Source organism: Hyperolius riggenbachi, chromosome 7 (genome assembly GCF_040937935.1).
Source record: "Hyperolius riggenbachi isolate aHypRig1 chromosome 7, aHypRig1.pri, whole genome shotgun sequence".
NCBI lineage: Eukaryota > Metazoa > Chordata > Amphibia > Anura > Hyperoliidae > Hyperolius > Hyperolius riggenbachi.
In genome coordinates, this window is record NC_090652.1 from 312,158,383 (window position 1) to 312,446,740 (window position 288,358).

Consider the following 288,358-nt stretch of genomic DNA (forward strand, 5'->3'; position numbering starts at 1 on the left):
AGGGGGGACTCCATATTATGCAGGAGAACAGAGGCGCCAAAAGGATAAATTCTTGGTAAATAGAGGAGGTAGTGGTGGACTTACCTCCTCCAAGTAGACCCACAACGACTGTAGTAAAGACAGTCAATATATTTTATTTATGAACTCCAAATATGTAACGCGTTTTGCAGGTTTGATCCCGCTTCATCAAGCAATAACAACGGAGCAATAGCATATGGGGTCAGTAGAAGAGCCAGGCACCTCTGTCACAGCACCCTACTGGCGTAACAATAGGCCCTGCAGCCCCTGCTCCCTTGGCCCGCTCGGGGCCGTTTTGTGGGGGCTGGAGGGGTGGCAGCATGAGGGGAAAGCCTTGGCCACAGTCAGCGGGGAGAGGGGAAGTCCCCCCCCCCCTCCCTCACCTCGGGGCTCTCCCCTCTGCGCTCCCCTCCAGCTTAAGTTACAGTGTGGGCAGCGGGCAGCGGCGGGCAGGTACATACCTTCCGTGCGTTCCACCGCATACTCCTCGCTCTAGCGTCTGACGTCACTCCTGGATCAGCTTTCTCTGACGTCACTCCCGCTCATCCAGGAGGAAGCAGGGACCAGGAGAACACACAGGTGAAGAGAGCCCGGAAAGCCGACTCCTCCATGGGCGCCGCGCACTGACAGCCTGCAGTACCGTTACAGGACACCAGGTGTCATCAGCAGTGATGACGGGATGATGACTTGACGTCTGACGCAGGCAGCCCAGGAGGAGTCAAGGAAGGTGATCGAACTGGTAATCTTCTTTCTTCTTCCATTTGACTGCACCGCGCGTCACCAGCTCCCTATCAGTTATGTCCTTCTGCCTCCACCCCCTTCTTCTACTTGCCAGTCTGCGCCCAGGGCGGTCGCCCTGCCCGCACTGCCCAAGAAACGGCCCTGCGAGATATTCTACTTAGAACACAATTATTTGAGTATGAAAGGCGGAAAGGGGAGATATGTGTGCAGCATCTTGAGAACGGCCCCCCCTGCTACAGATACGGGTCAAGACCTGTGACCTGAAATTACTCCGAAATAGTGTGTAGCGAACGTGACACCTGTGTGAGAAGCGTCCGCTGCCAGCTGGCGTCCCCTGGCTGAACAGGCAGTGCAGCTAAATCTCTTCCTTTCTTTCCGCACTCTTCCTTTGTTGACTCGAAGCTGATTTGGGCTTCAATATTTGGCAATAAATTATGTTGCATAACAAGGCCAGGAGAATGCCATCAGCCCAGCAGCTGTCGCCCTGTCCCCCGCCCTGTCACCCGGGTACATCGTAAATCGCAGCAAGTTTTATGGCCGATGGAGTCAGCTGGATGGTAAAATAGCCACATCAGCTTTCTCTGCCATTTTTATTGCCAATGACAGTTTCCTTGTGGGGTTGAAAATAGACGCATCTCTCTGGCTGGTGGAAAGCGTCCAGCTTGTGATCAGAACCAGGGCTGGCTGAGGGTCAGGAGGAGGGGGCTGCCTACTGCTAGTCACCATCACTAGATGCATACTGGCTGGCAGTGAGCAGGCAGCAGTCAGTTGCTGAGGAGGAAACGAGGATCTATGCATTGTTGTTGAATTTTTTTTTTCTTTATTTTGCAAGACAACAACATTGGCTGCAGAACTTTTTAGGCCACGTTCAGAGTGGTGCATTCCGGTGTGGCACAAAGGCCACTTTGTACCGGGGCTTACCGGACTGCATTGCACCACCTATAGTTCACAGTGCAGCACGGGGCTTTAGTATAACGGCGTCAAGCATGGTAAAGCACTGGATGCAGTGTGTTACCGATAAAAAACCCGTTATAGCCCATTCGCGTTTACTGTGAAGCATACTTTTCATTGACTGTATGCTTCACTGCGGGTAACGTGCAGTGTCACATGGAACTCAACGGTCGCTGTGAATGTGGCCTCTGGCATAATTCATTTAAAGTAAAGTTTAATTAAATACATATAGGAGAAACTGGGGGAGAAAAAGCGCATCTTATAGTCTGAAAAATATGGTATGTACCCCATGTATTGCTCTTACTCTGTACAGCACCACAGAATATTTTGGTGCGTTATTATTAATCACTAATAATAATAATAATAATAAAGTTGCACGTGATTCTCCTGAGTTTTCTCCTAGGAGATCATTTTTCTTCTCCTCTTTAAAATAACTTTTCAGCTCTTTGCAAGAGTAACAACTGAATAAGTACCAAAAAGTAGGTAAAAAAAGCACTGCCAAAATTATTCAGAGTATTTTCTTGGTTGCTGGTGGTTTAAAGGGAACCAGAGAGGAAGCACCCTTGTGTATTTTACCATGTATATCAGTAAGAACATTAGAGAAAACACTTACCATGCTCTCTGTTTCCTCCTCACTGCTAAAAGTGTCTGTTATCAGCTGTGATAAGAATCCCAGACTGAGCATTCAGTCTGGCTTTGCAGGGAATAATTATAGCTGAGTCATTATAGCAGAGCCACAAGGCGGCAGGCTTGGGCTTGAAAAGACACCAGAGAAGACAGACTCAGCTATAATCTTTCCGTAGCAAAGCTAGACTGAGTGCTCAGTCGGGGATTCTTATCAGAGGTGATAACAGGCAGATTAAACAGAGAACAATGAAACAAAGAGCAGATTAGGTGTTTACTGTCATGTTCCCACTGATTTATAAGGTAAAATACATGAAGGTGCTTCATCTCTGGTTCTCTTTAAAAGGCATTTTATTGATAAGGTGTAAAATATCGCCTAGGAGAAAACTCAGGAGAAAAAGTAAATTGCATATGGATCCATGTCTCTCATCGACCATCTCGGGTCCTCACTACTTCGGTGAGCTGCACAGGACTGGGGGAGGGGGGGGGGCTAAGCTGCACCTTGCAGGGCGGGGGTATCAGGCTCTATGCCCAGAGCCAGCCTCTAGTGTGATGGGCTGTGCAGGACTGGGGGGGAGGGGCTAAGCTGCACCTTGCAGGGTATGGGTATCAGGCTCTATGCCCAGGGCCAGCCTCTGGTGTGATGGGCTGTGCAGGACTGGGAGGGAGGGGCTAAGCTTCCCCTTGCAGGGTATGGGTATCAGGCTCTATGCCCAGGGCCAGCCTCTAGTGTGATGGGCTGTGCAGGACTGGGAGGGAGGGGCTAAGCTTCCCCTTGCAGGGTATGGGTATCAGGCTCTATGCCCAGGGACAGCCTCTAGTGTGATGGGCTGTGCAGGACTGGGGGGGGGGGGGGGGAGGGGCTAAGCTGCCCCTTGCAGGGTATGGGTATCAGGCTCTATGCCCAGGGCCAGCCTCTGGTGTGATGGGCTGTGCAGGACTGGGAGGGAGGGGCTAAGCTGCACCTTGCAGGGTGGGGGTATTAGGCTCTATGCCCAGGGCCAGCCTCTGGTGTGATGGGCTGTGCAGGACTGGGGGGAGGGGCTAAACTGCCCCTTGCAGGACGAGATTTCAACCTCTATGGCAGGGTCAGCCTCTAGTGTGATGGGCTGTGCAGGACTGGGGGGAGGAGCTAAGCTGCACCTTGCAGGGTGGGGGTATCAGGCTCTATGCCCAGGGCCAGCCTCTAGTGTGATGGGCTGTGCAGGACTGGGAGGGAGGGGCTAAACTGACCCTTGCAGGGCGAGATTTCAGGCTCACTGCTCAGGGCCAGCCTCTGGTGTGATGGGCTCTGCAGGACTGGGAGGGAGGGGCTAAGCTGCACCTTGCAGGGTGGGGGTATCAGGCTCTATGCCCAGGGCCAGCCTCTAGTGTGATGGGCTGTGTAGGACTGGGAGGGAGGGGCTAAGCCAAAGCTGTCCCTGCTTGCAGCGTGGTATTTCAGGCTCATTCTCCCGGGCACACCGTGGCCTTTTGCAAGGAAGATGTGGAAGTGTGATCTGCTGTATATAGTGCCGTCTTCATAGCTCAGCAACAGGGGCGTAGCAATAGGGGTTGCAGAGGTTGCGACCGCATCGGGGCCCTTGGACCAGAGGGGCCCCGAAGGGCCCTCCCTCAACTACAGTATTAGCTCTCTATTGGTCCTGTGCTCATAATAATTACTTCTATAGATACTTTGAACAGTGGTAATCAGTAACAAACTGTTCCCCATCCCCTTCTTGCACCTCTGACACTGTAGTTGCCATTGGCAGGTTTTGGTGCCGCCGTATCAATTGTTATGTATAGAGTGCTTGGGGGAGCCCTATTGTAAAACTTGCATCAGGGCCCACAGCTCCTTAGCTACGCCACTGCTCAGCAATAATATGCAGGGAGCCTCTGACATCACGGGAGTAACAAATGAGAGGTAACCGCCCCATCTGATGACTTTATCTGCACAGGCTCTGCACCATATTCTACAGGCGACAGAGAAGTGTGGAGCCGGCCATTACTGACCCCCTTTCTAAGAGAACGATGATTTCCTGGCTGCCTTACCCGCCCTCTGATATCCTGTTTCTGCATCCTGAACAGCGCTGCTTGGGAATTTTCGCCAAAGTCATTTTAGCATTGATAATGCCATTTTCATTCATGAGAATACATTCGGGAAAGTACTTTTTATTTTTCGCAATATGGTCAAAGGAAAAAAAATTTTGTTATGCGAAAATTTGCAACAAAATTAAAAAAATCATTTGAATATTTTGTAAAAAAATTTTAAAAAGCAAAAAAAAAAATCACCTTTTAATGCAGAAATTTGCAAAAACATGAAAAATCACAAACCTATTAAAAAAGGATTTGTAAAGGTATTTTCGCTCAAAAGTCGAAATTTACCGTACATTATTTTTGCGAAAATGAATGCGAAAGGAATATCAGCATTTTTGCTTATCACTGATCCTAAACTTCTGATCTGCATTGTTGCTCTGGGGCATTTATAAAAGATATTAACCTCCTTGGCGGTAAACCTGACATGTCGGGCGTGCCGCTCACTCACCTCAGGAGTCCCCCAGTATAAAATGAATAGATTGCATGCTTGCAAAATGTTTAGCTAGCACTAGGCTAGCTAGTATAGGTGGCCAGAACCCCCTGATTGCTTCTGATCCCCCTGATCCAGCCGCTTATACATTACTCAGCCTGGCTCCAGCGATCGCTGCAGCCTTGCCGCACAGCTACGGTCTTCTCTATGGGAAGGATTGTGACTGCGCATGACGTCAGTGATGTCATGGACGCTCCTCCCCATAGAGAGACTGCAAAACGTCCTTAGCGGCGTAATGCTCAGGAGGTTAAAGTGTAACTGTCGGGCATAAAATCAAAAATCAATTCTTTATTTTTATCTGGTAAACAAGTAATAAGGATGCTAACCAGGCAATCCAAAAGTTAAAATCTCTATTACTTTTCTTGTTGATAAATGATCATTCCCCAGTTTACCTAACTCTTATTTGGTACACACAAAATTTGGTACACAAAAAGGAAGTTGCAGGGCATGCTGGGTTGTTCTTTTTTTTTTTTTTTTGCTTCTGTACATTAGTTAAGTCTGAAGGGACATAAAGAAGCAAAAAAAGACAACCTAGCATGCCCTGCAACTTCCTTTGTGCGGCAACGTACCAAATAAGAGTCAGGTAAACTGGGGAATGATCATTTATCAACAAGAAAAGTAATAGTGATTTTAACTTTTGGATTGCCTGGTTAGCATCCTTATTACTTGTTTACCAGATAAAAATGAAGAATTGATTTATGATTTTATGCCCGACAGTTACGCTTTAAAGAGAAACTGAAGCGAATATGAAAACAAAAAACAGATAGGGGAGGCTCTGGGTCCTATAGCCTTAGAGAGCCTTCCTGTTCCTCTCCTCCTCCTTCCTCATCCTCTCATTCCCTCACAGGCTCCTCCTCCATTTAAATCACCCACCGCGGGAGGCTTCTGAAGTCTTTAAGAGCCCCAAATAGCCGAACTTACGAGATCCCTTACGGAGGATCCAGAAGGCGGAGGATGGCAGCGAGGGAGCGATCAGGCCGAAGGGGGCTGGAGGAAGCCCCAGGTATGTATACATTTTTTCTATCATGTCATCTTAGGTACACTTTCAAATAAAATACAACATGCACTCATTTTTTTGTACAACCCGTGAGATTCCTCACTGGGATTCACTGGCTGCATTCAATCACAGACAAATGCACATATCGGCCTGGTGCACACCAAAACCCGCTAGCAGATCCGCAAAATGCTAGCAGATTTTGGCCTCTTGCACACTGCAAGCAATTCAGATTCAGATTCCGCTTTTTAATCTGTTTTTACTTCCGATTCAGATTCAGATTTGCAGTTTGCTCCTTGCACACTGCAAATCTGAATCTGAATCGGAGGTAAAAACTGATTAAAAAGCGGAATCTGAATCGGAATCGCGTGCAGTGTGCAAGAGAAAAAAAATTAGAAAATGTGTTCATTCACATGAAGCCAGCAGATGCCAACCACACAAAAAAGATAATTCCTTACATATAAGGGGAAGTTCCCTGAGCTGTGGCAAAGCCATTGTCATCCGGGGTTCCTAAGCTGAGGGCGGGTGTGAATGTGTCCTACACAATGATGAGCTCATCCACAATGGGACACACATCTGAATGGGAAGAAAAGCGAAACAATCAACTTACCTCAGGCTGCTCATTGGGCTGGAGGCCCTGAGCCTTTCTTGATGGAGCTCCTGGAGGGGTCGGGGGCTGGAAGGGTTATTCAGTTTATTGAGTGCCATTGAGTCAACCACCATTTCTTCTTTTGTGTTGACTTTTGTATGCAGAGACAAGGGGATTCTTCTGATGGTCCCACCTGCTGTGAGCTGCATCCAGTGAATTGTAGGACAACCTCAGGCAGGTTCACCATCTAGCTTCTGGCCCATCCAGATGAGTCCCCCATTGTTGATGTGTTCATGGTGTAGGATGCGTCTGTCTCCACTGGTAGTGTAGGAGCTTCAGAATACAATGGACACCCAGAATATGGTTCTGAGACTTACCCTTAAGTCCATCTGCAGCCTCTACATTTGTGTCATGTCATTTCCTTAAAGTAAAACTGTAAAAGAAAAAAAAAACTGCCCCTGGGGGTTACTTACCCCTGGAGGGGGAGGCCTCTGGATCCTAATGAGACTTCCCCCCGTCTTCTTCACCCTCAAGGATCCAGCTCTGGAAGCCCAAGAAAAATCGACAACTGACAAGCTGTAGTGCAGTAATGGGTGCAATATTTACATACTGCACCCCTGTGCAGGCTCAGTAGCGGCTTTCCAATGGGCTCCTAGGGAAATAGATGAGTCCCATGGAAGGTAAGTATTTACATGGCCGCTGTTCGGAGGGAGCCAGCGATGGAATCCCCCAAGCTACAGAGGATGGGGAAGCCTGATTGTGACCATGAGGCTCCCCCCTCTCAAGGTAAGTATCCCTCCAGAGGCTGTTTATTTTTTCATACAGATTCTCTTATCTAACTTATCATGAACAAAACGAAGATTGTGATATATCCACCTTCTCTCTCTGCTCCCCCCTCCCATAGTGACCATCAGGGCCGGATTTAGGCCAAGGCCACCTAGGCCATGGCCTAGGGCAACACAGGAGGAAGGGCACCAAAGCAGCAAACTTGCAAATGCTGTAGTGCAAGGAGATCAGGCGAGCGCCTGACCACGGTACTCTGCTGTCAGCCGCCGGTGCCGCAGCCACCTTGCTCTCTGTGCACAATTGCATTGTGGCCGGCGGCTATAGACTTGGGCAGCATTGGAGACAGAGGGGAAGAGGAAGCTTCTGCACTGGAGAGGAGAAATGAGTGACACTGATGGCTGCTGCGGTGTGTGAAGGCGAGCTGGCTACCTATACTGAAAGGGGGGAAGGTGGGGAAAAAGGAGGGATTAAGGGAGTCATCTCTCTACCTATACTGGAGGGAAAGCGGGGAAGAGTCATCTTGCTACCTATACTGGAGGGAAAGGGGGGAGGAGTCATCTTGCTACCTATACTGGGGGGGAGGGGGCAGTTGTCATCAGGCTACCTATACTAGAGGGAAGAAGGGAGGCTTCTTCACCGCAATAACCGCAACTCCTAAAGCTTGCTGTCTGAGGGTAAGTCTGGATTCTGCTCTCTCATTTAGACCACATGTAGTTGCGTGTGGTCCGGTGTAAGTCATGGAGAGAATCTGAAGACATAACAGCAAAACTTGTTTAGGTCATGCCTTTAATGACTAACTGTACAACATTTTTTGCAAGCTTTCGAAACTTTAAGTTTCTTCTTCAAGCATGTTTTAGATCTGGTTTAGAACAATACCACACATGAACACCTTAACTACCTCCTGCTACTTCCATCTCAAAAATATCTGCAGAATTCGTCACGTCTTTTCAAAGGAGGCTACTAAAATGCTGGTACATGCTCTAATCATATCCCGTCTCGACTACTGTAACATTCTACTCTGCAGTCTCCTACCAACAACCTCTCCAGACCTTACTCAACTCTGCTGCCTGTCTCATCCACCTCTCCTCCCACTCCTCTAAGGTAGAGTGACCAGATTTTTGTGGGTCCAACCTGGGACGGGGAGGGGGGCGGGGGGGGGGTCGAAAAGTGGGGAGGACTGAGGAGCGCGCAGTGGTGAAGACGGGGGGGGGGGGAGGTGCTGCGCCGCGGCGGAAAATGGGTTTGGCCATGACATTGTATGGGCGGAGCTAACGTAATGATGTAACAGCGAGGCATAAGAAAGCAGTGTTTACGCCATGATGTGGACAAACGAGACTTTGCATCATGGGTGTGCAGAAACTGTGTGATGGTAATAGTATACCGTAACCACAAAGCAGCAAACATAGCCATCTATGACCATTAAATAATAAATGCAGTAACAGTTACCCCGGACACCAGAAAATAAACGCAATAGGCAACATGTCAGCACAAAATAACCGCAATGCGGGCAACATATCAGTATTAAATAAATACAATGCGGGCAAACATGTCAGTATAAAATAAATGCAATGCGGGCAAACATGTCAGTACAAAATAAACACAATGCGGGCAAACATGTCAGTACAAAATAAACGCAATGCGGGCAAACATTTCACCAGACAATAAACGCAATGTGGGCAAACATTTCACCAGACAAACGCAATGCGGGCAAATATTTCACCAGAAAATAAACGCAATGTGGGCAAACATTTCACCAGACAATAAACGCAATGCGGGCAAACATTTCACCAGACAATAAACGCAATGCGGGCAAACATGTCACCAGACAATAAACACAATGCGGGCAAACATTTCACCAGACAATAAACGCAATGTGGGCAAACATTTCACCAGACAAACGCAATGCGGGCAAACATTTCACCAGAAAATAAACGCAATGTGGGCAAACATTTCACCAGACAATAAACGCAATGCGGGCAAACATTTCACCAGACAATAAACGCAATGCGGGCAAACATGTCACCAGACAATAAACACAATGCGGGCAAACATGTCAGTACAATATAAACGCAATGCGGGCAACATGTCAGTACAACATAAACGCAATGCGGGCAACATGTCAGTACAAAATAAACGCAATGCGGGCAACATGTCAGTACAAAATAAACGCAATGCGGGCAACATGTCAGTACAAAATAAACACAATGCGGGCAAACATTTCACCAGACAAGAAACGCACTGTGGGCAAACATTTCACCAGACAAGAAATGCACTGCGGGCAAACATTTCACCAGAAAAGAAACGCACTGCGGGCAAACATTTCACCAGAAAAGAAACGCACTGCGGGCAAACATTTCACCAGACAAGAAACGCAATGCGGGCAAACATTTCACCAGACAAGAAACGCAATGCGGACAAACATTTCACCAGAAAAGAAACGCAATGCGGGCAAACATTTCACCAGAAAAGAAACGCACTGCGGGCAAACATTTCACCAGAAAAGAATCGCAATGCGGGTAAACATTTCACCAGACAAGAAACGCAATGCGGGCAAACATTTCACCAGAAAAGAAACGCACTGCGGGCAAACATTTAACCAGACAAGAAACGTAATGCAGGCAAACATTTCACCAGACAAGAAACGCACTGCGGGCAAACATTTCACCAGAAAAGAAACGCACTGCGGGCAAACATTTCACCAGAAAAGAAACGCACTGCGGGCAAACATTTCACCAGACAAGAAACGCAATGCGGGCAAACATTTCACCAGACAAGAAACGCAATGCGGACAAACATTTCACCAGAAAAGAAACGCAATGCGGGTAAACATTTCACCAGACAAGAAACGCAATGCGGGCAAACATTTCACCAGAAAAGAAACACAATGCGGGCAAACATTTCACCAGAAAAGAAACGCACTGCAGGCAAACATTTCACCAGAAAAGAAACGTAATGCAGGCAAACATTTCACCAGAAAAGAAACACAATGCGGGCAAACATTTCACCAGAAAAGAAACGCAATGCGGGCAAACATTTCACCAGAAAAGAAACACAATGCGGGCAAACATTTCACCAGAAAAGAAACGCACTGCGGGCAAACATTTCACCAGACAAGAAACGCACTGCGGGCAAACATTTCACCAGAAAAGAAACGCACTGCGGGCAAAGATTTCACCAGACAAGAAACGCAATGCGGGCAAACATTTCACCAGAAAAGAAACGCACTGCGGGCAAACATTTCACCAGAAAAGAAAAGCACTGCGGGCAAACATTTCACCAGAAAAGAAACGCACTGCGGGCAAACATTTCACCAGAAAAGAAACGCACTGCGGGCAAAGATTTCACCAGACAAGAAACGCAATGCGGGCAAACATTTCACCAGACAAGAAACGCAATGCGGGCAAACATTTCACCAGAAAAGAAACGTAATGTGGGCAAACATTTCACCAGACAAGAAACGCAATGCGGGCAAAGTTCACCTGGAAAACAAGCATTTACTCACCTGGCAGAAGTCTCCTCTGGCGCGCTGCTCCGTCCCAGGACCGTCTTGTTCCTCCTGCTCTGGTCTCCCGCGCTGACAGGGCTACGGCAAGATGGCGCCCGAAGCTCTGTACTGGAGACACAAATAGTCTCCAGCACAGGGCTTCGGCAGCCATCTTGCTGTAGCCCTGCTCGCCTGCCGGTGTCGGAACAGACACCGGAAGACGAGGCTGGAGCGGGGCTGCGGGCAATGAACTGGCACGGCGTCTATAGACGCCGCTGCCAGTTCATGAGATAGAGTGGCCAGAGTCCCGAGGCCGGGACGTCCCGCTGCTGAAAGCGGGACGTTTCCCGGGACCTCATTAAAGAGAATCTGTATTGTTAAAATCGCACAAAAGTAAACATACCAGTGCGTTAGGGGACATCTCCTATTCCCCTCTGTCACAATTTCGCCGCTCCCCGCCGCATTAAAAGTGGTTAAAAACAGTTTTAAAAAGTTTGTTTGTAAACAAACAAAATGGCCACCAAAACAGGAAGTAGATTGATGTACAGTATGTCCACACATAGAAAATACATCCATACACAAGCAGGCTGTATACAGCCATCCTTTTGAATCTCAAGAGATCATTTGTGTGTTTCTTTCCCCCTGCAGCTATCTTCCACTGAAGTGTCAGGCTATTTCTTCCTGCAGAGTGCAGACAGCTGTGCCTGTATGTAATTCCTCAGTATGTGAAAGCCCAGCCAGCTCAGAGGAGGATTTATCCAGCTTGTAAAAGATAATAGAACAGAGAGAAGCTGCACTAATCTAAATATCACACAGGCAGTGTGCAGAGAGGGGCCTGGATGGGGTAGTTCATAGCAGAACCACAACACTGAAGAACTTGGCAGCCTTCCAGACACAGGCCTGACAAGTCTGACAAGAGAGAGATAAGTTGATTTATTACAGAGATGGTGATAGTAGAACGTGCTGCAGTAAGCCAGAACACATTAGAATAGCTTTTGGAACTTGTAGGATGATAAAAAACAGGATGCAATTTTTGTTACGGAGTCTCTTTAAGCCTGGGACAGCGGACCCCGAATCCGGGACGCGTCCCGGGCAATCCGGGACGTCTGGTCACTCTATCTAAGGCAGCCTCTCTCTACTAATCTCTCCATTGGCTACCTGTTACCCAAAGGATCCAGTCTAAAAGTCCTTCCTTACATTTCCTCATTAATCTTCAGATAATATCCCACCCGAAACCTCGCTCTTTACAGGAGATCCTCTTGTCCTCTAGCGTAGTCCCCTCCTCTCACTCTCGCATCCAGGACTTCTCACAAGCAACACCTCTCCTTTGGAACTCTCTCCCCCAGCTAGCCATTCCCCGAGCCTGGAAATCTTCAAACATACTCTGAAAACACACCTGCTCAGACAAGCTTATAATTTGCTATACAGTAGGTAGCATTAGAGGTTCTCTTCTCTAACCCCTGTGTCTCTACCACATAATGGCACACAGCTCCCAACTGTCCCTCTTTTGGAGGGACAGTCCCTCTTTGGGAGCCCGATCCCTCCATCCCTCTTTCTGTCTCATTTGTCCCTCTTTCAGGACTCATGTACAAATCTATATAAATATATAGTATGTATTTTTCTACTGAAGAATGTGTTTGATTGACTCTGCTCTTACTGCTTCCTGTGATGTCACAGGAAGCAGGAAGAGCAGAGGAGATCCCGGTACGCAGCGGAGAGGCAGTGATAAGACTTACTGCCCGCTCCCACCGCTGCCCATTTTACTCTGCGGAGGGGAGGGGACACTGGGGGGCATATTAGGAGGGAGGGAGAAGTGTAATGGCGGCGGGCGGCGGCCACCTATGCCGCATACCAGGCTGGTGCCTCGATCTCTCTCTGCCCGCCCACGGCCACCCTCACCCTCCTCCCCACTCACTGGCACCCTCACAGCGCCTCCCCGTTGGGAGTAATTAATAATTGAAATTTTTTTGTGGGGTGGGCGTGACTAGGGGGTCGGGTGTGTGGCCAGGGGCGTGGCTTAAATGTCCCGTTTTTAAAAATCAAAATGTTGGGAGGTATGGGTGAGTAACGTTTCATTTGCACTCTGCTTGGGACTCTGCATAGGGAAAGAGGGAGGGAGGGAGGCACTCGACGAGCTTACAGTGCCTTATGGTAAATCCAGCCCTGTATATTCAGTATGTTCCCTATTATCTGTTTTGTACGATGTACAGTGCTACGGAAAATGCTGGAACTATAGAAATTATAAATAAAAATAACAATATTGTTAACTGATCTGAAAAACCATCCATCTGTTGTTCCGAGGGTGTCACGTGTTCCGAGGGTGTTACGTGTTCCGAGGGTGTCACGTGTTCCGAGGGTGTCACGTGGATCTTCAGGGCTTCATGTGAGCTGAGCTGGACTCTTTACGTTTCTCGCCACACGTGACTGATTGCCGTGTCCTGCGGGATCCTCACGCGCTGGTTAAACGCTCGTTTGAGCGAACCAACCTTTTTTCTTCTCTTCTTTACTGCATCTAGTGTCACATGCACAAAACGCCACTTTATTTATTTCACGAAAATGTTTTATCTGAACACTAACGGGAAACCAGCACGATTTCACACGGCCGGTGCGTCGCTTGCTATAATGAGCACCGTGACAAACATCTCGGCACAGGCCTTTCACTCTTCCCTGAGGGGACAATACAATACAACGAGGACATAAGCCTAATTGCCATCCTGATCCAGCTAATCATACATTCTTACACAGGATGGATCTGCCACGAGGGGGGAACCATCGACTGAACTCGCCCTTAGGACCCATCTCTGAGGCCTACGGCACCAATCCTCACAGCCCAGCGCCGATCTGACTTCTAGGAACGTAATGAGGGCTGTGGAGGGGGGCACCAATCACTGAACTCGCCCTATGGACCCATCTCTGAGCTCTGCGGTACCGATTCTCACAGCCCAGTGCCGATCTGACTTCCAGGAACATAATGAGGGCTGTGGAGGGGGACACTAATGACTGAACTCGCCCTGTGGACCCATCTCTGAGCCCTACGGCACCAATCCTCACAGCCTAGCGCCGATCTGACTTCTAGGAACGTAATGAGGGCTGTGGAGGGGGGAACCAACGACTGAACTTGTCCTATGGACCCATCTCTAAACCCTGCGGTACCAATTCTCACAGCCCAGCACCGATCTGACTATAGAAACAAAGCATATGGGCGAGCACCATCCACATTACCATAAAATATAGGTAAATCAATAAGCGAGGAGTGTGCAGAAAGGAACAATATACCCACAGCACTACAAAGACAAGAAGTTCCCTGAAAACCGCACCACTCAACTCCTGAGTACAAATTATAACATCTTTATTAAGTACAAAAACACATAAAAACAATTAAGATCACAATCGTGGGGCACTCCAAACATTGCACATAATAACAATACAAGTCTCAATAAACATCCATGATATCCTGCAGTAAATAATGATACAAATAAATATCTCCTATAATCACACAAATAAGGAAAAAATGAGGAGATGAATACCCCGGATGCTATTGTCCAGCACTAAAGCTGATAAAGTGCAAAGTGCATGGGGTAAATAGGGAATCAACGTGTCCTATGTACATAATTAGGATGGAGGATACATCTGAGGCCATCCATTAAGAAAGTGTGCCAGTGAAAAAAATGGTGAAGGTGAAGAAAGTGACAGTTCCAAACCGAAGGAGAGAAAGGGTGATAGTGATTCAGAAGGCTGACAGCCTTCTGAATCACTATCACCCTTTCTCTCCTTCGGTTTGGAACTGTCACTTTCTTCACCTTCACCATTTTTTTCACTGGCACACTTTCTTAATGGATGGCCTCAGATGTATCCTCCATCCTAATTATGTACATAGGACACGTTGGTTCCCTATTTACCCCATGCACTTTGCACTTTATCAGCTTTAGTGCTGGACAATAGCATCCGGGGTATTCATCTCCTCATTTTTTCCTTATTGGTGTGATTATAGGAGATATTTATTTGTATCATTATTTACTGCAGGATATCATGGATGTTTATTGAGACTTGTATTGTTATTATGTGCAATGTTTGGAGTGCCCCACGATTGTGATCTTAATTGTTTTTATGTGTTTTTGTACTTAATAAAGATGTTATAATTTGTACTCAGGAGTTGAGTGGTGCGGTTTTTCAGGGAACTTCTTGTCTTTGTAGCACCGATCTGACTTCTAGGAACGTAATGAGGGCTGTGGAGGGGGGCACCTATGACTGAACTCACCCTGTGGACCCATCTCTGAGCCCTGCGGTACCGATTCTCGCAGCCCAGTGCCGATCTGACTTCCAGGAACATAATCAGGGCTGTGGAGGGGGGCACCAATGACTGAACTCGCCCTGTGGACCCATCTCTGAGCCCTGCGGTACCGATTCTCGCAGCCCAGTGCCGATCTGACTTCTAGGAACATAATCAGGGCTGTGGAGGGGGGCACCAATGACTGAACTCGCCCTATGGACCCATCTCTGAGCCCTGCGGTACCGATTCACAGCCCAGCGCCGATCTGACTTCTAGGAACATAATGAGGGCTGTGGAGGGGGGAGACCAATGACTGAACTCGCCCTGTGGACCCATCTCTGAGCCCTGCGGTACCAATTCTCATAGCCGCCGATCTGACTTCTAGGAACGTAATGAGGGCTGTGGAGGGCTGCACCAATGACTGAACTCGCCCTATGGACCCATCTCTGAGCCCTGCGGTACCGATTCTCGCAGCCCAGCACCGATCTGACTTCCAGGAACATAATCAGGGCTGTGGAAGAGGCGTGTGAGCTGTAGACAATATGAATTTTCTCACCGCAACGTGTATGATTATGAGGAGGACGGCGGACTTGGGGATGTGTTGATTGTTCCAGTATCAGCAGGGGGTCTGTCTCTTAGTGAAAGCAGGCTTTGTATTCTAGTATTTGGCATCTATCGGCTGCACAATTGCCGTTGGAGAATTCTGTCTATGCACAATGCTGTATTCAACGTCTTTCATTGAAGAAGATCAATTTATCCCCCGACGAACAAGATGCAGCAGCGTTCAGCTGTTCCTGCTTCCTGTGTTATATAAAAAGCACAGAATGGTGCATTATATAATAGCATTGCTTGCGTTATTATATCAGTTATGGCAGTTATGTTTAAAGGGAACCTGAAGTGAGAAGGATATGGAGGCTGCCATAAATATTTCCTTTTAAAGTGGACCTGAACTCTTGCACAGGACAGAAGAAAAACAAAGAGAAATGCACCCTGTATGTATTTAGTCTGTTTAATTCCCCCTCATTTGTGTCTAATATCACAAATTGTAATTTGATCTCTCCCTTGTGTCAGCTGACTGCCGCGGCAGAGATGGCAGATAAGCTCATAGGAAAGCACAGGATGTAAACAATATGTCTGCTTCCATGAATCAGGAAGTAGAAACAGAGCAGATTTATTTTAGGATTTGTATCGGCTGTAACAAATAAATGTTTTTTGTTTAACGGTTATTATGCTGTTGTGTATCTTTTAGTGCAGAGAGGAAATTCTAAATTCAGGTCCACTTTAAACAATACCAGTTGCCTGGCAGCCCTGCTGGTTTCTTTGGCTGCAGTAGTGTCTTAATCACACACCAGAAACAAGCATGCAGCTCATACAGTCACACTTCAGTCAGGGCATCTGATCTGCTGCATGCTTGTTCAGGGGCCATGGTTAAAGGGAGTCTGAAGCGAGAGTTAGGGCCCATTCACACTTAGAAGCGCAAAACGCCAGCGTTTTGTGGGAGTGATTTTTCCGCGATTTCACGCGGAAAAAATCACTGGACAGTACAGCGATTTCTCCACGATCGTGTTTAGCGCTTCTATAGCACTGAAACGTGAACGCCAGGAAATCGTAGCTCGTTCACATTTTGCGATTTTGGGCGATTTGCGGCGATTAGCGCAAATCGCCCAAGTAAGAACGGGCCCATAGCATTTTATTAGCGTTTGAGTGTTTTGCCGAAATCGCCGGCAAAACGCTCCTGTGTGTATGGGTCCATAGAATAAAAAACAGATACTCGCTTAAGAAGAAGAGAGGCTCTGGGTCCTGTAAGCCTATTTTCATTCTAGCTTCAGACTTGCTTTAAAGGACACCTGAAGAGAGAGGGCTATGGGGGCTGCCATATTGATTTCCTTGTAAGCAATACCAGTTGCCTGGCAGCCCTGCTGATCTTCTGGCATATATAGTGTCAGGGTCAAAACCAGAGGCATAGCTAAGGTTTTCAGCGCCCGGGGGCAAAGACTATTAATGCACCCCCTAAGGTGAAGGCTGCGCCGCACCAAAAGGGGACGGGGCCAAATAAATGTGGGCGTGGTTATGGGTGGAGTCAAATGTGCATGGAAGTTAGCAGGCTCACGCTCACCCACCCTCCCTCCCTCAGTATGTACCTTCCAGCATGTTCCAATACAAATTCAGCAATCATGAGCAAACATGAGGCCCCCAACATGACCAACTCAGCAATCATGAGGCCCCCAACAAGACAAATTCAGCAATCATGAGGCCCCCAACAAGACAAATTCAGCAATCATGAGGCCCCCAACAAATCATGAGGCCCCCAATAAGACAAATTCATTAACCATGAGGCCCCCCAACAAGACAAATTCAGCGATCTTGAGGCCCCCAACAAATCATGAGGCCGCCAACAAGACAAATTCAGTAACCATGAGGCCTCCAACAAGACAAATTCAGCAGTCATGAGGCACATAAATAGACAGCATTTCACATAAATTGGCAGATGCCCCCTTAATATGGTAGACACCTCTCACCTGGCAGCAGTTCCCCAAAATACACTCAATGTGACAGCAGTGCTTCCCCAAAAATAGGTAGCCCCAGGTCTATAGGTGTCCCCAGAACAGGTAGCCAGTGGTAGAGATGTCCACAGAACAGGTAGCCAGGGGTATATGTGCCCAGTATATGTAGGCAGGGGTATGTGTCCCCAGTATATGTAGACAGAGGTATATGTGCCCAGTTTATGTAGCCAGGGGTATATGTGCCCAGTATATGTACCCAGGGGTATATGTGCCCAGTATATGTAGCCAGAGGTATATGTGCCCAGTATATGTAGCCAGGGGTATATGTCCCCAGTATATGTAGCCAGGGGTATATGTGCCCAGTATATGTAGGGGTATAATATGTGCCCAGTATATGTAGGGGTATAATATGTGCCCAGTATATATAGTCAGGGGTATATGTGCCCAGTATATGTAGCCAGGGGTATATGTGCCCAGTATATGTAGCCAGGGGGTATATGTGCCCAGTATATGTAGCCAGGGGTATATGTGCCCAGTATATGTAGCCAGGGGTATATGTGCCCAGTATATGTAGCCAGAGGTATATGTGCCCAGTATATGTAGCCAGGGTTATATGTGCCCAGTATATGTAGCCAGGGGTATATGTGCCCAGTATATGTAGCCAGGGGTATATGTGCCCAGTATATGTAGCCAGGGGTATATGTTCCCAGTATATGTAGCCAGGGGTATATGTGCCCAGTATATGTAGCCAGGGGTATATGTCCCCAGTATATGTACATATACTGTGCCCAGTGTATGTAGGCAGGGGTATGTGTCCCCAATATATGTAGCCAGAGGTATATGTGCCCAGTATATGTAGCCAGGGGTATATGTGCCCAGTATATGTAGCCAGGGGTATATGTGCCCAGTATATGTAGCCAGGGGTATATGTGCCCAGTATATGTAGCCAGGGGTATATGTCCCCAGTATATGTAGGCAGGGGTATGTGTCCCCAGTATATGTAGCCAGGGGTATATGTGCCCAGTATATGTAGGCAGGGGTATGTGTCCCCAGTATATGTAGCCAGAGGTATATGTGCCCAGTATATGTAGGCAGGGGTATATGTGCCCAGTATATGTAGTCAGGGGTATATGTGCCCAGTATATGTAGGCAGGGGTATATATGCCCAGTATATGTAGGCAGGTATATATGTTCTCAGTATATATAGCCAGGGGTATATGTCTCCAGTATATGTAGTCAGGGGTATATGTGCCCAGTATATGTAGCCAGGTGTATATGTGCCCAGTATATGTAGCCAGGGGTATATGTGCCCAGTATATATAGCCAGGGGTATATGTGCCCAGTATATGTAGCCAGATAGAGATGTCGCGAACATCAAATTCGGGGTTCGAGAACAGTGAACTTCCGCAAATGTTCGAGAACTTGTGAACCTGGCAAACCGCCATAGACTTCAATGGGCAGGCAAAACCCTTTAAAACCTACATGGACTGTTTCTGGCCTCAAAAGTGATGGAAAAGTTGTTACAAGGGGTCTAACACCTGGACTGTGGCATGCCGGAGGGGGGTCCATGCCAAAAGGCCCACCATGAATTATGGAGTTGACGCAAAGTCGGGTTTTAATCCCTAAAGGGCAGGAATCGTATTACATTCCTACAAATAATGCACTGGAGTGGTACTGTGCCTAAAACTTAATCTGACTACAATAGCAATAGTGTGCACACAGCTCTGGGTGTCAGTGGGCTGTGGAGTGTCTCAAACAGAGAGAGATATGCAATAGTTCTATCAGAATACAGTGGAAAAAAGCACTGGAGTGGTTCTGTGTCTGCAACTTAATGAGACAACAGCAGTAGTGTGCACACAGCTCTGGGTGTCAGTGGGCTGTAGAGTGTCACACGCAAAATAAAAAACAGGAGACTGATGTACTAGCCCTCAAAAGGGCTATTTGGGGTGCTTTCAGCAAGTAGTCATTGAGGAACTCAGGCCTAACTAATGCTTTCCCTACCTATCTGCAGCAAGCCTGACCCTGCTCTCACTAACAGCAGCCAGCAGAGTATGAATCCAATATGGCCACCGCAACTGCTTTTTAATACCCCCTATTAAAAGGGTCCAGGTAGGGGTGCTAGCTGATTGGCTGCTAAGTGTCTGCTGACTGTGAGGTAAGGCGACAAAGTTTGGCTCCATGATGATGTATAGGGGGCGGGTCAAACACGCCAATGGTTCGCATTTCGCTGAGAATGTGAACAGTGGAAATTCGCCGGGAACTGTCCGCTGGAGAACAGTTCAGGCCAGCTCTAGTACCAGGCTTCAATTTGGCTGTTTTGAAAAGTGCTTTTTTTGTTTCTATCCCTCCCATGCAAACCACATTTATAATGAACAGTGTTGCATGCAAATTTCGCCGTAAGGCATTTTCGCATTGAAAATTCCATTTATGTTTTTTAGATTTTTCTGCGAAAATACACAAAAATTTTCACATTTCCGCTTTCGAGATTTTACATATAAATACGCTAAAATGTTCACATTTTCGCCTAATGTTTACCGGTTATTTGAAAATCCCCTTTTCTGGTGAAATGTTGCCCAAATTGCGTTTGTTGTCTGCTGAAATGTTGCCCAAATTGCGTTTATTTTAAGCTGAAATGTTGTCCAAATTGCGTTTGTTGTCTGTTGAAATGCTGCCCACATTGCGTTTGTTTTGTACTGAAATGTTGCCCAAATTGCGTTTGTTTTCTGCTGAAATGTTGCCCACATTGCGTTCCCCCCCCCCCCCCCCCCGATCCCTCCCACGCCCATTTTTCGGCGCGGCGCCTCCACCTCGTGGTTAAACTTGAACCCCTACCTAACTAATTAACTTCTTGATGTGATCACTATGGCGATGGTTTGGGGACCCAACGCTGGGCAGATAAATGGCTATGCTGTTGCCTAGCAAAGTCTGTACAGCATTGGGGTCCTAGCGACAACATCCGGTCTCCGGTGCCCAACTAGAGATGAAATATGGCAGATGTGGTATCACTCTAATCTGAATGAGCCAAATGATGTATTCTGGGATGTTTTACAACTGTGGCACTTGTCATGTAAGAGTTAGAAAGGGTGAAACATATAAAAAGTTTAACTTCTAAAAAAATATTACCTAAAGAATGCCTAGATTGTCCTAAAAATAAAAAATATATATATTACTTTGGTGGCATCCTACCCAATAAAGTCCCAGGTTTACAGGTGTACTGCCGCTCTGAACAGGCGCGTAGCAAGGCACGTGGGCGGGATCACTGGCGGTTGTACAGGCGAATGATTCGCAGGTGAGTGTGCGCATGTGCCTGCCATTTTCGGGGACGTGTCTGAGGATAACTGTTCTGCTCCCACTATCTCCATCAGCCGGAATTACTAGAAAAAAAAAAGTTATTTTTGTGTCATTAGTGACACAGCTGAAATGCCAAAATATTCAGGAATGGTAAAAACCCAGCAATGCGAAGTGGTTCTGTCTTTTTTACTTAAAGTACTTTACTTTCTGTTTTTCAAAATATGTCTTCGGGCCCATTCACACTTGAGCGTTTTGCTGGCGATTTCGGCAAAACGCTAAAACACTAGCGCTTTTCAAAGCGCTAGGGTAATAAAAGTCTATGGACCCGATCTCATTTGGGCGATTTGCACTAATCAACGCAAATCGCCCAAAAACGCTAAACGCAAACGCGTTGCCTGCACCATTTTCAGCCGATTTCTCGGCGATCGTGTTTTAGTGCTATAAAAGCGCAAAACGCGATTGCTAAAAAATCGTCAGGTGGAAATTGTTTATTTTTTGGCGTTACTCGCCAAAAAACACCAGAGCAAAACGCTAGGAAAATCGCTAGCGTTTTGCGATCAGCAAGTGTGAATGGGCCCTTCAGGTACACTTTAGCATACCTCCCAACTTTTTGAGATGAGAAAGAGGGACACTTAAGCCACGCCCCTACGACACCCCTGATCACGCCCCCATCAAACCCCTAGTCACGCATACCATAAAGATTTCATAAGAAAAATATGTTGTTTTAACAAACACAACACATTTATATCGCGCTTTTCTCCTGGCGGACTCAAAGCGCCAGAGCTGCAGCCACTAGGACGCGCTCTATAGGCAGTAGCAGTGTTAGGGAGACTTGCCTAAGGTCTCCTAGTGAATAGGTGCTGGCTTACTGAACAGGCAGAGCCAAGATTCTAACCCAGGTCTCCTGTGTCAGAGGCAGAGCCCTTAACCATTACACTATCCAGCCACTCTGGATAGTGGTAGTTTTATAATTCAAACCACGCTGGTCCTTTCTATCCTGGTTCATTTTCCTTCATATTAACATTTGAAAATTAGTAATATATCAATTTAAAGGATGGGAATAAAACTAAGAGTCAATCAAACACATTTTTTGTAGAGAAATATATATATTTACATAGAAAGAGGGACAATGTCCTGAAAGAGGCACAAATGAGGAGGAAAGGAAAGAGGGACAGGGCTCCCAAAGAGGGACTGTCATTCCAAAAGAGGGACAGTTGGGAGCTTTGAAAACTTAGTAATGCAAAGTGGTTAAAGGCAAAGTCATTTGAGTCCCTCGTCGCAGCTCCATTGGCGGGTCAGCGCTTCTGCGCATGCGCGGGCGTGTGCGAAAGCCTATGTCACGTACATGCACAGGGCCGCCGGTCCTCACAGGTGATCACCCGGACACTGGGAGGACCAAAGCTGTGACCAGGGACCCAAATCACTTTGGAACCTGTCGACTTGCCGTGTGCCGGATAAACCTGGATATACCTAATCATCTTCCAGTGGGAAGCAAATATCCTCTGACTATTTTCCACGTCCCCCTGCTGTAGTAATTGTCCCCCTCCACCTGTTGGAAGTTAGGTCATCAGTGAAATTTGCCATCACTTTCTGCTGCACGTATTGTTCTCGAGCCACCTATAGATCATCGACTGCAGTGCTGTTTGGACCCTGAGATCTCCACGCATTATAAACCCTTTAAGTCTGCCATGACAGTCTCTGTCTTTTTTTTTACTTCAAGTACTCTTTAAGTACTCTAACTTTACTTTTTTCTCAAAATTTGCCTTCAGGCACACTTTAAATTTGCATGTAAATTGGAATTATTTCCATTTCACTGTCCATATAATATCCCACCACCAGTGATCCATCTGCAGCATTATCCTGCCACTTCCAGCCGTGGCCGCTGGGGGCCGCTGCAGTCCCACACTGGAACGCGGCTTAGCTGAGGCTGGTGACGTCACCCTGCTCGGGCCGTTCACGCGAGATGCGGTGAGTGGGGAGAGGAGAGGGGGGTGGAGCGGAGTGTCAGCGGGGGGGCGGGGCAGTACGAGGCCGGAGCCGCAGACACACGCAGGGCGCTGCACCCCCCGGGGTTCCCGGAGCACGGATACCGCCGGACAGAGCTCCGCCTAGAGGGGGAACCGAGAGCTGAGCGTGCAGGAGGGTGACCCCAGTGCCGAGGACTGCCTATAGAGGGGCGAAGTGTCGGAGCCGAGAATTCCTCTAAGTGTGGCTCCGACCCCATCCGGGGCTCCAGCATCTAACCCCAGCATCAGCTGGCTGTCACCTATACATGTGCCATCCCCTATACATCTCTTACAGAGCTGCCAGAAGCTGGACTATATAACCACCTGCTGTCACCATTATCTGTATTATATACATCCATTATCACCATCGTCCAGCGTATACACCGACACCTCCGAGGTCGCCTATAGAACCGCCAACAACCATTGTATAGAATCGCCATCGACCAGTGTACATGCCGACACCTCCGAGGTCGCCTATAGATCCTCCATCGACCAGCATATACACCGACACCTCGGAGATCGCTTATACAACCGCCATCATTCAACATATACGCCAACACCTTCGAGGTCGCTTATAGAGCCATCATACTCTGCAATTCTAAAGGCTGAAGTTATGTAATCCAATCGCCTGGAGTGTACGGATCTTCTGTCTATGCTGTCATAATCTATACGTTTGCTGTCGCCTATAGAGCTGCCATCAGAAAGACGTTACACATCTTGGCAACATACATCTGCTGCCATCCTCTGGAGATTACACATCTGCTGGTATCTATACTGCTGCAACCGTCTTCAACACACACATCTGCTGTCGCTGCTGCCATCTGGAATTATAAATCTGCAGTCGCCTATAGATCGTCCGTCAGATCTGTTGTCACCTTCGGAACTGCTGTAATGTTGGAGCATATACATCTGTCACCTATGTAGCTGGCCTTATCTGGACTCTAGAGATGTTAGAATAAGGACAATGTACATTCTTGGTTACCTTCAAAGGATATAATCTGCTGTTGTTTATAGAGTTGGACGTTATTTCGACTATACACATCTGTCTTCTCAACTGAAAGCATTCGCCATCACCTGTGGAACCTTTCTCGTCTGGATCGTAAAGATCCACAGTCACCTGCACCAGAAATCATTTGTCACCTATAGACCCATCTTCAGATGTTCTGTGGACCTCCATGGTTGACTATAGCGCAATCCTAACCCAAACTGCATGTCTTGTGTTACTGGTACAACCACCCCCAACTGGACATTGTGCATCAAACCCCCAATTTCTCAACATCTACAGGGACCCCTAGAACCACTGAACTCCAAACTGTATAGGCCGGTCAACTATACAACCGTAGTTAACCAGGCTGTTTACATAAAAGTCTGCTGCTTAACTCGAACTGGCACCTATTGATCCGCCCTGATCGGTGGTAGTACAGAGCAGATGCATTCTGATCTGCAGCATAGACGTTTGTTTTCGCCTATAGACTTCTCCTTACCTGAGGTTTATAGATTTTCCTTCCGAAAGTCATTCTTTCCTGGAACATAATTTTTTCCCCCTGGAATGTATTCATAATTTTTTGCCTGTGGAAGCTTTTTCTTTGATCTATAGAAGACGCTATTTTTGATACATGTAGATCTTCTGTTGCTTATGGAATCTTCTGGAACATAGTTGGACTCTTAATACCTCCACACTGAACCTGGAACTTATATCGAAACCTATAGATCATCAATCTATTTTTATTGCTGCTTTTAGAACCTACAGATACGGCTGTGAATATATGAACGTTGTTTCTTCGTAAACCCTTCGCCTATAGATCCACCACTGTACTCCTGGTAATTGTCACCTGGTATTGCTATCGCCTATAGATCCATCAGTGTCTTGTGGTAACCTCACACCACCTATACATCCACCTCATCATTGTCTTCTGGTAACCTATAGATCCGCCTGTGTATTCCAAGCCATTGTCTTGTGGGAAGACCATCAAACTATAGTGCCACCTGTTTGGACATATAGATCGATCTACTTCTACCTTACAGGAATGTAAATATCCATTGGGAACTATAGATCACCTGTTTTTTTTGGGAACTTGTCGATTTGCTGTGTGCCGGATAAACCTGGATATACCTAATCATCTTCCAGTGGGAAGCAAATATCCTCGGACGATTTTCCACGTCCTGCTGTAGGATTTGTCCCCCTCTACCTGTTGGAACCTATATGGTTGTCGGTGAAATTTGCCATCACTTTCTGCTGCACTTATTGTTCTCGAGCCACCTATAGATCACCGACTGCAGTGCTGCTTGGACCCTGAGCTCTCCACTCATTATCAACCCCATTTTGTCCATATCTCAATCCTCTCCATTGGTGTATATTATTTCCAACCCTATAGCCATCTCTCAGAGGCAGACAGAGCCCCACTCCCTATATCTATACATCCGTTGCCCTCTATAGATCCTGTTGCTGTGTCCATCATCTCCACCTCCTATATACATGCATTTTATCCAGTGTCACACTGCTCTGCAGTAACCCTTGCCATCCTCTGCTGTCACCTATAGATTGCACCAGCCGCACATAGATCCATCTTGCATTGCTTTGTATCAGCCTGTTGGCTTCCATCACCTCCTCCCCACCCCACCGCTGCTCCCTCCAGCTGGCTGTTGTGTTGTTTGGCATCCACTGTCCGTCTCCCAGTCCACCCCCCCTTCTTTCATTATTACCTATTCTGCCCTTTACCCTCGGGGTACCAACACACGGCTGCAGAATGACGTTCAATCTACTGGGACTGCCGCCCCCTCCGGTGAGACCCCGGTGGAGCTGAGGAAGCCTTTACAGTTCACCTGGAAGACCCCCAATTCGTTCCTGAAGACTGCAAGACCGCCTCTTATATGAAGGTACAGTTGCCCATTTTCAGTTTATTAAGGCGCCTGCCAGTTGAGGTCATTCTATACCACCACTCCCCCCACCTCTACTTCTGAAGCCTCCTGGGGGTTGGAGGGGGTTCTGAGGCCATTGGCTGGCATTTCAAGGGGCACCCTCAGGGCGGCATTACAAGTGCCTGTGCAGTGCTGTTGCCTGCCAGCAAACCTAATCAGCCATTCCCAAGCTGTCATCTCTGCCCGCCTCCGAGAGAGCCCGCTGGGAACCGCAGCGTTTGGGTGCATGCCCCCTCCCCCCGCAGAAGGCATCTGGTTAACCCTGCGATGGCTCAGGGCAGTGGCATTTTGCCGATGGGCAGGAATCTGACCCTGTCTTGAGGCTTTGTTAGTCTCCCCAGTGGTGTTGGGGGTGCTTTCCTTTGCCCTTTGGTTCTGCAGATCACCCACCCCTCCGGGCGCCGTGCCTGGCCCTAGCTTTGTGTTGTTTGACTGCAGACGGCACAGAGCGATGCTGACAGGCATATTTTATGGGCGTACAGATATAGATATAGCATGACGTCACTTCTTCTATGTGTGTCCCTGCAGCAGAAGTCAGCCGCTCGTCTTCCCAGCAGCGTCTTGCTGCCCATGTTCGGGGGGGGGGGGGACAGTAGCCTCGCAGGAATCGGAGGGTGTAAAATGCATGGGGGGCACACCATAGCAACCAGAGACAGCATATCCACCTTTCTGTTAGTTGCTCCAGGTCCCCGGTGCACCACTCACCTGCTTGTCATGATTTGTGCCTTATTGGTATAATATCATTTGGAAACCTTAAAGGACACCCAAAGCGAAAATAAACTAATGAAATAATGGTATCTATCTTCCTTCTCCTAAAAATGACTTTTTAAGGTATTCCACAGTTTTATTTTATGTTTAAATCTACTTTTTAAGTTGTAACTGTTTTATGTTTTTGCTCAATGACACATTCATTGAAGTATGCCAGAGCTAAAATCTATGAACTGCTGACCCTTTTTATCTCTTTCCTGCTCTCAGAAGCCATTTTCTGCTAGGAAAGTGTTTTATAGTTAGAATTTCTTATCAGTGAGGGTCACACTATAGTCACTTCCTGTCAGGACTGAGTCAGCCACTTACATACCTGATATTTAACTCTTTCAGGCAGAGAAAGAAAAAAAGAAACAGCATAGTTATTGGTGTGCTTGGCACTGTACATACCCATGTCTATCAATAATGTCACACCTCGCTTTGGGTATCCTTTAAACCTTTAGAAACCTTGAAATATTTTAAAATACATGAAAACACATAAAAAGTAAATTTCTCCCAGAGTAAAATGTGCCATAAATTACTTTTCTCCTATGTTTCTGTCACAGTAGGTGGTAGAAATCTGACAGAACTGATAGGTTTTGGACTACACCAGGTATGGGCAAACTTGGCCCTCCAGCTGTTGAGGAACTACAAGTCCCATAATGCATTGCAGGAATCTGACAGCCACAGTCATGACTCAAAGGCAAATGCATTGTGGGATTTGTAGTTCCTTAACAGCTGGAGGGCCAAGTTTGCCCATGCCTGGACTAGACCATCGCCTCATGGGGGATTCTCAGGGTTTTTCTTATTTTTTTAAAAGCACTTAGTGAATGACAGTTGCTCAGTCCAACTGCCAGAATAGTGTGCAAACTGGTGTTGGGGGTTGCATCTTTGTACAGAACCTTTCCAGAGAGTGCTTTTGTAAAGAATAAATGTAATGCTGAGAATCCCCCATGAAGAGATGGACTAGTCCAAAACCTGTTGGTTCTGTCAGATTTCTACTAACTACCGGAAGTGACAGGAACATAGGAGAAAATTAATTTATGGCTCATTTTACTCCAAAAGAAACATACTTCTTATTTGTGTTTACATGTATTTTAAATTTAAAAGACTACTTTATATCTGTCAAAACTTTTTGTTGTGCTACCAGCAGGGCTGGTAATAATCCAGTTAGCTGATCTTGTAAGCCACACCCACAATAAGTCTGAGCCCGCCTCCTTGTAGAGTTAGCCTGTACAAATAAGAATATTTGTGTGCTGGGGGAGCCAGTATGATTTATTTTTTATTTTATTATAGAAGCAAACATCCAGGGTCGTCTTCAGCCACGGAACCGGCATGCAGGAAAGGAGTCCAGAGGTTTTAGGCTGTAGTGACGGTATCGATATGCGAGGAAGTTTATTAGGTTGTGTACACACATCCAATTTCGATTGAACAATCTGTTCACAGTATTCAAAATCTGTTGGCCCACGTGCTACATGGAAGAGGTAATATTGGCCAATCGACATTGGATGTGTGTACACAACCTAATACACTTCCTCGCATATCTCACGGAGGTGGTAAAATTTGTCAATCAAAATTGCCTGGTATGCACAATGCAATTTTCCATCAGATTGATGGTCGAATCTATTATTTCCAACAGGTCCGATCGTTTTTCTGATCGATTTTCCAATCAATTCTATTCAAAATCGTTTGAAGTCAGAGTAGACCTGCCGAAAAATAATCAATTTGACCATCAATCTGACAGAAAATTTCACCGTGTGTACAAGGGCGTAACAATAGACCCTGCAAGGGATGCAGCTGCAGTGGGGCCCATAAGCCACAGGGGGCCCCGTCCTGAGAGACTGACAACTAAGGGCAAGGAGAGAAAACACATTTCTGCTCTCTCCACCATTGTTCTAATGACTGCATCTGCTCAGCTGCTGATAGGGAATCATACAAAGTTTTGCAGACAAAGATTTGTAGATTTCTTTTGGCAGGAGGGGGTCCCATTTAAAGTTTTGCAGGGGGACCCAGTGATTTCCAGTTATGCCCCTGCGTGTGTACCAGGCTGCATACACATCTAATTGCTAATAGCCAATATATGGCTAATTGTAGCACATTGTGTAGTGTAAGAGCGTTACCTATGCTATCGGTTCATAGTATTCAAAATCTGGCCTTCATACTACATGGAGGTGGTGAAATTGATCAGTGAAAATTGTGTGTGTGTGTGTGCACGCCTAAGCGTTGTACACATGTAAAATGAGCGTGTTGCCTGGCATGGATCAGCACCCGATCCCTGGACGACAGTGTAGCGCCAAGCCTATACAGATGTGTCACTAGTGTGTAGGCTAGCGACACGTTCTCTTGCTATATTGGGAGGTGGGGAGCGGACAGTGGCACGGGAGGGACGTCACGCGGGGTAAGTGAGGAGAGCAATGCCCACGGCCGAATCGATCCGCTGGCTCAGAGGGATCTGGGGCTACTGTATACACACTGGTTTCCTGGCATAGGCGGTGGTTATCGGCCGCCTTGGCCGATTTACATCTAGAGTGTGTACAGGGCTTTAGTGATGGGCACATTATCCTCACAACTTGCAGGTTGGGGGCACGCTGGAGCTGTGCAAAAACGCAAACGCTTTGCCGCAATTAGGTTTCTCTGCATTTGCTATTAGCAGTTTTTGTGCATCTTGCCTGGATACTGGGTGTCTAGAGACGGTCAATGAGATGAAAATCATTTCGAGTTGATGCAGGTTTATGCAAAATCTGCATGCAAATCTATGCAGCGTTTGTCGCGGTTTGACACGCGGTCTGGTTACTGACCGGTAGACTGATGCGGTCCGTACTTTGTGTCAGGCGGTCAGATGTACAGGCGTAGGTTCCACCACCAGTCCCACAAAGCCATGACCTCTCAGCGGCCCCGACGTCGGCCCAATACGCGAATCGGTTGGTTCTGGCGCAGAGTTCTTCTATTGCTGGATCCGTTACTGGGCGCTTAACAGCCAGTCCTAATCGCCTTCTGCGCTAGAGAAGTGAACGCCCAGATCGCACAAAGACCAACGTAGCCCCACCCTTTGCGTTTCAGCGGTGCAGGATTTTGGCATGGATTTATAGCGCTTCTACCAATACTTATCTTATCTGTAGTGAGCAGGCAGCAAGAGAGAGCTGAGGAGGAGATGAGAATCTGTGAATTGTTTAAAGTGAACCTGAGGTGAGAGTGATATGGAGGCTGGCAGAACTCTGGCTATTAACCCCTTTGTCACTGTATTGGCCTGAGGAAGTGGGCTTGGAACTATGAAACGCGTTGCTCACGCTAGTCAATTTTGACATATGTAACTTGTCGTTACCAAGGTAATCCACCTCCCCCTTTTCTCAATTTTTGTGTTTTTAACAAGGGCTGTGGATTCGGTACAAAAATCATCTGACTCCTCAGTTTTTTGTTAAACCACCAACTATGACTCCAGGTACCCTAAATTGCCCAGACTCCGATTCCGACTCCACAGCCCTGTTTTTAGTATTAGTAGTACTATATACTCCTGGGCGCCTCTTTCTCCTATTGTGCTGTTTACTCCCCCCAACTTTCCAGTTTGGAGGGGTACTTCCAAGCCCCACAGAGTGCTACCACTGTGGAGGGGAGGGGGGGGGGAAGTGTCTTTTTCTCGAGAGTGACCGTATCCAGACCAGCGGACACCCCGAGTGGAGACGGGTGAACATCTCCACCGGCTTTAAAGAGAAACCGTGACCAAGAATTGAACTTCCTCCCAATCAGTAGCTGATACCCCCTTTCCCATGAGAAATCTTTTCCTTTTCACAAACTGATCATCAGGGGGCGCTGTATGGCTGATATTGTGCTGAAACCCCTCCACAATGCAGCCTTGTTGCATTGTGGGAAATAACAGCTGTTTACAACTGCCAAAAAAGCAAGCAGCATCTCCTTCCATTGACATCGCCTGCCAGCAGTAAAAATGTCACCATGTGATAAATGTCAGAATGTAAATCAGGGAGAGGAAAGATTTTACAATGGGCAAACACTGACTAAATCATTTATACATAAATATTGTAAAAATGAAGCACTTTATTACGTTATTTTCACTGGAGTTCCTCTTTAAGTGGTCGGCTGCCCTTCATGCAACCCACCTTTGTGAGCAGTCCTGTATCATACTTGTTTTTCATCTGATTATTACTTGTTGCACTATTTTGGCTCCCGTTGTCTTTGTTCTTGTTTAACGTGCCAGGACACCGTTTACTTTTATAGAGGCTGCCATATTTATTTCCTTTTCAACAATACCAGTTGCCTGGCAGCCCTGCTGATCTCTTTTTCTGCAGCTGTGTCTGAATCGCACACCTGAAACAAGCATGCAGCTAATCCAGTCTGACTTCAGTCAGAGCATCTGATATGCTGCATGCTTGTTCTGGGGCTATGGCTAATTGTATTAGAGGCAGAGGATCAGCAGGGCTGCCAGGCAACTTGCACTGTTTACAAGGAAATACATATGGCAGCCTCCATATCACTCTCACCTCGGGTTCCCTTTAAGGTGGCCACACACACTGCTATAAAATCCAATTTATTGCAATTCAATAAAAACGATCAGTTGTACAGAAAAATTGAAAGCTTTATTTATTTATTTTGTTATTCAAAATTATTGTATTTCTCTTTTTTTCATTAGAAGTGGTGGATTTTTCCGAGTCGTTTTTTTTTTTTTAATTGAATGGTGTAGGGTAGATTGTCAGTTTCTTGTCTCAACCCGCATTTTCTTTTTATTTTTCCATCATTGAGGAAAAATTGAACAGGCATTCATACATTTGTACATTGGTCAGATTTTTCAAATGTTAAATTCCAACAGAAAAAAAATTGTCATTATTGAATTAAAATGTATGACGTGTAAGCGCTTAGTGGTTGTGATTTTGCAATGCGATTTTATTTAAAGCCATGCGCATTTTTGCTCAAAGCTGCTTGTACTGTTTTTTCAGAGCAATTCAGCTTAAAGGACAACTGAAGTAAGAAGAATGTGGTGGCTGCCATATTTATTTCCTTCCCCTCCCCCCCCCCCCCCCCCCCACACACACACACCTTAAAGGACAATTGTAACGAGAGGGATAAGGAGGCTGCCATATTTATTTACTTTTCAGCAATACCAGTTGCCTGGCAGCCCTGCTGATCCTCTGCCTCTAATACTTTTAGTCATAGCCCCTGAACAAGCATGCAGCAGATCAGGTGTTTCTGACATTGTCAGATCTGACAAGATTAGCTGCATGCTTGTTTCTGGTGTGACTCTACTGCAGCCAAATAGATCAGCAGGGCTGCTATGCAACTGGTATTGTTTAACAGGAAATAAATATGGCAGCCTCCATATCCCTCTCACATCAGGTGTACTTTCAGCTGAATTGCTCTGAAAAATGGTACAAGCAACAAGATTTTGATTTTTCTAAAAATTGCCACACTGCTGTGGGAACACTCTCTCATAGGGGACACTGCACTAGCGATTTGGCGATCGCCATAGTGACAGGACCGCTTTTGGCAGCCTCTGGGTCTCCATTGGTTGTAGAACCACAAGTCCCAGCTTGGCCGGCTATTCCTGGACTGCCTGAAGCTGTGCGGTGCAGACAAGGCTGGCAGGATTAGGCTTTATGCAGCAGCTTGTCAGTCGGATGAGTCACCCGCTCCTGGCTGCTATTACATCATCTGTAGCCGGGGAATCCTCTGTCTGCTGAATACGCAGCACTGCCGTGTCTCCCAGGCCACAGAGCAGCCAATCAGAGCTCTGCTGTGTCTCCCAGGCCACAGAGCAGCCAATCAGAGCACTGCCGTGTCTCCCAGGCCACAGAGCAGCCAATCAGAGCTCTGCTGTGTCTCCCAGGCCACAGAGCAGCCAATCAGAGCACTGCCGTGTCTCCCAGGCCACAGAACAGCAAATCAGAACATTGCCATGTCTCCCAGGCCACAGCGCAGCCAATCAGAGCACTGCCGTGTCTCCCAACCACAGAACAGCCAATCAGAGCACTGCCGTGTCTCCCAGGCCACAGAGCAGCCAATCAGAGCATTGCCATGTCTCCCAGGCCACTGCCCAGCCAATCAGAGCACTGCCGTGTCTCCCAGGCCACTGCCCGGCCAATCAGAGCACTGCTGTGTCTCCCAGGCCACAGCCCAGCCAATCAGAGCTCTGCTGTGTCTCCCAGGCCACAGAGCAGCCAATCAGAGCACTGCCGTGTCTCCCAGGCCACAGAGCAGCCAATCGGAGCACTGCCGTGTCTCCCAGGCCACAGCCCAGCCAATCAGAGCTCTGCTGTGTCTCCCAGGCCACAGAACAGCCAATCAGAGCACTGCCGTGTCTCCCAGGCCACAGAACAGCCAATCAGAGCATTGCCATGTCTCCCAGGCCACTGCCCAGCCAATCAGAGCACTGCCGTGTCTCCCAGGCCACTGCCCAGCCAATCAGAGCACTGCTGTGTCTCCCAGGCCACAGAACAGCCAATCAGAGCATTGCCATGTCTCCCAGGCCACAGAACAGCCAATCAGAGCATTGCCATGTCTCCCAGGCCACTGCCCAGCCAATCAGAGCACTGCTGTCTCCCAGGCCACTGCCCAGCCAATCAGAGCACTGCTGTGTCTCCCAGGCCACAGAGCAGCCAATCAGAGCTCTGCTGTGTCTCCCAGGCCACAGAGCAGCCAATCAGAGCTCTGCTGTGTCTCCCAGGCCACAGAGCAGCCAATCAGAGCTCTGCTGTGTCTCCCAGGCCACAGAGCAGCCAATCAGAGCTCTGCTGTGTCTCCCAGGCCACAGAGCAGCCAATCAGAGCACTGCTGTGTCTCCCAGGCCACAGAGCAGTCAATCAGAGCTCTGCTGTGTCTCCCAGGCCACAGAGCAGCCAATCAGAGCACTGCCGTGTCTCCCAGGCCACAGAACAGCCAATCAGAGCACTGCCGTGTCTCCCAGGCCACTGCCCAGCCAATCAGAGCACTGCCGTGTCTCCCAGGCCACAGAGCAGCCAATCAGAGCACTGCCATGTCTCCCAGGCCACAGAGCAGCCAATCAGAGCACTGCCATGTCTCCCAGGCCACAGAGCAGCCAATCAGAGCACTGCCGTGTCTCCCAGGCCACAGAGCAGCCAATCAGAGCACTGCCATGTCTCCCAGGCCACAGAGCAGCCAATCAGAGCACTGCCATGTCTCCCAGGCCACAGAGCAGCCAATCAGAGCTCTGCCGTGTCTCCCAGGCCACAGCACAGCCAATCAGAGCTCTGCCGTGTCTCCCAGGCCACAGCACAGCCAATCAGAGCTCTGCCGTGTCTCCCAGGCCTCAGCCCATCCAATCAGAGCTCTGCCGTGTCTCCCAGGCCACAGTGCAGCCAATCAGAGCACTGCCGTGTCTCCCAGGCCTCAGCCCATCCAATCAGAGCTCTGCCGTGTCTCCCAGGCCTCAGCTCATCCAATCAGAGCACTGCCGTGTCTCCCAGGCCACAGCCCAGCCAATCAGAGCACTGCCGTGTCTCCCAGGCCACAGCCCAGCCAATCAGAGCACTGCCGTGTTTCCCAGGCCACAGAGCAGCCAATCAGAGCACTGCCGTGTCTCCCAGGCCACAGAGCAGCCAATCAGAGCACTGCCGTGTCTCCCAGGCCACAGTGCAACCAATCAGAGCTCTGCCGTGTCTCCCAGGCCACAGCCCAGCCAATCAGAGCACTGCTGTGTCTCCCAAGCCACAGCGCAGCCAATCAGAGCACTGCTGTCTCCCAGGCAACAGCACAGCCAATCAGCACTGCTGCCTGCTCATGACAGGAGAGAGATGATGAGTGCAGGCATGCGTCTGTAGGAGGGACGTGGGTCATGTGACTGCATTATAGGGTGAATGAGATGCTCTTCTGACTTCAGTGCAGTTTAATTCATGCAAATCATTTGCTGCCCGTAAGCTTAATTACCTGGATACTATTTTACGGGTCCTGACCCCAAGCTGCATACAATTTGCATGCAAGCTTGGGTTATCAGCATTTCATTGCCTACTGTTGTGTAAAGTACACTTGTATCTAGATTAGCCGCGTTTGTTTCCTCCCCCCCCCCCCCCCCCCCGCTATAATGATTCCTGAGCAAAGCCAGACTGAATGCTCAGTCTGGGATTTTATCAGGGCTGATAACAGGCAGGTTGAGCAGTGAGGATGTAACAGAGAGCATGGTAGGCGTTTTCTCTAATGTTCCCACTGATATATATGGTAAAATGCATGAGGGTGCTTCATCTCTGGTTCCCTTTAAGTCCCAAGAAGGGAAGAAAATGCTTACAATAATTTTGATAGTACTTTTTCACCAACTTTTTTGTATTGTACTTTTTTTTTAGTTGAAAAGTACTGGAAAGTTATTTTAAAATCAAAGATGAAAACTTATCTCCTAGGAGAAAACTCATGTGAAAAAAGGGAATTGCATATGGGCCACAGAGTGTCCTATCTTCTAGCTTCGGAAACACAAGCAAACATTCCGCAGTGATGCACCTGCGATCGATGTCAGAATGTAAATCAGGGAGAGGAAGGCTTTTACAATGGGCAAACACTGACTAAATCCTTTATAAATTAATAGTGTAAAGAAAAAAAAATAAGAAATTTTATTCATTGTTATTTTCACTACAGTTCCTTTTTAAGTGAGACCACCACATAGAGAACTGGAACCGGACAGGTTTTATTTTTAGCACAACCAATCGGTGGGCGTTTCCTGCGATCCTGATTGGTGGTTCTGGGCAGATTCGGTTTATTTTGCCCGGGTCTCTATACATTAGCCCCTGCGTGTTTCTGTGCTGAATGGCCCCTCCCTCCCCCCGCTGGGTATAAATGTCTGTGCCCCTGTTGGGGGGGGGGGGGGGACGCGGAGAGGCCGGAGATGACGCTGCATTGTCCGGATCGCGGTCTGCTGATGGCGGAGCTTCGTATAACGTGTTATCTGCATAATTCCCCTGAGCGTACAAAGAGCCCCTTTATGTGGCCGGCGGTGGGGGGCCGCGACAGATGTCCCCCCTCTCTTCACATGGAACTGCTCCTCGTCTCGTCTGGCTATATTACGGATTAACCGCGGCTGGGCGAAAACAGCCAGACTGAAGCCTCGCGCAGCGCCGACAGTCCGACTGCCTGAGGTCTCTGATGTGATCATGTATAAAGCTGGCCATACACTATACAATTTTCCTTTCGATTGTATGATTCCAAACGATTGTAATCCTGGTCGATAATATGAAAGATGCTACAATTGACCAACCAAACTCCAACGTTGTGTTCAGTGTTTTGATTATAATGCTTAAATTGACTTTTCAGATGTTTGTCTGATCAAACGTTTGACTGGGTGAAAAAAAATTCTACAGTGTATGCCTACCTCTACTGGGGCATGTGTTGGATAACCAGATCCCCTCGCCATACCAGTTAGGCTATGTCCACATTATAAATCGCAAGAGCTGAGCGACTTATTGAGAATTGTCAGCGCTTTTCCCTGCGCTTTGCGTTTATAAAAGCGCAGGGAAAGCGCTTTTATAAGCAATTCTAAGCAATTCGTTTTTTCACTTTTTGACGTCAGTCAGGAGCTGAACTCTTTCACACGGAAAAGAATAAATACAATGTATTTATTCATAGAACAGCTCAGCAAATCGCTATACAAAGCACTTTTTCAAGCGCTTTGCGATTTCCCTATAGCTTCCATTGAGGCAAATTGCCCAGAAAATGGTACAGGCAGCGCTTTGGGGAGCGGATCGCAATGGAACCGCTCAGATGTGAACAGTCTCATAAGGAATCATTACACAATCGCTTTTAGGGTGATTTCTAAAATCGCCAGCGCTTAAAAAAAATATGCAAACTCTCATAGTGTAAACAAGCCCTAACTGCTCAGTGTCAGGCGTCACTCCTCCTTCACAGTGCAGGCAAATACTCCACTTCAGTGAGGTACCACCACCACACCCCAAGCAGTGGCCACTCACCGTTATAGTAGACCCTCAGTTAGATGGGTCCTCAGCGCTTGCGGGGTCATCTGGCCGCCCCCTGCCATATGGAGAATGTCCTGTCCTCACCACTGACTGTTATTGTTGCTAGTTCCTTTCACCTCAAAAGACGTATACCAGAGCTCCCATAGCGTAAAATTGTATATAAAATGTATTATTAAAAAGATTTTGCACTTACAAACATATCCAGGGTATATTCGCATAGAGTTTTTGTTGGCTCCACCCCAACTGTTGGCCGCCGGGTTGGCTATAGAGCGCTGTTCTTTCGCCTGCCCCTTGCGTCCACGTATGTCCCCAAGGATAGTGATGGCGGCCGCGTTTTCTTGACCGGTTTCGTCGCACCAGGCGACTCCTCAGAAGCTTCTCGGCATGGGTGATGCTGGGAGTTCTGCAGCAGGGGATTTGGCTGGGTCTCTACCTAACATGGTGAGGCAACCCCGGCATCAGTGGGTGGGGAAAGGGGGGCTGGCGCCATCTTGTGTGCTTTAGCTCCGCCCCATTGCACGCACGCCTGTGTAATTACGTGGCACAGCGTGGTACCGAAGGAGATCCACATATGCTGATGCTGTACTGGATTAGATCTGCCAACGGCGCCCCTTAGCAGACAGCCCAAATGCTCCCATGTAAAATATAAATTAGGTTTAGGGATAGCCCTGTCTAGGAGATCTCATGGAGAAGCATGTGATCAGTTTGATCAGCTGATAGATTTGTAAGGCCCTGATTTGCTGCTCATGATCATGTGTTAAACCAGGAAGTCATCACAGCAAATCAGGACCTTACAAATCTATCAGCTGACCAAACTGATCACATGCTTCTCCATGAGCTCTCCTAGGTTGGGCCATCTCTAGTTAGGTTGTGCAGTGGGGGAGGAAGGGGCTGGTGGTGATCAGAGTGTTGGGACGTAGTCACACAGGGCTGACTCTGCGCTGGATTTTATCCAGCAGCAGCGCCCCCGAGTGGCAGCTATGTTTTCTTATGTCAGACATTGGGCCTATACTAGAAGACTAAGCAGGTCATCTGGGCGCTACGCCAGATGATGGTGCTCGGTGATTCATCGGCAGCAAGGTGAGCGGTCATTTGGCTACCCCTGTTTCCAACTGACCTGGCGGTGTACTAATACGTACGCACTAGAGCATAGGTTCTCAACGTCTGGTATGCGTACCCCAGGGGGCACTTCTACTTATTGATGGTTCCAGGGGGTACTTGGGCCTAATATACTTAACCAAGAATTACACATTTAGAGTTTTAGAAAATTATAAATCTTATTTAAACACCAAATTAGTGTTTTAGCTCATTAAAAGCAATAGTACAAGCTTGGAAATTGTGTAGAACCAATTATCGTGTACTACAATTATATATTATTTGTCAAGGGGTACTTGTGATAATGTTTACTGTGCCTGGGGGGTACTTGGTGAGTACTGGGCTTTGAGGGCCAGTTTCCACTATCGCGAATCCGCATGCGGGCAACGCATGCGGATTCGCACAGTCAGTACAAGTGGATGGGACTGTTTCCACTTGTGCGTTTCCCCGCACGTTTTTCTGTGCAGAAAAAATTTGCAGGGTAGGGGCCTCAGAATTCGCCTGCGTGTGGAATGCAGGCGAATCGCACGCAATGTATTTAATAGGGAAATCGCATGCGTTTTCCCCATGCGTTTTTTGCCGCGATTTCGCATGCGATTTCGCATAGGTACCCATGTTAATTCACACAGGCAGTGACATGGTTAAAATCGCATACAGCCTTACCTATGCGAAATCGCGGCAAAAAACGCATGCGGAATCGCACCCGCATGCGATTTGCCTGCGGTGATTCGCCAGCGATTTCGTAACGCTATAGTGGAAACGGGCCCTTAAAGGGGTACATACCAATACAATGTTGAGAAACTGCTCTAGAACATGCCGGTGACGTGGGATTGGAAAGGGTTAATCATTTGCATCTCGTTGAGCCTGTCAAGTCAGATGTGTAGGTGTTGCTGAGGCGGAGTACCGCCTTAGTGCTGCGGTTAGCGGGGGATAAGTGGCAGGTCGGAGTGGCGAGGCTTCTGAGGTGGATAATTACCCGGAGAGGAGTGGAGAGCTCTGATAATCCCTCATAGGATGAAGAGGAAGGTGGCCGGATTGTTCCGGGTCTGGCGATAATGGCGGGTTCTATACGTTCGGCCGCAGCGACCACCTCAGCCATAGTTATAATTTGTGTAAATGTATAAAGCGCGGATCTCCTCCCCGGCCTTCCCCTCCGTCCCGGTAATTATGTAAGTGGACTTGTGCTAAGCCCCGGCCTCCACTGCAAATCGCCAAACGCAGTCACCGGCGCCGAGAGAGTTTGTAGATTGTTGATTCTCAGCATTTCACCGGCGATTTTGTTTCCTTGTTTGCGATTTTTGTGGCAGTCCTTTCCACACGCAATCGCGGAAAACCATGCCGCAGGCACAACTTTTGACTGACCGCCAAAGTTTGATCACCGCCATAGGATTGCATTACGGATCAGCTAATTTTGCTGAGATAGTTAGGGTGCCGCCATTGGCCATCACAAGAATTATGGGTATGGCGCCATTCGGTCGCTAATATGGCTGCCGGCAATAGCCGGTGAACGAATTACCGGCGCCCCCCCAAGATGCAACAGCTCAGCGGGTGAATAGTATTTAAAGGGCATCTGAAGTGAGAAGAATATGGAAGCTACCATATTTATTTCCTTTTAAACAATGCCAGTTGCCTGGCAGCCCTGGTGCTCTATTCGGCTGCAGTAGTGTCTGAATAACACCAGAAACAAGCATGCAGCTAATCCTGTCAGATCTGACCATGTCAGGAGCACCTGATCTGCTGCATGCTTGTTCAGGGGCTATGGTTAAAAGTATTTGAGGGATCAGCAGGGCAGCCAGGTAACTGGTATTGCTTTAAAGGAAATGAATATGGCAGCCTACACATAATACCGAAGTACACAATTTGAAGATGGCCAAACACAGGTCGGTTACGATCCGATATGCCAATCCGATCCCTCTCGATTGGATAGTGATTGATACCATAAATGGCATGCTCTATACTGATAGATTTCAGCAGAAATCAATCAAGCGTCGCTCGAACCGCGAGTGTTTTACCACTCAAGGCGCTGCTACGATACTGGCCATCGATTTCCCCCACCGCTGCTGCTCCGCCTCTGTCGCACCAAGAGTTTCCAATATGTCCAATCAGACTTTCGATGGAGTCGCTGTACAAAACTAATCCAAAGTCAATTGATTGGATATGTTGGAGCAATAGATTACTGATAGATTCAATTGTGTTTAAGTGGACCTGAACGATTGCACAGGACAGAAGGGAAAAAAGGAGAAAGGTACCCTGTGTGTATTTAGAGAGTTTAGCCTGTCTAATTCCCTCCCATCTGTGACTGATCACAAGCGTAATTTGATCTCTCAGCTGGCTGTCTCTGCAGAGCAGCTAATTTTTAAACACAGGATGTTAACCCTATGTCTGCTCCCATGAAAGCAGGAAGTAGGCTAGGGCTGCACGGTTTTTCGGTTTTAAACCAAAACCGCGGTTCGTGGCAAGACGATCTACTGATCGTCAGTACCATCGGTTTTTCGGTCCGCTGTTTAATACTTTGCTTCTGGCCCCGCTGTGCCCGGATTGGCCAGAAGCAGTGAATATGTATGAGTGTTAATGAGCGGGGGGCGGATCCACTCCAGCAAGCGGCTGGGCACACACAGCATTACCAATTACTGGCTAGCGATGGAATGACGGCAGCGGTAGGCGGAGCTGTATGCTCTGTACAGCTCCGCCTACCGCTGCCATCATTCCATCCCTAGCCAGTGATTAGTAATGCTGTATGTGCCCGGCCGCTCTCTCGAGTGGATCCGCCCCCCGCTCATTAACACTCATACATATTCACTGCTTCTGGCCAATCCACGCACAGCGGGGCCAGAAGCAAAGTATTACAGACATCGAACCGGGCAGTGCGGACCCAGCCCCCAGCACTTGAAAAAAAAATTTCTTGAGAGAAAAATCGCAATTTCGATTTTTCCCTAAAATCATGCAGCCCTAAAGTAGGCACACTGCAGATTTATTATTGCAGCATATTTGTATTGGTTATAATAACAAAGAAATGTTTTTCTTTAAAGGACAACTGAAGTGAGAAGGATATGAAGGCTGCCATATTTATTTCCTTTTAAGCTATACCAGTTACCTGGCAGCCCTGCTAATCCTCTGCCTCTAATACTATCAGCCATAGCCCCTGAACAAGTATGCAGCAGATCAGGTGTGTCTGACATTATTGTCAGATCTGACAAGATTATCTGCATGCTTGTTTCTGGTGTTATTCAGACATTACTGGAGCCAAATAGACCAGCAGGGCTGCCAGGCAACTGGTATTGTTTGAAAGGAAATAAATATGGCAGCCTCCATTTACCCCTCACTGCTCAGGTTATTATGCTACTGGGTATCTTTTAGAGCAGAGAGGAAGTTCTGAGTTCAGGTCCGCTATAATGAATCGACCAGGCATTAGGTGCGTGCGTGCAATCAGGAGCTGCTGTACACGCACTAAGTTTCTCTGCAGAGGTGATCTTTTTAAATTTGTCAGTAAAATGCCTTTTAACCTGCTGAGCGGTCTGGACGAGCTCAGCTCGTCCAACACCGCCAGAGGCTGCCGCTCAGGCCCTGCTGGGCCGATTTTGATGAAATAAAGTGCAGCACACGCAGCCGGCACTTTGCCAGCTGCGTGTGCTGCCTGATCGCCGCCGCTCTGCGGCGATCCGCCGCGAGCAGCGGCGAAAGAGGGTCCCCCCAGCCGCCTGAGCCCAGCGTAGCCGGAACAAAAAGTTCCGGCCAGCGCTAAGGGCTGGATCGGAGGCGGCTGACGTCAGGACGTCGGCTGACGTCGATGACGTCACTCCGCTCGTCGCTATGGCGACGATGTAAGCAAAACAAGGAAGGCCGCTCATTGCGGCCTTCCTTGTTTATTCTGGGCGCCGGAGGCGATCGGAAGATCGCCTCCGGAGCGCCCTCTAGTGGGCTTTCATGCAGCCAACTTTCAGTTGGCTGCATGAAATAGTTTTTTTTTTATTAAAAAAAAAACCCTCCCGCAGCCTGCCTGGCGATCTTAATAGAACGCCAGGCAGGTTAAAGGACACCCGAAGTGACATGTGACATGAGATAGACATGTGTATGTACCGTGCCTAGCACACAAATAACTATACTGTGTTCCTTTTTTTCTTTCTCTGCCTGAAAGAGTTAAATATCAGGTATGCAAGTGACTGACTCAGTCCTGACTCAGACAGGAAGTGACTACAGTGTGACCCTCACTGATAAGAAATTCCAGCTATAAAACACTTTCCTAGCAGAAAATGGCTTCTAAAAAGCAGGAAAGAGATAAAAAGGGTCAATAATTCATAGATTTTAGCTCTGGCATACTTCAATGAATTTGTCATTGAGCACAACCAATAAAACAGTTAAAACTTAAAAAGTAGATTTAAACATAAAATAAAACTGTGGAATATCTTAAGTCATTTTTTTGGAGAAGGCAGATAGAAACAATAGTTTGTTTCTTTAGTTTATTTTCGCCTCGGGTGTCCTTCAAGCCACTTGAAAGCAAGAAAATACTTAAAATAATTTCGATAGTTCTTTTTCATCTTTTTTTTTTTGGGGGGGGGGGGGGGTGGAGTACTTTCTCAATTGCAAAGTTCTGAAAAGTTATTTAAAAGAAAAAACAAAAAACGAAGACTCCTCTCGTAGGAGAAAACACAGGAGAAAAAGGTTCATTGCTTATTGGCCATAATGTGGATGGCGGAGGAGCTGCTGTCACTGATCCTCTCTGTTGGTTTATGTTATCTCTGCTAATATAAATCTGGCCTGATGGGCTACAGAGCACCTGTGTGTCAGCTGATAAGAGATGTAACGGGATGCTGGCCATATCCTTGTCACGTGATCTACTGCTATATTACTGCCTGCTGTGCATATAGCTCTGATATAGTCAGTTCAGTGTATCTCTATTCCCATCAGTCTCTGCACCAGAGGAGCTTACACTCTAATGTCCTCACCACAGTCACACACTATTATTATTATTATACATTTATATAGCTCTGACATATACCACAGCGCTGCACAGAGATCACTGATCCATTCCTATCAGTCTCTGCACCAGAGGAGCTTACACTCTAATGCCCTCACCACAGTCACACACTATTATTATACATTTATATAGCTCTGACATATACCACAGCGCTGTACAGAGATCACTGATCCATTCCCATCAGCCTCTGCGCCAGAGGAGCTTACACTCTAATGTCCTCACCACAGTCACACACTATTATTATTATACATTGATATAGCTCTGACATATTCCCCAGTGCTGTACAGAGATCACTGATCCATTCCTATCAGTCTCTGCACCAGAGGAGCTCACACTCTAATGTCCTCACCACAGTCACACACTATTATTATTATACATTTATATAGCTCTGACATATACCACAGCGCTGTACAGAGATCACTGATCCATTCCCATCAGTCTCTGCACCAGAGCAGACGTGTGGTGGGGAGCTCCTGTTGAGATCCAGAGAGCAGCATAACCGGCTTATACCTAGCCCAGTTCTGTGCTTGTTTTTGGGCTTGGAGACACCTGAGGTCCCTGCTTAGGCCTTGGCCTGCAGGGGCCCTCTCTACACTAGCCAGCTGCTTCCAGCAATGGAGCAGCGGGCTCATGCCCCCCCTGACCTGTCTTACCTAGGGGCAGGGGGGAATATCCGAGAAGCAGCTTCCAGAGATGTGGTGGCAGATGTGGTGGCCTGGAATAAGGCAATGAGTTATCATTCACACCTGTATGATCAACTGGAGTTGCAACTAAAAGAACGGATACACCGCTTTGGAGTGAGATGGAGACCTGAATTCCTCCAAACCGACCCAGTAACTGCGGAGCTACAAAGAAAAATAGATGAGCAGAGGAAAGTGGTGTCAGAACTGGAGGAGAAAGGTGGACCCTTCCGTGAATCCTACTGTAATGCTGCTCGGTTCCGTCAGCAAGCAGCAAAGCCAGCTATGGGAAGAGCAACACCTACACCTGGAGCCGATGTGAGAGCTGAGACATCCCAAACCGTAAGTCCCGCGGAAAGGGTGGAGGGTAATCCCAGTGAGACCCCGTGTGGGCAGGTAGAGGAGATGGAGGTGACCCTGGAAGGTGTGGAGGGTACTGGTGAGCCAGCTGTGCTCAGAGCCCCCCAGCAGAGTGTGGCTGTGGCCGGAGAGGGGGGCTGTGCTGATGTGCAAACCCAGAGCAGCCCTGTGTGTACAGAGAAAGCTATAGAGAAGGAGGAGATACAGTCTAACGTGCCTACACCTAATGCGGCTGCCGGTGGAGTTGATGGTGTGACGAGCAATGTGCCTAATGTGGCCCCTGCATCCCCTGTGAGTCAGGAGCCTGCTGACACTGATCCTATGGAGGAGGATATGCAGCCTGAGGATACTAAGAATGCTGGTGTGGTGGAGAGCGATGTGCCTGTGTCTGCTGATGTGGCCCCTGCATCCCCTGTGAGCCAGGAGCCTGCTGGAGACGATGTGGTGGGAGAGGGCATGCAGCCTGAATTGCCTGTCCCTAGTAGTGCTGGTGTGCTGAGGAGTGATGTGTCTGCTGAACCTGCTGATGTGCCCCCTGTGAGTCAGGAACCTGCTGATGCTGGCCTGCTGGAGGAAAAGACAGAGACAAACTTACGTACATCGCTGCCAAGAGCAGCAAAAAGGAGGAAAAGTAAACTTAAACTCACTATGAGGAAGAAGCATGCTGCTCGCAGCCAGCCCTGCACTGCACAGCTGTCTACTGCAGAGGGTGCAGGGTTGGGATTGGCGGGAAAGCAAAGAGGAAGTGATGTCAGCACTACTGGAGCTCTGTACTCTGAGGCATCCCCGGCATCCCTGCGTGTGGGAGCCAGCAGAGCTGATAGGAAAGTGCTGAGTCAGACTGGTGAGAAGCTGCAGGCTGGTGATGGAGCTTCTGTGAGTAAAGCTGTCACCAGCCATGAGAAAGGGGATGCTTCATTAACCCCTTCTGAGGTGTCTGCACCTCCAGGGGGGAACTCTGCCACATCCATTGAAGATAATGGTGGCTGTGAGCAAATTTTGTCTGTTAATGCTAATTTGTCTACTGGTGTGGATTGTAATGTTGTTGTGCAGAAACATGTGCCAGAGGTTATTGTGTCCTCACTCCCAGCTGCACAAACTAGTGAGACATCTGCTGAAGAAAAGCAGCTAGCTGCCAATATTGAGGATGAAACCAGGTCTATTGATGTGTCTTCAATTCCGGGTCCTGTCGTGCCTGCTGGGGATCTGGGGTCAGGGCCAGCTGAGTCCACTGTCCACATTAAAGTAAAAACTGTGGACACCATTTTTGGTGACATTAAAACTGTGGTGGTGGATGGGTTGGCACTGGCCCCGGGTCTTGCATGCACGGCAGGCAATGGAGATTCTGTTTCAGTATCTGCTGGTCTTGAAAAGGAGGTTTTAGGGGTGGCAGATGTCCCTTCTGGGGGTTCTAACTCATCTGCCAAAAAGGTATTGCCCCAACAGGTTGAAGAAAACAGGGAAATAGAACGTTTTGAGAAAGAACTTTTGGGGCCGAGGGTGATAGGTGATTTTGTAGCAGGAAATAAGCGGTATGTCATAGAACCTGATGTATTGTATATATTAGGGGAAAAAAATTGTAAAGTACTTGATTTTTTTCAAATAGAGGAAGAGTCTAATTTAAGTAAGATTGAGTCCATAGGCTTAGGTGATTCCAGCCTAGGTATTCAATCAGATTTCAGAGCAGGTGGTATGCGTTTCCTGATTAGAAACGAAGTACTTTTTTGTTATGATGATAAAGGCAGTGAAATCCTCATGGAGGTCATTGCTGGAGTGGGCGAGTGTCATCCTTCTGTAAAAAAAACACCAATTTCTTCTAGTTCTGGTTTAGCCTCTGTCACCAGGAGTGGGGAAACTGTAGCACCTACTGTGCTACCCAAGCCGCAGGCTAAACCCTTTTCGTATGCCCAAAAGGCAGCAAGCGGTCGGTCAGGTGGTAGTGTTGCTGGAGGTAAGAGAGTGCCCGCTCCCTTGGTACAGGGGGAGGATGCACCTGTGTCGGGGGGGAGGAGGAACGTGGTCCGTTTGAAATGGATTGGTGAATCCCGGATCCCGGGAAAGCAGGACTTCGTTCGCCTTCTCCTTGGCACAGGTGTAAAGGCCCAGGACATTTATGCGATCATTGCTCCTGGTGACCCCCCTGAGTACTACGACGTTAGCTTTCTGACTTCAGGGGGGCAAGAGTTTTTTATGGAAGAGAAGGATAGAAGGAGAGCAGAGTGGAAAAACTTTGTTGCATCGTATGTGTCTCGGCAACCCCTGGAGAGGAGGGCTACCGTCGTAGTATACAATGAATCCATCCCAGTACAAGACGTTATCCTCTGGCTCTCTCACTATGTAGATGTGGTGTCCCGTCCCCAGAGGATCCTGGATGACCTGGGTATCTGGTGGGGCGGATATGAAATCTCGATAAAAATGAGATACGAAAATGGAGTGTATTCTCATGTTCCCAGATCCGCCCTTATCGGAAGAGATAAAATTTCAGTTTTCTACCCAGGTCAGCCCAGGGTCTGCAACCGTTGTGGGGGGAGGGGACACTACAGCTATGGCTGTAAGCAGCCCCGGTGTGGTCTTTGCCAGGAGTTTGGGCATGACGCAAAGGATTGTAAAAATATCAAGTGTAATCTGTGCCATAGTTTTGGCCATCCCTATAGTGTGTGCCCAAACTCCTGGGAAAACTTGCCTGCCACGGTGAAGGAGGCCTTGCTGGCAAAGATGGAAGAGGAGGGAGTACAGTCGTATGCCCTTAACCTTCCTATTGTGCAAACCTCTCAGCCTGTTTCCCCTGCCATCCCTCCTGATGTGTCGAATCCTGTGTCTGAACCTAGTGTCAACCCAACTACTGTGCTCCCCTCTGAAACAGCGCCCGCTGAGGAGGCCTCTGAGGAACTGTGGCATGTAGTGAAGAGGGCCAGGGGAAGAGGTCGTACTGGGAATGTGACTGGGGGAGCGGGTACTCCCTCCCAAAAATCGCCTGAGTCTGGAGGTCCTAAAAGGAAAGCCGCTAATACCCCTTATCCTGGGTCGCGCAAGGGCCCAAGGGAAAAAGGGACCAAGGAAGCTATAGTTACCAGAGATGGTAAGGGGCCACTGGCCCAGTCAATTTCAAAACCTGGGCAAAGTCCCAAACCTTCTTCTCCCTCTCCAACTGTTTCCCCTACTACTCCTCCCTCACCTTCCCCTCCTGTTATCCCTCCTCCTTCTGCCCTCCCTCCTGTCCCTCCTGATGAACCTCCCGTCCCTGTCCCTTTGTCTAATCCCCCCTCCCCAATGTTACTTTCTGAGACATCTGTGGTCCCTCCCTCAATAGAGAGAGAGCCGATGATGTCGGTTGAGTGGGATGATCTACCTCCAGATGAACTGATTTATCTGGAAAATAGGCTTCGTTATGTGAAGAAACATAAACCTAAAACACTTAAGGAGAGGCGATTACAGAAGCAGTATGAGACCACTGTTAAAAGACAGGACATCCATTTGTCCAACAGGTTTAGTACTCTGCAAAACGAGCAGGAAGATCCATCCTCTGAGGAGGTCATGGACACAGCAGACTCTGGGCAGAAGAATGCATCCTAATGTTGTCTCTGTCTTGTGTTCTTTTATTTCTTTTTGTCCTTTGTGAAGTAAGTTGGAGGGATTCTATTTTTAACACTCAAATGGCTGTTCTCCCACCACTAAAGCTGGCGACCATTAATGTTGCCAGCATAAAATCAGTAAGAGCTCGTGAGTTAGCCTTATTTTTTCTCAGCCGTTTTGATGCTGACATTTTGTTTTTGCAAGAGACTAGGCTCACCTCTTTGGCTGATATCCACCTGGCCAAGAGGGACTGGAGATCTGGTCCGAGTTATTGGTCTCTTGCGGCTGAGCCTTACAGTGGTGTGGCAGTACTTTTTAGAACTGGTTCAGTAACTTGCCGGCGAGTGTTTGAGATAGAAATGGGGAGATGTCTGGTCCTAGACGTCGTTGTGAAGGGGCAGGACCTCAGGCTAATTAACATCTATGGCCCCCAGTCCAAATGGGAGAGGAAATGCCTTTTTACAGCGATCAGGCCTTTCCTTTTTACAACCCGGCATGTAGTATTTGGTGGTGATTTTAACACCATTGTCAGGTCAATGGACAGGAGAGGTGCCAATACTCGGCTGGGTTGCGATAGTATTTCATTAAATAGAATAGTTAGTGAGGCTGGTTTGGTGGATGTTCACGTTCGACATTCACCAAACCTCACTGGGTTCACTTTTTCTAGAGGTACTAGTCAGAGTAGAATAGACAGGTTTTTTGTTACAGAGAGTCTTGCTACCTCGTCCCCTAGGGTACAGGCGGTAGAATTCTCTGATCACTGTATTCTGTCGGTGGACTTGAATGTTTCGGATGCTCCTCCCAGGGGTAGGGGTATCTGGAGACTTAATTCGACTCTATTGCTGGAGGAGAGTATAAGACAATCTGTTGAGGAATTTTTTCAGGCGCAGGTTACCATCCTGGACTGCTTTGGCAACAGGTCAGAGTGGTGGGAGGTAGTCAAAAAGCGGGTTGTTGGACTCTTCAAGGACCTAGCCAAGAAAAAACACGTTGGTAAATATGTTGCTTACCAACGACTGAGAAGAAGACTTGAAGTCCTTGTTTCGGAAGGCGGAGATCAGGGGGAGATCTCTGAGGTCAAGACTCAACTCAAGCAGCAGCAGTATGACCGGCTGTCCTCTCTGTGTCTGGAAAGGGATTATGGCAAATACCACTCGCCTGATCCCTACCAGAACTGCAGACAAGGTGCAGCGCTTAAAACGGTCATTGGTCTCAGAGATGGTTCAGGATTTGTAGCAAAGTCCAGGCTGGGAATCCTGTCCATTGCTAGAGGTTTTTATGCTGATTTGCTTGGGAGAAAGTCACTTGATCAAGCAAGGATAAAAGATTTTCTGGTCTCTACACCAGGTCTCGATGATGTTGATGTTTCTGGCATAAATTTGACAGAGGTAATCACTACCGAGGAAGTAGTAAGAGCTATTGATAGCCTTACACCTAAAAAGACCCCTGGTCCAGATGGCTTGACGGCTGAATTTTACAAGACTTTCAAGTCATTTCTGGCACCTCAATTGGCAGATGTTTTTAATCATTGCCTTGCTGAGGGTGTGTTACCATCGTCCATGAGGCAATCGGCTGTGATCCTTCTGTCAAAAGGTAAAGATCCCGAGATGATTGAGAATTGGCGTCCCATCAGCCTTCTCAACGTCGACAGGAAGATTTTGGCAAAAATTTTGTTCTGGCGTCTGACTCAGGCAACATGTATGCTTTCTCGCCATCAGCACTGCTCAGTTCCGGGTAAAGGCACTTTCTCAGCGTTGTTAGCTGTCCGGGAAGTCTTGGAGCGGTGCAGGGCTGAGGGTTGGGGAAAGTACTTGCTGGCATTGGACCAGTCCAAGGCTTTTGATCGGGTCAACCATGAGTACCTGTGGCAGTTACTTTGCGTTTATGGTCTACAGGGTGGTTTTGTTGATTGGCTCCGTACATTGTACAAAGGGGCAGAGAGTTTCATGCTTGTCAATGGTTGGGTTGGCAAACCTTTTGAAGTAAGTTCTGGTGTCCGTCAGGGTTGCCCTTTGAGCTCCCTCCTGTACGTGTTTGCGATCGATCCCTTCGTGAGGAGGTTAGAGAACAGCATGCTCAGTGGAGTTCCTGCGGGCATCCCTGGTGTCTCATCCTTCAAGGTAGTGGCCTATGCCGATGATGTAACTGTGATAGTCTCTGGGACAGAGGAGGCAAAGGTGGTTGTCTCGGAGATTGCCAGGTACTCAGAAGCATCAGGATCACAGGTCAATCAGGACAAGTGTGAAATTTTCTGGATGGGAAAAGATGGAGAGAGCTTTGTACTTCCTGGCTCCTTTCCTGTACCCCAACCGAAAATTAAGATCCTTGGCATCGAATTCAGTCCTGGTGATTACGGCCATCAAAATTGGGTTTGTAGACTAAATGATGTCGGCGCTAAGGTGGCTCGCTGGAAAGGTTGGCATTTGACCTTCAGAGAAAGGGTTGATCTGATCAAGAGCCATCTGGTACCAATACTGTTATATGTTAGCTATGTTGCAATTTTGCCTCAATCCCTGTATTCGAGGATATGTGACCTGTTTTTCCAGATGCTCTGGAAAAACAGGTTAAACATTGTGCGCAGAAACGTTACCTACAAAGTCAGGCAGGAGGGTGGCTTAGGTATGGTCAACCCGATTGTTTTCTTTTCTCTGCTTTTTATCAAACATAATCTTGGTAACATGCTTTCAGAGAACCCGCCTGACTGGGTAGGCATTTTTCGTGACTGGTTTGGGACTTCTCTCACGAGTTGGGAAAGTAGTGGTCCAGTGAAGAGTTTGGCATCGCGTCGTGACTATCTTCCGGCCTACGTTGCCCCGTGTCTGAGAAAGCTAAGACAGTGGGGATTGACTGTGGAGGATATCAAATCGGTCGGGAGGCGTGCTCTCACGGTCCGGGTGGTAGACTCATACTTTCATGACTCACTGTACTTGAGAGATTGCCCAAGCACGCATCTGGAGGAGGGTTTGCGGCTCATTAATTCGCCGCGGATTCCCAACAAATTGTGGGACATCGCTTGGCTCTCCTTTCAAGGCAAGCTTTACGTTAAGGGTAACGTGAAATGTCTAAAGGTGGAAGCACGTGGATGTCCTCGTGAGGAGTGTGGTGGTGCTGAGGAGTCCATGGACCACTTTTTACTTCACTGCCCCTTTAATGTGGAAGTATGTAAACAGGTGGGTGGGAGCCTAGGTATTCCTTTCCTGGCGCATCTGAGTTATGCTGAGTGGGCATACGGAGCATTCAAACGTCGCCAGGGTTTTGATTTGTGCACTTTGTATTTAGTTAGTTTAGCTGTCAGACATCACACATGGTTAGCACGGTGTCAGCTTTGCATTAGGCAGAAATTCCTCCCTGTTCAGGTGGTGGTGAACAGTATTCTGGGTGAGGTTTCTAGGATTCGGTGCTTGGAGAGGCGTAATATGGGCAGAGGTGCCTGGGTTCTTGCCTGGCAGAACATCAGGCCTCCTTAGCCTATTGACGTCTCTTCTGGGTGAGCTTTCTATTTCTCATCACAGACTACTTAGATTTTGAATCTTTTTCTACATTTTTTGTAAATGACTGGCCGCAGACATACTGGAGGTGTTTTCCTTGCAGCTTATTCTTATTGTATTGGAGATGAGGGTTTTTTTTTTTTTTTTTTTTTTTGTCTTGTGCAGGTTTTTGATTATTTATCGTCGTATGTGTACACTTGCCCTTTTCCTGAATATGTGGTAGTTTGATTGTTAGTGTTGGTGCATTTATTTTGTATGATTGTTGTTAGGTGATGTCAGGTATTGTGTGCTGTTGGTTATTGTTTTTTGTGGCATACGTTCAGGTGTTGGGTCTGTGTTGTTTAGTCATGTCTCGTTGTTTGAATCGGTGGTATGTTTGAGCATTCTTCTGCTCAGGTCTTCATAACAGATTAATATTGTATTATAATGTTATGTTGATTTTGTTGTTTTTGGACATAGAAGTCCTGCTTTTGTTTGTGCATATATATGCAGAATTGATTGTTCTTGTTTCTTTGATCTTGTTTTTTGTTACAGTTGGTATGATTAATTGATCAAATTATTTTATTTATTTATTTGTATTATAATTGTAAATAATATTTTTCTAATAAAAATCTACACTCTAATGTCCTCACCACAGTCACATACTATTATTATTATACATTTATATAGCTCTGACATATACCACAGCGCTGCACAGAGATCACTGATCCATTCCTATCAGTCTCTGCGCCAGAGGAGCTTACACTCTAATGCCCTCACCACAGTCACACACTATTATTATACATTTATATAGCTCTGACATATACCACAGCGCTGTACAGAGATCACTGATCCATTCCCATCAGTCTCTGCGCCAGAGGAGCTTACACTCTAATGTCCTCACCACAGTCACACACTATTATTATTATTATACATTTATATAGCTCTGACATATTCCACAGTGCTGTACAGATCGCTGATCCATTCCCATCAGTCTCTGCGCCAGAGGAGCTTACACTCTAATGTCCTCACCACAGTCGCACACTATTATTATTATTATACATTTATATAGCTCTGACATATTCCACAGCGCTGTACAGAGATCACTGATCCATTCCCATCAATCTCTGCACCAGGGAAGCTTACACTCTAATGTCCTCACCACAGTCGCACACTATTATTATTATTATACATTTATATAGCTCTGACATATTCCACAGCGCTGTACAGAGATCACTGATCCATTCCCATCAGTCTCTGCGCCAGAGGAGCTTACACTCTAATGTCCTCACCACAGTCGCACACTATTATTATTATTATACATTTATATAGCTCTGACATATTCCACAGCGCTGTACAGAGATCACTGATCCATTCCCATCAATCTCTGCACCAGGGAAGCTTACACTCTAATGTCCTCACCACAGTCGCACACTATTATGTACTAGCTAATGACCCGGCGTTGCCCGGGTATGTATTTGGCTGGTGTTGGCTCCACCCACTTTTTCTAACCCTAACACACAAATGACCAAGTTTGTGAGCTTTGACATCAATAATTTGTATATTTCCATAGAAATTAATCAAATCAGATTTGGCTGTTTGTGGCTCCACCCCTCTCCAGCATTTGAACCCCAGTCACCCAATGACCAACTGTGGCAGGTTTGATGCATCTGCTATTAAGTGTAAAAATGGCAGCAATTTTAATATTCCCCTTTAAAATCAACAGGTGAATTTTGATTGGCTATTATAAGCTCCACCCACTGCCCTGAATATTAATCTTAGTCACCCAGTGACCACCTGGGCAAAGTTTGAGAAGCCTGCCATAGACAGTGTAAGAAGGGCTGCAGTTTATATTTTCGCAGGGAAATCTGTTGTTGATTCCACTCAGTTTTTGTAACCTTAACACAGCCACTCAATGACCAAGTTAGTGAGCTTTCGGGTTCCTGGCATCAAAATTGTGTGAATGGAAGCAGTTTATTCAGCAAGGAAATCTGATTGGCTGTTTGTGGCTCCGCCCCTTTTGGTGAATTTGGACCCCAGTCACCCAATGACTGATTGGTGCAAGTTTGAAGCCTCGGCCATAAACAGTGTAAGAATGGCAGCAGTTTCACTATTCCCCTTGAAAATCAATAGGTGAATTTTGATTGGCTGTTGTAGGCTCCACCCACTTTTCTGAATCTTAATCTCATTCACCCAGTGACCAAGTGTGCCAAGTTTGAAAACCCTACTATTAACAGTGTCAGAATGTCTGCAGTTTACAGTTTCCCATTTAAAATGAATGGCTGAAATTTGATTGCCTGTTTTTGCTCCGCCCACTTTTCCTGGATTTGTAACCTCGGTCACCAAGTGACCAACTGTGCCAAGTGTGGGGACTCTGGCTTGATTACTGTGAGAATGGCAGCCTTTTACATTTTTTCTATTGACATGAATGGGTGGAATCTGATTGGCTGTTTGTAGCTCCGCCCAGGTGTGCAGTGGGGCCCAAGACCCCCAGAACCTATCATCCCAGGTAGTAAGGGATCTGTGTACCAAGTTTCATCCAAATCGGTCAAGGCAGTTTCGAGTGATCGCGGCACATACACACATACACACGTATATACATCCGGTTTTATATAAATAGAGATATTCATTATATGATGGCATTTTTGCAGTAGTGGAAGCATTCTTCTTCTACTTTTGCATGTAAATGTTGGTTGTGTAGTTTTTGTATTGAGAGATTTCGGCGTGCTTTGCGCACAGCTCTGTATAATAACAGTCGTTGATATTTATGCGTTTTCCCCCGGCGCTCCCCTCCTCTCTCTCCGCCGTCAGATATCTCACTCTGTGATTTGGCCGGGAGCAGAGCGTAGCCGGTGAACGGGCAGACGGCGTCTCCTCAGATATTAGCGGGCTCGTTAAGCAGCGTGTCACCGCCGGCCTCATCTTCTGGCGTTGAGATTAGAGAGAGGCGGCACGTTGGAAGCGGTTTCTGGTGTCCTGTCACCTTTGATCAGCGCGATCTCATGGAGATGGCTGATTACGCCGCTATCGCTCCCCGCTCTCATCGCTTTTGTTTAGTGTAATGTGGGCTGTTTACGGGAAACATTTCTGTGGCGTATTGTGCTATGCAAATTGGTGCTTTAAATAGAAGCTGCTCTTGTTGGTGCATCTTCAGCATTACTGGGGACTCTCATACTCCGCTTTACAGAAGGGCCTATTAATGGCGGACTTTATATAAAAATAACGACTTCACAGAAGTAAGCCAGTCCTAGCTCCACCCCTTCCTTCATCCAACCCCCAAATACCTTACAGAAGTAAGCCAGCCTAGCTCCACCCCTTCCTTCATCCAACCCCCAAATACCTTACAGAAGTCAGTCAGCTCCACCCCTTCCTTCCTCCAAACCTCAAATACTGACTTCACAGAAGTAGGCCAGTCCTAGCTCCACCCCATCCTTCCTCCAAACCCAACATTCTGACTTCACAGAAGTAAGCCAGTCCAACTCCACCCTTTCCTTCATCCAACCCCCAAATACTGCGGATTTCCATTGGATGATTTCCCTGCAGCATGTTGTCAGATCTTTTTCCTGTCCAATCATCTTAATGTTTGGCATTTTAAGAAGCTGTTACGCAGGCATAGCTGTGGCCACTCTGGTGTCCGTCAGGTCATTGCTCAGAGACTCTGCATTTTTCATGGTGAAATTTGCCTTTCTTAAAGAGAACCCGAGGTGTGTTTAAAGAATGTTATCTGCATACAGAGGCTGGATCTGCCTATACAGCCCAGCCTCTGTTGCTATCCCAAACCCCCCTAAGGTCCCCCTGCACTCTGCAATCCCTCATAAATCACAGCCACGCTGCTGACAAACAGCTTGTCAGAGCTGGCTGTGCTTATCTCTATAGTGTCAGTCTGCTGCTCTCCCCGCCTCCTGCAGAACTCCAGTCCCCGCCTGCATCACTTCCCTCCCTGCTGATTGGAGGGAAGGGATGGGGGCAGGGACCGGAGCTATGCAGGAGGCGGAGGAGCAGCTGAGACTGACACTACAGATGTAAACACAGCCTCACAGCACGGCTGTGATTTATGAGGGATTGCAGAGTGCAGGGGGGTTTGGGATAGCAACAGAGGCTGGGCTGTATAGGCAGATCCATCCTCTGTATGCAGATAACATTCTTCAAACCCACCTCGGGTTCTCTTTAATCCTCAGCTGTTAGGGAGATGGGAGTGCCTGCATAACACATAGTATAGGCAGAGCCAGGATCCCTGTGAGTGTGTAGGATCACGCCACCTTGTGGAATCAGTGTGTCACTGCAGCCGGAAACTTGAGAGGTGTACAGATGTCAGTGGGCCGCTACCTTTCATTCCTACATTGTGCAGAGCTGTGAATCCACGAGATGGAGACCAGATTTCTGCATGTTTTCTTATACTGATAATGCAGAGCAATATGTGCTGGTATTATTTAACAGGAAATAAATATGGCAGCCTCCCTATCTCTCTCACTTCATGGGTGCTATCATAGGGAAAAATACAGTAATATATACTGTATATAGCATAGGAGAGCATTGTATATGAATCTCATACAGTGCAGTACATTCTCGTTAAAGCAAACTCCAAGGGCCCAGGAAAAGTAGTTGACTACATCACAAGTTTATTATTATTATTTAGTGTTTATATAGCGCCAACATCTTCCGCAGCGCTGTACAGAGTATATTGTCTTGTCACTAACTGACCCTCAGAGGAACTCACAATCTAGTCTCTACTATAGTCCAATGTCTATGTATGTGTCATGTAGTGTATCGTAGTCTAGAGACAATTTTAGGGGATGCCAATTAACTTATCTGTATGTTTTTGAAGTGTGAGAGGAAACCGGAGTGCCTGGAGAAAACCTGCAGACACGGGGAAAAAATACAAACTCCTTGCAAATGTTGACCTGGCTGGGATCTGGAACTGGGGACCCAGCGCTGCAAGGCGAGAACGCTAACCACTACGCCACCTATGCCTCTGTATAAATTTACTAGAGCTGTGGAGTCGGCACAAAAATCTTCCGACTCCGACTCCTCAGTTTATGAAACCACGACTCCGACTCCAACTCCGGGTACCAAACTGGCTCCGACTCCTCAACTTCGACTCCACAGCCCTGAAATATACATTGCATATTTATACAGATGCATTTGCTGAAGACTGAGTTTACTATATCCAGAGGTTTACTATATCAGAGTTTATTATACTGAGATTCTACTGTATGTGGGAAGAACCAACATATTGTGCGATTTTAAAACCTTAAACTTCAGAGAGCTGCGACTTGCAATGGGGCCCATAGAATTTTAGTAAATGTGAATTTTCCTGTGTTTTTCCCGCATGGCAGTCAAGGAAATAATGTTGGCAGTCATCACATTTCTCTTAAAGGACACCCGAGGCGAAAATAATCTAATGTAATAAACTATTGTATCTATCCTCCTCCTCCTAAAAATGACTTTTTAAGATATTCCACAGTTTTATTTTATGTTTATATCTACTTTTTAAGTTTTAACTGTTTTATTATTTTTGCTCAATGACACATTCATTGAAGTATGCCAGAGCTAAAATCTATGAACTGCTGACCTTTTTTTTTATCTCTTTCCTGCTCTTAGAAGCCATTTTCTGCTAGGAAAGTGTTTTATAGTTGTTATTTCTCATCAGTGAGGGTCACTCTGTAGTCACTTGCTATCTGAGTCAGGACTGAGTCAGTAACTCTTTCAGGCAGAGAAAGAAAAAAAGGAACACAGCCTAGTTATTTGTGTGCTAGGCACTGTACATACACATGTCTATCTCATCATGTCACATGTCACCTCGGGTATCCTTTAATTCGAGTTGCTCATCAGTCAGCCATGAAGTGTCCCTATACGTATGCGTCCCTCCTTTATACTGTAGAATCTCGTTATAGTAAACTCTGATATAGTAAACATTCAGGTGATAAACGAAGCGTCCGGTTCCTGGCTAATCTCCATTATAAGTATATAGGATTAACGCCTGGTAGAGTAAATCCGGATATAATGGAAATTCTGTTATAGTAAACCTGTTTTGTGGCCCCTGTGATATTCTGTGTCTGGCTATAGTGGAAAATGGGCAGAAACGCGCGTCCTAAGTCAGTCAGTGACCCCTGGGCTGTGGTTGGTGGGTGGGCTGGCAGTCACCTGTAGCCTGCTCGCTATCTGCACTTTACTCTGGGCCTGCATACCCTCAAAAGCACCAGCTGGTGAGACCTATGCTTCTGTGTAAGCTGCTGGATGATAACTAAAGAACTGCCTGTCATCTGTGACTTGCTTGTGCATGGCTGCAACGCTACAACATCATCCAGGCTGCACAGAAATGTGGACAGGGGAGCACGCCATTAGTACTGTACCTGCATTAACTGGTGAGACCTATGCTTTCTGTGTAAGCTGCTATCTGATTAATGAGGGAACTGCCTGTCATCTGTGACTTGCTTGTGCATGGCTGCAATGCTACATTATCATCCAGGCTGCACAGGAATGTGGACAGAGGAGCACACTATATCAGTATAATTTCTGCATTATCTGGTGAGACCTATGCTTCGTATGTAAGCTGTTGCCTGATTACTGAGGCGATTGCTTGTCATCTGGGACTTGCTTGTGCATGGCTGCAACGCTACAGCATCATCTAGGCTGCACACAAATGTGGATAGAGAAGCACACTATATCAGTATAATACCTGCATTATCTGGTGAGACCTATGCTTCCTGTGTAAGCTGCTGCCTGATTACTGAGGGAATTTCCTGTCATCTGGGACTTGCTTGTGCATGGCTGCAACACTACATTATCATCCAGGCTGCACAGAAATGCCCTATGCTTCCTGTGCAACCTGTTGCATGATTATTGCATGCAAATTCCTGCATATTGAGTACTGTGTATTGTGATCTAGCTTAGTTGCTGTCTGTGCTCCCTTGCTGAAGCATTGAAAAGAAAAAATGGCTTCCAATTATTGACTGAATTAGATCCGTTATTATAGCATGCTTTATGGGCTGAGTATGACCGTTTCTGATACAGTAGTGTACTTTGCCCGGTCCCTTGGAGTTTACTGTAAAGGGATTCTCCTGTAGCTGTGAGGGTCTGTGTGGCCTTCTGGCTGTATCCTGATGTGTGATGGCTCGTTGCGATCGTCCCACCCCCCCCTTCGCCGGCGGCGAATCGCACTCCTCTCCTTCCCGGGAAGTATGTCAGCTTCGGGTTCATTAATGTTTTATTAAACCGCCCACTGTTTTCATCTCCAGCCCACGCCAGGCTGCGGAGCCGTGTTCCCAAAGAGGGCCGCGTTCTGCTCGAGTCGCTGAGCTGGAAACACCGCGCCGACGTCCTTCCAATTCTGCATTCTCTGACTTCCACCGTCCGTCCGCCTCTCTGGAGACTGTGCGCGGGAGGAGACGACGCGACTAAAGGGCTTCGAACGCACGCTCCATTAAAATCTTTGGAAAATGAACGTTGAACGACCGACAAATGTTGAAATGTCGTTACAAAACTAGCGCTGAACAACCCCGACAGACCACGATTACCATCCAATAGGCCGATCCATCCAGATAGATCTGTTTGCACGATAATCGGCGGTAGTCGGTAGAAAACACAGGTATCGGACAATGATGATTCCATTGAACACCTCAGTGCTACTTAACTCTGTATCTTCAGTTTAGAACTTTTGCTAACAATCCCATGTAGACCGCTACGCCATCATTGACTTCAAATGTGTCATATCGTCGTCAGACGTGAAACCTTCGTCAGGGAACGTTCATTTTTCGTACAACGGTTATTGAGCATGTGTGCGTACCACAAGGGCAGTTTTCCACTAGTGGCCTCCTATACAAGACAAATGTATCATGTAGCCGGAGCTGTTCGCGGTTTTTATTGCTGTCTGCGTCACTACTGTGGCTTTGTGATGTAATGCGTGTGGGCGTGTTACACAGAAATAGAGGAATTTTTTTATTTTTGCACACAGCAGGTGGCTGGAGAGAGTCATTGTTTGCTTGGTGTTGGGGCAGCCCGGTGGCGTAGTGATTAGCGCTCTCACCTTGCAGCACCGGGTTCCCAGTTCTAATCCCTGCCAGGGCACTATCTGCACGGAGTTTGTATGTACTCCCCGTCTCTGTGTGGGTTTCCTCCAGGCAATCCAGTTTCCTCCCACATCCCAAAAACATACAGATAAGTTAATTAGCTTCCTCCTAAATTGGCCCTAGATTATAAATACATGCACTGCACCAGGCATGGGCAAACTTTGCCCTCCAGCAGTTAAGGAACTACAAGCAGTGTTCTCCCCAGGCTCTTTTAGCCGGGTGCTCCACCCGGCTAGTTTTGGTGAGCACCCGGCTGTCATCTGCTCTCCTCCTCTTATGCTGTAAGCAGAGTTGCACAGAGAAGCGCCGGCCCTGCATTCTCTCATCTCCCCCCACCCGGCTACTTTTTCATGCCAACCGGCTGGAAAAGAATTCTGGGGAGAACACTGTACAAGTCCCACAATGCATTGCAGGAGTCTGACAGCCACAGTCATGACATAAAGGCAAATGCATTGTGGGACTTGTAGTTCCGTAACAGCTGGGGGGCCGAGTTTGCCCATGCCTGCACTATACGATACATGCCTGGGCATAGGACTATAGTAGGGATTAGATTGTGAGCTCCTCTGAGGGACAGTTAGTGACAAGACAATATATACTCTGTACAGAGCTGCGGAAGATGTCGGTGGTATATAAATACTAAATAATAATAATAGGGGATAGGGAATGATCAGTGAGATGCACATAATTTCTCCTTGCATCCAGATTTCATGTAAATGTTATGCAGTCTGAACTTGGACAAAAACAAAAAACAGACAGGAAGTTATTCTGATTGGTCCGATTTCAAGCTGCATATAATTTGCATGAAATTTAAATGCAAAGGGAAATGATTTGCATCTCATTGATCATGCCTTAAAGAGGAACTCCAGTGAAAATAATGTAATAAAAAAAGTGCTTTATTTTTACAATAATTATGTATAAATTATTTAGTCAGTGTTTGCTCATTGTAAAATCTTTCCTCTCCCCGATTTACATTCTGACATTTATCACATGGTGACATTTTACTGCTGGCAGGTGATGTCAGTGGAAGTAGCTGCTTCTTGCTTTTTTTGCAGTTAGAAACAGCTGTAAACAGCTATTTCCCACAATGCAATGAGATTCACAGACAGGAAACTGCCAGGACCATGGTCCTCACAGTTTCCTATGGGAGGAGTTTCACCACAATATCAGCCATACAGCGCCCCCTGATGATGCATTTGTGAAAAGGAAAAGACTTCTAATGGGAAAGGGGGTATCAGCTACTGATTGGGATGAAGTTCAATTCTTGGTTACGGCTTCTCTTTAAGGTGATGATTTGTAGCTGGTGTGGAGGGGTGGAGAGAATGTCTATGGCTCTTTCTGGTTCAGCCACACCCCTCTGACATCATCTCCCACCGCTCCCCGTGACTAGGAAGTGACTTGTGCTGATCAACCACTTTAAAGGACAACTGTGGTGAGAGGGATATGGAGGCTGCCATATTTATTTCCTTTTAAATAATACTGGTTGCCTGACAGCCCTGCTGGTCTCTTTGGCTGCAGTAGTGTCTGAATAACACCAGAAACAAGCCTGCAGCTAATCTTGTCAGATCTGACAATGTCAGAATCCCCTAATCTGCTGCATGCTTGTTCAGGGGCTATGGCTAATAGTATTAGAGGCAGAGGATCAGCAAAAGACAGCCAGGCAAATGGTACTGCTTAAAAGGAAATAAATATGGCAGTCTCCACATCACCCTAGCTTCAGTTGTACTTTAAATATATGTAAAGGATTTTTATATCTCTGACATATTCCACAGCGCTGTACAGAGGTCACTGATCCATTCCCATCAGTCTCTGCACCAGAGGAGCTTACACTCTAATGTCCTCACCACAGTCACACACTATTATTATTATTATCCATTTATATAGCTCTGACATATACCACAGCGCTGTACAGAGATCACTGATCCATTCCCATCAGTCTCTGCACCAGTGGAGCTTACACTCTAATGTCCTCACCACAGTCACACACTATTATTATACATTTATATATCCCTGACATATACCACAGCGCTGTACAGAGATCACTGATCCATTCCCATCAGTCTCTGCACCAGAGGAACTTACACTCTAATGTCCTCACCACAGTCACACACTATTATTATTATACAGTTATATAGCTCTGACATATACCACAGCGCTGTACAGAGATCACTGATTCATTCCTATCAGTCTCTGCAGCAGAGGAGCTTACACTCTAATGTCCTCACCACAGTCACACTATTATTATTATTATACATTTATATAGCTCTGACATATCCCGCCAGTCTCTGCGGCAGAGGAGCTTGCACTCGCGGCCGGCAGGCTATTGTAGCCTCAGGTATGGAGTAGACTGGCGTTCTGCAGACATGTTTGCTCTTTGAAGTGTTGCAGGAAGTTGTATTGCGGGCGGTGTTGACACTAGTGCTGATAAGCGTGCTGCACCCTTCCCCTCCTTCAGGGAAACATCCCATCTCCTTGTCACTGAGGAAGTACTTCAGGCTGATTACCTCCCCGTGAGAAGCCCACGGAAATGACTGGATAAGAGGGGGGGGGACACAGCTGCGCGGCGGCGCTCAGATCTCATGTCTGTGGCGTTTAGGCGAAGGGCCAGTCCTGGCCGGGCAGTGGACGTCCATGCCAGCGGCTCTGCTTCGCATGATGCCTGCTGTGGACTCTGAGGTAAGTGTGGAAGCCTCTTGCATAATCGCAGGCAGAACACTTGTCACTTTCACTCCGCCAGTCTCTCTGAATTTCTGTGCTCAGCAGTTTTGGGCGGAGGAGAGAATTCTCATCGAGGGCGGCTTGGGGTAAAGATCGCGGCTTTATCCAGCCGGATGACCTGCGTAGAATGCACACCGGATCTGCACCTGCTTGTGGATGTCTGGCTCATGCTGTGTGGTTGACTTTCACCGCTGTGCCCCCTCCCCCCCCCCCCCCCCGGACCACGCTAAAGTAATAACTCACGTTTAGGTGGAGCTTTTTACTTGGCAGCCCTTAGTTTAAAGGGAACCTTAACTGAGAGGGATATGGATGTTTCCTTTTAAACAATACCAGTTGCCTGGCTGTCCTGCTGATCTCTTTGGCTGCGGAAGTGGCTGAATCACACACCTGAAACAAGCATGCAGCTAATCCAGTCTGACTTCAGTCACGTGGTCTGCATGCTTGTTCAGGGGCTGTGGCTAAAAGTATTAGAGGCAGAGGATCAGCAGGATAGCCAGGCAACTGGTATTATTTAAATGGATAAATCCATATCCTTCTCAGTTTAGGTTCCCTTTAAGAAAAGACTCTGGTCTGACTCCTGCGTACCCAAATGCAGACACCAGTTTTTGGGGCAGGTCAGTTCATGATTTTTGATTTGGTAGAGGGGTTCATTTTGAGCATCAGAAGGGGGTTAGCGGTAACGTAGGAATTTAAGCTGAGGCGTCAGGGAGGGTTTTACGTTAAAATACCCCTGAATCTGGGAAATACAATGAAACAAAACCCACAGTATGCGAGATTACCTTCCCCTGAGTGTCCAGCACGGCAGCGGAGTGGTCAGCACTCTTGCAGCGCTGAGTCCCTGGTTCGAATCCCAGCCAGGGCACTATCTGCACAGGGTTTGTATGTTCTCCCTGTGTCTGCGTGGGTTTCCTCTGGGTACTCTGGTTTCCTTGCACATCCCAAAAACATACAGATAAGTTAATTGGATTCCTTCTAATTTGGACCTAGACTAGGATACATACACTACATGATACATACATAGACATATGACTGTGGTAGGATTAGCGTGTGAGCTCCTCTGAGGACAGTCAGTGACATGACTATGGCCTCAATTCACTAAGATTATCTCCTGTCTTGAACAACTCTTCTAGAGTTGTTACCATGGTGACGAGGCATGTAGTATTCAGGAAACATTTTACCTCAGGCAAGGCTAAAGTTAACTCTTCTGTCTTTAAATTAACTCTCCAATTCTTAAAATACCTCCAGAGTTAAAGACAGGCTGTTCATTAACTGCATGTGAAAATAACTACAGAGGAGGTAAATTAACTACAGAGGAGGTAAATTAACTACAGGAGAGGTAACTTAAGGAATTAAGAGGTAAGATAACTCTCTCACGTGTGGAGGTAAGTTTTCTCTTGCCTTATTATCTCTAGCATGATCTTAGTGAATTGAGGCCAATGTACTCTGTAATGTGCTGCAGAAGATGTCAGTGCTATATAAATACATAATAATAATATGGTAGGACATTAGGCTATGGCTATGGCAGGTATTAGATTGTGAGCTCCTCTGAGGACAGTAAGTGACATGGCAATGCACTCTGTAATGTGCTGCAGGAGATGTCAGTGCTATATAAATACATAATAATAATATGGTAGGACATTACACTATGACTATGGTAGGATTAGATTGTGAGCTTCTCTGAGGACAGTCAGTGACATGACTATGTACTCTGTACAGTGCTGCAGAAGATGTCAGTGCTATATAAATACATAATAATAATATGGTAGGACATTAGACTATGAATATGGTAGGATTAGATTGTGAGCTCCTCTGAGGAGAGTCAGTGACATGACTATGTACTCTGTAATGTGCTGCAGAAGATGTCAGTGCTATATAAATACATAATAATAATATGGGAGGACATTAGACTATGACTATGGTAGGATTAGATTGTGATCTCCTGAGGACAGTCAGTGACATGACTATGTACTCTGTAATGTGCTGCAGGAGATGTCAGGGCTATATACATACATAATAATAATATGGTAGGACATTAGACTATGACTATGGTAGGATTAGATTGTGAGCTCCTCTGAGGAGAGTCAGTGACATGACTATGTACTCTGTAATGTGCTGCAGGAGATGTCAGGGCTATATACATACATAATAATAATATGGTAGGACATTACACTATGACTATGGTAGGATTAGATTGTGAGCTCCTCTGAGGACAGTCAGTGACATGACTATGTACTCTGTACAGTGCTGCAGAAGATGTCAGTGCTATATAAATACATAATAATAATATGGTAGGACATTAGACTATGAATATGGTAGGATTAGATTGTGAGCTCCTCTGAGGACAGTCAGTGACATGACTATGTACTCTGTAATGTGCTGCAGGAGATGTCAGGGCTATATACATACATAATAATGATATGGTAGGACATTAGGCTATGGCTATGGCAGGGTTAGCGTGTGAGCTCCTCTGAGGACAGTCAGTGGCATGACTATGTACTCTGTAAAGTGCTGCATAATAATGCTGCTTGGTATACTCAGGGCCCCTCATGCCTAGTCCTCTAAGTATTCAATTGGACCCCTCTCTTCCAGTAGACCCGTTGCCTGGCAGCCCTGCTGCTCTATTTGGCTGCAGTAGTGTCTGAATCACACCAAGAACAAGCATGCAGCTATTCTTGACAGATCTGTCAATGTCAGAGCACCTGATCTGCTGCATGCTTGTTCAGGGGCTATGGCTGAAAGTATTAGAGGGAGATAAGGACAGCCAGGAACTGGTATTGCTTAAAAGGAAATAAATATGGGAGCCTCTTTATACCTCTCACTTCAGTTGTTCTGAAAAACACAAAGCGAGACCAAGAGCCCAATATACTGTAGTACCTTAGTAGCGGGTGGCTTAGCCAGGATATTGTCCCGACTGTGTACCCTCCAAACTATTGCCTGATGAAGCTGGATAGTGACCCGGGAAACACGTTGCAAATCTTGGAGCTTTTAATAAAAGTTACTTTGTATGTGAGTAACGTTCCATTGTCCGTTCTTTTCTACGAGGGACGCGAGTTCACTAACTCCCCCCTTTCATACGGTTTTTAATCGCTTTTACTCTTGTTGGCGCCTCTGTTACAGTGGAGGAAATAATTATTTGACCCCTCACTGATTTTGTAAGTTTGTCCAATGACAAAGAAATGAAAAGTCTCAGAACACTATCATTTCAATGGTAGGTTTATTTTAACAGTGGCAGATAGCACATCAAAAGGAAAATCGAAAAAATAACCTTAAATAAAAGATGGCAACAGATTTGCATTTCATTGAGTGAAATAAGTTTTTGAACCCTCTAACAATAAAAGACTTAATACTTAGTGGAAAACCCCTTGTTTGCAAGCACAGAGGTCAAACGTTTCTTGTAATTGATGACCAAGTTTGCACACATTTTAGGAGGAATGTTGGTCCACTCCTCTTTGCAGATCATCTCTAAATCCCTAAGGTTTCGAGGCTGTCTCTGTGCAACTCTGAGCTTGAGCTCCCTCCATAGGTTTTCTATTGGATTAAGGTCCGGAGACTGACTAGGCCACTCCATGACCTTAAAGAGGAACTGTAACGACAAAACGGCCCCTGGGGGGTACTCACCTCGGGTGGGGGAAGCCTCAGGATCCTAATGAGGCTTCCCACGCTGTCCTGCGTCCCTCGGGGGTCTCGCTGTAGCCCTCCGTACAGCGGTGACGCAATATTTACCTTCCTGGCTCCTGCGCAGGCGCTGTGGCGACTTTCGGCACGGAAATAGACGGAAATACCCGATCGCCGTCGGGTCTGCTCTACTGCGCAGGCGCAAGTTTCCGGCGCCTGCGCAGTAGAGCGGACCCGACGGAGATCGGGTATTTCCGTCTATTTCCGTGCCGAAAGTCGCCACAGCGCCCCCGCTGGAGCCAGCAAAGGTAAATATTGAACTGACAGTCGGCACAGTCGCCGGCTGTTCGGAGGGCTGCGGCGAGACCCCCGTGGGACAGAGGACGGCGTGGGAAGCCTCATTAGGATCCCGAGGCTTCCCCCACCCGAGGTGAGTACCCCCCAGGGGATGTTTTTCATGTTACAGAGTCTCTTTAATGTGCGTCTTTTTGAGCCACTCCTTTGTTGCCTTTGCTGTATGTTTTGGGTCATTGTCGTGCTGGAACACCCATCCACAACCCATTTTCAGTTTCCTGGCAGAGGGAAGGAGGTTGTCGTTCAGGATTTCACGATACATGGCTCCGTCCATTTTCCCGTTAATGCGAATAAGTTGTCCTGTGCCATTAGCAGAAAAACACCCCCAAAGCAAAATGTTTCCACCCCCATGCTTGACGGTGGGGATGGTGTTTTGGGGGTCATAGGCAGCATTTTTCTTCCTCCAAACACAGCGAGTTGAGTTAATGCCAAAGAGCTCTATTTTGGTCTCATCAGACCACAGCACCTTCTCCCAGTCACTCACAGAATCATTCAGGTGTTCATTGGCAAACTTCAGACGGGCCTGCACATGTGCCTTCTTGAGCAGGGGGACCTTGCGAGCCCTGCAGGATTTTAATCCATTGCGGTGTAATGTGTTTCCAATGGTTTTCTTGGTGACTGTGGTCCCTGCTAATTTGAGGTCATTCACTAACTCCTCCCGTGTAGTTCTAGGATGCTTTTTCACCTTTCTCCGAACCATTGACAGCCCACGAGGTGAGATCTTGCGTGGAGCCCCAGAGCGAGGTCGATTGATGGTCAGTTTGTGCTCCTTCCATTTTCGAACAATCGCACCAACAGTTGTCACTTTCTCTCCCAGCTTCTTGCTAATGGTTTTGTAGCCCATTCCAGCCTTGTGCAGGTCTACAATTTTGTCTCTGACATCCTTGGACAGCTCTTTGGTCTTTCCCATGTTGGAGAGTTTGGAGTCTGCTTGATTGATTGATTCTGTGGACAGGTGTCTTTTATACAGGTGACTAGTTAAGACAGGTGTCCTTAATGAGGGTGACTAATTGAGTAGAAGTGTCTAACCACTCTGTGGGAGCCAGAACTCTTAATGGTTGGTAGGGGTTCAAAAACTTATTTCACTCAATGAAATGCAAATCAGTTGCTATCTTTTATTTAAGGTTATTTTTTCGATTTTCCTTTTGATGTGCTATCTGCCACTGTTAAAATAAACCTACCATTGAAATGATACTGTTCTGAGACTTTTCATTTCTTTGTCATTGGACAAACTTACAAAATCAGTGAGGGGTCAAATAATTATTTCCTCCACTGTATAATGCCTGAAACTGAAACCTGTTATTGGGGTTTCTCAGTCTAGGGAGGAACTGTACTGAAACGAACGAATTGAATAGAATTGCTTATTGCTTACAATAAATATTTATACATTATTTAGTCCGTGTTTGCCCATTGTAAAATCTTTCCTCTCCCTGATTTACATTCTGACATTTATCACTGGTGGTGACATGTTTAGTCCTGCCAGGTGATCTGTACGGAATGTTTGTTACTGAGAGTTCTGTGTACAGAAGGAGATACTTCTTTGCTTGGCAATTGGAAAAAGCCGTTATTTCCCACAATGCAACGAGGTTCACAGAGAGCAAACTGTCAGGACCATGGTCATGACATCACACTGTGGGAGGGGTTTAAAGACAATATCGGCCATACAGACACACTCACTCACTCACTCACTCACTCACTCACTCACTCACTCACACACTCACACACACACACACACTGTACACACACACAGTACACACACACACGCGCGCGCACGCACACACGCACACACACACCTCCCCACACCTCCCCAGGATGATCTATTTGAGAAAAGTTCAAGAGTTCTCGTGAGAAAGGGAGTATCGTTTTTTTCCAGCCGGGTGGCATGGGAAAGTAGTCGGGTGGGGGGAGATGAGAGAATGCAGGGCCAGTGCTTCTCTGCACCACTCTGCTTACAGCACAGGAGGCGGTGAACTGATGACAGCTGGGTGCTCAATCCTGGGTAAAAGCTCCTCTTAAACTGGGGTGAAATTGGCATCATAAGTACTGCAGTGGGCTGTCTCTGCACAAAGGGTTGCCCCTCCCACCTCCTTAAATCACATGGGAAAGAGGGAAGGGCCTGTTTGGAGGACTGTGTGCTCATAAGGTGTCCATACATTCATCGATCTGCCACTAGATCAATCATCAGATTGACTATCGAATCTGATCAGAGAGCGATCTTTTGCCCTCCCACACACTGGAGACAGATTACATATGAGCATGTTCTCTCGTTCTTTCTGCAGTGTATAATGATTGGGTGACTGTGTAATAATGGCCGCTCTCTCTGTTTTTCCCGCAGACTTTGCGTAGACAGTAATGAGCGCACGTTTCCGATTGCCTGCCGGCAAAACCTACAATGTTCGTGCGTCGGAGCAGGCCCGAGACAGACACAGCACAGAGGTCGTGTGCAATATCCTGCTGCTGGACAACACTTTACAAGCCTTCCATGTCAGCGTAAGTAAGCGTGTGCCCAGAGGTGTGCAATATCCTGCTGCTGGACAGCACTGTGCAAGCCTTCCATGTCAGCGTAAGTAAGCGCGTGTGTGCGCAGAGGTGTGCAATATCCTGCTTCTGGACAACACTTTACAAGCCTTCCATGTCAGTGTAAGTAAGCGCGTGTGCGCACAGATGTGCAATATCCTGCTGATGGATAACACTGTGCAAGCCTTCCATGTCAGTGTAAGTAAGCGTGTGTGCGCAGAGGTGTGCAATATCCTGCTGCTGGATAACGCTGTGCAAGCCTTCCATGTCAGTGTAAGTAAGCGTGTGTGCGCAGAGGTGTGCAATATCCTGCTGCTGGACAGCACTGTGCAAGCCTTCCATGTCAGTGTAAGTAAGCGTCTGTGCGCAGAGGTGTGCAATATCCTGCTGATGGACAGCACTGTGCAAGCCTTCCATGTCAGCGTAAGTAAGCGCGTGTGCGCAGAGGTGTGCAATATCTTGCTGCTGGACAACACTGTGCAAGCCTTCCATGTTAGTGTGAGTAAGCGTGTGCGCAGAGGTGTGCAATATCCTGCTGCATGACAACAGTGTGCAAGCCTTCCATGTCAGCGTAAGTAGGCGTGTGTGCGCAGAGGTGTGCAATATCCTGCTGCTGGACAGCACTGTGCAAGCCTTCCATGTCAGCGTAAGTAAGCGTGTGTGCGCAGAGGTGTGCAATATCCTGCTGCTGGACAGCACTGTGCAAGCCTTCCATGTCAGCGTAAGTAAGCGTGTGTGCGCAGAGGTGTGCAATATCCTGCTGCTGGACAACGCTGTGCAAGCCTTCCATGTCAGCGTAAGTAAGCGTGTGTGCGCAGAGGTGTGCAATATCCTGCTGCTGGACAGCACTGTGCAAGCCTTCCATGTCAGCATAAGTAAGCGTGTGTGCGCAGAGGTGTGCAATATCCTGCTGCTGGACAACAGTGTGCAAGCCTTCCATGTCAGCGTAAGTAAGCGTGTGTGCGCAGAGGTGTGTAATATCCTGCTGCTGGATAACGCTGTGCAAGCCTTCCATGTCAGCGTAAGTAAGCGTGTGTGCGCAGAGGTGTGCAATATCCTGCTGCTGGACAGCACTGTGCAAGCCTTCCATGTCAGCATAAGTAAGCGCATGTGCGCAGAGGTGTGCAATATCCTGCTGATGGACAACAGTGTGCAAGCCTTCTATGTCAGCATTAGTAGGCGTGTGGGCAGAGGTGTGCAATATCCTGCTGATGGACAACACTGTGCAAGCCTTCCATGTCAGCGTATGTGAGCCCGTGTGTGCAGAGGTGTGCAATATCCTGCTGCATGACAACCGTGTGCAAGCCTTCCATGTTAGTGTGAGTAAGCGCGTGTGTGCAGAGGTGTGCAATATCCTGCTGCTGGATAACGCTGTGCAAGCCTTCCAAGTCAGCGCAAGTAAGCGTGTGCGCGCAGAGGTGTGCAATATCCTGCTGCTGGACAACAGTGTGCAAGCCTTCCATGTCAGCGTAAGTAAGCGCGTGTGCGAAGAGGTGTACAATATCCTGCTGCTGGACAACAGTGTGCAAGCCTTCCATGTCAGCATAAGTAAGCGCGTGTGCGCAGAGGTGTGCAATATCCTGCTGCATGACAACAGTGTGCAAGCCTTCCATGTCAGCGTAAGTAAGCGTGTGTGCCCAGAGGTGTGCAATATCCTGCTGCTGGACAGCACTGTGCAAGCCTTCCATGTCAGCGTAAGTAAGCGCGTGTGTGCGCAGAGGTGTGCAATATCCTGCTGCATGACAACACTTTACAAGCCTTCCATGTCAGTGTAAGTAAGCGCGTGTGCGCAGAGGTGTGCAATATCCTGCTGATGGATAACACTGTGCAAGCCTTCCATGTCAGTGTAAGTAAGCGTGTGTGCGCAGAGGTGTGCAATATCCTGCTGCTGGACAGCACTGTGCAAGCCTTCCATGTCAGTGTAAGTAAGCGTCTGTGCGCAGAGGTGTGCAATATCCTGCTGATGGACAGCACTGTGCAAGCCTTCCATGTCAGCGTAAGTAAGCGCGTGTGCGCAGAGGTGTGCAATATCTTGCTGCTGGACAACACTGTGCAAGCCTTCCATGTTAGTGTGAGTAAGCGTGTGCGCAGAGGTGTGCAATATCCTGCTGCATGACAACAGTGTGCAAGCCTTCCATGTCAGCGTAAGTAGGCGTGTGTGCGCAGAGGTGTGCAATATCCTGCTGATGGACAACAGTGTGCAAGCCTTCCATGTCAGCGTAAGTAAGCGTGTGTGCGCAGAGGTGTGCAATATCCTGCTGCTGGACAGCACTGTGCAAGCCTTCCATGTCAGCGTAAGTAAGCGTGTGTGCGCAGAGGTGTGCAATATCCTGCTGCTGGACAACGCTGTGCAAGCCTTCCATGTCAGTCTAAGTAAGCGTGTGTGCGCAGAGGTGTGCAATATCCTGATGCTGGATAACGCTGTGCAAGCCTTCCATGTCAGCGTAAGTAAGCGTGTGTGCGCAGAGGTGTGCAATATCCTGCTGCTGGACAGCACTGTGCAAGCCTTCCATGTCAGCATAAGTAAGCGTGTGTGCGCAGAGGTGTGCAATATCCTGCTGCATGACAACAGTGTGCAAGCCTTCCATGTCAGCGTAAGTAGGCGTGTGTGCGCAGAGGTGTGCAATATCCTGCTGATGGACAACAGTGTGCAAGCCTTCCATGTCAGCGTAAGTAAGCGTGTGTGCGCAGAGGTGTGCAATATCCTGCTGCTGGACAGCACTGTGCAAGCCTTCCATGTCAGCGTAAGTAAGCGTGTGTGCGCAGAGGTGTGCAATATCCTGCTGCTGGACAACGCTGTGCAAGCCTTCCATGTCAGTCTAAGTAAGCGTGTGTGCGCAGAGGTGTGCAATATCCTGATGCTGGATAACGCTGTGCAAGCCTTCCATGTCAGCGTAAGTAAGCGTGTGTGCGCAGAGGTGTGCAATATCCTGCTGCTGGACAGCACTGTGCAAGCCTTCCATGTCAGCATAAGTAAGCGTGTGTGCGCAGAGGTGTGCAATATCCTGCTGATGGACAACAGTGTGCAAGCCTTCTATGTCAGCGTAAGTAAGCGCGTGTGTGCGCAGAGGTGTGCAATATCCTGCTGCTGGACAGCACTGTGCAAGCCTTCCATGTCAGCGTAAGTAAGCGTGTGTGCGCAGAGGTGTGCAATATCCTGCTGCTGGACAACAGTGTGCAAGCCTTCCATGTCAGTCTAAGTAAGCGTGTGTGCGCAGAGGTGTGCAATATCCTGATGCTGGATAACGCTGTGCAAGCCTTCCATGTCAGCATAAGTAAGCGTGTGTGCGCAGAGGTGTGCAATATCCTGCTGCTGGACAACAGTGTGCAAGCCTTCCATGTCAGCGTAAGTAAGCGTGTGTGCGCAGAGGTGTGCAATATCCTGCTGCTGGACAGCACTGTGCAAGCCTTCCATGTCAGCATAAGTAAGCGCGTGTGCGCAGAGGTGTGCAATATCCTGCTGATGGACAACAGTGTGCAAGCCTTCTATGTCAGCATAAGTAGGCGTGTGGGCAGAGGTGTGCAATATCCTGCTGATGGACAACACTGTGCAAGCCTTCCATGTCAGCGTATGTGAGCCCGTGTGTGCAGAGGTGTGCAATATCCTGCTGCATGACAACCGTGTGCAAGCCTTCCATGTTAGTGTGAGTAAGCGCGTGTGTGCAGAGGTGTGCAATATCCTGCTGCTGGATAACGCTGTGCAAGCCTTCCAAGTCAGCGCAAGTAAGCGTGTGCGCGCAGAGGTGTGCAATATCCTGCTGCTGGACAACAGTGTGCAAGCCTTCCATGTCAGCGTAAGTAAGCGCGTGTGCGCAGAGGTGTACAATATCCTGCTGCTGGACAACAGTGTGCAAGCCTTCCATGTCAGTGTAAGTAAGCGCGTGTGCGCAGAGGTGTGCAATATCCTGCTGCTGGACAGCACTGTGCAAGCCTTCCATGTCAGCATAAGTAAGCGCGTGTGCGCAGAGGTGTGCAATATCCTGCTGCATGACAACAGTGTGCAAGCCTTCCATGTCAGCGTAAGTAAGCGTGTGTGCGCAGAGGTGTGCAATATCCTGCTGCATGACAACAATGTGCAAGCCTTCCATGTCAGTGTAAGTAAGCGTGTGTGCGCAGAGGTGTGCAACATCCTGCTGCTGGACAACAGTGTGCAAGCCTTCCATGTCAGTGTAAGTAAGAGCGTGTGCCCAGAGGTGTGCAATATCCTGCTGCTGGACAGCACTGTGCAAGCCTTCCATGTCAGCGTAAGTAAGCGCGTGTGCGCAGAGGTGTGCAATATCCTGCTGCTGGACAACGCTGTGCAAGCCTTCCATGTCAGCGTAAGTAAGCGCGTGTGCGCAGAGGTGTGCAATATCCTGCTGCTGGACAACGCTGTGCAAGCCTTCCATGTCAGCGTAAGTAAGCGCGTGTGCGCAGAGGTGTGCAATATCCTGCTGCTGGACAACGCTGTGCAAGCCTTCCATGTCAGTCTAAGTAAGCGTGTGTGCGCAGAGGTGTGCAATATCCTGCTGCTGGACAGCACTGTGCAAGCCTTCCAAGTCAGCGCAAGTAAGCGCGTGTGTGCAGAGGTGTGCAACATCCTGCTGCTGGACAACAGTGTGCAAGCCTTCCATGTCAGTGTAAGTAAGCGCGTGTGCCCAGAGGTGTGCAATATCCTGCTGCTGGACAACAGTGTGCAAGCCTTCCATGTCAGTGTAAGTAAGCGCGTGTGCGCAGAGGTGTGCAATATCCTGCTGCTGGACAGCACTGTGCAAGCCTTCCATGTCAGCATAAGTAAGCGCGTGTGCGCAGAGGTGTGCAATATCCTGCTGCATGACAACAGTGTGCAAGCCTTCCATGTCAGCGTAAGTAAGCGTGTGTGCGCAGAGGTGTGCAATATCCTGCTGCATGACAACAATGTGCAAGCCTTCCATGTCAGTGTAAGTAAGCGTGTGTGCGCAGAGGTGTGCAACATCCTGCTGCTGGACAACAGTGTGCAAGCCTTCCATGTCAGTGTAAGTAAGAGCGTGTGCCCAGAGGTGTGCAATATCCTGCTGCTGGACAGCACTGTGCAAGCCTTCCATGTCAGCGTAAGTAAGCGCGTGTGCGCAGAGGTGTGCAATATCCTGCTGCTGGACAACGCTGTGCAAGCCTTCCATGTCAGCGTAAGTAAGCGCGTGTGCGCAGAGGTGTGCAATATCCTGCTGCTGGACAACGCTGTGCAAGCCTTCCATGTCAGTCTAAGTAAGCGCGTGTGCGCAGAGGTGTGCAATATCCTGCTGCTGGACAACAGTGTGCAAGCCTTCCATGTCAGTGTAAGTAAGCGCGCGTGCCCAGAGGTGTGCAATATCCTGCTGCTGGACAGCACTGTGCAAGCCTTCCATGTCAGCGTAAGTAAGCGCGTGTGCGCAGAGGTGTGCAATATCCTGCTGCTGGACAACGCTGTGCAAGCCTTCCATGTCAGTCTAAGTAAGCGTGTGTGCGCAGAGGTGTGCAATATTCTGCTGCTGGATAACGCTGTGCAAGCCTTCCATGTCAATCTAAGTAAGTGCGTGTGCCCAGAGGTGTGCAATATCCTGCTGCTGGACAGCACTGTGCAAGCCTTGCATGTCAGCGTAAGTAAGCGCGTGTGCGCAGAGGTGTGCAATATCCTGCTGCTGGACAACGCTGTGCAAGCCTTCCATGTCAGTCTAAGTAAGCGTGTGTGCGCAGAGGTGTGCAATATCCTGCTGCAGGACAACGCTGTGCAAGCCTTCCATGTCAGTCTAAGTAAGCGTGTGTGCGCAGAGGTGTGCAATATCCTGCTGCTGGATAACGCTGTGCAAGCCTTCCACGTCAGCGTAAGTAAGCGCGTGTGCGCAGAGGTGATCGTGCATTCATGTGTGTGCAATATCCTGCTGCTGGATAACGCTGTGCATGCCTTTCATGTCGGCGTAAGAAAGCACGTGTGCTCATTCATCTGAATATAATAAAATATCTTATTTTTTTATTTATTTATAAAGGATTTACTCAGTGTTTGCCCATTGTAAAATCTTTCCTCTCCCTGATTTACATTCTGACATTTATCACATGGTGACATTTTTACTGCTGGCAGGTGCATCACTGCGGAGTGTGTTTGTTGTGTGTTCCGAAGCCAGTAGATATAACACCTTGTGTCCCAGAATGGGGGAAAACTCCACATAGCTGGGAGGAAAATTCCACATAGCTAATCAGCCTAGGCTGTGACATCACCAGGGGAGTGGAAAACTACACCCCAATATACACAATATACAGATATAGGAAGTGTTTTTGATCCTGAAACCAGGAATTTAGAATGTATTACATTCTACTCTGTCATTGGAGGCCCTGTTTAAAAGCCCCCCTGTCCATCGTCTCATATTATATTCAGTATCTCTCCCTCTTTTCTTGAACTCCTTGTTAGCATCAGAATGCGCTTCAAGCATTACCACAAGACGTTAAAGTACACCTGATGCGAGAGGGATATGGAGGCTGCCATATTTATTTCCTGTTAAACAATACCGGTTTCCTGGCAGCCCCATTGGTCTATTTGGCTGCAGTAGTGTCTGAATAACACCAGAAACAAGCATGCAGCTAATCCAGTCAGATCTGACAATAGCATCAGAAACACCTGATCTGCTGCATGCTTGTTCAGGGTCTAGGGCTAAAAGTATTAGAGGCAGAGGATCAGCAGGACTGCCAGGCAACTGGTATTGCTTAAAAGGAAATAAATATGGCAGCCTCCATGTCCCATGCTTCAGTTTTCCTGTAAGTGTATCTCGGCACAGAGCTTGTGATGAGACGAAGTAGTCAGGATCTGAGGATGGCACATTTCCGTGTCTGCACGCAGCTGTTAGTTACGCAACTCAGCGTTCTCTGGAGAGCCGCGCGTGTTCTTGGCTGACAGAACTGTCCCCGCGCAGCTCCTGTGGTGTGAGAACTGTGACAGGCCGAAGGATCCTCATTACAGATGTACTCCTGGCTGTGATGGAGATGGATGGGAGATCTGCTGGAGGAGAGGGATGTCTCCTGACCGAAACAGACGCCTGTCTTCTGCTACTCACCTCAAATGTGTGTCTCCGGGGGCAACCACCAAACTGTCCCCACCCCGAGAGGTGCCTGCAGGGGTCCCCTACCCTATGCAGCACTGACACCTGCTGCAGCACTGTACAGAGTACATAGTCATGTCACTGACTGTCCTCAGAGGAGCTCACAATCTAATCCTACCATAGTCATAGTCTAATGTCCTACCATATTATTATTATGTATTTATATAGCACTGACATCTGCTGCAGCACATTACAGAGTACATAGTCATGTCACTGACTGTCCTCAGAGGAGCTCACAATCTAATCCTACCATAGTGATAGTGTAATGTCCTACCATACTATTATTATTATGTATTTATATAGCACTGACATCTTCTGCAGCGCATTACAGAGTACATAGTCATGTCACTAACTGTCCTCAGAGGAGCTCACAATCTAATCCTACCATAGTGATAGTGTAATGTCCTACCATACTATTATTATTATTATGTATTTATATAGCACTGACATCTTCTGCAGCACATTACAGAGTGCATAGTCATGTCGCTGACTGTCCTCAGAGGAGCTCACAATCTAATCCTACCATAGTCATAGTCTAATGCCCTACCATATTATTATTATGTATTTATATAGCACTGACATCTCCTGCAGCACATTACAGAGTACATAGTCATGTCACTGACTGTCCTCAGAGGAGCTCACCATCTAACCTCTACCATAGTCATAGTCTAATGTCCTACCATATTATTATTATGTATTTATATAGCACTGACATCTCCTGCAGCACTGTAGAGAGTACATAGTCATGTCACTGACTGTCCTCAGAGGAGCTCACACTCTAATCCTACCATAGTCATAGTCTAATGCCCTAACATATTATTATTATGTATTTATATAGCACTGACATCTTCTGCAGCACATTACAGAGTGCATAGTCATGTCACTGACTGTCCTCAGAGGAGCTTAATTTTATGGAAAGCCAAATAACTTATCTGTATGTGTTTTGGGATGTGGGAGGCAATCTGAGTGCCTGGAGGAAAACCCCAGAGGAGATATAGGGAGAGAGAGCATGCAGACACTATGCAGATAGTACCCTGACTGAGACGTTAACCGGGGACCCAGCGCCTCAAGAAACTTGTGCCATCCACTATGCTATAGAATCCCCCCCCCCCCTTCCCTGCATTCTTGGAGAACAGGTATATTTTCACTTGCTTTGGAACTCTCAGTAAACAAACATTCAGCAGAGATCACCTGAAAGGACTAAAGATGTCACTACCTGTGATAAATGTCAGAATGTAAATCTGAGGGTAGAGGAAAGATTTTACAATGGGCAAACACTGACTCAGTAATTTATACATGAATATTGAAAATCTACATTTTTATTCCTTTTGTTATTTTCAGTACGGTTGTTAAACTGCTCTGATATTGGTGGCTGGAGAGTGGCGCCCCCTGTCTGGCCTCTGAGGACCTTCAGCTCGCTGTGTGTGCTAACGGCAGCCCTGTTGTGTTTTGTGTCTTTGCAGAAACATGAGCACGGCCAGACGCTGCTAGATTTAGTCTTCAAGTTCCTCGACCTCACAGAACGGGACTATTTTGGGCTCCAGTTGGCTGACGATTCATCAGAGAACCCTGTAAGTTCCTGTCCGCCTTTTGCCCTACAAAAACATTTCCTATAGCGGTGCAAGCGGGAAGGGCCATTTCCAGACTTTTTATTACCCCAGGCAGGAAGTCATGTGTCGCCCACACACTTTAGAATATAATCCGTGTGCCATATAAGGTATGTGCAGTATAGGAGACGCATAATACAGGGAGTCCCTGAGATACAAACACCCGCTGATACTGTTGCATCTCATTGCACAGCCCCTTCCTGCTGCCCCCAGCTTAGTGTGTAAATGCAGAGTATAGTGCAGCAGGAGCTGTGCTCTCACCTCTCCGCTGGAGTCCAGTGCTGTGCCTGTGCGACCATCCTTTCTGTCCCCATCCCCTTCCTGCACTACCCCAGCTCAGTGTGTAAATGCAGAGTATAGCGCAGCAGAAGCTGTGCTCTCACCTCTCCACTGCAGTCCAGTGCTGTGCCTGTGTGATCAGTCTGTCCCCATCCTTTCCTGCACTACCCCCCAGCTTAGTGTATAAATGCATATTATGCAGTGCTCTCACCTCTCCGCTGGAGTCCAGTGCTGTGCTTCTTCCTGTCTGCTCACCATTCACCTTAGTGTCCAGCATCTCCAACCGCATGAAACGTGATTACACATGACATGAGGAGAGTGAGGTGCCAGCACTAGAGGTTGCAGGAGACAGACAAGACAAGATGGTCGCACAGGCACAACACTGGACTCCGGCAGGGAGGTGAGAGCAGAGCTTTTGCTGTGCTACACTCTGCCTTTACACACTGCGCGAAGGGAGGCTGGGAGGGGATGGGGACAGAGGTATGCACAGCGGGACAGGAGTCACAAGGGGGTAGAGGTGGCACAGGGGAATTGAAGCGGGCACAAGGAGACAGGCGGAGGCACAAAAGGGGGACAGAAGGAGGCGCAGAGGTGTCACTGCGGACTGAAGGAGGATTAAAGGGACAGAAGAGGCACAAAAGGGAACAGAAGGTGGCCCAAACACCTGTGGGGGTGTGGCTTTGTTCAGGAGGTATGGCTTCATTTGGGGGCAGATGGCCCTCAGGACCAGTGGTACTCCATGTAATGGCCTGGAATGCCTTTGCTTAAAAACAGCCCTGCATGTGGGGGATTCTGGTCACTTCTATGTAAAGCAAAACCTGTATAAAAATGCACTAAGGCCTGGAACCCACTGAAATCAGCAAACGCAAAACGCAACCGCTAGCGTTTTGTCTGAGCGGTTTGCAAGCGGATTCATGCGCGTTTTTGGTCGTGTTTTGCAACATTGTATTTTTTTGCCCAGCGGGTGCGTAGCGTTTTGCGTTTTGCGTTTTTATCCTGATTGGTCCTGTGAATTATTTTTCATTTTGTTACAGTGTGCTGAACCGCAAAACGCTAGCAAAACCGCTCAGTTTAAGTTTTGCTGAACGTTTCCGCTAGCGTTTCAATACTTTACATTGAAGCGCTAACGCTCCCAAAATGCTGCAAACGCTCCTGTGGAAGTTGCCCCATCCATTAACATTAGCCCAGCGTTTTGGCAAACTGCTAGCGTATCGCAGTGCTGCCAAAACGCTGCCAAAAGCGCTCCTGTGGGTTCCAGCCCTCATACATGAATTGATGTAATGAGTTATTGACTTGTCTGCTTGTGGTCTGTAGGTTGGTGTCAGGCCTGGTGGATTCACTCTGTCAGCTGCTCTCATGCACCGGCTAGGTGCCTGTTAAAGTGGCCACACATGATACAATAAAATGATCCGATTTTACGGCAATTCGATAAAAACGATTGGATCTCCTGAAAAAATCTAAAGCTTTTTTTTTTTTTTTTTTCGACTGAAAAATCCGATCTGATTTCCCATTTTGATCGATCCGGAATGCCAGATATTTTTCTTCAATCTTTCTAAAGATTGTATGGTGTGTGTTAGATTGTCAATTTATCAATATACACACCCTATCAATTTTGTCGGAGTTTCCAATCATTTTTATCATGATTAGGGAAAAATTGAACACAGGTGTGTGGTACATTGGTCATATTTTTGAAATGTTACAATCAGTCAGAAAAATTGATTGCAATTCTTAAATTTAACAGATATTTAAAAAATTGTATGGTGTGTGGCCACCTTAAGTGTTCAACACTAGCAGTGATCGGACAGCCCCCGTATTGAGTACAGGTAGTCCCCGACTTACGAACGCCTGACTTACCAACGACCCACTGATACGAACAGCATGGATTCTGTGTTTCCATGGCAACAAGTCATACATTTTTTTTCAAATTGGACTTGTATTTTTAGAGAAAATCAATTTTAAAAAAATGCTAAGAAAAAATGGCTTTTAAACTGCAGTGCAGAGGGCAAAGGTGACACAGAGGGTGACACTGGAGGCGCAGGGGGGCACAGAGGATGTACAGGGGACAGATATAGCAGTGTTCCGACTTAAGAACAGAATCAGGTTAAAGAGAACCCGAGGTGGGTTTGAAGAATATGATCTGCATACAGAGGCTGGATCTGCCTATACAGCCCAGCCTCTGTTGCTATCCCAAACCCCCCTAAGGTCCCCCTGCACTCTGCAATCCCTCATAAATCACAGCCACGCTGCTGACAAACAGCTTGTCAGAGCTGGCTGTGTTTATCTCTATAGTGTCAGTCTGCTGCTCTCCCCGCCTCCTGCAGAACTCCAGTCCCCGCCTGCATCCCTTCCCTCCCTGCTGATTGGAGGGAAGGGACGGGGGCAGGGACCGGAGCTATGCAGGAGGCGGGGGAGCAGCTGAGACTGACACTACAGATGTAAACACAGCCTCACAGCACGGCTGTGATTTATGAGGGATTGCAGAGTGCAGGGGGACCTTAGTGGGGTTTGGGATAGCAACAAAGGCTGGGCTGTGTAGGCAGATCCAGCCTCTGTATGCAGATAACATTCTTTAAACACACCTCGGGTTCTCTTTAAAGGAGAATTGTAGTGAGAGGTATATGGAGGCTGCCATATTTATTTCCTTTTAAGCAATACCAGTTGCCTGGCTATTCAGCTAATCCTCTGCCTCTAATACTTTCAGCCATAGGCCCTGAACAAGCATGCAGCAGATCAGGTGTTTCTGACAAATTTAGACAGACATGACAAGATTAGCTGCATGCTTGTTTCTGGTGTGATTCAGACACTTCTTTAGGCAAATAGACCATCAGGACTGCCAGGCAACTGGTATTGCTTAAAAGGAAATAAATATGGCAGCCTCCATATCCCTCTCACTACAGTTCTCCTTTAAGAACGAACCTACAGTCCCTATCTCGTTCGTTAACCGCAGACTACCTGTATATAGCTTACCGTGCCGGTACTTTGGTGCAGCGTTCTGTGCCTTTTTGCCGCCGGCTAAGAACGCCGCGTGTCAAATGCCACCACAGATTGTGATCGGTTTCAGGCTGAAATCGATTCACAATCTGTTTGCAGTAAAGGCAGCCATACGATCCCTCTCTGATCAGATTCGATCAGAGAGGGATCTATCTGTTGGTCGAATCTGATGGCAAATCGACCAGTGTATGGCTACCTTAAGGCTTACATGGAATTTGTAGGCAGTTTAGAATCGGACAAATCAAACTCACTTCCTACTGGCAAGGGTTGGCCCAATTCCAAGCTGCATATAATTAGCATTATATTTGCATGCAGGCCAGAATCCTCTCCTGACCTGCCCGCTTATTGTTTTACCAATATTACCATGACTAGATCTGGTGAAGAGCTGGCCAATGGGGACAGCTTGCTGAGGAGGAAGGGGCGGGCACAATTTGTGACTCCACCCACACACAAAATAGGCAGTTAGGAACACCTAAAAAGTAGGCCAATGTTCTCAGATATGAACCTGTGTAACTTTCTCCTACGTTTGCCTTGAAATGTAACGTCTCGTTTTCTCCGTTCCACGCACAGAGGTGGCTGGATCCAAACAAACCGGTCAGGAAGCAGCTGAAACGTGAGTGGCGCTGTGAACGTTGTGCTTGTATCTGTATCAGGCAGCAGTTGAAGTTTTAGCTGACACTTTGTTTTTCCTCAGGGGGGTCTCCCCACGGCCTGAATTTCAGGGTGAAGTTTTTTGTTTCGGACCCCAGCAAGCTGCAGGAGGAATACACCAGGTATGATATCTTCCCGCAGTCGCTTATTTGCCAATTGGATTAAAAAAATAGGTGAACCTATACAATAACAGACTACCCAGCAAGCTCATGGTGAACCAGAATTCCTAGGTGTGTATAGAGGGCTACAAAAGCCCACTTACTAAAATGTTACGCAACACAAAAGTTTGCCTTTCTAAAACAGAAGTTATTTGTGATTATTCAGTTTGGAGTGAGCATATGAGGTCTCCCACAATGCAACACTGCTGAATATGCAAATCATCCTTTGTTGTCCCTGTAAGCAGGCCACACCTCCAGATCCGCCGGAATGCAATGATGTGTCAGCTCTGTACATTTAACAAGCCGACACATCATTGCACTCCAGTGGATCTGGAGGTGTGGCTAGCTTACAGGGACAACAAAGGATGATTTGCAAATTCAGCGGTGATGCTGTGATTGTAAGACATACGGGGTGGAGTTTTTGAGTTGGGCAGGAGCAGAGTGAAGCAGAGAAGCAGCAGCACAACAGGAAGTAGCTGGGAAGACATATGAGGGTGGAGCTTGTGTGTTTAGCAGAGCAGGAAGTGATAACACAACAGGAAGTGGCTGGCAAGACTTCTGAGGGTGGAGTTAGGGTGTTTAGCAGAGCAGGAAGTGGTAACACAACAGGGAGTGGTTGGTAAGACATTTGAGGGTGGAGTTTTGTAGTTAGGCAGGAGCAAGGTGGAGTCGGGTAAGAGCAGCACAACAGGAAGTAATGGTGTACCTGGGGAATTTGACACCCGGTGCTGATTCTTTACAGACCCCCCCCCCCCCCCCCCCCCCCCCCCCAAAAAAAAAAAATCCTGTTCGGGGGGATTTTAGAGGAAAAGGAGTCATCCGGATATGGGCGGAGATGACTGTTATGAGCCTCTGTACTCTGTAAAGTGCTGCAGAAGATGTCAGTGTTATATAAATGCACAACAATAATATGATAGGAGATTAGACTATTACTGTGGTAGGATTAAGCTGGCCACTAACGGTCCAATTTCTAGCGAAAAATCGTGCGAGCGATCAGAAATTCTGATCGGATTGGTTGTAAATAATCTCCATTGGTGGACACAATCGATTATGAACGAGTGAAAAAAATGTCGCCCGAATTAATTTTCGTCGAACGAAAATTTGGATTTTCTTGGTGGTCGTGATAGATAGGAAGCAATGATTGGTTAGTTGATGGTGTAGTGAACGATTTTTCGTCCGATCAGAATTTCTGATCGCTCTATCGATTTTTCGCTAGAAATTGGACCATTAGTGGCCAGCTTTAGATTCTTGAGCTCCTCTGAGCACAGTCAGGAAAGGGGGACATACTGTACGAAAGACGTGAATGCATAGGAGGGGGTGATAAAGAGGTAGAGGTACAAGACAGAAAGCCTGGTGGGAGAGGAGAAATGGCAGGAAGACCTCTCACCAGGACTGCAGACAGCACCAGTGCTGTTTGGCAGGGACATGCTGTTAAAAGAAGCCACTAAAATCTGAAAAGAGGAAAGGGTAATGGGGAAGACAACAGGGTGGGAGGGGGAGCTGGGAAAAGAGATAAGATTACCTGCAATCAAACTAATCTAATTTGCCTAGAGCTTGTGTCTCTGCTCACTACAGAAGTCGGCAGTCAGCACCTGTATCACTGGCTTCTGCAACAGCAGACTGCCCAGCGTTATTGATTAATTACTCTGATCAGGATAAATAATCAATAGTCTAGGGCACTCTGGTATTACAGTGCACATGGCTACTAATAATAGACAATTTCTGAAGCACTAAACACATCCTGCCACCTCTCCTTGCTAATGTCCCAGCTGCAGCACATCAATCATTCTCTCTACTCACCCTGCTGCTCTGCTCATTCACTCACTGCAGACTGTGTGTAGTGAGCGAGGAGACACATTGCCCACAGGACAGGAAGTAGGAGGGTGCTAAATCTAGTGCAGGAAGTAGTACAGTCCCCTGCACTGCCTGCTGCTATTTTCCTGAATGTTGCACAAACTATGAGAAAAGGTCCCAGATGGAAGAACACAGTGACTGAGCACCACAGCGGCACCCCTAGCCGCGTACGTTAAAAAGGGGCGCTGGGGAAAAAGGGCGCCGGGTTTTTAACGATAAGCATGGATAACGTTTAAAAAAATATTGTACTGTTTTTCGTTTAAAATTAATGTTTTTTAAAGTTATAAATCATTAAATAATGTGCATTAAATCGGCAATTGTAAAAACGTTAATCTTTCGTTTAAATAGTGAAACGTATAATAACGTTTTAAAAAAAAATTACTAAGTAACCCTCCCTGTACCTACCCCTAACCCCTAGACCCCCCTGTTAGTGCCTAAACCTAAGACCCCCCTGTTGGTGCCTAAACCTAAGACCCCCCTGTTGGTGCCTAAACCTAAGACCCCCTGTTGGTGCCTAAACCTAAGACCCCCCTGTTGGTGCCTAAACCTAAGACCCCCCTGTTGGTGCCTAAACCTAAGACCCCCCTTTTGGTGCCTAAACCTAAGACCCCCTGTTGGTGCCTAAACCTAAGACCCCCCTGTTGGTGCCTAAACCTAAGACCCCCCTGTTGGTTTTTTCGTTTAAAAATAATGTTAAAAAAATGTACTGTTTTTCGTTTAAAAATAATGTTTGAAAAAAAATATTGTACTGTTTTTCGTTTAAAAATAAAATTTAAAAATGTATAAATCATTAAATAATGTGTAATCATGAGAAACAGTAATAAAACATTAAGTCTCCGGGCGCCGCTTTTAAAACGTTATTTTTCTCCGGCGCCCTTTTTTCCTATCGGGCGCCCATTAAACGATATTTATTATAGGAGTGAATGGCGGCGCCCGATTTGTCCACTAGCCTCAGGCGCCCGAATTTACTGTTTCCCCCCTAGCCGTGGCTGCACCCGGTGCTGTGAGCACCTGCAGCCCTATGGTAGGTACGCCACTGACAGGAAGTAGATGGTAAGAAATACTAGTGTTGAGTTTTTGAGTCAGGCAGGATCAGAGAGCAGCAGCATAACCTGAAGTAGCTGGTATACAGAAGGGGGCCACACGCTCCATGTAAACAATCAAAGCCACGGAACTATCCAGTTTCAGATGCTGGACTTTGAGCAGATGTTCACAGTATAGCTCATCATGGCCGTGCCACTTCAAATTTGAAGGTAATGGCTTCCCTGCCCATCTGCCTGTGTCATACACATACCTTCACTCTGAGGGCTCCTGCAGGGTTAACAGCAGAGTTGTCCACATTGTTCAGCATCTTCAGCCGCTGTTTCCTGGTTACCAGATGAATGTGGTGTTATCCTCACCAAGGTCTCCGTCCGCCTCATGGGAGAACCGCCCACCCTGCTCCATCGCTGTATACTGAATATACCGGGAGGAGATCCCGCATCTGTCCAGCTCTTAAAGCACAACTGTAATGAAAGGGACATGGAGGCTGCCATATTTATTTCCTTTTAAGCAATACCAGTTTCCTGGCAGTCCTGCTTATCCTCTGCCTCTAATACTTTCACCTATAGCCCCTGAACAAGCATGCAGCAGATCAGGTATTTCTAACATTATTGTCAGATCTGACTGGACTAGCTGCATGCTTGTTTCTGGTGTGATTCAGACACTACTGAAGCCAAATAAATCAGCAGGACAGCCAGGCAACTGGTATTGTTTAATAGAAAATAAATATGGCAGCCTCCATATCCCTCTTGTTACAGTTTTCCCTTAAGGTGGCCATACATCAGGCAATTTTTGTCTGATTGAACATCTGATTGGTAATTTTATTAAAATTGGATGAAAATCAAGCACGCCGGATCGGCAATTCGATTGATTTTGGGATGAAAACGGTCAGATGTATTGATCGAGCAAGCTGAAATATCTCGGTCCAACATGGTCGATCAGGTACGCGGCAGTGACGGCATTCGTCATAGCGACGACCAATCTACGTGACAGACCCCTGGCTGCTGTTCCCCCAAGCGGCTGACGTGACTCCGGGCATCATCCGCTGTCGCCCTCATGTGGCAGCAGGTGTGTGTGACATGTTACAATCACCACAGTAACACAGAGATGAGGCCAGGAGTAGCGCCAGTCTGACCGGTGATAATTTACACTTCATGGGGTGGCGTTGCTAGGCCGATTCATGCTGAAATCTATCAGGCATTGTTCTGCTGTGTATGGGCAGGAAACAGAACTCTCTCCGAATAGGTTTGATTAGGGAAAGATCTCTCCCTTATGCCTGGAACCCATTTAGGCCCAGTGTACACCAAAAACCGCTAGCAGATCCGCAAAACGCTAGAGGTTTTTGAAGCAGATTTTCAGAGTGATTCTAGGCATGTTTAGGCCCCATTCACACTTGAAAGTGCAAAATGCCAGCGATTTTTGCCTGAATTTTGCGGGAGTGATTTTTCCACGATTACACGTGGAAAAATCACTGGACACGGCAGCGATTTTCCCGCGATCGCGTCTAGCGCTTCTATAGCACTGAAACGCGATCGCCGGGAAATCGCCTGAAAATGGTGCAGGCGACGCGTTTGTGTTTCGCGATTTTGACGATTTGCGGCGATTAGCGCAAATCGCCTAAGTAAGAACAGGCCCTTAGGGTTTTATTACCCTAGCGCTTTCAAAAGCTCTAGTGTTTGAGCATTTTGCCGAAATCACCGGCAAAACGCTCTAGTGTGAATGGGCCCCTAGAGAGATTTTCTAAACATGCTTAGCGGTTTTGGGAGTGTTTTTGTGTAGCAGATTTCATATATTGTTACAGTAAAGCTGTTACTGAACAGCTACTGTAACAAAAACACCCGCAAAACTGCTCTGATCTGGCGTTTTTCAGAGCGGTTTGCGTTTTTCCTATACTTTACATTGAGGAAGAAACGCTTCTGCAAACCGCAAAAATACTGCAGGACCCACGTTTGCGGTTTGCTAAAAACCTCAAACCGCTGATGTGCACCATCCCATAGAGTTACATTAGCCAAGCGTTTTCACTGGCGGCAGCGGTTTGGAAAACGCTACCAAAAGCGCTTGGCGTGCACCAGCCCTAAGAATGTGTGCAGCGATTCTTTTTTTTTTTTTTTTTTGTGTTGTCAATAAGCTTTATTATACTTACAGGGTGTCTGGCTTCCGTCTGTAGCCCCGCCCCCTAAAGGCAGAGGTCATAGGTGCTTCTCTAGGACCAATCAGAGAAGCCCCTGTGACCTCTTCCTTTAGGGGGTGGGGTTAAGGACGGAAGCCAGAAATACAGACACCTGGTAACTATAAATATATTTAAATTGTCAATCGTTCGACCCCCCCCCCCCCCCCCAAAGTGATTGTGCAGCGCTACTATAGACGGCATTGAGCGCAAATGCAGCATGTCCTGCGATTGGCCCTAATCACAATCGCACTAGTGGGTTCCTCGCCACTCACTTTCATTGGCAAAGCGTTTCTGGGGATTGTCGGCGGTGCAAAAACACCCCAGTGGGTGCCAGCCCTTAAGGCAGCCATACACTGGTTGATTGTCACCAGATCGACCAACAGATTCGCCCCTCTCTGATCTCAGAGGGATCTGTTGCCTGCCCATACACTGCACACAGATTTAGATTTTTGATTCACAATCTGTGGAGTTGCCGCTGCCCGCCGTTTCCAGCAATACGTTACCTCTCCGCTGGCGCGAGTCCCCACGCTGTTCCTTCTGCCCCCACTGGGCATCTTCTTTTTACTTCCTGTCATGTCCTGTGACCAGCGGAAGTTCAAACAGCAGAGGGCGCTCTACTGATTGAACTTCCCTCGACAGGACAGGAAGTGAAGAGAAGATGGCCAGCCGGAGAAGAGACAGCGGGGACTCGCGCCGGCGGAGAGGTAATGTATTGCTGCCGCTATGCTGCGTCGGTCGTCGGCCAATCGAACGCTGCTACCGACGTGCTACCGACCCGCCTGCGTGTGAGAGAAATTTTCTCCCGGGACAGATCAATGGGATCGATCTATTTCGGATGGAAATCTGTTGGTCAATCAGCACTTGCGTTATCGATTTAACAGCAGATTCGATCACAGTGATCAAAACTGCTGTATATTGGCGGGAATTCGACGCAGTGTATCGGCACCTTTAGACGATTTTCCCAAACATCACGAGATGTATTGCACCTTTTATTGCAGAGATCTTCCCTCTCCTACTCCAGATACAGAGTATCGTCTCGTGCAAATGATCAGCCCGATTCTGCCTCGGAGGGATAAGAAATATTTGTTGTTCTATTTTAAGCATTCCAGGAAGTCGGTTCCAGGAACTGTATTTGTAATTCACACCTGATTAAAAAAATGTGATGCGTTGCAAGTGCTGCCAGCAACAAATAACTTTCACTAGACGCGGTCAGTGGGATGAGGAGGGGTCTGTCTTGCATGCAAATGTAATACAAATTGTATGCAACTTGAACTTGTAGCAGTCAAAACGATCAGGAAGTGAATTTGATTGGGCCGATTCCGATCTTGCAAACAAGTTGCATTACGTTTGTATGCAAGTCAGAAAACTGTTGTCTCTCTGCTCGTCCAGTCTTTGGTCGGAACTTACTGAAGCTTTGAACCAACATTTCCGCGCTGAATTCATGAGAAAAGATCAGCTATGAGGTGGCAGATGTATTTTGACTTGGGTCATTTCAGATCGTAGTGAAGACTGCTAATCTCTGTAGTTGGAAGGATTTATTTTTCCGTTACTGGAAACACATTTATCAGAATCTTGTGCGTTTTGGCGAATGCAGGAAAATGCGCAATGGCAATTGATTTAATGCGACTGCAGAGAGCTGCAAATTCTGAAATCACATCAGCAACTGTGTTCCCAGCCCCATAGCAACCTATTGGCTTCAGTCATTGGTGCTTTTTGCCCTGGAACCAGCATTGCAGCTAGAGATAGCATTATTTCTGATTTGCATGCTTGTTCCAGGGCAATGGCCGATAGTGAAGACAGAGGATCAGAATGATAGGGAAGGAGATAGCTGTGGCCATGTTTATCTCTGCATAGGCCTTTTTCCTAAGTGGCATCACCTTAGGGCTTGCTGGGAGTTGTAGTACCTCTGCATTTGACTAATCATCCATCTCTCCATTGCTGTATAGCTGTTACTCACTGTCCTTCCTCCATCCCTCTCCCTCAGGTACCTGTACTTCCTGCAGATCAAACACGACATCCTCACCGGCAGGTAAGCACAATGTATGGATTATTTAATCCTGTGTGATCGCTGAAACCCCGCCTCCTCGCTTTGCTTGGTAAAATCCCGCCTCCTCGCTTTGCTTGGTCAAATCCCGCCTCCTCGCACTGCTCGCCGAAATCCCGCCTCCTCGCACTGCTCGCCGAAATCCCGCCTCCTCGCACTGCTCGCCGAAATCCCGCCTCCTCGCACTGCTCGCCGAAATCCCGCCTCCTCGCACTGCTCGCCGAAATCCCGCCTCCTCGCACTGCTCGCCGAAATCCCGCCTCCTCGCACTGCTCGCCGAAATCCCGCCTCCTCACACTGCTCGCCGAAATCCCGCCTCCTCACACTGCTCGCCGAAATCCCACCTCCTCACACTGCTCGCTGAAATCCCACCTCCTCGCTCAGCTCCCCTAAATCCCGCCTCCTCGCACTGCTCGCCGAAATCCCGCCTCCTCACATTGCTCACCGAAATCCCGCCTCCTCGCTCAGCTCGCCTAAGTCCCGCCTCCTCGCTCAGCTCGCCTAAGTCCCGCCTCCTCGCTCAGCTCGCCTAAGTCCCGCCTCCTCGCTCAGCTCGCCTAAGTCCCGCCTCCTCGCTCAGCTCGCCTAAGTCCCGCCTCTTCGCTCAGCTCGCCTAAGTCCCGCCTCTTCGCTCAGCTCGCCTAAGTCCCGCCTCTTCGCTCAGCTCGCCTAAGTCCCGCCTCTTCGCTCAGCTCGCCTAAGTCCCGCCTCTTCGCTCAGCTCGCCTAAGTCCCGCCTCTTCGCTCAGCTCGCCTAAGTCCCGCCTCTTCGCTCAGCTCGCCTAAGTCCCGCCTCTTCGCTCAGCTCGCCTAAGTCCCGCCTCTTCGCTCAGCTCGCCTAAGTCCCGCCTCTTCGCTCAGCTCGCCTAAGTCCCGCCTCTTCGCTCAGCTCGCCTAAGTCCCGCCTCTTCGCTCAGCTCGCCTAAGTCCCGCCTCTTCGCTCAGCTCGCCTAAGTCCCGCCTCCTCGCTCAGCTCGCCTAAGTCCCGCCTCCTCGCTCAGCTCGCCTAAGTCCCGCCTCCTCGCTCAGCTCGCCTAAGTCCCGCCTCCTCGCTCAGCTCGCCTAAGTCCCGCCTCCTCGCTCAGCTCGCCTAAGTCCCGCCTCCTCGCTCAGCTCGCCTAAGTCCCGCCTCCTCGCTCAGCTCGCCTAAGTCCCGCCTCCTCGCTCAGCTCGCCTAAGTCCCGCCTCCTCGCTCAGCTCGCCTAAGTCCCGCCTCCTCGCTCAGCTCGCAGCTAATGACCCTTTGAACTTCCCTGCAGTAAAACCTTATCCGAAGCTGATTTTCATGGTTTCTTTGATGTATAAGTGCTTCAGAAAACAGGACTGTAGCCGACCCAGATGGGTGAGAGAGCTCAGAGATGCTCTTTTGCATAAATTACAACTGAAGTCTTCCTGTACTGGAAACGATATGAGACTATTTTCTTTGCTACTAATGTTCTAATTCTTAGCTGTACTACACATACAATTCATTATATCATACGTTTATTTTAGTTTTAATTAGTCATTTTACGATAGATTCTCATAATAGCATAATTCTCAATCATTTCAAGCGTATTTGCACCTCAGTGAATATCCTACTGACTAATGTGGACTTTGGCACATGTAGATTTGGGCAAGACATTTAATGAACACAATACAAACATAGCTGGCACTGGGATGTGAAATAGCGTCAGTCTAAGGGTTAAACCGATTATGTCGCATTTGTAAAAATCGCCCTCTTTGTCATACTTTTCCTTTCAGATTGCCCTGTCCGTACAACACTGCCGCCCTGCTGGCCTCGTATGCCGTTCAGTGTAAGTCTCATTTCTCTCTCTTATGTTTGAGACGCTGTGCTGTCTTTTTATGCTACGTAACATTTAAATGGCTGTATTTTTGCCTTTTCAGCGGAGCTGGGAGATTACAGCCATTCGGACCACCTGCCCGGGTACCTCTCTGATTACTCCTTCCTCCCCAGCCAGCCCCTGGACTTCGAGAAGGAGATCGCCAAACTGCATCAGCAGCACAGGTGGGCTGCTGGGACCGGGGGTGGTGGGGGGAGGCGTCGCTGGGACCAGGGGCCATACATGTAAAAAAAGGAGCCTGGAAAAATGGTTTGCTAAAACCCTAAGACCTGCCCCCATGGTGGTGCCTAACCCTAAAACCTGCCCCCTGGTGGTGCCTAACCCTAAGACCCCCTCCGGCGGTGCTTAACCCTAAATCCCCCTGGTGGTGCTTACTCCTAAGAAACACCCCCCCCCCCCCCCCCCCCAGTGGTGCCTAACCCTAAATGGGTGAAAAATTGCCACTAGTAGTCGTTTGCTAAAACCCTAAGACCTGCCCCCATGGTGGTGCCTAACCCTAAAACCTGCCCCCCTAGTGGTGCCTAACCCTAAAACCTGCCCCCCTAGTGGTGCCTAACCCTAAAACCTGCCCCCCTAGTGGTGCCTAACCCTAAAACCTGCCCCCCTAGTGGTGCCTAACCCTAAAACCTGCCCTCTGGTGGTGCCTAACCCTAAGACCCCCTCCGGCGGTGCTTAACCGTAAATCCCCCTGGTGGTGTCTACTCCTAAGAACCCCCCCACGGTGGTGCCTAACCCTAAATCCCCCTGGTGGTGCCTAACCCTAAGAACCCCCTAGTGTTGCCTACCCCTAAGAGCTTGTCAGATCTGTTACATGGCTGCGCTCCCCTTCCGTCACTAGTGGCTCGGGGGCGCTGCGCAGATGCGGTACGGCCATGCTTGTGCGTGAGGAGGAGCGTGGTCATAAGAGGGGGTCCTGGTCAGCGGTGGTGGTCTGGAGGAGGACATGGGAAGTCACAGGAAAACGGGCACACTACCTGTAGAGTTCCGAGGTGGCTGTAGTTGGAACATTCCTCAAGCAGGGCACTGGTGAGAACACCTCAGGTTGTCTGTAAACTGTATAGAATATATTGCTGCCATAAGGTAATACATCTGTATGTAGGTAACTTGATTGGTGGTCAGTTTTGCCAACAATATTCTCTTTGTGTGTTTTGCAGGGGCCTGACTCCAGCAGAGGCGGAGTTCAGCTATCTGAGCACGGCTCGCACGTTAGACCTGTATGGGGTGGAGCTTCACTACGCTCGGGTGAGTAGCTGCGTCTGTCACGTCAGTCCTGCAGATATAGTGCAATAATCCACACGGCCAATAGGCCTGAAAGATAAATCGAATTTAAACCGAAATCGCTATCACCAAGATCACAATTTTGGAATCGTCAAAGCAGCAATTTCTATGATGACGTCATTTTCGTATGGGGGAAGTTTGAAGAAGCGGTTCAAACTTACCCCAAGTTTGGGCTAATGTGGCCCGCAGCATCGGCAGTGTTGGACATACCTTACACACGAGTCCAACGCTGTCTTTTGCCATCTGCTGGCTCTTATGCATGGCATACTTCCTGGTTCCTGTATGTCACATGACATACAGGAAGTATGCTGTGCATTAGAGCCTGCAGGAGGTGAAGTGGATAGACTGACATTGCTGGACTCATGCTGGAAGGGATGTCCAACACTGCTGCAGCTTGGGGGCACAGAGGGGCACAAAGGGGGCAAGAGAGAGACCCAGAGAAGGCACAGAGGGGACACAAAGGGGGCACAGACACGGTGCACAAAAAGATGGTGACCGAGGCACACCGAACGATGCTTGATTTGAAGGAAATTGTGAATCAAATTGAAATCGCGATTTCGGACAGAAAAATTGCTCACTTCAATTTTTTCCTAAAATCGTTCAGGCCTAGCGGCCAATCAGATAGCGGTGTCACAAAAAAAAACACATCTCTGATAAAAGACCTAGATGAGGGAATGTGGCTTCATGTTTATCAACAAATAGCTGAGGAGAACCCTGAGCATTGAAGCACACCTGAACTGGACAAAAAATGGGGATTTTAACTTACCTGGGTCTTCTTCCAGCCCCGCCCCTGTAGGCTGTCCGGTCCTTCCCCGTCTTCTTCTCCCGACTCCTTTGGACTGGCAGCTATAGGCTGCTGTGCGTGCGTGGGCTAGTCCACGTTCCTCCTCAAATGCGCTTCCGGAGTATTCTGGGCATGCGCAATCCATTATTTTGAGAACCGTGCAAGGGCGTAATGCTCCCAGCAACGGGAGCGCAATCAACAGGAGCATTGCTAGCCCCAAAGATCAGTGGCATGTGCCCCAAATCTATTCTGGGGTGCCTCGGATATCGCCCAGGCAGAGTCAGCTATGGTGTCTCAATGGTGGACATGCTGGGAGCTTTGGTGCATCAATTAGGGGTATGTTGTGGTACCTCTATGTGGGCATAGTGGGTGCTGTGGTGCCATGCTGGGCACTGTGTTGCCTTTATGGGGGCATGCAGGGAGCTGTGGTTCTTCTATGAGGGCATGCTGAGAGTTGTGGTACCTCAATGGGAGGCCTGTGGAAGCATGGGAGGGGGTCCATTAGAAGATAAGGGAATGCTATGGGGGGAATAGCCAGACAACCTGGTGGCAGGTCAGCCCATCCAGCAGAAAGCCAGGCCAGCCAGCACAGAAGCCAGGTGACTCTGCCTAGTTATGTTTAAAGAGAAACTCCAACCAAAAATTGAACTTCATCCCAATCAGTAGCTGATACCCCCTTTTACATGAGAAATCTATTCCTCTTCACAAACAGACCATCAGGGGGCGCTGTATGACTGATCTTGTGGTGAAACCCCTCCCACAAGAAACCCCTCCCACAAGAAAAGTCAGAACTTTTGGCAGTTTCCTGTCTGTGAACCTTGCTGCATTGTGGGAAATAGCTGTAAGTAGGGGTAGTTCCCGACTTACGAACGCCTGACTTACGAATGACCCGCCGATATGAACGGCATGGATTCTCTGTTTCCATGGGAACAAGTCAAGAAATTTTTTTTCAAATTAGACTTGTAGTTTTTGAGAAAATCGATTTAAAAAAAAATCAAAGAAAAAAATGGCTTTTAAACTTGTATAAGCAGGTGCAGAGGGCAGAGGTGACACAGAGGGGGGCACTGGAGGCACAGGGGGGCACAGAGGAGGTACAGGGGACAGAGATGGCACAATGTTCTGACTTAATAACACATTCAGGTTAAGAACGAACCTACAGTCCCTATCTCGTTCGGTAACCGGGAACTACCTGTATTTTAGATTTTACAAATAGTGGTCCTTTAAAGCGGTATCGTCACCATAAAAATCAAATTTCAACAGCAACAGGTCTGAGTGTATTAAGTGATAAAGATGCTAAGCCTGCATTCAAAACTTTCAAAACTTTTTTTCTGCTGTTATGATTTGGAGTTATCACATACTTAAGGAGCGCTGGCCCTTTAGTAGTCGTGCCAAATAATTGCATGCTGGGGGTTCTCTTTATCTATAATCTATTCCTCCTCTCCCCTTTATTTCCCTGCCAGCTGCTTAACTGAAACCTAATCCCCTAATCACTTGTGTTTACAAGCAAGGCTGAGGTGACTCAGTGATTGGAGGAGACAAGAAAAAAAGTAAAGGGCAGAAATGACATCACGAGTTAGCCTTAAAGAGAACCCGAGGTGGGATTTAATTATGTTAGTGGGGCACAGAGGCTGGTTGTGCACACTATCACCAGCCTCAGTTGCCCCATGGTGTGCCTCCAGGACCCCCTTGCGTGCTGCTATACCCCCCGCAGTGCTAGCGACACGCAGCGTGTCACCAGCACAATGTTTACCTATGTCCTGTCTGTTAGCGCCGCTCCCCCGCCTCCTCCGTATCGGCGCTACCCGCCCGTGTCCCTTCCCTCCCGCTGATTGGAGGGAAGTGACGCGGGTGGGTAGCGCCGATACAGAGGAGGCGGGGAAGCGGCGCTAACAGACAGGCAGAGGTAAACATTGTGCTGGTGACACGCTGTGTGTCGCTAGCACTGCGGAGGGTATAGCGGCGCGCAGGGGGGTCCTGGAGGCACACCATGGGGCAACAGAGGCTGGTGTTACTGTCCACAACCAGCCTCTGTGCCCCACTAACATCATTAAATCCCACCTCGGGTTCTCTTTAACTGTGGTCAAAAGACATGGTTCCCACCAGGAACAGAATTCTCGTCATTTACTATATAACATTCACTGAATTCAAAACGTGGACAGTATAATACATGTGTTATGTAAGTAGATCAACTATTTATCTACTTATAAAGGTGTTTTTTTCCCTGGCATAGTATGGCTGATCCTCCTGCTTTAACCACGTTGTGAGAAGGGGACTGCCCGTGTTTATATTGTGTACTTTTTTGTATTATTGTTTTGAGTGCGCTCTTTATAGTTACAAGTCAGCGGATATACGTTCTCCTGAAGGGCCCGTCTCCTCAGATATTGTGCCCATATTGTCACCCAGGTTTCCCGTATCGGAGTCTGACCTTTCCCTTGTAATGTTTCCTGTTGATAGAAGTGCTTCCTTCCTGCAGCACGCTTCAGTGTCGCTCATTATCCGCCCGCTGCGTCCGCGGCTGATGAGTGCTGAATGAGTGGCGTGTGGCTCGCGGCCAAAAAACTCGCCTCCAGGCAGAGACGATAGCTAGAGCTTGTTCTACTTCTGGAGAGTAAGAATACACATCGGGCTGTTTATGGTTCTGTAATTCTGTCTTTGATTTCTCCAGCTATCTCGTTATTAATTTTTTTTTTTTTTTTTTTTTTTTGTACTTTAGAGTGGATCCGAGATAAACATTTACTCATTGCATAATTGTGCTCCTTTCATATAGTTTATAGGGCATTCCTCAAGCCAAATACTTTTTTTGTTTTAATACTCTAATTTCCTATAAACTAAACACGCCTCGCCCACAGCTTTTTTCACAGTGCCTTGGCACTGCAGCAAGGGCTTATGGGAGCTCAGTCTGGGCAGGAGGAGGAGGTTACTCGCCATTAATTTCAGAGGCAGAGGGGAGGAGGAGAGGGGACTGAATTTGCCACATTACACACAGGCAAGCTGATAGGATCTCCATCCTTCAGCCTGTGACAAACAGAACATGGCTGCAGTCATTGTATCACAGGAATAAATAATCATAAACTGTTGAAGCTGTTTGCAGCTAGATTTGCTGTGTAAACTATCTAAACTTTAGATAACATATAAAGACAAGTTACTTGTTAGTTAGTTTTTCATCTTGGATCCGCTTTAAGGTTTTATTTTGCATTCCGTAAATTTGCCCAGAGTCATGTGGATCTATTTAGTGCAATTCTCAAACCACGCGCTCGCACTCGACTTTTCCTCTGTTCGCCAATGTGACCTGTCTCTTACACTTTACTGCACACTTCAAAACTTTTCACGTAGTTAAGGGACAACTGTAATCAGAAGGATATGGAGGCTGCCATATTTATTTTCTTTTAAAGTGGACCTGAACTCTTGCACAGGACAGGAGGTGGAGGACGTAGAGAAATACACCCTGTATGTATTTAGAGAGTGTAGCCTGTCTAATTCCCCCTCATCTGTGACTAATCACAAGTGTAATTTCATCTCTCAGCGGTGTCAGCTCAGAAATCTCAGCAGTGCTGCTAATTGGTAAACAAAGGGTGTTAACCCTATGTCTGCTTCCAAAGCAAGCAGGAAGTAGACACACTGCACATTTATTGCAGGATTTGTATCGGCTGTAACAAGGAAATGTTTTTTTCTTTAAAGGTTATTATGCTGCTGCTTGTCTTTTAGAGAAGAGAGGAAGTTCTTAGTTCAGGTCCGCTTTAATGTTTGCTTTACTTTTAGTAAATTGCGCAGAGTGCAATTCCGAAAATTTGCATTTGCAGGCAAATTTTTGCATTCATTTTTTTCATACTGCAGCTAATGAAAGTCAATTCACATGCGGTGTGTGAATTTAAGCTGCAAGATGTAATCCTACTTCTGCTACAATACGAGATTGCAATTTGTCAGATTTTGGCAGAATTTTGATTCTTCTTTGACTTTCATTAGGTGTGCAGTAAATGTATTTTCACTCATTCACAATCCATGTATGAATTTTTAAACCGATTTTTGAACCCATCTTTTGCAGGTCATAAGATTTCTCGACTTTCGTTGAGCGCAGTTTATTGGCTGCGTTTTCCTCGGCTGTATGGAGATCCCACTTATAGCTGCGAATCTCGCTGATTCTGTCATTCATGTGAAGTGCCGCTCACTGTCGCTGCCAACGCTCGTCATCTATATTTAATGCCGCCTGGCACTCATCGGGGCGACAAACGCTTCCGCTCGCAATCTCTCCGTGTTCCGAATACGTGCGAGTGAATTCAGCCAGGCGAGAGCTCCCTCCTCTGTGAGCCCCGAGCTGATCCAAGGACCGCGAGAGCAAATCCGAGGTGCGACAGGAAGACAAGAACCCAAATCGTCCAAGCTCCTCTCTGAAGGGGCCCATACACCTGTCAATCTGCCACCAGATCGACCACCTCTGATCAAATCTATTGCCTCCCCACACATTGCAGACAGATTCCCAATAGATTTCAGTGTGAAATGTATTTGGAAACTGTCCTAGCTCCACCGCCAACCCTACAACCAACTCTCCCCATCCCCCATTTTGCTGCTGGCAACCCCACTTGGATAAGTCAGACCCCGATATGATCCCATCTCTGGATTGGTGCTTCCCTCGCATGTGATGACATCATTGCGTGCTGCACATTGCGGGATTGCCAGGTTGCTGACACTTCCTGAGGGCTCTGCACCACTGCAGAGGTTAGGCACATGGTGTCAGGAAGGGGAGGGTCCAGGAGAGTGGGCAGGGCCAAGGATGCACTGCAGGACAGTTCTGCACCGCCCCTCTAAGCACAGGAGGAGGAGCCATAGAAAATGTACTTTTCACTGTGTAAAATTGTGTGTTTTGTCCATAATGTTAAATGCAATATAATATATATAGGTATTGATTATTATTATTATTTCTAAAACTTACACAAAAACGTAATTTTTCTTTTAAATCTTTTGAAAAGGAAACTTAAAGAGGAACTCCAGTGAAAATAATGTAATTAAAAAAGTGCTTCATTTTTACAGTAATTATGTATAAATGATTTAGTCAGTGTTTTTCCATTGGTAAAATCTTTCCTCTCCCTGATTTACATTCTGACATTTATCACATGGTGACATTTTTACTACTGGCAGGTGATGTCAGTGGAAAGAGATGCTGCTTGCTTTTTTGGCAGTTGGACCCAGCTGTAAACAACTGTTATTTCCCACAATGCAATGAGGTTCACAGACAGGAAACTGTCAGGACCATGCCTGACATCACACTGTGGGAGGGGTTTCACCACAATATCAGCCATACAGCGCCCCCTGATGATCGGTTTGTGAAAAGGAAAAGATTTCTCATAAGAAAGGGGGTATCAGCTACAGATTGGGATGAAGTTCAATTATTGATCACAGTTTCTCTTTAAGCCTGGGGGGGGGGGACTGTTTTACTTACCTGGGGCTTTTACCGGCCTCCTGTAGTCGACCTATGCCGGCGCTGATAGTAAGCGAGCCTCTGGTCCCCCGCGTAACTTAGTTTCGTTTTCGGCGACTGGTTCTGTTACTGGCTACTGTGGGTCTGGCTGTACACGTCCTCGTTCGCGCACCTGTAGCCGGGAGCCTCCTGCGCAGTACGAGAAAATCTTGACTGCGTCTGCTCAGGACATTCCTGGCCGCGTGTGCGACCAGACCCGCGCAGGCGCAGTGGCCGGCGACAGAGCCAGAAAATGAAACTAAGCTGCGGCGGGGGACAAAAGGCTCGGCGGAGGGACTAGAGGCACAGCTGGACTGCGAGGGGCCAATAGCAGCCCCAGGTAAGTAAAACTTTTTTTTTTTTTCCCCCAGGCTTAAAGGACATCCGATGCAAAAATAAACTAATGAAATAAACAATTGTATCTATCTTTCTTCTCCTAAAAATAACTTTTTAAGATATTCCACAGTTTTATTTTATGTTTAAATCTACTTTTTTAAGTTTTAACTGTTTTATTGTTTTTGCTCAATGACACATTCACTGAATTATGCCAGAGCTAAAATCTATGAACTATTGTCCCTTTTTTATCTCTTTCCTGCTCTCGGACGCCATTTTCTGCTAGGAAAGTGTTTTATAGTTGGAATTTCTTATCAGTGAGAGTCACACTGTAGTCACTTCCTGTCTGAGGCAGGACTGAGTCAGCCACTTACATACCTGATGTTTAAGGGCTGGTTCAGACGGACGCTTGCGCGAGCGTTCGGGCTGCCCCTGGAAGCAACATGTAGCTTCCAGGGAGCGGCCAACCGCGACGGCTAATGTTTCCCTACAGGAAAAAAAAACCGCGACCGCATCGCGGCGCGACCGAAGGCTACTGAAAGCCTGACCGCGCAGCCGCCCCAACGCCCCTAGACGCGACGCTACGCAGACGTCCGTCTGAACCAGCCCTAACTCTTTCAGGCAGAGAGAGAAAAAAAGGAACACAACATAGTTATTTGTGTGCTAGGGAATGTACATACCCATGTCTGTCATCATGTCACATGTCACTTCCGGTATCCTTTAAGTTTCCTTTTTAAGCTTTTAGATTGTAAGCTTGCAAGGGCATTGCTCTCTCACCCTTTTGTGTCTTGGACTTTTCTATACATTTTGTTCACCATGTTACATTTGTCACTGTAAATACTATGTCCAACAATTCTGTATTATGTACATTGTCTATATTTAGTGTTGTATTGTCTGTATTATTTTGTACCCCATGTTTGTTTCTTACTCTGTACTTTTGCCGTGGAATACGCTGGCGCTTTATGAATCAATGATAATAAATCTGCTGTAGAGTGCACGATGGTTGCTACGTGTGTGGCTGATCTGCCGTCTCTGTGTTGCAGGATCAGAGTAACAATGAGATTCTGGTCGGAGTGATGTCTGGAGGGATTGTCATCTATAAACACAGGGTACGAATCAACACCTTCCCATGGTAAGCTGACTTCCTGTTCCTTCAGGCCAGGACTTGTATAAAGAGATTATTACCACCTCACTGTGGCCATGTGTATAAGGATGGGCAGATCCTGCAGAGCACCTATATAGCTTTGCTATCTGTGGCTGCTAATGCGTTACAGGATATCCAAGGCTATTAAAGTGAATGGGAACCACATTTAAAAAAACGAGACAGATACTTACCCAAGGAGAGGGAAGGTTCTGGGTCCTATAGAGCCTTCGCACTCCTCTCCCGGGCCCCTCGTTCCGGTGCTAGCTCGTCCGGTAGCAGTATGTGACTAATTTAGTCAAATACTGCTTTACCCGGCCGAAGGAGGCTTCAGAAGTCTTCAGGGAGCCCGAGTGCTCCTGAAGAAGGGCGGCCCTGTACTGCGCCTGCGCAAGCACGCTCTCACTCACGCCTGTGCAGTATGGAGTCACACGTCTTTGGGAGGACACGGCTCCTGAAGACTTCCAAATACCCTTTCAGTGGGGGAATAAACCAGGGGGGGGGAGCCAGCACAGGATAGAGGGCAACGAGAGAGGAGACGGAAGGCTCTATATGACCCAGAGCCTTTCCTCTCCTTAGGTAAGTATTTGCTTCATTTTTTTTAAAATGCGGTTCCCATTCACTTTAAAGATTAGCTTTACTTACCTGGGGCCTCTTCCAGCCACTAGAGGTCATGTGTGTCCCTCGCCACAGCTCTGGTCTCCTCTCTGGCCCCACTCGCTGCATCTGAAGTATCGCCAACCCTTGGCGGGTCGTCTTCTTCTGCACATGTGCCCACGTCATCGGGAGCACACCCACACGTGCAGAAGACGCAGACCTGCCAGGGGTTGGGGGTACTTCAGAGGCTGCCAGCAGGACCAGGAGGAGACCGGAGCTGCAACGAGGGACACACATGACCTCTAGTGGCTGGAAGGCCCCAGGTACTTTTTAATCTCCTCAGATATTCTTTAAAGAGGCATGCACGCATTATTGCTGAAATATCGGTTGGATTAATGTTTTTTTTTTGGGGGGGGGGGGGGGTTTGTACCTGGTGTATTTATTACTCCAAGAAGCTCATATATCACTCGGAAGTTTTTGCATAAAAGCAAAGTTGCAATCTCATCTGGTTTCTTGAATCTTATCTGCACGATATATCCATTTTTTTTACATATGAAGATTCCTTTGTGTGTGGAGGAAGTCCAATCATATCCTCTTGAAAACAAATCTTCCATTTTTATAGATTGTCATTTTGTTATTTTCACTAATTCCCGCCTTCCCAAAAGCCTTTTTCGTAATTTTTTTTAATGCCTTAGTCTGCGGTTTTCCCTGTTTTGGTCTGTATTGGGGCTTTATTGGGGGTTGTGTATTTTGGATTTCTCCATCGGTAGAGCATCACAGCGGGCTCCCGAGGACGAGTCGCGGCGTTCTTCGGATTATCAGCAGGCGGACGTGACTGAAGGTCGCTGAACCGGGAGATCTCGGCTGGAAAATAGGTCAGGTTGTAGACTCCGCCACATCTGTGCCCCCCGGATACGCAGCGACAAGTCAAGCGTGCAAACCGCCTGCGTCCCCCCCCCCCCCACCCCCTCCTCCGATATCACACTTCAGGGGGGAGGGGCAATTATATCTTATCTCCTCTCCTGTCTCTTGATTTTTGTGTTGATGAGATGGCAGATGTATAGCTCGTTTATATGGCTGTATTAACACGTTTGTATCGTGTTTTCTGAAAATTTCATTGTCATGTTTGCATGAACTTACAATGCAACCAAATGCTTGGAAGTCCATGTTGTTTTGGGTACTGTGAAAAGGAGATGAATCTTTATTTAGGTGTTTTTTTAAAGACAACTGAAGTGAGAGGTATATAGAGGCTGCCATATATTTTTTCCTGTTAAACAATACCAGTTTCTTGACTGTCCTGCTGCTCCTCCGACTGTAATACTTTTAGCCATAGCCCCTGAACAAGCATGCAGCAGATCAGGTGTTCCTGTCATTATTGTCAGATCTGACAAGATTAGCTGCATGCTTGTTCCTAGTGTGATTCAGACACTACTGCAGCCAAATAGATCAGCAGGACTGCCAGGCAACTGGTATTGTTTAAAATGAAATAAATATGGCAGCCCCATATCGCTCTCACTTCAGTTGTCCTTTAAATCTGTTTTTATTGTGGCCTTTTTGTTATACAGTAACAGCAGCAGTCCCCAACAAGGGAAAAGACAGTTCTGAATAGGATGTACATTATACTGTCTGGGTTTTTATTGCGATCTTTGTACCAGTTTTAGAGAAATGCCCTCACTCAGTCGGTTGTAAAGAAAAATGTTAAGCATTTTTCTTTTAATATTGTTTTGTGAAATCTTGATTAAAGGATGGTTATTGAAGGGCGCTGCCACTAGTCAGTTTGTATAAATCAGTAGTTACCTACTTCCTCCTGCTGCCTCCCCTCAGGGTCTGGGATGTCCCCTTATCCCTTTCCAAATCACTAAAACAAAAATCATATAGAGAGTGGCAGAGCAGGGACAAGGTCCTCCAGCACCCAAGGCTGAGACACCAAAGTGCGCCCCTCCATCCCTCCCACCCCAGCCGTCACACACTGATAGCTATTAGACTAAGAGGCTCCTCCTCCATCCCTGCCACCCCAGCCGTCACACACTGATTGCTATTAGACTAAGAGGCTCCTCCTCCATCCCTGCCACCCCAGCCGTCACACACTGATTGCTATTAGACTAAGAGGCTCCTCCTCCATCCCTCCCACCCCAGCCGTCACACACTGATTGCTGTTAGACTAAGAGGCGCCACAGGGCCCACAACCTCCCCAACACCTTAATCTCTAGTTATCTGGCTTGCAGTCACTGCCATGTATCCACTTTTCTTATTTCTTTCTGCTTCAAACACAATTAGGAATGACAGCTGAATGAATTGTGCGCCCCCTTCTACACTGCGCCCTGAGGCTGGAGCCTCTCCAGCCTATGCCTCGGCCCGGCCCTGGAGAGTGGCGCTGGACTTAATTAGATTTTTATTAATAAAATCAAGGTATCAATATTTTATAGACAAATATATGCAGAGTGAAGTTAAAATTAAATTAAAAAATAAAATAAAGTGCGGTAGAATAAGGTAAAAAATGCAATTCAATTCTAGAGAGGTCAAGGGTCAACCTCAGTTTTCATAATATATCAGCTATATGACCAAATCTCCAAAAACCTCCACTATAAAATTATTACCACTAGAGGTCTCACACCACATCAGTACACTCACACGGTCACCATCCAGTACATTCGCACCACATCAGTACACTCACACCACATCAGTACACTCACACCACATCAGTACACTCGCACCACATCAGTACACTCACACCACATCAGTACACTCGCACCACATCAGTACACTCGCACCACATCAGTACACTCGCACCACATCAGTACACTCACACCACATCAGTACACTCACACCACATCAGTACACTCGCACCACATCAGTACACTCACACCACATCAGTACACTCGCACCACATCAGTACACTCGCACCACATCAGTACACTCACACCACATCAGTACACTCACACCACATCAGTACACTCACACCACATCAGTACACTCACACCACATCAGTACACTCACACCACATCAGTACACTCACACCACATCAGTACACCACACCACATCAGTACACTCACACCACATCAGTACACTCACACCACATCAGTACACTCACACCACATCAGTACACTCACACCACATCAGTACACTCGCACCACATCAGTACACTCGCACCACATCAGTACACTCACACCACATCAGTACACTCACACCACATCAGTACACTCACACCACATCAGTACACTCACACCACATCAGTACACTCGCACCACATCAGTACACTCACACCACATCAGTACACTCACACGGTCACCATCCAGTACACTCACACCACATCAGTACACTCACACCACATCAGTACACTCACACCACATCAGTACACTCACACCACATCAGTACACTCGCACCACATCAGTACACTCGCACCACATCAGTACACTCGCACCACATCAGTACACTCGCACCACATCAGTACACTCGCACCACATCAGTACACTCACACCACATCAGTACACTCACACCACATCAGTACACTCGCACCACATCAGTACACTCGCACCACATCAGTACACTCGCACCACATCAGTACACTCGCACCACATCAGTACACTCACACCACATCAGTACACTCACACCACATCAGTACACTCACACCACATCAGTACACTCACACCACATCAGTACACTCACACCACATCAGTACACTCACACCACATCAGTACACTCACACCACATCAGTACACTCACACCACATCAGTACACTCACACCACATCAGTACACTCACACGGTCACCATCCAGTACACTCACACCACATCAGTACACTCACACCACATCAGTACACTCACACGGTCACCATCCAGTACACTCACACCACATCAGTACACTCACACCACATCAGTACACTCGCACCACATCAGTACACTCGCACCACATCAGTACACTCGCACCACATCAGTACACTCGCACCACATCAGTACACTCGCACCACATCAGTACACTCACACCACATCAGTACACTCACACCACATCAGTACACTCACACCACATCAGTACACTCACACCACATCAGTACACTCACACCACATCAGTACACTCACACCACATCAGTACACTCACACCACATCAGTACACTCGCACCACATCAGTACACTCGCACCACATCAGTACACTCACACCACATCAGTACACTCACACGGTCACCATCCAGTACACTCACACCACATCAGTACACTCACACCACATCAGTACACTCACACCACATCAGTACACTCACACCACATCGGTACACTCACACGGTCACCATCCAGTACACTCACACCACATCAGTACACTCACACCACATCAGTACACTCACACCACATCAGTACACTCACACCACATCAGTACACTCACACCACATCAGTACACTCACACCACATCGGTACACTCACACGGTCACCATCCAGTACACTCACACCACATCAGTACACTCACACCACATCAGTACACTCGCACCACATCAGTACACTCGCACCACATCAGTACACTCACACCACATCAGTACACTCACACCACATCAGTACACTCACACCACATCAGTACACTCACACCACATCAGTACACTCACACCACATCAGTACACTCGCACCACATCAGTACACTCGCACCACATCAGTACACTCGCACCACATCAGTACACTCGCACCACATCAGTACACTCGCACCACATCAGTACACTCGCACCACATCAGTACACTCGCACCACATCAGTACACTCGCACCACATCAGTACACTCGCACCACATCAGTACACTCACACCACATCAGTACACTCACACCACATCGGTACACTCACACGGTCACCATCCAGTACACTCACACCACATCAGTACACTCACACCACATCAGTACACTCACACCACATCAGTACACTCACACCACATCAGTACACTCGCACCACATCAGTACACTCGCACCACATCAGTACACTCGCACCACATCAGTACACTCGCACCACATCAGTACACTCGCACCACATCAGTACACTCGCACCACATTAGTACACTCACACCACATTAGTACACTCACACCACATCAGTACACTCACACCACATCAGTACACTCACACCACATCAGTACACTCGCACCACATCAGTACACTCGCACCACATCAGTACACTCGCACCACATCAGTACACTCGCACCACATCAGTACACTCGCACCACATCAGTACACTCGCACCACATCAGTACACTCGCACCACATCAGTACACTCGCACCACATCAGTACACTCGCACCACATCAGTACACTCGCACCACATCAGTACACTCCCACGGTCACCATCCAGTACACTCACACCACATCAGTACACTCACACCACATCAGTACACTCACACCACATCAGTACACTCACACCACATCAGTACACTCGCACCACATCAGTACACTCGCACCACATCAGTACACTCGCACCACATCAGTACACTCGCACCACATCAGTACACTCGCACCACATTAGTACACTCGCACCACATCAGTACACTCGCACCACATCAGTACACTCACACCACATCAGTACACTCACACCACATCAGTACACTCACACCACATCAGTACACTCACACCACATCAGTACACTCACACGGTCACCATCCAGTACACTCACACCACATCAGTACACTCACACCACATCAGTACACTCGCACCACATCAGTACACTCGCACCACATCAGTACACTCGCACCACATCAGTACACTCGCACCACATCGGTACACTCGCACCACATCGGTACACTCGCACCACATCGGTACACTCGCACCACATCGGTACACTCGCACCACATCGGTACACTCGCACCACATCGGTACACTCGCACCACATCGGTACACTCGCACCACATCGGTACACTCGCACCACATCGGTACACTCGCACCACATCGGTACACTCGCACCACATCGGTACACTCGCACCACATCAGTACACTCACACCACATCAGTACACTCACACCACATCAGTACACTCACACCACATCAGTACACTCGCACCACATCAGTACACTCACACGGTCACCATCCAGTACACTCACACCACATCAGTACACTCACACCACATCAGTACACTCACACCACATCAGTACACTCACACCACATCAGTACACTCACACCACATCGGTACACTCACACGGTCACCATCCAGTACACTCACACCACATCAGTACACTCACACCACATCAGTACACTCGCACCACATCAGTACACTCGCACCACATCAGTACACTCGCACCACATCAGTACACTCGCACCACATCAGTACACTCGCACCACATCAGTACACTCGCACCACATCGGTACACTCGCACCACATCGGTACACTCGCACCACATCGGTACACTCGCACCACATCGGTACACTCGCACCACATCGGTACACTCGCACCACATCGGTACACTCGCACCACATCGGTACACTCGCACCACATCGGTACACTCGCACCACATCGGTACACTCGCACCACATCGGTACACTCGCACCACATCAGTACACTCGCACCACATCAGTACACTCGCACCACATCAGTACACTCACACCACATCAGTACACTCACACCACATCAGTACACTCGCACCACATCAGTACACTCACACGGTCACCATCCAGTACACTCACACCACATCAGTACACTCACACCACATCAGTACACTCACACCACATCAGTACACTCACACCACATCAGTACACTCACACCACATCAGTACACTCACACCACATCGGTACACTCACACGGTCACCATCCAGTACACTCACACCACATCAGTACACTCACACCACATCAGTACACTCACACCACATCAGTACACTCACACCACATCAGTACACTCACACCACATCAGTACACTCACACCACATCAGTACACTCGCACCACATCAGTACACTCGCACCACATCAGTACACTCGCACCACATCAGTACACTCGCACCACATCAGTACACTCGCACCACATCAGTACACTCGCACCACATCAGTACACTCGCACCACATCAGTACACTCGCACCACATCAGTACACTCCCACCACATCAGTACACTCACACCACATCAGTACACTCACACCACATCGGTACACTCACACGGTCACCATCCAGTACACTCACACCACATCAGTACACTCACACCACATCAGTACACTCACACCACATCAGTACACTCACACCACATCAGTACACTCACACCACATCAGTACACTCGCACCACATCAGTACACTCGCACCACATCAGTACACTCGCACCACATCAGTACACTCGCACCACATCAGTACACTCGCACCACATCAGTACACTCACACCACATCAGTACACTCGCACCACATCAGTACACTCGCACCACATCAGTACACTCACACCACATCAGTACACTCACACCACATCAGTACACTCACACCACATCAGTACACTCACACGGTCACCATCCAGTACACTCACACCACATCAGTACACTCACACCACATCAGTACACTCACACCACATCAGTACACTCACACCACATCGGTACACTCACACGGTCACCATCCAGTACACTCACACCACATCAGTACACTCACACCACATCAGTACACTCACACCACATCAGTACACTCACACCACATCAGTACACTCACACCACATCGGTACACTCACACGGTCACCATCCAGTACACTCACACCACATCAGTACACTCACACCACATCAGTACACTCACACCACATCAGTACACTCACACCACATCAGTACACTCACACCACATCAGTACACTCACACCACATCAGTACACTCGCACCACATCAGTACACTCACACGGTCACCATCCAGTACACTCACACCACATCAGTACACTCACACCACATCAGTACACTCACACCACATCAGTACACTCACACCACATCGGTACACTCACACGGTCACCATCCAGTACACTCACACCACATCAGTACACTCACACCACATCAGTACACTCACACCACATCAGTACACTCACACCACATCGGTACACTCACACGGTCACCATCCAGTACACTCACACCACATCAGTACACTCACACCACATCAGTACACTCACACCACATCAGTACACTCACACCACATCAGTACACTCGCACCACATCAGTACACTCGCACCACATCAGTACACTCGCACCACATCAGTACACTCGCACCACATCAGTACACTCGCACCACATCAGTACACTCGCACCACATCAGTACACTCGCACCACATCAGTACACTCGCACCACATCAGTACACTCGCACCACATCAGTACACTCGCACCACATCAGTACACTCGCACCACATCAGTACACTCACACCACATCAGTACACTCACACGGTCACCATCCAGTACACTCACACCACATCAGTACACTCACACCACATCAGTACACTCGCACCACATCAGTACACTCACTCACACCACATCAGTACACTCGCACCACATCAGTACACTCGCACCACATCAGTACACTCGCACCACATCAGTACACTCGCACCACATCAGTACACTCGCACCACATCAGTACACTCGCACCACATCAGTACACTCGCACCACATCAGTACACTCGCACCACATCAGTACACTCGCACCACATCAGTACACTCGCACCACATCAGTACACTCACACGGTCACCATCCAGTACACTCACACCACATCAGTACACTCACACCACATCAGTACACTCACACCACATCAGTACACTCACACCACATCGGTACACTCACACGGTCACCATCCAGTACACTCACACCACATCAGTACACTCACACCACATCAGTACACTCACACCACATCAGTACACTCACACCACATCAGTACACTCACACCACATCGGTACACTCACACGGTCACCATCCAGTACACTCACACCACATCAGTACACTCACACCACATCAGTACACTCACACCACATCAGTACACTCACACCACATCAGTACACTCACACCACATCAGTACACTCGCACCACATCAGTACACTCGCACCACATCAGTACACTCGCACCACATCAGTACACTCGCACCACATCAGTACACTCGCACCACATCAGTACACTCGCACCACATCAGTACACTCGCACCACATCAGTACACTCACACGGTCACCATCCAGTACACTCACACCACATCAGTACACTCACTCACACCACATCAGTACACTCGCACCACATCAGTACACTCGCACCACATCAGTACACTCGCACCACATCAGTACACTCGCACCACATCAGTACACTCGCACCACATCAGTACACTCGCACCACATCAGTACACTCGCACCACATCAGTACACTCGCACCACATCAGTACACTCGCACCACATCAGTACACTCGCACCACATCAGTACACTCGCACGGTCACCATCCAGTACACTCACACCACATCAGTACACTCGCACCACATCAGTACACTCGCACCACATCAGTACACTCGCACCACATCAGTACACTCGCACCACATCAGTACACTCACACCACATCAGTACACTCACACCACATCGGTACACTCACACGGTCACCATCCAGTACACTCACACCACATCAGTACACTCACACCACATCAGTACACTCACACCACATCAGTACACTCACACCACATCAGTACACTCACACCACATCAGTACACTCACACCACATCAGTACACTCGCACCACATCAGTACACTCGCACCACATCAGTACACTCGCACCACATCAGTACACTCGCACCACATCAGTACACTCGCACCGCATCAGTACACTCGCACCGCATCAGTACACTCGCACCGCATCAGTACACTCGCACCGCATCAGTACACTCGCACCGCATCAGTACACTCGCACCGCATCAGTACACTCGCACCACATCAGTACACTCGCACCACATCAGTACACTCACACGGTCACCATCCAGTACACTCACACCACATCAGTACACTCACACCACATCAGTACACTCACACCACATCAGTACACTCACACCACATCAGTACACTCACACGGTCACCATCCAGTACACTCACACCACATCAGTACACTCACACCACATCAGTACACTCACACCACATCAGTACACTCACACCACATCAGTACACTCACACCACATCAGTACACTCACACCACATCAGTACACTCACACCACATCAGTACACTCACACCACATCAGTACACTCACACGGTCACCATCCAGTACACTCACACCACATCAGTACACTCACACCACATCAGTACACTCACACCACATCAGTACACTCACACCACATCAGTACACTCACACCACATCAGTACACTCACACGGTCACCATCCAGTACACTCACACCACATCAGTACACTCACACCACATCAGTACACTCACACCACATCAGTACACTCACACCACATCAGTACACTCACACCACATCAGTACACTCGCACCACATCAGTACACTCGCACCACATCAGTACACTCACACAGTCACCATCCAGTACACTCACACCACATCAGTACACTCACACCACATCAGTACACTCGCACCACATCAGTACACTCGCACCACATCAGTACACTCGCACCACATCAGTACACTCGCACCACATCAGTACACTCGCACCACATCAGTACACTCACACCACATCAGTACACTCACACCACATCAGTACACTCGCACCACATCAGTACACTCGCACCACATCAGTACACTCACACAGTCACCATCCAGTACACTCACACCACATCAGTACACTCACACCACATCAGTACACTCGCACCACATCAGTACACTCGCACCACATCAGTACACTCGCACCACATCAGTACACTCGCACCACATCAGTACACTCACTCACACCACATCAGTACACTCACTCACACCACATCAGTACACTCACACCACATCAGTACACTCACACCACATCAGTACACTCACACCACATCAGTACACTCACTCACACCACATCAGTACACTCACTCACACCACATCAGTACACTCACACCACATCAGTACACTCACACCACATCAGTACACACACACCACATCAGTACACTCACTCACACCACATCAGTACACTCACACCACATCAGTACACACACACCACATCAGTACACTCACACCACATCAGTACACTCACACCACATCAGTACACTCACACCACATCAGTACACTCACACCACATCAGTACACTCACACCACATCAGTACACTCGCACCACATCAGTACACTCGCACCACATCAGTACACTCACACCACATCAGTACACTCACACAGTCACCATCCAGTACACTCACACCACATCAGTACACTCACACCACATCAGTACACTCGCACCACATCAGTACACTCGCACCACATCAGTACACTCGCACCACATCAGTACACTCGCACCACATCAGTACACTCACTCACACCACATCAGTACACTCACACCACATCAGTACACACACACCACATCAGTACACTCACACCACATTAGTACACTCACTCACACCACATCAGTACACTCACTCACACCACATCAGTACACTCACACCACATCAGTACACTCACACCACATCAGTACACTCACACCACATCAGTACACTCACTCACACCACATCAGTACACTCACTCACACCACATCAGTACACTCACACCACATCAGTACACTCACACCACATCAGTACACTCACACCACATCAGTACACTCACACCACATCAGTACACTCACACCACATCAGTACACTCACACCACATCAGTACACTCGCACCACATCAGTACACTCGCACCACATCAGTACACTCGCACCACATCAGTACACTCGCACCACATCAGTACACTCGCACCACATCAGTACACTCGCACCACATCAGTACACTCGCACCACATCGGTACACTCACACGGTCACCATCCAGTACACTCACACCACATCAGTACACTCACACCACATCAGTACACTCACACCACATCAGTACACTCGCACCACATCAGTACACTCGCACCACATCAGTACACTCGCACCACATCAGTACACTCGCACCACATCAGTACACTCACACCACATCAGTACACTCACACCACATCAGTACACTCACACCACATCAGTACACTCGCACCACATCAGTACACTCGCACCACATCAGTACACTCGCACCACATCAGTACACTCACTCACACCACATCAGTACACTCACTCACACCACATCAGTACACTCACACCACATCAGTACACTCACACCACATCAGTACACTCACACCACATCAGTACACTCACACCACATCAGTACACTCACTCACACCACATCAGTACACTCACTCACACCACATCAGTACACTCACACCACATCAGTACACTCACACCACATCAGTACACACACACCACATCAGTACACTCACTCACACCACATCAGTACACTCACACCACATCAGTACACACACACCACATCAGTACACTCACACCACATTAGTACACTCACTCACACCACATCAGTACACTCACTCACACCACATCAGTACACTCACACCACATCAGTACACTCACACCACATCAGTACACTCACACCACATCAGTACACTCACTCACACCACATCAGTACACTCACACCACATCAGTACACTCACACCACATCAGTACACTCACACCACATCAGTACACTCACACCACATCAGTACACTCACACCACATCAGTACACTCACACCACATCAGTACACTCGCACCACATCAGTACACTCGCACCACATCAGTACACTCGCACCACATCAGTACACTCACACCACATCGGTACACTCAACTCGCACCACATCAGTACACTCGCACCACATCAGTACACTCACACCACATCGGTACACTCACACGGTCACCATCCAGTACACTCACACCACATCAGTACACTCACACCACATCAGTACACTCGCACCACATCAGTACACTCGCACCACATCAGTACACTCGCACCACATCAGTACACTCGCACCACATCAGTACACTCGCACCACATCAGTACACTCGCACCACATCAGTACACTCGCACCACATCAGTACACTCGCACCACATCAGTACACTCGCACCACATCAGTACACTCGCACCACATCAGTACACTCGCACCACATCAGTACACTCACACGGTCACCATCCAGTACACTCACACCACATCAGTACACTCACACCACATCAGTACACTCACACCACATCAGTACACTCGCACCACATCAGTACACTCGCACCACATCAGTACACTCGCACCACATCAGTACACTCGCACCACATCAGTACACTCGCACCACATCAGTACACTCGCACCACATCAGTACACTCGCACCACATCAGTACACTCGCACCACATCAGTACACTCGCACCACATCAGTACACTCGCACCACATCGGTACACTCACACGGTCACCATCCAGTACACTCACACCACATCAGTACACTCACACCACATCAGTACACTCACACCACATCAGTACACTCGCACCACATCAGTACACTCGCACCACATCAGTACACTCGCACCACATCAGTACACTCGCACCACATCAGTACACTCGCACCACATCAGTACACTCACACCACATCAGTACACTCACACCACATCAGTACACTCACACCACATCAGTACACTCACACCACATCAGTACACTCGCACCACATCAGTACACTCGCACCACATCAGTACACTCGCACCACATCAGTACACTCGCACCACATCAGTACACTCACACCACATCGGTACACTCAACTCGCACCACATCAGTACACTCGCACCACATCAGTACACTCACACCACATCGGTACACTCACACGGTCACCATCCAGTACACTCACACCACATCAGTACACTCACACCACATCAGTACACTCGCACCACATCAGTACACTCGCACCACATCAGTACACTCGCACCACATCAGTACACTCGCACCACATCAGTACACTCGCACCACATCAGTACACTCGCACCACATCAGTACACTCGCACCACATCAGTACACTCGCACCACATCAGTACACTCGCACCACATCAGTACACTCGCACCACATCAGTACACTCGCACCACATCAGTACACTCGCACCACATCAGTACACTCGCACCACATCAGTACACTCACACGGTCACCATCCAGTACACTCACACCACATCAGTACACTCACACCACATCAGTACACTCACACCACATCAGTACACTCGCACCACATCAGTACACTCGCACCACATCAGTACACTCGCACCACATCAGTACACTCGCACCACATCAGTACACTCGCACCACATCAGTACACTCGCACCACATCAGTACACTCGCACCACATCAGTACACTCGCACCACATCAGTACACTCGCACCACATCAGTACACTCGCACCACATCAGTACACTCACACCACATCAGTACACTCACACGGTCACCATCCAGTACACTCACACCACATCAGTACACTCGCACCACATCAGTACACTCGCACCACATCGGTACACTCGCACCACATCGGTACACTCGCACCACATCGGTACACTCGCACCACATCGGTACACTCACACCACATCGGTACACTCACACCACATCAGTACACTCACACCACATCAGTACACTCGCACCACATCAGTACACTCGCACCACATCAGTACACTCACACGGTCACCATCCAGTACACTCACACCACATCAGTACACTCACACCACATCAGTACACTCACACCACATCAGTACACTCACACCACATCAGTACACTCACACCACATCGGTACACTCACACGGTCACCATCCAGTACACTCACACCACATCAGTACACTCACACCACATCAGTACACTCGCACCACATCAGTACACTCGCACCACATCAGTACACTCGCACCACATCAGTACACTCGCACCACATCAGTACACTCGCACCACATCAGTACACTCGCACCACATCAGTACACTCGCACCACATCAGTACACTCGCACCACATCAGTACACTCGCACCACATCAGTACACTCGCACCACATCAGTACACTCGCACCACATCAGTACACTCGCACCACATCGGTACACTCACACGGTCACCATCCAGTACACTCACACCACATCAGTACACTCGCACCACATCAGTACACTCGCACCACATCAGTACACTCGCACCACATCAGTACACTCGCACCACATCAGTACACTCGCACCACATCAGTACACTCACACCACATCGGTACACTCACACGGTCACCATCCAGTACACTCACACCACATCAGTACACTCACACCACATCAGTACACTCACACCACATCAGTACACTCACACCACATCAGTACACTCACACCACATCAGTACACTCGCACCACATCAGTACACTCGCACCACATCAGTACACTCGCACCACATCAGTACACTCGCACCACATCAGTACACTCGCACCACATCAGTACACTCACACCACATCAGTACACTCGCACCACATCAGTACACTCGCACCACATCAGTACACTCGCACCACATCAGTACACTCGCACCACATCAGTACACTCGCACCACATCAGTACACTCACACGGTCACCATCCAGTACACTCACACCACATCAGTACACTCACACCACATCAGTACACTCACACCACATCAGTACACTCACACCACATCGGTACACTCACACGGTCACCATCCAGTACACTCACACCACATCAGTACACTCACACCACATCAGTACACTCACACCACATCAGTACACTCACACCACATCAGTACACTCACACCACATCGGTACACTCACACGGTCACCATCCAGTACACTCACACCACATCAGTACACTCACACCACATCAGTACACTCACACCACATCAGTACACTCACACCACATCAGTACACTCACACCACATCAGTACACTCGCACCACATCAGTACACTCACACCACATCAGTACACTCACACGGTCACCATCCAGTACACTCACACCACATCAGTACACTCACACCACATCAGTACACTCACACCACATCAGTACACTCACACCACATCGGTACACTCACACGGTCACCATCCAGTACACTCACACCACATCAGTACACTCACACCACATCAGTACACTCACACCACATCAGTACACTCACACCACATCGGTACACTCACACGGTCACCATCCAGTACACTCACACCACATCAGTACACTCACACCACATCAGTACACTCACACCACATCAGTACACTCACACCACATCAGTACACTCACACCACATCGGTACACTCACACGGTCACCATCCAGTACACTCACACCACATCAGTACACTCACACCACATCAGTACACTCACACCACATCAGTACACTCACACCACATCAGTACACTCACACCACATCAGTACACTCGCACCACATCAGTACACTCACACCACATCAGTACACTCACACGGTCACCATCCAGTACACTCACACCACATCAGTACACTCACACCACATCAGTACACTCACACCACATCAGTACACTCACACCACATCGGTACACTCACACGGTCACCATCCAGTACACTCACACCACATCAGTACACTCACACCACATCAGTACACTCACACCACATCAGTACACTCACACCACATCAGTACACTCACACCACATCAGTACACTCGCACCACATCAGTACACTCGCACCACATCAGTACACTCACACAGTCACCATCCAGTACACTCACACCACATCAGTACACTCACACCACATCAGTACACTCGCACCACATCAGTACACTCGCACCACATCAGTACACTCGCACCACATCAGTACACTCGCACCACATCAGTACACTCACACCACATCAGTACACTCACACCACATCAGTACACTCACACCACATCAGTACACTCGCACCACATCAGTACACTCGCACCACATCAGTACACTCACACAGTCACCATCCAGTACACTCACACCACATCAGTACACTCACACCACATCAGTACACTCGCACCACATCAGTACACTCGCACCACATCAGTACACTCGCACCACATCAGTACACTCACTCACACCACATCAGTACACTCACTCACACCACATCAGTACACTCACACCACATCAGTACACTCACACCACATCAGTACACTCACACCACATCAGTACACTCACACCACATCAGTACACTCACTCACACCACATCAGTACACTCACTCACACCACATCAGTACACTCACACCACATCAGTACACTCACACCACATCAGTACACACACACCACATCAGTACACTCACTCACACCACATCAGTACACTCACACCACATCAGTACACACACACCACATCAGTACACTCACACCACATCAGTACACTCACACCACATCAGTACACTCACACCACATCAGTACACTCACACCACATCAGTACACTCGCACCACATCAGTACACTCGCACCACATCAGTACACTCACACCACATCAGTACACTCACACAGTCACCATCCAGTACACTCACACCACATCAGTACACTCACACCACATCAGTACACTCGCACCACATCAGTACACTCGCACCACATCAGTACACTCGCACCACATCAGTACACTCGCACCACATCAGTACACTCACTCACACCACATCAGTACACTCACACCACATCAGTACACACACACCACATCAGTACACTCACACCACATTAGTACACTCACTCACACCACATCAGTACACTCACTCACACCACATCAGTACACTCACACCACATCAGTACACTCACACCACATCAGTACACTCACACCACATCAGTACACTCACTCACACCACATCAGTACACTCACTCACACCACATCAGTACACTCACACCACATCAGTACACTCACACCACATCAGTACACTCACACCACATCAGTACACTCGCACCACATCAGTACACTCGCACCACATCAGTACACTCGCACCACATCAGTACACTCGCACCACATCAGTACACTCGCACCACATCAGTACACTCGCACCACATCAGTACACTCGCACCACATCGGTACACTCACACGGTCACCATCCAGTACACTCACACCACATCAGTACACTCACACCACATCAGTACACTCACACCACATCAGTACACTCGCACCACATCAGTACACTCGCACCACATCAGTACACTCGCACCACATCAGTACACTCGCACCACATCAGTACACTCACACCACATCAGTACACTCACACCACATCAGTACACTCACACCACATCAGTACACTCGCACCACATCAGTACACTCGCACCACATCAGTACACTCGCACCACATCAGTACACTCACTCACACCACATCAGTACACTCACTCACACCACATCAGTACACTCACACCACATCAGTACACTCACACCACATCAGTACACTCACACCACATCAGTACACTCACTCACACCACATCAGTACACTCACTCACACCACATCAGTACACTCACACCACATCAGTACACTCACACCACATCAGTACACACACACCACATCAGTACACTCACTCACACCACATCAGTACACTCACACCACATCAGTACACACACACCACATCAGTACACTCACACCACATTAGTACACTCACTCACACCACATCAGTACACTCACTCACACCACATCAGTACACTCACACCACATCAGTACACTCACACCACATCAGTACACTCACACCACATCAGTACACTCACTCACACCACATCAGTACACTCACACCACATCAGTACACTCACACCACATCAGTACACTCACACCACATCAGTACACTCACACCACATCAGTACACTCACACCACATCAGTACACTCGCACCACATCAGTACACTCGCACCACATCAGTACACTCGCACCACATCAGTACACTCGCACCACATCAGTACACTCACACCACATCGGTACACTCAACTCGCACCACATCAGTACACTCGCACCACATCAGTACACTCACACCACATCGGTACACTCACACGGTCACCATCCAGTACACTCACACCACATCAGTACACTCGCACCACATCAGTACACTCGCACCACATCAGTACACTCGCACCACATCAGTACACTCGCACCACATCAGTACACTCGCACCACATCAGTACACTCGCACCACATCAGTACACTCGCACCACATCAGTACACTCGCACCACATCAGTACACTCGCACCACATCAGTACACTCGCACCACATCAGTACACTCACACGGTCACCATCCAGTACACTCACACCACATCAGTACACTCACACCACATCAGTACACTCACACCACATCAGTACACTCGCACCACATCAGTACACTCACACCACATCAGTACACTCGCACCACATCAGTACACTCGCACCACATCAGTACACTCGCACCACATCAGTACACTCGCACCACATCAGTACACTCGCACCACATCAGTACACTCGCACCACATCAGTACACTCGCACCACATCAGTACACTCGCACCACATCAGTACACTCACACCACATCAGTACACTCACACGGTCACCATCCAGTACACTCACACCACATCAGTACACTCGCACCACATCAGTACACTCGCACCACATCAGTACACTCGCACCACATCAGTACACTCGCACCACATCAGTACACTCGCACCACATCAGTACACTCGCACCACATCAGTACACTCACACCACATCAGTACACTCACACCACATCAGTACACTCACACCACATCAGTACACTCGCACCACATCAGTACACTCGCACCACATCAGTACACTCGCACCACATCAGTACACTCACTCACACCACATCAGTACACTCACTCACACCACATCAGTACACTCACACCACATCAGTACACTCACACCACATCAGTACACTCACACCACATCAGTACACTCACTCACACCACATCAGTACACTCACTCACACCACATCAGTACACTCACACCACATCAGTACACTCACACCACATCAGTACACACACACCACATCAGTACACTCACTCACACCACATCAGTACACTCACACCACATCAGTACACACACACCACATCAGTACACTCACACCACATTAGTACACTCACTCACACCACATCAGTACACTCACTCACACCACATCAGTACACTCACACCACATCAGTACACTCACACCACATCAGTACACTCACACCACATCAGTACACTCACTCACACCACATCAGTACACTCACACCACATCAGTACACTCACACCACATCAGTACACTCACACCACATCAGTACACTCACACCACATCAGTACACTCACACCACATCAGTACACTCACACCACATCAGTACACTCGCACCACATCAGTACACTCGCACCACATCAGTACACTCGCACCACATCAGTACACTCGCACCACATCAGTACACTCGCACCACATCAGTACACTCACACCACATCGGTACACTCAACTCGCACCACATCAGTACACTCGCACCACATCAGTACACTCACACCACATCGGTACACTCACACGGTCACCATCCAGTACACTCACACCACATCAGTACACTCGCACCACATCAGTACACTCGCACCACATCAGTACACTCGCACCACATCAGTACACTCGCACCACATCAGTACACTCGCACCACATCAGTACACTCGCACCACATCAGTACACTCGCACCACATCAGTACACTCGCACCACATCAGTACACTCGCACCACATCAGTACACTCGCACCACATCAGTACACTCGCACCACATCAGTACACTCACACGGTCACCATCCAGTACACTCACACCACATCAGTACACTCACACCACATCAGTACACTCACACCACATCAGTACACTCGCACCACATCAGTACACTCGCACCACATCAGTACACTCGCACCACATCAGTACACTCGCACCACATCAGTACACTCGCACCACATCAGTACACTCGCACCACATCAGTACACTCGCACCACATCAGTACACTCGCACCACATCAGTACACTCGCACCACATCAGTACACTCGCACCACATCAGTACACTCGCACCACATCAGTACACTCACACCACATCAGTACACTCACACGGTCACCATCCAGTACACTCACACCACATCAGTACACTCGCACCACATCAGTACACTCGCACCACATCAGTACACTCGCACCACATCGGTACACTCGCACCACATCGGTACACTCGCACCACATCGGTACACTCACACCACATCGGTACACTCACACCACATCAGTACACTCACACCACATCAGTACACTCGCACCACATCAGTACACTCGCACCACATCAGTACACTCACACGGTCACCATCCAGTACACTCACACCACATCAGTACACTCACACCACATCAGTACACTCACACCACATCAGTACACTCACACCACATCAGTACACTCACACCACATCGGTACACTCACACGGTCACCATCCAGTACACTCACACCACATCAGTACACTCACACCACATCAGTACACTCACACCACATCAGTACACTCGCACCACATCAGTACACTCGCACCACATCAGTACACTCGCACCACATCAGTACACTCGCACCACATCAGTACACTCGCACCACATCAGTACACTCGCACCACATCAGTACACTCGCACCACATCAGTACACTCGCACCACATCAGTACACTCGCACCACATCAGTACACTCGCACCACATCGGTACACTCACACGGTCACCATCCAGTACACTCACACCACATCAGTACACTCGCACCACATCAGTACACTCGCACCACATCAGTACACTCGCACCACATCAGTACACTCGCACCACATCAGTACACTCGCACCACATCAGTACACTCACACCACATCGGTACACTCACACGGTCACCATCCAGTACACTCACACCACATCAGTACACTCACACCACATCAGTACACTCACACCACATCAGTACACTCACACCACATCAGTACACTCACACCACATCAGTACACTCGCACCACATCAGTACACTCGCACCACATCAGTACACTCGCACCACATCAGTACACTCGCACCACATCAGTACACTCGCACCACATCAGTACACTCGCACCACATCAGTACACTCACACGGTCACCATCCAGTACACTCACACCACATCAGTACACTCACACCACATCAGTACACTCACACCACATCAGTACACTCACACCACATCGGTACACTCACACGGTCACCATCCAGTACACTCACACCACATCAGTACACTCACACCACATCAGTACACTCACACCACATCAGTACACTCACACCACATCAGTACACTCACACCACATCGGTACACTCACACGGTCACCATCCAGTACACTCACACCACATCAGTACACTCACACCACATCAGTACACTCACACCACATCAGTACACTCACACCACATCAGTACACTCACACCACATCAGTACACTCGCACCACATCAGTACACTCACACCACATCAGTACACTCACACGGTCACCATCCAGTACACTCACACCACATCAGTACACTCACACCACATCAGTACACTCACACCACATCAGTACACTCACACCACATCGGTACACTCACACGGTCACCATCCAGTACACTCACACCACATCAGTACACTCACACCACATCAGTACACTCACACCACATCAGTACACTCACACCACATCAGTACACTCACACCACATCGGTACACTCACACGGTCACCATCCAGTACACTCACACCACATCAGTACACTCACACCACATCAGTACACTCACACCACATCAGTACACTCACACCACATCAGTACACTCACACCACATCGGTACACTCACACGGTCACCATCCAGTACACTCACACCACATCAGTACACTCACACCACATCAGTACACTCACACCACATCAGTACACTCACACCACATCAGTACACTCACACCACATCAGTACACTCGCACCACATCAGTACACTCACACCACATCAGTACACTCACACGGTCACCATCCAGTACACTCACACCACATCAGTACACTCACACCACATCAGTACACTCACACCACATCAGTACACTCACACCACATCGGTACACTCACACGGTCACCATCCAGTACACTCACACCACATCAGTACACTCACACCACATCAGTACACTCACACCACATCAGTACACTCACACCACATCAGTACACTCACACCACATCGGTACACTCACACGGTCACCATCCAGTACACTCACACCACATCAGTACACTCACACCACATCAGTACACTCACACCACATCAGTACACTCACACCACATCAGTACACTCGCACCACATCAGTACACTCGCACCACATCAGTACACTCGCACCACATCAGTACACTCGCACCACATCAGTACACTCGCACCACATCAGTACACTCGCACCACATCAGTACACTCGCACCACATCAGTACACTCGCACCACATCAGTACACTCGCACCACATCAGTACACTCGCACCACATCAGTACACTCACACCACATCAGTACACTCACACCACATCAGTACACTCACACCACATCAGTACACTCGCACCACATCAGTACACTCACACGGTCACCATCCAGTACACTCACACCACATCAGTACACTCACACCACATCAGTACACTCGCACCACATCAGTACACTCACTCACACCACATCAGTACACTCGCACCACATCAGTACACTCGCACCACATCAGTACACTCGCACCACATCAGTACACTCGCACCACATCAGTACACTCGCACCACATCAGTACACTCGCACCACATCAGTACACTCGCACCACATCAGTACACTCGCACCACATCAGTACACTCGCACCACATCAGTACACTCGCACCACATCAGTACACTCGCACCACATCAGTACACTCACACGGTCACCATCCAGTACACTCACACCACATCAGTACACTCACACCACATCAGTACACTCACACCACATCGGTACACTCACACGGTCACCATCCAGTACACTCACACCACATCAGTACACTCACACCACATCAGTACACTCACACCACATCAGTACACTCACACCACATCAGTACACTCACACCACATCAGTACACTCGCACCACATCAGTACACTCACACCACATCAGTACACTCACACGGTCACCATCCAGTACACTCACACCACATCAGTACACTCACACCACATCAGTACACTCACACCACATCAGTACACTCACACCACATCGGTACACTCACACGGTCACCATCCAGTACACTCACACCACATCAGTACACTCACACCACATCAGTACACTCACACCACATCAGTACACTCACACCACATCAGTACACTCACACCACATCGGTACACTCACACGGTCACCATCCAGTACACTCACACCACATCAGTACACTCACACCACATCAGTACACTCACACCACATCAGTACACTCACACCACATCAGTACACTCGCACCACATCAGTACACTCGCACCACATCAGTACACTCGCACCACATCAGTACACTCGCACCACATCAGTACACTCGCACCACATCAGTACACTCGCACCACATCAGTACACTCGCACCACATCAGTACACTCGCACCACATCAGTACACTCGCACCACATCAGTACACTCGCACCACATCAGTACACTCGCACCACATCAGTACACTCACACCACATCAGTACACTCACACCACATCAGTACACTCGCACCACATCAGTACACTCACACGGTCACCATCCAGTACACTCACACCACATCAGTACACTCACACCACATCAGTACACTCGCACCACATCAGTACACTCACTCACACCACATCAGTACACTCGCACCACATCAGTACACTCGCACCACATCAGTACACTCGCACCACATCAGTACACTCGCACCACATCAGTACACTCGCACCACATCAGTACACTCGCACCACATCAGTACACTCACACGGTCACCATCCAGTACACTCACACCACATCAGTACACTCACACCACATCAGTACACTCACACCACATCGGTACACTCACACCACATCGGTACACTCACACGGTCACCATCCAGTACACTCACACCACATCAGTACACTCACACCACATCAGTACACTCACACCACATCAGTACACTCACACCACATCAGTACACTCACACCACATCGGTACACTCACACGGTCACCATCCAGTACACTCACACCACATCAGTACACTCACACCACATCAGTACACTCGCACCACATCAGTACACTCGCACCACATCAGTACACTCGCACCACATCAGTACACTCGCACCACATCAGTACACTCGCACCACATCAGTACACTCGCACCACATCAGTACACTCGCACCACATCAGTACACTCGCACCACATCAGTACACTCGCACCACATCAGTACACTCGCACCACATCAGTACACTCACACGGTCACCATCCAGTACACTCACACCACATCAGTACACTCACACCACATCAGTACACTCACACCACATCAGTACACACACACCACATCAGTACACTCACACCACATCAGTACACTCGCACCACATCAGTACACTCACACCACATCAGTACACTCGCACCACATCAGTACACTCGCACCACATCAGTACACTCGCACCACATCAGTACACTCACACCACATCAGTACACTCACACGGTCACCATCCAGTACACTCACACCACATCAGTACACTCACACCACATCAGTACACTCACACCACATCAGTACACACACACCACATCAGTACACTCACACCACATCAGTACACTCGCACCACATCAGTACACTCGCACCACATCAGTACACTCACACCACATCAGTACACTAACTCACACCACATCAGTACACTCGCACCACATCAGTACACTCGCACCACATCAGTACACTCGCACCACATCAGTACACTCGCACCACATCAGTACACTCGCACCACATCAGTACACTCGCACCACATCAGTACACTCGCACCACATCAGTACACTCGCACCACATCAGTACACTCGCACCACATCAGTACACTCACACGGTCACCATCCAGTACACTCACACCACATCAGTACACTCGCACCACATCAGTACACTCGCACCACATCAGTACACTCACACCACATCAGTACACTCACACCACATCGGTACACTCACACGGTCACCATCCAGTACACTCACACCACATCAGTACACTCACACCACATCAGTACACTCACACCACATCAGTACACTCACACCACATCAGTACACTCACACCACATCAGTACACTCACACCACATCAGTACACTCGCACCACATCAGTACACTCGCACCACATCAGTACACTCGCACCACATCAGTACACTCGCACCACATCAGTACACTCGCACCACATCAGTACACTCACACCACATCAGTACACTCACACGGTCACCATCCAGTACACTCACACCACATCAGTACACTCACACCACATCAGTACACTCACACCACATCAGTACACTCACACCACATCAGTACACACACACCACATCAGTACACTCACACCACATCAGTACACTCGCACCACATCAGTGCACTCACACCACATCAGTACACTCGCACCACATCAGTACACTCACACCACATCAGTACACTCACTCACACCACATCAGTACACTCGCACCACATCAGTACACTCGCACCACATCAGTACACTCGCACCACATCAGTACACTCGCACCACATCAGTACACTCGCACCACATCAGTACACTCGCACCACATCAGTACACTCGCACCACATCAGTACACTCGCACCACATCAGTACACTCGCACCACATCAGTACACTCGCACCGCATCAGTACACTCGCACCGCATCAGTACACTCGCACCGCATCAGTACACTCGCACCGCATCAGTACACTCGCACCGCATCAGTACACTCGCACCGCATCAGTACACTCGCACCGCATCAGTACACTCGCACCACATCAGTACACTCGCACCACATCAGTACACTCGCACCACATCAGTACACTCGCACCACATCAGTACACTCGCACGGTCACCATCCAGTACACTCACACCACATCAGTACACTCACACCACATCAGTACACTCACACCACATCAGTACACTCACACCACATCAGTACACTCACACCACATCAGTACACTCACACCACATCAGTACACTCACACCACATCAGTACACTCACACCACATCAGTACACTCACACGGTCACCATCCAGTACACTCACACCACATCAGTACACTCACACCACATCAGTACACTCACACCACATCAGTACACTCACACCACATCAGTACACTCACACCACATCAGTACACTCACACGGTCACCATCCAGTACACTCACACCACATCAGTACACTCACACCACATCAGTACACTCACACCACATCAGTACACTCACACCACATCAGTACACTCACACCACATCAGTACACTCACACGGTCACCATCCAGTACACTCACACCACATCAGTACACTCACACCACATCAGTACACTCACACCACATCAGTACACTCACACCACATCAGTACACTCACACCACATCAGTACACTCACACCACATCAGTACACTCACACCACATCAGTACACTCGCACCACATCAGTACACTCACACCACATCAGTACACTCACACAGTCACCATCCAGTACACTCACACCACATCAGTACACTCACACCACATCAGTACACTCGCACCACATCAGTACACTCGCACCACATCAGTACACTCACACCACATCAGTACACTCACACCACATCAGTACACTCACACCACATCAGTACACTCACACCACATCAGTACACTCGCACCACATCAGTACACTCACACCACATCGGTACACTCACACGGTCACCATCCAGTACACTCACACCACATCAGTACACTCACACCACATCAGTACACTCACACCACATCAGTACACTCACACCACATCAGTACACTCACACCACATCGGTACACTCACACGGTCACCATCCAGTACACTCACACCACATCAGTACACTCACACCACATCAGTACACTCACACCACATCAGTACACTCACACCACATCAGTACACTCACACCACATCGGTACACTCACACGGTCACCATCCAGTACACTCACACCACATCAGTACACTCACACCACATCAGTACACTCACACCACATCAGTACACTCACACCACATCAGTACACTCACACCACATCAGTACACTCGCACCACATCAGTACACTCACACCACATCAGTACACTCACACGGTCACCATCCAGTACACTCACACCACATCAGTACACTCACACCACATCAGTACACTCACACCACATCAGTACACTCACACCACATCGGTACACTCACACGGTCACCATCCAGTACACTCACACCACATCAGTACACTCACACCACATCAGTACACTCACACCACATCAGTACACTCACACCACATCGGTACACTCACACGGTCACCATCCAGTACACTCACACCACATCAGTACACTCACACCACATCAGTACACTCACACCACATCAGTACACTCACACCACATCAGTACACTCGCACCACATCAGTACACTCGCACCACATCAGTACACTCGCACCACATCAGTACACTCGCACCACATCAGTACACTCGCACCACATCAGTACACTCGCACCACATCAGTACACTCGCACCACATCAGTACACTCGCACCACATCAGTACACTCGCACCACATCAGTACACTCACACCACATCAGTACACTCACACCACATCAGTACACTCGCACCACATCAGTACACTCACACGGTCACCATCCAGTACACTCACACCACATCAGTACACTCACACCACATCAGTACACTCGCACCACATCAGTACACTCACTCACACCACATCAGTACACTCGCACCACATCAGTACACTCGCACCACATCAGTACACTCGCACCACATCAGTACACTCGCACCACATCAGTACACTCGCACCACATCAGTACACTCGCACCACATCAGTACACTCGCACCACATCAGTACACTCGCACCACATCAGTACACTCGCACCACATCAGTACACTCGCACCACATCAGTACACTCGCACCACATCAGTACACTCACACGGTCACCATCCAGTACACTCACACCACATCAGTACACTCACACCACATCAGTACACTCACACCACATCGGTACACTCACACCACATCGGTACACTCACACGGTCACCATCCAGTACACTCACACCACATCAGTACACTCACACCACATCAGTACACTCACACCACATCAGTACACTCACACCACATCAGTACACTCACACCACATCGGTACACTCACACGGTCACCATCCAGTACACTCACACCACATCAGTACACTCACACCACATCAGTACACTCACACCACATCAGTACACTCGCACCACATCAGTACACTCGCACCACATCAGTACACTCGCACCACATCAGTACACTCGCACCACATCAGTACACTCGCACCACATCAGTACACTCGCACCACATCAGTACACTCGCACCACATCAGTACACTCGCACCACATCAGTACACTCGCACCACATCAGTACACTCGCACGGTCACCATCCAGTACACTCACACCACATCAGTACACTCACACCACATCAGTACACTCACACCACATCAGTACACACACACCACATCAGTACACTCACACCACATCAGTACACTCGCACCACATCAGTACACTCACACTACATCAGTACACTCACACCACATCAGTACACTCGCACCACATCAGTACACTCGCACCACATCAGTACACTCGCACCACATCAGTACACTCACACCACATCAGTACACTCACACGGTCACCATCCAGTACACTCACACCACATCAGTACACTCACACCACATCAGTACACTCACACCACATCAGTACACACACACCACATCAGTACACTCACACCACATCAGTACACTCGCACCACATCAGTACACTCGCACCACATCAGTACACTCACACCACATCAGTACACTAACTCACACCACATCAGTACACTCGCACCACATCAGTACACTCGCACCACATCAGTACACTCGCACCACATCAGTACACTCGCACCACATCAGTACACTCGCACCACATCAGTACACTCGCACCACATCAGTACACTCGCACCACATCAGTACACTCGCACCACATCAGTACACTCGCACCACATCAGTACACTCGCACCACATCAGTACACTCGCACCACATCAGTACACTCACACGGTCACCATCCAGTACACTCACACCACATCAGTACACTCGCACCACATCAGTACACTCGCACCACATCAGTACACTCACACCACATCAGTACACTCACACCACATCGGTACACTCACACGGTCACCATCCAGTACACTCACACCACATCAGTACACTCACACCACATCAGTACACTCACACCACATCAGTACACTCACACCACATCAGTACACTCACACCACATCAGTACACTCACACCACATCAGTACACTCACACCACATCAGTACACTCGCACCACATCAGTACACTCGCACCACATCAGTACACTCGCACCACATCAGTACACTCGCACCACATCAGTACACTCGCACCACATCAGTACACTCGCACCACATCAGTACACTCGCACCACATCAGTACACTCACACCACATCAGTACACTCACACGGTCACCATCCAGTACACTCACACCACATCAGTACACTCACACCACATCAGTACACTCACACCACATCAGTACACTCACACCACATCAGTACACACACACCACATCAGTACACTCACACCACATCAGTACACTCGCACCACATCAGTACACTCACACCACATCAGTACACTCGCACCACATCAGTACACTCACACCACATCAGTACACTCACTCACACCACATCAGTACACTCGCACCACATCAGTACACTCGCACCACATCAGTACACTCGCACCACATCAGTACACTCGCACCACATCAGTACACTCGCACCACATCAGTACACTCGCACCACATCAGTACACTCGCACCACATCAGTACACTCGCACCACATCAGTACACTCGCACCACATCAGTACACTCGCACCGCATCAGTACACTCGCACCGCATCAGTACACTCGCACCGCATCAGTACACTCGCACCGCATCAGTACACTCGCACCGCATCAGTACACTCGCACCGCATCAGTACACTCGCACCGCATCAGTACACTCGCACCACATCAGTACACTCGCACCACATCAGTACACTCGCACCACATCAGTACACTCGCACGGTCACCATCCAGTACACTCACACCACATCAGTACACTCACACCACATCAGTACACTCACACCACATCAGTACACTCACACCACATCAGTACACTCACACCACATCAGTACACTCACACCACATCAGTACACTCACACCACATCAGTACACTCACACCACATCAGTACACTCACACGGTCACCATCCAGTACACTCACACCACATCAGTACACTCACACCACATCAGTACACTCACACCACATCAGTACACTCACACCACATCAGTACACTCACACCACATCAGTACACTCACACCACATCAGTACACTCACACGGTCACCATCCAGTACACTCACACCACATCAGTACACTCACACCACATCAGTACACTCACACCACATCAGTACACTCACACCACATCAGTACACTCACACCACATCAGTACACTCACACCACATCAGTACACTCACACGGTCACCATCCAGTACACTCACACCACATCAGTACACTCACACCACATCAGTACACTCACACCACATCAGTACACTCACACCACATCAGTACACTCACACCACATCAGTACACTCACACCACATCAGTACACTCGCACCACATCAGTACACTCACACCACATCAGTACACTCACACAGTCACCATCCAGTACACTCACACCACATCAGTACACTCACACCACATCAGTACACTCGCACCACATCAGTACACTCGCACCACATCAGTACACTCACACCACATCAGTACACTCACACCACATCAGTACACTCACACCACATCAGTACACTCACACCACATCAGTACACTCGCACCACATCAGTACACTCGCACCACATCAGTACACTCACACCACATCAGTACACTCACACAGTCACCATCCAGTACACTCACACCACATCAGTACACTCACACCACATCAGTACACTCACACCACATCAGTACACTCACACCACATCAGTACACACACACCACATCAGTACACACACACCACATCAGTACACTCACTCACACCACATCAGTACACTCACACCACATCAGTACACTCACACCACATCAGTACACTCACACCACATCAGTACACTCACACCACATCAGTACACTCGCACCACATCGGTACACTCGCACCACATCGGTACACTCGCACCACATCGGTACACTCGCACCACATCGGTACACTCGCACCACATCAGTACACTCACACCACATCAGTACACTCACACCACATCAGTACACTCACACCACATCAGTACACTCACACCACATCAGTACACTCACACCACATCAGTACACTCACACCACATCAGTACACACACACCACATCAGTACACTCACTCACACCACATCAGTACACTCACTCACACCACATCAGTACACTCGCACCACATCAGTACACTCGCACCACATCAGTACACTCACACCACATCAGTACACTCGCACCACATCGGTACACTCGCACCACATCGGTACACTCGCACCACATCGGTACACTCGCACCACATCGGTACACTCGCACCACATCGGTACACTCGCACCACATCAGTACACTCGCACCACATCAGTACACTCGCACCACATCAGTACACTCGCACCACATCGGTACACTCGCACCACATCGGTACACTCGCACCACATCGGTACACTCGCACCACATCGGTACACTCGCACCACATCGGTACACTCGCACCACATCGGTACACTCGCACCACATCGGTACACTCGCACCACATCGGTACACTCACACCACATCAGTACACTCACACCACATCAGTACACTCACACCACATCAGTACACACACACCACATCAGTACACACACACCACATCAGTACACTCACTCACACCACATCAGTACACTCACTCACACCACATCAGTACACTCACACCACATCAGTACACTCACACCACATCAGTACACTCGCACCACATCGGTACACTCGCACCACATCGGTACACTCGCACCACATCGGTACACTCGCACCACATCGGTACACTCGCACCACATCAGTACACTCACACCACATCAGTACACTCACACCACATCAGTACACTCACACCACATCAGTACACTCACACCACATCAGTACACTCACACCACATCAGTACACACACACCACATCAGTACACACACACCACATCAGTACACTCACTCACACCACATCAGTACACTCACTCACACCACATCAGTACACTCACACCACATCAGTACACTCACACCACATCAGTACACTCACACCACATCAGTACACTCACACCACATCAGTACACTCACACCACATCAGTACACTCACACCACATCAGTACACTCACACCACATCAGTACACTCACACCACATCAGTACACTCACTCACACCACATCAGTACACTCACTCACACCACATCAGTACACTCACTCACACCACATCAGTACACTCACACCACATCAGTACACTCACACCACATCAGTACACTCACACCACATCAGTACACTCGCACCACATCGGTACACTCGCACCACATCGGTACACTCGCACCACATCGGTACACTCGCACCACATCGGTACACTCGCACCACATCAGTACACTCGCACCACATCAGTACACTCACACCACATCAGTACACTCACACCACATCAGTACACTCACACCACATCAGTACACTCACACCACATCAGTACACTCACACCACATCAGTACACTCACACCACATCAGTACACACACACCACATCAGTACACTCACTCACACCACATCAGTACACTCACTCACACCACATCGGTACACTCGCACCACATCGGTACACTCGCACCACATCGGTACACTCGCACCACATCGGTACACTCGCACCACATCGGTACACTCGCACCACATCGGTACACTCGCACCACATCGGTACACTCGCACCACATCAGTACACTCGCACCACATCAGTACACTCGCACCACATCAGTACACTCACACCACATCAGTACACTCACACCACATCAGTACACTCACACCACATCAGTACACACACACCACATCAGTACACACACACCACATCAGTACACTCACTCACACCACATCAGTACACTCACTCACACCACATCAGTACACTCACACCACATCAGTACACTCACACCACATCAGTACACTCGCACCACATCGGTACACTCGCACCACATCGGTACACTCGCACCACATCGGTACACTCGCACCACATCGGTACACTCGCACCACATCAGTACACTCGCACCACATCAGTACACTCACACCACATCAGTACACTCACACCACATCAGTACACTCACACCACATCAGTACACTCACACCACATCAGTACACACACACCACATCAGTACACACACACCACATCAGTACACTCACTCACACCACATCAGTACACTCACTCACACCACATCAGTACACTCACACCACATCAGTACACTCACACCACATCAGTACACTCACACCACATCAGTACACTCACACCACATCAGTACACTCACACCACATCAGTACACTCACACCACATCAGTACACTCACACCACATCAGTACACTCACACCACATCAGTACACTCACACCACATCAGTACACTCACTCACACCACATCAGTACACTCACTCACACCACATCAGTACACTCACACCACATCAGTACACTCACACCACATCAGTACACTCACACCACATCAGTACACTCACACCACATCAGTACACTCGCACCACATCGGTACACTCGCACCACATCGGTACACTCGCACCACATCGGTACACTCGCACCACATCAGTACACTCGCACCACATCAGTACACTCGCACCACATCAGTACACTCGCACCACATCAGTACACTCACACCACATCAGTACACTCGCACCACATCGGTACACTCGCACCACATCGGTACACTCGCACCACATCGGTACACTCGCACCACATCGGTACACTCGCACCACATCGGTACACTCGCACCACATCGGTACACTCGCACCACATCAGTACACTCGCACCACATCAGTACACTCACACCACATCAGTACACTCACACCACATCAGTACACTCACACCACATCAGTACACTCACACCACATCAGTACACTCACACCACATCAGTACACTCACACCACATCAGTACACACACACCACATCAGTACACACACACCACATCAGTACACTCACTCACACCACATCAGTACACTCACTCACACCACATCAGTACACTCACACCACATCAGTACACTCACACCACATCAGTACACTCACACCACATCAGTACACTCACACCACATCAGTACACTCGCACCACATCGGTACACTCGCACCACATCGGTACACTCGCACCACATCAGTACACTCGCACCACATCAGTACACTCACACCACATCAGTACACTCACACCACATCAGTACACTCACACCACATCAGTACACTCACACCACATCAGTACACTCACACCACATCAGTACACACACACCACATCAGTACACTCACTCACACCACATCAGTACACTCACTCACACCACATCGGTACACTCACACCACATCAGTACACTCACACCACATCAGTACACTCACACCACATCAGTACACTCACTCACACCACATCAGTACACTCACACCACATCAGTACACTCACACCACATCAGTACACTCACACCACATCAGTACACTCACACCACATCAGTACACTCACACCACATCGGTACACTCACACCACATCGGTACACTCACACCACATCAGTACACTCGCACCACATCGGTACACTCACACCACATCAGTACACTCACACCACATCAGTACACTCACACCACATCAGTACACTCACACCACATCAGTACACTCACTCACACCACATCAGTACACTCACACCACATCAGTACACTCACACCACATCAGTACACTCACACCACATCAGTACACTCACACCACATCAGTACACTCACACCACATCGGTACACTCACACCACATCGGTACACTCACACCACATCAGTACACTCGCACCACATCGGTACACTCACACCACATCAGTACACTCACACCACATCAGTACACTCACACCACATCAGTACACTCACACCACATCAGTACACTCACACCACATCAGTACACTCACACCACATCAGTACACTCACACCACATCAGTACACTCACACCACATCAGTACACTCACACCACATCAGTACACTCACACCACATCAGTACACACACACCACATCAGTACACACACACCACATCAGTACACTCACTCACACCACATCAGTACACTCACTCACACCACATCAGTACACTCACTCACACCACATCAGTACACTCACACCACATCAGTACACTCACACCACATCAGTACACTCGCACCACATCGGTACACTCGCACCACATCGGTACACTCGCACCACATCAGTACACTCGCACCACATCAGTACACTCACACCACATCAGTACACTCACACCACATCAGTACACTCACACCACATCAGTACACTCACACCACATCAGTACACTCACACCACATCAGTACACTCACACCACATCAGTACACTCACACCACATCAGTACACACACACCACATCAGTACACACACACCACATCAGTACACTCACTCACACCACATCAGTACACTCACTCACACCACATCAGTACACTCACTCACACCACATCAGTACACTCACACCACATCAGTACACTCACACCACATCAGTACACTCACACCACATCAGTACACTCGCACCACATCGGTACACTCGCACCACATCGGTACACTCGCACCACATCGGTACACTCGCACCACATCAGTACACTCACACCACATCAGTACACTCACACCACATCAGTACACTCACACCACATCAGTACACTCACACCACATCAGTACACTCACACCACATCAGTACACTCACACCACATCAGTACACACACACCACATCAGTACACTCACTCACACCACATCAGTACACTCACTCACACCACATCAGTACACTCACACCACATCAGTACACTCACACCACATCAGTACACTCACACCACATCAGTACACTCACTCACACCACATCAGTACACTCACACCACATCAGTACACTCACACCACATCAGTACACTCACACCACATCAGTACACTCACACCACATCAGTACACTCACTCACACCACATCAGTACACTCACACCACATCAGTACACTCACACCACATCAGTACACTCACACCACATCAGTACACTCACACCACATCGGTACACTCACACCACATCGGTACACTCACACCACATCAGTACACTCGCACCACATCGGTACACTCACACCACATCGGTACACTCGCACCACATCAGTACACTCACACCACATCGGTACACTCGCACCACATCAGTACACTCACACCACATCAGTACACTCACACGGTCACCATCCACTGCACTCACATTGGAGCCACCTGATTCCCCTATGCGTGCTAATCTATCTAAAACGGTCCCATTCACTGTCATTAATTGCCAAATCCAAGCAAATATTCTGAGAGAAAAATGTGACACAAAACGTGCAAGTGGAAACCTAGACCAAATTTCCTATTTTTTGGAATCAATCAGGAGTGGTGGATTTCTCTGATTGATTTCTATGACAATTGACCGCTACAGGTCAGATTGTTTTTTTTTTTGTTTTTTTTATGTATAGACCCAATCATTTTTTTGTGATCTTTTTCAATCTTTTTTTTTGTTTTTGTTTTCATAATTAGGAGAAATTGAACACTCTTGTGTTATAAATTGGTCAGATTTTTCAAATGTTATGCCTAGAACACACCATACAATTTTCTGTTAGATTTTTCTGTTAGATTTTTCTGTTATGCTGGTTACACATTTATGGCCTCAATTCACTAAGCTTATCTCCTGTCTTTAATAACTCTTCTAGAGTGGTCACCATGGTGATAAGGCATGTAGTATTCAGGAAACATTTTACCTCAGGCAAACCTAAAGTTACCTCTTCTGTCTTTAAGTTAACTCTCCAATCCTTAAAATAACTCCAGAGTTCATTAAAGAGAGTCTGAAGCGAGAATAGATCTCGCTTCAGACCTCATAGCTAGCAGGGGCATGCGTGCCCCTGCTAAAACGCCGCTATAGCGCGGCTTAACGGGGGTCCCTGTCCCCCCAAACCCCCTCCGTGCAGCGGGGGAGCGCTTCCTGGTTGGGGCAGGGCTAACCGCCGCAGCCCTGCCCCATGCGCGTCTGTCAGACGCGTATCTCCGCCTCTCCCCCGCCCCTCTCAGTCTTCCTTCACTGAGAGGGGCGGGGGAGAGGCGGCGATGCGCGTCTGATAGACACGCTGGGAGGCAGGGCTGCAGCCGTTAGCCCTGCCTCCAGGAAGAGAGACAGCCAGCGACCATTTTCCGACCATCTTTTGTGGGGGGTGGGTTGGGGGTGAAGGGACCCCCGTTAAGCCGCGGGATAGCGGCGTTTTAATATATAAGACCTGGAGCGAGATTTAGTCTCGCTTCACTGTCTCTTTAACTGCGTTTGAAAATAACTACAGAGGAGGTAAATTAACTACAGAGGAGGCAAATTAACTACAGAGGAGGTAACTTAAGGAATGAAGAGATAAGATAACTCTCTTACTGTGTGGTGGTACGTTTTCTCTTGCCTTATTATCTCCAGCGTGATCTTAGTGAATTGAGGCCTATGAGATTTTCTGGCCGTTTTACTGTCGGATTGATTATTTCTAACATGTCCGATTTGCTTTCAGATCGATTTCCGAGCATTTCCAGATCGATTTCCGTTCACTTCAATAGGAAATCGATTGGAAAATACTCGGAAATCGATCTGAAAGCAGATCAAACCTGTTAGAAATAATCGATCTGACAGTAAATTGGCCAGAAAATTGGGCGGGAGATTGGACATGTCGGAAATTATCAATCGAGCCGTGTATTCCCAGCATTACAGAAAATCTTACCGAAAATTGTATGGTGTGTAGCTACCATTACAGTCACTTAGAAAAAGTAGATCGTAATTTTTGATATAAATAAACATGTAAAATGTTGTTTTATAATTTGTACAGCATCAGTGTCTACCAGGGCTGTGGGTGGCCATAGGTTGGGGTAAGGGTGGTTGGCAGGTGTTTGCCCGCGCTCCACCTTAAAGGACAAGCAAAGTGAGGAAATAATTCTATCTATACTCACCTGGGGCTTCCTCCAGCCCCTACAAGTCACGTGTGTCGCTCGCCGCAGCTCCAGTCTCCTCTCGGGCCCTGCTGGAAGCTACTAAAGATCGCTGACCCCCAGGTTGGATTGGTGTCTTCTGTGCAGGCGTGCACTCATGTCACCAGCCACCAATCACGCTGGCCCGCATGCGCAGAAGACGCCAATCCCATCGGGGGTCAGCGATCTCCAGTATCTTCCAGTGGGATATGAGAAGATTGGAGCGGTGTTGAGGGACACACCTGACTTGTAGAGGTGATGTAGTGTGACAGCAGTGTATGTCTGGAGTCAGTCTGCTGGGTGATGTAGTGTGACAGCAGTGTGTGTCTGGAGTCAGTCTGCTGGGTGATGTAGTGTGACAGCAGTGTGTGTCTTGGACCTCAGAGTCTCCTGGGTGATGTAGTGTGACAGCAGTGTGTGTCTGGAGTCAGAGTCTGCTGGGTGATGTAGTGTGACAGCAGTGTATGTCTGGAGTCAGTCTGCTGAGTGATGTAGTGTGACAGCAGTGTGTGTCTGGAGTCAGTCTGCTGGTTGATGTAGTGTGACAGCAGTGTGTGTCTGGAGTCAGAGTCTGCTGGGTGATGTAGTGTGACAGCAGTGTGTGTCTGGAGTCAGTCTGCTGGGTGATGTAGTGTGACAGCAGTGTGTGTCTGGAGTCAGTCTGCTGGGTGATGTAGTGTGACAGCAGTGTGTGTCTTGGACCTCAGAGTCTCCTGGGTGATGTAGTGTGACAGCATTGTGTGTCTGGAGTCAGTCTGCTGGGTGATGTAGTGTGACAGCAGTGTATGTCTGGAGTCAGTCTGCTGAGTGATGTAGTGTGACAGCAGTGTGTGTCTGGAGTCAGTCTGCTGGGTGATGTAGTGTGACAGCAGTGTGTGTCTGGAGTCAGTCTGCTGGGTGATGTAGTGTGACAGCAGTGTGTGTCTGGAGTCAGTCTGCTGGGTGATGTAGTGTGACAGCAGTGTGTGTCTGGAGTCAGTCTGCTGAGTGATGTAGTGTGACAGCAGTGTGTGTCTGGAGTCAGAGTCTGCTGGGTGATGTAGTGTGACAGCAGTGTGTGTCTGGAGTCAGTCTGCTGAGTGATGTAGTGTGACAGCAGTGTGTGTCTGGAGTCAGAGTCTGCTGGGTGATGTAGTGTGACAGCAGTGTGTGTCTGGAGTCAGTCTGCTGAGTGATGTAGTGTGACAGCAGTGTGTGTCTGGAGTCAGAGTCTGCTGGGTGATGTAGTGTGACAGCAGTGTGTGTCTGGAGTCAGTCTGCTGGGTGATGTAGTGTGACAGCAGTGTGTGTCTGGAGTCAGAGTCTGCTGGGTGATGTAGTGTGACAGCAGTGTGTGTCTGGAGTCAGAGTCTGCTGGGTGATGTAGTGTGACAGCAGTGTGTGTCTGTAGTCAGTCTGCTGGGTGATGTAGTGTGACAGCAGTGTGTGTCTGGAGTCAGAGTCTGCTGGGTGATGTAGTGTGACAGCAGTGTGTGTCTGGAGTCAGAGTCTGCTGGGTGATGTAGTGTGACAGCAGTGTGTGTCTGGAGTCAGTCTGCTGGGTGATGTAGTGTGACAGCAGTGTGTGTCTGGAGTCAGAGTCTGCTGGGTGATGTAGTGTGACAGCAGTGTGTGTCTGGAGTCAGTCTGCTGAGTGATGTAGTGTGACAGCAGTGTGTGTCTGGAGTCAGTCTGCTGGGTGATGTAGTGTGACAGCAGTGTGTGTCTGGAGTCAGTCTGCTGGGTGATGTAGTGTGACAGCAGTGTATGTCTGGAGTCAGAGTCTGCTGGTTGATGTAGTGTGACAGCAGTGTGTGTCTGGAGTCAGAGTCTGCTGGGTGATGTAGTGTGACAGCAGTGTGTGTCTGGAGTCAGTCTGCTGTGTGATGTAGTGTGACAGCAGTGTGTGTCTGGAGTCAGAGTCTGCTGGGTGATGTAGTGTGACAGCAGTGTGTGTCTGGAGTCAGTCTGCTGGGTGATGTAGTGTGACAGCAGTGTGTGTCTGGAGTCAGAGTCTTCTGGGTGATGTAGTGTGACAGCAGTGTGTGTCTGGAGTCAGAGTCTTCTGGGTGATGTAGTGTGACAGCAGTGTGTGTCTGGAGTCAGTCTGCTGTGTGATGTAGTGTGACAGCAGTGTGTGTCTGGAGTCAGTGTCTGCTGGGTGATGTAGTGTGACAGCAGTGTATGTCTGGAGTCAGAGTCTGCTAGGTGATATAGTGTGACAGCAGTGTGTGTCTGGAGTCAGTCTGCTGGGTGATGTAGTGTGACAGCAGTGTATGTCTGGAGTCAGAGTCTGCTGGGTGATGTAGTGTGACAGCAGTGTGTGTCTGGAGTCAGTCTGCTGGGTGATGTAGTGTGACAGCAGTGTGTGTCTGGAGTCAGAGTCTGCTGGGTGATGTAGTGTGACAGCAGTGTGTGTCTGGAGTCAGAGTCTGCTGGGTGATGTAGTGTGACAGCAGTGTGTGTCTGGAGTCAGTCTGCTGGGTGATGTAGTGTGACAGCAGTGTGTGTCTGGAGTCAGTCTGCTAGGTGATGTAGTGTGACAGCAGTGTGTGTCTGGAGTCAGTCTGCTGAGTGATGTAGTGTGACAGCAGTGTGTGTCTGGAGTCAGTCTGCTGGGTGATGTAGTGTGACAGCAGTGTGTGTCTGGAGTCAGTCTGCTGGGTGATGTAGTGTGACAGCAGTGTGTGTCTGGAGTCAGTCTGCTGGGTGATGTAGTGTGACAGCAGTGTGTGTCTGGAGTCAGTCTGCTAGGTGATGTAGTGTGACAGCAGTGTGTGTCTGGAGTCAGTCTGCTGAGTGATGTAGTGTGACAGCAGTGTGTGTCTGGAGTCAGTCTGCTGGGTGATGTAGTGTGACAGCAGTGTGTGTCTGGAGTCAGTCTGCTGAGTGATGTAGTGTGACAGCAGTGTGTGTCTGGAGTCAGTCTGCTGGTTGATGTAGTGTGACAGCAGTGTGTGTCTGGAGTCAGAGTCTGCTGGGTGATGTAGTGTGACAGCAGTGTGTGTCTGGAGTCAGAGTCTGCTGGGTGATGTAGTGTGACAGCAGTGTGTGTCTGGAGTCAGAGTCTTCTGGGTGATGTAGTGTGACAGCAGTGTGTGTCTGGAGTCAGTCTGCTGTGTGATGTAGTGTGACAGCAGTGTGTGTCTGGAGTCAGAGTCTGCTGGGTGATGTAGTGTGACAGCAGTGTGTGTCTGGAGTCAGTCTGCTGGGTGATGTAGTGTGACAGCAGTGTGTGTCTGGAGTCAGAGTCTTCTGGGTGATGTAGTGTGATAGCAGTGTGTGTCTGGAGTCAGAGTCTGCTGGGTGATGTAGTGTGACAGCAGTGTGTGTCTGGAGTCAGTCTGCTGGGTGATGTAGTGTGACAGCAGTGTGTGTCTGGAGTCAGAGTCTGCTGGGTGATGTAGTGTGACAGCAGTGTGTGTCTGGAGTCAGTCTGCTGGGTGATGTAGTGTGACAGCAGTGTATGTCTGGAGTCAGTCTGCTGGGTGATGTAGTGTGACAGCAGTGTGTGTCTGGAGTCAGTCTGCTGAGTGATGTAGTGTGACAGCAGTGTGTGTCTGGAGTCAGAGTCTGCTGGGTGATGTAGTGTGACAGCAGTGTGTGTCTGGAGTCAGTCTGATGGGTGATGTAGTGTGACAGCAGTGTGTGTCTGGAGTCAGTCTGCTGGGTGATGTAGTGTGACAGCAGTGTATGTCTGGAGTCAGTCTGCTGGGTAATGTAGTGTGACAGCAGTGTGTGTCTGGAGTCAGAGTCTGCTGGGTGATGTAGTGTGACAGCAGTGTGTGTCTGGAGTCAGAGTCTGCTGGGTGATGTAGTGTGACAGCAGTGTGTGTCTGGAGTCAGTCTGCTGGGTGATGTAGTGTGACTGCAGTGTGTGTCTGGAGTCAGTCTGCTGTGTGATGTAGTGTGACAGCAGTGTGTGTCTGGAGTCAGTCTGCTGGGTGATGTAGTGTGACAGCAGTGTGTGTCGGGAGTCAGTCTGCTGGGTGATGTAGTGTGACAGCAGTGTGTGTCTGGAGTCAGTCTGCTGGGTGATGTAGTGTGACAGCAGTGTGTGTCTGGAGTCAGAGTCTGCTGAGTGATGTAGTGTGACAGCAGTGTGTGTCTGGAGTCAGAGTCTGCTGGGTGATGTAGTGTGACAGCAGTGTGTGTCTGGAGTCAGAGTCTGCTGGGTGATGTAGTGTGACAGCAGTGTGTGTCTGGAGTCAGTCTGCTGGGTGAGGTAGTGTGACAGCAGTGTGTGTCTGGAGTCAGTCTGCTGGGTGATGTAGTGTGACAGCAGTGTATGTCTGGAGTCAGTGTCTGCTGGGTGATGTAGTGTGACAGCAGTGTATGTCTGGAGTCAGAGTCTGCTGGGTGATATAGTGTGACAGCAGTGTGTGTCTGGAGTCAGTCTGCTGGGTGATGTAGTGTGACAGCAGTGTGTGTCTGGAGTCAGTCTGCTGGGTGATGTAGTGTGACAGCAGTGTATGTCTGGAGTCTGAGTCTTCTGGGTGATGTAGTGTGACAGCAGTGTATGTCTGGAGTCAGAGTCTTCTGGGTGATGTAGTGTGACAGCAGTATATGTCTGGAGTCAGAGTCTGCTGAGTGATGTAGTGTGACAGCAGTGTGTGTCTGGAGTCAGAGTCTGCTGGGTGATGTAGTGTGACAGCAGTGTGTGTCTGGAGTCAGAGTCTGCTGGGTGATGTAGTGTGACAGCAGTGTGTCTGGAGTCAGAGTCTGCTGGGTGATGTAGTGTGACAGCAGTGTGTGTCTAGAGTCAGAGTCTGCTGAGTGATGTAGTGTGACAGCAGTGTGTGTCTAGAGTCAGAGTCTGCTGGGTGATGTAGTGTGACAGCAGTGTGTGTCTGGAGTCAGAGTCTGCTGGGTGATGTAGTGTGACAGCAGTGTGTGTCTGGAGTCAGAGTCTGCTGGGTGATGTAGTGTGACAGCAGTGTGTGTCTGGAGTCAGAGTCTGCTGGGTGATATAGTGTGACAGCAGTGTGTGTCTTGGACCTCAGAGTCTCCTGGGTGATGTAGTGTGACAGCAGTGTGTGTCTGGAGTCAGAGTCTGCTGGGTGATGTAGTGTGACAGCAGTGTGTGTCTGGAGTCAGTCTGCTGGGTGATATAGTGTGACAGCAGTGTGTGTCTGGAGTCAGTCTGCTGGGTGATGTAGTGTGACAGCAGTGTGTGTCTGGAGTCAGAGTCTGCTGGGTGATGTAGTGTGACAGCAGTGTGTGTCTGGAGTCAGTCTGCTGGGTGATGTAGTGTGACAGCAGTGTGTGTCTGGAGTCAGTCTGCTGGGTGATGTAGTGTGACAGCAGTGTGTGTCTGGAGTCAGTCTGCTGGGTGATGTAGTGTGACAGCAGTGTGTGTCTGGAGTCAGTCTGCTGAGTGATGTAGTGTGACAGCAGTGTGTGTCTGGAGTCAGAGTCTGCTGGGTGATGTAGTGTGACAGCAGTGTGTGTCTGGAGTCAGTCTGCTGGGTGATGTAGTGTGACAGCAGTGTGTGTCTGGAGTCAGAGTCTGCTGGGTGATGTAGTGTGACAGCAGTGTGTGTCTGGAGTCAGTGTGCTGAGTGATGTAGTGTGACAGCAGTGTGTGTCTGGAGTCAGAGTCTGCTGGGTGATGTAGTGTGACAGCAGTGTATGTCTGGAGTCAGTCTGCTGAGTGATGTAGTGTGACAGCAGTGTGTGTCTGGAGTCAGAGTCTGCTGGGTGATGTAGTGTGACAGCAGTGTGTGTCTGGAGTCAGAGTCTGCTGGGTGATGTAGTGTGACAGCAGTGTGTGTCTGGAGTCAGAGTCTGCTGGGTGATGTAGTGTGACAGCAGTGTGTGTCTGGAGTCAGTCTGCTGGGTGATGTAGTGTGACTGCAGTGTGTGTCTGGAGTCAGTCTGCTGTGTGATGTAGTGTGACAGCAGTGTGTGTCTGGAGTCAGTGTGCTGGGTGATGTAGTGTGACAGCAGTGTGTGTCTGGAGTCAGAGTCTGCTGGGTGATGTAGTGTGACAGCAGTGTATGTCTGGAGTCAGTCTGCTGCGTGATGTAGTGTGACAGCAGTGTGTGTCTGGAGTCAGAGTCTGCTGGGTGATGTAGTGTGACAGCAGTGTATGTCTGGAGTCAGAGTCTGCTGGGTGATGTAGTGTGACAGCAGTGTGTGTCTGGAGTCAGAGTCTTCTGGGTGATGTAGTGTGACAGCAGTGTGTGTCTGGAGTCAGTCTGCTGGGTGATGTAGTGTGACAGCAGTGTGTGTCTGGAGTCAGAGTCTTCTGGGTGATGTAGTGTGACAGCAGTGTGTGTCTGGAGTCAGTCTGCTGGGTGATGTAGTGTGACAGCAGTGTGTGTCTGGAGTCAGAGTCTTCTGGGTGATGTAGTGTGACAGCAGTGTGTGTCTGGAGTCAGTCTGCTGGGTGATGTAGTGTGACAGCAGTGTGTGTCTGGAGTCAGTGTGCTGAGTGATGTAGTGTGACAGCAGTGTGTGTCTGGAGTCAGAGTCTGCTGGGTGATGTAGTGTGACAGCAGTGTATGTCTGGAGTCAGTCTGCTGAGTGATGTAGTGTGACAGCAGTGTGTGTCTGGAGTCAGAGTCTGCTGGGTGATGTAGTGTGACAGCAGTGTGTGTCTGGAGTCAGAGTCTGCTGGGTGATGTAGTGTGACAGCAGTGTGTGTCTGGAGTCAGAGTCTGCTGGGTGATGTAGTGTGACAGCAGTGTGTGTCTGGAGTCAGTCTGCTGGGTGATGTAGTGTGACTGCAGTGTGTGTCTGGAGTCAGTCTGCTGTGTGATGTAGTGTGACAGCAGTGTGTGTCTGGAGTCAGTGTGCTGGGTGATGTAGTGTGACAGCAGTGTGTGTCTGGAGTCAGAGTCTGCTGGGTGATGTAGTGTGACAGCAGTGTATGTCTGGAGTCAGTCTGCTGCGTGATGTAGTGTGACAGCAGTGTGTGTCTGGAGTCAGAGTCTGCTGGGTGATGTAGTGTGACAGCAGTGTATGTCTGGAGTCAGAGTCTGCTGGGTGATGTAGTGTGACAGCAGTGTGTGTCTGGAGTCAGAGTCTTCTGGGTGATGTAGTGTGACAGCAGTGTGTGTCTGGAGTCAGTCTGCTGGGTGATGTAGTGTGACAGCAGTGTGTGTCTGGAGTCAGAGTCTTCTGGGTGATGTAGTGTGACAGCAGTGTGTGTCTGGAGTCAGTCTGCTGGGTGATGTAGTGTGACAGCAGTGTGTGTCTGGAGTCAGAGTCTTCTGGGTGATGTAGTGTGACAGCAGTGTGTGTCTGGAGTCAGTCTGCTGGGTGATGTAGTGTGACAGCAGTGTGTGTCTGGAGTCAGTCTGCTGGGTGATGTAGTGTGACAGCAGTGTGTGTCTGGAGTCAGTCTGCTGGGTGATGTAGTGTGACAGCAGTGTGTGTCTGGAGTCAGAGTCTGCTGGGTGATGTAGTGTGACAGCAGTGTGTGTCTGGAGTCAGTCTGCTGGGTGATGTAGTGTGACAGCAGTGTGTGTCTGGAGTCAGTCTGCTGGGTGATGTAGTGTGACAGCAGTGTGTGTCTGGAGTCAGTCTGCTAGGTGATGTAGTGTGACAGCAGTGTGTGTCTGGAGTCAGAGTCTGCTGAGTGATGTAGTGTGACAGCAGTGTATGTCTGGAGTCAGAGTCTGCTGAGTGATGTAGTGTGACAGCAGTGTGTGTCTGGAGTCAGTCTTCTGGGTGATGTAGTGTGACAGCAGTGTGTGTCTGGAGTCAGTCTGCTGGGTGATGTAGTGTGACAGCAGTGTGTGTCTGGAGTCAGTCTGCTGGGTGATGTAGTGTGACAGCAGTGTGTGTCTGGAGTCAGTCTGCTGGGTGATGTAGTGTGACAGCAGTGTATGTCTGGAGTCAGTCTGCTGAGTGATGTAGTGTGACAGCAGTGTGTGTCTGGAGTCAGAGTCTTCTGGGTGATGTAGTGTGACAGCAGTGTGTGTCTGGAGTCAGTCTGCTGGGTGATGTAGTGTGACAGCAGTGTGTGTCTGGAGTCAGTCTGCTGGGTGATGTAGTGTGACAGCAGTGTGTGTCTGGAGTCAGTGTCTGCTGGGTGATGTAGTGTGACAGCAGTGTATGTCTGGAGTCAGAGTCTGCTGGGTGATATAGTGTGACAGCAGTGTGTGTCTGGAGTCAGTCTGCTGGGTGATGTAGTGTGACAGCAGTGTATGTCTGGAGTCAGAGTCTGCTGGGTGATGTAGTGTGACAGCAGTGTGTGTCTGGAGTCAGTCTGCTGGGTGATGTAGTGTGACAGCAGTGTATGTCTGGAGTCAGAGTCTTCTGGGTGATGTAGTGTGACAGCAGTGTGTGTCTGGAGTCAGTCTTCTGGGTGATGTAGTGTGACAGCAGTGTGTGTCTGGAGTCAGAGTCTGCTGGGTGATGTAGTGTGACAGCAATGTGTGTCTGGAGTCAGAGTCTGCTGGGTGATGTAGTGTGACAGCAGTGTGTCTGGAGTGAGAGTCTGCTGGGTGATGTAGTGTGACAGCAGTGTGTGTCTAGAGTCAGAGTCTGCTGAGTGATGTAGTGTGACAGCAGTGTGTGTCTAGAGTCAGAGTCTGCTGGGTGATGTAGTGTGACAGCAGTGTGTGTCTGGAGTCAGAGTCTGCTGGGTGATGTAGTGTGACAGCAGTGTGTGTCTGGAGTCAGAGTCTGCTGGGTGATGTAGTGTGACAGGCAGTGTAGAGTGACTCACGCAGCAGTTATGTGTCTCTCGGAATGGCTGTGACAGATTCAGCACAGACTGACACCCGATCCTCTGCAGATTCCCTTCAGCCAGACATTTCCGGCGCTGCTCTGCTGTAAACAGGACTGTTTGTCTCTTTCCAGGTTGAAGATTGTCAAAATTTCCTTCAAGTGCAAACAATTCTTCATTCAGCTGAGGAAAGAACCGGTGAGTGTCGGAATTGATGTGTTTGCTTTTGCTGGGAGCATGGAAAGGGTTAAGCGTCAGTGTTTTCCATACGGAGAACTGCCTTGGCAGAGCTCCTGCAGTCTATTTACCGTTGCTGAAAGCAATAATTGGGACACTTTGACCAACCTAAACAAACCGAGAACACAGAGAAGTGAATTTCTCCAGCAAATCTATGTGGAATAAAGACTTTTTATTGTGTGCTGTGCAAGAGGTCAAGTCCGCTTTAAAGGACAACTGTAATGAGAGGTATATGGAGGCTGCCTTATTTACAGTGGGATGCGAAACTTTGGGCAACCTTGTTAATCTTTATGATTTTCCTGTATAAATCGTTGGTTGTTACGATACAAAATGTCAGTTAAATATATCATATAGGAGACACACACAGTGATATTTGAGAAGTGAAATAAAGTTTATTGGATTTACCGAAAGTGTTCAATAATTGTTTAAACAAAATTAGGCAGGTGCATACATTTGGGCGATTAAAACAAAGAGTGCAGAGTCGGCACCGCTGTAAGCTGTACTTTAATCCACAGGTGGACATACATCACATTGTATACTTTTATCGCATACATTTGGGCACCACAAAAAAGAAATCAATATTTAGTAGATCCTCCTTTTGCAGAAATTACAGACTCTAAACGCTTCCTGTAGGTTCCAATGAGAGTCTGGATTCTGGTTGAAGGTATTTTGGACCATTCCTCTTTACAAAACATCTCTAGTTCATTCAGGTTTGATGGCTTCCGAGCATGGACAGCTCTCTTTATCTCACACCACAGATTTTCAATTATATTCAGGTCTGGGGACTGAGATGGCCATTCCAGAACGTTGTACTTGTTCCTCTGCATGAATGTCTTAGTGGATTCTGAGCAGTGTTTAGGGTCGTTGTCTTGCTGAAAGATCCAGCCCCGGCGCAGCTTCAGCTTTGTCACTGATTCCTGGACATTGATCTCCAGAATCTGCTGATAGTGAGTGGAATCCATGCGTCCCTCAACTTTGACAAGATTCCCAGTCCCTGCACTGGCCACACAGCCCCACAGCATGAAGGAACTACCACCATATATTACTGTAGGTAGCAGGTGTTTTTCTTGGAATGCTGTGTTGTTTTCCCTCCATGCATAGCACCCCTTGTTATGCCCAAATAACTCAATTTTAGTTTCATTAGTCCACAGCAACTTATTCCAAAATGAAGCTGGCTTGTCTAAATATGCTTTAGCATACCTCAAGCGGCTCTGTTTGTGCTGTGGGTGGAGAAAAGGCTTCCTCTGGATCACTCTCGCATACAGCATCTCCTTGTGTAAAGTGCGCCGACTGGTTAAACAATGCACAGTGACTCAATCTGCAGCAAGATGATGATGTAAGTCTTTGGTGCAGGTCTGTGGGTTGACTCTGACTGTTCTCACCATTTGTCACTTCTGTCTACCCAACTTTTTTTTCGGTCTGCCACTTAAACCCTTAACTTGAACTGAGCCTGTGGTCTTCCATTTCCTCAAAATGTTCCTAAGGGCCCTTTTCCACTAGCAATCGCAATCACAAATCACAAATGCCAGTGATTGCGATTGCGATTTTTCATTAATTCTGTTATGCGATTGCGATTTGCGATTTTCAATTGCATTGCATTATCATTGTAAAAATCGCTCCAGCAAGCGATTGCGATTTGCGATTAGCGATTTCCAAATCGAATCACTGTAGTGGAAAATACTTCTCATGATTTCTATGATAAAGTAACAACCCTAGCGATTTAAAAATCACTAGCGATTTGCGATTTTGCGATTCAGCAATCACAATCGCTCTAGTGGAAAAGGGCCCTAACTGTGGAAACAGACAGCTGAAATCTCTGAGACAGCTTGCTGTATCCTTCCCCTAAACCATGATGGTGAACAATCTTTGTCTTCAGGTCATTTGAGAGTTGTTTTGAGACCCCCCATGTTGCTATTCTTTAGAGAAAATTAAAAGAGGAGGGAAACTTACAACTGACCCCCTTAAATACTCTCTCATAATTGGATTCCCCTGTGTATGTAGGTCAGGAGTCACTGAGCTTGCCAAGCCAATTTCAGTTCCAATAATTAGTTCTAAAGGTTTTGGGATTAATAAATGACAACAGTGCCCACATTTATGCACCTGCCTAATTTTATTTAAACAATTATTGCACACTCTCTGTAAATCTAATAAACTTCATTTCACTTCTCAAATATCACTGTGTGTGTCTCCTATGTGATATATTTAACTGACATTTTTTATTGTAACAACCAACGATTTATACGGGAAAAACATGACGATTAACAAGGTTGCCCAAACTTTTGCATCCCACTGTATTTTCTTTTAAGCTTAGCAGTTCCCTGGCTATCCTGCTGATCCTCTGCCTCTAATACTTTGTCATAGCCCCTGAACAAGCATGCAGCAGATCAGGTGTTTCTGACATTGTCAGATCTGACAAGATTAGCTGCATGCTTGTTTCTGGTGTGTGATTCAGACACTATTGCAGCCAAGTAGATCAGCAGGACAGCCAGGCAACCAGTATTATGGATCAAGTCTAGGAGTAGAGGGTTGCTGGCACTACGGGATCTGCAGCCGTGTCACTGGGATTGAGGATGGACGGATACTCAAAAAGCCACCTTGATGGTGTTATAGATACTGCGTGCTTATGACTAACATTGCGAAACATACACATAGGATCAGCATCAAAAAAAGGAAAACAGTTGAATCAGGCACTGCAGTATACACTGTTTTAATGGTGTTTTCAGTTGTGAGTAAAATCACCATTTGTATCAAAAATTGTGACATTCAAAAGGTAGGTACAAAACATCATCATCTGTAGAAAAATTATCATGTGCAAACATCTTGTGCGTTCAAACAGTTGCAAGAGGAGGATGTCCTACCATATCAGAGGGTGGCGGCTGTCAGGAACCGGCCCGCGGCACGCCTGCGTATACGGTTCCCGACTGCGGGTTTGACTAGATCAAGCGGGGAGCAGCCTTATTCAAGCTACAGACAAGGCTGGGACCCCTCAGAACACCTCTCACTGCCACCACTAGCGGTTCGCTAGACACTTCCAATCTGCTGTCGAGTCCTCAGCGCGTAATCCGCGTTTTCGTATTTGGGTCAGCTTTGCGCTTAGGCCGAATACGGGAACGCCACACACACACACACACACACACACACACACACACACACACACACACACACACACACACACACACACACACACACTTGCAATCTTACACTGTAGTGAAGCAAAACCACTAACAGTCGTTCCGAACGATACTGTTAGCCACTCAGCTGTTGAGCTACTCGCACTGGCGTTTTCGTACGTTGGGTCAGCTGCGCTCTTTAGGCCAACGTATGACAAACGCCCCACACACAATGCAATTACAATCTTATACGGTAGTGCCGCTCAATCACACAATCAGGCACGGACTTATACACACTTCAATCTCTTCTAGGCTATGAGTGTTAGTTTAGTACAGCAGAAGTCAAGCTCATTAAATAATAATTTAATATTCCAGGGAAAAAAGTGGAACAATGCAGAACAGAATATATACAAAAGATTACAAAAACAAAGTAAAAAGTTACAAAGTTAAGAGTTACCAAGATACAGGTTACAAAGATACACACGAGACAAGTTGCAAAACTAAAAATGGAATAAACGTAAAGTGAACTTTTACCATCGCAAATGTCCAACCGTGGAGAGACGCGGATTTACCGATTTCCTCGGGATCATCTCTAGCGATGAGCTACTCTCAGGAGAAGATTCTTTCTAGGCATGTGGCTCTGCTTTTTATACTGTGAGATACGCCCGGAGGCTGCAACTTCCTTGGGGAGGGGAGGAACTAGTTTTTAATTACATCCTCAGACATAATTTGATTTCCAGAGATCTAACATCCACATGTGAAAAGTGTACTATAGCACACACACAACAAAAGACTTCCTTAACCTCCAATCTCCCCAGGTTACAGGTGACAATTGATTAAGGCTTTCACATTGCAGCAGGATGTCCTGTGTGAAGTCCTGGCTCAGGCTGGTGTGAGCTGCTTCAATGCATACTGCAGCCAGTCCAGGTGACAATTGCTTCCAAGCACCATACACCTCGGCTACAGTATTCAGACAACAGGGTCGGACCACCTGTCTAGGCTTCAAAGCAACTGTCTAAGTGTTTCCTAATTTCCTGTTTTCTGGCTGTCCAGAGGAACTGTATGCTAATGTCCCAGCCCCCTGCTTCCAGAGAAATTCAATGCAAATGTAGGTCTATTGACCCACACACACAATCACATGAACAGTCCATGAATCTAGCCTGGCATATCTACACCTTTGACATAATACACAGCAGATTAGAAAAATGATAGAAATATACTCCTGTATTCCTTACATCATCAGCCTCATAACTAGCTGCTATATTCCTGACAGCGGTGGTGGGTGCAGGGCAAAAACGATAGCCTAACAGCCGTTTCGCACGGCGGTGCTTCTTCCGAGGCTGATCCAGTAGATCAGCCTCAGAAAAAGCACCGCCGTGCGAAACGGCTGTTAGGCTATCGTTTTTGCCCTGCACCCACCACCCTCTGATATGGTAGGACATCCTCCTCTTGCAACTGTTTGAACGCACAAGATGTTTGCACATGATAATTTTTCTACAGATGATGATGTTTTGTACCTACCTTTTGAATGTCACAATTTTTGATAGAAATGGTGGTTTTACTCACAACTGAAAACACCATTAAAACAGTATATACTGCAGTGCCTGATTCAAATGTTTTCTTTTTTTGATGCTGAACTAGTATTATGGTATTTAGAAGGAAATGAATATGGCAGCCTCCATATCCCTCTGACTTCAGTTGTCCTTTAATAACGGTAATAATGCCATCATGTATTTGCATTATCTATACATTCAGTGACTGGTGGCGTGTGATCTGTTTGCAGAACGAGTATCGGGAGACGGTGCTGGGATTTAACATGGTGAATTACCGCGCCTGCAAGAACGTGTGGAAGACGTGCGTGGAACATCACACCTTCTTCCGCCTGGACTCGCCGCTGCCGCGCCACAAAAACTTCTTCTCTCATTACTTCACGCTGGGCTCCCGCTTCCGATACAGGTGAATATCACACGGAACTTTACACTATAATGGGGCGGAGCCTTACTGCGCCGGACACTGCTTCATTCTTACTCTGTTCACACTGAGGGGGTGGAGCCTTACTGTTTCGCAGCATGACAAGTGTGATCCCTGCTTAAAGTGGAACTTCAGCCTAAACAAACATACTGTCATTAAATTACATTAGTTATGTTAATTAGAATTGATAGGTAATATAATCTCTTACCCACCCTGTTTTAAAAGAACAGGCAAATGTTTGTGATTCATGGGGGCTGCCATCTTTGTCATGGGGCAGCCATCTTTTTGGTTGAAAGGAGGTGACAAGGAGCAGGAGACACAGTTCCAATTGTCCTGTGTCCTGATAACCCCTCCCAGCTGCACACGCTAGGCTTCAAATGTCAAATTCAAAATGTAAAGAAAAAAAAAACCAGCAGAACGAGAACAACATCAGAAATCCCATCGTGCTTTGCACAGCATCAGGGGAAAAATGCCTGGGCAGTTTTCTTCTGTGCAGCTAAAAATGAGGCTTGGGTAAGAGAAACAAAGTTCTGATGCTGTGAAACTGTTAAAGAAACACCAGGCCTTTTCAGTGCTGCTGAGTCGATTTTTAGTCTGGAGGTTCACTTTAATAGTTAACGTGGTTCTAGATTTCATGTATATTATCATATAGGAGCCTTATGCCATAGCAACGTTTTTATTTCTGTTAAGATTTCCCAGCATGCACGTGGCTATGCCCCATCTGCGTACGATGTCTGTACAGTGTGTATAATTCAGTGCTAATGACGGTCTCTCGCTGTTGTGTTGTTGCAGTGGGCGGACGGAGGTGCAGTCTGTGCAGTATGGGAAGGAGAAAGCCAACAAGGATCGGGTGTTTGCCAGGTAAGTCTACTCTAGGAGGCGTGTCCATTTATAACTTCTATATAGAGCAGTGTTGCGCCTTAAAAGTGACCAGCAGCAAAAGTCTATGCGGGGTTCCCAATCCCACTATGGAATGGAAAAATGATAATAGTGATCTACAGACTGCGCACAAAGTTTATTGATTTATTAGATAAGAATTACAGGGGCACTATGGCGAAAAATTGTAAAATTTAAAATATGTGCAGACATAGACAAATAAGAAGTACGTTTTTCCCAGAGTAAAATGAGCCATACATTACTTTTCTCCTATGTTGCTGTCACTTACAGTAGGCAGTAGAAATCTGACAGAAGTGACAAGTTTTGGACTAGTCCATCTCTTCACAGGGGATTCTCAGCAAGGCTTTTATTCTTTATAAAGATATTCCCTAAAAAGTATTTATACAATGATGTTGGCCAGCTTCCCTGCTCGCTACACAGTTTTTTGGCAGTTGGACAGAGCAACTGCCATTCACTAAGTGCTTTTGAAAATAAATAAATCCCTGAGAATCCCCCATGTAGAGATAGACTAGCCCAAAACCTGTCGGTTCTGTCAGATTTCTACTACCTACTGTAAGTGACAGCAACATAGGAGAAAAAATAATTTATGGCTCATTTTACTCTGGGGGGAAAAAAAAACGTACTTCTTTTTTGTATGTTTGCACATATTTTACATTTTACAATTTTTCAAAAGAGTAACAGAGTGTCCGCAACACACACTATAATAATAATAAGAGTGTGCAAGGGCTCAAAAAGCATATGAAAAATATCAAGGACAGAAAGCCCATAAAGATAGCACCACTCTAATGAAATAGTTGCATTTATTCAAAAAGTGTATAGCATTAAAGAGACTCTGTAACATTAAAAACCTCCCCTGGGGGGTACTCACCTCGGGTGGGGGAAGCCTCCGGATCCTAATGAGGCTTCCCACGCCGTCCTCTGTCCCACGGGGGTCTCGCCGCAGCCCTCCGAACAGCCGGCGACTGTGCCGACTGTCAGTTCAATATTTACCTTTGCTGGCTCCAGCGGGGGCGCTGTGGCGACTTTCGGCACGGAAATAGACGGAAATACCCGATCTCCGTGGGGTCCGCTCTACTGCGCAGGCGCCGGAAACTTGCGCCTGCGCAGTAGAGCAGACCCGACGGCGATCGGGTATTTCCGGCCTACTTCGGCGCCGACAGCCATCAGAGCGCCTGCGCAGGAGCCAGGAAGGTAAATATTGCGTCACGGCTGTACGGAGGGCTACAGCGAGACCCCCGAGGGACGCAGGACGGCGTGGGAAGCCTCATTAGGATCCTGAGGCTTCCCCCACCCGAGGTGAGTACCCCCCAGGGGCCGTTTTGGCGTTACAGTTCCTCTTTAATACAAAATATGACATCTTTGAGTTTCAAACAAGATAAAAACAATTAAAACCGACCAATTGGTCCAAAATGGTAACAGCTGCATACAATCATGTCTTAAGGTAAATGAAGGTGCACAAGCATTAGATGCTTGTTTCTGGTGTGTGATTCAGACACTACTGCAGCCAAAGAGCTCAGCAGGACAGCCAGGCAACTGGCATTGCTTAACAGGAAATAAATATGGCGGCCTCCATATCCTTTTCACTTCAGGTGGTTCTTTAACCCCCTTTTCTTATGATCTAACGCTCTGAAAAATGTTCTCAAAGTTGGGGTTTTATACGTCTTTTAAAAGAGATTTTTAAAAAGCAGCCGTTAGAAATGCTTTCGGCCCTTTAATGACTTCATGGCTGCCGCCGGCACACTCGGGGTTAAACTTACTGAAAAAGCTTCTCTTTCAGCCTTTGTGGTAAATTTCAGAGCGGCGTGCCGCGCTCAACAGGAAGCGCAGAAGAAAACCTCGAGGTGGGCGGGTCTCCGGCGTTCAAAGCTGTTTATTAGAGTCACAGAACCCTGATATTAGCGTGATGGGCTGAATGCCGGGCCTGCCGTGGGGCAGAATGGCCGTCCGTGATCACTCGCAGCCTGACAGGTGAGTATTGGAGGCGAGAGGCGGACCCCGGCCTGTCACTCCACCCCCCAACAGAATAGAGGGGCGACTGTCACTGGCGAGGCAATAAGCAGCCCCCCCCACGTGTGTCATTTATGTACGGAGATCACAATTACACTAATTAGCGGTTTCCCGTGTCAGGCTGACGCCTCCTGCGGGGGGCGCGGGCGGCTGACAATATTAATGACACTACTTAGCATTGCTCTGATCAAATGTTAATATTGGCAGAACTCCGAGCAGATCTGCGAGAGTCCTTTATTCCCTGTTTATGGTGCGATTATGTTTGTAGTGTTTTGCTTATCGCTGCAGAACGCAGGCTGAAGACAGGAGACTGTTCAGTGCTTTCATTCTGACATGTTTCAGGCACTAGAGCTTTGGAGGTGGGCAGTACTGTAGCTATGGTAGTGTGTGGGGTGTGTGTATGGGGGGGGAGGGGTCGGGGGTCATGTTTTAAAGGGGAACTGAAGAGAGAGGTATATGGAGGCTGTCATGTTTATTTCCTTTTAGACAATACCAGTTGCCTGGCAGCCCTGCTGATCCTCTGCCTCTAATACTATTCGCCATAGCCCCTGAACAAGCATGCAGCAGATCAGGTGTTTCAGTGGTTCAGACTTATAAGTTTGATCTGACAAGACTAGCTGCATGCTTGTTTCTGGTTTTAATCCGATACTACTGCAGAGAAATAGACCAGCAGGGCTGCCAGGCAACTGGTATTGATTAAAAGGAAATAAACATGACAGCCTCCATATACCTCTCTCTTCAGTTCCCCTTTAAGTATGGCAGGGCTGAAAACATGTCGCACAGCCTCCAAATGGAATATGTATAGATTTATACTTTGTCATGTATAGTTTTGTGTATAATGTATTTTTGTTGGTCTAAATCGCTTTTAGCAAGTGTTTAGTTAAAGGACACGTGGGATAGGGATATAGAGGCTGACATATTAATTTCCTTTTAAGCAATACAGATTGCCTGGCTGTGTTGCTGATCCTCTAGCCTCTATTACTTTTAGCCATAGACCCTGAACAAGCATGCAGATCAGATGGATTATTTGCTGCTCCACGACGCCGACAGCTACCCTCACTGCTCTGTCCCACACCGCTGACAGCTACCCTCACTGCTCTGTCCCACGCCACTGACCGCTACCCTCGCTGCTCTGTCCCACGCAGCTGACAGCTACCCTCACTGCTCTGTCCCACGCCACTGACCGCTACCCTCGCTGCTCTGTCCCACGCAGCTGACAGCTACCCTCACTGCTCTGTACCACGCCGCTGACAGCTACCCTCACTGCTCTGTCAAATGCTGCTGACAGCTACCCTCGCTGCTCTGTCCCATGCTGCTGACAGCTACCCTCACTGCTCTGTCCCATGCTGCTGACAGCTACCCTCACTGCTCTGTCCCATGCTGCTGACAGCTACCCTCACTGCTCTGTCCCACACAGCCGACAGCTACCCTCACTGCTCTGTCCCACGCCGCTGACAGCTACCCTCGCTGCTCTGTCCCATGCTGCTGACAGCTACCCTCACTGCTCTGTCCCACGCCGCTGACAGCTACCCACACTGCTCTGTCCCACACCGCTGACAGCTACCCTCGCTGCTCTGTCCTACGCAGCTGACAGCTACCCTCACTGCTCTGTCCCATGCTGCTGACAGCTACCCTCACTGCTCTGTCCCATGCTGCTGACAGCTACCCTCACTGCTCTGTCCCACGCCGCTGACAGCTACCCACACTGCTCTGTCCCACACCGCTGACAGCTACCCTCACTGCTCTGTCCTACGCAGCTGACAGCTACCCTCACTGCTTTGTCCCACGCCGCTGACCGCTACCCTCACTGCTCTGTCCCACGCCGCTGACTGCTACCCTCACTGCTCTGTCCCACGCCGCTGACAGCTACCCTCACTGCTCTGTCCCACGCCGCTGACAGCTACCCTCACTGCTCTGTCCCACACCGCTGACAGCTACCCACACTGCTCTGTCCCACGCCGCTGACAGCTACCCTCACTGCTCTGTCCCACGCCGCTGACAGCTACCCTCACTGCTCTGTCCCACACCGCTGACAGCTACCCACACTGCTCTGTCCCACACCGCTGACAGCTACCCTCACTGCTCTGTCCCACGCCGCTGACCGCTACCCTCACTGCTCTGTCCCACGCCGCTGACAGCTACCCACACTGCTCTGTCCCACGCCGCTGACAGCTACTCTCCCTGCTCTGTCCCACGCCGCTGACAGCTACCCTCACTGCTCTGTCCCACGCCGCTGACAGCTACCCTTACTGCTCTGTCCCACGCCGCCGACAGCTACCCTCACTGCTCTGTCCCACGCCGCCGACAGCTACCCTCACTGCTCTGTCCCACGCCGCCGACAGCTACTCTCACTGCTCTGTCCCATGCCACTGACAGCTACCCACCCTGCTCTGTCCCACCCTACTCGCCAACAGTTTCCCTCACTGCTCTGTCCCACGCTGCTGACAGCCACCTTTACTTCTCTTCCCCATCCCACCGACCTCTTCCCTCACTGCTCTGTCCCATGTCACCGACAGTCCCCCTCACTGCTCCGTTCTGTATTTTTGTGAAATTGTGTATCCATCTAATTTATTATACTTGAATGTGTTCAGCAACATACCGTATCAATTAATCGTTAGCACCCGATTGGTGGTATTGTTTAATTACGTACGAGACCTGATGCCTGCAAAATCAGTAGTAGCTGAGAGAATGGGTGCCGTTTAGGTGAATGTTGGTCAAGCCAGATAGAGATATTTCAGGTCTTGTTTAGTTCATGTACTTTGTAGGTGTTTATTGAGAGCATTGTGTTGTGGTTTAAACCTTTTGCACAGTGCTGCATTTACTGTGATTTAAGCTTTAGAGTCTTTCCATGAAATCTGTGTGATAACAGCTTAGAAAGTGTCAGAGAGAGTTGTATCGGGGGGAGGTTGAACGTCACAGACACAGATTTGCTAAAAGTGACAAGTTTGCGGTCAGGGCTCAGGACTGGGGAATTTTCGGGGGCTGTTTGACTCAGAGGAGGTTTAGTTGCTGCATTTCCTTTGCGGGCCTTGTGTCTTATGGGCACACAATAACTACAGGAGGTTGTGGAGGGTGTTTTATCAGCTGCCTGGTCAGAATTGTGGACTCGAGTCGCTACACTGGACTCCTGCCCTTGTTTCATGCATTGCTTCTCTGCTAAATCTATATATAAAATCGGTTGTATGTGTGTATGTGCCGCAATCACCCAAACGCCTTCACCGATTTTAACAAAACTTGGTATACAGATCCCTTACTAGCTTTGATGATATGTTCTGGGGGTCTCGGGCCCCCCCTGCACACATGGGCGGAGCTACAAACACCCAATCAGATTTCACCCATTCATGTCAATGGAAAAAATGTAAAAGGCTGCCATTCTCACAGTAATCAAGTCAGAGTCCCCAAACTTGGCACAGTTGGTCACTTGGGAGCAGGGGTTAAAAAGTATGGGAAAGTGGGCGGAGCATAAAACAGCCAATCAAATTTCGGACATTCATTTTACATGGAAAAATTTAAACTGCAGCCATTCTTACACTGTTAATCGCAGGGTTCTCAAACTTGACACACTTGGTCACTGGGTGATTGGGATTAATATTCAGGAAAGTGGGTGGAGCCTACTACAGCCAATTAAAATTCACCTGTTGTTTTTCAAGGGTAATACTTAAACTGCTGCCATTTTTACACGGTTAATGGCAGAGGCCTCAAACCTGGTACAATCGGTCATTGGGTGACTGGGGTTAAAATTCAGGAAAGAGGGCGGAGCCACAAACATCCTATTAGAATTATTTGATTGATAAGCTGCTTCCATTCTCATATTATTGATACCAAGGACACCAGAGCTCATAAACTTGGACAAGGACTGACTGTCAAGGTTAAAAAAGTAGGCAGACCTACAACCAAATTTTTTTTAATGGGAAAATATAAACTGCAGCCATTCTTACACTGTTAATGGCAGGGTTCTCAAACTTTGCACGCTTGGTCACTGGGTGACTGGGATTAATATTCAAGACAGTGGGAGGAGACTACAACAGCCAATCAAAATGTACCTATTGATTTCCAAGGGGAATATTTACATTGCTTCCATTCCTACACTATTAATGGCAGATGCCTTAAACCTGCTACGATCATTGGGTGACTGGGGTTCAGATTCTTTAAAGAGGGCGGAGACACAAACAGTCAATCAAATGTATTTGATTGATTTCAATAAGAAAATGTAAACTGCTTCCACTCTCAAATTTTTGATGTCAAGGACCCCAAAGTTCACAAATTTGGACACTGACTGAATGTGTGCCGAGGTTAGAGAAAGTGGCCAGACCCAACAACAACTAAATGCATACCCGAGCAATGCCGGGTCATCAGCTAGTAAATATATAATGACCATAGTGAGTGACTGTGGTGAGGACATTAGAGTGTAAGCTCCTCTTCTGCAGAGACTGATGGGAATGGATCAGTGATCTCTGTACAGCGCTGTGGAATATGTCAGAGCTATATAAATGTATAATAATAATAGTGTGTGACTGTGGTGAGGACATTAGAGAGTAAGCTCCTCTGGTGCAGAGACTGATGGGAATGGATCAGTGATCTCTGTACAGCGCTGTGGAATATGTCAGAGCTATATAAATTAATCATAATGTTATTATTACGTTCTCCTTTCTACCAGATCACCCAGTAAACCTCTGAGCAGGAAGCTGCTAAGCGACATGGAGTGGGAGGTAGTGAGCCGAAATTCTTTGTCCACTGACAGACTGGAGACCCAGAGCCTCCCGTCCAGATCGCCACCCGGAACGCCCAATCAGTGAGTGCTATCCTCCTCCTTATTGATGAACTTAGGGCAGCCTAACAAATGCTTATTCTCCCAGAAGAGACTTGTCCAGAATTACTAACATGCGACTTTACTTGCATTCTGTCTAACGCCATCCGCCTCTCCCACAGCCGACACCAGACGTTCAGCCAGGAGGGAACGCGGCTCCGCCCCTCCTCCGTAGGGCACCTGGCAGACCACGTCATTCGCGCGACTCCGGGGACAGTGTTCGCCAACCACAGATCTCCGTCCTCAACGCAGGCCAACAGCATCATTCTGGACTCCACCCAGTAAGTGGCCCTCACTCTGATGTGGACTTCAAGAGTAACTGTCACGAAAATCTTAAAATTGAAAAGCCATATAAATAAGACGTACGTTTCTCCAAGAGTAAAATGAGCCATAAATGACTTTTCTGCTATGTTGCTGTCACTTACAGTAGGTAGTAGAGATCTGACACTACCATTTTGGGCTAGTCCATCTCATCATGGGGGATTCTCGGCAAGGCCTTTATTCTTTATAAAGACATTCCCTGAAAAAGATTTATACAGTGATGCTGGCCAGCCTCCCTGCTTACTGTAAATTATTTTGGCAGTTGGACGGAGTAACTGCCATTCACTAAGTGCTGTTAACAAGAAAGAAAACCCTGAGAACCCCCCCCTATGAGAAGATGGGCTAGTCCAAAATCTGTCGGTAATGTCAGATTTCTACTACTTACGGTACGTGACGGCAACGTAGGAGAGAAGTAATTTATGGCTCATTTTACTCTGGGAGAAATGTACTTCTTATTTATATGTGTTTTAAATTTTAAGATTTTCGTGACAGTTCCTCTTTAAATAAAGGCATGTGAAAGTTCAGCCAAAATGTACTACCAATTCTTAGTTTTGCAAAAAGCAAGTGCCTGCTCCTTTACCTAACCTAGGCTGGAGAAGGAGGAAGTGTCTGCTCCTTTACCTAACCTAGGCTGGAGAAGGAGGAAGTGTCTGCTCCTTTACCTAACCTAGGCTGGAGAAGGAGGAAGTGTCTGCTCCTTTACCTAACCTAGGCTGGAGAAGGAGGAAGTGTCTGCTCCTTTACCTAACCTAGGCTGGAGAAGGAGGAAGTGTCTGCTCCTTTACCTAACCTAGGCTGGAGAAGGAGGAAGTGTCTGCTCCTTTACCTAACCTAGGCTGGAGAAGGAGGAAGTGTCTGCTCCTTTACCTAACCTAGGCTGGAGAAGGAGGAAGTGCCTGCTCCTTTGCCTAACCTAGGCTGGAGAAGGAGGAAGTGTCTGCTCCTTTACCTAACCTAGGCTGGAGATGGAAGAAGTGCTTCATTTTCAAAATGTGGATTTGGAAGGGGCGGTGCTCTGCTAGAAGGCTGGGGTCACATGACCTTCCAAGAAGGCAGCTATGAAGCACTTCCTCTTTCCCAAGCCTAGGCAAGACTGACAAGCAAGGGACTTCCTGTCTAGCATTTTTTGAAGCGAATGTTTAATAAAGTTGGCTTTTTTCCTCCATCTCTCTTGAAGAACTTTGGTGAGATTTTTAAATGTGGGTGGAGAGAAGTAGCTATACTCACCTCCCTCACAGGTTCCCCCGTGACTAACAGGTCCCTGGTATCTTCATGCGATGCTCCCATCCACGCCGGTGCCATTTTAATATAGAATAAATAGACCAGTGGGTTGAAGAAGAGGTTGCAGTGATATTATATAGGAAGATTTCCTGAACATTGATTCCTGCAGGCATCATTTGGAGGGAATATAGAAGCCAAAATGGTCTTGTACCGCCTACAGCTGATACAGAATACTGCTGCCAGACTGCTAACCAACCAACCCCGTCACTGCCACATAACGCCAGTCCTGCACTCCCTTCACTGGCTACCTATAGAATGGAGGGTCCTATTCAAGATCGGCCTACTGACATTTCAATCCCTGAATAATCTAGGCCCTGGATACATGAAAGATATGTTACAGCTGCGTAGCAATCCCTGCAATCTCAGATCCACAGGTTCTAATAATCTAGTCATACCCAGTGTCCACTTGGAAACTTTTGGTCCCAGAGCCTTCTGTCATGCTGCCCCTACGTTTTGGAACTCCTTACCTCAGCAGATCAGGACAGCTCCATCCCTGGACGTGTTTAAATCCAGACTGAAAACCCACCTGTTCAGTTTGGCATTTGCAGAAATATAACTTTTGTTGTGTGAATACTTCATCCTACTACCAATTACTGAATCTGAGAGAGCCTAAGCGCTTTGAGTCCTATGGGAGAAAAGCGCTATAAAGATTTTATTGTATGGAGGAAATAGGAATGTTTTTCAGCTTTCGATGAGGGAGGGAAGACTTGGAGATTGAAACATAATTGAAGTTTTAATTGTCCTGTTTTGGAAATCTTCCCCATACCTCTTAACCTTTTAAGATAAGAAAGATGGACCCTTTAAGACACACCCCCTGCCACACCTGTAACCACACCCCCACCCCTTGCCATGCATATCACAGAGAATTAAGAATCAAAAGATGGGGTTTTATCATTAAGACCACGCTGGTCCTCGTTATCATCATTAGTTTTCCATCATTTGAAAACGATGTCAGTCATGGTCACGTTGCCCGCGGCGTACTGCGCAGGCGCAGAACTACTGTACCTGCGCAGTGTGCCGCGGGCAACGTCACCATGATTGACAGCGGCGCTCCGCGCACCCGCATTAAGGACAACCTCGGGTTCGTCCTGAATACCGTGCACGGAGACCGGGACAGTGGCAGGGAGCGGAGGTGACAGCATGGGACAGTCGGCTGCAAGGGGTTGGAAAAAGCCCCAGGTGAGGAAAGCTCATTTATTTTTTCCCTAATAACTCCTTCAATATTCCTGACAATATTGTCATTTCAGCTGTCTCACTATTAATACAGCAATAACTTTTGTGTTACTTATGTCATCAAAGTGTAACATTTTTTGGGGACAATCTAGGCTTTCTGTGGGTAATTTTTACGCAAGATATTTTGTTAATTTGATAGAGATTTTACAGGGGCATCAATAGGCGTAAATGCAGAAAATACAATTTTTTTTTATTTTTAACTCTTTCTTATATTAACATAAGTGCCACTATTATAAAACACCTCATAATATATTTTCAGGAGAGGTTGCCCATAAGGATTATCCGGCGACTACGGGAAAAAAAATTGTGCCTGTGGTGAAAGCAACCCTGAGTGTTGGTGGGCACGCCTTGCAGCAGAGCGGGTTATGTTTTCTATATCCAGTATTTCTTGCTACGTGCTGCTCTACATCTTCTCGACACTTTTGGTTTCACAACTGGAAGATTCCTGAGAAGGCAGAAGTGTCAGAAAGATGGAGAACAGTGTGCAGCGCATTGATCAGAGGTGGCAAAACCGATAAGTTAATCCTCTCTGCTGCATCCTGCGCCCACCAAGTCACAGGATCAGTTTCACCGCAGGCCTGTTCATAATTTCATCCCTGGCTCCCACTGCTGTTTGACTTTCCAACTACACAGACAAAACACTGGTTTATTAATAAAGGGAACACAGGCAGATTCTAAATGTGCCCACTAATGATCCAATTTAACCGAACAATTGACCTTTTGATCTGATAATTGCAATCTGATGGAAATGATCTGAATATATCGATTGGGCCGATAAATAGAATAAATAATAACCTATCCAATTATTTCAGATAGAATCAATCCAAAAAAAAGGATTGGTAATCTAATTGATGAGCCGATCGTTTTTTGTTGATTGGTACCACCAACAGTATCCAGTCTGATCCAATTTGTCCGATTTCCCCTCTTCTTATTCCCCCACCCCATTGGGCTGTGAAACCACAGCTTCACTACAGGCGGTCTTTTAGTGGGTAGGAGTGAAGCTTCTTGTCACATGACTCTGCCCTGAACCAGCTCTCCTTCTCGGTCAGAGCGTGTCTTGTTTTTCCAGAATCCTCTGACTGTGTTTTCTTCCCCTCCCAGATCTCCAGACAGCTCACTGGAAGGCCCGCCCCCCGCGCTGCCGCCAAAACAATCCAAGAAAAACAGCCAAATCTACCACTCCCAGCCGGACCTGGACAACCACATCAGCGAAGGCTTGCAGCAGCTCTGGTCGCCGGAGAAGAACACGGTGAGTCCTCTGACAGCTTCACGTTTCATATCCACGTCCCACAACTGCCACAGAGCCCACGCTCCCACGTATAGCACTGACATCTTCTGCAGCGCTTTACAGAGTACATAGTCATGTCACTGACTGTCCTCAGAGGAGCTCACACTCTAATCCTACCATAGTCATAGTCTAATGTCCTACCATATTATTATTATGTATTTATATAGCACTGACATCTTCTGCAGCACATTACAGAGTACATAGTCATGTTACTGACTGTCCTCAGAGGAGCTCACACTCTAATCCTACCATAGTCATAGTCTAATGTCCTACCATATTATTATTATGTATTTATATAGCACTGACATCCCCTGCAGCACATTACAGAGTACATAGTCATGTCACTGACTGTCCTCAGAGGAGCTCACACTCCAATCCTACCATAGTCATAGTCTAATGTCCTACCATATTATTATTATGTATTTATATAGCACTGACATCTTCTGCAGCACTTTACAGAGTACATAGTCATGTCACTGACTGTCCTCAGAGGAGCTCACACTCTAATCCTACCATAGTCATAGTCTAATGTCCTACCATATTATTATTATGTATTTATATAGCACTGACATCTTCTGCAGCACATTACAGAGTACATAGTCATGTCACTGACTGTCCTCAGAGGAGCTCACAATCTAATCCTACCATAGTCATAGTCTAATGTCCAACCATATTATTATTATGTATTTATATAGCACTGACATCTCCTGCAGCACATTACAGAGTACATAGTCATGTCACTGACTGTCCTCAGAGGAGCTCACACTCTAATCCTGCCATAGTCATAGTCTAATGTCCTACCATATTATTATTATGTATTTATATAGCACTGACATCTCCTGCAGCACATTACAGAGTACATAGTCATGTCACTGACTGTCCTCAGAGGAGCTCACACTCTAATCCTACCATAGTCATAGTCCAATGTCCTACCATAATATTATTATGTATTTATATAGCACTGACATCTCCTGCAGCACATTACAGAGTACATAGTCATGTCACTGACTGTCCTCAGAGGAGCTCACAATCTAATCCTACCATAGTCATAGTCTGCTGTCCTACCATATTATTATTATGTATTTATATAGCAGTGACATCTCCTGCAGCACATTACAGAGTACATAGTCATGTCACTGACTGTTCTCGCAAGCATCTAGTGAGCAATTTTGTACTGAGCTCCTCTATTAGTGCAGTGAACACATGCATTAGCTTTTTGTGTTGTTGACCCCATGAGCTGTTGTGTGCAGCTTAGCAGCGCTCTGCAGGAGGACTGATGTCACTTCCGGGTGTGACAGGAAATGACCCGTGTGTTTGTATTCTGCAGCCCAACGGTCTCGTTCCCCACGACAACCTCGTGCTGATCAAAATGAGGCCAGACGAAAATGGACGCTTTGGATTCAATGTGAAGGTGAGAGGCATTAGAGGACGGAACCTAATTGTGCAATGCTTTGATAGGAAAACGCAGAGCGCCTGACCTGCAGAGTTACCCCTCCTATAGGAGGACTGCAGAGCGCCTGACCTGCAGAGTTACCCCTCCTATAGGAAGACTGCAGAGCGCCTGACCTGCAGAGTTACCCCTCCTATAGGAAGACTGCAGAGCGCCTGACCTGCAGAGTTACCCCTCCTATAGGAAGACCGCAGAGTCCTCACCTGCAGTCCATTGAGTAAAAACTTTTTTCTTTGCATTTTGTCTAGAAAGTTTATGGAGTGTCTATTTGCAGCGCTTGTTAATTGGTAGAATCTTGCCCTATGTTGCTCTAGACTTGACATTTGTGCTGACTTGTTTCCATATATAGGGAGGATATGATCAGAAGATGCCAGTCATAGTGTCTCGGGTGGCCCCAGGGACATCGGTAGGTGCCTGTGTTCTTTACTGTCCCCTTTATCATTTCACAGTAGAGGCATTATGTTATATGAATCTTGAATAAAAACTAGGATTACTGTACATACTGGAGGTAGCAGAGATCAGCACACACTGCAGCTAGTTTACTATCAGTACAGGCACAGAGTAACAGCTTATACAGTACATACTGGAGGTAGTAGAGATCAGCACACACTGCAGCTAGTTTACTATCAGTACAGGCACAGAGTAACAGCTTATACAGTACATACTGGAGGCAGCAGAGATCAGCACAAGCTGCAGCTAGTTTACTATCAGTACAGACACAGAATAACAGTTTATTCTGTACATAGTGGAGGCAGCAGAGATCAGCGCACACTGCAGCTAGTTTACGATCAGTACAGGCACAGAGTGACCGCTTATACTGTAGATACTGGAGGCAGCAGAGATCAGCACATGTTGCAGCTAGTTTACGATCAGTACAGGCACAGAGTAACAGCTTATACTGTACATACTGGAGGCAGTATAGATCAGCACATGCTGCAGCTAGTTTACTATCAGTACAGGCACAGAGTAACAGCTTATACTGTACATACTGGAGACAGCAGAGATCAGCATACACTGCAGCTAGTTTACTATCAGTACAGGCATAGAGTAACAGCTTATACTGTACATACTGGAGTTAGCAGAGATCCGCACACACTGCAGCTAGTTTACTATCAGTACAGAAACAGAGTAACAGCTTATACTGTACATACTGGAGGTAGCAAAGATCAGCACACACTGCAGCCAGTTTACCATCTGTACAGACGCAGACTGATTATACTGTACATACTGGAGGCAGCAGAGATCAGCACACACTGCAGTTAGTTTAATATCAGTATAGGCACAGAGTAACAGCTTATATTGTACATACTGGAGGCAGCAGAGAGCAGCGCACACTGCAACCAGTTTACTATCCATACAGATGCAGACTGATTATACTGTACATACTGGAGGCAGCAGAGATCAGCACACACTGCATCTAGTTTACTATCAGTACAGGCACAGAGTAACAGCTTATACTGTACATACTGGAGGTAGCAGAGAGAGAGATTAGCACATACTGCAGCTAGTTTAATATCAGTACAGGCACAGAGTAACTGCTTATACTGTACATACTGGAGGCAGCAGAGATCAGCACACACTGCAGCTAGTTTACTATCAGTACAGGCGCAGAATAACAGCTTATACTGTACATACTGGAGGCAGCAGAGATCAGCACACACTGCAGCTAGTTTACTATCAGTACAGGCACAGAGTGACAGCTTATACTGTACATACTGGAGACAGCAGAGATCAGCACACACTGCAGCTAGTTTACGATCAGTACAGGGACAGAGTAACAGCTTATACAGTTCATACTGGAGGCAGCAGAGATCAGCACAAGCTGCAGCTAGTTTACTATCAGTACAGACACAGAGTAACCGTTTATTCTGTACATAGTGGAGGCAGCAGAGATCAGCACACACTGCAGCTAGTTTACGATCAGTACAGGCACAGAGTGACAGCTTATACTGTACATACTGAAGGCAGCAGAGATCAGCACATGTTGCAGCTAGTTTACGATCAGTACAGGTACAGAGTAACAGCTTATACTGTACATACTGGAGGCAGCAGAGATCAGCGCATACTGCAGCTAGTTTACTATCAGTACAGGCACAGAGTAACAGCTTATACTGTACATACTGGAGGCAGCAGAGATCAGCACACACTGCAGCTAGTTTACTATCAGTACAGGCACAGAGTAACAGCTTATACTGTACATACTGGAGGCAGCAGAGATCAGCACATACTGCAGCTAGTTTAGTATCAGTACAGGCACAGAGTGGCAGCTTATACTGTACATTAGGGACGGTCGGAAATGCCAATTTCCGATTCCGCGGTAAATCCGCATTCCGCCATTGCCAAATACCGATTCCGCTTTCCGCTACCAATTTCCGCATTCCAATGCGGAATTTCTGCCGGAAATCGCGGAGATTCCGCCCGACTTGAACATCGATTTTCTCAAAAACTATAAGGTCTGTTTGAAAACTTTTTTTTGCATCTAAGACTTACGGGGGCTTTGCTATTAACCGCTAAAGTCGGCGGATTTTTACTGTAATGTAAATGCAGAAAATAGGCAGACGCGGATTTTCTGCATTTTACATTACAGTAAAAATCCGCCGACTTTAGCGGTTAATAGCAAAGCCCCCGTAAGGCCTAGAAACACCAAATTTTCAGGGTTTATTAAGCAGAATCTCCTGAACAAGATGCAAAAAAAAAGACCTTATAGTTTTTGAGAAAATCGATGTTAAAGTCGCTATTTCCGGCAGAAATCCGCCTAACGCACTTGCATTACCGATTTCCGCATTCCGATGCGGAAATGCAATTTCCGATCGGAATTAGAATCCGAATGAGCATCCCTACTGTACATACTGGAGACAGCAGAGATCAGCATACACTGCAGCTAGTTTACGATCAGTACAGGGACAGAGTAACAGCTTATACAGTGCATATTGGAGGCAGCAGAGATCAGCACAAGCTGCAGCTAGTTTACTATCAGTACAGGGGCAGAGTAACTGCTTATACTGTACATACTGGAGGTAGCAGAGATCAGCACACACACTGCAGCTAGTTTACGATCAGTACAGGTACAGAGTAACAGCGTATACTGTACATACTGGAGGCAGTATAGATCATTACACACTGCAGATAGTTTACGATCAGTACAGGGGCAGAGTAACTGCTTATACTGTACATACTGGAGGTAGCAGAGATCAGCACACACACTGCAGCTAGTTTACTATCAGTACAGGCACAGAGTAACCGCTTATACTGTACATGCTGGAGGCAGCAGAGATCAGCACACGCTGCAGCTAGATTCTGTGTGTTTTCTGCCTCTGAAGAGTGTCTGGTGTCTCCCCCTACAGGCTGATCTGTGCGTCCCACGTCTGAATGAAGGGGATCAGGTTGTGCTGATCAATGGGCGGGACATCTCTGAACACACACATGACCAGGTTGTCATGTTTATCAAGGCGAGCTGCGAGAGGCATTCCGGGGAACTGGTTCTGCTGGTCCGACCCAACGGTGAGCGCAAATCCCCCCCTCTGAGACTTGCTGCAAAGTTCTTCAATAATAATTCTAACATGTTTTTATAATGCTTTTCTCCATGACGCTCAAAGCGCTTGTGAGCTGCATCCACTAGGGGGTGCTCAATAGGTCACATTGCATTGGGGTTTCTTGCCCACAAAGTCCTTACTGAATAGATACTAGCTCCAGCCAGCATTTGGTTTCCTACACTAGTTGTACTCTATTCTTAACATAGGGGTGATTTTAGGCATTAAGGGCTTACGTTTGGAAGGAGGAAAGCTAATGAATAAAATTGTTTGGTTTTTTTTTGCTAATTATTTACTTATAAATGATTTAGTCAGTGTTTGATTGTAAAATCTTTCCTCTCCCCGGTTTACATTCTGAAATTTATCACATGGTGGCGACATCTTTAGTCCTGTCAGGTGCAGCTCTGCGGATTGTTACTGAGAGTACCTGAATCCAGAACGAAATATGCCTGGTGTCCCAGAATGCTCTGATAGGAGAATTCTGCATAGCTTAACAGCCTAGGCTAAAAATCACTGGGAGGCTATGGCTACATACCAATATATAGATATAGGAAGTGAGGGGTAATTTTAAGCTTTGGTAAAGGGCATTCGAGAGAAGGGCAGATGTGTAAGGGATAGCCTATCAATGGGGACAATCGCTGGTGGCCACACACCATTCAATTATTTACATTTTTTTAAAATTCAAGAATCTTAATCCATTTTTCTGATTGATTGTATTATTTAACCACTTCACCTACAAGTTTTTTTCCCCTTAAAGGGAACCAGAGACGAAGCACCCTTGTGTATTTTACCATATATATCAGTAAGAACATTAGAGAAAACACCTACCCTGCTCTCTGTTTCATCCTCACTGCTAAAAGTGTCTGTTACCAGCTGTGATAAGAATCCCGGACTGAAAATTCAGTCTGGCTTTGCAGGTGTAATGATCTGCTCAGCTGCCTGTGCAGGCAGGCAGCTTTTTGACCATTGTTCAGGTCTGCATTCTGCAGGTCTCTGGAAGAGAGACCTTTTGTCAGTTTTTCAGCTTGCTGTTGCTGAGGAATTTGCATATGTTTGTCATGCAGATTGCCTAGCCACATCCCCTGTGGGCTTGCTTTATAAAGAGCTATGTTTCCCACAGTAAGTTGCTGGTCATAAGGAGTCTTCCTGTGAAACACTCTGGAGAGTGTCAGCCTTGCTCAGTGTTTGAAAGATTAGCTTAAGAGTAATTCCTGGGACTGCACTTAGGCAGGTTTCCCTAGTGCAGTTAGGATTGTATATCTGTTTTGTTTGTCTGTTGCGATTGTCCTGTCCCTGCGGTGGTCGACAGGAAGTCATTCTGATCTTTGTTCTTGGAGTATAGCTGGTGCAGCGGTTGCTACCAGCTATCTCCTCTATCTGTCTTGCCTGGATCGCACTCGCCTAGCGCTAGTGCTGTGCATCCGTCTGATCTCCATCTCTCTGTCTCCCTGGATCGCACTGGCCTCTTTTCGCTAGTGCTGTGGATCCTGTCTCTCGCTTGTTCCTGCTTTCGTGTGTCTGTCTTGTCCGCTACGAACGCTTGCTGGAGGCTCGGTGAGGTAATCGTTAAGCAAGCGCTCGCGTCCTCTGTTTCATGTTTGTTTGTCGGTGGTTAGTTGGGCGTGCTTGTCTCTATTGTGCTTATCACGTGGAGACCGCGCAGGAACGCGTGCACTGTTGCGAATGAGTGCGGTGTTCGCGTTCAGTTAGCGTTTGTTATTTTCCTTATCTCCTCATTGTATGATTTGCTGTGCCTTTGCTACTCTCGTGCTCCGCCTTGCTGTAGCCTTGTGTCACGTCTGGCGATCGCACCTCTCACGATCGCGTTCCTACTTCATATCTGCTGTGGTGTGTGCACTGTCGCGGGTTGGCAACTAGTTTCGTGTGCACACACACACAATCTGTCTCTGTGCTCACTCTCAATCGCTTCTCTTGCGATTGCGTTTCTTCCGTTCGTACAATTCCTGTCTGGCGTTTGTGGTGGGGCAGAGGAGCTGTTCCTCTGCACTCCACAGCTCCACCTGCCGACAGGAATTTCCCTCTGCAGGTGCATTGCACCTTCTGCTGGGTTCCTGCAAATTACACGCTTGTGGAGGATTTCCGCAGTGTCAACGCACGTCTGGTGCGCTGATCACGGAGTGAATTCCACAATCGTTACAGCAGGGAATAATTATAGCTGAGTCATTATAGCAGAGCCACAAGGGGGCAGGCTTGGGCTTGAAAAGACACCAGAGAAGACAGACTCAGCTATAATCTTTCCGTAGCAAAGCCAGACTGAATGCTCAGTCGGGGATTCTTATCAGAGGCGATAACAGTCAGATTAAACAGAGAACAATGAAACAAAGAGCAGATTAGGTGTTTACTGTGATGTTCCCACTGATTTATAAGGTAAAATACAAGACGGTGCTTCATCTCTGGTTCACTTTAAACACCAGAGCAATAGCGCTCCTTTCATTCGTTCGCCTATAACTTTACTACTTATCACAACAAATATATCCATATCTTGTTTTTTCGCCTCCAATTAGGCTTTCTTTGGCTGGCATTTTTTGCTAAACATTTATTTATTCTAACTGCATCTTAATGGCAATAAGAAAAAAACTTGGAAAAAAATCATTATTTCTCAGTTTTCGACCAATATAGTTTTAAAATAACACATGCTACCGTAACTAAATCCCACACATTTTGTTTGCCCATTTGTCCCGGTTATTGCAATGTTTAAAATATTTCCCTAGTACAATGTATGGCACGAATATGTATTTGGAAATACGGGTTCATTTTTTCAATTTTGCGTCCATCACTAAACTACAAGTCCGTGATTTAAAAAAATAACAGTAATATACCCTCTTGACATACTGTTCCCTAAATCCTAAGGTAACTATGTTTTTTTTTGTAATACAAAAAAAAAAAAAAACCTTGGTACTATGGGAGAGTGTGGGAGGGAAATAGTTAATTTTAAATGTAAATGTATGACTTTTTATTTAAAAAAATTTTTGTGTAGGCTGAATTTTACTACTGATTTTAAGGTGTGTGGCTACCTTAAAGAATAATTGAAGTGAGAAGTATATGGAGGTTCCCAATATGTATTTCCTGTTAAACAATACCAGTTGCGTGGCAGTCCTTGTGATCTCTCTGGCTGCAGTAGTGTCTGAATCACGCACCTGAAACAAGCATGCAGCTAAGCCAGTCAAACTTCAGTCAGAGCACCTGATCTGCTGCATGCTTGTTCAGGGGCTATGGCTAAAAATATTAGAGGCAGAGGATCAGCAGGACAGCCGGGCAATCTGCATTGTTTAACCACCTAACGCCGATTGGCGGCCTCAAGGTGGCTCCCCAGAACCGCCTAATGCCGTTTGCCGTGAAGTCCTGGGGGAGTGTATTGCAGGTTATCACGCGCGGAGATGCGCACGCATCCCCACTTGAGTAACAGAGCAGAGCGATCATTGCCGGCAGACAGTTAGATCGCCAAACCGCCCATTATTTGCTTTGTACAGCGCTGCGATCTCCTGCAGCGCTGTACGAGGACAGCTCTGTCACTGAGCTGTCCCCTCTGTCACTGAGCTGTCCCCTCTGTCACTGAGCTGTCCCCTCCATTGGCCCAAAAGTTGCTTGCCTCTCATAGGCTGATGCCTATGAGAGCCGATCACACTGATTGGCTGTCTGGGGGGAGGGAGGGATGCTGGGTAGGAAGCATTAAAGATAAAGAAGATTTTTAATTAAAAAAAAATTATAATAAAACTATTTAAAAAAAAAAGTCTCAGCTGCAATCAGATGCCACTAACAGAAAACTCTGTTGGTGGCAGGAAAAGGGTGGAAAATTCATTTGTGTGCTGAGTTGTACGGCCCTGCAGCGAGGTCTTAGAGCTGCAGTGGTCTGAATTGTAAAACATAGCCTGGTCACTGGGGGGGGGGGGGGGGGGGGGGGAAGGGTAAAGCCTACGGTCCTCAACTGGTTAAAGGGAGATGCATATGGCAGCCTCCTTATGCCTCTCACTTCAGTTGTCCTTAAAAGGAGTTATCAGGTAAAAAGAAAAAAAAAAAAAAAAGGTTCACTTACCTGGGGCTTCTACCAGCCCCCTGCAGCCATCCTGTGCCCTCGCAGTCACTCACTGCTGCTCTGGTCCCCCGCTGGCAGCTAGTTCTGCTTCTACCAGCCCCATGCAGCCATCCTGTGCCCTCGTAGTCACTCACTGCTGCTCCAGTCCCCCGCCACCAGCTAGTTCTGCTTCTACCAGCCCCCTGCAGCCATCCTGTGCCCTCGCAGTCACTCACTGCTGCTCCAGTCCCCCGCCACCAGCTAGTTCTGCTTCTACCAGCCCCATACAGCCATCCTGTGCCCTCCTAGTCACTCACTGCTGCTCCAGTCCCCCGCCGCCAGCTAGTTCTGCTTCTACCAGCCCCATGCAGCTATCCTGTGCCCTCGCAGTCACTCACTGCTGCTCCAGTCCCCCGCCACCAGCTAGTTCTGCTTCTACCAGCCCCATGCAGCCATCCTGTGCCCTCGCAGTCACTCACTGCTGCTCCAGTCCCCCGCCACCAGCTAGTTCTGCTTCTACCAGCCCCATGCAGCCATCCTGTGCCCTCGTAGTCACTCACTGCTGCTCCAGTCCCCCGCTGCCAGCTAGTTCTGCTTCTACCAGCCCCATGCAGCCATCCTGTGCCCTCATAGTCACTCACTGCTGCTCCAGTCCCCCGCCGCCAGCTAGTTCTGCTTCTACCAGCCCCATGCAGCTATCCTGTGCCCTCGCAGTCACTCACTGCTGCTCCAGTCCCCCGCCACCAGCTAGTTCTGCTTCTACCAGCCCCATGCAGCCATCCTGTGCCCTCGCAGTCACTCACTGCTGCTCCAGTCCCCCGCCACCAGCTAGTTCTGCTTCTACCAGCCCCATGCAGCCATCCTGTGCCCTCGTAGTCACTCACTGCTGCTCCAGTCCCCCGCTGCCAGCTAGTTCTGCTTCTACCAGCCCCATGCAGCCATCCTGTGCCCTCATAGTCACTCACTGCTGCTCCAGTCCCCCGCCGCCAGCTAGTTCTGCTTCTACCAGCCCCATGCAGCCATCCTGTGCCCTCGTAGTCACTCACTGCTGCTCCAGTCCCCCGCCGCCAGCTAGTTCTGCTTCTACCAGCCCCATGCAGCCATCCTGTGCCCTCGTAGTCACTCACTGCTGCTCCAGTCCCCGCCACCAGCTAGTTCTGCTTCTACCAGCCCCATGCAGCCATCCTGTGCCCTCGTAGTCACTGCTGCTCCAGTCCCCCGCCACCAGCTAGTTCTGCTTCTACCAGCCCCATGCAGCCATCCTGTGCCCTTGTAGTCACTCACTGCTGCTCCAGTCCCCGCCACCAGCTAGTTCTGCTTCTACCAGCCCCATGCAGCCATCCTGTGTACTCGTAGTCACTCACTGCTGCTCCAGTCCCCCGCCACCAGCTAGTTCTGCTTCTACCAGCCCCATGCAGCCATCCTGTGCCCTCGTAGTCACTCACTGCTGCTCCAGTCCCCGCCACCAGCTAGTTCTGCTTCTACCAGCCCCATGCAGCCATCCTGTGCCCTCGTAGCCACTCACTGCTGCTCCAGTCCCCCGCCGCCAGCTAGTTCTGCTTCTACCAGCCCCATGCAGCCATCCTGTGCCCTCGTAGTCACTCACTGCTGCTCCAGTCCCCGCCACCAGCTAGTTCTGCTTCTACCAGCCCCATGCAGCCATCCTGTGCCCTCGTAGTCACTCACTGCTGCTCCAGTCCCCGCCACCAGCTAGTTCTGCTTCTACCAGCCCCATGCAGCCATCCTGTGCCCTCGTAGTCACTCACTGCTGCTCCAGTCCCCCACCCCCAGCTAGTTCTACTTCTACCAGCCCCATGCAGCCATCCTGTGCCCTCGTAGTCACTCACTGCTGCTCCAGTCCCCCGCCGCCAGCTAGTTCTGCTTCTACCAGCTCCATGCAGCCATCCTGTGCCCTCGTAGTCACTCCCTGCTGCTCTGGTCCCCCGCCGCCAGCTAGTTCTGCTTCTACCAGCCCCATGCAGCCATCCTGTGCCCTCGTAGTCACTCACTGCTGCTCCAGTCCCCCGCCGCCAGCTAGTTCTGCTTCTACCAGCCCCATGCAGCCATCCTGTGCCCTCGTAGTCGCTCACTGCTGCTCCAGTCCCCGCCACCAGCTAGTTCTGCTTCTACCAGCCCCATGCAGCCATCCTGTGCCCTCGTAGTCACTCACTGCTGCTCCAGTCCCCCGCCGCCAGCTAGTTCTGCTTCTACCAGCCCCATGCAGCCATCCTGTGCCCTCGTAGTCACTCACTTCTGCTCCAGTCCCCTGCCACCAGCTAGTTCTGCTTCTACCAGCCCCATGCAGCCATCCTGTGCCCTCGTAGTCACTCACTGCTGCTCCAGTCCCCCGCCGCCAGCTAGTTTCGTTTTTGCCGACCTTGGGGTCAGCGGTCCGCCACACGTGCATTTGCACGCATTCCCGCTGGTGCATGAAGCTATCGCGGATATTAACACATACATTTTTACCAGGGGCGTAGCAATAGGGGTTGCAGAGATTGCGACCACATCAGGGCCCTTAGGCCAGAGGGGTCCCGAAGGGCCCTCCCTCAACTGCACTATTAGCTCTCTATTGGTCCTGTGCTCATAATAATCACTTCTATAAATACTTTCAATAGTGGTAATCATTAACAAGCTGTTCCCCATCCCCTTCTTGCACCTCTGACACTGTAGTTGCCATTGGCAGGTTTTGGTGCGCCGTATCAATTGTTATGTATAGAGTGCTTGGGGGGCCCCATTGTAAAGCTTGCATCGGGGCCCACAGCTTCTTAGCTACGGCACTGATTTTTACGTATTAGTTGTGCAAATCATAAAAATGTACGCGTTGCACCACTAACGTGTAAAAATGTATGTGTTAAGGTTCCTGCACCAGGGGGAATGCGTAAAAATGTACGCAATGCGGCCCGCCGACCCCAAGGTCGGCAAAAACTAAACTAGCTAGCGTCGGGGGACTGGAGCAGCAGTGAGTGACTGCGAGGGCACAGGATGGCTGCAGGGGGCTGGTAGAAGCAGAACTAGCTGGCGGCAGGGGACTGGAGCAGCAGTGAGTGACTACGAGGGCACAGGATGGCTGCATGGAGCTGGTAGAAGCAGAACTAGCTGCCAGCGGGGGACTGGAGCAGCAGTGAGTGACTACGAGGGCACAGGATGGCTGCAGGGGGCTGGTAGAAGCAGAACTAGCTGGTGGCGGGGGACTGGAGCAGCAGTGAGTGACTACGAGGGCACAGGATGGCTGCATGGGGCTGGTAGAAGCAGAACTAGCTGGTGGCGGGGGACTGGAGCAGCAGTGAGTGACTACGAGGGCACAGGATGGCTGCATGGGGCTGGTAGAAGCAGAACTAGCTGGCGGCGGGGGACCAGAGGAGCTGTGAGTGACTACGAGGGCACAGGATGACTGCATGGGGCTGGTAGAAGCAGAACTAGCTACCAGTGGGGGACTGGAGCAGCAGTGAGTGACTACGAGGGCACAGGGTGGCTGCATGGGGCTGGTAGAAGCAGAACTAGCTGGCGGCAGGGGACTGGAGCAGCAGTGAGTGACTACGGGGGCACAGGATGGCTGCATGGGGCTGGTAGAAGCAGAACTAGCTGGCGGCAGGGGACTGGAGCAGCAGTGAGTGACTACGAGGGCACATGATGGCTGCATGGGGCTGGTAGAAGCAGAACTAGCTGGTGGCGGGGGACTGGAGCAGCAGTGAGTGACTACGAGGGCACAGGATGGCTGCATGGGGCTGGTAGAAGCAGAACTAGCTGGGGGCGGGGGAATGGAGCAGCAGTGAGTGACTACGAGGGCACAGGATGGCTGCAGGGGGCTGGTAGAAGCAGAACTAGCTGGCGGCAGGGGACCAGAGCAGCAGTGAGTGACTACGGGGGCACAGGATGGCTGCATGGGGCTGGTAGAAGCAGAACTAGCTACCAGTGGGGGACTGGAGCAGCAGTGAGTGACTACGAGGGCACAGGATGGCTGCATGGGGCTGTTAGAAGCAGAACTAGCTGGCGGCGAAGGACTGGAGCAGCAGTGAGTGACTACGAGGGCACAGGATGGCTGCATGGGGCTGGTAGAAGCAGAACTAGCTGGTGGCGGGGGACTGGAGCAGCAGTGAGTGACTGCGAGGGCACAGGATAGCTGCATGGGGCTGGTAGAAGCAGAACTAGCTGGCGGTGGGGGACTGGAGCAGCAGTGAGTGACTACGAGGGCACAGGATGGCTGCATGGGGCTGGTAGAAGCAGAACTAGCTGGTGGCGGGGGACTGGAGCAGCAGTGAGTGACTGCGAGGGCACAGGATGGCTGCATGGGGCTGGTAGAAGCAGAACTAGCTGGTGGCGGGGGACCAGAGGAGCTGTGAGTGACTACGAGGGCACAGGGTGGCTGCAGGGGGCTGGTAGAAGCAGAACTAGCTGGCGGTGGGGGACTGGAACAGCAGTGAGTGACTACGAGGGCACATGATGGCTGCATGGGGCTGGTAGAAGCAGAACTAGCTGGCGGTGGAGGACTGGAGCAGCAGTGAGTGACTACGAGGGCACAGGATGGCTGCATGGGGCTGGTAGAAGCAGAACTAGCTGGAGGCGGGGGACTGGAGCAGCAGTGAGTGAGTGCGAGGGCACAGGATGGCTGCATGGGGCTGGTAGAAGCAGAACTAGCTGGCGGCGGGGGACTGGAGCAGCAGTGAGTGACTACGAGGGCACAGGACGGCTGCATGGGGCTGGTAGAAGCAGAACCAACTGGTGGCGGGGGACTGGAGCAGCAGTGAGTGACTACAAGGGCACAGGATGGCTGCATGGGGCTGGTAGAAGCAGAACTAGCTGGTGGCGGGGGACTGGAGCAGCAGTGAGTGACTACGAGGGCACAGGATGGCTGCATGGGGCTGGTAGAAGCAGAACTAGCTGGTGGCGGGGGACTGGAGCAGCAGTGAGTGACTACGAGGGCACAGGATGGCTGCATGGGGCTGGTAGAAGCAGAACTAGCTGGCGGTGGAGGACTGGAGCAACAGTGAGTGACTACTAAGGCACAGGATGACTGCATGGGGCTGGTAGAAGCAGAACTAGCTGGTGGCAGGGGACCAGAGCAGCAGTGAGTGACTACGGGGGCACAGGATGGCTGCATGGGGCTGGTAGAAGCAGAACTAGCTGGCGGCAGGGGACTGGAGCAGCAGTGAGTGACTACGAGGGCACATGATGGCTGCATGGGGCTGGTAGAAGCAGAACTAGCTGGCGGTGGAGGACTGGAGCAGCAGTGAGTGACTACGAGGGCACAGGATGGCTGCAGGGGGCTGGTAGAAGCAGAACTAGCTGGTGGCGGGGACTGGAGCAGCAGTGAGTGACTACGAGGGCACAGGATGGCTGCATGGGGCTGGTAGAAGCAGAACTAGCTGGCGGCAGGGGACTGGAGCAGCAGTGAGTGACTACGAGGGCACATGATGGCTGCATGGGGCTGGTAGAAGCAGAACTAGCTGGCGGTGGAGGACTGGAGCAGCAGTGAGTGACTACGAGGGCACAGGATGGCTGCATGGGGCTGGTAGAAGCAGAACTAGCTGGAGGCGGGGGACTGGAGCAGCAGTGAGTGAGTGCGAGGGCACAGGATGGCTGCATGGGGCTGGTAGAAGCAGAACTAGCTGGAGGCGGGGGACTGGAGCAGCAGTGAGTGAGTGCGAGGGCACAGGACGGCTGCATGGGGCTGGTAGAAGCAGAACTAGCTGGTGGCGGGGGACTGGAGCAGCAGTGAGTGACTACAAGGGCACAGGATGGCTGCATGGGGCTGGTAGAAGCAGAACTAGCTGGTGGCGGGGGACTGGAGCAGCAGTGAGTGACTACGAGGGCACAGGATGGCTGCATGGGGCTGGTAGAAGCAGAACTAGCTGGTGGCGGGGGACTGGAGCAGCAGTGAGTGACTACGAGGGCACAGGATGGCTGCATGGTGCTGGTAGAAGCAGAACTAGCTGGGGGCGGGGGAATGGAGCAGCAGTGAGTGACTACGAGGGCACAGGATGGCTGCAGGGGGCTGGTAGAAGCAGAACTAGCTGGCGGCAGGGGACCAGAGCAGCAGTGAGTGACTACGGGGGCACAGGATGGCTGCATGGGGCTGGTAGAAGCAGAACTAGCTACCAGTGGGGGACTGGAGCAGCAGTGAGTGACTACGAGGGCACAGGATGGCTGCATGGGGCTGTTAGAAGCAGAACTAGCTGGCGGCGAAGGACTGGAGCAGCAGTGAGTGACTACGAGGGCACAGGATTGCTGCATGGGGCTGGTAGAAGCAGAACTAGCTGGTGGCGGGGGACTGGAGCAGCAGTGAGTGACTGCGAGGGCACAGGATAGCTGCATGGGGCTGGTAGAAGCAGAACTAGCTGGCGGTGGGGGACTGGAGCAGCAGTGAGTGACTACGAGGGCACAGGATGGCTGCATGGGGCTGGTAGAAGCAGAACTAGCTGGTGGCGGGGGACTGGAGCAGCAGTGAGTGACTGCGAGGGCACAGGATGGCTGCATGGGGCTGGTAGAAGCAGAACTAGCTGGTGGCGGGGGACCAGAGGAGCTGTGAGTGACTACGAGGGCACAGGATGGCTGCAGGGGGCTGGTAGAAGCAGAACTAGCTGGCGGTGGGGGACTGGAACAGCAGTGAGTGACTACGAGGGCACAGGATGGCTGCATGGGGCTGGTAGAAGCAGAACTAGCTGGTGGAGGGGGACTGGAGCACCAGTGAGTGAGTACGAGGGCACAGGATAGCTGCATGGGGCTGGTAGAAGCAGAACTAGCTGGCGGTGGGGGACTGGAGCAGCAGTGAGTGACTACGAGGGCACAGGATGGCTGCATGGGGCTGGTAGAAGCAGAACTAGCTGGTGGCGGGGGACTGGAGCAGCAGTGAGTGACTACGAGGGCACAGGATGGCTGCATGGGGCTGGTAGAAGCAGAACTAGCTGGTGGCGGCAGGGACGGGAGCAGCAGTGAGTGACTACGAGGGCACAGGATGGCTGCAGGGGGCTGGTAGAAGCAGAACTAGCTGGCGGCGGGGGACTGGAGCAGCAGTGAGTGACTACGAGGGCACAGGATGGCTGCATGGGGCTGGTAGAAGCAGAACTAGCTGGTGGCGGGGGACTGGAGCAGCAGTGAGTGACTATGAGGGCGGAGGATGGCTGCATGGGGCTGGTAGAAGCAGAACTAGCTGGTGGCGGGGGACTGGAGCAGCAGTGAGTGACTACGAGGGCACAGGATGGCTGCATGGGGCTGGTAGAAGCAGAACTAGCTGGTGGCGGGGGACTGGAGCAGCAGTGAGTGACTACGAGGGCACAGGATGGCTGCATGGGGCTGGTAGAAGCAGAACTAGCTGCCAGTGGGGGACTGGAGCAGCAGTGAGTGAGTACGAGGGCACAGGATGGCTGCATGGGGCTGGTAGAAGCCCCAGGTAAGTGAAACTCCCCTTTTTTTTTTTTGCTTGACGTTTCCTTGAAGTATTACCAATGTTCCATCAGCTTCAGCTGGCTCTACACACACAATTCGCAGCTCTCAGCTCGGTAGTGATTTCTGCCTTGCTATAAATAGGCGTTTGGGCTTCCTCCATGTCACAAGGAAGAAGAGGAAGTCACATGAGGAAGCTCAGCCGATAGAGGAACCTCCGATTTATTGATATTCCCCAGAGGGCAGCGAATGGAGGGAAGGCATTGCTAATGACATGTCAGTTATTAGGTAAGGAACGTCCGCTGCTTCCATCTGGCAGGTGGGGGGCAGCGGTATCAGGAATGGGGGGGCTACCACAAGCAGATCCAGCTCTAGTCTACAAGCCTCATCCCATTCAGCAGGTGGCCCTATACCCTGTGTCACATGACTAGTCACATGATAGAGGCCCCAAACTCATGACTGAGCGGTTTGCACTGATCCCCACTTATTTGTGCCACTGCTGTGTCCGTCTAGCATGACCAGGGCCGGTTTTAGACGTTCTTGCCGCTTCCAAGTAATACATTGGGAGGATGCAGGCCCTGAAGCTTGGTCTTGTATAGTATCAGTAGATCAGGCCCTAAAGCTTGGTCTTGTATATTATCAGTAGATCGGGCCCTGGAGCTTGGTCTTGTATAGTATCAGTAGATCGGGCCCTGGAGCTTGGTCTTGTATAGTATCAGTAGATCGGGCCCTGGAGCTTGGTCTTGTATAGTATCAGTAGATCGGGCCCTGGAGCTTGGTCTTGTATAGTATCAGTAGATCGGGCCCTGGAGCTTGGTCTTGTATAGTATCAGTAGATCGGGCCCTGGAGCTTGGTCTTGTATAGTATCAGTAGATCGGGCCCTGGAGCTTGGTCTTGTATAGTATCAGTAGATCAGGCCCTGGAGCTTGGTCTTGTATAGTATCAGTAGATCGGGCCCTGGAGCTTGGTCTTGTATAGTATCAGTAGATCAGGCCCTGGAGCTTGGTCTTGTATAGTATCAGTAGATCGGGCCCTGGAGCTTGGTCTTGTATAGTATCAGTAGATCAGGCCCTGGAGCTTGGTCTTGTATAGTATCAGTAGATCGGGCCCTGGAGCTTGGTCTTGTATAGTATCAGTAGATCAGGCCCTGGAGCTTGGTCTTGTACAGGATCAGTAGATCGGGCCCTGGAGCTTGGTCTTGTATAGTATCAGTAGATCGGGCCCTGGAGCTTGGTCTTGTATAGTATCAGTAGATCAGGCCCTGGAGCTTGGTCTTGTATAGTATCAGTAGATCAGGCCCTGGAGCTTGGTCTTGTATAGTATCAGTAGATCAGGCCCTGGAGCTTGGTCTTGTATAGTATCAGTAGATCAGGCCCTGGAGCTTGGTCTTGTATAGTATCAGTAGTTCAGGCCCTGGAGCTTGGTCTTGTACAGGATCAGTAGACCGGGCCCTGGAGCTTGGTCTTGTATAGTATCAGTAGATCGGGCCCTGGAGCTTGGTCTTCTATAGTATCAGTAGATCAGGCCCTGGAGCTTGGTCTTGTATAGTATCAGTAGATCGGGCCCTGGAGCTTGGTCTTGTACAGGATCAGCAGACCAGGCCCTGGAGCTTGGTCTTGTACAGGATCAGTAGATTGGGCCCTGGAGCTTGGTCTTGTACAGGATCAGTAGATCGGGCCCTGGAGCTTGGTCTTGTATAGTATCAGTAGATCGGGCCCTGGAGCTTGGTCTTGTATATTATCAGCGGATCGGGCCCTGGAGCTTGGTCTTGTATAGTATCAGTAGATCGGGCCCTGGAGCTTGGTCTTGTACAGGATCAGCAGACCAGGCCCTGGAGCTTGGTCTTGTACAGGATCAGCACAGCAGGCCCTGGAGCTTGGTCTTGTATAGTATCAGTAGATCAGGCCCTGGAGCTTGGTCTTGTATAGTATCAGTAGTTCAGGCCCTGGAGCTTGGTCTTGTACAGGATCAGCAGACCAGGCCCTGGAGCTTGGTCTTGTACAGGATCAGCACAGCAGGCCCTGGAGCTTGGTCTTGTACAGGATTAGCACAGCAGGCCCTGGAGCTTGGTCTTGTACAGGATTAGCACAGCAGGCCCTGGAGCTTGGTCTTGTGTATTATCAGTATATTGGGCCCCAGAGCTTGGTCTTGTATAGTATCAGTAGATTAAGCCCTGGAGCTTGGTCTTGTACAGGATCAGTAGATCGGGCCCTGGAGCTTGGTGTTGTGTATTATCAGTAGATCGGGCCCTGGAGCTTGGTCTTGTATAGTATCAGTAGATCGGGCCCTGGAGCTTGGTCTTGTATAGTATCAGTAGATCGGGCCCTGGAGCTTGGTCTTGTATAGTATCAGTAGATCGGGCCCTGGAGCTTGGTCTTGTATAGTATCAGTAGATTGGGCCCTGGAGCTTGGTCTTGTATAGTATCAGTAGATCGGGCCCTGGAGCTTGGTCTTGTATATTATCAGTAGATCGGGCCCTGGAGCTTGGTCTTGTATAGTATCAGTAGATCGGGCCCTGGAGCTTGGTCTTGTATAGTATCAGTAGATCGGGCCCTGGAGCTTGGTCTTGTATAGTATCAGTAGATCGGGCCCTGGAGCTTGGTCTTGTATAGTATCAGTAGATCGGGCCCTGGAGCTTGGTCTTGTATAGTATCAGTAGATCGGGCCCTGGAGCTTGGTCTTGTATATTATCAGTAGATCGGGCCCTGGAGCTTGGTCTTGTATAGTATCAGTAGATCGGGCCTTGGAGCTTGGTCTTGTATAGTATCAGTAGATCGGGCCCTGGAGCTTGGTCTTGTATAGTATCAGTAGACCGAGCCCTGGAGCTTGGTCTTGTATAGTATCAGCAGATCGGGCCCTGGAGCTTGGTCTTGTATAGTATCAGTAGATCGGGCCCTGGAGCTTGGTCTTGTATAGTATCAGTAGATCGGGCCCTGGAGCTTGGTGTTGTGTATTATCAGTAGATCGGGCCCTGGAGCTTGGTCTTGTATAGTATCAGTAGATCGGGCCCTGGAGCTTGGTCTTGTATAGTATCAGTAGATCGGGCCCTGGAGCTTGGTTGTGTATAGTATTAGTAGATCGGGCCCTGGAGCTTGGTCTTGTATAGTATCAGTAGATCGGGCCCTGGAGCTTGGTCTTGTATAGTATCAGTAGATCGGGCCCTGGAGCTTGGTTGTGTATAGTATTAGTAGATCGGGCCCTGGAGCTTGGTCTTGTATAGTATCAGTAGATCGGGCCCTGGAGCTTGGTCTTGTATAGTATCAGTAGATCGGGCCCTGGAGCTTGGTTGTGTCGGTCTCTGCTATGAGAAGAATAATCGCCCTTTCTGATTGGTTGTGTGTCCTCAGCGGTTTATGACATCGTGGAGGAGAGGATGGAGAGTGAGCCGGACTTCCAGTACATCCCGGAGAAGACGCCCCTAGACGGCGTTCACTGTGAGGACGACGCCCTGCGAGAGTCCATGATCCAGCTGGCCGAGGGTCTGCTCAACGGGAACGTCCTGGCCCAGTTCGATGTAAGATGATGTCCCTTAATCCCCACCCCCCTTCACTTTCACCATAGCAACATGTCATTGGTTTATGTGATAAATTCTGCCACTGGGGAAGTGAGACGTCTGGGGAGGGGGAGGAGCCTGGACTTTTGAGAAGGGTGTTAAGTCCACTAGAATCTGCATATGGTTAATGTGGCGTTAATATTTCCAAGTTGGGGCTAATTTAAACAATTTGAAAATGCACCAAACACACACATCTGCTGCCTTAGATTGGTCCATTTCCATGCTTCCTGAATTAAAAGGAACTCGAGGTGTGAGACCAATTGAGGCTGTCATATGTATTTCCTGTTAAACAATACCAGTTGCCTGGCAGCCCTGCTGGTCTTTCTGGTCACACACCTGGAACAAGCATGCAGCTAATTGTGTCAGATTTGTGATAGACATCTGATCTGCATGCTTGTTCTGGGGCTATGGCTAAATGTAATAGAGACAGAGGATCAGCAAGACTGCCAGGCAATGTGCATTGTTTAAAAGGAAATACGTGTGCCAGCCTCCATATCCTTCTTAAATCAGGTTCCCTTTAAAGCAGGAGGATCAGCCATACTATGCCAGAGGAAAAAATCACATATATAAGTAGATAAATACTTGATCTACTTACATAACTCATGTATTGTACTTTCCACATTTTTTATTTCACTGAATGTTATATAGTAAATGTAGAGCATTCTGTTCCTGTGGGGGCCATGTCTTTTGTCCACAGTTTGAGGCCTGACGTCATTTCTTCCCTTAACTTTTTTTCTTTTCTCCTCCAATCGCTGAGTCACCTCAGCCTTGCTTGTAAACACCAGTGAGCAGAGGATCATGTTTCAGCTAGGAGGCTAGGCAGGGAAATAAAGGGAAGACGAGGAATATATTATAGATAAAAAGAACCCCCAGCATGCAGCTGAATGGCAATGGCTATTAAAGGACCAGTGCTCCTAAAGTATGTGATAACTCCAAATCATAACAGCAGGAAAAGTTTTGAATGCAGGATTAGCATCTTTATCACTTAAAGGGAACCTTAACTGAGAGGGATATGGATGTTTCCTGTTAAACAATACCAGTTGCCTGGCAGTCCTGCCGATCTCTTTGGCTGCAGTAGTGTCTGAATCACACCCTGAAACAAGCATGCAGCTAAACCAGTCTGACTTCAGTCAGAGCACCTGATCTGCATGCTTGTTCAGGGGCTGTGGCTAAAAGTATTAGAGACACAGGATCAGCAGGAGAGTCAGGCAACTGGTATTATTTTAAAAGGAAAAATCCACATCCTTCTCAGTTTAGGTTCCCTTTAATACTCTCAGACCAGTTGCTGTTGAAATTTGATTTTTATGGTGACAATACCGATTTAGAGTGAATCTGCAGACAAATAAAACAACATACATAAAGTGGACCTCCATCCTAAGACACAAGATCCTGCAGCGCTGCTGAAAGCAAAAGTTCTATTTACCTACGGTGTCTTCTCCCACTAAGCTGTCCCGAAGAGCCCGCATCACTACACTTTCGGCGCCTAGCCCCGCCTCTCCTCGGAGAAAAACTGCCAAGCTGTTTACTGCAGGAGAGAAGGGAGGTGGGGCCAGGCGCCGGAATTGTAGTGATGTGGGAGGGCTCTTCGGGACAGGTTTGTGGGACAAGACACTGCAGGTAAATATAACTTTTGCTTTCAGCAGCGCTGCAGGATCTTGTATCTGAGGATGGAGTTCCACTTCAACTAAGGAGAAGGAAGGATCTGGGTCCTATAGAGCCTTCCCGCTCCTCTCCTCATCACCTCGTTCCAGTGCTGGCTCCGCTACTTAAAAAGGAACTGTCGCAAAAATCTTTAAATTTAAAACACATACAAATAAAAAGTACATTTCTCCCAGAGTAAAATGAGCCATAAATTACTTTTCTCCTATGTTGCTGTCACTTACAGTAGGTAGTAGAAATCTGACAAAAGCGACAGGTTTTGGGCTGGTCCATCTCTTCATGGGGGATTCTCAGCATGACCTTTATTCTTTATAAAGACATTCCCTGAAAATGATTTATACAAAGATGCTGACCAGCCTCCCTTCTTGCTATACACTTTTGGCAGTTGGATGGAGCAACTGCCATTCACTAAGTGCTTTTAAAAATAAAGAAAACCCTGAGAACCCCCCCATGAGGACATGGGCTAGTCCAAAACCTGTCGGTTCTGTCAGATTTCTACTACTTACTGTAAGTGACAGCAAAGAAAAGTAATGTATAGCTCATTTTACTCTGGGAGAAATTTACTTCTTATTTGCATGTGTTATATATTTAACATTTTCAGATTTTTGCGATAGAGGTCCTTTAAATCTCCCGCTGCGGGGGGTTTCGGAAGTCTTCGGGAGCCTCTGTCCTGTGCCTGTGAGAGTATGTCCGCACCTCTGCAGTGTGCCGGAGCCCCTCGTGCGTGAAGAGAGGTGGGCACAGGATTTTCAAGAGGGTCCTGGGCGGTGGTGGTCTGGAGGAGGATGCAACAGCCTCTGGGAGGATCCAGAACTGCACGATCCAAGCAGTATTTACAAAACATCTATATAAGAGTATAACCCTTTCTTTCTTTCTTTTTCATTTTCTTTTACTTCCTTAGTTTTCTTTCACTTCCTCTCAACTCTTGCTTAAAGGGCATCTGAACTGAAAGGGTTATGGAGGCTGCCGTATTTATTTTCTGTTCAACAATACCAATTGCCTGGCAGCCCTGCTGATCTCTTTGGCTGCAGTAGTTTCTGAATCACACTCCTGAAACAAGCATACTCCAAATGCAGTGAACCTTGAATCAATCATCTGATCTGCATGCTTGTTCAGGGGCTGTGGCTAAATGCATTAGAGGCAGAGGATCAGCAGGGCTGCCAGGCAACTGGTATTGTGTAAAAGGAAATACATATGGCAGGCTTCATATCCCTTTCACTTCAGGTGTCCTTTAAAGGATTTCTCCGGGTACAGAAGATAAAAGGCAGGTGATTAGTTGAGAGAACACTCAGAGGCGGAGCTTAGTGGTGCCTCTCTCTTACCTGATGTTTTGTAAAGGGAGTGAAGTCTGGAACTGGTGTCAGACAGGAGGGGAGGGGACACTCATTCAGGAATGTGAGGGTCACATTTTTCACAGTGGAGTGTAATAATAATATGGGTTGCATTTGTCTGACCACATATAAAGTAATAGATGTATATCTGAGTCTGTTCCTTTTCCTCTAATATTTCTCCTCTCTCCTCCTTCCAGCAACTGTACAGGAAGAAGCCTGGGATGACCATGTCTTGCGCCAAATTACCTCAAAACATTTCCAAAAATCGATACAGAGACATTTCGCCTTGTAAGTGTCCGGCTGCGGAGCCGCATCTGGTGGGGAGCCGACCTCCTGCTGGCGGACAGGAAATATATATACTTTCAGCTGTTTGGCCCCATCGGCTTCTGGCAAGGCATGCTGGGACTTGTAGTACGAAGTGTAGAAAACCGGAAGAGAGAGAGGAACAGCAGAGATCAGAATTTGGAGGCTGCAAAAAAAAAAAAAAAAAACGCAAGAGGCAGTGTGCTGCACCAGCTGTGAAAGCATGCTGGGAGTTGTAGTTCCTCTGGTGATGCAGCCGTGCTGTAGAAAGGAGGGTGTCTGACTCACCTGACTCTCTAAACTCTATACTGTTTGTAAAGCGTCAACAGGCGATCCAGCACAGGAGCTATGACTTGGTAAAGGCGGACCATAATCCCATATGGCAGGAGGGGGGGGGGTAGTTTGGTACAGAGAGACCATGATCCGGTACCTGGGCAATGATCCAATACAGGGGCGAGCAATGAGTCAGGGGGGACAGTGATATGGTACAGGGGTAGCGATTGCCTGATACGGGACGGGGGTGGGAAGATTGGTGATGAAAAAGCACAGGGGGGGCCATGATCTGGTACGGAGGGAGGGGGGGGGGGCAATGGTCCAATACAGGGGGACTTGTTGATGACAGATGTATATTTCATGTTTAATCATGTAAAGTTCTTATAGTAGTAAAATATCCACATTTTTATCTAAACTTTACAAAGCATTTTGATTGCGATTGGTCATAAGTGTGAGGACCTGTATTATAATTCCACAGGCTACATATAGACGTTTAGGTGGAATTACTCTGAAGGGGCCCATACGCTTAGCCGATTAGCGGCCGATCGATCGACATCGATCGCAAATCCATTGCCCGATCGATTTGCGGCCGATTTCGATTGATTTCGATTGATTTCAATCGATCTGACATGCTGGAAAATCTAGGTCGATCTGTTGAGATTGCTTATCATTTTGCATTGGACCCATTGCCATCAGATCGATTTTCAATAGATTTCATACTGAAATCTATTGGAAATCTGTTCCTAGTAAAAAATGTTCCTAAACGCATCAGATATGATGATCTATCTGCTGCTAATCTAACGAGTGTATGGCCACCTTTAGGGTTATAAAACCTGATTTTAAAGCATTCCCTGTGTGTAACTAGCTTTGCTTTCAACTTTTCAACAAGCCTGTACTGCTCTACCTATCTCTGCTAATTGGCAAATATAGTCATTGCCAGTCAGGATAAGCTCTCTGCCTGCTCTCTTTAGGTGGCCATACACTGGCCCGATTCCCGGCCGTTTCGACAGCAGATTCGATCCTGGGATCGAATCTGCTGCCAATTGTTCGCGGTAAACGCCGCCGACGATCCGATTTCCTCCCGAAATCGGATCGGTCCGTCGATCGCGCCGTGCGGGAAATTACCCTCGATCGCCCGCGGGTAAAGTGCGCGTCGCTAGCGGCGGCCGATCCGATGAAAAATACATTACCTGATGCGGGCTCCCGGGCGTCTTCTCCGCATCTTCTCAGCGCTGCACCCGCTCCATCCCGGCGCTTCCTGGGTCACTCCGTGACCAGGAAGTTCAAATAGAGCGCCCTCTATTTGAACTTCCTGGGTCACTGCAGTGACCCAGGAAGCGCCGGGATGGAGCGGGTGCAGCGCTGAGAAGATGCGGAGAAGACGCCCGGGAGCCCGCATCAGGTAATGTATGCGCGCGGGGGGGGGGGGGGGACAGGCGGCAGGAGCAGCTGAACAGATTGTGATCGGTTTCAGGCTGAAATCGATTCACAATCTGTTTGCAGTAAAGGCAGCCATACGATCCTCTCTGATCAGATTCGATCAGATAGGGATCTGTCAGCTGGTCGATCTGATGGCACATCGACCAGTGTATGGCTGCCTTTTCTCTCTTCTCCCCCTCCCTCCTCTGCTGAATGGACATGTTGCTGTGGTAATGACTGAGTCAGATCAGAGGAGGGAGGGGGAGCAGAGAGAAGAGACCAGGCAGAGAGCTTCTAGCCGACTATGGTCACATTTGCCAATTAGCAGCTTATACTGCTCTCTTCAGTTGTAAGTAAATATTTTTACACACAGGGAAAGCTTTCAAATGTTCTTATATATTAAGGGGCCCATACACTGGTCGATTTCAGCGTTCAATCGAATCGATCGATCGCAAATTGATGCACGATCGAACGGCCGATTGATCGATTTGCTTCCGATTTTGATCGATTTGATCTATCTGTCAGGATGGAAAATCTAGGTCGATCTGCTGCTGGCAGCAGATTGTTGGCCCATGGAGTTGCATTGGATCTAATGGTGCAGTAATGCCTTTAGATCGATTTTCAATAGATTTCCAATAGATTTTATTCTGAAATCTATTGGAAATCTGCTCCTAGTGTGTGGCACACATCAGATAGATTCCTGTCAGATTTCACCTGACAGGCATCTGACAGAAATCTATCTGATGGTCAACTTTGCTGCAAATCTATCAGTGTATGGCTACCTTCAGAGTCAGTACCTAAATGTTAGTTTTGGGGAGGATAATCCCACTTTAAAGAACACTTGAAGTGAGTAGAATATGGAGGCTGCCATATTTATTTCCTGTTAATCAATACCAGTTGCCTGGCTTTCCTGCTGATCTATTTGGCTGCAGTAGTGTCTGAATCACACCAGAAACAAGCATGCAGCTAAACTTGTCAGATCTGACAATAATGTCCGAGCACCTGATCTGCTGCATGCTTGTTCAGGGGCTATGGCTAATAGTATTAGAGGTAGAGGATCATCAGGACAGCCAGGCAATGTGCATTGTGTAAAAGGATGGCAGCCTCCATATGTCTCTGGGTTCAGATGTACTTTAAGGAGACTTCTATGGGTGTGACCTGTGGATACATCAGCATAATAATGAGCAGTTTAAAAAAAAAATGCAGTTTGCCTGATGAGCACAGAGGCAGGTATAGATGTTTGGAGTTTAGCATTATATAAAGTTTCCTGCAGTATTTGTGGTGTGGGGTGTCAGTCCGCTCCCCGGCTGTGATGTCACTCGCTGTCCCCGTCTGTCGTCCCTCTGCTCTCTCCTCCCTTCCTGCGCTCCCTGCTCGTCCACTCGTCTTTCTCGCCTTTTCCTCCTCGTCTGTCATTATTCCCGTCCGACCGCCCCTCTCCTGAGAGCGCCTCGCCCTGCCTTGTTTTCATGGAGCTTTATAGAAAATCATTTTCCAATGACACAGAACTTATTAACCACTTAATGACGAGCTGACTTATAAAAATGTCCTGCTAGAGCCTCTTAATGGCTCCAGGACGTTTTTATAAGTCAGACAGTGCTGCTGCCGCTGTGCGCGTGCACGCTCCCGTGCGTGCACGTGCATTCCCGTGCAGGTGAGAATAGGGGGGAAAAAACCACCATAGAAAAAATACACCTTTATTTCCAAATACTATATTGTCACCATACTTTGTACTAGGGACATAATTAAAATCTTGTAATAACCAGGACAAATAGGCAGATAAAATGTGTGGGTTTTATGCACAGTAGCAGTGTTTATATTAAAACTATAGGGGATGAAATTGGAGTAATAGTGTGTTTTTTCCTTGTTTTTCCCTTTAAAATGCATAGAAAATAAAGTAATTACTGAAAACAAATATCAACCCCAAAAAGCCCAATTGCCAGTGAAAAAAACAAGCTATAGATCATTTCATTGCGATTAGTAGTGATAAAGCTATTGGCAAATGAAAGGGATGAGCACTGAAAGGTGAAAATCATCCTTGTCCGTTAGGGTAAAAACCACTTTGGTGTGAAGGGGTTAAACATAAACTTCTTGTGAATCTGATGGGTTGTCCCAGGTGTAACTCTAGCAGCTGGATACAGAGGCGCCAAAATAGGATAAAATATACTAAAAACAATCTAAGAATAGGAAGTTAGTGGTGGACTTGCCTCCCACAATATAGACTCAGAAAGTCAAGATTCCGCATAAATCATATTTTAATAAACACAAAAAAAAAACCTCCAAACAGACAACGTGTTCTGCTGCTTTCAGCTGCTTCTTCAGGCAATAAAAGAAGCAATTAGGAGTATCAAACACAACAGGCTAAGAGTACATTCCTATATTCATTCATTCCTTAAGGCCCATACACACGGGCTACAACTGTTGCTGGAAACACATGGCGCGCGCATGTTGCAGCAACAGGTCCTCCATGTGTATGAGGCGCGCGCAAGGAACTGTTGCTAATCAGAGCTGTCTCCAGGCGATTGACTTGTCCAATCGCCGGCAACAGCTGTTGCAGCAACCACCCCTAGTCTCAAGTCGGTGCGGTCGTGTGTATGCTAGTCTCTAGCAACTCTTGTGAGTCCGACAGTTCATTGAACCTGCGACAGAAGCTGCTGAGCAACAGTTTCCGCTATGTTGCAGACAGGTTGTTGCCGCGTGTATACAATCGTTGCTTGTATACAACTGTCGTTGCTGGAGACTTTCAACTGTTGCTTGTCTCCATGCCACTGCAGACATCCGTGCCTAGTGCTCTCTGGTGTGGACGTCGGAGTGAGCCGCGTTGTGCAGCTCACTCTGGCGTCCGTGATGTCGTGATGCGTACTCTTGGACGCATGCGGCATCACGTGGTCCCGCCCGGCCAATCGCCGCACAGAGCGGCCGCTCCAGGAAGTAAACACTACACGTCACTGAGTGCAGTGAATATTAATTAGCCATGTGCCCGGCCGCTCTCCCCTCCTCCCCAACACTACTGAGCATGTGCAAGCAGTCTAACGCGGCTTAGCCGCACATAACGCACAGCATGCAGCACTCTCAACGGATGTGCTGCGTTACAATGTAACGCAACATGGTGCAGTGTGAATGGGCTGATTGATTTTTCATTACTGTGCGGTGGGGCTGCGTTACAGGCTGCACTAACGTGCGCCTGTAACGTCTTAGTGTGTAAGCAGCCTTAAAGAGGACCTGTAGTGAAAATAACATAATGAATAAATTGCTTATTTTTTTACAATATTCATTTTATAGATTGTTTAGTTAGTGTTTGGCCATTGTAAAATCTTTCCACTCTCTGATTTACATTCTGAAATGTATCACTGGTGGTGACATATTTAGTTCTGCCAGGGAATCTGTACGGAATGTTTGTTACTGAGAGTTCTATCCACAGAGTGAGATGCTGCTTACTTGGCATTTGGAAAAATACGTTCTTTCCCACAATGCAATGAGGTTCACAGACAGGAAACTGTCAGGACCATGGTCATGACATCACACTGTGGGAGGGGTTTCACCACAATATCAGCCATACAGAGCCCCCTGATGATCTATTAGAGAAAAGGAAAAGATTTCTCATGGGAAAGGGGGTATCAGCTACTGATTGGGCTGAAGTTCAAAAATCCTGGGCTACATTTCCCCTTTAAATGCTCCAATTGCTAAGGAGATTATGCAGAGATGTAAATCAAAGATAAAATACCACATGTTGCGCACAAAATTATTAGCAGATGACACTGTGTTAGAGGGCACATAAAAATATATAAAGAATATTAAAATGTACAGGGGTGTAAAAAATGTTACAATAGAATAGCCGTAACATATGTTAGATAGATAGATAGATAGATAGATAGATAGATAGATAGATAGATAGATAGATAGATAGATAGTGGAAGCCAAAGTTCCTCCATAGTATAATAAATGTAGCATTTGTTTTGGACGCAGGGCATGCATTTTCAGCCTAATAGAGGCGGTGCATGCCTGAGCGCTTAACCAGTCAATTGCAGCATGTTTTTAGGGACGCACAACCCTCCCCCCTTTTCTATAATTTTGCTAGTATGTAACTACCAGCTGCTCCCAGCCCGTATTCCTGAGTTTCCCGTTTGCATGGTAAGTAATAGTAGTCATGCATATGATTTGCATCTGAATTGAATGCAAAATGTGCAGATAGCTTATTAGAGGTGCTGCACATGTGAGCTGTTGGTCATTTCAGATGCAGCCTTTGTAGTATGCGCTGGCCCTCCCCTCGCTGGTCACTAGTGTGAAGAAACGTTCCGTTCTCCATTGCCCCCAATGCTGCTGCATTTTGTCCGGATTGTTCCGCTGGGCATAATGGTCCGGAAAATGAGGGCCTGCAGCAATTTTCAGATCCGGGGACCGGAACGTATCCGTACCAACGGACGCATGTGAATGGATCCATAGGTTAGCATTGGATCCATTCACATCCGTTCCGTTTGTACAGTATACGACCGCTAATGTGAATCGGGCCTTAAGGTTATTACGCTGTTGCGTATCATTTAGGGCAGAGAGGAAGTTCTGAGTTCAGGTCCGCTTTAAAACTGCAAGTGGCTGTGCTGCTATTGAGTATAAATGAGTCCCCAGGTGTACTGTGTTGCTCACCTGAGTACATCATGTTTTAGGGAAACAGACACACCCTCTCTCCTGACTCCAGCACAGGCGGTTCATTAGACTCTGTCAGGCACTGCGGTGTAATGCTTGTGCGGAGCAGCACGTTCCACACGGCGGGGGTGAGAGCCGCTCCGCAGCCCGTGATTACCTGACCTCCCTCTGTACTGCGAGCGCTTCCTCCGAGGTCTGTACCGGCCTTCTCTGGAATGCTTTCATCCATTAATGATCAGATGTGTCTCCTCGTCTCTCTGTAGTCGGTGAGACGTGTGCGCGTTCTGATCTCTCCTTCTGAGCCGCCATCACAGGCCGCCTCCCCATAAATATTTTACTCCGCTGCGTGTCCAGAATGTGATATGCTGAGATTGTTCATTACCTTCTCCTCCTTCCTGCAGATGATGCTACGCGAGTCATTCTACTTGGGGGAGACGACTACATTAATGCAAACTACATTAATGTGAGTATTATTATGTATTTATATAGCACTGACATCTTCTGCAGCACATTACAGAGTACATAGTCATGTCACTGACTGTCCTCAGAGGAGCTCACACTCTAATCCTACCACAGTCATAGTCTAATGTCCTACCATATTATTATTATGTATTTATATAGCACTGATATCTCCTGCAGCACTGTACAGAGTACATAGTCATGTCACTGACTGTCCTCAGAGGAGCTCACACTCTAATCCTACCACAGTCATAGTCTAATGTCCTACCATATTATTATTATGTATTTATATAGCACTGACATCTTCTGCAGCACATTACTGGGTACACAGTCATGTCACTGACTGTCCTCAGAGGAGCTCATAGTCTAATCCTACCATAGTCATAGTCTAATGTCCTACCATATTATTATTATGTATTTATATAGCACTGACATCTTCTGCAGCACATTACAGAGTACATAGTCATGTCACTGACTGTCCTCAGAGGAGCTCACACTCTAATCCTACCACAGTCATAGTCTAATGTCCTACCATATTATTATTATGTATTTATATAGCACTGATATCTCCTGCAGCACTGTACAGAGTACATAGTCATGTCACTGACTGTCCTCAGAGGAGCTCACACTCTAATCCTACCACAGTCATAGTCTAATGTCCTACCATATTATTATTATGTATTTATATAGCACTGACATCTTCTGCAGCACATTACTGAGTACACAGTCATGTCACTGACTGTCCTCAGAGGAGCTCATAGTCTAATCCTACCATAGTCATAGTCTAATGTCCTACCATATTATTATTATGTATTTATATAGCACTGACATCTTCTGCAGCACATTACTGAGTACACAGTCATGTCACTGACTGTCCTCAGAGGAGCACACAATCTAATCCTACCATAGTCATAGTGTAATGTCCTACCATATTATTATTATGTATTTATATAGCATTGACATCTTCTGCAGCACATTACAGAATACATAGTCATGTCACTGACTGTCCTCAGAGGAGCTCACACTCTAATCCTACCATAGTCATAGTCTAGTGTCCTACCATATTATTATTATGTATTTATATAGCACTGACGTCTTCTGCAGCACATTACAGAGTACATAGTCATGTCACTGACTGTCCTCAGAGGAGCTCACAATCTAATCCTACCATAGTCACAGTCTAATGTCCTACCATATTATTATTATTATTATGTATTTATATAGCACTGACATCTTCTGCAGCACATTACAGAGTACATAGTCATGTCACTGACTGTCCTCAGAGGAGCTCACACTCTAATCCTACCATAGTCACAGTCTAATGTCCTACCATATTATTATTATGTATTTATATAGCACTGGCATCTTTCATAGCGCTGTAGAGAGTACATAGTCATGTCACTGACTGTACTCAGAGGAGCTCACACTCTAATCCTACCATAGTCATAGTGTAATGTCCTACCATATTATTATTATGTATTTATACAGCACTGACATCTCCTGCAGCGCATTACAGAGTACATAGTCATGTCATTGACTGTCCTCAGAGGAGCTCACACTCTAATCCCTGCCATAGTTCCAGTAATGTCCTGTTCATAGTTTGGGGAAGTTCAGGTGTCGCCAGGCCTCGTACTGATCTCATCTACCTTTTCTCACGGTGTCGGTGACCTTTAGCTGCGGTGGTTTGGCAGACGCTCTGGAAATCTGAGTCCGGCCTTTGATATAAACAGGCTTTCCTGGAACACATGTTCCGTTGAGTGATTTAGAACCTCTCCGTAGCGACCTCGGCTCCTGATTTCTGCAGAGGAACACGAGACACACACAGTTACCCTCCGTCGTGTACAATGCACTCCATGGCCGACCTCCCTCCTGCTTCTCTGACTACTCCCAGCAGGTGTCACATGAGCCAACATGACCTTTCATAACATTACATTACACTGCCAACCTTCTTGCCATATTTCTGGCTACATCGAGATCTCACACCTTCCAACGTGTCCTCCATGAGGTGGAGAAGACTCCATTCCAAACCATCTCTCTTCCTTTCTGGCTACATCGAGATCTCACACCCTTCAGTATGTCTTCCATGAGGTAGAGGAGACTCCATTCCAAACCATCTCTCTACCGTTCTGACTACACCCACCACCAGATATTACAATGTCCAACTCTAGAAAGACCTTATGTAACATACAACATACGTTACACCTTATTTTCTATATTTTTGATTAACCCTATCACCAGTGTATCACGCCCTTCAGCATGGCCCTTCATAACATGCAATATAAATATTAGACTAACGAGTCGGAATCAGGGAGTCGCAGCAAATTTGGGTACCTGGAGTCGGTGGTTTCATGAACTGAGGCGTTAGTAATTTGATTTTTGTACCGACTCCACAGCCCTGGTAAGTATCAAACTAAGGAGTTCGAGGAGTCCTGGTAATTTTGGGTACCCTTCATAACGTACAATCTATCGTCTCCATATGGTACAATCTATTGTTTACAATACACAAAGAGGTGTGCAAGACTGTCGGGGCCCGAAGCACTCGCACCGTCTGGGACCCCACTCTGCAAGCCACACCCTGGGGGGGGGAGCAGTACTAACAGCGCCCAAAAATGCTCTCACCACCAGGGCTGTGGAATTGGTACAAAAATCATCCGACTCCAACGTTTATGGAACCTCAGACTCTGACCTAAGTTACCAAAAAATTGCTCCAACTTCACGGCCCTGATTGAGGGACAGGAGAATATGGGGGATTTTCCAGGTTGTGGGTGTAATCGGGAAGGTACAGAGAAGATCAGGATGAAGTTCTTTTCTAACTTATGGAGGATCATGTTGGAGGATGTGATATCTAGGTTGTGGGTGTAATCGGGAAGGTACAGAGGAGGTCAGGAACTGAGAATGTTCTACCTCATGGAAGATGTTGTGGTAGCCAGTTGCGAGTGTAATCTGAAAGTAAAGAGAAACAAGGCCGCTAATTTGGGATCAGTGCGGGCGCCTGAGATTTGTGCGCCCCCATTGGGCCGTATTCTGAATTGCAGCTTTAGTGTCCTTAAAGAGAACCAGAGACGAAGCACCCTCTTGTGTTTTACCTTATAAATCAGTGGGAACATGACAGTAAACACCTAATCTGCTCTTTGTTTCATAGTTCTCTGTTTAATCTGACTGTTATCACCTCCGATAAGAATCCCCGACTGAGCACTCAGTCTAGCTTTGCTACGGAAAGATTATAGCTGAGTCTGTCTTCTCTGGTGTCTTTTCAAGCCCAAGCCTGCCCCCTTGTGGCTCTGCTATAATGACTCAGCTATAATTATTCCCTGCAAAGGCAGACTGAATGCTCAGTCCGGGATTCTTATCACAGCTGATAACAGACACTTTTAGCAGTGAGGATGAAACAGAGAGCATGGTAAGTGTTTTCTCTAATGTTCTTACTGATATATATGGTAAAATACACAAGGGTGCTTCCTCTCTGGTTCCCTTTAAATGACTAATATGGGTGCCGTAATCGGAAATGTGGAGAGAAGTCTAGAGTACTTCATAGCAAGTTAGTCTTATTGTTATTATTATTGATTTATGAAACGCCAACATATCCCGTGGCGCAGTACAGAATAAGAAACAAACATGGGTTACATGATTCAAGCACTTTATTGTCATTGTGTAATAAAACTAAATTACTTTTCATGACAGCCCCACGGTGCATACAGGGAACATAGTGACAGTAACACGGGTAGAAATAGAAAAATTATACAAGTATGCAGAATATTTCACATTTTTAAAAATGTTGTACACAGTGTTAAATATTTCGGAGAAGATTCAGAGTTTAACAAGTTTATGGCAGATGGGAAAAAGCTTTCGGCTTGTTTGCATGTAAGCGGATTGATCTAAAATGTTAACCTGATGAAAGGAGCTCAAACAAGGCGTTTACATAATAATACAATGTTGTACACAGAGTCTAGACACTGGTACATAACACAGAATCGGTAGATGTAGTAATTGCAGTGACAAATTTAACATGATGAGCAATATGTACAGCAACTTCCAAGACACAAAAGGTGAGAGAACCCTGCTCTTACGAGCTTACAATCTGAAGGAATAGAGAGGAGACAAGAGGAAGGAGGGGAAGTATGTGTTCTTAGGTTATATTTAGTAAGTAGCAGTAAGTTGGCCAGAGGTTAAATGGCCTATGATACAACATACATTTGTTGAAAAAAAAAGTGAGTTTTGAGGGGAATTTTTTAAGATTTCAAAGGTTGGAGAGTGTCTGATGTGTTGTGGAAGGGTATTCCAGAGGAGTGGTGAGGCCCGTGAGAAATCTTGCATACGTGAATGCTAAGAGGTGATTCTGGAGGAGGACAGAAGAAGGTTGTGTGCAGAGCGGAGTTTGCGTTTGGATTTACATAGAACATTCAGTGCATTCTGAGCTGTAGATATGAAACCACCCTATAATAATTCTATATTGTTTTTTCATAGATGGAAATCCCTTCTTCCAGCATAATCAATCGCTATATCGCATGCCAGGGCCCCCTGCCCAACACGTGTCCAGACTTCTGGCAGATGACCTGGGAGCAGGGCTCAACCATGGTGGTGATGCTGACCACACAAGTGGAACGTGGGAGGGTAAGTCCACATTTCCAACATACCTATCTGTGACCAACAGCTCTGAAGTGGTGTTTAGTGGCCTTGTCTCGTGGCTTTCCTTCTGTGTCCCGCTCCGCCCATGTTTGTAAGACCAGCCGCCACGTGCGGAGGAGAGGAAAAGGACCTCCACGGTCTTCCTACTTTATATTACTCACTCACCAATGACTATGGCCTGACTTGTGTTCCACTTGCCATGGTATAAAATGTTATTCCGTTACAGGTAAAGTGCCACCAATACTGGCCGGAGCCAACGGGAAGCTCAGAATTTGGAAATTTCCAAATAACCTGCCACTCCGAAGAAGGAAACCCGGCGTACGTGTTCCGAGATATGACTCTGACGAACCTAGACGTGAGTACAACCGATCGTCACCATCTGGTACAATCTACTGGTTACCAAACTTTTTGGGGGATGAGGGCGCCCTTCATGGCTTTAAAAAGTTTTTAAAGGCCCCTCGTCAAAAACAACTGCCAAACAGCTGTTATGACCCTTATTAGGCAGTACCTCCCCTCCAAGTAGTCAATGACTGCCCCTCCCCCCCCCCCCCCCCCCCCCCGGTCAGCAGCAACCCCCCTCCAAATAGTCATTGACCTCCATTATGCAGCACCCCCTGAATGAGCATGACAAGGATAAAGGGTTAATTTTGTAGAGCACATAGACATTTCCCCAAATGGGGGCAGCAGTCAGTAACACCCCCTTTAATTATGCAGCATGACCTCAGTACCCCCTCCAGATTGTAAGTGACCCCCATTAGCTGGACAACCATTTCCTGACCTATCCAGACCAAGCCCCACTGATCCCTCACTCCACCCCGACTCCTCTGATGTCCAGCTTCACCCACGGCTACTGGGAGTAAAGGTGAACTGGCGGGTAATGAAGCCGCATTGTATATCATTGTGCGGTTGCATTACTGATGGCAATACCCAAAGGATGGGGATGCATGCTGAGGCACCCCTGGGAGATGCCCGAGGCGCACCAGTGTGCTGCACCACCCAGTTTGAGAACCCCTGGTGTAAAATACACACAGAGGTGCACAGTAGAGAGAGGGTTGCCCTCGGGCTCTAACACTGCCTGGGACCCCGCACTGAAGCCACACCATGGAGAAGGTAGGAGCAGCGCAGACAGCCCCCCCAAGAAAATGCTCTCACCCCCTGGGGGGACCATCCTCAACTGCCCCCACCACCAAAGAGATTCCCACTGAAAACCTCCTCCCCAAGCAATACAAATAAAACACAGTAGGTAAGAAGAGCCCTTCCAAGCAGCACCTGCCTTATAAATGGTCTGCTGAAGCCCGTCAACAAATTAGAGGCGCATTATATGCATTCAAACTGCAGTACCAAATTATGCGAGAGCTGAACTGACCCCAATAACACCTCAACATTAAGGGATACCCTCAAATACACATAATAGGTTGAAGTCTAGTATTGATGAAAACAACTTGCATGAAATTTACCTTCAGTTTCACTATTTGCATAATGTTGCATTTAGTTGCCCTAATGAGGGATGTTCGCTTCCAAAATGGTTTACATGCAAAAGCATTCTGTGTAAGACCCTTTCACTGCAGTAAGGTAACTCCAGTCGAAAGGGGCCCCATCACTAATATGTGACTTGGAAGCCGACTCACTTTGAGATTTCAAAAATACACACAGGGGTGCGCAATACTACTCTCACTCTGCCCGGGACCCTGCTCTGCAAGCCTTATCCCAGGGGGCAGTTCATACCGCCCCCAAAATGCTCTCACCACCTGGGGGGACCAATTTATTGTGTCTATACTTGGAGAAAAAAAGATGAACTGGTCAAGATCCTTTCCTTCTCTTTGACTTTGTTTTGGGTAGCACCCCCCCTTTTTACTAGACGGAAAAAACATAACCATTAATGGCTGGTTGGGTGCCTGTGTGTAGGTTCCCTTTATTTAAAGAGACTCTGAAGCGAGTCAAAATCCACGTTTTTAACTTCTATTTATGTTAAGCACTGTAGCTAGTGCTAAAACGCTGCATCTCCACGGCAAAACGAGTGGGGTTTATACCCCCTAAATCCCCTGTGCTAAGTTCCGGGAGTGTAAGGCCAATTTAGGGGGGCAGGGGGGAGATTTAAAAAAAATGAAAAAATGTGCTCTTTTTTTTAATTAATTAAAAAACCCTTTTTTTTTATTAATTAAAAAAAATGAAAATCGCAGCAGCAATCAGAGACCACCAAAAGAAAGCTCTGTTAGTGAGAAGAAAAGGAGATAAAATTCATTAAGTGCTGAATTGTAAAAAAAAAAAATAGCCTGGTCACTAGGGGAGTATAAACCTCTGAGGTTCAAGTGGTTAAAAGTAAAAGCGCAGGTTCACCAAACTTTTATTTTTAGAAGTCACGGGCTGGTCATTTTCTGGCTCTCCCCATTCTCTCAGGTGATAAGAAAGATTACAGAGTAGTACTAATTATTGACATATTTCTACTTTCTATATAAATATATATTTTTATTTTTTTATTATTATATAATTATATTATTATTATATATTTCCCGCCAGAAAAATGAAGGCCGGCCCCTCACGCAGATCCAGTACACGGCGTGGCCAGACCACGGGGTCCCCGACGACTCCAGCGACTTCCTGGATTTTGTGTGCCTCGTGCGGCAGAAGAGGGCCAATCGGGAAGAGCCGGTGGTAGTACACTGCAGGTACCGTGTGCACCGTTTACTGTGACATCACAGCGCTCGGAGGCGGAGCTGGTATTCAGGGAGACCATTAATCAGGTCTCCCTGAATACCAGCAGCCATGTGCAGGTACTCCGAGCAAGCGCTGAGCTTTCAGCGAATATCCTGCAGCCATTGGGACAATACATGAATGGGTTTGCAGTTATGGAGCACTGCCATCTGCTGGCCAAACTCTTCATTTCAGCACAGCTGCCTGTATGGTGTATTTCTCAGCAATGAGCTGTGTGGTGCTGAGACATTCATACCAGCTGCTGCCTCTGCAACCAATCTCTCCCTTGTGGTGGACGCAGTAGCAGTCACTCATAACAACCAATTAGAATGACCGTTCTTTACTGTAGCTACCCTAGTGCAAGATGGATACTGATTGGCTGTGTGTGTGTAGATATCTCAATATAACACACACAGCACATGCATTTATTATTACCACTTTATTCCGAATGTACATTGTTTTTAATGCTAAAATAAAATAAAATAGATACTCACCTAAGGAGAGGGGAGGCTCTGGGTCCTGTAGAGGCTTCCCGGTCCGCGCGTTCCACGGCTGGCTCCCCCGGTAGTAATATTTGGCCAACTGGTTGAATACTGCTCCCTGTCGCCGCAGGAAGCTTCGGAAGTCTTTGGGAATGGAATGCTCCGGAAGACGTCCGGCTCCGTACTGCGTCTGTGCTATAGAGCCCTCTCTCGCGCACTTGCATGTGCGCCGTACGGAGCCGCCCGTCTTCTGGAGCACTCCATTCCCAAAGACTTCAGCAGCTTCCTGCAGCGGGGGATTCAAACGGGGTGACATCGCTGGAACGCGGGGACCGTGAGAGGAGAGGGAAGCCTCTATGGGACCCAGAGCCCTCCCTCTCCTTAGGTGAGTATCTATTTGTTTTTCGATTCCCATTAGCTTTTGAAAAAAAAAAGTACCATTCAGTTGGGGGAGGTGTGTCTGGCTATACAGATGCTTAAATGTTTGTCTTCTCCCCTGGCAGCGCTGGGATTGGTCGGACGGGAGTTCTCATCACCATGGAGACGGCGATGTGTCTGATGGAGTGTAACCAACCCGTGTACCCCCTGGACATCGTACGAACGATGAGAGACCAGCGGGCCATGATGATCCAGACTCCGGTAACGTTATCTTGTAATCTCTACCCTCCCCGGCTATAGCGCAGTGCCCCGCCTATTAACACTATCCTGGCTGTAGTGACCCTCCCATAAACACTACCCTTAGAGACACGCCCACAATACAGTGCAGTGCCCCTCCCATAAACACTATCCTTAGAGACACGCCCACAATACAGTGCAGTGCCCCTCCCATAAACACTATCCTTTGAGACACGCCTACAACACAGTGCAGTGCCCCTCCCATAAACACTATCCTTAGAGACATGCCTACAATACAGTGCAGTGCCCCTCCCATAAACACTATCCTTAGAGACACGCCTACAACACAGTGCAGTGCCCCTCTCACAAACACTACCCTATAAAAGACACCCACAGACATGGTTATCGGTCCTCCTGTTATACAGAGAATCCTCAGGCTCCTAGAAACACCCGCCGCATATTCATAACCGGCCCTCCTAGGATCAGATGCCACTTCATAGCTTTCAAAAAAAAAAGTGAGGCTTGCATCAACTCAGAATTACTAGCATACCATTGTCAACCTCCATTATCTTCCAGGGATGTCACTGATGCATAATTGTACAAGTTTTGTATGCAAATTTATGCTGCCTGAAAATGGACCAATCAAATCTAGCCGTGGTAGAATTCAACTTCTGCGTTTTCTGGCTGCATAAATTTGTGTGCAGGATTTCCATAATCCTACACCCACTTAGAATAATTTGCATCTTATTGACCATCCCAGTTACCTGATCATGCTCCGCTGGTCACCCAACGACATAACTTAACTACACGCTATTGGAATGTAGCATCCCAGTAGTGTGTAGTTGTGATGTCGTCAGGTGATCACAGGAATGAGGATAACAGAAATTCACCCCTGTTGTCATACAGACTGCCCAGGAACACCTCTCTTCCTGCATGCATAGTTAGCTGCACACAGCAAGATGCATTGCAGACAGAAGGGGTAACACCTGCACTAATCAGGAAACTGACACACCCACAAAAATCGGCAGGAAGGCAGAGCTATAGGCACGTCTGTCTCTGCTGATAAAACCAAGGTAACAAATCTGAAATAGTGTTTGTGATGTATAGACCTGTTGTGGCTGGCCATATATACTGTACATCAGATCAGTAATTGACACTAGAAACAAATCCTAAATTTGTGTTTTTTAATCAGCTGTTTCCAAAATAATCAAACTAGCTGTAGAATGATCATTATTGTTACAGGCATAAGTAACCCATCGCCAGTTACCTTCCAGTCATTCTGATCACACTGTTAAAGCAGCAGGGTCAGCCCTACTATCCCAGGAAGAAAATATACATATATAAGTAGATTAATACTAGTTCTACTTACATAACAGATGTATTGTACTGTCCACATTTTGATTTCAGTGAATTATATATAGTAAATAAAGACAATTCTGTTCCTGGCATTTTCCATCTTGATTCCCTCTGACTGAAACCAATCCTGATTTCATTTCCTCCCTTACTTTTTTTTTCCCCTAGAAACCACACTGTCATAGCTAGCTTGCTTTGTAAGCACATGTGAGCACAGCATAGATCAGATTTTAGCAGCTCACTGAACTGCCCTCAGCCAATCAGTGAGGAGCAGAAATGTGGGAGGAGAGATGAGAAGCTTCCATCTTGTTGGCAGGATAAGGTTGCACGCTGCATACTAAACACAGATCAGTAGGTGGCTGACAATCCCTCTTTAAGGGCTGGTGCACACCACTAGAGCTTTTTAAACACTAGGGATTTTAAAACCTCTTGCTAATGCAATGCTATGGGGGATTTTTACAAAATCACATAGCTGCAGTGTGCACACACACACATAGGATAACATTAGCAGGAGCTTTTAAAATGACAAAAGCGCTCAGAAAGCTCTTCTGGTGTGCACCAGCCCAAAAACTCAAGTAAACTTCTAACTGGAGGCGCCCAGGAGCTATAAAATGATTAAAAACTGTTTAAAAAGAAGGTAGGTGTTGTCTTACCTTTAGTGATGACTGTGGAAATAATTTTTCACAGTAAATTGAAGAAGAAAAAAAGAGAGAGAGATATTGCGTTTCGCAGCCTGGGGCCACTTCTTCAGGCCAATACATGCTTTGCAAGAAAAAGAGGGTACTCTAACCGTTATTAGGATATTGGTGATGCTTAGAGTACCATATTTTTCTTTCAAGGTATATAATGGTCTGAAAAAGTGGTTCCAGGCCGCGAAATTATTTGAACAGTGGTCATCATTGAAGGCAAGCCATCGCCTACCTTCTGTTTAAATATTTTTTATTTATTTTATTTTTTTTTAGTTCATGGCCGCCTCTAGTTAGTTTTCTTGTGTTTTCACTCCTGTTAGGGGGTCAGAAATTTTAATATTGGTTTTAAAATTTGTATTTTTTTGAAGAGCGACCACACCACTTCCTCAAGGTCTAAAGGGAACAGCACTACTCACAAGTGTTTATACTGGATGCATGTTGGGCAACCAGGTAGTGTGAGCATCCACTTCTTTGCTTGCTTACACTTTGGCTATCATTCATAAAGAATTTACGCATGCGGAAATGCTGAAAACAGCCGACTTTACCGAACACATAGCAAGATCTCCATTCATAAAGGCTCTTTCCGCATGAAAAGCTGACATTACCGAGCAGAGTGATAAATCACCGGCGCCTTGTGCAGTGACTATCCTAAGAAATGTAACAAAATGTCAATTCATAAAGATCACCGCAAGCGGTGTGAGGTCGGGAAGTACCGCTCCCTTGGATGTGGCGATAACAATGTTAAGTGAATGGAGACACACAGACCTCCCAGGCAGCTGCAGTAGAGCGGAACACGGAGTAATGTATCAACTCGGCAGCTTACTGTGCTTCCGCAAGCCTACCGCCAGCCTAGTTCGGGGAATCTCCGCACTCCTATCGCACCTGTACACTTTTTTTACGAACAACCACACAGTAGTGTAAAATACCGAAAGCAGTGTTTTCCCGCACTGATTTGCATTACCGACCACATTTTTATGAATGATAGCCTTTGTGTGCTTACTAAATTATTACATTAAATCGGCTTCCCGTCATCTGTTACCCCGTCTTTATCCACATAAAACGAATTGTTAAAAGTGCTACTTTAAAGCAGGAGGATCAGCCATACTATGCCAGGAAAAACCACATATATAAGTAGATAAATACTTGATCTACTTACATAACACTTGTATTGTACTGTCCACGTTTTGATTTCAGTGAATGTTATATAGTAAGTGAAGAGAATTCTGTTCCTGGTGGGAACCATGTCTTTTGCCCACAGTTTGAGGCTAAATCCTGATGTCATTTCTGCCCTTTACTTTTTTTTTTTTTTCCTTTTCTCCTTTAATCACTGAGTCACCTCAGCCTTGCTTATAAACACAAGTGAGCAGAGGATTGTGTTGCTGATAAGCAGCTACGGAGGCAAATCGGTGGAGGCGCCCTTAATCTTATTAACAAGCCATTAGCGGGGAAATGAACTCAAAAATACATTTTCAAATAAAAAAAGGTATCTTACCTCATCAGAAGACTCATATAGGTGGAAAAAGGAGTATTTTTTATTAAAATAAGGGGTAAACTGTAGACAACGCGTTTCACGGGACACAGCCCGCTTCATCAAGTCAATAAACCGTAATTGCCGGCCGTGCAGTGCGGGGGCGCAAATAAAAAGGTCTCATCCTTTCCCTAGGCCTAAGACGTTCCCCTCCATAGTGTGGCGACCGTTAAGGACCTTCCCAGAAACTTGATAAGCAGCTAGGCAGGGAAATAAATGGAAGAGGAGGAATATATTGTAGATAAAAAGAACCCCCAGCATGCAACTGAATGGCAATGGCTATTAAAGGGCCAGTGCTCCTTAAGTATGTGATAATTCCAAAGCATAAGAACAGAAAAAGTTTTGAAAATTTTGAATGCAGGATTAGCATCTTTATCACTTCATACACTCAGACCAGTTGCGGTTGAAATTTGATTTTTATGTTGATGATACCGCTTTAAAAGGAAATATGGCAGCCTCCATATCCCTCACACTTCAGTCAGTAGTCCTTGACATTTTTCATTTAATTTAATTACTTTGTTTACTTCTAATACACATGATTTTTGTTTTTAAAAAGCAACACAAAAAGGACCACATCTATCTGTAGGTAAAGAGAAGAACTGGAATCATTTGAACAGTGATAGTTAAAGCGGTATCGTCACCATAAAAATCAAATTTCAACCGCAACTGGTCTGAGTGTATTAAGTGATAAAGATGCTAATCCTGCATTCAAAACTTTCAAAACTTTTTCTGCTGTTATGGTTTGGAGTTATCACATACTTTAGGAGCACTGGCCCTTTAATAGCCATTGCCATTCAGTTGCATGCTGGGGGTGATTTCTTCCATTTATTTTCCTGCCTAGCTGCCTATCAGAAACACGATCCTCTGCTCACTTGTGTTTACAAGCAAAGCTGAGGTGACTCAGCGATTGGAGGAGAAAAGAAAAAAAAAGTAAAGGGAAAAAAATGACATCAGGATTTAGCCTCAAAGTGTGGGCGAAAGACATGGTTCCCACCAGGAACAGAATTCTCTTCACTTACTATATAAAATTCACAGGAATCATAACGCGGACAGTACAATACATGTGTTATGTAAGTAGATCAATTATTTATCTACTTACATATGCATAGTATGGGTAATCCTACTGCTTTAAACAACGCACATTGCCTGGCTTTCCTGCTGATCCTCTGCCTCTAATATGTTTAGACATAGCCCCTGAACAAGCATGCAGATCACGTGCTTTGACTCAAGTTTGACAAGATTAGCTGCATGCTTGATTCTGGTGTGTGATTCAGACACTACTGCAGCCAAAGAGACACCAGCAGGACAGCCCGGCAACTGGTATTGTTTAACAGGAAATAAATATGGCAGCCTCCATATCCCTCTTATTACAGTTCTTCTTTAAAATATAATTCCACTCACAGAAATTGGTCCATACTGATGTCCATGTGGCCAGGCGAAGTAGCTCATTCTCCTTCTATAGAAATAATTCCATACTGATGTCCATGTGGCCAGGCATAGTAGCTTGTTCTCATCCTGAATTGTTATGTGTCTCTCCTGAAATGCTAATCCTCGGGTCGCTGTGTGGCTGTCCTCTCTCTCCTGCCTGGCTCTAGTTCCTCTCTTTGCTCCTTCTCAAATGATCTCGTCAGAGGAAGGCAGTGCTGGGGTCTCCTCCTGCTGTTCTTTCTTGTCTGAACAACTTTCTCTCTCTTTAATCTGCTGTGCCTGGGATAAGTCCTTTATTGCTGGGTACACATGATGCAATTTTCCCTTAGATCGAAAGGGTTGAATCCATGATTTCCGACATGTCAGATCTGCTCCCGATCGATAACGGGATCGATTTTGTGCTGTACTGATCTGAAAATCGATCCTTGTATCAATCAGGAGCAGATCAGACATGTCTGAGATTATCAATTCAACCCATTGATCTGACAGGTTACCCTGCAAGTAAAGTAAACATAATGCTATTCCAGCCACTAGATGGCAGCATAATACTGTCCCAAGCAGTAGCAAGGCCCAGTGCTACTACTGTTCATACACACCATTCTAAGTCCTAGAAACTCCTGTGGTCAATGCAAAGAAAGCAGGGCTGTAGCAATAGCCATAGCAGCTGCTATGGGGCCCTGGAGCACAGGGGCCCCGTGGGTACTTAATGTATTCACCATTAACTAACTTGTGTTTCTCCGCCATCTGGCCTTGTCTCAGTTCCCATGGGCTATGTGCAGTGCTGATTGCATGAAAATGTAAATTGCCCAATTACGGTAACTCCTATCCATAGTGTAGGGGCAGGTGGCATTGCTTAAAGAGACACTCCGACCAAGAATTGAACTTAATCCCAATCAGTAGCTGATACCCCCTTTTACATGAGAAATCTATTCCTTTTCACAAACAGACCATCAGGGGGCTCTGTATGGCTGATATTGTGGTGAAACTTCTCCCACAGTGTGATGTCAGGACCATGGTCCTGGCAGTTTCCTGCCTGTGAACCTTGTTGCATTGTGGGAAATAGCTGTTTACAGGTGGCCATACATCAGGTGACTTGGCAACAGATTGACCATCCGATTGTATTATTAAAATCAAACCAAGTGCATGCCTGATCAACTTTGCGATTCATTTCGGGCTGAAACTGGTTGCATGAATCGTGCGGATGTGCTGCAAGATGTAGGCCCAACTTGGGAGATCGGGCCTCTGTTTGTAATGGCGAGCGATATCGGAACAAGCGGCAAAACCCCTGATGCTGTCCCCCTAATGTGCAATGACCCCCCCCGGTGCCCAGTGTCCTATACATTAACTGTCTGCCGCCCATGCTTTCCGGTGCAGTCCTTGGTCCATACATACGCCCCATGTGGTTGCCGGAGTAACGTGGGCACGTGTGTGATGTCACATGCACCCACAGGTACATGACAACCACATGGGCGGCGGACTTGGACAGTTAATATATAGTACACTGGGCACCGGGGGGGCTCATTGCACATTAGGGGGACAGCGTCAGGCCAGCGAGGCGGCGTCACTAGGCCGATTACGGATCAGCATGAAATTGATCGTGAATCGGTCTGCGGTGTATGGGCAGTATTAGTTTTTGATGTTTAGTTTCTGCTGTTTAACCACTTTACCCCCGCGCGTACGTATTTCTCCGCCCCTTTTTCCATCCTTTAACAACCAGGGACGGAGAAATACGTACTTTCCGCGTTCCCGACGCTGTCCGCGCTCCCGCTCGTAAACACGCCGCCCGCCGCTAGTAAACACGCCGCCGCCCGCTCGCCCAGAGATCAATAAACGGGAAAATCCATTCCCGTTCGTTGATCTAAGCCCCGCAATGATCCGCTGCTCTCCTATGGGCAGCGCGATCATTGTGAGAAAAAACTCACGTGTCCAGCCTCCTTATTCTTCCTCCAAGCTTCCGGAAGGAAGCTTGGAGGTCGCATTAAAACAAAAAGTTACTGTGGCCATCTTGTGGCCAAATAGTAAACTACACCCTACACATTTTTCACATACAAATAAATGACTTTTACACATAAAATTAACTCATTACCTCCCACACTCCCCATTTTTTTTTTTTTTTGTAATTAAAAAAAAATTAAAAAATTTACAATTAAAAAAATACATAAATAGTTACCTTAGGGACTGAACTTTTTAAATATTTATGTCAAGAGGGTATAACACTGTTACTTTATAAACTATGGGCTTGTAATTAGGGATGGACGCAAAAATGAAAAAAATGCACCTTTATTTCCAAATAAAATATTGGCGCCAAACATTGTGATAGGGACATAATTTAAATGGTTTTATAACCGGGACAAAAGGGCAAATACATTTCATGGGTTTTAATTACAGTAGCATGCATTATTTAAAAACTATAATGGCCGAAAACTGAAAAATAATTATTTTTTTCCCCACATTTTTCCTATTTTCCCATTAAAACACATTTAGAAAAAAATAATTCTTGGCATAATGTCCCACCTAAAGAAAGCCTAATTGGTGGCGGAAAAAACAAGACATAGTTCATTTCATTGCGATAAGTAATGATAAAGTTATAGACGAATGAATGGAAGGAGTGCTGAAAGGTGAAAATTGCTCTGGTGCTCAGGGGGTAAAACCCCTCAGTGGTGAAGTGGTTAAAGGGGAACTGAAGAGAGAGCTATATGAGGCTGCCATATTTATTTCCTTTTAAGCAATACTAGTTGCCTGGCAGCCCTGCTGATCCTCTGCCTCTAATACTATTAGCCATAGCCCCTGAACAAGCATGCAGCAGATCAGGTGTTATAGACTTTAAAGTCAGACCTGACAAGACTAGCTGCATGCTGGTTTCTGGTGTTATTCAGATACTACTGCAGAGAAATAGACCAGCAGGGCTGCCAGGCAACTGGTATTGATTACAAGGAAATAAATACAGCAGCCTCCATATACCTCTTACTTCAGTTCCCCTTTAATGTTTTAGAGCAAAAATGTAATTTTGAGTTTCATACTTTTTTTTTTTTTTACAATAACGAAGTCTGATCGTGTTGTTTTCTTGTCTATAGAGCCAGTACCGATTCGTGTGTGAAGCCATCTTGAAGGTATACGAAGAAGGGATCGTGAAGCCCATGGACACATCACATTAACGGAGGGGGAGGTGTGAACCCAAGAGTGAAGAAGCCCCTCCCCCACACCGGGATCGGAGACCCCTCCCCCCCAGCTTGTCCTGTGCTCGGACACGGCCATCGAGGAGGAGGAGATCCAGAAGGACTTAAAATAATCCAGCACTGTTGCACTTTACGTTGAACCAGAAAATGATACAATTTCTGAAGCCCGGATTTCTCCCGCTTCAGAGAGAGACTTTCTACTCTTATTTTTTTCTCTCCCTCCCGTTTTTTCCTCCTTTTTATTTTTCAAAAAGAAACAATTCAAAAAAACTGCTTCGCTCGGAACAAAGAGAATGACTTTTCTGTTTCTGCAGCCTCGCTTCTCGCGTTGCGACACACCTCACCGCCAGGAGATCCGACCGTCAGATCATCGTGGAAGGGAGTCAACATAGACAGTTCTCTAAATGCATCCAAAAATGTCACCCTTCTGGCAGCAGACAAGGCTTGAAATGATCCAGCGCGCGTTGCGAACGGCGTCATACCGGCGATCAGAGACCGCGCTTTGTACACGGTGGATTTATAGATCACGGGTGGGGTGATGTATAGTCCAGGGTGGTGCCGATTCTGGTTCAGGATTTACAGGGCAGTTCTGTTATCGTTTTTGGAGTGCCAAAATGATCAGGTGCGTTTTTGTGAGAGCGGAACGCAAAAAAAAAAAAAAATCTGCAGCTTTTCATACATTTCTTTGTTACAGCTGATACAAATCCTGCAATACATCTGCAGTGTGTCCACTTCCTGCTTTCATGGTAGCAGACATAGGGTTAACATCTTGTGCTGACAAATTAACTGCTCTGCCATTGTGGAAGAGATTCCTGAGCGGACGGAGCTGAGAGATAAAATTACAGCTTGTGATTAGACACAGATGAGGGGGAATCAGACGGGCTAAACTCTCTAAATACATACAGGGTGCATTTCTCTAGGGTTTCCTTCTGTCCTGTGCAAGAGTTCAGGTCCTTTTTCAGGTGTAACTGCAGCGAATGAAGAATGAGTTTAACGTTTCCACGCTGGAGTATTTCAAGCCTTGTTCTGCCAGCAGCCTCTCCGGAGTCTCACAGTCGCTGTATCAGTCTTGATCTCAGTTGTACCCGTCTGTCGTCCTTGCGATATTTCTACGCAGTTGTGCAGCATGTCGGTGTCAGGCAGCCTGTCGAATCCTATCGCTCTCTGTTCCAGGCCCTCCAGTCTTGGTCTTCAACCCCTCCCCACCCCTCCCCCTCTCGCCATCAGCTCCGCCCATCACTTACCTAAAGAAATGAACTACAAATCACTGGTTCAGCTTTCAGAGCGCTCCCTAATCATGTTAGAAGGGGTCAACCACTTCCTGTACCGTGCTGCCAGATTGGAGGCGGAGCTAAATTTCCGACATCGGGAAGGCGAGAGATGGCTGATTTTTCTGTGCCGCTACAATCTGACGGAATGTTAACTCCACCCTCAGAATGACCGTGGCTGACTGGTCCTCTTTATCATGGAGAGGTGGGGTGCGAATGTGGCGGTACTTGTAGAGCTTGTACACACTTATTACTTAGGGCCAGTTCACACAGATGTCTGAGGAGGTCTGTCGTTTCTGTTCTTTCAAACGCTGACCGCTTTCAAACGCCATGTCGCTTAGTCAAGTCGTTTGTAAGTAGTGAAGAACATTTGAAAGATTTTTATGTTTGAATTTTTTATTGGCCCAGAGGATTATGGTCCATTCACTGTCCTCTCTGTTTTGCAAATTGTGTTCCACTTCCTGTCAGCCGCATACCTTGGACACCGTGAAAAGACAACCAGAGCGTTTGTTGGCTTTGGAAGGCGACTGCCGACTGTGTCTGTTGTCGTTTTGGTGAACGCTGACGACTCCAGAAGCCAATCAACCGTGACGCTTTAAAAACAATTGTCAACCCTGTCAAACGCGAACACAAAAACAACCATTACAACCTATTAGAAGCAGTAGAAACGGCACGATTAAAGGACAATAAAAACCGCTGACAGTTGTGTGTGGGAACTGGCCCTTATAGGGGGCTTATTTATAAAGAGTGGCGGACTGGGATTCGATCGCCTTCCTTCGGTATCCCGTTTCGAAATATCGAAAGCTTTTGAAGCTTCATTTTTAGAAAAAGAGAAGAGTGGTATTTTTGTGGGTTTTTGTTTTTCTTTTTTTTTGCTATCAAACGAAGTCTGAAAATTAAAACAAAAATGAGTGTTATTACCCTAAAGTGAAAAAAAGTATTGAACAAAGAATTTAAAAGGTGGAAACATCAGCCTCTCTGTCTCCACGACCAAAAGTGGAGCCAATTGTCTTAATTATAGACCAAGTCTTATGACAATGGCTCCTGGGCTCTCCATCCACACTTACTATGGTGTTTGCTGGTACTGTAATGCAGTCAAAAAGATTCCCTTTCTTATGGTGCCCATACACTATACAATAAAAATGTTTGATTTTTCCGTTTATTCGATCTAAATGATCGAATTGAATGAAAGTTGAAAATTTGAACGATTATCCCGTTTTATCAAAAAGAATCTGACGGACATGCTGGAAGAACCTTTATATTCGATCTAACAGAATAATCAAACTAAGTTATCCAATCGGAAAAAAAAAATTGTACCATATATGGGCACCTTTAGGGGAGGGGAAAATGTCTGCCCATGGAAATCTGCCAAGAAATGGTATATAGTTAAATGGCAGACAGTCCGAAGATGCTGATATATATTTCAGGAAAAAGCTACCCCTTAGTGAATAAGCCCCTAAATTTAAAGTGTGACAGAAATGAAAAAAGCAAGCTGAAATGCATGACGACAAATGTCTGGTTGGGAAAAAAAAATAGAGGGGTTTTTTTTGTCCCGGTTTCTGTGGCTATAAAAAAAATAGGAAGGGTGTAAAAATGGGGAGGCACCACAAGGTGGCAGTGTGTTCCTCTGCTTATACTCTTATGCTGCATCCCAGGGGCCAATTAGGAGAGAGGTTTAGGAGTTGCTGAGGCTGGATGCTCCCACAATACCTACATAGCTGAAGAGAGGTCTGGGTGCTGACTGGGAGTTATGGCTAGCCACGCCCATTTATATTTATGTCCGCAGTCCCGTGTTGTGTCCACCTAGAATTCCCCTGGCCCTCCTCTGAGAGGTTTGACAGATGTAAATATTATGTCCTCATTCTAGCCTTGCAGCACTCCCCTGGCAGCAGGGCTGTTGGGCTTTTATGCCAGATCCAGTACCAACCGACTGTTAAACACAGGACTACATGTCCCATCATCCTTTGCAATGACTGTTAGCTGCTGATACTCTGCTCCTCTCTGGAGGCGTGTCAGGGAGCAATCAAGGATTGGCTGAGTAGTGATGCTGGGGGTGGGGTAATGTGGGTGACCGTATTATATGCTGTTTGTAGTCCTGCTGGCTGTCAGGTGACAATGAAAGGAGGAAAATGGCAGTAACTCCCGCCTCTTATCATCCCGCCACACAGGAAGTGCCGCCATATTGATTCATTTCATTTTCTACTGGAAGTTAGAAAATAGGTGAAAATCAGTGAGATGCAAATAACTCCAAGTTGATGCAGAATTATGAAAATATTGCATGCAAATTTATGCAGATTGAAGATGGACCAATCAAATCCCAGAAGGTTTAATTTGATTGGTCCATTTTAAAGTCATATAAATGTGCATATAAAGAATTTGCATAATCCTGGATCAGCTTGGAATTACCTTTTCACTAGGGATGGGCAACAAGATGCAAATCATTTTGAGTTGATGCAAATGTATGCAATTTTTTTATGGAAATCTGTGCAGCTCGAAAATGAACCAATCAAATCCTGCTGAGGTAAAATTTGATTGGTTCATTTGCAAGCTGCGTAAATTTTCATTAAAATTTGCATCAACTTTAAATTATTTGCATCACATTGACATTCGCTACTTTTCATATTTATGGGTAAATATTAATATATAATATATTATAATATATTAATATATTTTTTTATTTTTACATTGTGAACAGAAAACGACATTCCTAGATTTTTTTTCTTTAGTCAGTTAATGTTTAGATGATCTAATGATCAAAATGAAAAGATGAACTTCTATTATTAAAACAAGTTAGAAATTAATCGTTAAAATAATCAAATTTCGGAACATTGACATTAAAGGGGCACTACAGCGAAAAACTGTAAAATTTAAAATATGTGCAAACATATACAAATAGGAAGTCTATTTTTTCCAGAGTAAAATGAGCCATGAATTACTTTTCTCCTATGTTGCTGTCACTTACAGTAGGTAGTAGAAATCTGACAGAAGTGACAGGCTTTGGACTAGTCCATCTCTTTATAGGGGATTCTCAGGGATTTATTTTCAAAAGCACTTAGTGAATGGCAGTTGCTCTGCCCAACTGCCAAAAAACTGTGTAGCGAGCAGGGAAGCTGGCCAGCATCGTTGTTTAAATCCTTTTTAGGGAATATCTTTATAAAGATTAAAGGCCATGCTGAAAATCCCCTATGAAGAGATGGACAAGTCCAAAACCTGTCGGTAATGTCAGACTTCTACTACCTACAGTAAGTGACAGCAACATAGGAGAAAAGTAATTTATGGCTCATTTTACTCTGGAAAAAATGGAATTCTTATTTGTATATGTTTGCATATATTTTAAATTTTACAGTTTTTCGCTGTAGTGCCCCTTTAATGAAAATTCTTCTGATACACAGTACAATAAACGTTCAATTTTCCCGTTTATGCGACAAAAACGATCTAATTAAATGAAAGTCAAAAAAATTTTTTATTTTTTTCTATCAAGAAAAATAAACGATTATCCATTTTTTTTCGATAAAAAATCCGATCAGACCTGTTGGAAAAATGTTTATGTTCGATAATTTTTTCTGACAAATCGAATGCTGCTTGAGTATGGTACCTAGAAAACAACTATGCTATAATCCAACAAACTCCTCTAATCGGAAAAAAAATAAAAAAATTGTACCATGTATGGGCACCATTAAGGTGGCCATACGCCACAAAATAAAAATATCCAATTTGATAAAAACAATTGGCTGTACTGAAAAATAGAACACTTTTAATTTTCTATTTGAGTGAGAAATCTCAAAATTTCCCATTTTTATTGATATAAGTCGATGGGGAGTGGCTGATTTTTCTGATCAATTTTTATAGAAATTGAATGGTGTGGGATAGATTGTCAATTTCTTGATTTATAGGCACAAGCAATTATTTTTTTTATGATTTTCAATCGTTTCATAATTGTAGACAAACTATCCTGTTTGAGCTACGTTGGTCAAATTTTTCAAAAGATACAATCAGTCAGAAAAACTGATTGTGATTTTCAGGATAAAAAAATTGTATGGGGTGTGTTGATGAGCACTAGTTTATAGTTCAAAGAAGGGTGTATTTTATTAAAATCTCATGAAAAGTGTCATCTCCCCCTCCGGACACTAGAGGGCAGACTTAGAACTCGGCAAGGAATTTTCCTTATTGCCATGTGGTGCCTCACTTCCACTTACTATAATCATTTTTACCGCTTTATCTGAAACTGTAAAAATAGGATTAAAATAAATGAATGGGGCTTTGCTTCAATGGTACCGAAGCGAAATGCAAGAGCGAATAAAAACTAGAGCAGTATTCAAGCAGCCGATCGGCATAGCCAATCAGATTTCACCTATCAAATTAATCATTCATCCCGATTGGTTGCTCTGTTCGAGTGCTCCACATAACTTTGTTCAGTGACATCATAAAACCGCCACATCCGATCGCCCAACCGCCTTCAATTTTTAGAGGTCAGCCACGATCAGCATTTCTACCCCCCGCTCTTACCCTACCCGGTTCTGAAACTAGACTTTAAGATACCAGTGATTTGGCTCCTCCCCCTTGCACTGCCACTCCTCCACATTACCTTTCCCCTCCCCTCACCGCTGGTTCAGGAACAGAGAAAATGTGAATTTTTATGAATTATTTGTGTTTTATATGTACAGCTTTCTGATCAATCATTGAATTGTGGATGTACTTCTGATTAAAGATAAAAAACAAAAACTGATGATTAAAGTTGCCGAAGAGAGTAGCTTTTGTTGATGACGACTTCCTGTACCGCCTCTCCGACTTCCTGTTATATTCTTTTTTTGTGATAATTTAAAATGTTGAACTTATGTTTATTTTTTATTTATTTCCAAGGATGCGATTTGCAGGTACCGTCCAACGTCTTCGTATCATTGCCATACACAACAATGCAAATAAAGATTTTATTCTTGGATGTTACACCGCACAGGATTAAAATGCAAACGTCTAAACACAGACCGCTCTCTGCCGCCCCCTCTCTTTATTCCAGAGAATTGACACATAGGGAGAGGATTTTGTATAGCGACATTTCTAATAGCTCAGGCCTGGACCAATCTCATTATAGTAAACTCCGAGGGACCGGGGAAAATGATTTACTATATCAGAAATTGTCCTAGAAATGGTCCAGCATGCCCTGGTGCATTCTCTGCTGCACGGGAGCAGTTCTGTCCTCCCATTGGAGGTACAGTACAAGCACTTGTCCTAGAAATGGCCCAGCATGCCCTGGTACATTCTCTGCTGCACAGGAGCAGCTCTTTCCTCCCATTGGAGGTTCAGTACAAGCACTTGTCCTAGAAATATCCCAGCATGCCCTGGTGCATTATCTGCTGCACAGGAGCAGCTCTGTCCTCCCATTGGAGGTACAGGACAAGCACTTGTCCTAGTAATGGCCCAGCATGCCCTGGTGCATTCTCTGCTGCACAGGAGCAGCTCTGTCCTCCCATTGGAGGTACAGTACAAGCACTTGTCCTAGAAATATCCCAGCATGCCCTGGTGCATTATCTGCTGCACAGGAGCAGCTCTGTCCTCCCATTGGATGTACAGTACAAGCACTTGTCCTAGAAATATCCCAGCATGCCCTGGTACATTTTCCTGCACAGGAGCAGCTCTGTCCTCCCATTGGAGGTACAGTACAAGCACTTGTCCTACAAATGGCCCACCATGCCCTGGTGCATTCTCTGCTGCACGGGAGCAGCTCTGTCCTCCCATTGGAGGTACAGTACAAGCACTTGTCCTAGAAATATCCCAGCATGCCCTGGTATGTTCTCTGCTGCACAGGAGCAGCTCTGTCCTCCCATTGGAGGCACAGTACAAGCACTTGTCCTAGAAATGGCCCAGCATGCTCTGGTGCATTCTCTGCTGCACAAGACCAGCTCTGTCCTCCCATTGGAGGTACAGTACAAGCACTTGTCCTAGAAATATCCCAGCATGCCCTGGTGCATTCTCTGTTGCACAGGAGCAGCTCTGTCCTCCCTTTGAAGGTACAGTACAAGCACTTGTCCTACAAATGGCCCACCATGCCCTGGTGCATTCTCTGCTGCACAGGAGCAGCTCTGTCCTCCCATTGGAGGTACAGTACAAGCACTTGTCCTAGAAATATCCCAGCATGCCCTGGTACATTCTCTGCTGCACAGGAGCAGCTCTGTCCTCCCATTGGAGGTACAGTACAAGCACTTGTCCTAGAAATGGCCCAGCATGCCCTGGTGCATTCTCTGCTGCACAGGGGCAGCTCTGTCCTCCCATTGGAGGTACAGTACAAGCACTTGTCCTAGAAATGGCCCAGCATGCCCTGGTACATTCTCTGCTGCACAGGAGCAGCTCTGTCCTCCCATTGGAGGTACAGTACAAGCACTTGTCCTAGAAATATCCCAGCATGCCCTGGTATGTTCTCTGCTGCACAGGAGCAGCTCTGTCCTCCCATTGGAGGCACAGTACAAGCACTTGTCCTAGAAATGGCTCAGCATGCCCTGGTGCATTCTCTGCTGCACAAGAGCAGCTCTGTCCTCCCATTGGAGGTACAGTACAAGCACTTGTCCTAGAAATGGCCCAGCATGCCCTGGTGCATTCTCTGCTGCACAGGAGCAGCTCTGTCCTCCCATTGGAGGTACAGTACAAGCACTTGTCCTAGAAATGGCCCAGCATGCCCTGGTGCATTATCTGCTGCACAGGAGCAGCTCTGTCCTCCCATTGGAGGTACAGGACAAGCACTTGTCCTAGTAATGGCCCAGCATGCCCTGGTGCATTCTCTGCTGCACAGGAGCAGCTCTGTCCTCCCATTGGAGGTACAGTACAAGCACTTGTCCTAGAAATATCCCAGCATGCCCTGGTGCATTATCTGCTGCACAGGAGCAGCTCTGTCCTCCCATTGGATGTACAGTACAAGCACTTGTCCTAGAAATATCCCAGCATGCCCTGGTACATTCTCTGCTGCACAGGAGCAGCTCTGTCCTCCCATTGGAGGTACAGTACAAGCACTTGTCCTAGAAATATATCAGCATGCCCTGGTATGTTCTCTGCTGCACAGGAGCAGCTCTGTCCTCCCATTGGAGGCACAGTACAAGCACTTGTCCTAGAAATGGCCCCGCATGCCCTGGTGCATTCTCTGCTGCACAAGACCAGCTCTGTCCTCCCATTGGAGGTACAGTACAAGCACTTGTCCTAGAAATATCCCAGCATGCCCTGGTGCATTCTCTGTTGCACAGGAGCAGCTCTGTCCTCCCTTTGAAGGTACAGCACAAGCACTTGTCCTACAAATGGCCCACCATGCCCTGGTGCATTCTCTGCTGCACAGGAGCAGCTCTGTCCTCCCATTGGAGGTACAGTACAAGCACTTGTCCTAGAAATATCCCAGCATGCCCTGGTGCATTCTCTGCTGCACAGGAGCAGCTCTGTCCTCCCATTGGAGGTACAGTACAAGCACTTGTCCTAGAAATATCCCAGCATGCCCTGGTATGTTCTCTGCTGCACAGGAGCAGCTCTGTCCTCCCATTGGAGGCACAGTACAAGCACTTGTCCTAGAAATGGCCCAGCATGCCCTGGTGCATTCTCTGCTGCACAAGAGCAGCTCTGTCCTCCCATTGGAGGTACAGTACAAGCACTTGTCCTAGAAATGGCCCAGCATGCCCTGGTACTCTCTCTGCTGCACAGGAGCAGCTCTGTCCTCCCATTGGAGGTACAGTACAAGCACTTGTCCTAGAAATATCCCGGCATGCCCTGGTGCATTATCTGCTGCACAGGAGCAGCTCTGTCCTCCCATCGGAGGTACGGTACAAGCACTTGTCCTACAAATAGCCCAGCATGCCCTGGTGCATTCTCTGCTGCACAGGAGCAGCTCTGTCCTCCCATTGGAGGTACAGTACAAGCAGAGGCGTAGCTAGAAATGACTGGGCCCCATAGCAAAAAAAAAAAATTATGGGCCCCCCCACGACCTTCCAACCCCACGGACCTCCCACCCAAACATTTTGTGGAGAAATCTGATTTCCCCACAATCCAGATTGTCGGCAAATTTCCCCACAAAATGCATCCAGATTGTCGGCAGATTTCCCCACAAAATGCACCCAGATTGGCGGCAGATTTCCCCACACAATGCACCCAGATTGTCGGCAGATTTCCCCACACAATGCACCCAGATTGTCGGCAGATTTCCCCACACAATGCACCCAGATTGTCGGCAGATTTCCCCACACAATGCACCCAGATTGTCAGCAGATTTCCCCACAATATGCAACCAGATTGTCAGCAGATTTCACCACAATATGCAACCAGATTGTCGGCAGATTTCACCACAATATGCAACCAGATTGTCGGCAGATTTCCCCACAATATGCAACCAGATTGTTGGCAGATTTCCCCACAATATGCAACCAGATTGTTGGCAGATTTCCCCACAAATTGCAACGAGATTGGTGGCAGATTTCCCCACAAATTGCAACCAGATTGTCAGCAGATTTCCCCACAGGGTAGGCAGATAGGTAGACGGGTGGGAAGATAGGTAGATGGGTGGGAGAGAAAGCAGATAGGTAGCCAGGTGGGCAGTTAGGTAGCCGGGTGGGAGGGTAGGCAGTTAGGTAGCCGGGTGGGCAGGTAGGCAGTTAGGTAGCTGGGTGGGCAGTTAGGTAGCCGGGTAGGCAGTTAGGTAGCCAGGTGGGCGAGTAGGTAGCCGGGTGGGTGGACAGTTAGGTAGCCGGGTGGGTGGGTGGACAGTTAGGTAGCCGGGTGGGTGGACAGTTAGGTAGCCAGGTGGGTGGGTGGACAGTTAGGTAGCCGGCTGGACAGGTGGGTGGGTGGCCAGATGGGCAGACAGGTAGCCAGGTGGGTGGGTGGACAGTTAGGTAGCAGGCTGGCCAGGTGGGCGGACAGTTAGGTAGCCGGGTGGGTGGGTGGACAGTTAGGTAGCCAGGTGGGTGGGTGGACAGTTAGGTAGCCGGGTGGGTGGGTGGACAGTTAGGTAGCCGGCTGGCCAGGTGGGCAGACAGGTAGGTGGGTGGGTGGACAGTTGGGTGGGCAGACAGGTAGCCAGGTGGGTGGGTGGACAGTTAGGTAGCCGGGTGGGTGGACAGTTAGGTAGCCGGCTGGCCAGGTGGGCGGACAGTTAGGTAGCCGGGTGGGTGGGTGGACAGTTGGGTGGGCAGACAGGTAGCCAGGTGGGTGGGTGGACAGTTAGGTAGCCAGGTGGGCGGACAGTTAGGTAGCCGGGTGGGTGGGTGGACAGTTAGGTAGCCGTACAGTTAGGTAGCCGGGGCGGGTGGGTGAGTGGGCAGACGGGTAGCTTAGTGGGGTAGGGCCTCCCCCCCCCCCCCCCCCTCCCCTCCCTGCCTCACCTCGGGGGCTCCTATTATGAGCGGTGCGGGAGAGCGGCATATAGAGCAGGCTTCGGCGGGGTAATCAGGCGCTAGAAGTCCAGCTGCCTCCGGGCTACGGTGTCTCCTCTGTATGCTGCTCGCAATACGAGCAGCATACAGAGGAGACAAGGTAGCCCGGGGGCAGCTGGACCTTCTAGCGTCTGAGCCTGCTGGACCCCCCGCCCGGAGCCTGCTCTATATGCCGCTCTCCCGCGCCGCTCATAATAGGAGGAGGGGGCCCCCGAGGTGAGGGAGGGGGGGGGGGGGTCCCGGGCCGGAGCGCTGGCATTATTATAATTTTAAAAAGTCCTCTCTTAGCTGAGGGCGGCGGGCCCCCTGTGATGTAGGGCTGCCGCGGGCCCTATAGCAACGCTATGGTTGCTATAGCGATTGCTACGCCGCTGAGTACAAGCACTTGTTCTAGAAATGGCCCAGCATGCCCTGGTACATTCTCTGCTGCACAGGACCAGCTCTGTCCTCCCATTGGAGGTACAGTACAAGCACTTGTCCTAGAAATGGCCCAGCATGCCCTGGTAGTACATTCTCTGCTGCACAGGAGCAGCTCTGTCCTCCCATTGGAGGTACAGTACAAGCAGAGGCGTAGCTAGAAATGACTGGGCCCCATAGCAAAAAAAAAAAATTATGGGCCCCCCCACGACCTTCCAACCCCACGGACCTCCCACCCAAACATTTTGTGGAGAAATCTGATTTCCCCACAATCCAGATTGTCGGCAAATTTCCCCACAAAATGCATCCAGATTGTCGGCAGATTTCCCCACAAAATGCACCCAGATTGGCGGCAGATTTCCCCACACAATGCACCCAGATTGTCGGCAGATTTCCCCACACAATGCACCCAGATTGTCAGCAGATTTCCCCACAATATGCAACCAGATTGTCAGCAGATTTCACCACAATATGCAACCAGATTGTCGGCAGATTTCACCACAATATGCAACCAGATTGTCGGCAGATTTCCCCACAATATGCAACCAGATTGTTGGCAGATTTCCCCACAATATGCAACCAGATTGTTGGCAGATTTCCCCACAAATTGCAACGAGATTGGTGGCAGATTTCCCCACAAATTGCAACCAGATTGTCAGCAGATTTCCCCACAGGGTAGGCAGATAGGTAGACGGGTGGGAAGATAGGTAGATGGGTGGGAGAGAAAGCAGATAGGTAGCCAGGTGGGCAGTTAGGTAGCCGGGTGGGAGGGTAGGCAGTTAGGTAGCCGGGTGGGCAGGTAGGCAGTTAGGTAGCTGGGTGGGCAGTTAGGTAGCCGGGTAGGCAGTTAGGTAGCCAGGTGGGCGAGTAGGTAGCCGGGTGGGTGGACAGTTAGGTAGCCGGGTGGGTGGGTGGACAGTTAGGTAGCCGGGTGGGTGGACAGTTAGGTAGCCAGGTGGGTGGGTGGACAGTTAGGTAGCCGGCTGGCCAGGTGGGCAGACAGGTGGGTGGGTGGCCAGATGGGCAGACAGGTAGCCAGGTGGGTGGGTGGACAGTTAGGTAGCAGGCTGGCCAGGTGGGCGGACAGTTAGGTAGCCGGGTGGGTGGGTGGACAGTTAGGTAGCCAGGTGGGTGGGTGGACAGTTAGGTAGCCGGGTGGGTGGGTGGACAGTTAGGTAGCCGGCTGGCCAGGTGGGCAGACAGGTAGGTGGGTGGGTGGACAGTTGGGTGGGCAGACAGGTAGCCAGGTGGGTGGGTGGACAGTTAGGTAGCCGGGTGGGTGGACAGTTAGGTAGCCGGCTGGCCAGGTGGGCGGACAGTTAGGTAGCCGGGTGGGTGGGTGGACAGTTGGGTGGGCAGACAGGTAGCCAGGTGGGTGGGTGGACAGTTAGGTAGCCAGGTGGGCGGACAGTTAGGTAGCCGGGTGGGTGGGTGGACAGTTAGGTAGCCGTACAGTTAGGTAGCCGGGGCGGGTGGGTGAGTGGGCAGACGGGTAGCTTAGTGGGGTAGGGCCTCCCCCCCCCCCCCCTCCCCTCCCTGCCTCACCTCGGGGGCTCCTATTATGAGCGGTGCGGGAGAGCGGCATATAGAGCAGGCTTCGGCGGGGTAATCAGGCGCTAGAAGTCCAGCTGCCTCCGGGCTACGGTGTCTCCTCTGTATGCTGCTCGCAATACGAGCAGCATACAGAGGAGACAAGGTAGCCCGGGGGCAGCTGGACCTTCTAGCGTCTGAGCCTGCTGGACCCCCCGCCCGGAGCCTGCTCTATATGCCGCTCTCCCGCGCCGCTCATAATAGGAGGAGGGGGCCCCCGAGGTGAGGGAGGGGGGGGGGGGGTCCCGGGCCGGAGCGCTGGCATTATTATAATTTTAAAAAGTCCTCTCTTAGCTGAGGGCGGCGGGCCCCCTGTGATGTAGGGCTGCCGCGGGCCCTATAGCAACGCTATGGTTGCTATAGCGATTGCTACGCCGCTGAGTACAAGCACTTGTTCTAGAAATGGCCCAGCATGCCCTGGTACATTCTCTGCTGCACAGGACCAGCTCTGTCCTCCCATTGGAGGTACAGTACAAGCACTTGTCCTAGAAATGGCCCAGCATGCCCTGGTAGTACATTCTCTGCTGCACAGGAGCAGCTCTGTCCTCCCATTGGAGGTACAGTACAAGCACAAGCACTTGTCCTAGAAATATCCCAGCATGCCCTGGTGCATTGTCTGCTGCACAGGAGCAGCTCTGTCCTCCCATTGGAGGTACAGTACAAGCACTTGTCCTAGAAATGGCCCAGCATGCCCTGGTGCATTCTCTGCTGCACAGGAGCAGCTCTGTCCTCCCATTGGAGGTACAGTACAAGCACTTGTCCTAGAAATGGCCCAGCATGCCCTGGTACATTCTCTGCTGCACAGGAGCAGCTCTGTCCTCCCATTGGAGGTACAGTACAAGCACTTGTCCTAGAAATATCCCAGCATGCCCTGGTGCATTCTCTGCTGCACAGGAGCAGCTCTGTCCTCCCATTGGAGGTACAGTACAAGCACTTGTCTTAGAAATATCCCAGCATGCCCTGGTGCATTCCGGAGTCACCGTCACGTAGGGGCCAAAAAACATGTTTAGTATAACAAGTTTTATTATATCCAGGACCTGGATAGGTAGTTTACTATAACCCAATGTTTTCTGTGCCCAGGGTATTATAACAAGATTATACTGTATAATAAACTTTATTTATAAAACACTAACATATTATGCAGCACTGCACAAGAGAGGAGACATTACAATGTACAATTACACAGGAACATTACAGCATTAAAGAGAAACTGTGACCGAGAATTGAACTTCATCCCAATCAGTAGCTGATACCCCCTTTTACATGAGAAATCTATTCCATTTCACAAACAGACCATCAGGGGGCTCTGTATGGCTGATATTGTGGTGAAATACCTCCCACAGGAAACTGTGAGGACCATGGTCCCGGCAGTTTCCTGTCTGTGAACCTTGTTGCATTGTGGGAAATAGCTGTTGACAGCTGTTTCCAACTGCCAAAAAAAGCAAGCAGCATCTCCTTCCACTGACATCACCTGCCAGCAGTAAAAATGTCACCATGTGATAAATGTCAGAATGTAAATCTGGGAGAGGAAAGATTTTACAATGGGCAAATACTGACTGAATCATCTATACATAATTATTGTAAAAATGAAGCACTTTTGTATTACACTCTTTAAACAATGGAAAACAAAATTGTGATGTAACTATAATCGATGGTGAGTAGATTTCAACGTAGTATTCAACGATTTCAACGTAGTATAAACATAGCAGATGAATCACTGAGTCCATATGGTGGTGGAGGAGAGCACACCAGGAGGAGGGCCCTGCCAAAGAGGCATGCCATCTAAGGGATGGAGGAGAGGGACACATTAGGATGGGTGGGGGAGCGTGTGCCAAGGGACGGAGTAGAAACAAAGAATACGGGTAGGTAATGGTGAATAGATGGGTCTTTAAAGGACTGCTATCATGAAAATCGTAAAATGTAAAGTACATGTAAACATACAAATAAGAAGTATGTTTCTTCCTGAGTAAAATGAGCCATTAATTACTTTTCTCCTATGTTGCTGTCACAGTAGGTTGTAAAACTTTAACAGAACCAACAGGTTTTGGACTAGCCTATCTACTCATGGGGGGTTCTCAGGGTTGTCTTTATTTTTAAAGGGAAGGTCCAAGCAAAATAAAAAAATGAGTTTCACTTACCTGGGGCTTCTACCAGCCCCATGCAGCCATCCTGTGCCCTCGTAGTCACTCACTGCTGCTCCAGTCCCCCGCTGGCAGCTTGCCGACCTCGGAGGTCGGCGGGCCACATTGCGTACGTTTTTACGCATTCCCAATAGTGCAGGAACATTAACACATACATTTTTACGCATTACTGGTTCAATGCGTAAAAATTTACGCATTGAACCAGTAACGCGTAAGAATGTATATGTTAATGTTCTTGCACTAACGGGAATGCGTAAAAACGTACGCAATGCGTCCCGCCGACCTCCGAGGTCGGCAAGCTGCCAGCGGGGGACTGGAGCAGCAGTGAGTAACTACGAGGGCACAGGATGGCTGCATAAGGCTGGTAGAAGCCCCAGGTAAGTGAAACTCATTTTTTTATTTTGCTTGGACCTTCCCTTTAAGAGCACTTAGTGAATGGCAGTTGCTCCGTCCAACTGCCGAAAAAGTGTGTAGGGAGCAGGGAACCTGGCCAGCATCTTTGTCTTTTCAGGGAGTGTCTTTATAAAGAATAAAGGCCGTGCTGAGAATCCCCCATGGAAAGATGGACTAGTCCAAAACCTGTTGGTTCTATTACCTACTGTAAGTGACAGCAATATAGGAGAAAAGTAATTTATGGCTGGTTTTACTCTAGAAGAAACATGCTTCTTGTTTGTTTGTGTTTACACATACTTTACTGTTTACAATTTTTAGCAATAGTCCTTTAAGACCTGGAGTATCGCTGGATGAGGTCGGAGATGTACAAGGGGAGGTATGGTGGATGGATTTGTATGCCAGGAGTACGAAGGGGTGGTATGGTATTCTGAGGCAGGGCCTTGCCAAGGCAGAGGTGAGAGAGGCTCCAGTCTCGGTGCAGTGTAGAAGGGGTGCACAACTCACTCAGCTATCATTCCCATCACCTTCCTCCCTCCCAATAACATTCCACACCATAATACTGTACAGGGCCAGGCAGAGAGGCTCCAGCCTCAGGGAACAGTGTAGGAGGGGGCGCACAACTGACTCAGCTATCATTCCCCTGTTGAGTTTGAAGCAGAGAGAAATAAGAAAAGGGGATACATGGCAGTGACTGCAAGCCAGATAACTAGAGATTAAGGCAGTGATGGCTAACCTTGGCACTCCAACTGTGACAAAACTACACATCCCGTCATGCCTCTGCCTTCCCAAGTTATGCTTAGAGCTGTCAGAGTATTGCAATGCCTCATGAGACTTGTAGTTCCACCACATCTGGAGTGCCAAGGTTTGCCATCACTGGATTAAGGTGTTGGGGGCCTGGGACACCTCTTAGTCTAATAGCAATCTGCGTGTGATGGCTGGGGTAGGAGGGATGGAGGCAGGGGCAAACCCAGGATTTTCAAGGGGGGGATTCCTGAAAGGTCTCCCTCAGCCACGCACAATACAGTATATTAATACTGTAGGTCATCATGCTGGGTACACATAATCCAATTTCCCGATCAACCAACAACGGGATCGATCAGGAGCAGTTTGGAAACAGATAATAATGAGGACAGTCTGCATTGCTAATGAAGGGGAAAGTGAAGCATTCACACAGCAGGGCACAGGGCTGTGCTCATACCTGGCTCTGTTAAGTTCCCCAGAGCTGCTCCATGCTCTGTACACACGCTGCTGCTCCATGCTCTGTACACACGCTGCTGCTCCATGCTCTGTACACACGCTGCTGCTCCATGCTCTGTACACACACTGCTGCTCCATGCTCTGTACACACGCTGCTGCTCCATGCTCTGTACACATACTGCTGCTCCATGCTCTGTACACACGCTGCTGCTCCATGCTCTGTACACACACTGCTGCTCCATGCTCTGTACACACGCTGCTGCTCCATGCTCTGTACACACGCTGCTGCTCCATGCTCTGTACACACGCTGCTGCTCCATGCTCTGTACACACACTGCTGCTCCATGCTCTGTACACACGCTGCTGCTCCATGCTCTGTACACACACTGCTGCTTTATGCTCTGTACACACGCTGCTGCTCCATGCTCTGTACACACGCTGCTGCTCCATGCTCTGTACACACACTGCTGCTCCATGCTCTGTAGACACACTGCCGCTCCATACTCTGCACACACACTGCCGCTCCATGCTCTGTACACACGCTGCTGCACCATGCTCTGTACACACGCTGCTGCTCCATGCTCTGTACACACCACGCTGCTCCATGCTCTGTACACACGCTGCTGCTCCATGCTCTGTACACACGCTGCTGCTCCATGCTCTGTACACACGCTGCTGCTCCATGCTCTGTACACACGCTGCTGCTCCATGCTCTGTACACACGCTGCCGCTCCATGCTCTGTACACACGCTGCTGCTCCATGCTCTGTACACACACTGCTGCTCCATGCTCTGTACACACGCTGCTGCTCCATGCTCTGTACACACGCTGCCGCTCCATGCTCTGTACACACGCTGCTGCTCCATGCTCTGTACACACGCTGCTGCTCCATGCTCTGTACACACGCTGCCGCTCCATGCTCTGTACACACGCTGCTGCACCATGCTCTGTACACACGCTGCTGCTCCATGCTCTGTGCACACGCTGCTGCTCCATGCTCTGTGCACACGCTGCTGCTCCATGCTCTGTACACATGCTGCTGCTCCATGCTCTGTACACACGCTGCTGCGCCATGCTCTGTACACATACTGCTGCTCCATGGTCTGTACACACGCGGCTGCTCTATGCTCTGTACACACGCTGCTGCTCCATGCTCTGTACACACGCTGCTGCTCCATGCTCTGTACACACGCTGCTGCTCCATGCTCTGTACACACGCTGCTGCTCCATGCTCTGTACACACGCTGCTGCTCCATGCTCTGTACACACGCTGCTGCTCCATGCTCTGTACACACGCTGCTGCTCCATGCTCTGTACACACGCTGCTGCTCCATGCTCTGTACACACGCTGCTGCTCCATGCTCTGTACACACGCTGCTGCTCCATGCTCTGTACACACGCTGCTGTTCCATGCTCTGTACACACGCTGCTGCTCCATGCTCTGTACACATGCTGCTGCTCCATGCTCTGTACTCATGCTGCTGCTTCATGCTCTGTACACACGCTGCCGCTCCATGCTCTGTACACACGCTGCTGCACCATGCTCTGTACACACGCTGCTGCTCCATGCTCTGTACACACGCTGCTGCTCCATGCTCTGTACACACGCTGCCGCTCCATGCTCTGTACACACGCTGCTGCTCCATGCTCTGTACACACGCTGCTGCTCCATGCTCTGTACACACGCTGCTGTTCCATGCTCTCTACACGTGCTGCTGCTCCATCTGAATTCAACTGTAGCAGGGAAAGAAAGGGGGCAGTGCTGTGAGCTGCAGGATCCCTGCACATATTCTGGTATCTCAGCTTGTGCCTGTCCCCAGACACTGCACTGCCCTGGTCTGAGGGGGGATTCTGGCCAGCTGTAATCCCCCCCTGCGTTTGCCTATGGTAGGGGCGCACTTTGGTGTCTCAGATGGGAAGCTGAAGAGGAGCGGTGGGAGGACTGAATGAGCCTGGCAGCTACAATCATACTTGATTGCAGGGGGTGGAGTCTGCTCTCAGGAAGTCCAGAACGGAGGGCATTGCAGTAGTCCAGACGGGAGATGACCAGAGCATGTAGCAGGAGTTTGGCAGTGTTAGGGGTTACATTTTGGTCATTTTGTGGAGAAGGAAGTGGCAGGACCTGGAGAAGTTTTGGATGGGGAGTGGGGGGGGGGGGGTTGAAGGAGAGAGCTAAGTCGAGGCCAAAACAAATGCAGCATGTATGAGAGAATAAGGTGTCTGGATGGTTGCCAATACCAATAGAGCTGTGGGGAAGGAGGTAGAAAGATCAGGAGCTCAGTGTTTTCCATGTAGAGTTTCAGAAATCTCTTGGACATCCAGTAGGAGATAGCGGATAAGCAAGTGGAGATCTTATACAAAGTGTGGGGCGTGGAGGTATATTTGGGTATCCTCAGCCTGTAGAGTTGGTAGTGGAGACCAAGGGAGATAGGTTTGGCAATGGAGGTGTAGAAAGAAGAGTAGAGTGTAGAGGACAGTACTAGACTGGGTGGCCCCATTCCCAGTGCTCTCGCCATGGAGAAGACGATGAAGATGGGCTGCACTCTCCGCACGTTCCCTGCCTGGCGGTTTCCCCGAGTGGGGCTCAGTATTACAGCAACCCTGAGCCAGAATACCGCTGGGTGGGGGAGTTAAGGTGTGTACACATGCACAATTACTATCACTCATAGGGATCCATTGGACTTAGCCTAGAGCAGGCTTTCTCAACCAGGGGTCCATGGAACCCCAGCATTCCTTGCCATTTTCCCCCATTGTGGGGAAAGTATAATAGAGCATAATAAATAGGGGATACCAAAAAAAAGCACTAAATTGGGGGTCAGAATAATAATGAGCACATTAATATAAAGCAATAGAATAAGGAGAAAGTATAATAAGGGGCACTGTAATAGTTGGTAGTGAAATAAACAGCCTCACCTACGGTACTTTTAAAGTCCAAGCCTCCTGCAAAATAAATGCAGGGGTTCCTTGAGATCCAAAAAATGTTTGCAGGGTTCCTCCAGAGAAAAAAGGTTGAGAAAGGCTGGCCTAGAGGCTAGCGATCCATTCTATTGCTCTGGTGGGGGAGGATTTGGAGGAGCATGGAGGAGGAGTCAGAGAACAATAGGGTGGAACAAAACGATCTGGCAGTCCTGATATTTCATATAACAGAGGTACTCTCACCGATGCATCGGCATAGTTCTCGTATTGCCGTGTGTGTTCCCACGTGGGCCAAGGGTAAGGTCATGTTAACCAAGAGGCCCTGTAGTGTAGTTATCCCGTTTTCAGCACCAGAAACACTTCCTATATCTATATATTGGTATGTAGCTCCTCCCACCCACTGAGGCTTAAAGGACAACTGAAGTGAGTGGGATATGGAGGCTGCAGTATTTATTTCCTGGTAAACAATACCAGTTGCTTGGCAGTCCTGCTGAACTATTCGGCTGCAGTAGTGTCTGAGGCCCAGTGCACACCGAGCGGTTTTTGGAGCGATCCGCAAACCGCTGCCGCCTGTGAAAACGCTTGGCTAATATATTTCAATGGGATGGTGCACACCAGCGGTTTGAGGTTTTTAGCAAACTGCGGTTTGCAGAAGCGTTTCTGCCTCAATGTAAAGTATAGGGAGGTGGAAAACCGCTCTAAAAAACACTACATCAGAGCGGTTTTCCAAGTGTTTTTGTTACAGAACAGCTTTACTGTAACAATATATGAAATCTGCTTCACAAAAACGCTCCCAAAAATGCTAGGCATGTTTAGAAAACCTAGACTCCTAGAAAGCCTAGAATCGCTCTGAAATCTGCTCCAAAAACCGCTAGCGTTTTGAGGATCTGCTAGCGGTTTTGGTGTGCACTGGCCTGAATCACACATCAGAAACAAGCATGCAGCTAATCCAGTCCCACTTCAGTCAGAGCACCTAATCTGCTGCATGCTTGTTCAGGGGTTATGGCTAAAAGTATTATAGGCAGAGGATCAGCAACATAGTCAGGTAACTGGTATGATTTAAAGAGACTCTGTAAAAAAAACAACAAAAAAAAAAACATGAAAAACGCTATGCATATGGCAGAGGTCTCAAACTCGCGGCCCGCGGGCCATTTGTGGCCCTCGATACAATATTTTGTGGCCCTCGCCGGCAAAAGCTTCCTTATAGTTCGCTTCAGTGCTCCCAAGTAATCCGCCGCATCCCCGCCGCTAAACGAGGGCTGCAGAGCCCCCAAATCGCCCGGGGAGCAATCCGCTGGCATTTCCTGGAAGAGGCAGAGCTTTCAGCTTCAGCTCTGCCCCTCCTGACGTCAATTGCCCCGCCCCTCTCTGTGAAGGAAGAGTGAGAGGGGCGGGCAGAGGCAACGATGCGCCGCGATTGTGAAATTCCTTATGCGGCCCAGCCTCATCCTGACTTTGCCTCCTGCGGCCCCCCAGGTAAATTGAGTTTGAGACCCCTGGCAAATCATTATGTGCGTTTTGGCAGCCAGCTTGCATATTATGCAACACTACCAGCGTCTCCAGAACGCTTACTGTACAAACAGCAGTGAAATGCAGCTTTTTCTGTGACCCGTAGACTAACATTGCTGCATAAAACACGGCGTTTCCCGCTCCACAAGCGTTTCTGCTATGTGTGCACCCGGCCTGACACAGAGGCGGTATGCAGATCATGTGAATTGTTCTGGGTGACATTACCGAGGTAGAGGATCAGCATGACAAGTGGTACGATGGTTCGCTTATCGCTCTCACTTCAGTGGCCTCAATTCACGAAGCATTATCAAACGTTTATCAAACACTTTATCAAACGTTTAGTGAGATTTTACCCATGTGGTAAATTATCAAACGTTTGATAAAGTGTTTGATAAATGTTTGGTAATGCTCCGTGAATTGAGGCCAGTGTGTTGCAGCCTCTCCCAGGATTCCGAGGTGCGGGAGTTTGGCGTTGCCCCTTTAAGCAGAGCGTCCGTCTGTTCCATAAACACGTGTGGCTGCATTAGTGACATCAACCTGTTGTGTCACCGTCCTATCGATGTCACATGACCGAGTGTCACGGGTAGCGTTCCGGAACGGTATCTGACACAGTGTTTCTCTTTCGCATTCTCCGCAGTGCTGCAGCCTTCTTCTGTGATGGGGGGGGAGGCGCGATAGAACGACCGCAGCATTGGGAGCGAATACAGGGCTGTTATACACTACGAAAAGCAAATGCAGCGCTACTTCATCATGATCACACTGGAGCATTTTATTAGCGATTTCAGCAGCACCTTCAATCGCTGGCAATCGCTAGCTAGCGTTTTGGAAAGCGCTACTGCAATGTAAAGTGTATGGCAGTGTTCACACTTAGCAATTAGCAATTTGCTGACACTGCAAACGCGGTGCTAGCATTATGTTTTAGTGATTTTGGAGCGATCGCATTGTTAAAGAATCGCAAAATGCAATCGCTTCAAAACCACTTTTACCATACAGTGAAAACTCGCTTTGCAAAACGATAGTGATTTTGCTAGCGTTTTGCGACTTCTAGTGTGTATAGGGCTGCCTTTTTGTGTCTACGTTTTCATTTGCAATTTACACTAGAAGGGCCTGTGCACACCAAAAAAAACGCAAACGCTAGCGGTATTTGAAGCGGTTTTGCAGAGCGATTCTAGGCATGTGCCTAGTGATTTTCAAAACATACCTAGCTGTTTTTTTGTGGCGTTTTTGTGTAACGTTTTTTTATATGTTGTTACAGTAAAGCTGTAACTGAACAGTTTCTGTAACAAAAACGCCTGGAAAACAGCTCTGATCTAGCGTTTTTCAGAGCGATTTTCCACTTTCCTACGCTTAACATAGAGACAGAATTGCCTCAGAAATCAGCAAATAAGGTATCTGCACTAAATCCACATACAAAAGGGGCGAACCGAGAATCTCAGGGATTTCTGTCTCAAGGTGCCCACTAATGATACAATTTTCATCAAAGAATCGCCTGAGCAATCAGATAAACGGGATCGGAAGTAATATGTTGTAATACAGCCATTATTTCACCATCCATGAACCAATTTATACTTGCACTTGAAACAAAAAAGTAAAACCGAGAGCCCAATATAGTGCAGTAAGTCTAACAATTGTTGGCGAAATAATTAACAGATGTTTATATACTCACAAACACGGGTTACCACATAGGCAACCACTTGAAATGCAGGTGGGGAGTATTAGAACCTGACCCCACTCAGGTTTAAGAAGTCGCTCTCTGTAGATAGAAAGAAGGGGACAGTCCCCTCCACCCAAGGTGGACTATATACTGTGCAAATTTGGACAGAGGCGCCAGGCAGGTTAAAATCAAGGATGAGCAGAAACTACGCCAGTGCGAATTTAAGCATCGTAGTTCGCATATACGCATCGTAGTTCATAGGCGAAGTTTCAAAACTACACTTACGAATTTACGCATAGCGAAATACCGCTACGCGTAGCTTACGCCGACTATGCGTAGTTAACATGTGTATTGCGTAGTGAAGTACGAATGCGTTACTTGCGTCTAATTTTCCGCATGCGGTTGTATGCATACAAATTTACGCATTGGAAAGGGGAATGTACGCATAGGGTTCCCAGTAAATGTATTTATAAAGAAGTTCATGCGTACAATGTTTTGCATACGGGCATAAGCATCCGCATACACTACGCTTCGCACTACGCGTAATTGCGTATTTTAACGCGTATTCTACGAAATGCTTACGAAGCGAATATTTGTTTTCGGAGCCATAGTTTGGCGAAGCGTAATTGCGTAAAACTACGCGTATTTCCAGCGTAGCGAAGTTGGCTGACTACGACCATCCCTGGTTAAAATGATCTAAAAACAACTAAAAAGGAGTAGTACAGGTGGACTTACCTCCTGAAATGATGGACAATCGAGATTGTTCAAATCGCAAATAACAATTTATTTTGGCACTCCGCAACGCGTTTCGCAGGTATAACCCGCTTCATCAGGCAAGGAGTGCAAGCTCAAAAAGGTCCAATAGTGGCAATGCGCCTCTGTCTGTAGAGTTAGTTGTTTTTAGATCATTTTAACCTGCCTGGCGCCTCTGTCCAAATTTGCACAATTCATACTTCCTATTCATCACAACCGATTATAAAAAACGATTTTCTGATCGACTAAATTGTTGTCGAATAGTATTGGAATCATTCACAGTCTATTTGGGACATGGATGAGGTTTATTTTCTGATAATCCAAATGCATTAATCTGATCCCTTGGGCGATTTTTTGCTGCCTTTAGAACCGTTTCTGGTTTCTCTGTTGTGTTGGTCCAAGCCCTATCCCATATAGCCATATCAATCCCTGCCATGTACTGATGAGGACCAAAAGTCTGAAACAGGCTGTCTGCATGTGGGGTTGATGTGGCTGTGTAATATTTAAAGCTATAGGGTTGCTATACAGCAACGGTTCTGGATACTACCCTGGCTTACAGGGGCGAAAAGGGATAATTTGCATATTCAGTGGTAGTGCATTGTGGGTAACCACAAATGTTCACTTATAGCTGAATTATTGCAAGTTTCCTTCTGTTTTAAGAAGGCAAATCCCACCAAGCATTGCTTATAAGTAGAAGGGCTTTTTGGTCTCTTTTAGCCCACTATACATTCCTAGTGGTTTGGGTCACCCCGAGCTGCTTGGTTACTCTGTTGGCCACCTTTAGGGCCTTTTCACACTATGGCCTTGCGCAAGTGAACGGAACATAATTTTTAGAACCCAGGTCATCTCAATAGCACGTTAAAAATGTTTAATTTAAATGTTTGTTTGAGGCTTGTATTACCCTTCTTCCACGGCCTGCTGTCCTCAGAAAGAGCAAGCAGATAAGGACTGCTGATTAGCAGTAGCAATGTGCAATCAAAAGCTTTCATCAGCAGGGGGATGGGGAGATAGGACACTGTGCTTCAAACAGTATAGAAAGTCACACTTGCTTACCTTCACACCTTCCCATGTATAAATAAGGGCAGAGGAAAGGGGAGGGGGAAATGGCAGCTCCTACAGCTATTAGAAACCAGGATAAACTGCAGGGGGAAAAAAAAGCTGCTTGGATCCCTCTTAAGAGAACCTGTACTGAAAAAAGGGCCCCTATGGGGTACTTACCTCAGGAGGGGGAAGCCTCTGGATCCGATTGAGGGCTTCCCCCATCCTCCTCCCTTTCACGGTGGTCTCGCTGTGCCCCTCGTAAGTCACAGCCAATTTGTCAGGCTGTGGCTGGCTGTAGCGCAGGCGCAGTAGCAATTTTTACCTTCCTCAGGTCCAACGCAGGCGTCGTAGAAGCTCTCGGCTCATATGAGGCATAAATAGCCGTTCCCAGTTGGAACAGTAGAGCAGACCTGATTGGGATCTGCTAGTTCTGCCTGATCTGAGCCAAATGCCGCTACGGCGCCTGCGCTGGAGTCAGGGAAGGTAAATATTTACATGGCTGCCTAGAGAGACCACTGTGGGACTGAGTAGGTCGGGGGAAGCCTCAATCGAATCCAGAGGCTTCCCCCTCCCGAGTTAAATACCCCCCAGGGGCCCTTTTTCTCATTGCAGGTTCTCTTTAAGCAATTTTACCACAAGAGGCCAGTAAGTAAATGACTGTCTATGGAGACTTTCATAGGGCTAGTGCACTCCAAAATCGCTTCTGCAATTGCCACTCAGAGCTCAGCGATTTGCAATAGCCATTTTATGAAGCGATTATCAGAACGATTTTTGAATGAATTAGCGTCTTTTGCTCATTCATTCAAGCTGAATCGCTTCAAAAAATGCTACGTGCAGTGTGATTGTGTTTTTAGAAAAATCCCAACGCTGCTGTGGGAATGCCCTCATTGGGTTTCAGTAGTCAAGTGCTTTTCAAAGCGCCGGCGATCTGAAAAGCGCTCAGAAGTGCTCTTGGTGTGCACCAGCCCATAGTTAGAGCAATGTGGTGTGGTGGAAGTACTCAAACCGCCGCAATCCAGATGCGAAGTCAACACTGCGTTACCGCAGGATTTGTGCCTACTGCGTGGACTATGCTGTAACGTAAGTCTATGGCGACGCGGTAAGTGTAAGCGATGAGTGCGATGTGGCGAGCATGCGCAGACTGGCGGTAATCTCGGTGATGTACTTCCTGTCCAGCGGCGAGCATGTCACTGAGAGAGGGGCGGGCCTGTAAGCATCACCCTATCGGAGTGCTCTGCCGCAGGTAATGTGAAAGGGGCTTTGGTGCGCTGCGGTTATCCCGCTGCAAGGAGAGGCCCGACCAGGAAGCCGGCCTGTCCAGGTCGGGTGAGCCACCGGAGGAGACCGGGAGCCTGCGGAGCAGCGTTGAGTGCACTTCCTGCCTGCCACGGGCTGGAGGAAGCCCCAGGTAAGTAGATTAGTATTTTTTTTTTTTTATAAACTCCGTGGATCTTTCCTTTAGGGGCTCTATGGCAAAAAAAAAAAAAAATAATTAAAATATGTGCAAACATAAACAAATAAAAAGTACATTTTTTCCAGAGTAAATTAAGCCATAAATTACTTTTCTCCTATGTTGCTGTCACTTACAGTAGGTAGTAGAAATCTGACAGAAGTGACATGTTTTGGACTAGTCCACCTCTTCATGGGGGGATTCTCAGGGATTTATTTATTTTCAAAAGCACTTAGTAAATGGCAGTTGCTCTGTCCAACTGCCAAAAAACTGTGTAGTGAGCAGGGAGGCTGGCCAACATCATTGTTTAAATCCTTTTTAGGGAATAAAGAACAAGTCTTACTGAGAATCCCCTATGGAGAGATGGACTAGTCCAAAACCTGTCGCTTCTGTCAGATTTCTACTACCTACTGTAAGTGACAGCAACATAGGAGAAAAGTAATTTATGGCTCATTTTACTCTGGAAAAAACGTATTTCTTATTTGTCTCAGTTTGTACATATTTTAAATTTTACAATTTTTCGCCATAGTGCCCCTAACTACCCAAACCACCCAATCACAATCACTTTTGTAATTGCCAGCACTAAAATAAAATCGCTACAAATAAACTCGGGGAATTGCTGCTTACAAATCACTAGCAAAAAAAACTGAGCGATTGCGATATTAGCGATGTCTAGTGTGCGCGGTGGCCACTAATGGTCCAGTTTCCCGTTAGAGTGACTGGCCGATCTGATAAATGTGATTGATCGGAGGTGGTCGATCAGTTCCATTAATGGAAATATGTACCCAATCCGATCGATTGAATCAATTGGAAAAATAGATTGTTTCATTGATCAGATTGAGTATGTATTCCTGTCCCATAAGTGGACCTGATCAATTGTGTCTGATAGTCAATCAATCGTTTCTGGCTGATCACATTTATTGGTTCAGGAGGTCAATCGTTTGGATAATTGGACCACTAACAGTACAATTTTTAGCAAAGAATCGTTAGAGCGATCAGATAAATGCTCTCAGGAAATAAAATGTCGTAATACATTGATCATTTCACCCCTAGCTAACCAATCTGTGCTTCTTTTCCATCACAACCAATCGACACAGTGGCCGCCAATTACTTTTAGAATCGCTCACAGCTTAACATTTAGGGCTTGTTCACACTAAGGTGCTTTCGGGATTTTTTTTACGCGCCAGTGATTTTCAAAATCGACTTAAAAGCGATTGTGCAACGATTGCCTATGAGAGTGATCACATATGAGCGGTTTTATTCCGATATGCTCACCAAAGCGCTGCCTGTACCATTTTCAGGGCGATTTGCCTATAATAGAAGGTATAGGGAAATCTTGAAAAAGCGCTTTGTATAGCAAATTTCCCGAGCGCATTCATGAACAAATACATTGTATTTATTCAATTCCGGGTGAAAGAGTTCACTAACGTCAGGAAGTAAAAAACCAATCGCTCTGCAAAAGCGCTTAGAAAATCGCTAAGCCTAGAACCGCTAACGGGCAGGTAAGCGCCGGTAGACGCTAAAAACAATCGCCTACAAAAATGCAAAAAGCAAGCGCTTGCGATTTATGATGTGAATAAGGCCTAACTGAGTTTATTTTCTTTCAATCCAATCATGATGTTCTGATCTAATGATTCTTTATCAAAAATTGTATTATTAGTGGACACCATTAAGGTGGCGATTTACGATGATTCTTTGGACAATGAATTTGATTTTAACATCGATCAGATTGGTTCATTTTTCTATTAATCTGATCCGATTGGATAGCCCATACAGTCATTGGTTGTCTCATTTGATTCCATGCAGATTTGATTCATCTGCTGTGAACTGATTCCCTAAAAAGTCAGATCGATCAATTTTAATTGATTTTAACTAAAAATGTGTTGAAAGTGTCAGACAGGATGGAATATTAGAACCAATCTGGCGGGGCAAGAACATTGGCAGATCGGTGGTCTATAGCCCTGTACTGCATTTGAATGGTGCAATGCTGCAGTTCAATTGATTTTCAATAGAATCTACTGGAATCTATTGGAAATTGATGTGAATCGATCCCTTTCAGAAAGGAATTGATCGTTTTTGGAACATTGGGATTGATTCCCTAAGACAAATAGCATGCCTTATCAAAGTTAACACACCTTATTAAAGTTAACACACCTTATCAAAGTTATCACGCCTTATGAACGTTAACACACCTTATCAAAGTTATCACGCCTTATTAAAGTAGCATAGCGAGCGCTACAAACGTATGCCTGCTAATTGGCAATGGCACTCGTCCTGCCCTGAGCCCCTGCGGGTTCCTTTGCTACTCTGATAAGGCATGTTAACTTTGATAAGGCATGCTATTTCTCCTACTGAATCAAGCCCAATCTATAACTGAACAATCCTATAGTTAATGGCCATCTTTATTATCTATTTATTACATATTTATATAGCACCAACATAATATGCAGCGCTGTACAGAGTATATTGTCTTGTCACTGACTGTCCTCAGAGGAGCTCACAATCTAATCCCTACCATTGTCATATATGTCTATGTATGTATCCTAGTCTAGGGGGAAGCCAATTAACTTATCTGTATGTTTTTGGGATGTGGGAGGAAACCGGAGTGCCCGGAGGAAACCAACACAGACACTGGGAGAAAATACAAACTCCTTGCAGATGTTGACTTGGTTGGGATTTGAACCAGGGATCAAGCGCTGCAAGGCGAAAGCGCTAACCACCGTGCTGCCCTCTCTATGCCTGGTATAAACCATGCAATTCCTCATCAGATAGACCGGTTGAATCGATTATTTCTGACAGGTCCAATCTGGTTTCCGATCGTTTTTCTGATCGATTCTGTATATAAGTGATCGGAAAATTGAGCAAAAAAAAGGATCAGATCAGAGCTATCGGAAATAATCAATTCAACCATCTATCTGGTGGGAAATTGCATGGTGTGTACCAGATTGGATGCAACCAATAATTGAGTCTCCACTCAACTGTCAAGCAATTGAACATGCTTGAAAATATAAATTGTACATGTCTCAGTGTGTATTTGGGAGTTGTTCCAGAGACTAAATGTTCTATTGCGCATGAGTCGAACGGCTCTAGCGTCATGACGCAAAATGGTTACGTGATGGCGTTTAGGGAGCGCTAACAATCTAGGGCACCCTGTAAAGAGTGCGGCGCTGGTCTAGTTTACAGGACCCAGCAGGAAACCTCACAGGGAACAGTTCCCAAATCACAGCTCCTTCTACAGCACGAAGGATTCTGATTGGCCGAATAGTGTGAGCATAGTTTACTACAATCTATCTGCGACCTAGCAATTCCAGCCAATCACGTGAGCTGAATTTCCCTGCTGCGTACCCTAAACTGGACGATCGCCCAGAATGCTGCGATCCATTTCACACCCAATCGCAATCGACGTGCCTGCTGCATTTTTCCTGCGACGCTATGCGATTTGCTATCTCCCATTTATTTACATGCCCTTCCTCATTGTTAATGTGTCTGCCAATGGCACCCGTAATTGCGGTACAACACGTGCTCATGAACCCTTGAAACCAGTAAACTGGTAAAAATCGCAATCGCATATGATCGCAATGTTCAGCGTGGAAGGGACCTAATAATAATAATTGGCTAGTCACTTTTTTTGCGTGCGTTAGATTGCATGCCAGCGCAAACATTTTTTTGCTTGCGTTATACGTGCATCGCAACGCAACACTGCAACGCGAAACCAGCCTCAAGCTCAGTGGCCCATCCCAGCCATACGTACATTAAATATACTCATGTGTAATATATAAAATATACTATATATAAAATATACAGCACGGTTGCATAGTGGTTAGCAACTATCTCCTTGCAGCGCTGGGTCCCCAGTTTAAATCCCAGCGAGAGCACTGCCTGCATGGAGTTTGTATGTTCTCCCCGTGTCTGCGTGGGTTTCCTACTGGCACTCCAGTTTCCTCCCATATCCCGAAACTATACAGATTGGCTTCCCCCTTAAAGGATACCCGAAGTGACATGTGACATGATGGGATAGACATGTGTATGTACAGTGCCTAGCACACAAATAACTATGCTGTGTTCCTTTTTTTTCTTTCTCTGTCTGAAAGAGTTAAATATCAGGTATGTAAGTGGCTGACTCAGTCCTGACTCAGACAGGAAGTGACTACAGTGTGACCCTCACTGATAAGAAATTCCCCTTTTTAATCTTTCTTGCTCTCAGAAGCCATGTTCTGCTAGGAAAGTGTTTTATAGCTGGAATTTCTTATCAGTGAGGGTCACACTGTAGTCACTTCCTGTCTGAGTCAGGACTGAGTCAGCCACTTACATACCTGATATTTAACTCTTTCAGACAGAGAAAGAAAAAAAAGGAACACAGCCTAGTTATTTGTGTGCTAGGCACTGTACATACACATGTCTATCTCATTATGCCACATGTCATTTTGGGTATCCTTTAAAATTGCCCTAGATTACAATACATACAGTACATAATACATACAGACATATGACTATGGTAGGGATTAGATTGTGAGCTCCTCTGAGGGACAGTTAGGTGACAATATACTCTGTACAGCGCTGCGTAAGATGTCTGTGCTATATAAATAATAATAATAATAATAATAATAATAATAATAACGTGTAAATAATAATATTTGTAATAATATATATATATATATAATATAAACATCCTAATGATATAAACAGACAGCTGAAGTGAAACTACACATGACAACTACAAGCTAATAAAGTTGCAGGTGATATTTCCCTTCTTAGTAAAGCAGAATGAAGGCGATGCAGACAGTGCAGCCCCCCCCCCTCCCTCTCCTCTCCCCCCTGTGTGTGCAGAGCTCCCCTCCCCCTCCTGCGGACCCCACTCCCAGCTCTGCTGCTGTTGCCTCTTTAAGAAGTGGAGCTCAGCCTCTGCCATTCCCAGACGCCATTTCCTGGGAGATGAGAGAGGGCAGCAGAGCCAGGAGCAGCCCGCAGACCCCCAGGTGAGTGGGGTGCCCCCTGTGCCACCCTGCGGGGCTGAGGGGGAGGAGAGGGGGTCACTTCCTCACCCTGATACATTGTAACACTGAGCAGTGCAGGGAGAGGGGATGTGTGATGCTGGGGGCTGCACAGGGGGAGAGGGGATGTGTGATGCTGGGGGCTGCACAGGGGGAGAGGGGGCTGCACTGTAGTGGCTCTGTGTTCTGCTTCGCACTTGTGGGGTTGGGGATTGTCTCTCCACCCTCTAGCGTTACTGGGGCTGCACAATGAGTTGGGGGCTGCACAGTAGTAGCTCTGTGTTGTGGTGCACACTTGTTACACTTTGAGCAGTGCAAGGGGAAGGGGGGGGGGGGATGTGTCTTTCCAAGGTGGAGCACTGCAGGGGCTGCACGGTGTGTTGGGGGCTGCACGGTGTGTTGGGGGCTGCACGGTGTGTTGGGGGCTGCACATTGTGTTGGGGGCTGCACATTGTGTTGGGGGCTGCACATTGTGTTGGGGGCTGCACATTGTGTTGGGGGCTGCACATTGTGTTGGGGGCTGCACATTGTGTTGGGGGCTGCACATTGTGTTGGGGGCTGCACATTGTGTTGGGGGCTGCACATTGTGTTGGGGGCTGCACATTGTGTTGGGGGCTGCACATTGTATTGGGGGCTGCACAGTGTATTGGGTCTCTGTGTTGTTGTGCACACTTGTTGCTGCTCTGCAGGACTGTGTGAGTGTCTGTGCAGGTGCAGCCCAGCATGACTCTTATACCTGTATAATAACTTGTACATAGAGGGTGGGAGTCTGTTATCTACTTATTGTAGAGCCAGGTTGTGTGTTGTGCAGTTGAGAGTCTTTGTTCATATTGCAGAGTGTTGGTGACAGGCTTGTGTAGAGTCTCCTTCCATGTCTGGCTACAACTGCATTCCTGTGTGAGAAGGAATCTGGCTGCTCAACAGAGATTTATCCCCCCACACACTGTCCACTACTGTGATCTATCTATCTTTCCACTGTCCTAAACTGTGTTATTATGTATTTATATAGCACTGACATCTCCTGCAGCACTGTAGAGAGTACATAGTCATGTCACTGACTGTCCTCAGAGGAGCTCACAGTCTAATCCTACCATAGTCATAGTCTAATGTCCTACCATATTATTATTATTATGTATTTATATAGCTCTGACATCTCCTGCAGCACTTTACAGACTACATAGTCATGTCACTGACTGTCCTCAGAGGAGCTCACAATCTAATCCTACCATAGTCTAATGCCCTACCTTATTATTATTATTGTTATTATTATTGTTATTATTATTATTATGTATTGATATAGCACTGACATCTTCTGCAGCACTTTACAGAGTACATAGTCATGTCACTGACTGTCCTCAGAGGGGCTCACACTCTAATCCTACCATAGTCATAGTCTAATGTCCTACCATATTATTATTATTATTATTATTATTATGTATTTATATAGCACTGACATCTTCTGCAGCGCTGTAGAGAGTACATAGTCATGCCACTGACTGTCCTCAGGAGCTCACAGTCTAATCCTACCATAGTCATAGTGTAATGTCCTACCATATTATTATGTATTTATACAGCACTGACATCTCCTGCAGCACATTACAGAGTACATAGTCATGCCACTGACTGTCCTCAGGAGCTCACAGTCTAATCCTACCATAGTCATAGTGTAATGTCCTACCATATTATTATGTATTTATACAGCACTGACATCTCCTGCAGCACATTACAGAGTACATAGTCATGTCACTGGCTTTCCTCAGAGGAGCTCACAATCTAATCCTACCATAGTCATAGTCTAATGTCCTACCATATTATCATTATGTATTTATATAGCACTGACATCTCCTGCAGCACATTACAGAGTACATAGTCATGTCACTGACTGTCCTCAGAGGAGCTCACACTCTAATCCTGTCATAGTCATATGTCCTACCATATTATTATTATGTATTTATATAGCACTGACATCTTCTGCAGCACATTACAGAGTACATAGTCATGTCACTGACTGACCTCAGAGGAGCTCACACTCTAATCCTACCATAGTCATAGTCTAATGTCCTACCATATTATTATTATTATGTATTTATATAGCATTGACATCTTCTGCAGCACATTACAGAGTACATAGTCATGTCACCGACTGTCCTCAGAGGAGCTCACACTCTAATCCTACCATAGTCATAGTCTAATGTCCTACCATATTATTATTATGTATTTATATAGCACTGACATCTCCTGCAGCACATTACAGAGTACATAGTCATGTCACTGACTGTCCTCAGAGGAGCTCACACTCTAATCCTACCATAGTCATATGTCCATGTATGCATCATGTAGTGCATGTATCATAGTCAAGGGCCAGTTTTAGAGGGAAGACAATTAACTTATCTGTATGTTTTTGGGATGTGGGAGGAAACCAGAGTGCCTGGAGGAAACCCACACAGACACTGGGAGAACATACAAACTCCATGCAGATAGTGCCCTGGCGGGGATTCCCACTACGGACCCAGCGCTGAAAGGCGAGTGCATTAACCACTACGCCACCGGGCTGCCCGCAGAGATCAGCAACAACATACTGCTGCACCAGATACTTTACTTTAAATTAAAAAGTTTTTTTTTTATTTATTTTTTTTAATCCTATGTCCTATAAATAAATGCATCCACTATAAAGTCCCTGGCTGGGGCGGAGCTGTAATTTGTAATGTCTGACTGCAGCTCCGCAGATTTCCCCACCCAGTTTTATAATCGCGGTTTGCTGAAGACCTGTGCCTCTGTCTGGGCTCGCCTGCTCTCCTCCCATACTAAACAATCCACTTCCACTCACTGAAATCAGTCTCGGTCCACTTGTAAGCTGGCTAAATTGTGCCAACCCGGGATAATGTCTGTGTGGGTTTCCTCTGGGCACCCCAGTTTCCTCCCACGTCCCAAAAACATACAGCTAATTGGCTTTCTCCTTAATTGTCCCTAGACTAGGATACATGCACTGCACAATACATACATAGACATATGACTATGGTAGGGATTCGATTAAGAGCCTATCTGAGGGACAATTACGGCTGTTCACACTGGAGGTGCTTTTGAACTTTTTTAAGCGCTGGTGATTTTTCAAAATCGCCCTGAAATCGCTTGTGCAATGATTCTCTATGACAGCGTTCACATCTGAGCGGTTTTGTTTCCGATCCGCTCAGATAAACGCTGCATGGACCATTTTTGCGGCGATTCCGCCTCAATGGAAGGTATAGGAAAAAAGGCAAAACGCTCACAAAATCGCTTTGTGCAGCGGTTGCGTTTTTAAGAATAAATACATTGTATTTATCCTTTTCCGGGTCAAAGAGTTCACTTCCTGATGGAATCAATCTGCAAAAGCGCTTTCAAAAACGCCCAACTCACAGAAATCGCCTGGAAGGGGGGGAAAAAAAGCATCAAACGCCCAACATAAACGCAATGGGAACGAGCCCTTAAAGTGGAACTCCAGTGAAAATGTGCTTCATTTTTACAATACTTATGTATAAATGATTTAGTTAGTGTCTTGCCCATTGTAAAATCTTTCCTCTCCCTGATTTACATTCTGACATTTATCACATGGTGACATTTTTACTGCTAGCAGGTGATGTCAGTGGAAAGAGATGCTGCTTGCTTTTTTGGCAGTTGGAAACAGCTGTTATTTCCCACAATGCAACAAGGCTCACACAGTGTGATGTCAGTACCATAGTCCTGACATCACACTGTGGGAGGAGTTTCACCATAATATCAGCCATACAGCGCCCCCTGATGATCCATTTGTGAAAAGGAATAGATTTCTCATGGGAAAGGGGGTGTCAGCTACTGATTGGGATGAAGTTCAAATCTTAGTTACGGTTTCTCTTTAAGTGACAAGACAATATACTCTGTACAGCGCTGCGTAATATGTCAGCACTATATAAATGATTGTTTTTAATAAAATCCAAACTGTGCAGAAGAGAATTAGATCTGTCTGTTATATCTGCGTTTATCTGCCTGTGTATGGGGGCTGGTGTGATTGATGGCGCTGTCTCCTTGGGGTGTGGAGTGCAGAGAGTGGAATGTTTGGAGATTTTTTTTTTTTAGCTCTTTTCATTCTTTTGTGTATGTTATAGTCTGCAGTGATTTATGTCACACTTGTTGCAGTTGTACAATGTTTGCCTTGTGCTGGGCTGGGGCGATCTCTTCCTCCTCTATTCTACAATCCTGCCTTATGTTTGATTCCCCCCAAACTGTCCCGTGTCGGGGGTGGAATTTGTACAAGGAAAGTTTGGCAAGGGTGTGAGTAAATGTCCAATTGTACCCCTCCATGCAGTATGAGAGCTTACCTACATCATCTACTCATAGTATTTAAAGGACAACTGTAGTGAAAAGTATATGGAGGCTGCCATATTAATTTACATTATAGAAATACCAGTTACCTGGCTATCCTGCTGGTCCTCTGCCTCTAATACCTTCAGCCATGGGCCCTGAACAAGCATGCAGCAGATCAGGTGTTTCTGAGGGCTCGTTCCCACTATCGCGGATTCGCACATGTAATGTGAGTGGATGGGGCTGTTTCCACTCCTGCGGTGGCGTTGTGCGTTTTTTGTTGCGGCGAAAGAACGCACAAAAGAGGCAAGATTTCGCCTGCGTCGGGAATCCGTGCGAATCGCCGCTAATGTATTTAATAGTAAAAACGCATGCGTTTTTTACATGCGTTTTTACCCGCGATTCGCGTGCGATTTCGCACCTTTTCCAATGTTATTTTGCCCTGGCAGTGTCATGGTTAATTTCGCATGGCACCCTGCCATGCGAAATCGCACGCGAAATCGCGGGTAAAAACGCATGCAGAAACGCATCCGCATGCGTTTTTACAAGCGTCGGAATGCCGGCGAATCGCGTCACAACAGTGGAAACAAGCCCTGACACTTTTGTCAGATCTGACAAGATTAGCTGCATGCTTGTTTCTGATGTGATTCAAACAATACTGCATTCAGATAGACCAGCAGGGCTGCCAGGCAACCAGTATTGATTAAAAGAAAATAAATATGGCAGCCTCCATATACCTCTCACTACAGTTGTCCTTTAAAGAGGAGCTAACCTAGGATTGAACTCCGTCCCAATCAGTAGCTGTTACCTCCTTCCTCACAAGAAATCTTTACTTTTTCTCAAATATATCCTAAGGGGGCTATGTATGGCTGATATTGTGGTGAAACCCCCTCCCACAGTGTGATGTCATGACCATGGTCCTGACAGTTTGCTCTCTGCTAACCTCATTGCATTGTGGGACATAACGTCTTTTTCCAACTGCCAAGCATGCAGTATCTCCCTCTGTGCATAGAACTCTCAGTAACGAACATTCCGTACAGATCCCCTGGCAGAACTAAAGATGTCACCATGTGATACATTTCAGAATGTAAATCTGAGAGAGGAAAGATCTTACAATGGCCAAACACTGACTATATAATCTATAAATGAATATTGTAAAAAAACAAAAAGCCATTTTATGATGTTGTTGTTTTCACTACAGGTCCTCTTTAATATATGTTAGCCCTCAGAATACATGGAGGAGGTAGAATTGGCCGATCTGGTTCACTCTGCAAAAAATGCGTGTGCTTGCACTTAGCGATTTGTGATTTTTACAAAACAATTTTCAGTGTTTTTTGAACAAGAGATCTGATTGAATTTCACATTTTTCTCAGTATGTCAAATCCTGGAGTGGCCTTTTTTTTCATTACAAAAAATAAAAATAAAAAAACTATTAGGTAGGATAGTCAAACTCTTGTGGTTCTTTCGAAATCCTTTTTTGGGGGGCTCTATTACCCTGAAATTCAGGTACTGATTTTATTTAATAGCATTTTAATCTATGAACGCTTCATGAAGAGTGTTTGTGAAATGAAAAAGTAGTTTGTTGCAAAATCGAAAAGGAAACCCCTAATGCTCAAACTGGTAGACCCGCATCTTCCTGCTGCCTGCCCCCTCCCAGGGAGTCGGTCCGCCGGATCGATTACCGCTCGTCGCCAGCGGGGGTCGAGCAGCGAGATCGGACCAGCTGAATATTATCAGCTGGCCGGATCAGCTGCTCGATACACGGTACAGAAAGGTACCGTGTATCCCCAGCATATGACTGATTAGCGCTTTCTGAGTGCTTTTTAAAAATTGCTCCCATTCACTTTCATTAAAATCGCGTTAAAAATCTACGCAATTGCTCGTACATGTGAAAAAAAAAAAATGTAAGCGTTGTGTTGATTTTTAATGAAGGTAAATGGGAGCGATTTTTTTTTTTTTTTTTTTTTTTTTTTTAGAAAGCGCTAATCAATCACAATTGCTCAGAAAAGCTCTTATAGTGTGTCTGAGCACTAAGGGCCTGTTAGCACTATACATAGATTTGCAGTGTTTCCCTGCAGGTGAGCTGCACTGGGTAATGCTGCCCAGGTTTGTAGTGGCTTGCCGTGCAGATGGCGCTGCTGTGCGAATATGGATGCCATGCTGCAGATTTATGCATCCGAATAACTAGCCCTGCATAGCAATAGCTTCCCGAGAGGCGCTCTGAACCTCCGGGCTCTGGAAAATTGGCACTTGGCCTGAGGAAGAGGACTTGTAACCATGAAACCCATTTCCTGTGCAAATAAACTACTTTTAGTCAACCTCATTAGTGTGATTGGAGGGTAAGCCACCTCCATATTATTTAATAATAAAAATTATTATTATTATTATAATACTTGGCTGGCTGTCTTGCTGATTCTCCTTTTAGGCCACTTTCCCACCAGGACGTTGCGTTTTAAGGGGACGTTAAGGTCGCATAACGTGCCCCTAACGCAACGCCTGGTGCTCTCTGATGTGGACGTCAGAGTGAGCCGCGTTGTGCAGCTCACTCTGGCGTCCGTGATGCGCACTCTTGGACGCATGCGGCATCACGTGGTCCCGCCCGGCCAATCGCCGCACAGAGCGGCCGCTCCAGGAAGTAAAAGCTACACGTCACTGAGTGCAGTGAATATTAATTAGCCATGTGCCTGGCCGCTCTCCGCTCCTCCCCAACATTACTGAGCAGAGCATGTGCAAACAGTCTAATGTGGCTTAGCCGCGCATAACGCACAGCATGCAGCACTCTCAACGGATGTGCTGCGTTACAATGTAACGCAACGTGGGCACTGTGAACAGCCCATTGATTTTCATTGCTGTGTGGTGGGGCTGCGTTACAGGCTGCTCTAACGTGCGCCTGTAACGTCTTACTGTGAAAGCAGCCTTAGACACAGCCCCTGAACAAGCATGCAGCAGATCAGGTGCTCTGACTGAGGTCAGACTGGATTAGCTGCATGCTTGTTTCAGGTGCATGATTCATCCACTACTGCAGCTAAATCAGTGGCGTAGCTAAGGAGCTGTGGGCCCTGATGCAAGTTTTACATGGGGCCCCCCAAGCACTCTATACATAACAATTGATACAGCGCGCCAAAACCTGCCAATGGCAACTACAGTGTCAGAGGTGCAAGAAGAGGCTGGGAAACAGTTTGTTAGTGATTACTACTATTCACAGCATCTATAGAAATGATTATTATGAGCACAGGACCAATAGAGAGGTAATAATGTAGATGAGGGAAAGCCCTTCGGGGCCCCTCTGGCCCAAGGGCCCCGATGCGGTCGCTACCTCTGCACCCCCTATTGCTACGCCCCTGAGCTAAATCATCAGGGCTGCCAGGCAACTGGTATTGTTTAACAGGAAATGCATATGGCAGCTTCCATATACCTCTCACTTCAGGTGTCCTTTTAAATCACAGCTGAAGTGGGTGGGATGTGGAGGCTGACCTATTTATTACATTATTTTAACAATGCGGATTGCCTAGCCATCCTGCTGATCTTCTGCCTCTAATGTTACGTTGTTTTTTTTTCACCCGACTTCCCGTGCGATTGATTGTACGACTCTAATCTCAACCAAAAACTACAGTAATTTTATCGTCCGCCTGCTACACACGTGTAGGTTTTCTGTTCCGTTTTTACTATGTTCTTGACTAATTACGCCCACTATTGAAGACACTGCACTCTGATCCGGCCCCCTGAACGCCTCTATATCCGACACATAATCAAGCCACTTCATCGATCGCACCAACACACGATGTCCGATACTATTTCGATTGAGAACACACTCCATTCTGCCCATAAAATCGCTCAAGTGTGCTGAAAAATGCTTCCGATTTTGGTTGGGATTCGATTCGTACTATCGATTGCACAGGAAATTGGGTGAAAAAAAAACGTAACGTGTTCCCAGCATAATACTTTTAGCCAGAGCCCCTGAACAAGCATGCAGCAGATCAGGTGCTCTGACTGAGGTGTGACTGGATTAGCTGCATGCTGGTCAGGGGTGTGATTCAGATACCACTGCAGCCAAAGAGATCAGCAGGGCTGCCAGGTAATCTGCATTGCCTAACAGGAAATAAATATGGCAGCTTCTGTATCCCTCTCACTTTTAGTAGGCAGCTAGCCCCCAGGAATGTGGCAGTGCTCTGCCTGTACTGTGGCATTGTCAGGTGTGTGTGTTCAGCTTTATAACCTCTCATTCACAGTCACATACCAGCGACCCGCATTGTGTGCTGTGTACTCTGCGCTCTGCCCATTGTCTGCCTGTTACATTTACAATGTGTGATATTTCCTGAGCTCACATCACAGCCAGGAGTGTTTCCTCTCGCCCCGGGGTGTGTAAATATATACATTGTGCCTTCCTGGGGGAGATCTATAGGGGTCCTGAGTCAGTCCCGCCCTCCAGGATTGGAGCTACATTGCCAAGTGTGAATTCCTCCTCCCCACAGTGACCACCTATAGCAGGGGTAGGGAACCTAGGGCACCCGAGGCAGATGTGGCTCTTTTGATGGCTACATCTGGCTCACAGACAAATCAGTAGAGGTTGATTCAGGTGACGTGATTTGGGGACGCCGGGGGGCCGCTTGGGCAGTTTTTAAAATTGGAACATGCGCAGTAGCAGGTGACGGGCCCAGTCGGCCAGCTTTCAGAAGGGCACTGCTGCTGAACGGAGCAGCGCAGACAGATGGCGAGGGTTTCAAGGGGCTGGAAGACGCCCCAAGTTAGTTAAAGTGGACCTGAACTCTTGCACAGGACAGAAGGAAAACGGAGAGAAATGCACCCTGTGTGTATTTAGAGAGTTTAGCCTGTCCAAATCCCCCCCCCTCATCTGTGACTAATCACAAGTTGTAATTTGATCTCTCAGCTATGTCAGCTGGCTGCCTTGGCAGAGCAGCTAATTGGTAAACACAGGATGTTATCCCTATGTAGAGTAAGTAGACACACTCCAGATTTATTGCAGCTGTAACAAAGGGATGTTTTTTTCTTTTAAGGTCATTATGCTGTTGCTTATCTTTTAGAGAAGAGGAAGTTCTGAGTACAGGTCCACTTTAAACTGGCATCTTTTATGTACTTTAGGTACCATTTAAGAGTGAATCCCCGCCAGGTGTTTTTCTTAGAACTTGTCAGGCCGGTGTCTGGTGTGTTTAGGAAGTTGTGAAACTGGCCTGATAATCTGATAACCCGCCTCCTCTCCCATCATGTGTCATTCCTGACTCTCTTCTCTCTGATTGGCTGTCACATGTACGCAGCGGTCATTTAGGAACGGTCATCTGAATTCCCAAGATACACAGAGGAGCTCTCTGTACTGATATTAGATGACCTGGATTGATAAGGACATTGGACTGAGGCCCACTACTTGTTCATCGTCCAAAACAGGACAGCAAGGCCTCCCTACGGCCATTTTGCCAGCAAGGCCTCCCTACGGCCATTTTGCCAGCAAGGCCTCCCTACGGCCATTTTGCCAGCAAGGCCCTCCCTACGGCCATTTTGCCAGCAAAATGGGCATTCCACTATCTGACAGGCTACCCAAAAAGTTACTATGCACAAAAAGCTGTTTTTGAATTTACGGCAAAAAAGGGCTCTTGTGGTTAGGACAATGTCTCTGGGGGCAACAGCCAGTTTCTATCTATCCTGATTGAGATTTGGGAGCTGGGGGTACCTCAGGCTAGTGATGGGTTCTGTTACTCGGAGAGGGGTGGAGAGACGAATGTAAGCTGCAGCAGGAGGGGTAATGAACGGGTTTGATACACCCAGTCAGCATTCAGATGAGATGCAGCAGCAGTGCAGGACTGTTGCCGATGCATTAAGGGTATGGGGTAACTTTGGTGGGGGGAGGACACTTTATACATGCTAGATTCTCGTCAGGGGCGGCCTAGGCCAGGAACTATCTAGCCTGTGTACAAGGCCTTGGATCAGGCCTCAGGATAGTACTGCTGGCTTGCCGGTGTGGGGGACGTGGGGGTTGGCGGTTTGGCAACCTCGGTGATCCATGGGTTGCTGGTCTTAATGATCTGTGGGTACCTGGTCTGGGACTAATGCCTGGTACACACCATGCAATTTCCTGTGAGATCGATGGGTCGAATTGATCATTTCTGATAGGTCCGATCAAGTTTTCGATTGATTTTCTGATCCATTTTTATAACAGCAGTAATCGGAAAAGCGATCGGACCTGTTAGAAATTGTCAAATTGACTCGTTGATCTGCTGGAAAATTGCATGGTGTGTATCAGGCATTTAGGACGGACTGGCCGGTTGGGTGATGGGTGTTTTGTGGTCAGACACTTGTCTATCTTTATGAGCCATTTTATCTCCATTGTTTCCTAAAGCAGCAGCCTCAGGGGGGAGGGGGAGGGGTAATCAGTAACCTCAGAGGTGTCACACTGGAGACAAGTGTCATAGCACTGAGGCTGAATGGTGACCTCTGTCCCCCTGCCTGTCACCAGACGGCACAACTATGAGGCTCCACTCATTGCAAAACTGACAGTGAACTATGTTTTAAATAATGGTTCATACTTTTCAGTCTGCACTGCAGTGGATCCATTGCAGTAAATGGGCTGCACTTCAAATTCAAATCCAAAAAAAAGCTTTATTGGCAGGACCAAATACATTTTAGCATTGCCAAAGCAAAATAAAACATTAACATGGGGGGGGGGGTGGTTGTTATGTAGTTTTTAGGGTGTGGGGATGTAAGGGACAATATAGTGGCTGGGATATACAGTCCATAGGGGGGTATTGGGGGTATACAGCCCATGTGGTATCATGTTCCTCTCAGTTGGTGGCAGGCTGTGACATATCGGGCAGCTATTTGCACGGTTGTTTCCTCTTCCCCAGTAGGATGTAGAGTTTCCTCTCCTCTTCTGTGGAGGTAAAATCCAGGTTGTGGGCGGAGAGTCTCTGGAAGTGGGCGGTCCTTACAGGTGCATATTTGCTGCAGCGTAGCAGAAAGTGGGCCTCATCCTCCAGGACCACCTGGTCACATTGCCTGCAGTCTCTCCTCCCGGGGCTTCCATGTCTGTCTGTGCTACCCTGTCTCTACCTCCAGGTTGTGGGCGGAGAGTCTCTGGAAGTGGGCAGTCTTGACAGGTGCATATTTGCTGCAGCGTAGCAGAAAGTGAGCCTCATCCTCCAGGACCACCTGGTCACATTGCCTGCACAGTCTCTCCTCCCGGGGCTTCCATGTCTGTCTGTGCTACCCTGTCTCTACCTCCAGGATGTGGGTGGAGAGTCTCTGGAAGTGGGCGGTCCTCACAGGTGCATATTTGCTGCAGTGTAGCAGGAAGTGGGCCTCATCCTCCAGGACCACCTGGTCACATTGCCTGTGTTGTGTCTGATTACGCTGCCTGTGGATTTGCGCTGCCCGCTTGCGCAGGAGGAGACTGTGCGGCCACATTTTCTATGGAATGATGCTGCTGGAGGTAAAATGCTAAATATCTCCGCTCCCACACCTCTTACACTCACCCCCCCCCCCCCCCCCCGAACGACGACCTCTATGCCAAATTGCAGCTCCCGAGACCCGCTGGTTCCCGAGATAGATTTCTCTAATCTATCTCCTGAACCAGCGGGTCTCGGGGGCTGCAATTTGGCATACAGGTAGTTCTGGGGGTCCCCTCCCTACCCTGGAAATTTGGGGAGTTTAAGAGGAGTGGGAGCGGAGATATTTCGTATTTTATCTCCAGCAGAATCATTACCTTCGCACTGAGTATGCGTGCTACTCAGTGTGGAGGGGAGCTTCCGGGCAGCGCAATCAGACATTACACCTGCACAGTCTCTCCTCCCGGGGCTTCCATGTCTGTCTGTGCCGCCCTGTCTCTATCTCCAGGCTGTGGGTGGAGAGTCTCTGGAAGTGGGCGGTCCTCACAGATGTGTATTTGCTGCAGTGTAGCAGGAAGTGGGCCTCATCCTCCAGGACCCCCTGGTCACATTGCCTGCACAGTCTCTCCTCCCGGGGCTTCCATGTCTGTCTGTGCCGCCCTGTCTCTATCTCCAGGCTGTGGGCGGAGAGTTTCTGGAAGTGGGCGGTCCTCAGCGGTGTATATTTGCTGCAGTGTAGCAGGAAGTGGGCCTCATCCTCCAGGACCCCCTGGTCACATTGCCTGCACAGTCTCTCCTCCCGGGCCTTCCATGTCTGTCTGTGCCACCCTGTCTCTATCTCCAGGCTGTGGGCGGAGAGTCTCTGGAAGTGGGCGGTCCTCACAGGTGCATATTTGCTGCAGTGTAGCAGGAAGTGGGCCTCATCCTCCAGGACCCCCTGGTCACATTGTCTGCACAGTCTCTCCTCCCGGGGCTTCTATGTCTGTCTGTGCCACCCTCTCTCTATCTCCAGGCTGTGGGCGCTCAGACGGTACAGGCTCAGGGTCTGTCTGTCTTTGTGATGATGTAGCCTCCCCAGATATGGAGCCATTGTGTACTCCCTCTGTAGTGATTGATAGACAGCGAGTTTCCGGGAGTTCTTTATGTCACTTCTCCATTCCTCTATGTATCGTTCCTTGCAGCTTTCTATAGTCCCCTTTATTTGGGCTTTTGTCAGCCTGTGTTGGTGGTTGGTGGTGGACCGCACTTCTGTGCTGTCCACGATAATCCCCCTCCTCTGGAACTCCCTCCCTCAACACATGCCTACACCTACCCTTAAGTGGACCTGAACTCTTGCACAGGACAAAAAGAAAACCGAGAAATGCACCCTGTGGGCCGATTCACACTTGAAAGCGCAAAACTTGCAGGAGTGATGTTTTTGTGATTTCATGCGGAAAAATCACTGGGTACAGCAGCGACATTTATTTGACTTAATGCAAATCGTATGCAATTTTGGATTATGTTTGCATGCAAGGCAGAATACTTATGCTACGTACACACTTGCGATAACGATCGTTTGCAAGGAACGATAGTTACCAGACGAACGATATTGGAAAGATTGGAATGCAACTATGGGATGCAGCGATCAGCCTACACATTTTAACGATTGTTCTCGCAGAAAAGAACAATCAGAGGGAAATGTTGCGTACATATTTATATAAAATTAAAAAAAACCACTAACATAGAGTTACTTTAGATACAAATATATGATAGTTAACTTGAGAACAAAGTTTATTTGAAATTTGTAATGTAACAATCCTTTACGGGTCGCGCTACACAGGAAGTATGGAATCTGGGCTGTCATGTGGACCATTGTTTGTGAAGTATGGAATCTGGGCAGAATCCAACGCAGGCGCATTGGCCCTTGTAACGATCGTGCTCGTCAGATAACTGTACACACTATAGTTTTGTAACGATTGTCGGTAGATACGATACATCAGGTTGGATATTTCCATCTTCCCGATGTCGTTCTTTTGTCATTCGTATTCATGATCGTTTGGTAAAGGGTCCCCCCCCCCCCCGATTGTCGGCAGAACGATCGTTAAGCTGCTGTTTCAAACGACCATAGTCGCCAGTGTGTACGTAGCATCAGCCTCTCATTGAGCGACTGGTCACAGATACTAACTAGAGGAAATGTTCTGATTGGATAATGGATGCCAGCGGCTGCACAGCTAGAGCAGGAGAGCAGGACACCCCAGAGGGGGTACAGACTGCTATAAAGTTGTGAGGTTTATACTTTCTTACTCACAAGAAAAGGCTTGCCATCCATATTGGTGGAGAAAACGATCCACTGCATTGGCTTTAGAATTGAGTAACCAGGCCTCCTGCTCTCTGGTGTGGCTTTCTGGCCAGCCTTGTGGCAGCAGTGCTCTGGGCGGGGTATGGTTGCTATGGTTACACGCTCTGAGACGGTCTTGGCCTGTTAGCAGTAGAGATCCTGTGACGCAGGAAGTGGCTGGCGGGTGGGCTCCTGACCAGAAACGCCTGTGCGGGGATCTACTTTTATCGGCTTATCAAGGTGCCTATAACCTGATAAGTGAGTTCCGCACAGACGACCGTGGAATGCCCACGCCTGGGGTGCCTCTGTGACCCCCTTGTTAGTTCACGTCTGCAGCGGTGAAGTTGGCCTGTTTCGGTGAATAATTTATGAAGTGTTGAGAAATAATGGAGGTATTTGGAGAGTGGCGGCCGGGCGGTCTGCAGCCCTCTCCTCTGTATTACATTAGTTACAGATTAATAACTGTGTAAACACTTCTGATGGCGGAAGGGGGGAGAGACAGACATCTGCTACCTGCTGCTGTGTGGCTTTATTTTTTTGGGTAGAAAAGATTATAATGCAAATACAGTATTTTTTTTAAGATTAAAAAATAGTTTCAAGTACTATACACATCTGCTTCTACCACTGCTGTGCGGGGGAACTGGCCTGCACCTGTCCTCCAGCCACCGGCACAGGGGACACTGCCCACACCTGTCGTTCCACCCCCCCCCCCCCACCTGCATGGGGAAATGGACCACACCTGTCCCCCCAACCCCGGCCACCTGCACTGGGGAACCGGCCCCCTCCACCTGCCCCGCTCCCGCCACCTGCACAGGGGAAACTGCCTGCACCTGTCCCATCCACCTGCACTGGGGAACCGGCCCCCTCCACCTGCCCCGCCCCATCCACCTGCACGGGGGAAGCGGCCCGCACCTGCCCCATCCACCTGCACGGGGGAAGCGGCCCGCACCTGCCCCATCCACCTGCACAGGGGAAACGGCCCACACACACCTGCAACTTGGGAAATGGACAGCACCTGCCCCCCTCAGCCACCTGCACGGGGGAAACGTCCTGTACCTGCCCCCCAGCCACACGCATGGGGAAACTGGCTGTACCTGCCATTCTCTATCCACCTGCAATAGCTCGCATCTACCCTGTCCCATCCATCTGTATGGGGAACCCTCAGACTAACCCCCCCCCCCCCCCCCCCCAGTCACCTGCACAGGGGAAATGTCCTGCACCCGGAGGAAACAGCGCGCGGCTGCCCATCAGACTGCACCTACCCCCTGCACAGGGGAAATGTCCTGCCCGTCCACTTGCATGGAGGAAACGGCATGCGTCTGCCCCTGAGACTGCACCTGCCCACCTGCATGGGGCAATAAAGCTTGTGCGAGCTTCTTTCACCTGCATGAGGAAGCGGCCTGCACACCTAAACTACTCTTTATGTCCTCTTCCTGGAAGTGTCCTGGATAAACTCTCTCTACCATTTCAGCGGCTTTTTTATACCCCCTGTTTGGAGGAAGGGAAGCAAAACCATGTTGAGCTGTGCTCTCTGTTTATGGGCGTATGTAAACAAAAGCACATGGGGAGGGGCCAGCCAGGGGGGTGGGGTCTCATAGACTGTAAGGAGTGTGTATCCCGGTGGAGGTGCCCCCAGGCTCCTCTCTCCAGTCACACCTGGTAATCTGTGTAGCGGAGGAAGATGACGTTCTCGTCATGCCTAGACACAGATTTCCTCAGGTGAAACCAGTTCAGGTTCTCCCAGTGAGTCACTTCTGGTTTCTGTACATCTCTGCCTGAGATATTTCATCTACTGAGTGTCCTCTGTGCCGATGTCCCGATGATTCTGTCACTCTCCGTACTACCGACTGGCTCTCCCTGAGGCTTTTCCTGGAAGAGGTATGGGCTACTCCCCTCTGGGGCTCTTCCTGGCCGAGGTATGTGCTGCTCCCCTCTGGGTCTCTTCCTGGCGGAGGTATGGGCTACTCCCCTCTGGGGCTCTTCCTGGCAGAGTTATGGGCTGCTTTCCTCTGGGGCTCTTCCTGGCAGAGGTATGGGCTTCTCCCCTCTGGGGCTCTTCCTGGCAGAGGTATGGGCTTCTCCCCTCTGGGGCTCTTCCTGGCGGAGGTATGGGCTGCTCCCCTCTGGGGCTCTTCCTGGCCGAGGTATGGGCTTCTCCCCTCTGGGTCTCTTCCTGGCGGAGGTATGGGCTACTCACCTCTGGGGCTCTTCCTGGCGAAGGTATGGGCTACTCACCTCTGGGGCTCTTCCTGGCGAAGGTATGGGCTGCTCCCCTCTGGGGCTCTTCCTGGCGGAGGTATGGGCTGCTCCCCTCTGGGGCTCTTCCTGGCGGAGGTATGGGCTGCTCCCCTCTGGGGCTCTTCCTGGTGGAGGTATGGGCTGCTCCCCTCTGGGGCTCTTCCTGGTGGAGGTATGGGCTGCTCCCCTCTGGGGCTCTTCCTGGCCGAGGTATGGGCTGCTCCCCTCTGGGGCTCTTCCTGGCCGAGGTATGGGCTGCTCCCCTCTGGGGCTCTTCCTGGCGGAGGTATGGGCTGCTCCCCTCTGGGGCTCTTCCTGGCCGAGGTATGGGCTGCTCCCCTCTGGGGCTCTTCCTGGCCGAGGTATGGGCTGCTCCCCTCTGGGGCTCTTCCTGGCCGAGGTATGGGCTGCTCCCCTCTGGGGCTCTTCCTGGCCGAGGTATGGGCTGCTCCCCTCTGGGGCTCTTCCTGGCCGAGGTATGGGCTGCTCCCCTCTGGGGCTCTTCCTGGCCGAGGTATGGGCTGCTCCCCTCTGGGGCTCTTCCTGGCCGAGGTATGGGCTGCTCCCCTCTGGGGCTCTTCCTGGCCGAGGTATGGGCTGCTCCCCTCTGGGGCTCTTCCTGGCCGAGGTATGGGCCGCTCCCCTTCTGGAGCTTTTCCTGATACACGTCAAAGCGCAACTTCCTGTCATCATGCCATGAGTCGTAACGCATGCATGCGTTGGCTAGTGGTAAAGGGCCCTTAAAGTGGATCTGAGATGAACTTTTATTCATTACATAATTGTGTTCCTTCCATATAGTTTATAGGGCATTCCTCAAGCCAAATACTTTGTTTTTTAATACTCTAATTCCTTATAAACTAAACAAGCCTCGCCAACAGCTTCTCCAGAACGCCAAGGCACTCAGTGCCATGTAGCAAGGGCTTATGGGAGCTCAGTCTGGGCGGGAGGAGGAGGTTACTAGCCAGAGATTTCAGAGGTAGAGGGGAGGGGGGAGTGCAATTTTCACAGGCTGAGGGGTGGAGATGCAGTTGCAGATTACCTGTGTACAGTAATGTGACAAACAGAACATGGCTGCAGTCATTGTATCACAGGATTAAATCATCATAAACTGCTGAAGCTGTTTGCAGCTAGATTTGCTGTGTCTGTCTAAACTTTAGACAAGATATATAGACAAGTTACTTGTTAGTTTAGTTTTTTACCTAAAATCGCTTTTAAAGAGAAACTGTTGTGAAAATAACAATAAGTGTTTTGTTTTTGTTTTTTTTGTTTTTTCTTGCCTTTTACAATATTCATTTAGAAATTGTTTGGTCAGTGCTTGCTCATTGTAAAATCTTTTTCTTCACCCTGATTTACATTCTGAAATTTACCCCAGGTGGTGACCTCTTTACTGCTGGCAGGTGCGGCACTGCGGAATGTTTTGTTTACTGAGCCAGTACAAAATATCCGGTCTTCCATAATGCTCGAGGAAGGGGGGGGGGGGTAATTTCAAGCGCTAGTCTACCTCAGGGGACAAAGCAGGAAACCTCCATAGGGACTAGTTCTCCAATCCCAGGACCCTCTTACAGCACAAGTGTTGTGATTGGCCGGATAGTGTGAGTTTAGTTACCTACAACTTATTGGAAACTCCGCAGCTCGAGGGGGTGCTGCCCACCCAATCACATTACCTGATTTTCCCTCTGAGGTTTCCTGTGGGTCCCCTAAAGTAGACTAGCACCAAATTTCATACAGCTAATCAGCCTAGGCTAAAGATCTCTCCAAGGGCGGGGCTAAATCTAATATATAGATATAAGAAGTGTTTCTGATGCTGAAACCAGGAAATTGACCATAAAACTGGGTGTCCTGAATAACTTTCTGCATTCTACTGTATGTGTCACTACAGGGCCTCTTTAATGTATCCCTTTCCATGCTTCCTTTACAGCTAGAAGATGTTGAGTTTCTTCCGGCGCACGATTGGCCGCCGGTCTATGCGCCGCCATGCGGAGAAGGAACGCCTCCGAGAAGCCCAGAAAGCGGCGACCCACATACCGGCGGCGGGGGATGCCAGATCGGTGATCACGTGCCGCGTGGCCCTGCTGGACGGGAGCGATGTCAGCGTGGATCTGCCGGTGAGTGACAGGAACCTGTATTGTGTATAATCTATCCTGTAAGGAGGGTCCGTGATACGCTGATCTCTCTGGCTTGCATGACATTTTACAGTGGACCTGAACTCTTGCACAGCACAGAAGGAAACACAGAGAAATGCACCTTTTATGTATTTAGAGAGTTTAGCCCATCTAATTCCCCCTCATATGTGACTAATAACAAGCTGTAATTTGATTTCTCCCCTGTGTCAGCTGACTGCCTCAGCAGAGCAGCTAATTGGTAAACACAGGATGTTAACCCTATGTCTGCTTCCCTGAAAGCAGGAAGTAGACACACTGCAGATTTATTGCAGGATTCGTATCAGCTGTAACAAAGAAATGTTTTTCTTTAACTGTTATTATGCTGTTGTGTATCTTTTAGAGCAGCGAGGAAGTTCTGAGTTCAGGTCCTCTTAAATGCAAGCTGTACTGCAGATTTGAGCACATTTGGCCCATGGAAGAAAAGTAGGAAACTAGGGCGCCGGCTAGTGGCAGAACTTTGCGTGCCACCCTAAGGAGCCGTTAAATTATTGGTAAGGGGGGGTGGTTAAGGATGGGGGCCAGGGGGGTGGTTAAGGTTAGGCGTCGGTAGTAGGAGGGTTCAGTATAAGAATTGGTTTAGTTTAAGTTGTAGTAACAGATCATTTTTTTTTTATTTTTATTTTTTTTTCCCCGTACTGATATTTTACTATAGTTTGTTTTTTCTACTTTCATTTCACAGCAGGATAGGGGTAAATATACCGATATTCTTATTTCGACTTTCTTTGCGTCCAAATTTCCCGCCGCACTTTCTTGACGTAAGACGTGAAGGAGGTGTTCTGTGCTGCACTTTGCTTCTGTACACGGTTTATATTCACTTATTACGGCTGTTAGAATTTGCGTTCTTCAATTCTGATTTCGGTTGGACTTCAGTCTCCCATCCCGGGATGTGCTCTCTGGGGATGATCAATGGTATGCAAATACTTCCAAGTTTATGTAAATGTATATGCAAATATGCAGCTTAAAAAATGGACCAATCCTTTTAAACCTACTTATGGATTACTGCTGGCAGAAAAAGTTGTCAAACCCAAAGCTGCTGTCTAGGCTTAAAGTCTGGTACACACTATCAGTTGTGATTGGCCAATTACTGACGAATTTTACCACCTCCCTGTAGCATGAGGGTTTTCCTTCACAATCTGCTCATAATAATCGGTTAACCCTCATTCTACACTATGCTAGTAAAATCGGTCAGTGATCGGCCAATCACAATTGAAAGTGTGTACCAGGCTTTAGACAGGAAGAGAAAACTCTGGACTACATTTTTGTCTGATAATTTTTGTAACGACTCCACAGCCGTGTTTGCGGGGGTATAGTAAAGGGAACACAGAGAGCCCAAAATATATAGATATATACTCACAAAACAGGGTTACCTCCAAGACAACCACTGTAAAGGCCGGTGGGGAGATCAGACCTGACCCCACTCAGGATTTAGAAGTCGCTCTCTGTAGATCCGAGAAAGAAGGGGGTATATCACCTCTCCACTAGGGGTGGACTCAATTGCGGTATAAAGTAAACCCAGGCACCAAAAGGATAAAATACACTAAAAATCTTAAAATTGCTACAGAGGCAGTGGTGGACTTCGATTTCCAAACATTTATCGACATACTCCAAAAAAAGCTGCAACGCATTTCACAACCCTGAGAAACGTGTTGCAGCTTTATTTAGAGTATGTCAATAAATTTACAACGGTTTTGAAATTGAAGTCCACCACTGCCTCTATAGCAATTTTAAGATTTTTAGTGTATTTTATCCTTTTTGGCGCCTCGGTTTACTTTTATACCGCTGGTTGCCGGGGCGTTTTTGTGTAGACGTCGGTTTGGGGAGTTTCGCCCTGTCAGGAGATGTTGGCGCGGTTTAATCGGAGGCTGACTCTGAACGCTGCTGAAACGTCTGTCACAACCAATCGCTCACCTTTGCAGCGGACGGGGAATTCGGCTAATGGGATAATCCCGGCTATTAATTAACATTCATAGAGTTTCCGGCCAATTGTCAGCGCAATTCATGTGTAAATATTAACCGTTCTGTACAGAGAGGCTGCTTCTCCCTCCAGACAATAAATGGGCAGGTTATGCCATTGTTATTGGGGGTTTAGGGCTTAAAGTGAACCAGAAACGAAGCACCCTCATGTATTTTATCATATATTAGTGGAAACATTGGAGAAAACACCTACCCTGCTCTCTGTTTTATTCTTCACTGCTCAGCCTGCTTGTATCAGCCCTGATAAAATCCCCGACTGAGCATTCAGTCTGGCTTTGCTCAGGAATCATTATAGCTGAGTCATTCTAGCAAAGCCAGACTGAATGCTCAGAGGGGGATTTTATCAGGGCTGATAACAAGCCGGCTGAGCAGTGAAGGATGAAACAGAGAGCAGGGTAGGTGTGTTCTCAAATTTTTCCCACTGATGTATATGGTAAAATAAATGAGGATACGTCTTCTCGGGTTCAGGTGCCCACTAACAATCCAATTTCCTAAACAATTGACTGTCTGATGCGATTGATTGAAGACTATCGTTTGGGCCTACCAATGGAGGTGAAATGCTAAGTCAGCGATAATTGGAGATCGCATCTGAGGAGCTGATTGGAGGGTTATGAAACGTTCATCAGCTTTGTATAGTCTTTTTAGCCCGGTACACATCAGGCAATTTTCACTTTACATCGACTGATCACATCAGTAGTCAGATCTTACATCGATTGTATGTAGAAGAAAGCTAGCACACACGTATGCAATTCATTGTTTTTTTTCTTTTTAAGTTTCGAATCAGATTTCAAATATTTGTTTTCCCAAATGGATAGTGATCAAAAGTGAATTGAAAGGACATAGACACGGAACGAGGGCCGGTATTTGATCATTTCCAGCTTGTCCGGGCGAGGTCAATTTTCATCTGGGATTGTTTGCTGACTGTCAGTTATGTTAATGTTAATAAGAAGCGTCTGAAGTGGTGATTGCATGGTGTGTGCCCACCATTAAGGGGCCCATACACTGGTCGATTTCAGCCATTGATCGGAAATCAATTCTATCAAATCAATCGATTTGTGGTCTATTTGATCTTTCTGACAGGATGGAAAATCTAGGTCGATCTGCTGCTGACAGGAGATCGGTGGCCCATAATTACATTGGATCTAATGGTGCAATAATGCATTTAGGTGTGAATGGGGCCCAAGTGTGATTTTGCGCGTTAGCGCTGCGTAATATGTTGGTGCTTTATAAATACAATAAATCAAATAAATTTAGATCGAATTTCAATAGATTTCCAAGATTTCGTTCTGAAATCTATTGGAAATCTGCTCCTAGTGTGTGGCAGTATCTGACAGAAATCTATCTGATGTTCAAATCTGCTGCAAATCTATAAGTGTATGGCAACCTTTAGTGCTCATTCTCACTTGAGCGGGAATCGCGCGATTCCCACTCACTGCAAACCGCTAGTGTTTTTAAAAAAAAAAAAAAAGAAACCAGCAAGGCATTTTGCGGTTAGCGTTAACCACAAACTCGTTACACGCAGCGTTTTCCGGACGATTCCTGAGCGATCGCGAATAGCATGTATAGAACCGCTTATTGCGATCGCTCCCAAAACGCTACAGTGTCCAGTGATTTATTTATTTTTGATATGAAAGGAGCCTTAGCCCAATCTACACGATTTGATTCTTTATACGATTCTATTTACGATCCGATTAAATCCAGCATGTCCAATCGGGATTCAATTCGATTTGCCATTGTTTTGCAATGGCAAAACAAATTGAATCAAATCCCGATCGGACATGTTGGATTTAATCGCATCGTAAATAGAATCGTAATCGTATTGTGTAGATTGGGCTTTAGGCGTCTTCTGACTTTTGGAGTTAAAATGCTAATTCTCCGGAGCATGCAAAGAATCTAATCCTAAATACCTTCAGGCTTGGCGCCCGCGGCCCCCAATCCTCCTAAATGTCAGCGTTGCCCCCGCCAGCGAGACCTTTTGTGTTGTCGTTGGTAGCTATGCCAGGCCAGAGGACAGGGAAAATTATTACCCAATATGCAGGGGCCACCTCGCCCCACGCTGGGCTCCGAGAGGCGTCTGCGTACCTCCAGATCAGAGAAGTCCGCCTTGCAGATCAGTCAGGCTGGGGCGCACTAGTTTTCATCTCGTACATTTTGAAGACGCGCACAATCACACTTGGGTCCCATTCACACCTAAAAACAAAAACGTTTTGCGTTTCTGTGCGTGTTTTTTTTTTTTTTTTTTTTTTTTTTTCTCCCGGCGCTCCACTGCGTGCTACTTTTAGTTTTTTTTTGTACAAAGCGCTTTTTCAGAGCGGTTTTGTAACTCGCTCCCTGACGCAAGTCAGGAAGTGAACTCTTTAACTCTGAAAATAATAAATAATGAATTCTTAAAAACGTGAATGCAATCGCTGCACAAAGCGATTTTGTGAGCGTTTTGCGGTTTTTTCCTATATCTTATAGCAAAAAGAAAAAAAAGCCTCAAATGGTACAGAAAGCGCTTTGCTGAGCGGAAACGAACCGCTCAGCTGTGAACTCTCTCATAGGGAATCATTGCTCAAGCGTTTTGTGGACTTATTCTTATAAGAGAAACTACGCATGCGTTTCACATGTGGTATGTGTGTTTTTGTTTTTTACACAAATGCACGAAACACATAAACTCGTACAAAAACACAGAGAAAATCGCACAGGGCAGAAGACTTGAGGTTTTCCACACAGACCGGTGGGCTCCCAGTTGTTGTGTGTTGTGGTGTAACTGCTGCTTTATAACGCGTCTTGCTGCAAGGTACCTATGCCACATTCACAGTGCGGCGGGGTAGTTGCAGTAGAACAGGTTGCAGTATGGCAATGCAGAGCATGCAGTGCTTTACTGGTAAACGTAGAGGTGAAGCATTCTTTTCATTGTCTGTATGCTTCACTGTACACAACACAATGCAGCTTTACTGTGCGGTAGGCAGGGCTTTGGAGTCGGGGCAATTTTGGGCACCCGGAGTCGGAGTTGGAGTCGTGGTTTCATAAACAGAGGAGTCGGAGTTGGAAGATTTTTGTACCGACTCCACAGCCCTGGCGGTAGGTATGACATTTTATTCCATTCTTGTTGTACAGGGAACTCAACACAAAATCTCACTGTGAACCCAGCCTTACAGAGAAATAAATCAAACATTCTTGTTGACCTCAGGAATTGCTATAAACAGTTCCTAGGAATAGCGGTGAGGTCATTGCGCCAGGTTACAGTGGTGCCAGTTATCTGGGATGAGGAAATCCAGGGGCCGGGGCATTCCCTCCTGACTTCCAAGCGTGGGGTCTCTTCCTCAGAACTCCTCAACAAATCCCGCCCCCAGAGCAGGCACGCCCCGCCCCCAGAGTCAGCACACCCCACCCTGCCTGGGGGCACCTTGGGTCAGTTCTGCCCCCCCCCCCCCCTTCCCTGGAAAAACAAAATTCCTTCCTGACCCCACAAGGCTTGTTAGCCTGGGCCGAGCTCTCATAGTATCATTCTTATCATTACCCCTGAATAAGCCTCAGGTCCAGACCCTTAAATTGAACCAGAGGTTAGAAGAGTATGAAGGTTGCCATATTTATTTCCTTTTAAGCTATATCAGTTGCCAGGCAGTCCTGCTGATCTCTTTGGCTGCAGTAGTGTCTTAATCACACACCTGAAACAAGCATGCAGCTAATCCTGTCACACTTCAGTCAGAACACCTGATCTGCTGCATGCTTGTTCAGGGGCAGTGGATAAAAGTATTAGAGGCAGAGGATCAGCAGGACAGCCAGATGATGGTATTGCTTAAAATGAAACCAATATGGCAGCCTCCATATCCCTCTCACCTCGGGTCCACCTTTAAAAAAAAAAAAAAAAAAAAAAAAAGGGAAAAAAAAATTGGCATTCCTGAACTTTTGCAGTAAAGATGGGCAATGACCTCAGCACGGTGGCGTAGTGGTTAGGGCTCTTAGCCAAGTCAGCATCTGCAAGGAGTTTGTAGTGCTCCCGTGGCTGGGCTGTGTGCATGCTGGTACTTGTAGTGCTCCCGTGGCTGGGCAGTGTGTATGCTGGTACTTGTAGTGCTCCCGTGGCTGGGCAGTGTGTATGCTGGTATTTGTAGTGCTCCCGTGGCTGAGCAGTGTGTATGCTGGTACTTGTAGTTCTTCTATGGCTGGGCTGTGTGCATGCTGGTACTTGTAGTGCTCCCGTGGCTGGGCAGTGTGTATGCTGGTACTTGTAGTGCTACCGTGGCTGGGCAGTGTGTATGCTGGTACTTGTAGTTCTTCTATGGCTGGGCTGTGTGTATGCTGGTACTTGTAGTGCTCCCGTGGCTGAGCAGTGTGTATGCTGGTACTTGTAGTTCTTCTATGGCTGGGCTGTGTGTATGCTGGTACTTGTAGTGCTCCCGTGGCTGGGCTGTGTGCATGCTGGTACTTGTAGTGCTCCCGTGGCTGGGCAGTGTGTATGCTGGTACTTGTAGTGCTCCCGTGGCTGGGCTGTGTATGCTGGTACTTGTAGTGCTCCCGTGGCTGGGCAGTGTGTATGCTGGTACTTGTAGTGCTCCCGTGGCTGGGCTGTGTGTATGCTGGTTCTTGTTGTGCTCCCGTGGCTGGGCAGTGTGTATGCTGGTACTTGTAGTGTTCCCGTGGCTGGGCAGTGTGTATGCTGGTACTTGTAGTGCTCCTGTGGCTGGGCAGTGTGTATGCTGGTACTTGTAGTGCTCCTGTGGCTGGGCAGTGTGCATGCTGGTACTTGTAGTGCTCCTGTGGCTGGGCAGTGTGCATGCTGGTACTTGTAGTGCTCCCGTGGCTGGGCAGTGTGTATGCTGGTACTTGTAGTGCTCCCGTGGCTGGGCAGTGTGCATGCTGGTACTTGTAGTGCTCCTGTGGCTGGGCTGTGTGCATGCTGGTACTTGTAGTGCTCCCGTGGCTGGGCAGTGTGTATGCTGGTTCTTGTTGTGCTCCCGTGGCTGGGCTGTGTATGCTGGTACATGTAGTGCTCCCGTGGCTGGGCTGTGTGCATGCTGGTACTTGTAGTGCTCCTTTGGCTGGGCTGTGTGCATGCTGGTACTTGTAGTGCTCCCGTGGCTGAGCAGTGTGTATGCTGGTACATGTAGTGCTCCCGTGGCTGGGCTGTGTGTATGCTGGTACATGTAGTGCTCCCGTGGCTGGGCTGTGTGTATGCTGGTACTTGTAGTGCTCCTGTGGCTGGGCTGTGTGCATGCTGGTACTTGTAGTGCTCCCGTGGCTGAGCAGTGTGTATGCTGGTACATGTAGTGCTCCCGTGGCTGGGCAGTGTGTATGCTGGCACTTGTAGTGCTCCGGTGGCTGAGCAGTGTGTATGCTGGTTCTTGTTGTGCTCCCGTGGCTGGGTCTGTGTGTATGCTGGTACTTGTAGTGCTCCCGTGGCTGGGCTGTGTGCATGCTGGTACTTGTAGTGCTCCCGTGGCTGGGCAGTGTGCATGCTGGTACTTGTAGTGCTCCCGTGGCTGGGTCTGTGTGTATGCTGGTACTTGTAGTGCTCCCGTGGCTGGGCTGTGTGCATGCTGGTACTTGTTGTGCTCCCGTGGCTGGGCTGTGTGCATGCTGGTACTTGTAGTGCTCCCGTGGCTGGGCTGTGTGCATGCTGGTACTTGTAGTGCTCCCGTGGCTGGGCTGTGTGTATGCTGGTACTTGTAGTGCTCCCGTGGCTGGGCAGTGTGTATGCTGGTACTTGTTGTGCTCCCGTGGCTGGGCTGTGTGCATGCTGGTACTTGTAGTGCTCCCGTGGCTGGGCTGTGTGCATGCTGGTACTTGTAGTGCTCCCGTGGCTGGGTCTGTGTGTATGCTGGTACTTGTAAAGCTCCCGTGGCTGGGCTGTGTGTATGCTGGTACTTGTAGTGCTCCCGTGGCTGGGCTGTGTGCATGCTGGTACTTGTAGTGCTCCCGTGGCTGGGCTGTGTGCATGCTGGTACTTGTAGTGCTCCCGTGGCTGGGTCTGTGTGTATGCTGGTTCTTGTTGTGCTCCCGTGGCTGGGCAGTGTGTATGCTGGTTCTTGTTGTGCTCCCGTGGCTGGGCTGTGTGTATGCTGGTACTTGTAGTGCTCCCGTGGCTGGGCAGTGTGTATGCTGGTACTTGTAGTGCTCCCGTGGCTGGGCAGTGTGTATGCTGGTACTTGTAGTGCTCCCGTGGCTGGGCAGTGTGTATGCTGGTACTTGTAGTGCTCCCGTGGCTGGGCTGTGTGTATGCTGGTACATGTAGTGCTCCCGTGGCTGGGCTGTGTATGCTGGTACATGTAGTGCTCCCGTGGCTGGGCTGTGTGTATGCTGGTTCTTGTTGTGCTCCCGTGGCTGGGCAGTGTGTATGCTGGTACTTGTAGTGCTCCCGTGGCTGGGCAGTGTGTATGCTGGTACTTGTAGTGCTCCCGTGGCTGGGCAGTGTGTATGCTGGTACTTGTAGTGCTCCCGTGGCTGGGCTGTGTGTATGCTGGTACATGTAGTGCTCCCGTGGCTGGGCTGTGTATATGCTGGTTCTTGTTGTGCTCCCGTGGCTGGGCAGTGTGTATGCTGGTTCTTGTTGTGCTCCCGTGGCTGGGCAGTGTGTATGCTGGTACTTGTAGTGCTCCCGTGGCTGGGCAGTGTGTATGCTGGTACTTGTAGTGCTCCCGTGGCTGGGCTGTGTGTATGCTGGTACATGTAGTGCTCCCGTGGCTGGGCTGTGTATATGCTGGTTCTTGTTGTGCTCCCGTGGCTGGGCAGTGTGTATGCTGGTACTTGTAGTGCTCCCGTGGCTGGGCTGTGTGTGCTGGTACATGTAGTGCTCCCGTGGCTGTGAGAAGCAGTCTCCGGACTACTGCCAGCAGATCCCATCGCATGTCAGCTCATTAGCGGCACAAAGAGGCTTTGTCAGAGGATGCCAGGCCGGGGCAGGAGGAGAGTCTCTGGTTACCGGGTGATGGGAGCCCCTCTGTGTCCCCTCTGCATTCCTTTCCTGTCACAGCACCAGCTTGTGTTCGCATGGAGGAGCGCCCGGCGGCTACAGACCGGTTCTGCAGCTCCTATCCGAGTGACTTTCTGCCAGTGTGAGGGGATCCCAACGTGTGTGTGTCCCATATGCGAAACATATGAACGGGGTCCCCCCATTCCAGCCATAACTCTGTGTGCCTGTTTAAGGGTCACTCTACCTAAAAGTGTTACTTCCATGTCTGGTAGGGCCTGCGGTCGCCAATCATTCCCTCATATCATCTGTCTCGGAAGATTAGACCCCCCCCCCCACTGCAAACATCCTGGGGGATGGGGAGCTCCCGATAGTGGATGCAGCAGGTGTGCAAAGCTGAGGACTCAGGAGGGTAGAGATCTCACCATCCGTCCCATAGAGGTGAGAGCATACAGTAGTGGGAGATGCGCCTATAAAAGAATAGGGAGACTCAGAAGTGCAGAGATCGCACCATCAGCGTCCCGTGTTACTAAGCAGCGTGGTCACAGCAGGGTGCGTTACCCGGCTGGCAGGAAGTCCAAACTACTGATTGGTGAAGGTCAGATGCTAATATTTCCAAGTTGATGCAAGTTATGTGTTGATTTTAAGCAACTTGGAAATGGACAAATCCGAATCGCCAGCCACAGCCGCTGGTTGAGCCATCATATAATGTATATCCATAAATCCTTTCCTGCTGTCTGATTATACAGTGGGATGCAAAAATTTGGGCAACCTTGATAATCATCATGATTTTCCAGTATAAAATCGTTGGTTGTTAAAGAGGAACTCCAGCCTAAACAAACATACTGTCATTAAGTTACATTAGTTATGTTAATTAAAATAGATAGGTAATATAATCTCTTACCCACCTGTTCTAAAAGAACAGGCAAATGTTTGATCATGGGGGCAGCCATCTTTTTGGTTGAAAGGAGGTGACGGAGCATGAGACACAGTTCCATCTGTCCTGTGTCCTGAGCACCTCTCCCAGCTGCGCGCGCTAGGCTTCAAATCTCACATTCAAAATTAAAATAAAAAATGTTTTCATGCTTTGCACAGCATCAGGGAAAAATGCCCGGGCAGTTTTCTTCTGTGCAGCTTAAAATGAGGCATGGGTAAGGAAAACAAAGTTCTGATGCTGTGAAACTGTTAAAGAAACACCAAGCCTTTTCAGTTCTGCTGAGTAGATTTTTAGTCTGGAGGTTCACTTTAAGATAAATGTCCGTTAAATATATCGTATAGGCGCCACACACCGTGATATTTGAGAAGTGAAATGAAGTTTATTGGATTTACAGAAAGTGCACAATAATTGTTTAAATAAAATTAGGCAGGTGCATAAATTTGGGCACTGTTGCCATTTTATTGATTGTAAAACCTTTAGAGCTAATTATTGGAACTCAAATTGGCTTGGTATGCTCAGTGACCCCTGACCTACATACACAGGGGAATCCAATTATGTGAGAGTATTTAAGTTGTAAGTTTGCCTCTTTTAATTTTCTCTGAAGAGTAGCAACATGGGGGTCTCAAAACAACTCTCAAATGACTTGATGACAAAGATTGTTCACCATCATGGTTTAGGGGAAGGATACAGAAAGCTGTTTCAGAGATTTCAGCTGTCTGTTTTCACAGTTAGGAACATATTGAGGAAATGGAAGAGCTCAGTTAAGTTAAGGCTCGAAGTGGCAGACCAAGAAAAAGCTCGGATAAACAGAAGCGACAAATGGTGAGAACAGTCAGTCAACCCACAGACCAGCACCAAAGACCTACAACATCATCTTGCTGCAGATGGAGTCACTTTGCATCGTTCAACCATTCGGCGCACTTTTTACATAAGGAGATGCTGTATGCGAGAGTGATGCAGAGGAAGCCTTTTCTCTGCCCACAGCACAAACAGAGCCACTTGAGGTATGCTAAAGCACATTTGGACAAGCCAACTTTATTTTGGAATAAGGTGCTGTGGACTAATGGAACTAAAATTGAGTTATTTGGGCATAACAAAGGGCGTTATGCATGGAGGAAAAACCCTGCTACCTACAGTAAAATATGGTGGTGGTTCCATCATGCTGTGGGGCTGTGTGGCCAGTGCAGGGACTGGGAATCTTGTCAAAGTTGAGGGACGCATAGATTCCACTCAGTATCAGCAGATTCTGGAGACCAATGTCCAGGAATCAGTGACAAAGCTGAAGCTGCTCCGGGGCTGGATCTTTCAACAAGACAACAACCCTAAACACTGCTCAAAATCCACTAAGGCATTCATGCAGAGGAACAAGTGCAACGTTCTGGAATGGCCATCTCAGTCCCCAGACCTGAATATAATTGAAAATCTGTGGTGTGAGGTAAAGAGAGCTGTCCATGCTCGGAAGCCATCAAACCTGAATGAACTACAGATGTTTTGTAAAGAGGAATGGTCCAAAATACCTTTCACCCGAATCCAGACTCTTAGGGCCCTTTCACACCAGAGTGCTTTTTCGGCGTTTTAACGCCACGGCCGAAGTTGGCGTTTTCCTAGGTAAAAGAAAGTCCATAGACTTTCATTTTACCATTCACACTAAACGCTGCGTTTTGGAGCGTGTTTCAACGCTCCCAGGCGCTTTTTCTGGGCCTACCGCGGCGTTTCTCATTACAATTGACTGTAATGTATAGGCGTTAAAACGCCTTCAAAACGCCTTGAAAACGCCTGCAGCCAAAACGCAGCGTTTTAGCCTTTCACCGCTGCCTGTAGTGTGAAAGAGCCCTTATTGGAACCTGAAGAAAGCGTTTAGAGGCTGTAATTTCTGCAAAAGGAGGATCTACTAAATATTGAATTCATTTCTTTTTTGTGGTGCCCAAATGTATGCACCTGCCTAATTTTGTTTAAACCATTATTGCACTCTTTCTGTAAATCCAATAAACTTCATTTCACTTCTCAAATATCCCTGTGTGTGTCTCCTATATGATATATTTATATGACATTTTGTACCATAACAACCAAAGATTTATACAGGAAAATCCTGACGTTTTAACAAGGTTGCCTAAACTTTCGCATCCCACTTAGGGATGGTCGGAATGCCAATTCCCGATTCCGCGGTAAATCCGCATTCCGCCATTGCCAATTACCGATTCCGCTACTAATTTCCGCATTCCAATGCGGAATTTCCGCCGGAAATCGCGGAAATTCCACCTGACTTTAACATCGATTTTCTCAAAAAATATAAGGTCTTTTTGAAAACTTTTTTTGCATCTTGTTCAGAAGATTCTGTTTAATAAACCCTGACAATTTGGTGTTTCTAAGACTTACAGGGGCTTTGCTATTAACTGCTAAAGTCGGCTGATTTTTACTGTAATATAAATGCAGAAAATAGGCAGATGCAGATTTACATTACAGTAAAAATCCGCCGACTTTAGCGGTTAATAGCAAAGCCTCCGTAAGTCCTAGAAACACCAAATGTTCAGGGTTTATTAACCACTTTCGGATTTCCCAGACGCATAACTACGCCCCTATTGACTTAATGAGCGGATCAGGGGCGTTGATAAACGCCCCTGCCGCTATTGTGCTGTGCGGACACGATCGCGCGCGTGCTCCCGCGCGCTCCCGCGCCCCCGTGCGTGCACATGCGCGTGCACCAGCTTCATTTATCTCTGGGTGGGATTGATGAATGGGAGTAATTACTCCCATCACCAATCAGATGCCTGTAACCATGAATGAGCACTGCTATAAGCCAATAGCAGTGCTCATTCATTTGTGAGGTTTACAAACAATGTTGCCAGCACTTGAGAAGATACAGTTACCTTGTAATCACTCCTGAGAGGATTACAAGGTAACTGGATCTTCTTTTCTTGTATTCTGACTGCCACCTAGAGGATTTTATAAATATACCAGGACTTATAAATAAATATACCAGGACTATATACCCCTGATCAACCCTGATTAACCCTGATCAACCCTGATCTAATCCTAGCCTCCCTTTCTTTTTTTTTTTATACAATATACTTATTTCTGCTGTATTTTTGTGGACTTTTTTTCACAATTTGCCTCTATACAATTATAGTGTATATCCTATATACATTTTCTATAAAGATGGCAAAGAGAATGTATTTGCAAGAGGCGTTTGCCATTCTGGAGCGTGACAGTGACAGCAGCAGCGAATTTGAGGATGATTTGGAGTCCACAGATATTGATTGGCTGCCGTCCGAGTCAGAAAGCGACTCAACGGACAGCGATTCTGAGTCTGCTGGGCCATCCACAGCTCAGCCATCTAGGAGCGAGGAGCAGGCAAGGGGCATTAGTGACACTGACACTGCTTCTGAAGGAGGGTCACCTATAGCTACCTCCAGCAATGCCATCCCAAGAGGTCAGAGGGCTGCCAGGCCAAGGCAGAGCATGCCAGCAAGGGTACCACAGAGGGAACCGCTACCCTATGATCTAAGGGACCCACAATGGTCAGCATCTAATATAGAGACACCTAACCTCCCTCCCTTCACAGCCAGGAGTGGCCTATTAGTGGACACCAGCAACATGCAGCCCATTGACTTTTTTGAACTTTTTTTGCCAGAGAGCTTCCTGCAGTATGTCTGCGATCAGAGCAATATCTATGCCCAGCAACGCATAGCAGACCATCCCACCTGTGTGTTAGCTTCCCACTGGACCCCTGCAACTACCCGTGATTTGAAAGTTTTTTTGGGATTGACTTTCGATATGGCCCTTTCTCCATTACCTGAACAGCAACTGTACTGGACGAAAAATCCAATCCTCTGCATCCCAATTTATTCGTCCAGAATGTCCAGACGCCGCTACCAAATGCTGCTAACCTGCTTGCATTTTAGCAATAATGCAGACCACCTCCCACCTAACGACCCAGCCCATGACCGACTATTTAAATTGAGGCCCTTCATCGACCATTTAAATAGAACTTTTGCAGAAAAATACATGCCAGAGCAAAGAATAGCCATCGATGAGTCCTTAATCCCTTTCCACGGGAGGCTGGCAATCAAACAATATATACCCAACAAAAGGTCACGGTATGGGATAAAACTGTACAAGTTGTGCGAAAGTGGGAGTGGCTATATCTATTCACTAAAAGTTTATGAAGGGAAGGACAGCTTAATACAGCCTCCTGGATGCCCTCCCTACATGGGTACAACAGAGAGGATAGTACTGGACCTCCTCAACCCTCTACTCCACCAGGGTTACCACCTTTACGTGGACAATTTTTACACGAGTGTTCCACTGTTTAAACATTTATTTTCAGTCCAGACTCCAGCCTGCGGAACTGTCAGGGCAAATCGCAAAGGCCTGCCATCAGAGGTCATTCATAAAAAACTGAAGAGGGGGGAGACCTGCAGCCAACGGAGCAACGAGCTGCTCGCTTTAAAATTTAGAGATAAGCGCGATGTCTTAGCCCTCACCACCATCCACTCCGAGGCAACAACAACTGTGAGGACTCGTAGTCGGGAAGTAGTAAAACCACTGGCCATCGCTGAGTACACCAAGTTCATGGGGGCAGTGGACTTGTCCGACCAGGTTTTGGCACCATACAGGCTCAACAGGAAGAGGAAGATCTGGTACAAAAAAGTGGCTCTATATTTTTTCCAGATGTGCCTCCAAAACGCCTTTGTCCTGTACAAAAAATCAGGTAACAGGGACTCTTTTTTTAAAGTTCCAGCTGGCAATAATTACATGCCTCCTTTTTGAATCTGGACAACCTGCCCCAAACCCAGACCAACTTCGTGCAGAAAATGTTGCCAGATTTGAGGGAAATCATTTTCCTGCCCCACTCCCCCAAACTGCATCAAAACCATACCCCCAAAAAAGGTGCAGAGTTTGCAGGAAAAATCACGTTCGAAGGGACACACGATATCATTGTCCGAAATGTCCGTCCAAAGCAGCACTATGCCTTAATCCCTGCTTTGAGACCTATCATACAGTCCTTCATTATTAGTTTTTTTTTTTTTTTTTTTTTTTTTTTTTTTTTTTACCCTTTCACTGCCCCTTTTTTTTATGGTATAATTGAACTGTATTTGACTCTCCGGATCTGACCTCTGGCATGGCTGACAACCACTCTATGGAATTCGACCCCTGGCATAACTAACGACCACCCTCTGACCTCTGGCATGGCTGATCTACCAAACTCTTACCCTTGGCATGGCTGCCGGACACCTTCGGACCTCCTGACTTCCACCTTTCTACAGCTTCTACAATGGTGAGTACCAATTTGTGTATGTTTAGAGACATTGTGAAGCCCTCAGTATACTTTGCTAAAGCCTTGTACACACTTTCAAGTATGATTGGCCAATCACTGATCAATTTTACTATTGAATCTTGAATAATATGAGCAGATTGTGTAGGTAAACCCTCATACTACAGTATGAGCGTTTACCTACACAATCTGCTCATACTATTCAATATTTGTTGACTCTCATACTACATGGTAAGGTGGTACAATTGGTCAGTGATTGGCCAATCTTAATTGAAAGTGTGTACTGGACTTAAAAAAAGAATGACACTTTTGGGAGAAAATTGGCCTTGAAAAAGCTGTTGGTGCTACTTGTGGTTATCAATGTGCGGTATGCCCAAGAAGCTATCTGATGATGTATATAGGGTATCATTTTAACCGTGACAAGCGAGAGAATATAATTTGGGATGTAGTATTGTTGAAGTCTATGTCATGTGATTTTTTTTTTTTTCTCGCCAAACTGAAGAAAACTGTAAAAAAAAATGCTATTTTCAAACTTCTGGTACAATTTCAGCAAAAAGGCATGAATCCAAATGTTACAAAATATGTTTATCTGAGTAGGCCTAGGTCTCTAGTTTTCAGAATGGTTTGGTTTATGACCTGTACTGAATGTTCTGAGACACCAGGGGCTTTGCCAAGAAAGAATGACTGTATTACTTTTGTTGCAAAAAATGGCCTTGAAAAATCCAATGGTGCTACTTGTGGTTATCAGTGTGCGGTGTGCCCAAGAAGCTATCTGATGATGTATATAGGGTATCATTTTAACCGTGACAAGCGAGAGAATATAATTTGGGATATTTGACAACTGAAACCTATGTCATGTGAATTTTCTTTAGCAAGAAACTGAATGAAAAGCAATAAAATTGTTATTTTCATATACTCGGCACCAAAATAAAACGCTTGTAAAAAAAAAACACAAGTGACATAATTGAAAATACAATACATAAATAGCTACCTTAGTCACTCAGCTTTTTAAATATGTATGCCATGATGGTATATTACTGTTACTTTTACAGATAAGGGCTTTTAATTACTGATAGAGTACAATGAAAAAACAGAAAACTGAAAAAATGTGCCTTTATTTCCAAATAATATATTGTCGCCATACATTGTACTAGGAACATTATTGAAATGTTGTGATAACCGGGACAAGTGGGCGGATGAAATGTGTTGGTTTTATCTATGCTATCTTTGTCTATTTTAAAACTACAGTGGTTGGAAATATAGAAATAGTGTATCTTTTCATTTTTTTCTCTTTTTTCTCTTTAAAATGCATAGAGAATAACATTATTTCTAAAATAAAATATCACCCTTGAAAAGCCTAATTTGTGGCGAAAAAAACAAGCTATAGATCATTCACATGTGATGAGTAGCAATAAAGTTATCAGTGAATGAATGGGAGGAGCGCTGAAATGTAAAAGTTGTTTTGGTTTTAAGGGAAGAAAACCTGTGATCCTGAAGTGGTTAAACATAATCTTCTGAACAAGATTCAAAAATTTTTTTCAAAAAGACCTTATAGTTTTTGAGAAAATCGATGTTAAAGTCGGGCGGAATTTCCGTGATTTCCGGCGGAAATCCGCCTAACGCACTTGCATTACCGATTTCCGCATTCCGATGCGGGAAATGTAATTTCCGTAGAATCCGAATGAGCAACCCTAATCTCACTGTATGTACTGTCTATACTGAGCTATTTAATAACTGCCAGCACCCAATCAGGTTGGTCCTCTGGTAATTTTATATTGCCATGTGACGTTGAGTCTGTGCCATGTTGGCGCTTTATAAATTAATGTATGAATATTGGTTTTATACAGTTGCATCTTATAAAATGCTGAAGATCATAAGTATTCTGATTAGCGGTAATATCCTGCCTTATTATCCGTGTGATACGTAGAATTAGTTCTAAGGGCTCTTTCACATTAGGGCAGATTTTCTGCGTTTCAACGCAAAGGATAAAGTTTGCGTTACCCAAGGTGAAATGAAAGTCCATAGACTTTCATTTTAGCTTTCACATATAACGCAGCCTTTTTGTGCGTTGCGTTCCACTGCACCCAGGCGCAGTTTTTTGGCCAACGCTAGCTTTATGCGTTACAATGTTAGTCAATGTAAAACGCACACTATGCGCGTTTTTAATCCGTTAACGCAGGCAATCAGTCCCAGAATGCAACAGAGGAACAATGTAGAAAGTTGACAACTAAAAGAAAAAAAAATTACCTGCGTTTTTCTATGTGCAGTAACGCATTGAAAACGGATTAAAAACGCACACTCACTGCAGTGCAACGCATATCAAAACGCAGTAAAAGGCATACAACAAAATGTATGCTTTGAGCGTTCTCCAACGCAAGCTCTGATGTGAAAGAGCCCTTAGCCTTGTTAAACCTTCCTTTTTTATTTTTTAATTGTACATGTGCGAATCAAACTGATCTATTTTATACCCACAGCAGTGATTCCTGTGTGCGGTTGCCGTGTGTTAATCATAAAATATTTGTGGCTACATTTGGTATGAAACCAAAATCTCCTCTATGGTCTAACAAAGCATTAAACTAATTTTTAAAAAGTTACTAGAAGGGTTCATACTCAAACTTACACTTCACTCGGAAGCTAATGGGGGGAGGAGGCAGGGCAGAAAACTTCCTCTACTGTTTGCACAGCAATTCTTTAATTACAAGACAATCTTATTTGACCTGCAACCAGCAATGCTATAATTTCACTGCAGTGATGTGTAAATATGCCAGACTCACATACCAGTATTTTTTTTGCGCTCTTTTTGTTTGTTTGGTTTGGGGGGAGGGGGATGGCGTTTTGTGTGTGTGTTTAATGTTTTAGAGCAAAATGTATTTTTGAGTTCCTTACCACTTTAACATAGCAATGTGGGGAGATGGCATTGGAGTTTGATGACAACAGCCATCCATAGTTTCCAATTTATATAGCCTCATTCTTATTGAAGTCCCCTCCAATTTTCCGCTCCCCTGATCACCCCCGACACTGTTAGGTTGTGTTTTTGTTTGTTTGTTTTGAGGTGAGGTCTAACTTCTCACTTCTTAGTAGTCTTTAGCAACAGTACTGTGTACTCTCGGGAACCATTGTTAGTCCAGAAACTTCCAACGTGCTGCAAGAGTGACTAACTGCACAAAGCAGGAAGATTTTAACACCTGCACTAATCCATTTCCTGATTTATATTTGTGTCAGATGATCCTTTGGGAATTTCTCCTTTTTATAACAGACCTTCTCTGTCCATAAATACTGGATGTATTTACTGATTCTGACAGGCAGATCCTAGCACATATGTAATATAAACATATACATGACTTCTCAACTTTAGTAAAACTTAATAACTCTGATGAAGAGATTTGCAGTTTTAGCCTCTTTGTTTTGTGTTTTATAGAAAAAAGCCAAAGGCCAGGAGCTGTTTGACCAGATCATGTACCACCTGGACATCATTGAGATGGACTACTTCGGCTTACAGTTCATGGACTCCGCCCAAGTGCCTGTAAGTCCAGCTCCTGTGCGGCGTACAGTCTGCTGTATTCTGCTGACCTATAGCAGGATCCGCCTCCTAGAAATCTGCTACAGAGCAGCCCACAGGTCCTAACCGAAGGGGGGCGGGGATAGAGGAACTGAGGAGGCTGGTGTAAAGGTTACTGGCACAGGCAGGGAAGTCTGCACCACGGGGGTATTGGGGTGACTGGGATGAAGGGATAGTGCAGGCAGCAGTCTGGGGTGGGGGAGGAGGCAGTCTGGGTATTGGGGTGACTGGGATGGAGGGATAGTAGTGCAGTCCCCTGTGCAGGCAGCAGTCTGGGGTGGGGGAGGAGGCAGTCTGGGTATTGGGGTGACTGGGATGGAGGGATAGTAGTGCAGGCAGCAGTCTGGGTATTGGGGTGACTGGGATGGAGGGATAGTAGTGCAGGCAGCAGTCTGGGTATTGGGGTGACTGGGATGGAGGGATAGTAGTGCAGGCAGCAGTCTGGGTATTGGGGTGACTGGGATGGAGGGATAGTAGTGCAGGCAGCAGTCTGGGTATTGGGGTGACTGGGATGGAGGGATAGTAGTGCAGGCAGCAGTCTGGGTATTGGGGTGACTGGGATGGAGGGATAGTAGTGCAGGCAGCAGTCTGGGTATTGGGGTGACTGGGATGGAGGGATAGTAGTGCAGGCAGCAGTCTGGGTATTGGGGTGACCGGGATGGAGGGACAGTAGTGCAGGCAGCACTCTGGGGTGGGGGAGGAGGCAGTTTGGGTATTGGGGTGACTGGGATGGAGGGATAGTAGTGCAGTCCCCTGTGCAGGCAGCAGTCTGGGTGGGGGAGGAGGCAGTCTGGGTATTGGGGTGACTGGGATGGAGGGATAGTAGTGCAGGCAGCAGTCTGGGTATTGGGGTGACTGGGATGGAGGGATAGTAGTACAGGCAGCAGTCTGGGTATTGGGGTGACTGGGATGGAGGGATAGTAGTGCAGGCAGCAGTCTGGGTATTGGGGTGACTGGGATGGAGGGATAGTAGTGCAGGCAGCAGTCTGGGTATTGGGGTGACTGGGATGGAGGGATAGTAGTGCAGGCAGCAGTCTGGGTATTGGGGTGACTGGGATGTAGGGATAGTAGTACAGGCAGCAGTCTGGGTATTGGGGTGACTGGGAGGGATGTATAGTAGTGCAGGCAGCAGTCTGGGTATTGGGGGTGACTGGGATGGAGGGATAATAGTGCAGTCCCATGTGCAGGCAGCAGTCTGGGTATTGGGGTGACTGGGGTGGAGGGATAGTAGTGCAGGCAGCAGTCTGGGTATTGGGGTGACTGGGATGGAGGGATAGTAGTACAGGCAGCAGTCTGGGTATTGGGGTGACTGGGATGGAGGGATAGTAGTGCAGGCAGCAGTCTGGGTATTGGGGTGACTGGGATGGAGGGATAGTAGTGCAGGCAGCAGTCTGGGTATTGGGGTGACTGGGATGTAGGGATAGTAGTACAGGCAGCAGTCTGGGTATTGGGGTGACTGGGAGGGATGTATAGTAGTGCAGGCAGCAGTCTGGGTATTGGGGGTGACTGGGATGGAGGGATAATAGTGCAGTCCCCTGTGCAGGCAGCAGTCTGGGTATTGGGGTGACTGGGGTGGAGGGATAGTAGTGCAGGCAGCAGTCTGGGTATTGGGGTGACTGGGATGGAGGGATAGTAGTACAGGCAGCAGTCTGGGTATTGGGGTGACTGGGATGGAGGGATAGTAGTGCAGGCAGCAGTCTGGGTATTGGGGTGACTGGGATGTAGGGATAGTAGTGCAGGCAGCAGTCAGGGTATTGGGGTGACTGGGATGGATGTATAGTAGCGCAGTCCCCTGTGCAGGCAGCAGTCTGGGTATTGAGGTGACTGGGATGGAGGGATAGTTGTACAGGCAGCAGTCTGGGTATTGGGGTGGCTGGGATGGATGGATTGTAGTGCAGGCAGCAGTCTGGGTGGGGGAGGCAGCAGTCTGGGTATTGGGGTGGCTGGGATGTAGGGATAGTAGTGCAGGCAGCAGTCTGGGTATTGGGGTGACTGGGATGTAGGGATAGTAGTGCAGGCAGCAGTCTGGGTATTGGGGTGGCTGGGATGGAGGGATAGTAGTGCAGGCAGCAGTCTGGGTATTGGGGTGACTGGGATGGATGTATAGTAGTGCAGCACCCTGTGCAGGCAGCAGTCTGGGTATTGGGGTGACTGGGATGGATGGATTGTAGTGCAGGCAGCAGTCTGGGTGGGGGAGGCAGCAGTCTGGGTATTGGGGTGACTGGGATGGAGGGATAGTAGTGCAGTCTCCTGTGCAGGCAGCAATCTGGGTATTGGGGTGGCTGGGATGTAGGGATTGTAGTGCAGGCAGCAGTCTGGGTATTGGGGTGGCTGGGATGTAGGGATAGTAGTGCAGGCAGCAGTCTAGGTGGGGGAGGAAGCAGTCTGGGTATTGGGGTGACTGGGATGGAGGGATAGTAGTGCAGGCAGCAGTCTGGGTATTGGGGTGGCTGGGATGGAGGGATAGTAGTGCAGGCAACAGTCTGGGTATTGGGGTGGCTGGGATGGAGGGATAGTAGTGCAGGCAGCAGTCTGGGTATTGGGGTGACTGGGATGGAGGGATAGTTGTACAGGCAGCAGTCTGGGTATTGGGGTGACTGGGATGGAGGGATAGTTGTACAGGCAGCAGTCTGGGTATTGGGGTGACTGGGATGGAGGGATAATTGTACAGGCAGCAGTCTGGGTATTGGGGTGACTGGGATGGATGGATTGTAGTGCAAGCAGCAGTCTGGGTGGGGGAGGCAGCAGTCTGGGTATTGGGGTGACTGGGATGGATGTATAGTAGTGCAGCAGTCTGGGTATTGGGGTGACTGGGATGGAGGAATAGTAGTGCAGGCAGCAGTCTGGGTGTGGGGAGGCAGCAGTCTGGGTATTGGGGTGGCTGGGATGGAGGGATAGTAGTGCAGGCAGCAGTCTGGGTATTGGGGTGACTGGGATGTAGGGATAGTAGTGCAGGCAGCAGTCTGGGTATTGGGGTGACTGGGATGGAGGGATAGTTGTACAGGCAGCAGTCTGGGTATTGGGGTGACTGGGATGGATGGATGGATTGTAGTGCAGGCAGCAGTCTGGGTGGGGGAGGCAGCAGTCTGGGTATTGGGGTGACTGGGATGGAGGGATAGTAGTGCAGGCAGCAGTCTGGGTATTGGGGTGACTGGGATGGAGGGATAGTAGTGCAGGCAGCAGTCTGGGTATTGGGGTGACTGGGATGGGTGTATAGTAGTGCAGGCAGCAGTCTGGGTATTGGGGTGGCTGGGATGTAGGGATTGTAGTGCAGGCAGCAGTCTAGGTGGGGGAGGAGGCAGTCTGGGTATTGGGGTGACTGGGGTGGATGTATAGTAGTGCAGCACCCTGTGCAGGCAGCAGTCTAGGTATTGGGGTGGCTGGGATGTAGGGATAGTAGTGCAGGCAGCAGTCTGGGTATTGGGGTGACTGGGATGGAGGGATAGTAGTGCAGGCAGCAGTCTGGGTATTGGGATGACTGGGATGGAGGGATAGTAGTGCAGGCAGCAGTCTGGGTATTGGGGTGACTGGGATGGAGGGATAGTAGTGCAGGCAGCAGTCTGGGTATTGGGGTGACTGGGATGGAGGGATAGTAGTGCAGGCAGCAGTCTGGGTATTGGGGTGACTGGGATGGAGGGATAGTAGTGCAGGCAGCAGTCTGGGTATTGGGGTGACTGGGATGGAGGGATAGTAGTGCAGGCAGCAGTCTGGGTATTGGGGTGACTGGGGTGGAGGGATAGTAGTGCAGGCAGCAGTCTGGGTATTGGGGTGACTGGGATGGAGGGATAGTAGTGCAGGCAGCAGTCTGGGTATTGGGATGACTGGGATGGAGGGATAGTAGTGCAGGCAGCAGTCTGGGTGGGGGAGGCAGCAGTATGGGTATTGGGGTGACTGGGATGGATGTATAGTAGTGCAGTCCCCTGTGCAGGCAGCAGTCTGGGTATTGGGGTGGCTGGGATGGGTGTATAGTAGTGCAGTCCCCTGTGCAGGCAGCAGTCTGGGTATTGGGGTGACTGGGGTGGAGGGATAGTAGTGCAGGCAGCAGTCTGGGTATTGGGGTGACTGGGGTGGAGGGATAGTAGTGCAGGCAGCAGTCTGGGTATTGGGGTGACTGGGATGGAGGGATAGTAGTGCAGGCAGCAGTCTGGGTATTGGGATGACTGGGATGGAGGGATAGTAGTGCAGGCAGCAGTCTGGGTGGGGGAGGCAGCAGTCTGGGTATTGGGGTGACTGGGATGGATGTATAGTAGTGCAGTCCCCTGTGCAGGCAGCAGTCTGGGTATTGGGGTGGCTGGGATGGGTGTATAGTAGTGCAGTCCCCTGTGCAGGCAGCAGTCTGGGAATTGGGGTGGCTGGGATGGGTGGATAGTAGTGCAGTCCCCTGTGCAGGCAGCAGTCTGGGTATTGGGGTGGCTGGGATGGGTGGATAGTAGTGCAGTCCCCTGTGCAGGCAGCAGTCTGGGTATTGGGGTGGCTGGGATGGGTGGATAGTAGTGCAGTCCCCTGTGCAGGCAGCAGTCTGGGTATTGGGGTGGCTGGGATGGGTGTATAGTAGTGCAGTCCCCTGTGCAGGCAGCAGTCTGGGTATTGGGGTGGCTGGGATGGGTGTATAGTAGTGCAGTCCCCTGTGCAGGCAGCAGTCTGGGTATTGGGGTGGCTGGGATGGATGTATAGTAGTGCAGTCCCCTGTGCAGGCAGCAGTCTGGGTATTGGGGTGGCTGGGATGGATGTATAGTAGTGCAGTCCCCTGTGCAGGCAGCAGTCTGGGTATTGGGGTGGCTGGGATGGATGTATAGTAGTGCAGTTCCCTGTGCAGGCGGCAGTCTGGGTATTGGGGTGACTGGGATGGATGTATAGTAGTGCAGTCCCCTGTGCAGGCGGCAGTCTGGGTATTGGGGTGACTGGGATGTAGGGATAGTAGTACAGGCAGCAGTCTGGGTATTGGGGTGACTGGGATGGAGGGATAGCAGTCTGGGTATTGGGGTGACTGGGATGGATGTATAGTAGTGCAGTCCCCTGTGCAGGCAGCAGTCTGGGTATTGGGGTGGCTGGGATGGATGTATAGTAGTGCAGTTCCCTGTGCAGGCAGCAGTCTGGGTATTGGGGTGACTGGGATGGATGTATAGTAGTGCAGTCCCCTGTGCAGGCGGCAGTCTGGGTATTGGGGTGACTGGGATGGATGTATAGTAGTGCAGTCCCCTGTGCAGGCAGCAGTCTGGGTATTGGGGTGGCTGGGATGGATGTATAGTAGTGCAGTCCCCTGTGCAGGCAGCAGTCTGGGTATTGGGGTGGCTGGGATGGATGTATAGTAGTGCAGTTCCCTGTGCAGGCGGCAGTCTGGGTATTGGGGTGACTGGGATGGATGTATAGTAGTGCAGTCCCCTGTGCAGGTGGCAGTCTGGGTATTGGGGTGACTGGGATGTAGGGATAGTAGTACAGGCAGCAGTCTGGGTATTGGGGTGACTGGGATGCAGGGATAGTAGTACAGGCAGCAGTCTGGGTATTGGGGTGGCTGGGATGGATGTATAGTAGTGCAGTCCCCTGTGCAGGCAGCAGTCTGGGTATTGGGGTGGCTGGGATGGATGTATAGTAGTGCAGTTCCCTGTGCAGGCGGCAGTCTGGGTATTGGGGTGACTGGGATGGATGTATAGTAGTGCAGTCCCCTGTACAGGCAGCAGTCTGGGTATTGGGGTGACTGGGATGGATGTATAGTAGTGCAGTCCCCTGTGCAGGCAGCAGTCTGGGTATTGGGGTGGCTGGGATGGATGTATAGTAGTGCAGTTCCCTGTGCAGGCGGCAGTCTGGGTATTGGGGTGACTGGGATGGATGTATAGTAGTGCAGTCCCCTGTGCAGGTGGCAGTCTGGGTATTGGGGTGACTGGGATGTAGGGATAGTAGTACAGGCAGCAGTCTGGGTATTGGGGTGACTGGGATGCAGGGATAGTAGTACAGGCAGCAGTCTGGGTATTGGGGTGGCTGGGGTGGATGTATAGTAGTGCAGTTCCCTGTGCAGGCAGCAGTCTGGGTATTGGAGTGGCTGGGATGGATGTATAGTAGTGCAGTCCCCTGTGCAGGCAGCAGTCTGGGTATTGGGGTGACTGGGATGGAGGGATAGTAGTGCAGTCCCCTGTGCAGGCAGCAGTCTGGGTATTGGGGTGACTGGGATGGAGGGATAGTAGTGCAGGCAGCAGTCTGGGTATTGGGGTGGCTGGGATGGATGTATAGTAGTGCAGGCAGCAGTCTGAGGTGGGAGAGGCAGCAGTCTGGGATGGAGGGATAGTAGTGCAGCACCCTGTACAGGCAGCAGTCTGGGTGGGGGAGGCAGCAGTCTGGGTACTGTACTGGGGTGACTGGGATGGGTGCAGCCCCCTGTACGGGTATTGGGGTGACTGGGATGTATGTATAGTAGTGCAGGCAGCAGTCTGGGGTGGGAGAGGCAGCAGTCTGGGTATTGGGGTGGCTGGGATGGATGGATTGTAGTGCAGGCAGCAGTCTGGGTATTGGGGTGGCTGGGATGGATGGATTGTAGTGCAGGCAGCAGTCTGGGTGGGGGAGGCAGCAATCTGGGTACTGTACTGGGGTGACTGGGATGGGTGCAGCCCCCTGTACGGGTATTGGGGTGGCTGGGATAAATGTAGTACAGGCAGCAGTCTGGGGTGGGGGAGGAGGCGTCTGTCTGTGAATGGAAGCTCTGCTATGTTTTCCTTCATTTGGCAGCCTGTTTTCTTTCATCTCCTCCACATTCCTGGGCTGGGAGCTCAGCATTGGAGACAGGCACAGATAGGTGCCGGGTCCCCCCACACCTCCCACCACCACTGCCTCAGCCACAGGAGGGGGGGGGGTGTCTGCTGCAGGGAGACCCTCTGACACTGCACAGCACTGGGGGCCGCACAGACCCCACCACATCTGATGAGATGTTACACTTGTAGTGTTTTATCACAAATGGTGAGAATTTCCCATCGGATTAGCAGTCTGAGGTGACGGATAATTCCTCGTTTACAACCATCGGAATGGAGAGGATATTATGAATCACAGACTACAACAAGCTCCTGGTGAACCAGAACTCCCAGGAGTGTGTAGGGGGGCTACTAAGGACCAAAAAGCACTCTGCTCTCACTAAAATGTTAAACAAAACCAAAGTTTGCCTTCTTAAAACAGAAGGGATTTGTGATTATTCAGGTTGGAGTGAGCATATGTCTCCCATACAAGGTAAACAGAGGAACACCAAGAGCCCCAATAGTGTAGTATGTATTGACAAAGGGGGTAATGACAAAGAGTAAAGGTAGCCATACACTGGTCGATGTGCCATTAGATCGACCAGCTGACAGATCCCTATCTGATCGAATCTGATCAGATAGGGATCGTATGGCTGCCTTTACTGCAAACAGATTGTGAATCGATTTCAGCCTGAAACCGATCACAATCTGTTCAGCTGCTCCTGCCGCCTGTCCCCTCCCCCCCTCCCCCCCCCCCGTATACATTACCTGAGGCTGGCTCCCGGGCGTCTTCTCCGCACTGCACCGCACCGCTGTTCTTGCTCCATCCCGGCGCTTCCTGTGTTACTCCGTGACCAGGAAGTTCAAATAGAGCGCCCTCTATTTCAACTTCCTGGTCACCGGAGTGACACAGGAAGTATAAGCGTACACTGGGACATGCGGAAATGCGGTGCAGCGAGGAGAAGAGGACCCCGGAGCCAGCTTCAGGTAATGTATACATGCTCGGATCGGGCCCGAATCGTACGCCGCAAGCGACGCGCTCCTACCGCCGGGCGATCGAGGGTAATTTCCCGCACGACGCGATCGACGGACCGATCCGATTTCGGGAGGGAATCGGATCGGCGGGTGCGTTTAGCGCAAGCGATTGGCAGCAGATTCGATCCCAGGATCGGATCTGCTGTCGAAACGGCCGTGAATCGAGCCAGTGTATGGCCTGCTTAAAAGTTGTTATACTCAAACATGGGTCACCAATAGGCAACCCCTGTAAAGGCAGGTGGGGAGATTATCCTGACCCCACTCAGGAATAAGAAGTTGCTCTCTGTAGATAGTAGAAAAGGGTCGCAACCCTCCACCCAGGGTGGATACAATATTATATAGGAGAGAACAGAGGCGCCAAAAGTATAAAAGGGGTTTAAATGAGCTTAAAAGCCAAAAATTTGGTAATTAGAGGAGACAGCAGTGGTGGACTTGCCTCCTCCAAGCAGACACAACACGACTGTACATTCAGTCTATTTATTAACGAACTCCAGATAAAACAAAGCAACGCGTTTCACGGGTCAGCGCCCGCTTCCTCAGGCAATAGAAAAAGGAGTTACAGCATCTAGCAAAACAAACACAGAGGTGCCAGGTGTTGTTTGTTTTGCTAGATGCATCATTGCTGAATATGCAAATCATCCTTTGTTGTCCCTGTAAGCTAGCCACACCTCCAGAACCGCTGGAATGCAATGACGTGTCAGCTTGATAATATTACAGAGCCACAATAATCCAACATCCATACAGACTGTTACAGATTGATCCTCATCAGTGCATGGCATGGATTAATGTGGCTCTATGGGCAGGGGCATAGCAATAGGGGTTGCAGAGGTTGCGATCACATCGGGGCCCTTGGGTCAGAGGGGCCCCGAAGGGCCCTCCCTCAACTACAGTATTAGCTCTTGATTGGTTCTGTGCTCAGAATAATCACTTCTATAGATACTTTGAATAGTGGTAATCATTAACAAGCTGCTCCCCATCCCCTTCTTGCACCTCTGACACTGTAGTTGCCATTGGCAGGTTTTGGTGCGCCGTATCAATTGTTATGTATAGAGTGGGGGGCCCCAATGTAAAACTTGCATTGGGGCCCACAGCTCCTTAGCTACACCACTGTCTTTGGGGTAGGACTTGAAACACTCAGAGTTCCTAGCAAGCTCTTGGTGAACCAGGTGTGAGGGGCTACAATGGACCAAAAAGCCCTCCTACTAAAATTTTAAGCAAAAGAAAAGTTTGCCGCCTTAAAACAGAAGGTATTTGTAATTATTCAGATTGGAGTGAACATATGTCTCCAATACAATGCATCACTGCTGAATATGCAAATCATCCTTTGTTGTCCTTATAAGCTAGCCACGCCTCCAGAACCACTGGAATGCAATGATGTGTCCGGTTATGGCCAGTGATGGAATCCATTCTGAAGCAATGAGCTCAGGCGGTATAATCTGCAGCCTTAGGGTGCCCATATATTACCCAATCATCCACCGAGCGATTTAGGCAATTTACTTTATTGGCCAGTTAGCAGTGTGATCGATTGACTAGCGGCCCACACACTACAAGCAGGATCCAGGGGATTCGCCTTCACTAATCGATCAGAACGATGTTTTATGCTCTGACACCAGAAATCCATTCTATATCAATTGCAGGGATGCTCTCTGACCTCAATCACGAGTGATTACTCGTGATTCAAATGAGGTTTAATTACAGCAGGCGAGCGCTGGGGATGAAAGGGTTAATTACCCATACATCCGAGTCCCCCCCCCCCTGCGTTCCAAAGCGGCCCATGTGTCCTATTAGTCGTGTCCAAGCCTCGCTGCCGTCAGTTCCTCCTTCAAGCCGGAAGAAGGAACTGACGGCAGCGAGGCTTGGACACGACTAATAGGGCACATGGGCCGCTTTGGAACGCAGGGGGGGACTCGGATGTATGGGTAATTAACCCTTTCATCCCCAGCGCTCGCCTGCTGTAATTAAACCTCATTTGAATCCCCCTTGATTGAGGTCAGAGAGCATTCCTGCAATTGTAACCATAAACGCAATCAACCGATATTTTCCATCTTTCCTGAGTAAATTGGATGATTCAACTAGATATTGGCCAATTTCCATCGAACAAGTAGAAAGGAACATAACTGATTCCCCACCAAGCTAATAAAATTATTGAATCAACTAGTTGACCTAAGCCTGTTTAAAAATGGGCTCTCGGTCTCTTCACGCCGCCGCCAGTCAATGCGT

General features: G+C 48.0%; 2 protein-coding genes across 9 annotated transcripts in view; both read left to right on the top strand.

Annotated features, from left to right (window-relative positions):
- The first annotated feature begins 22,844 nt into the window (after positions 1 to 22,844).
- On the top strand, positions 22,845 to 214,763 carry PTPN4 (protein tyrosine phosphatase non-receptor type 4). 3 transcript variants are annotated; one of them, XM_068246137.1, is made up of 27 exons: positions 22,845 to 25,701; positions 67,643 to 67,797; positions 76,373 to 76,480; positions 80,357 to 80,399; positions 80,481 to 80,559; positions 87,645 to 87,689; positions 89,444 to 89,496; positions 89,588 to 89,708; positions 90,699 to 90,786; positions 98,435 to 98,523; positions 147,030 to 147,093; positions 152,026 to 152,198; positions 153,006 to 153,074; positions 159,775 to 159,909; positions 160,047 to 160,205; positions 163,861 to 164,008; positions 165,375 to 165,458; positions 165,847 to 165,903; positions 168,842 to 168,998; positions 183,789 to 183,955; positions 187,182 to 187,272; positions 194,022 to 194,083; positions 198,544 to 198,690; positions 198,932 to 199,060; positions 201,223 to 201,371; positions 202,382 to 202,517; positions 210,566 to 214,763. In XM_068246137.1, the coding sequence occupies exons 2-27, from the start codon at positions 67,660 to 67,662 to the stop codon at positions 210,644 to 210,646; spliced, it is 2,772 nt and encodes a 923-aa protein (XP_068102238.1). In that variant the 5' UTR covers positions 22,845 to 25,701; positions 67,643 to 67,659; the 3' UTR covers positions 210,647 to 214,763. The 3 variants fall into 3 exon arrangements, with proteins under 3 accessions (XP_068102238.1, XP_068102240.1, XP_068102239.1); XM_068246139.1 differs by lacking the exon at positions 22,845 to 25,701 and adding an exon at positions 44,308 to 44,390; XM_068246138.1 differs by lacking the exon at positions 22,845 to 25,701 and adding an exon at positions 61,168 to 61,296.
- Positions 214,764 to 226,018: 11,255 nt separating this feature from the next.
- EPB41L5 (erythrocyte membrane protein band 4.1 like 5) overlaps positions 226,019 to 288,358 on the top strand; it is a 151,043-nt gene continuing 88,703 nt past the window's right edge. For 2 of the 6 annotated variants that reach the window (XM_068246141.1, XM_068246146.1), the window contains exons 1-3: positions 241,286 to 241,367; positions 259,504 to 259,690; positions 278,247 to 278,351. In XM_068246141.1, coding sequence (XP_068102242.1) covers positions 259,511 to 259,690; positions 278,247 to 278,351 — 285 coding nt within the window. In that variant the 5' untranslated portion in view covers positions 241,286 to 241,367; positions 259,504 to 259,510. The other 4 variants (XM_068246145.1, XM_068246142.1, XM_068246143.1 and 1 more) reach the window with 4 other exon arrangements.

Coding starts and splice junctions, on each gene's coding strand:
- PTPN4 (XM_068246137.1), top strand. CDS start 67,660: ATGAGCGCACGTTTCCGATTGCCTGCCGGCAAAACCTACAATGTTCGT. Junction 89,709..90,698: donor AAACTGCATCAGCAGCACAG/GTGGGCTGCTGG, acceptor TGTGTTTTGCAG/GGGCCTGACTCCAGCAGAGG. Junction 201,372..202,381: donor CCGGTGGTAGTACACTGCAG/GTACCGTGTGCA, acceptor CTCCCCTGGCAG/CGCTGGGATTGGTCGGACGG.